The sequence below is a fragment of the Schistocerca americana genome, chromosome 6 (assembly GCF_021461395.2).
Source record: "Schistocerca americana isolate TAMUIC-IGC-003095 chromosome 6, iqSchAmer2.1, whole genome shotgun sequence".
NCBI classification, from domain to species: Eukaryota; Metazoa; Arthropoda; class Insecta; order Orthoptera; family Acrididae; genus Schistocerca; species Schistocerca americana.
Genome location: NC_060124.1, coordinates 104894296 through 105182653, shown reverse-complemented (window position 1 = coordinate 105182653; position 288358 = coordinate 104894296). Strand labels below are relative to the sequence as shown.

The 288358-nt window shown below is 40.9% G+C and overlaps 2 protein-coding genes across 5 annotated transcripts; one reads left to right on the top strand and one right to left on the bottom strand.

Annotated features, from left to right (window-relative positions):
- Window positions 1-97088: 97088 nt before the first annotated feature.
- Window positions 97089-233161, bottom strand: LOC124619793 (TATA-box-binding protein 2). Of its 3 annotated transcripts, XM_047146385.1 has the most exons (8): window positions 168924-168941; window positions 168614-168710; window positions 156400-156580; window positions 156198-156316; window positions 132019-132262; window positions 119093-119196; window positions 98909-99003; window positions 97089-98491 (listed from the first exon to the last, which is right to left on the bottom strand). In XM_047146385.1, exons 3-8 carry the CDS (start codon window positions 156511-156513, stop codon window positions 98415-98417), a joined length of 753 nt encoding a protein of 250 aa, XP_047002341.1. In that variant the 5' UTR covers window positions 156514-156580; window positions 168614-168710; window positions 168924-168941; the 3' UTR covers window positions 97089-98414. The 3 variants fall into 3 exon arrangements, with proteins under 3 accessions (XP_047002341.1, XP_047002342.1, XP_047002340.1); XM_047146386.1 differs by lacking the exons at window positions 168614-168710; window positions 168924-168941 and adding an exon at window positions 233141-233161; XM_047146384.1 differs by lacking the exon at window positions 168614-168710 and having other exon boundaries at window positions 168924-169310.
- LOC124619792 (coiled-coil domain-containing protein 97) lies at window positions 169610-176294 on the top strand. Of its 2 annotated transcripts, none has more exons than XM_047146383.1 (4): window positions 169610-170113; window positions 170556-170731; window positions 170853-171224; window positions 175019-176294. In XM_047146383.1, the coding sequence occupies exons 1-4, from the start codon at window positions 169754-169756 to the stop codon at window positions 175260-175262; spliced, it is 1152 nt and encodes a 383-aa protein (XP_047002339.1). In that variant the 5' UTR covers window positions 169610-169753; the 3' UTR covers window positions 175263-176294. The 2 variants fall into 2 exon arrangements, with proteins under 2 accessions (XP_047002339.1, XP_047002338.1); XM_047146382.1 differs by having other exon boundaries at window positions 175016-176294.
- Window positions 233162-288358: the final 55197 nt, after the last annotated feature.

Genomic DNA, 288358 nt, shown 5'->3' with positions numbered 1-288358 from the left:
GGAAAAAATTTAGCCAAAGACATCATGGTTAGTTTCATGCTGAAATCACTATTTGCAAACGTGCCAGTAGACAAAACTATTCGCATTTCGGCATAGGTGTGACACCTGGTTCATTTACGTGTGTTATCCACATACTTCAAACCGCAAGGAAATACTATGTGCATATGGACGACATAACAATGGGTCCCCCTCCCCCCTTACTGCTATTAGCAGCCGACAAATTCATGACGACCTTTGAAGCAACAGTGTTCATCTCTTTTATGCTGACAACACTGACACAGATATGTGGACGACATGTTCTCTAAAAATGGTCCCATGGTGAGAAAGAGCTACATATATTTCACAAATATTTGAACAAATTACACAAATTCAGTTCACGCTCCAAGCTGAGAAGAATACTGCAATGCAATATAGGTCAATAGGTAACACACTAAAGCATAGAATATATCAGAACGCAACACATATGGACAGGTGCCTACACATTCAATTCCGACAGCATCCAGTGTCCTCTGGCCACAGCCTGTAGCGCCGAAGTGATGTCTACAATTTAACATGTGAGTTTAAAAGGCTGCAAACAACGTTCTTAGTCAACGGTTACAACCCCAAATCGATCCGCACAGCCATAACAACCAACGTGATAGGTAGGACATCGACAGACTGCAGCCAACAACGCGCTTACCTTGGAAGAAGAATGTTACCGATCGGATTGGTAAACACCAGGTTGATGTCCAGCCCGTCTTCGACAGCACCCAAACTCTCCAGCATGTGTTAGGCTCCACCATGGAAAGCATAAATGTTCTGCACACTGCAGGTATGTACAGGGTGGGTTGTGAGTGAGGAGTAGTTTACATCGGAGCCACCTGCAGGTCTGTTGCAGCACACGTACTGTTGCACGAGTAGTACATTCGATTTAGGCTCCACAACAGATCTGCCGTTGTTGAACGCAAAGGAGACTGCACAATGAAATTAAAGTTCGACGAAACTTGAGTACTTGCTAAGCAGCAAGGGATGGTGAAACGCATGGTCAGAGAGCCCAATGAGCTATTAAAACACCCCAACAGCGTGAAAAGATAAGACGGACTCAGGTTTCTCAGGCTTGCACAATCCTAGCTGCCAGCCATCAGAGCCCAACAAGGCCGTACTAACAACACGAAAGGCGAACGTTACCAGCGAGTAACTCCCGCCGAGTGGCTTACGTCCAGTATGAGGTAAGCATGTCCTATTCGTCGACGACTAGCACAGCATCACAGATAAAGAAGCAGTAGGAAACAGCTGAGCTCAACTCCCTCCACCACAGGATACTTGTTGTAATAAAGTTTCCCATTTCTACATCCACATTTATACTCCGCAAGCCACCCACTGGTGTGTGGCGTAGGGCACTTTACGTTCCACTGTCATTACCTCTCTTTCCTGTTCCAGTCGCGTATGGTTAGCGGCAAGAACGACTGCCGGAAAGGCTCCGTGCGCGCTCGAATCTCTCTAGTTTTACATTCGTGATCTCCTCGGGAGGTATAAGTAGGGGGAAGCAATATATTCGATACCTCATCCAGAAACGCACCCTCTCGAAACCTGGACAGCAAGCTACACCGCGATGCAGAGCGCCTCTCTTGCAGAGTCTGCCACTTGAGTTTGTTAAACATCTCCGTAACGCTATCACGCTTACCAAATAACCCTGTGACGAAACGCGCTGCTCTTCTTTGGATCTTCTCTATCTCCTCCCTCTACCCGATCTGGTACGGATCCCACACTGATGAGCAATACTCAAGTATAGGTCGAACGAGTGTTTTGTAAGCCACTTCCTTTGCTGATGTACTACATTTTCTAAGGACTCTCCCAATGAATGTCAACCTGGCAACCGCCTTACCAGCAATTAATTTTATATGATCATTCCACTTCAAATCGTTCCGTACGCGTACTCCCAGATATTTTACAGAAGTAACTGCTACCAGTGTTTGTTCCGCTATCATATAATCATACAATTAAGGACCCTTCTTTCTATGTATTCGCAATACGATACATTTATCTATGTTAAGGGTCAGTTGCCACTCCCTGCACTAAGTGCCCATCCGCTGCAGATCTTCCTGCATCTCGCTGCAATTTTCTAATGCTGTCACTTCTCTGTGTATTACAGCATCATCCGCGAAAAGCCGCATGGAACTTCCGACACTATCTACTAGGTCATTTATATATATTGTGAAAAGCAATGGTCCCATAACACTCCCCTGTGGCACGCCAGAAGTTACTTTAACGTCTGTAGACGTCTCTCCATTGAGTACAACACGCTGTGTTCTGTTTCCTAAAAACTCTTCAATCCAGCCACACAGCTGGTCTGATATTCCGTAGGCTCTTACCTTGTTTATCAGGCGACAGTGCGGAACCGTATTGAACACCTTCCGGAAGTCAAGGAAAGTGGCATCTACCTGGGAGCCTGTATCTAATATTTTCTGGGTCTCATGAACAAATAAAGCGAGTTGGGTCTCACACGATCGCTGTTTCCGGAATCCATGTTCATTCCTACAGAGTAGATTCTGGGTTACCAGAAATGACATGATATGCGAGCAAAAGACATTTCCGCCTCTAGTGACCAATAACATCATTGTTTTTCAAAATTATGATGTGATGTCATACTCAACAGAACAGTTGTGACAAAATGTGAGTTACTATACAACAAGGAGTACGTCAGCAAACGCAGAAGAAGGCCACTGAAACCATGGCCGAAACGTCGGTGATAGTTATTTACCCTGAAGATTTTAACTGACTCTACCCGCATAAGCCTACGTAATTACATGGAATAGCGTTGTTGTCCGCGCATGTCCCGCACATGTTCTATCAGGTACAGACCTGTGGATCTTGTTGGTCTTTGAACGACCTAAACACCACGCACACAGTTCAATGACACACAAGCCAGGTGTGAGTGAGCATTGTCCTATTGGAAAATTGCATAAAAAAAAAAAACGTCGTGAGCCGCGGCGGGACTGGCGCCATTCGTATCTCTGACAAGAGTACGATTTATTCCCTGGTGCAGGGGTTTGTCTTTGGGCTTGGGCCTGCTCGAGATATGAGGGAGTGCCGACCGCGAGTAGAGAAGAGGGGACACAACGCTTTGAGAACGGAAAGCGGCGGTGCGCGAATCGGCGATTGGTTCGCGGACAGAAGCGGAGACGGCGTGCTTGAGGCCGGGCGGCGGTTGTCACGTGGTTGTACTGGAGTCGGCGGGAGTTGGCCGGCGCTGTGCATTCTCCGGCAACCTCGTGAGTTGTGGATGTGCTCGCTTCCTTGGAGGGACACACTGTTATGGTCTCGCGAAGTGATGGTCTGGCATCTTCGCAACATCGCCTAGGCATCAGGACACCCAGTTAAGTACGTTAATTACTAAGAGCGCTTAGTTAACTATGACTGTGATCGCTCTTGTTACAGTAAGACGTTGCAAGACGTGCGATGTTATGTTTGTTCGGTTTCATTTGAGGCCTCTAACTAAGTGTGTGCTCTGCTTACGCATAATATTGATGTACCGGGTGATCAAAAAGTCAGTATAAACTTGAAAACTGAATAAATCTCGGAATAATGTAGACAGAGGGGTAAAAATTGACACACATGCTTGGATTGACACGGGGTTTTATTAGAACCAAAAAAATACAAAAGTTCAAAAAATTCTCGACAGATAGCGCTTCATCTGATCAGAATAGCAATAATTAGCATAACAAAGTAAGACAAAGCAAAGATGATGTTCTTTACATGAAATGCCAAGATGTCCTCCATCGTTCCTCAACAAGAGCTGTAGTCGAGGAATAATGTTGGGAACAGCACTGTAAAGCATGTCCGGAGTTATGGTGAGGCATTGGCGTCGGATGTTGTCTTTCAGCATCCCTAGAGATGTCGGTCGATCACGATACACTTGCGACTTCAGGTAACCCCAAAGCCAATAATCGCACGAACTGAGGTCTGGGGACCTGGAAGGCCAACCATGACGATAGTGGCGGCTGAGCACACGATCATCACCAAACGACGCGCGCAAGAGAACTTTCACGCGTTCAGCAATATGGGGTGGAGCGCCATCCTGCATAAACATCGTACGTTCCAGCAGGTGTTTATCAGCCAGGCTGGGGATGATGCGATTCTGTAACATATCGGCGTACCTCTCACCCGTCACGGTAGTAGTTACAAAACCAGAATCACGCATTTACTCGAAGAAAAAAAGGCCCTATAATGGTAGATGTAGTAAATCCAACCCATACCGTGACTTTCTCGTCGTGCAATGGAGTTTCCACGACAGTTCTAGGATTTTCGGTAGTCCAAATTCTGCAGTTGTGGGCGTTGACAGACCCTCGGAGCGTGAAATGAGCTTCGTCGGTCCACAACACGTTACTCAACCTGTAAATAGGCTATGTAAGTAGGCTGTTTAGGTTTTTGTGTTGGTAACGCATGTAGCGCTCTATATGAAAATCACTGACTGTCCCACGTGCAGTCTGTGGCTGGTTTGCATTGTTGCAACTTGCTATTGTAGTATTGGGCAGTTGGCTGTTAACAGCGCGTAGCAATGTGCAGTTGGAGGTGAGCTGCCAGCAGTGGGGGATGTGGGGAGTGAGATGGCGAAGTTTTGAGAGCGGATGATCTTGACGTGTGTCCGTCAGAGAGAGAGTAAATTTGTAATACTGGATGTCAGCAGTGGTGGATGTGGAGAGTGAGATGGCGGAGTTTTGAGAGCGGATGATCTGGACGTGTGTCCATCAGAGAGAGAGTAAATTTGTAAGACTGGATGTCATGAACTGATATATATATTATGACTTTTGAACACAATTAAGGTAAATAAATTGTTTGTGCTTTATCAAAATCTTTGATTTGCTAACTATGCCTATCAGTAGTTAGTCCCTTCAGTAGTTAGAATCTTTTATTTAGCTGGCAGTAGTGGCGCTCGCTGCATTGCAGTAGTTCGAGTAACGAAGATTTTTGTGTATGGAATGCCGGTGCGATGTGCGACTGCACGAGCGCTGACTTCCCCGTGCATAGACGAACTCGCTACAGTCTCCATTGCTTACTGAACTGTCTCAGCAGCATTACGCATTGTGCTCGGTCGGCCACTACGGGCTTTATCGTCTAAACAACCTGTGGCTTCGAACTTCGAAATCATTTTCGCCACAGTTGCATTTGTCAACTGACCTTTACCCGTTCGAATCCCCTTCCAATGGCGATAGGATCGTAACGCTGAACTAGCACATTCCCAATTCTGATAATACAGCTTCACTAAAAGTGCCTTTTCAGGTAACGTCAACATGCTGCGACTGCTGGCGCATCTGATTCTCTCTTTCATTACAGCTCCTTTAATCACGATTGTCATGCGCAGTCACTGACGTTTTGCTGTCCAGCGCCATCTGTTTAAGTTTTCAAATTTATACTGACTTTTTGATCACCCGGTATTTGCAGATTTGTCTAGTGAGTTCTAGTGAGTGTCGGTTCTCGGAAGCCAGTTCATTTCCCACTCTTAGTGATGGTTCATCAAGTATAGTTTTACTTAGAAGAAGCACTTCCGAGTGAAATTAGACTGCTACGGTCGCAGGTTCGAATCCTGCCTTGGGCATGGATGTGTGTGATGTCCTTAGGTTAGTTAGGTTTAAGTAGGTCTACGTTCTAGGGGACTGATGACCTCAGATGTTAAGTCCCATAGTGCTCAGAACCATTTGAAGCATTTTTGAACAATGAAAACTTCGAAAATAGATATCTGGAAAACACCAGTAAACCAAACCGAGGTTTATTTTGACCTTACGAGAAGGCACTATTAGTCATATCAAGCTGGAGTATCCTGGAAGAGTAAATTTAACAGTTTCAACGTAAAATTTTGCGATTGTGGAAAAAAGTCTGTGACAAAAAAAAAAACTTATTAGTAGTAGACGTTTTGCCTTCATCACTGTTAAGTAAACAGCACATAACACTCTAGACTGAACTGTTCTTTAGAACTCTTCCATTAGAGTTGATATTAAATAAATCTGACATAAAGCGTCGTAGGAACCCACATGAACGCTGACGCAATCGTAAGAGGATAGCCTTTAAAAAAACATAATATAACTCTAAACGTTAGAAGAAAGAAGACTTTATTATGGCGAAACCCAATTGGGTAAATTTAGAGAACTGATGATAGCGTTCAGTCTTGCAAACAATGCCACTGCCTCCGTCACGCAGCTAGCGTAGAATGAGATAAGACAGAGATCATGACTGGAACGAAGTACGCAGACTCATTAGCCCCTTGTGGCACGCGCGAACGAAACAGGATAAGACGAGGCTAATATTTGTACAAAGCACCCACCGCCATTCACTGTTCAGATGTATATAGTAGGCAATTAAAACACGTTACGAGATCTTGACGCCACATGACAGAGTAAAAACGATAAGATTCTTTGTGATAAACCAGCAGAACAAGACGATCAACATCAACAGTGCTTTCTAGTTCATGATAAAAATAACGATCTGATCTGTATATGAAGTGTCACTCGTTTTATTAAGAGAGTTTCCCTTCTCACGGCATTTCGTTTAGGTTAAGAGGTCACGGAGCTAAATAACGAAATTCCGTGCAAGCAGTCGTGGCGCTGGCTTTTGCAGAGCACACACTTCGTTTCAGGTAGAAATTTAGCGTGAAAACAAAAGTAAACAGCACGGGAGTTGATCGTTAACATACACACAGGGTACGGCAGTTCTAAACCTGGAATGACGCAACCCACTTTCATGGCACACAGCGCTGTACTTTCAGAGTTTCGGTAAACGTTGGCTTTTGATCTCTTTCTGTCTCTGTCTCTGTCTCTATCTCTCTATCTCTCTCTCTCTCTCTCTCTTTGGAAAAAGATGTTATTTAATCGGAAAGGGAGGAACGACTTTCAAAGAGAACGAAACCGATACGGATAAATATTCATCAGAGTGTAGCAGTTCGTCAGATCGCCTGCAGCGGCTATCTACTACCCCGTTACGTTTCCGATAAGTCTGACGTTCTATTGTTCCCCCACAGCTACAGAATTTGCACTTATTCTGAAAACGTTCATTTCGTTTGGTAAAAACGCCCCTGCAATTTCCGATTCACAAACGCAAGCATCAATTGTTCCTGGTATATACGTTCTACTACAATCAAAATAACTCGTATTCCAAGCTAGCTTGTTATGCAATGTATCTAGCCACTGCATACATAGGGTTAAACATGAAGTGTCAAGCCACTATAATTCTATAGTTTGCTTAGCCTTCACCCCCTGCAAAAGTACAGCAAAAGGCATACTATAGTTTGGAATAAGTCTTATAAAGACAGAACCTTCATTTCAGCTCCCAGGGTTCGAGTGACATTGGCCACAGGTTTCCATGTGTGGCAACTGATAACGTAATTGGACAAATGCAGTTGTGTGAGTCTATAATAGTAGCAAGTGTACAGTAGACCTAATTGTCCTTTTATCACTCTGCTTGATTTCTTCCTGCAGTCGCGGAAAAAAAAATCTGTGGCAAATATTCTTTAGAGCCTTCTGTGGCTAAGCTACTTGGGTGAGAACGGGGAGCCGGCTGCTGTGGCCGAGCGGTTCTAGGCGCGTCAGTCCGGAACTGCGCTTCTACTACGGTTGCAGGTTCGAATCCTGCCTCGGGCAAGGATGTGTGTGGTGTCCTTAGGTTAGTTAGGTTTAAGTAGTTCTAATTCTAGGGGACCTCAGATGTTAAGTCCCATAGTGCTTATAGCCATTTGAAACTTTTTTTTTTTTTTTTTTTTTTTTTTTTTTTTTTTTTTTTTTTTTTTTTGAGAACGGGGGTGGGGAGTTGGGGAGTGAGTGCGGGAGAGTATTTCCGCATCACTATATTCCAATATCAACATCATGTATGTTTCGTTCACTTCTTTAGTAAACATTTGCCTAAACCAAGGTCTAGAGACATCGTATTTGACTAGCAATAAAAACATCAACGAACCCTATCACTACTTCAGTTCTGGATAAAAATCTTCTATTACCGCCAAGGGCCTTGTCAAGAAACGTGGGCAAACTGACAGAACTTGAAAGCAATCTCTTGCCCTTCGGGTGGACGGAAGTATTAGCATTGATCAAAGACATGATGATGCATTAAAGACACATAAATGTCTCTAAAGGATATATGGCCGTAATTTAGATAAGTGACATGATAATCTCTCCATTTGAAAAAGGTTTCAGATTTGTCCCCCATTTTGATCTCTAGGAGGGGACTGCTAAAGGAAGGTAACCACGACAAAAACATCGAATAAGAGGGGGTACATTCTGTGAGTTGAAGCGTAGAATGTGTGTCAGTGAAGTGAAATGGAAAGAAGATAAGGGTTTCTGGTTAGACAAATAATGGACAATATCTAGTTAGACGAATACTGGGTAATATCAGCAGCAGCAGAAAAGGTATGACGGGAGTAGGATTCGTTAGGAATAGGAAGGAAAGGCAGAGAGTGCGTTACCGTTAACGGTTCAGTCGTGCGGTTGTTCTAAACATATTCGACAGCAAACCAAAGCCGACAACAGTTCGGGAAGGCATGCCGACTTCGCAAGCAGAAGATGAAGAGAAGAAATATGAGGATACTGAATGGGTAATCCAGTATGTAAAGGGAGATAAAAAGATCTAATAACGAGGGACTGGATGCGGTTGTAGGGGAAGGAGCAAAAGAAAGAGTTATGGAAGAATATAGGCTTCTTGCCGGGACTGGGAAATGAGAAAGACTATTTGAGTTTCGCAACAAATTTCAGCTAGTAATAGAGTATACTTTGTTGAATGTGAGGCCCGCCAGTTATGCGAAGCACCATTTTTTTCTCAGTTCCCAATCACGTTTCGGCACCACTCTGCTATCATCAGTGAGTTTTCGTTTTTATTTATTCTGTAATGTGAACATTTTTGTTAAATGATTATAAAATTATGTGCATCTTTAGTTCAAACAACAGAGCGTATCTTTTTGTAAATACCTTTACATTTGGTGTGCATGAATTTTCTGGATCACTGGTGTGTCAGTTACTACAGGTAGCTTGTCATCTGCAACCAAACGATGTTGATGAGAAAGTTTTCTGCTGGGAGTTAAATTATCTTCTAGAATGTAATTTAGTTTGTAACACTACCGCCCTACTCGGACGTAGGTTAGCTATATAAAGCCTGTACTGTAATAAGTTCACGGGCTTCACCTTATGAACAAGGATTTTAGTACAAAAGTTGACCGCGTGTACCTAATAGAAGCAAGATCGGACTTATACTCAGTCAATAACTACAGTGATGCATCAAGCGAATGTACAGTATAATTATTCTTTCGCATGGACAAGAAGTACACACAGTAGATGCTACCTATAACTAACAATTCGGTCGCCAGCCTTCTTAGGCAATTAGTGAGTCTTTCCTTGTACAAGGGGGTGCATGTACAAGCATAGTAACACGTAGTAATGATGCGTTATATGGCAAAGTTTGGAACCCGAAAAATCCACTGAACTAAAGTTTTCTCTTTTTGTACTAATTTGGACGAGCTACATTTACACAACACCACACAGTAATGATTACTACGAACTGCATTTTGTATGTTGAGCAGACAGAAATCGGGCATAGATTGCCCTAGCGTCGACAATCTTAAAAGTACACACACAATATCACTATGAATGATGGAAAAACACTAATACATTTAGGATTAATATAGAATTTAGCTTTACTGGTCAAATCTGATGAACACATTTCAAGGTTTGAAAGAATGGACAAGACAAGGGGGGGGGGGGGCCTGAAACTGTTATAGTCGTTATACTGAAACTGTTAAGTACTGGAGGCAAATTAACACACAAAATTATCAATCTATGGATAACTACTCTTTTGACTTACTTCTGAATAATTTTACTGTCATTATTTCTGGCTCAAATTAATTAAATAACATCGCTAACTCAATTCAAAAAAAAAAAACTCTTTTGTTCTTTACCAACATTTGCAACAACACACAGAACTTTAGATCCCTTTATGGCATAGATTAATCTGCTGATAAGTCTCATTAACACAAACATTAAACTTTCTGTTTAGGATACTCGGATTGCACAATACGAGGTAAGGATCCTGTCTAGGTCAGTGATCAGGATAAGTCATGGCTAAAGCAATTCTGGTAAAAGTCACGTTATTATTGAACCATTAGAAACAGTTTCGACACTGGTCCACACAGATACACTTCTAAAGATGAAATAAATGTTTGACCTGTGCAAGTCGGTGCGGCGGATGGCGGGCAGCGAGATAGCGGGCAGCACGGCACACATGCAAGCACGGCTAAGGCTCACACAATATCGGCACTTTCCATCTTCTTAGCGTCGTAATTTTTCCAATTTTGTGCCTCAGAATATAGCCATGCCAAGTAGTCGTCGGAATCGATTCATCCGAGGCTCAATGGAATCCACTTTTCCTGGGTAGCCTCCTCGGTACAGTACGTGTACTTCCGACTGTTGCTCGCCTCCGACTGTGTTACTGTGCCCGTTGTGCCGAACCGCGCCCAGTGTGCGCTTTCCCGCCTCGCCTGCCTCCACCTTTTCCCGCTCCCCTACAGGTAGGGTATTCACCACAGGTTTTCTACTACACATATCCTAATGCATTACCTACGTATGGACCAAGTGTATAAATTACAATTTTCACATCTTACAATAATTTTAACATTAAATACACTTTCCTTTGATTACCACATTATTTGAAATCTAACATAAATAATATTCGTTTCAAAAGTTACTCACAGTTTCTTTAACATGACACGAAAATAATCGAAAAAGAAATTCATCACATTGCTTATATTAATTTATCTAAATTCGTAAAGAGAAAAAAATTATTATATGTATAGTTGTCGTTACACATGCCCCTGTTTCCAGAAAATTTTCTTAAGTCTAAATTTTATGGGAACACTAAATCTTACAATTATACAGTGGTTCCGAATCTTTACTTAATTATCCAAAAAAATTTACACTACATATTTCCTTTTACTCACTGTATATAGGTTTACACTTTTTTAACACATTAAGAATAATCACTTGTCATTTACTCAAGTGCCTTTTGCACAGTCCAACTTCCCATCCTAACATCACTAAAATAGCAACTTAATCTTTTTTTCTAAATTTCTCAAAGAAATAATTTAAAATTCAGGAATACAAACATTTAACTGCAAAAACAATTGCATATTTTGTATACACTATAAGATAATTCGTCGCTGCTTGCTTTGAATAGCAGTCCATTTTCTTACTTACTAAACAAAACACACACACATATATTCAGAAAATTAACTACACATATTTGCTGCCTATTATGCGGATTTGGACAGTCCTTTTCACTTCATATTGTCACATCTCCCGGACCACATTTACAATTTTCCATCGATTATTTATCTGCCCTCATTGGTATTTGGCAGTCCTTCATATTATGGTTCATACACTGCCCATTTTCATTTTTGACAGTCCCATCTTTTATCTGGCGGATAGCATTTATCCTTTCTTTCCAGTCCTTTTCTCCATACATTTTTACAGTTACAGTACAATTGGTAATCTGAAACTCATATAACTACATTAGCACACTTTCAATGGTATACAGACATTTACAAAGATTAGATACATTTAGAATAACTTGGGTTCAGCATAAGATACAGCACATTTATTCGTTCGTAGGAACATACAGTTTCAGATCCACAATATTTCTTACACCTAAAGGTCTTTTGGATTTTGGGTAGATCAGGTAGTAAGCATTGTCGTGTGGAATATTCTGTATTATATATGGTCCATTATAAATATATTTAAATTTTGAAATTTCATGGTTTAGTTCACTAGACTTTTCGTGGGTTTTTAAAAGAACATAATCTCCAATTTTAAATTTTGAAACTTTTAAATTTTTATTGTGTCTTTTAGATCTAGATTCAGCCTTTTGCTTTGCCCTTTTTATCACCAATTCTTTCTTTTGATCCAATCCCAAACTTGTACAAGGTGGAAACTCTAGTTTTTCTTCAATTAAACTTTTACTACTTCTGCCTAACAAAATTTCTTCCGGTGGAAATCCTGTAGTTTCATGATGCAGTGTGTTCATGACATTCTCAAAATCCGATATAAACCTGCCCCAGGCTCTATGATTGTGACTGCAGTATGTTCTACACAATCTCCCGATTTCTCGCATGTACCTTTCAACCGGGTTGCTAGCAGGATGATAAGCTGAGATATAGTTAACCTCCACACCATTTCTCTCCATTCCTTCTTTCCAAATTTTGGATATGAACTGGGGTCCATTGTCAGATAGTACTGCTTTGGGTTTCCCGATGGTCCTGAAGTATTCGACCATCCTATTAAATACAGCTTTTGCTGTTGCTTTTTTCAAGGGGTATAATTTCACAAATTTTGAAAATACTTCCAATATCACCAAAATATATGCACAATTTCCCGAAGTCTTTGGGAGGGGACCATATAAATCTACCGATAATAAGTCTAGGGTGTCTTCAGGCAACGTACTTTGCATTGGTCCCCTACTAGTTTTGTACGGCACTTTGGCCTTTTGACAGACATCACATTACTTAATCCGTTCCTTTACCTTCTTACTGACACTACCAACAATCACTACTACACTATTCAATTTATCCAAACATTTCTTTGGCCCACTATGCCCCAATGCTAAATGAAAATAATCTATGACATCAGTGTTGAACTGGTTTGGCCAACATACCCTCCATTCCTCAGTAACTAAATCTTTCTTCCTATATAAAATGCCCTTATAAACTCTGTAATATTTCTTAATTTGAGGATACAGTACACTGTCAAATTTTACCTTCACTGATTTCCAGGTTGAATCCTCATTCTGATGGTATCTCATATTTTTACATATCTGCTCCATTTTCCTCTTTCCTGAAACCTCTTTCATATACCTTATCTGAAAAGTACCATCTTCACCATTTTCATTTGGCACTTCACTCATGCCATTAGGCAATCGAGATAAAGCATCTGCCACATAATTCTCAGTACCTTTAACGTAACAAATATCGTAATCAAATTGTTGTAGGTACAAAGCCCAACGAGTTAGCCTACCGTTAAGTAAACGGCAATCTTTAAGAAATGTTAAAGCTTTGTGGTCAGTATGTATAATGAGCTTATGGCCCCACAGATAATTTTTAAATTTCTTTAGCCCTCATATAATGGCTAAAGCTTCCTTTTCCGAAATAGTGTAGTTTCTCTCGTATTTTGTTAGAGTTCTACTTGCAAATGCGATAGTCCTGTGTTCGATTTCTTTCCCTTCACAGATTTCTTGGAAAACTTCTATACCAATTCCATAAGCACTGCTGTCAGTACTCATATGGAAAGGTTCTGATAGTATGGGGTGATGCAAAATATTGTCATTCAAAAGTTCGTTTTTCAATTTTTCTAAATCTCTCATGCTCCCTTCTGTCCACACAAAAGCACTATTTTTCTTAAGTAAATTATTCAGATGAGGACTATTAAAAACTTGCCCCTTGACGAACTTTCTATAGAACCCACATAAACCTAAAAAGGCTTTCAACTGTTTTCTATTTCTAGGAGCCAGACATCCTGATATTGCACTTAACTTTTCCGGATCCTTGCCAATGCCGTTTGTAGTAATAATGTGCCCCAGAAACTTTATTTCCGATTTCACAAATTCACATTTCTTCCACTTAAGTGTCATGCCCCCTGCTTGTAGAGCAACAAAAATTTTCCGCAATAACTCGCAATGCTCTTGCCATGCTTCTGTAGCAATCAGTAAATCGTCTACATAAATGGTTAGCCGGGAACTCAGTTCTCTCCCTAACACAAAGTCCAATGCCCTAATAAATACTGCCACAGAAGTGCTAAGTCCAAACGGCACTACTTTATACTGATAGCATTTCCCGGCGAATAGAAAAGCGGTATATTTACGGGATTCTTTACTTAATGGGATTTGCCAGTATCCGGCTGTCATATCCAGAATGGTTAAATACTTCGCGTTATAAAATTTTTGGAGCATTTCGTCCAGATTTTCAGGTCTGTCTATTTCCTTTTTTACAATTTTGTTCAAAGTCCTGGCGTCGATAACTACTCTCACTCCCCCATCCCTTTTGTTCACTATGATAAGGGGACTATTATACTCGCTACTACTTCGTTCAATTACCCCCCACTCTATCATTTTATCTATTTCCACTTGAACAGCCTGCCTCTTTGATATGGGTATCGAAAACGGTCTTACGAAGAAAAGTTTATGCTCTATGGTCTCAATCTGGTATTCAAAATTCTTAACTAGGCCAGGTTTGTCCGAAAATACGGGGCGGTTACTATCTAAAATTTCAAGTAATTCTGTTTTCTGTACGGGAGATATTCCCTCTAAATTTTCCACCATTCCCTTAAATTCCTGCCCCTGCTCGTCACTCTCATTTAATATTCTCTGGACATGGTACACCTCGTACTTGTTTGTCAACCCATCATTCCCTTGGTCGATCTCCAACATCAAAGAATCGATTTCTGAATCAAACACTTTCCCACTTTCCTCAAAATTTAATTCCAAATTCCTAAATGTACTATTTATTTTGATCACTCCCTGGCTACAGTCAATAATAACCTTTTCTTTATCCAACCAATCTATCCCCAAAATCATTTCAGTACTCAAGTCTGGCACAACCAAGAAATCATGTTCAAAGTTTTGTCCTTTTATACTAAATTCAACCAAAATTTGGTTCTTTACCGGCTTGCTAGCCTTACCAGTTGCACCAACAATTTTTACACCTGTCACTGACATAATTACTAGCCCAGGCTTATCACAAATATGTTCGAAAAATGACTGAGAAATTGCACTTATCTGAGACCCAGTATCAAGAAGTACTTGCAATTCCACGTTATAAATTTCAATTGGTATTATAGTTTGTTTAACCGTCGAATGTTATCAATTACCTGAACTCTTCGCGAAATAAACCCTGAGTCGTCCGGTGGCTCTTTCTTTCTTTGTTCGGTCTCAACGTCTGGCTTTTGCTTTGAAGTTTCTTCATCCTTAGGTACAATGCCACAATTAACTGCATCCCTATTATTTTCACTGATCTTCTCATACCCTCTTTCAGTAAAAGTATATTCATTTTCCTTTACACCTGAAATTTCATCTTCACTAGAGTCATTACTACTCTCTTCCTCAGCATCAGATTCACTTAAGTACGCTACTTTTGCACAATAGGGAGCGTTAGTACATTCCTTTTCGTCTGTATTTGCGTATCTTTCATCATCTGAACTATCGTCGGAATCCGACCATTCCGGATCGCTTTCAGGTTCTAACATAAAAGCTTTTCTGAGACAGGCACTAAGTTCTTCCTCTGTATTGTCGTCAGGCTTAGATTTTAATTCAATCTCCTCTTTTGGCAAAACGGTCTCATCCTCAGCTTTATTCACATCCACTGTGACTTCATATTCAGTGTAATCCTCGTGGACTTTAATTACTTTCAGGTAATCATCTACCCCTTCTCCACGGTGCCTCTCGGTAGCAGCTTGTGCTATTGGCGGACTGTTAGCAGAAGTTATTTCTTCATCAATGCGGAGGATTTCATCCTCCAAATCCTTCCTATCATTAACCTTCCTCCTATCGGCAGCACGCGTACTTTGCGCGGCGCTATTTATTCTCCCCTCTTCAAATTTGGGCCACGTCACTTTATGGACGTCCCTACTATCTCTCTTTCCACCAACTAATTTCTTCGCCTCATACTCCTTCTTAAAATCCTCCCACTCACATTGCTTTAGGCCCTTGTACAGATCATCGATCTGCACACGCCAATCAGTTACTTCTGCTAATTCATTATCGCCTTTTACCTCATTGCAAACACTGCTAACCGCACCTCTCTGTGTACTCACAGTCTCATTTATTGTTTCCTTTGCCACGGAATTATTACTCGTAAAATTTTCATTAGCTCTGACTGCTACGTTCGTACCTACTGCTGCCGTATTGCTAGCGGCTTCTTTCCGAACAGATGTTCGGCTAGGCTGGGCCGTTGCCCTCTGATGCTCCACTCGCCTGTTAACATGTAGCGCTCTGTGCGGCAGCGATGATTCATTCTGGCTCGCACCTGACGCTTGTTTCGCCACAACACGTCGCGGCGTTCCATGCTCGTCCCTAGCCTGTCTCATTACATTACGGTCGGTCCGGTATCTTTTCTTGAATCGGGGCCGGTATGTGTTGTCCGCTTCCGTTTGGCCCGCAACGTTCGCGGAAATTAGTTTCCCGCGTCGTTATTGTTTTGCGCGGTATACCCTCTACCGCGACCTGGATTATTTCCTCTGCCTCTTCCTCTCTGTATTACATTGACGCGAAATCCATCGCCGTCATTTCGTTCGTCATTGTTTCGGTTATTACGGTTACCAAAATTTTGATAATTGGCACGACTTTCGCGCCAATGGTCTTCATCTTCGACCCTTTCTAGAAATGCTTGGAAGCTGCGATGATTGCTTCCTACATACCTCTTTGAATCTTCTGGAAGCTTTTTATATAACTCCCAGATAATTTCTGAATCTGATCTTCTACCTCTTAAGTGTGTCAATTTTCGGTACCAATACTCACAGAAATCTTTCAAAGAATTTCTGCCCCGGTTATCATGCTGTTTGGCCATGATAAACTCGCGCCATAAATGGTCCTGCTTTTGTTCAGACCAATATTCTTCCGTAAATCTCTGCCTAAATTCCTCGAACGTCATTCGTTCGGTATTTAAATTCATTCCCCAGCGCTTAGCATCACCCGCTAAGGCGCTAATTACAACGTTTATCTTTTCCTGATCAGATAAGTGCTCAGGAAATACTCTCTCGCAATTTTTGATAAAATCTAACGGATGCCACCCGTTATGTTTCTTGACTGGATCGAAGCGTTCCTCGCCTTCTAGCAGCTTCGTAATTGGTGTGCCATTACAGACAACACCAGACCTATCTTTAATTTTGCTTTCCAGATCGAAAATTTTGCCCTGAATTTTCGTAGTATTTCGTTCACAATTTTGAACACATTCGGATACTTTTTTACTTAAATTACTTTCAGTGTCCAAAACTACCTTTTTCAATTGCGATATCCCGTGTTGACATTTGTTTACGACCTCAGTTTTAAGACCGAAAACTTTTTCGTCTACCTTAGTTTCAACCAGAGGTTCTACTTTCTCTTGGATGTTGAGAATTTCAACATCAAATCTACTATTAATGTTTCCAATTTCCTCCTGCATAGTATCCATATTTTTGTTAATGGTATCAATTTCAAATTTCAGAGTATTTACCACAGAACTTAAATTACCCACTTTTCGTTCTACCTGTTCTATTTGTTTACTAATTTTAATTCCCTGTCCTTCGACCTGTGCTTTAATCTGATCACTCTGTGTTTTGAGCTGCTCTGCAACGTGTGTTTTGAGCTGCTCGTTCTGTGTTTTGAGTTGCTCGTCAACGTGTGTTTTGAGCTGATTAACCTGATTGCCGACTTGTTTTTGAAGTTGCTCATTTTGTGTTTTTAGCTGTTCGTCAACGTGTGTTTTGAGCTGTTCATTCTGTGTTTTGATCTGCTCACTCTGTCCTGAAATTTGTTTGGTTAATTGTTCAAATAAATCGTTCATGCTTAAAATTTTCACACAGTTTTGTTCTACGGAATCGGTGTGTTCCGATCCTACTTCAAAAGTTTCTTTCGGTTCTTTCTTTATTTGTTGAGAATCAAACATGTCAGTGGATTCATTCACATACCCACTATCATTTACAAAGTCATCCTCTGCTTCCTGTTTTGTCCCTTGCTGTGTTCCGAGGCGATCTCAACATTTCAATCTGTTCATTGACATGTTCGTGGTATTGTATGTACGCCAACTGTCTTTCGCTAACGCCATCTGTTATCTGGCCGCGTAAACTCCGGCTACTGCCAGCCGCATTCTCCATTTCGCTTGGCGCACCTACCCCGTCTACGTTTCTGTCCATACTAAATGCCAACTACACCACACTATTATACTTGGCTCACACTGCAGTTTCTTTTACTTAACTTTATTGTAATTCGTGCCACTGAACATCCACTGTTCGGTATTTACATTAATTTGTAACCGACAACAGATGGATGTCCTGTCACCGGGAAGCCACTTGTAACACTACCGCCCTACTCGGACGTAGGTTAGCTATATAAAGCCTGTACTGTAATAAGTTCACGGGCTTCACCTTATGAACAAGGATTTTAGTACAAAAGTTGACCGCGTGTACCTAATAGAAGCAAGATCGGACTTATACTCAGTCAATAACTACAGTGATGCATCAAGCGAATGTACAGTATAATTATTCTTTCGCATGGACAAGAAGTACACACAGTAGATGCTACCTATAACTAACAATTCGGTCGCCAGCCTTCTTAGGCAATTAGTGAGTCTTTCCTTGTACAAGGGGGTGCATGTACAAGCATAGTAACACGTAGTAATGATGCGTTATATGGCAAAGTTTGGAACCCGAAAAATCCACTGAACTAAAGTTTTCTCTTTTTGTACTAATTTGGACGAGCTACATTTACACAACACCACACAGTAATGATTACTACGAACTGCATTTTGTATGTTGAGCAGACAGAAATCGGGCATAGATTGCCCTAGCGTCGACAATCTTAAAAGTACACACACAATATCACTATGAATGATGGAAAAACACTAATACATTTAGGATTAATATAGAATTTAGCTTTACTGGTCAAATCTGATGAACACATTTCAAGGTTTGAAAGAATGGACAAGACAAGGGGGGGGGGGGGGCCTGAAACTGTTATAGTCGTTATACTGAAACTGTTAAGTACTGGAGGCAAATTAACACACAAAATTATCAATCTATGGATAACTACTCTTTTGACTTACTTCTGAATAATTTTACTGTCATTATTTCTGGCTCAAATTAATTAAATAACATCGCTAACTCAATTCAAAAAAAAAAACTCTTTTGTTCTTTACCAACATTTGCAACAACACACAGAACTTTAGATCCCTTTATGGCATAGATTAATCTGCTGATAAGTCTCATTAACACAAACATTAAACTTTCTGTTTAGGATACTCGGATTGCACAATACGAGGTAAGGATCCTGTCTAGGTCAGTGATCAGGATAAGTCATGGCTAAAGCAATTCTGGTAAAAGTCACGTTATTATTGAACCATTAGAAACAGTTTCGACACTGGTCCACACAGATACACTTCTAAAGATGAAATAAATGTTTGACCTGTGCAAGTCGGTGCGGCGGATGGCGGGCAGCGAGATAGCGGGCAGCACGGCACACATGCAAGCACGGCTAAGGCTCACACAATATCGGCACTTTCCATCTTCTTAGCGTCGTAATTTTTCCAATTTTGTGCCTCAGAATATAGCCATGCCAAGTAGTCGTCGGAATCGGTTCATCCGAGGCTCAATGGAATCCACTTTTCCTGGGTAGCCTCCTCGGTACAGTACGTGTACTTCCGACTGTTGCTCGCCTCCGACTGTGTTACTGTGCCCGTTGTGCCGAACCGCGCCCAGTGTGCGCTTTCCCGCCTCGCCTGCCTCCACCTTTTCCCGCTCCCCTACAGGTAGGGTATTCACCACAGGTTTTCTACTACACATATCCTAATGCATTACCTACGTATGGACCAAGTGTATAAATTACAATTTTCACATCTTACAATAATTTTAACATTAAATACACCTTCCTTTGATTACCACATTATTTGAAATCTAACATAAATAATATTCGTTTCAAAAGTTACTCACAGTTTCTTTAACATGACACGAAAAGAATCGAAAAAGAAATTCATCACATTGCTTATATTAATTTATCTAAATTCATAAAGAGAAAAAAATTATTATATGTATAGTTGTCGTTACACATGCCCCTGTTTCCAGAAAATTTTCTTAAGTCTAAATTTTATGGGAACACTAAATCTTACAATTATACAGTGGTTCCGAATCTTTACTTAATTATCCAAAAAAATTTACACTACATATTTCCATTTACTCACTGTATATAGGTTTACACTTTTTTAACACATTAAGAATAATCACTTGTCATTTACTCAAGTGCCTTTTGCACAGTCCAACTTCCCATCCTAACATCACTAAAATAGCAACTTAATCTTTTTTTCTAAATTTCTCAAAGAAATAATTTAAAATTCAGGAATACAAACATTTAACTGCAAAAACAATTGCATATTTTGTATACACTATAAGATAATTCGTCGCTGCTTGCTTTGAATAGCAGTCCATTTTCTTACTTACTAAACAAAACACACACACATATATTCAGAAAATTAACTACACATATTTGCTGCCTATTATGCGGATTTGGACAGTCCTTTTCACTTCATATTGTCACATCTCCCGGACCACATTTACAATTTTCCATCGATTATTTATCTGCCCTCATTGGTATTTGGCAGTCCTTCATATTATGGTTCATACACTGCCCATTTTCATTTTTGACAGTCCCATCTTTTATCTGGCGGATAGCATTTATCCTTTCTTTCCAGTCCTTTTCTCCATACATTTTTACAGTTACAGTACAATTGGTAATCTGAAACTCATATAACTACATTAGCACACTTTCAATGGTATACAGACATTTACAAAGATTAGATACATTTAGAATAACTTGGGTTCAGCATAAGATACAGCACATTTATTCGTTCCTAGGAACATACAGTTTCAGATCCACAATATTTCTTACACCTAAAGGTCTTTTGGATTTTGGGTAGATCAGGTAGTAAGCATTGTCGTGTGGAATATTCTGTATTATATATGGTCCATTATAAATATATTTAAATTTTGAAATTTCATGGTTTAGTTCACTAGACTTTTCGTGGGTTTTTAAAAGAACATAATCTCCAATTTTAAATTTTGAAACTTTTAAATTTTTATTGTGTCTTTTAGATCTAGATTCAGCCTTTTGCTTTGCCCTTTTTATCACCAATTCTTTCTTTTGATCCAATCCCAAACTTGTACAAGGTGGAAACTCTAGTTTTTCTTCAATTAAACTTTTACTACTTCTGCCTAACAAAATTTCTTCCGGTGGAAATCCTGTAGTTTCTTGATGCAGTGTGTTCATGACATTCTCAAAATCCGATATAAACCTGCCCCAGGCTCTATGATTGTGACTGCAGTATGTTCTACACAATCTCCCGATTTCTCGCATGTACCTTTCAACCGGGTTGCTAGCAGGATGATAAGCTGAGATATAGTTAACCTCCACACCATTTCTCTCCATTCCTTCTTTCCAAATTTTGGATATGAACTGGGGTCCATTGTCAGATAGTACTGCTTTGGGTTTCCCGATGGTCCTGAAGTATTCGACCATCCTATTAAATACAGCTTTTGCTGTTGCTTTTTTCAAGGGGTATAATTTCACAAATTTTGAAAATACTTCCAATATCACCAAAATATATGCACAATTTCCCGAAGTCTTTGGGAGGGGACCATATAAATCTACCGATAATAAGTCTAGGGTGTCTTCAGGCAACGTACTTTGCATTGGTCCCCTACTAGTTTTGTACGGCACTTTGGCCTTTTGACAGACATCACATTACTTAATCCGTTCCTTTACCTTCTTACTGACACTACCAACAATCACTACTACACTATTCAATTTATCCAAACATTTCTTTGGCCCACTATGCCCCAATGCTAAATGAAAATAATCTATGACATCAGTGTTGAACTGGTTTGGCCAACATACCCTCCATTCCTCAGTAACTAAATCTTTCTTCCTATATAAAATGCCCTTATAAACTCTGTAATATTTCTTAATTTGAGGATACAGTACACTGTCAAATTTTACCTTCACTGATTTCCAGGTTGAATCCTCATTCTGATGGTATCTCATATTTTTACATATCTGCTCCATTTTCCTCTTTCCTGAAACCTCTTTCATATACCTTATCTGAAAAGTACCATCTTCACCATTTTCATTTGGCACTTCACTCATGCCATTAGGCAATCGAGATAAAGCATCTGCCACATAATTCTCAGTACCTTTAACGTAACAAATATCGTAATCAAATTGTTGTAGGTACAAAGCCCAACGAGTTAGCCTACCGTTAAGTAAACGGCAATCTTTAAGAAATGTTAAAGCTTTGTGGTCAGTATGTATAATGAGCTTATGGCCCCACAGATAATTTTTAAATTTCTTTAGCCCTCATATAATGGCTAAAGCTTCCTTTTCCGAAATAGTGTAGTTTCTCTCGTATTTTGTTAGAGTTCTACTTGCAAATGCGATAGTCCTGTGTTCGATTTCTTTCCCTTCACAGATTTCTTGGAAAACTTCTATACCAATTCCATAAGCACTGCTGTCAGTACTCATATGGAAAGGTTCTGATAGTATGGGGTGATGCAAAATATTGTCATTCAAAAGTTCGTTTTTCAATTTTTCTAAATCTCTCATGCTCCCTTCTGTCCACACAAAAGCACTATTTTTCTTAAGTAAATTATTCAGATGAGGACTATTAAAAACTTGCCCCTTGACGAACTTTCTATAGAACCCACATAAACCTAAAAAGGCTTTCAACTGTTTTCTATTTCTAGGAGCCGGACATCCTGATATTGCACTTAACTTTTCCGGATCCTTGCCAATGCCGTTTGTAGTAATAATGTGCCCCAGAAACTTTATTTCCGATTTCACAAATTCACATTTCTTCCACTTAAGTGTCATGCCCCCTGCTTGTAGAGCAACAAAAATTTTCCACAATAACTCGCAATGCTCTTACCATGCTTCTGTAGCAATCAGTAAATCGTCTACATAAATGGTTAGCCGGGAACTCAGTTCTCTCCCTAACACAAAGTCCAATGCCCTAATAAATACTGCCACAGAAGTGCTAAGCCCAAACGGCACTACTTTATACTGATAGCATTTCCCGGCGAATAGAAAAGCGGTATATTTACGGGATTCTTTACTTAATGGGATTTGCCAGTATCCGGCTGTCATATCCAGAATGGTTAAATACTTCGCGTTATAAAATTTTTGGAGCATTTCGTCCAGATTTTCAGGTCTGTCTATTTCCTTTTTTACAATTTTGTTCAAAGTCCTGGCGTCGATAACTACTCTCACTCCCCCATCCCTTTTGTTCACTATGATAAGGGGACTATTATACTCGCTACTACTTCGTTCAATTACCCCCCACTCTATCATTTTATCTATTTCCACTTGAACAGCCTGCCTCTTTGATATGGGTATCGAAAACGGTCTTACGAAGAAAAGTTTATGCTCTATGGTCTCAATCTGGTATTCAAAATTCTTAACTAGGCCAGGTTTGTCCGAAAATACGGGGCGGTTACTATCTAAAATTTCAAGTAATTCTGTTTTCTGTACGGGAGATATTCCCTCTAAATTTTCCACCATTCCCTTAAATTCCTGCCCCTGCTCGTCACTCTCATTTAATATTCTCTGGACATGGTACACCTCGTACTTGTTTGTCAACCCATCATTCCCTTGGTCGATCTCCAACATCAAAGAATCGATTTCTGAATCAAACACTTTCCCACTTTCCTCAAAATTTAATTCCAAATTCCTAAATGTACTATTTATTTTGATCACTCCCTGGCTACAGTCAATAATAACCTTTTCTTTATCCAACCAATCTATCCCCAAAATCATTTCAGTACTCAAGTCTGGCACAACCAAGAAATCATGTTCAAAGTTTTGTCCTTTTATACTAAATTCAACCAAAATTTGGTTCTTTACCGGCTTGCTAGCCTTACCAGTTGCACCAACAATTTTTACACCTGTCACTGACATAATTACTAGCCCAGGCTTATCACAAATATGTTCGAAAAATGACTGAGAAATTGCACTTATCTGAGACCCAGTATCAAGAAGTACTTGCAATTCCACGTTATAAATTTCAATTGGTATTATAGTTTGTTTAACCGTCGAATGTTTTTCGTTACCGTGGTCTTCCTTGAGCAAATCCGGGTCGACAATAATATCGTCCCAAGATATGCTTTTAACATTCACTTCACATATATCTGGCGGTTTCTTGGGTTCCGGAAGTTCAAAGTTATCAATTACCTGAACTCTTCGCGAAATAAACCCTGAGTCGTCCGGTGGCTCTTTCTTTCTTTGTTCGGTCTCAACGTCTGGCTTTTGCTTTGAAGTTTCTTCATCCTTAGGTACAATGCCACAATTAACTGCATCCCTATTATTTTCACTGATCTTCTCATACCCTCTTTCAGTAAAAGTATATTCATTTTCCTTTACACCTGAAATTTCATCTTCACTAGAGTCATTACTACTCTCTTCCTCAACATCAGATTCACTTAAGTACGCTACTTTTGCACAATAGGGAGCGTTAGTACATTCCTTTTCGTCTGTATTTGCGTATCTTTCATCATCTGAACTATCGTCGGAATCCGACCATTCCGGATCGCTTTCAGGTTCTAACATAAAAGCTTTTCTGAGACAGGCACTAAGTTCTTCCTCTGTATTGTCGTCAGGCTTAGATTTTAATTCAATCTCCTCTTTTGGCAAAACGGTCTCATCCTCAGCTTTATTCACATCCACTGTGACTTCATATTCAGTGTAATCCTCGTGGACTTTAATTACTTTCAGGTAATCATCTACCCCTTCTCCACGGTGCCTCTCGGTAGCAGCTTGTGCTATTGGCGGACTGTTAGCAGAAGTTATTTCTTCATCAATGCGGAGGATTTCATCCTCCAAATCCTTCCTATCATTAACCTTCCTCCTATCGGCAGCACGCGTACTTTGCGCGGCGCTATTTATTCTCCCCTCTTCAAATTTGGGCCACGTCACTTTATGGACGTCCCTACTATCTCTCTTTCCACCAACTAATTTCTTCGCCTCATACTCCTTCTTAAAATCCTCCCACTCACATTGCTTTAGGCCCTTGTACAGATCATCGATCTGCACACGCCAATCAGTTACTTCTGCTAATTCATTATCGCCTTTTACCTCATTGCAAACACTGCTAACCGCACCTCTCTGTGTACTCACAGTCTCATTTATTGTTTCCTTTGCCACGGAATTATTACTCGTAAAATTTTCATTAGCTCTGACTGCTACGTTCGTACCTACTGCTGCCGTATTGCTAGCGGCTTCTTTCCGAACAGATGTTCGGCTAGGCTGGGCCGTTGCCCTCTGATGCTCCACTCGCCTGTTAACATGTAGCGCTCTGTGCGGCAGCGATGATTCATTCTGGCTCGCACCTGACGCTTGTTTCGCCACAACACGTCGCGGCGTTCCATGCTCGTCCCTAGCCTGTCTCATTACATTACGGTCGGTCCGGTATCTTTTCTTGAATCGGGGCCGGTATGTGTTGTCCGCTTCCGTTTGGCCCGCAACGTTCGCGGAAATTAGTTTCCCGCGTCGTTATTGTTTTGCGCGGTATACCCTCTACCGCGACCTGGATTATTTCCTCTGCCTCTTCCTCTCTGTATTACATTGACGCGAAATCCATCGCCGTCATTTCGTTCGTCATTGTTTCGGTTATTACGGTTACCAAAATTTTGATAATTGGCACGACTTTCGCGCCAATGGTCTTCATCTTCGACCCTTTCTAGAAATGCTTGGAAGCTGCGATGATTGCTTCCTACATACCTCTTTGAATCTTCTGGAAGCTTTTTATATAACTCCCAGATAATTTCTGAATCTGATCTTCTACCTCTTAAGTGTGTCAATTTTCGGTACCAATACTCACAGAAATCTTTCAAAGAATTTCTGCCCCGGTTATCATGCTGTTTGGCCATGATAAACTCGCGCCATAAATGGTCCTGCTTTTGTTCAGAACAATATTCTTCCGTAAATCTCTGCCTAAATTCCTCGAACGTCATTCGTTCGGTATTTAAATTTATTCCCCAGCGCTTAGCATCACCCGCTAAGGCGCTAATTACAACGTTTATCTTTTCCTGATCAGATAAGTGCTCAGGAAATACTCTCTCGCAATTTTTGATAAAATCTAACGGATGCCACCCGTTATGTTTCTTGGCTGGATCGAAGCGTTCCTCGCCTTCTAGCAGCTTCGTAATTGGTGTGCCATTACAGACAACACCAGACCTATCTTTAATTTTGCTTTCCAGATCGAAAATTTTGCCCTGAATTTTCGTAGTATTTCGTTCACAATTTTGAACACATTCGGATACTTTTTTACTTAAATTACTTTCAGTGTCCAAAACTACCTTTTTCAATTGCGATATCCCGTGTTGACATTTGTTTACGACCTCAGTTTTAAGACCGAAAACTTTTTCGTCTACCTTAGTTTCAACCAGAGGTTCTACTTTCTCTTGGATGTTGAGAATTTCAACATCAAATCTACTATTAATGTTTCCAATTTCCTCCTGCATAGTATCCATATTTTTGTTAATGGTATCAATTTCAAATTTCAGAGTATTTACCACACAACTTAAATTACCCACTTTTCATTCTACCTGTTCTATTTGTTTACTAATTTTAATTCCCTGTCCTTCGACCTGTGCTTTAATCTGATCACTCTGTGTTTTGAGCTGCTCTGCAACGTGTGTTTTGAGCTGCTCGTTCTGTGTTTTGAGTTGCTCGTCAACGTGTGTTTTGAGCTGATTAACCTGATTGCCGACTTGTTTTTGAAGTTGCTCATTTTGTGTTTTTAGCTGTTCGTCAACGTGTGTTTTGAGCTGTTCATTCTGTGTTTTGATCTGCTCACTCTGTCCTGAAATTTGTTTGGTTAATTGTTCAAATAAATCGTTCATGCTTAAAATTTTCACACAGTTTTGTTCTACGGAATCGGTGTGTTCCGATCCTACTTCAAAAGTTTCTTTCGGTTCTTTCTTTATTTGTTGAGAATCAAACATGTCAGTGGATTCATTCACATACCCACTATCATTTACAAAGTCATCCTCTGCTTCCTGTTTTGTCCCTTGCTGTGTTCCGAGGCGATCTCAACATTTCAATCTGTTCATTGACATGTTCGTGGTATTGTATGTACGCCAACTGTCTTTCGCTAACGCCATCTGTTATCTGGCCGCGTAAACTCCGGCTACTGCCAGCCGCATTCTCCATTTCGCTTGGCGCACCTACCCCGTCTACGTTTCTGTCCATACTAAATGCCAACTACACCACACTATTATACTTGGCTCACACTGCAGTTTCTTTTACTTAACTTTATTGTAATTCGTGCCACTGAACATCCACTGTTCGGTATTTACATTAATTTGTAACCGACAACAGATGGATGTCCTGTCACCGGGAAGCCACTTGTAACACTACCGCCCTACTCGGACGTAGGTTAGCTATATAAAGCCTGTACTGTAATAAGTTCACGGGCTTCACCTTATGAACAAGGATTTTAGTACAAAAGTTGACCGTGTGTACCTAATAGAAGCAAGATCGGACTTATACTCAGTCAATAACTACAGTGATGCATCAAGCGAATGTACAGTATAATTATTCTTTCGCATGGACAAGAAGTACACACAGTAGATGCTACCTATAACTAACAATTCGGTCGCCAGCCTTCTTAGGCAATTAGTGAGTCTTTCCTTGTACAAGGGGGTGCATGTACAAGCATAGTAGCACGTAGTAATGATGCGTTATATGGCAAAGTTTGGAACCCGAAAAATCCACTGAACTAAAGTTTTCTCTTTTTGTACTAATTTGGACGAGCTACATTTACACAACACCACACAGTAATGATTACTACGAACTGCATTTTGTATGTTGAGCAGACAGAAATCGGGCATAGATTGCCCTAGCGTCGACAATCTTAAAAGTACACACACAATATCACTATGAATGATGGAAAAACACTAATACATTTAGGATTAATATAGAATTTAGCTTTACTGGTCAAATCTGATGAACACATTTCAAGGTTTGAAAGAATGGACAAGACAAGGGGGGGGGGGGGGCTGAAACTGTTATAGTCGTTATACTGAAACTGTTAAGTACTGGAGGCAAATTAACACACAAAATTATCAATCTATGGATAACTACTCTTTTGACTTACTTCTGAATAATTTTGCTGTCATTATTTCTGGCTCAAATTAATTAAATAACATCGCTAACTCAATTCAAAAAAAAAAACTCTTTTGTTCTTTACCAACATTTGCAACAACACACAGAACTTTAGATCCCTTTATGGCATAGATTAATCTGCTGATAAGTCTCATTAACACAAACATTAAACTTTCTGTTTAGGATACTCGGATTGCACAATACGAGGTAAGGATCCTGTCTAGGTCAGTGATCAGGATAAGTCATGGCTAAAGCAATTCTGGTAAAAGTCACGTTATTATTGAACCATTAGAAACAGTTTCGACACTGGTCCACACAGATACACTTCTAAAGATGAAATAAATGTTTGACCTGTGCAAGTCGGTGCGGCGGATGGCGGGCAGCGAGATAGCGGGCAGCACGGCACACATGCAAGCACGGCTAAGGCTCACACAATATCGGCACTTTCCATCTTCTTAGCGTCGTAATTTTTCCAATTTTGTGCCTCAGAATATAGCCATGCCAAGTAGTCGTCGGAATCGGTTCATCCGAGGCTCAATGGAATCCACTTTTCCTGGGTAGCCTCCTCGGTACAGTACGTGTACTTCCGACTGTTGCTCGCCTCCGACTGTGTTACTGTGCCCGTTGTGCCGAACCGCGCCCAGTGTGCACTTTCCCGCCTCGCCTGCCTCCACCTTTTCCCGCTCCCCTACAGGTAGGGTATTCACCACAGGTTTTCTACTACACATATCCTAATGCATTACCTACGTATGGACCAAGTGTATAAATTACAATTTTCACATCTTACAATAATTTTAACATTAAATACACCTTCCTTTGATTACCACATTATTTGAAATCTAACATAAATAATATTCGTTTCAAAAGTTACTCACAGTTTCTTTAACATGACACGAAAAGAATCGAAAAAGAAATTCATCACATTGCTTATATTAATTTATCTAAATTCATAAAGAGAAAAAAATTATTATATGTATAGTTGTCATTACACATGCCCCTGTTTCCAGAAAATTTTCTTAAGTCTAAATTTTATGGGAACACTAAATCTTACAATTATACAGTGGTTCCGAATCTTTACTTAATTATCCAAAAAAATTTACACTACATATTTCCTTTTACTCACTGTATATAGGTTTACACTTTTTTAACACATTAAGAATAATCACTTGTCATTTACTCAAGTGCCTTTTGCACAGTCCAACTTCCCATCCTAACATCACTAAAATAGCAACTTAATCTTTTTTTCTAAATTTCTCAAAGAAATAATTTAAAATTCAGGAATACAAACATTTAACTGCAAAAACAATTGCATATTTTGTATACACTATAAGATAATTCGTCGCTGCTTGCTTTGAATAGCAGTCCATTTTCTTACTTACTAAACAAAACACACACACATATATTCAGAAAATTAACTACACATATTTGCTGCCTATAATGCGGATTTGGACAGTCCTTTTCACTTCATATTGTCACATCTCCCGGACCACATTTACAATTTTCCATCGATTATTTATCTGCCCTCATTGGTATTTGGCAGTCCTTCATATTATGGTTCATACACTGCCCATTTTCATTTTTGACAGTCCCATCTTTTATCTGGCGGATAGCATTTATCCTTTCTTTCCAGTCCTTTTCTCCATACATTTTTACAGTTACAGTACAATTGGTAATCTGAAACTCATATAACTACATTAGCACACTTTCAATGGTATACAGACATTTACAAAGATTAGATACATTTAGAATAACTTGGGTTCAGCATAAGATACAGCACATTTATTCGTTCCTAGGAACATACAGTTTCAGATCCACAATATTTCTTACACCTAAAGGTCTTTTGGATTTTGGGTAGATCAGGTAGTAAGCATTGTCGTGTGGAATATTCTGTATTATATATGGTCCATTATAAATATATTTAAATTTTGAAATTTCATGGTTTAGTTCACTAGACTTTTCGTGGGTTTTTAAAAGAACATAATCTCCAATTTTAAATTTTGAAACTTTTAAATTTTTATTGTGTCTTTTAGATCTAGATTCAGCCTTTTGCTTTGCCCTTTTTATCACCAATTCTTTCTTTTGATCCAATCCCAAACTTGTACAAGGTGGAAACTCTAGTTTTTCTTCAATTAAACTTTTACTACTTCTGCCTAACAAAATTTCTTCCGGTGGAAATCCTGTAGTTTCATGATGCAGTGTGTTCATGACATTCTCAAAATCCGATATAAACCTGCCCCAGGCTCTATGATTGTGACTGCAGTATGTTCTACACAATCTCCCGATTTCTCGCATGTACCTTTCAACCGGGTTGCTAGCAGGATGATAAGCTGAGATATAGTTAACCTCCACACCATTTCTCTCCATTCCTTCTTTCCAAATTTTGGATATGAACTGGGGTCCATTGTCAGATAGTACTGCTTTGGGTTTCCCGATGGTCCTGAAGTATTCGACCATCCTATTAAATACAGCTTTTGCTGTTGCTTTTTTCAAGGGGTATAATTTCACAAATTTTGAAAATACTTCCAATATCACCAAAATATATGCACAATTTCCCGAAGTCTTTGGGAGGGGACCATATAAATCTACCGATAATAAGTCTAGGGTGTCTTCAGGCAACGTACTTTGCATTGGTCCCCTACTAGTTTTGTTCGGCACTTTGGCCTTTTGACAGACATCACATTACTTAATCCGTTCCTTTACCTTCTTACTGACACTACCAACAATCACTACTACACTATTCAATTTATCCAAACATTTCTTTGGCCCACTATGCCCCAATGCTAAATGAAAATAATCTATGACATCAGTGTTGAACTGGTTTGGCCAACATACCCTCCATTCCTCAGTAACTAAATCTTTCTTCCTATATAAAATGCCCTTATAAACTCTGTAATATTTCTTAATTTGAGGATACAGTACACTGTCAAATTTTACCTTCACTGATTTCCAGGTTGAATCCTCATTCTGATGGTATCTCATATTTTTACATATCTGCTCCATTTTCCTCTTTCCTGAAACCTCTTTCATATACCTTATCTGAAAAGTACCATCTTCACCATTTTCATTTGGCACTTCACTCATGCCATTAGGCAATCGAGATAAAGCATCTGCCACATAATTCTCAGTACCTTTAACGTAACAAATATCGTAATCAAATTGTTGTAGGTACAAAGCCCAACGAGTTAGCCTACCGTTAAGTAAACGGCAATCTTTAAGAAATGTTAAAGCTTTGTGGTCAGTATGTATAATGAGCTTATGGCCCCACAGATAATTTTTAAATTTCTTTAGCCCTCATATAATGGCTAAAGCTTCCTTTTCCGAAATAGTGTAGTTTCTCTCGTATTTTGTTAGAGTTCTACTTGCAAATGCGATAGTCCTGTGTTCGATTTCTTTCCCTTCACAGATTTCTTGGAAAACTTCTATACCAATTCCATAAGCACTGCTGTCAGTACTCATATGGAAAGGTTCTGATAGTATGGGGTGATGCAAAATATTGTCATTCAAAAGTTCGTTTTTCAATTTTTCAAAATCTCTCATGCTCCCTTCTGTCCACACAAAAGCACTATTTTTCTTAAGTAAATTATTCAGATGAGGACTATTAAAAACTTGCCCCTTGACGAACTTTCTATAGAACCCACATAAACCTAAAAAGGCTTTCAACTGTTTTCTATTTCTAGGAGCCGGACATCCTGATATTGCACTTAACTTTTCCGGATCCTTGCCAATGCCGTTTGTAGTAATAATGTGCCCCAGAAACTTTATTTCCGATTTCACAAATTCACATTTCTTCCACTTAAGTGTCATGCCCCCTGCTTGTAGAGCAACAAAAATTTTCCACAATAACTCGCAATGCTCTTGCCATGCTTCTGTAGCAATCAGTAAATCGTCTACATAAATGGTTAGCCGGGAACTCAGTTCTCTCCCTAACACAAAGTCCAATGCCCTAATAAATACTGCCACAGAAGTGCTAAGCCCAAACGGCACTACTTTATACTGATAGCATTTCCCGGCGAATAGAAAAGCGGTATATTTACGGGATTCTTTACTTAATGGGATTTGCCAGTATCCGGCTGTCATATCCAGAATGGTTAAATACTTCGCGTTATAAAATTTTTGGAGCATTTCGTCCAGATTTTCAGGTCTGTCTATTTCCTTTTTTACAATTTTGTTCAAAGTCCTGGCGTCGATAACTACTCTCACTCCCCCATCCCTTTTGTTCACTATGATAAGGGGACTATTATACTCGCTACTACTTCGTTCAATTACCCCCCACTCTATCATTTTATCTATTTCCACTTGAACAGCCTGCCTCTTTGATATGGGTATCGAAAACGGTCTTACGAAGAAAAGTTTGTGCTCTATGGTCTCAATCTGGTATTCAAAATTCTTAACTAGGCCAGGTTTGTCCGAAAATACGGGGCGGTTACTATCTAAAATTTCAAGTAATTCTGTTTTCTGTACGGGAGATATTCCCTCTAAATTTTCCACCATTCCCTTAAATTCCTGCCCCTGCTCGTCACTCTCATTTAATATTCTCTGGACATGGTACACCTCGTACTTGTTTGTCAACCCATCATTCCCTTGGTCGATCTCCAACATCAAAGAATCGATTTCTGAATCAAACACTTTCCCACTTTCCTCAAAATTTAATTCCAAATTCCTAAATGTACTATTTATTTTGATCACTCCCTGGCTACAGTCAATAATAACCTTTTCTTTATCCAACCAATCTATCCCCAAAATCATTTCAGTACTCAAGTCTGGCACAACCAAGAAATCATGTTCAAAGTTTTGTCCTTTTATACTAAATTCAACCAAAATTTGGTTCTTTACCGGCTTGCTAGCCTTACCAGTTGCACCAACAATTTTTACACCTGTCACTGACATAATTACTAGCCCAGGCTTATCACAAATATGTTCGAAAAATGACTGAGAAATTGCACTTATCTGAGACCCAGTATCAAGAAGTACTTGCAATTCCACGTTATAAATTTCAATTGGTATTATAGTTTGTTTAACCGTCGAATGTTTTTCGTTACCGTGGTCTTCCTTGAGCAAATCCGGGTCGACAATAATATCGTCCCAAGATATGCTTTTAACATTCACTTCACATATATCTGGCGGTTTCTTGGGTTCCGGAAGTTCAAAGTTATCAATTACCTGAACTCTTCGCGAAATAAACCCTGAGTCGTCCGGTGGCTCTTTCTTTCTTTGTTCGGTCTCAACGTCTGGCTTTTGCTTTGAAGTTTCTTCATCCTTAGGTACAATGCCACAATTACCTGCATCCCTATTATTTTCACTGATCTTCTCATTCCCTCTTTCAGTAAAAGTATATTCATTTTCCTTTACACCTGAAATTTCATCTTCACTAGAGTCATTACTACTCTCTTCCTCAACATCAGATTCACTTAAGTACGCTACTTTTGCACAATAGGGAGCGTTAGTACATTCCTTTTCGTCTGTATTTGCGTATCTTTCATCATCTGAACTATCGTCGGAATCCGACCATTCCGGATCACTTTCAGGTTCTAACATAAAAGCTTTTCTGAGACAGGCACTAAGTTCTTCCTCTGTATTGTCGTCAGGCTTAGATTTTAATTCAATCTCCTCTTTTGGCAAAACGGTCTCATCCTCAGCTTTATTCACATCCACTGTGACTTCATATTCAGTGTAATCCTCGTGGACTTTAATTACTTTCAGGTAATCATCTACCCCTTCTCCACGGTGCCTCTCGGTAGCAGCTTGTGCTATTGGCGGACTGTTAGCAGAAGTTATTTCTTCATCAATGCGGAGGATTTCATCCTCCAAATCCTTCCTATCATTAACCTTCCTCCTATCGGCAGCACGCGTACTTTGCGCGGCGCTATTTATTCTCCCCTCTTCAAATTTGGGCCACGTCACTTTATGGACGTCCCTACTATCTCTCTTTCCACCAACTAATTTCTTCGCCTCATACTCCTTCTTAAAATCCTCCCACTCACATTGCTTTAGGCCCTTGTACAGATCATCGATCTGCACACGCCAATCAGTTACTTCTGCTAATTCATTATCGCCTTTTACCTCATTGCAAACACTGCTAACCGCACCTCTCTGTGTACTCACAGTCTCATTTATTGTTTCCTTTGCCACGGAATTATTACTCGTAAAATTTTCATTAGCTCTGACTGCTACGTTCGTACCTACTGCTGCCGTATTGCTAGCGGCTTCTTTCCGAACAGATGTTCGGCTAGGCTGGGCCGTTGCCCTCTGATGCTCCACTCGCCTGTTAACATGTAGCGCTCTGTGCGGCAGCGATGATTCATTCTGGCTCGCACCTGACGCTTGTTTCGCCACAACACGTCGCGGCGTTCCATGCTCGTCCCTAGCCTGTCTCATTACATTACGGTCGGTCCGGTATCTTTTCTTGAATCGGGGCCGGTATGTGTTGTCCGCTTCCGTTTGGCCCGCAACGTTCGCGGAAATTAGTTTCCCGCGTCGTTATTGTTTTGCGCGGTATACCCTCTACCGCGACCTGGATTATTTCCTCTGCCTCTTCCTCTCTGTATTACATTGACGCGAAATCCATCGCCGTCATTTCGTTCGTCATTGTTTCGGTTATTACGGTTACCAAAATTTTGATAATTGGCACGACTTTCGCGCCAATGGTCTTCATCTTCGACCCTTTCTAGAAATGCTTGGAAGCTGCGATGATTGCTTCCTACATACCTCTTTGAATCTTCTGGAAGCTTTTTATATAACTCCCAGATAATTTCTGAATCTGATCTTCTACCTCTTAAGTGTGTCAATTTTCGGTACCAATACTCACAGAAATCTTTCAAAGAATTTCTGCCCCGGTTATCATGCTGTTTGGCCATGATAAACTCGCGCCATAAATGGTCCTGCTTTTGTTCAGACCAATATTCTTCCGTAAATCTCTGCCTAAATTCCTCGAACGTCATTCGTTCGGTATTTAAATTCATTCCCCAGCGCTTAGCATCACCCGCTAAGGCGCTAATTACAACGTTTATCTTTTCCTGATCAGATAAGTGCTCAGGAAATACTCTCTCGCAATTTTTGATAAAATCTAACGGATGCCACCCGTTATGTTTCTTGGCTGGATCGAAGCGTTCCTCGCCTTCTAGCAGCTTCGTAATTGGTGTGCCATTACAGACAACACCAGACCTATCTTTAATTTTGCTTTCCAGATCGAAAATTTTGCCCTGAATTTTCGTAGTATTTCGTTCACAATTTTGAACACATTCGGATACTTTTTTACTTAAATTACTTTCAGTGTCCAAAACTACCTTTTTCAATTGCGATATCCCGTGTTGACATTTGTTTACGACCTCAGTTTTAAGACCGAAAACTTTTTCGTCTACCTTAGTTTCAACCAGAGGTTCTACTTTCTCTTGGATGTTGAGAATTTCAACATCAAATCTACTATTAATGTTTCCAATTTCCTCCTGCATAGTATCCATATTTTTGTTAATGGTATCAATTTCAAATTTCAGAGTATTTACCACAGAACTTAAATTACCCACTTTTCGTTCTACCTGTTCTATTTGTTTACTAATTTTAATTCCCTGTCCTTCGACCTGTGCTTTAATCTGATCACTCTGTGTTTTGAGCTGCTCTGCAACGTGTGTTTTGAGCTGCTCGTTCTGTGTTTTGAGTTGCTCGTCAACGTGTGTTTTGAGCTGATTAACCTGATTGCCGACTTGTTTTTGAAGTTGCTCATTTTGTGTTTTTAGCTGTTCGTCAACGTGTGTTTTGAGCTGTTCATTCTGTGTTTTGATCTGCTCACTCTGTCCTGAAATTTGTTTGGTTAATTGTTCAAATAAATCGTTCATGCTTAAAATTTTCACACAGTTTTGTTCTACGGAATCGGTGTGTTCCGATCCTACTTCAAAAGTTTCTTTCGGTTCTTTCTTTATTTGTTGAGAATCAAACATGTCAGTGGATTCATTCACATACCCACTATCATTTACAAAGTCATCCTCTGCTTCCTGTTTTGTCCCTTGCTGTGTTCCGAGGCGATCTCAACATTTCAATCTGTTCATTGACATGTTCGTGGTATTGTATGTACGCCAACTGTCTTTCGCTAACGCCATCTGTTATCTGGCCGCGTAAACTCCGGCTACTGCCAGCCGCATTCTCCATTTCGCTTGGCGCACCTACCCCGTCTACGTTTCTGTCCATACTAAATGCCAACTACACCACACTATTATACTTGGCTCACACTGCAGTTTCTTTTACTTAACTTTATTGTAATTCGTGCCACTGAACATCCACTGTTCGGTATTTACATTAATTTGTAACCGACAACAGATGGATGTCCTGTCACCGGGAAGCCACTTGTAACACTACCGCCCTACGCGGACGTAGGTTAGCTATATAAAGCCTGTACTGTAATAAGTTCACGGGCTTCACCTTATGAACAAGGATTTTAGTACAAAAGTTGACCGCGTGTACCTAATAGAAGCAAGATCGGACTTATACTCAGTCAATAACTACAGTGATGCATCAAGCGAATGTACAGTATAATTATTCTTTCGCATGGACAAGAAGTACACACAGTAGATGCTACCTATAACTAACAATTCGGTCGCCAGCCTTCTTAGGCAATTAGTGAGTCTTTCCTTGTACAAGGGGGTGCATGTACAAGCATAGTAACACGTAGTAATGATGCGTTATATGGCAAAGTTTGGAACCCGAAAAATCCACTGAACTAAAGTTTTCTCTTTTTGTACTAATTTGGACGAGCTACATTTACACAACACCACACAGTAATGATTACTACGAACTGCATTTTGTATGTTGAGCAGACAGAAATCGGGCATAGATTGCCCTAGCGTCGACAATCTTAAAAGTACACACACAATATCACTATGAATGATGGAAAAACACTAATACATTTAGGATTAATATAGAATTTAGCTTTACTGGTCAAATCTGATGAACACATTTCAAGGTTTGAAAGAATGGACAAGACAAGGGGGGGGGGGGGGGGCTGAAACTGTTATAGTCGTTATACTGAAACTGTTAAGTACTGGAGGCAAATTAACACACAAAATTATCAATCTATGGATAACTACTCTTTTGACTTACTTCTGAATAATTTTACTGTCATTATTTCTGGCTCAAATTAATTAAATAACATCGCTAACTCAATTCAAAAAAAAAGACTCTTTTGTTCTTTACCAACATTTGCAACAACACACAGAACTTTAGATCCCTTTATGGCATAGATTAATCTGCTGATAAGTCTCATTAACACAAACATTAAACTTTCTGTTTAGGATACTCGGATTGCACAATACGAGGTAAGGATCCTGTCTAGGTCAGTGATCAGGATAAGTCATGGCTAAAGCAATTCTGGTAAAAGTCACGTTATTATTGAACCATTAGAAACAGTTTCGACACTGGTCCACACAGATACACTTCTAAAGATGAAATAAATGTTTGACCTGTGCAAGTCGGTGCGGCGGATGGCGGGCAGCGAGATAGCGGGCAGCACGGCACACATGCAAGCACGGCTAAGGCTCACACAATATCGGCACTTTCCATCTTCTTAGCGTCGTAATTTTTCCAATTTTGTGCCTCAGAATATAGCCATGCCAAGTAGTCGTCGGAATCGGTTCATCCGAGGCTCAATGGAATCCACTTTTCCTGGGTAGCCTCCTCGGTACAGTACGTGTACTTCCGACTGTTGCTCGCCTCCGACTGTGTTACTGTGCCCGTTGTGCCGAACCGCGCCCAGTGTGCGCTTTCCCGCCTCGCCTGCCTCCACCTTTTCCCGCTCCCCTACAGGTAGGGTATTCACCACAGGTTTTCTACTACACATATCCTAATGCATTACCTACGTATGGACCAAGTGTATAAATTACAATTTTCACATCTTACAATAATTTTAACATTAAATACACCTTCCTTTGATTACCACATTATTTGAAATCTAACATAAATAATATTCGTTTCAAAAGTTACTCACAGTTTCTTTAACATGACACGAAAAGAATCGAAAAAGAAATTCATCACATTGCTTATATTAATTTATCTAAATTCATAAAGAGAAAAAAATTATTATATGTATAGTTGTCGTTACAAGTTTGTCGTGATGTTTTCGCGCCTATATTCGTTTTCACTGCCGGCCGGAGTGGCCGAGCGGTTCTAGGCGCTACAATCTGGAACCGCGCGACCGCTACGGTTGCAGGTTCGAATCCTGCCTTGGGCATGGATGTGTGTGGTGTCCTTAGGTTAGTTGGGTTTAAGTGGTTCTAAGTTCTAGGGGACTGATGACCTCAGAAGTTAAGTCCCATGGTGCTCAGAGCCATTTTCGTTTTTACTTACATTTTCGTGTGGCAAGCACTTCCATTCTCCGCATCATACTGAGGTGTTGTGATGCACACGTAACTATAACAAGTGTTTTCCACAAATAACGTAGGAAACCACTTTTCACTTCACCAAAACACAGTGTGATTGTGGTTTGTTGTGTGTCCCAGCCCAGTCAGTGGTCAGTTGTTCACCAGCGAGTTCGGCGGCAAATTTGAATTTTGTTTGCATTTTATCTTTGTGTGTGTGTGTGTGTGTGTGTGTGTGTGTGTGTGTGTTTTCTGCGCGCTTCTTAGCTGTGTGTGTTGTCTTTTATATGGTATTCCTTTTGTGTGTAAGTGGTGCGTCTTTGCAGATTTTAGTGTATCTATTTTTCGCGCGCGCGCGCGCGCGCGCGTGTGTGTGTGTGTGTGTGTGTGTGTGTGTGTGTGTGTGTGTGTGTGTGTGTGTGTGTGTGTGTGTAGACTTTTTCTGTTTGTACTATTTTTATTTATAAAATTCCGTTAAAGCAGTAAATAGCGTTCGTTTAAGAATACACTAAACTCTACAAGGGCACACTATTTAATACATTAAAGGAACTTTACAAATAAAAACAGCACAAACACACACACACACACACAAAGATAAAATGCAAACAAAATTCAAATTTGGCACCCAACTCTCTTGTGAACAAATGAACACTGACTGGGCTGGGACACACAACAAACCACAATCACACTGCGTTTTGGTGAAGTGAAAGGTGGTTTACTACGTTATTTGTGGAAAATACTTGTTATAGTTACGTGTGCATCATAGTTACGTGTGCATCACAACACCTCAGCATGATGCGGAGAATGGAAGTGCTTGCCACACGAAAATGTAAGTAAAAACGAAAATGGCTCTGAGCACTATGGGACTTAACTTCTGAGGTCATCAGTCCCCTAGAACTTAGAACCACTTAAACCTAACTAACCTAAGGACACCACACACATCCATGCCCAAGGCAGGATTCGAACCTGCGACCGTAGGGGTTGCGCGGTTCCAGATTGTAGCGCCTAGGACCGCTCGGCCACTCCGGCCGGCAGTGAAAACGAATATAGGCGCGAAAACATCACGACAAACTAAATTACATTCTAGACGATAGGTTAACTCCCAGCAGAAAACTTTCTCATCAACATCGTTTGGTTGCAGATGACAAGCTACCTGTAGTAACTGACACACAAGTGATCCAGAAAATTCACACACACCAAATGTAAAGGTATTTACAAAAAGAAACGATCTATTGTTTGAACTAAAGATGCACATAATTTTATAACCATTTAACAAAAATGTTCTCATTACGGAATAAATGAAAACTCACTGATGATGGCACAGTGGTCCCGAAACATGTTTGAGTACCGAGAAAAAACGGTATTTTGCTTAACTGGCGGACCTCACATCCAACAATTTTAACTGCAAACACGGCCAACACAGGGAGCTGCGAATCAAAATGGTGAGGAGAATACTTTGTTCAAGAATCACAAGTTGAGGAAGTATGCTTGGTCTAGAGACACGGGAAGATTCCAACTGGAGTACATCATAATCAGACTGATTCCGAAATCAAATATTGGTTTGTAAGGCGTGCCCAGGAGCAGATATAGATTCAGATAAAATTTGGTAGTGATAAGAATGGACTGAAATTTGAGAAAATCATCTGGAAGAATCATTGTGGAAGGAAGTGGGGTACAGAAGTACTGAGAAACGATAAGAGCCGTTTGAAGTTCGCTAAGGATGTGGATACTGCGATAACGAAGATCAGAAAAGGCAGTTCAGTTGAAGATAAGGGAACTTCTCTAAGAAGGGAAATCACAGATGCTGGACAGACAAACATAGGTACAAGGAAGGTAACCGCGAAAAAACCTTGGGCAACAGCTAAACTACTTCAACTGACTGACGAAAGAAACCAAACGAGGAGGCGCAGGGGTTAGCAGACTGAACTCGCATTCGGTAGGACGACGGTTCAAACACGCGGCCGGCCATCCTGACTTAGGTTTTCCGTGATTTCTCTAAAACGGTTCAGGCAAATGTCGAGATGGTTTTCCGAAAGGGCATGGCCGTTTCCTTCCCCAAATTTCCCTAATCCGAGGCCGTGCTCTGTCTCTAATGACCTCGTTGTAGACGGGACGTTAAGCACTAACCTCCTCCCCCTCCTCCTCTTTGACGAAAGAAAAAAGTACAAAAACCTTCAGTGAAAGACAGAAATTCAGCAACATAAATCAGCTAGGAATGAAATAAAGAGAATGTAGAGAATGTGCAGAACAGCCGAGGCGAAATGGCTGCAGGAAGAATATGACGAAATGACTTGCTCGCCATATAGAAAAGTTAAAACAATGTTCGGAGAAATTAAAACCAAGGGCTTTAACATTAAGAGAGCAATGGGAATTCCACTGTTAGAAATTGGAAATTTGTGGCAAGGTCTTATGGGACCCAACTGCTAAGGTCATCAGTCCCTAAGCTTACGCATTACTTAATCTAACTTAAACTAACTTACGCTAAGGGCAACACACACACACATGCCCGAGGGAGGACTCGAACCTCGGACAGGGGGAGCCACGCGGACTGTGACAATGCGCCCTAGACCACGCGGCTACCCCGCGCGCCCATCCACTGTTAGACGCAAAGAGTACATTGAAGACCTGTGAGGGGGGGGGGGGGGGGGGGGGGAGCCGTCTGATTGCGGGGTAGAAGAAGGAAGAGAGTCGATCTGGAAAGTAGGGGATCACCTATTTCAGTCAGAATTTAAAACAGCTTTGGAAGACTTGACAGAAGGGATAGATAACTTTCCATCAGAATTTCTAAAATCATCGGGAGAAGCGTCAGACCAAACGACTATACAAACTGATGTGTAGAATCTATGTGACTGGAGACCTATCATCAGATTTTCAGAAAAGCATCAGCCACACAATTCCGAAGATTGCAAGAACTGACAAGTGTGAGAGTTATCGCTCAATCAGTTTAATAGCTCATACATCCAAGTTGCTGACAAAAATAGTGCACAGAAGAATGAAAAAGAAATTTGAGGGTCTGTTAGATGATGATCAGATGGCTTTAAGGAAGGCAAAAGGACCATAGAGGCAGTCCTGACATTGCGCTTGATAACGGAAACAAGACTGAAGAAACATCAAGACACGTTCATAGGATTTGTCAACCTATAAAGAGCGTTCAACAATATAAAATACTACATGATGCTATAAATTCTAAGAAAAATATAAGAACCTATTGGAAAAGACGAGTAATACAAAATTTATACAGAAACCTAGAGGGAGCAATAAGCTTTTAAGGCCCAAAATCGAAGTCCTCGAATAAAAAAGGCTGTAAGACAGGAATGCAGTCTTTCACCCCTAAAGTGCAATCTAAACATCTAAAATGCTATGACGGAAATAAAAGAAGGGTTCAAGAGCGAGTTAAAAATATTGCTATTCTTAGTGAAGGTGGAGGATAATAACAGGATCCTTTGAACGGAATGGTATAATGACTAGAAAATATGGATTGAGAACAAATAAAGAAAGACAGAGTGATGTGAAGTCCCAGAAATGAAAATAGCAGAGAAATTTAACATGAAAATTGATGATCACGAATTGAACGAAGTTAAGGAATTCTGTTAGCTTGGAAGCAAAATAACACATGACGGGCGAAGGAAAGAGGACATAAAAAAGCAGACTAGCAATGACAAAAAGGTCATTCCTGACCCAGAGAAGTCTGCTAGTATCAAACAAAGGCCTTAATTTTAGGAAGAAATTTCTGAGAATATACGAGATTTAGAGGACAACATTTCATCGTAGTGAATCATGGACTGTGTGGAAACCGGAACACAACAGAGCTAGACATTTCACAAGTAATCCTGTTGAATGAACATCCGCAACTGAGCGTAGTAGTAAATGTGGAGATAAACCGATTCAGTCGTAAAAGCCTCTGTTTCTCCAATATCACTACTGCTTTTCGGCCAGCAGATGCCCATCATCAGGTGTAACGTTACTGAGAACAAGCAAGAGGGAACGTTACAGATTTTTTTCGTGCACTTGTAAGCGTAAGGAAATGGATACTAAGAAGAACTGTCTTAGCTAAAATTCTACTCGCGGTCGGGCTAGTTGCAGCGAAAATACAACGAACGTCGCAAAGCAGTGGCGATTGGTTATCCAAGAATCGAAACAAAGCCTACAGAGATGGGGAGGCATGCAGAATAACAGATCGAAACTTACGTGGCGTGTTGCGACGCTGAGCGCCCCCTGACTGGGTAGAGCAGAGACGACCACCACAAGCAAGAGCAGGGCACAGGGTGGTCCACGCGGAGACGGGGAGTAAACAGGTAAGCTACCAAGCCGGTGGGATTATGCTGTAGCCGTCTATTACAACGACGAATGGCTGCATGATGATGGCGTCCTCTTGGGTAAAATATTCTGGAGGTAAAATAGTCCCCCATTCGGATCTGTGGGCAGGGACTATTCAGGAGGATGACTACAACTGGAGAAACAAAACTGGCGTTCCACGAATCGGACCGCGGAATGTTAGATCGCTTAATTTAGCAGGTAGGTTACAAAATTTGAAATGGGAAATGTGTAGGTTGAAGTTACGTATAGTGGGAAATGGTGACGTACAGTGACAGGAGGAATAATATTTCTGGTCAGGTGAACACAGGGTTATAAATAAGAAATCAAATAGGGGTAGTGCAGGAGTGGATTTAATCATGAATAAGAAAATAGGAATAAGGGTAAGCTACTATGAACAGCACAGCGAACGCATTAAATGGTTCAAATGGCTATGAGCACTAAGGGACATCTGAGGTCATCAGTCCCCTAGAACTTAGGTCTACTTAAACCTAGCTAACCCAAGGACATCAAACACATCCATGCCCGAGGCAGGATTCGAACCTGCGACCGTAGCGGTCGCGCGGTTCCACACTGAAGCACCTAGAACCGCTCGGCCACACCGGCTGACTAAACGCATTAACGTAGCAAAGACAGACACGAAGCCCACACCTGTCACATCAGTACAAGTTTATATGAATACTAACTCGCAAATGATGAAGAAATTGAAGAAATGTATGATTAGATCAAATAAATCGTTCAGATTTTAAGGGAGACGAAAATTTGTCTAGTGAGGACTGGAAGTCGATAGTAGGAAAAGGAAGTGAAGGAAAAATAGTAGGTGAATATGGACTAGGGGAAATGGATGAAAGAGAAGCCGCCTAGTAGAATTTTGCACAGAGCATAATTTAATCATCGCTACCACTTGATTTAACAACCATGAAAGAAGGCTGTATACGTGGAAAAGACCTGGAGACACCGGAAGGTTTCAGATTGATTATATGATGGTAAGACGGAGATTTAGAAACCAAGTTTTAAATTGTAAGACATTTCCAGGGGCAGATGTGGACTCTGACCACAATCAGTTGGTTATGAACTGTATATTAAAACTGAAGAAACTGCAAAAAGGAGCGAACTTAAGGAGATGGGACCTGGAAAAACTGAAAGAACTGAAGGTTGTTGAGAGCTTCAGCGGAAGGATTAGGCAACGGTTGACAAGCTTAGGTTTAAGTAGTTCTAAGTCTAGGGGACCGATGACATTCGATGTTAAGTCCCATTGTGCCTAGAGCCATTTGATTTTTTTTACTTGATCGAATGGGTAGCTTTAAGAGGTGAAATAGCAAAGAAAGCAGAGCTTAGCACTGCATTTTCAGTTGTACCAAATAATGTTCCTTCGTAAATACACTCCTGGAAATGGAAAAAAGAACACATTGACACCGATCTGTCAGACCCACCATACTTGCTCCGGACACTGTGAGAGGGCTGTACAAGCAATGATCACACGCACGGCACAGCGGACACACCAGGAACCGCGGTGTTGGCCGTCGAATGGCGCTAGCTGCGCAGCATTTGTGCACCGCCGCCGTCAGTGTCAGCCAGCTTGCCGTGGCATACGGAGCTCCATCGCAGTCTTTAACACTGGTAGCATGCCGCGACAGCGTGGACGTGAACCGTATGTGCAGTTGACGGACTTTGAGCGAGGGCGTACAGTGGGCATGCGGGAGGCCGGGTGGACGTACCGCCGAATTGCTCAACACGTGGGGCGTGAGGTCTCCACAGTACATCGATGTTGTCGCCAGTGGTCGGCGGAAGGTGCACGTGCCCGTCGACCTGGGACCGGACCGCAGCGACGCACGGATGCACGCCAAGACCGTAGGATCCTACGCAGTGCCGTAGGGGACCGCACCGCCACTTCCCAGCAAATTAGGGACACTGTTGCTCCTGGGGTATCGGCGAGGACCATTCGCAACCGTCTCCATGAAGCTGGGCTACGGTCCCGCACACCGTTAGGCCGTCTTCCGCTCACGCCCCAACATCGTGCAGCCCGCCTCCAGTGGCGTCGCGACAGGCGTGAATGGAGGGACGAATGGAGACGTGTCGTCTTCAGCGATGAGAGTCGCTTCTGCCTTGGTGCCAATGATGGTCGTATGCGTGTTTGGCGCCGTGCAGGTGAGCGCCACAATCAGGACTCCATACGACCGAGGCACACAGGGCCAACACCCGGCATCATGGTGTGGGGAGAGATCTCCTACACTGGCCGTACACCACTGGTGATCGTCGAGGGGACACTGAATAGTGCACGGTACATCCAAACCGTCATCGAACCCATCGTTCTACCATTCCTAGACCGGCAAGGGAACTTGCTGTTCCAACAGGACAATGCACGTCCGCATGTATCCCGTGCCACCCAACGTGCTCTAGAAGGTGTAAGTCAACTACCCTGGCCAGCAAGATCTCCGGATCTGTCCCCCATTGAGCATGTTTGGGACTGGATGAAGCGTCGTCTCACGCGGTCTGCACGTCCAGCACGAACGCTGGTCCAACTGAGGCGCCAGGTGGAAATGGCATGGCAAGCCGTTCCACAGGACTACATCCAGCATCTCTACGATCGTCTCCATGGGAGAATAGCAGCCTGCATTGCTGCGAAAGGTGGATATACACTGTACTAGTGCCGACATTGTGCATGCTCTGTTGCCTGTGTCTATGTGCCTGTGGTTCTGTCAGTGTGATCATGTGATGTATCTGACCCCAGGAATGTGTCAATAAAGTTTCCCCTTCCTGGGACAATGAATTCACGGTGTTCTTATTTCAATTTCCAGGAGTGTACAATGCAACTAGAACTAATGGATTTGCAAAGCAGCACACTGCTCAAGGACGAATATACACATCAAAAAAGTTTTGCGTCACCTCGGTTCCGAGAGTTCCGGAATCTGTACAGAAAATTGCAATAGAGATCAACATAAACGTCATTTCTGCCCTTTTTATTGTTCATGAAAACCACACATTGCATGTTGTACCACTATACAGCGAGACCCTCAAAGGTGGTGATCCAGATTGCTGTACACACTGGTACCTCTAATACCCAGTAACACGTCCTCTTGCAGTGATGCATGCCTGTATTCGTTGTGGCGTACTATCCATAAGTTCATCAAGGCACTGTTGGTCCAGATTGTCCCTTCCTCAACGGCGATTCGGCATAGATCCCTCAGAGTGTTTGGTGGGTCACGTCGTCCATAAACAGCCCTTTTCAATCAATACCGAACATGTTCGATAGGGTTCATGTCTGGAGAACAAGCTGGCTACTGTAGTCGAGCGATGTCTTTATCCTGAAGGAAACCAATCACAAGATGTGCACGATGGCGTCGCGAATTGTTGTCCATAAAGACGAATGCCAAGCCAATATACTGCTGATATTGTTGCACTATCGGTCGGAGGATGGCATTCACGTATCGTAGTACCGTTACGGCGCCTTCCATGAGCACCAGCGGCGTACGTCGGCCCCACATAATCCACCCCAAAACAGTAGGGAACCTCCACCTTGCAGTGTGTCTAAGGCGTTCAGCCTGACCAGGTTGCTTCCAAACACGTCTCCGACGATTGTCTGGTTGAAGGCATATGCGACACGCATTGGTGAAGAGAACGTGAGGCCAGTCCTGAGCGGTCCATTCGGCATGTTGTTGGGCCCATCTGTACCGCGCTGCATGGTGTCGTGGTTGCAAAGATGGACCTCGCTATCGACGTCGGGAGTGAAGTTGGGCATCACTCAGCCTATTGCGCACAGTTTGAGTCTTAAAACGACGTCCTGTGGCTGCACGAAAAGGGATATTCAACATGGTGACGTTTCTGTCAGGGTTCCTCCGAGCCATAATCCGTAGGTAGCGGTCATCCACTGCAGTAGTAGTCCTTGGGCGGCCTGAGCGAGGCATACCATCGACAGTTCCTGTCTCTCTGTATCTCCCCCATGTCCGAACAACATCGCTTTGGGTCACTCCGAGACGCCTGGACACTCCACTTGTTGAGAGGCCTTCCTGGGACAAAGTAACAATGCTAACGTAATCGAGCCAGCCTAGGTGGCCGAGCGGTTCTAGGCGCTTCAGTTCGGAACCACGCGGATGCTACGATCGCACGTTCGAATCCTGTCTCGGGCATGGATGTGTGTGATGTCCTTAGGTTTAAGTAGTTCTAAGTCTAGGGGACTGATGACATTCGATGTTAAGTCCCATAGTGCCTAGAGCCATTTGATTTTTTTACTTGATCGAAGCGCGGTAGTGACCGTCTGGGCACGTTGAACTACAGACAACACGAGCCGTGTACCTCCTTCCTGTTGGAATGACGGCAACTGATCGGCTGTCGGACCCCCTCCGTCTAATAGGCGCTGCTCATGCATGGTTGTTGGGCGGGTTTAGTGACATCTCTGAACAGTCAAAGGGACTGTGTCTGTGGTACAGTATCCACACTCAAAGTTTATCGTTAGGAATTCTGGGAACCGGTGTGATGCAAAACTTTTCTGATGTGTGTACTGCGATACCACGAATTCGGTAAGATGGTATTACGATCTTCATGCAGAAGACTTTAAAAAATTACACAGGAATGCAGCTCACATCATATGTATGTTTGGCTTAACGTGTGGTTGGGAACAACAGTTTCCTATAATGAAGGTCCCAACGCTTAAGACTATACTGCGTCTCGTGCCAGCTCGACGACTGACACCCAATATTTCATTAATAGTATATAAACGAAAATGTATTTCTCAAACTAAATAAAACGTTCGTACGTTTCGCTTATATTAATGTTTTTTTTTTTTTTTTTTTTTTTTTTGGAGTGTAATCAGTCACCTCGTATTGCCTTGTACATGGTCTCCTAACTAGCCAGTGTTTTGTGCACAGCGCTGCATGAATGCCGGAAATTTGCCACGCCGGACATTTGCCACGCCGGACATTTGCCACACTTGCCCCTTCGGCAGGTAGCGATCCCTCGGGTAAGGGACGACCTTCCTCGTACTTCTTCTGTCCGCTTTCAAACTGCCGTCTCCACATCTTACTCGATACAACCAGTACGTAAGTGACCTTCTTCCTCGACATCTTGGCTAAACACAGAGCTTCTTTTCCGAAATCGAAATAGTTATAATTTATGGGAAACGAAAGCAATACCGACGATTATGTCAGTATGCAATTAGTTCTGCCAAGTATAAATATAGATCCCTCTGCCTGTACGGTAGCTTCCTTTCATGCTTACTGATTGCGATAGAAACAGACCATCGCCATGGGAGCAACAAAAAAGGAACGATATAAAGAAATGCGAATGTACGCTAATCATTTCTTTTTGATCACTGCATTTGTGCCTCCTTTAATTGCTACAACTGCATGCCCAAAAGACAATAAGGAAAGAAGAAATGGGTATGTGAATGTGTGAAAAGAAGAGCGATATACTCAATATTAATTTACTCTATAAAATGCGATATACCTTGCGGCGAAACATTAGTTAATAAAGTATAGCGGGACAATGTTCAAAACATGACTGAAAATACGTTCACTAAATAGAGATAAGAACATCTATGATTGACATGTCATCTAAAGTCGACGTACAATTTTAAAATATTAGAAATAAGGAAATGAAGTAATACAGAATGCTATGCTTGTACCGTACGTTATTGTTCTACATTGTTTAGCTCTGGTATTTACAGGGTCACAGAGAAAGCATCCTAGGTTTCGGAGGGAAAAGCCGTAATTGTAATGATCTGCACTACAACAGAAACAAGAAGCACAACTTAAAGAAAAATAATGTAATGCGTGTCCACCTCACAAGCGACATTGAAGCAAATAGTTCCTGTGACTTAGTATGGGCAGAGGTTATGTTCCACAACCGGAAATTAATAACTGGCTCCTTTTACCGACCGCCGGTCTCAGATGAAACAGTTGCTGAACAGTTCAAAGAGAACTTGAGTCTCATTACAAATAGGTACCCTACTCATACAATTATAATTGGCAGTGACTTCAATCTACCTTCCGTATGTTGCCAAAAATACATTTTCAAATCCCATTGTAGATATAAAACGACTTCCGTAATTGTTCTAAATGCTTTTTAAAAATTATTTTGAACAATTAATTCACGAGGCCATTCAAATTGTAAACGATTACGGAAATACACTTGACCTCTTAGCCACAAACAATCCTGAGCATCACAATGGATACAGGGGATAGTGAACGCACAGTCGTAGCGAGGCTCAATTCCGTAACAAAGAAATTCGCCAAAACTATAGCCGAAATATATCTATTTATAAAAGTAACTAAAAATTCGGTTGACGTCTTTCTAAGAGACAGTCTCCAATCCTTCCAAACTATGTAAGTGAAGACCAAATGTGGCTTAAGTTCAAAGAAATAGTATCAACAGCACTCGAGAGATTCATACCACATAAATTAATAAGAGACGGAACTGATCCCCCATGGTGCACAAAACACGACAGAAAGCTGCTGCACGAGCACCGAAAAAGGCAAGTATAATTTAGACGAACGCAAAATCTCCAAGATTGGCGAAGTTTTACTGAGGCTCGAAATTTGGTGCGTATTTCAATGAGAGATGCATTTAATAGTTTCAACAACGAAACTCTCTCTAGAAATGTGGCGGAAAATTCAGAAAAATTCTGGTTCCACGTTAAGTAAATTAGTGGAGGAGTAGGAGGCGAGGGCGACAAGGGACCCAACCCTTCGGAGCAGGTAACATCGTGGCAAATGTCCGCACACCGCGCTGCATGTAAGCTCGTATAGGAGATGTTTACAAATTCCTGACCGCCGGCGTCCGCCGGCGCCCGGCTGCTCGCCGCTGAGCTATCGAATTGTAACAACCTGCTAGTCTGTAATTTACGGGAATTACGGGGCCTGTGCATAGACAGCTGATGTCATAGACCTGCAGAAACGTACCAACGACTTGTCAAATCCACATCACGCAGGGTCGCTCCCATATTCCGTTCCACAGGTGGACCACCACGTTGTTAAGCAGGTGGTCCTAATGTTTTGGCTGGTCAGTGTAAAACGCATATTGAATAATAAAGAGCGTTCCCACATTCATTTGTATTAAAATCTCGAAACTATTTCGCGATTCATCCTGATACGAACGTGAATGACCTCTTCCCCTTCTCTTTCAACCCCCTGTACCACCCTCCCCCCCCCCCCCCTCGCTGCACTTCCCATGGTCTATGCTTTCAATGTGAAGAATATTCGTATTGTACAGAATGATACTGCTTTCGATTAAAATGTCTCTCCTGTACAGGAATATACATAACGAATGAACGAGTGCAGGATATAGACACATGGATGACGACGTACGGAAATATGAGTTTCACCATGAAGCGTGCTCAGATAGCCGAAGTTGCTAAGGCGACCGCTTGCGACGAGAAGGAAATGGCGATTTGAGTCCCGGTCCGGTCGATGTCGTCATTCCATTATACAGCTGAAGGTTGTCCATATTCCTTACTGCAAATACGTTTCACGTATTTCACTTCATCAGACTGCGGGAAGCTCATTGGTCGCCTGTGTAGCACAATACCGTCAGCATCGAAACTGCAGCATCAGCATTGACGGGACAGCACGTGGGCACTCACTTCCCCACCCTGGCCTGGAGGGAAGGTTCTGAAGGTATCGAGACATCTACAGTTTTGTTATTAATATTTATACATTGCACAGTGTGCTATGTTTCGTAGTATGTTATACAGGATGAGCCAGAACATGGCAGACAAAATTTCAGAGATTGTTCAGGAATATTTTCTGACTGTTTTGGTATCAGCGACTCGCGTTTACGATGGCTCGGTACAAAATACTAGCATTTCATTTGATTCCTTATCCCCATTTATCTTTGTAAATGTGTTCCCGAAAATACACAGACCAACCAGAACATTATGACCACCTGCCTAACAGCCGGTATGTCCACCTTTGACACGGATAACAGCGGCAATGTGTCGTGGCATGGACGCAATGAGGCCTTGGTAGGTCGCTGAGGGAACTGGCACATCTGCACACACACACACACACACACACACACACACACACACACACACACAAGTCGGCTAATTCTCGTAAATTCCGGGGAGTGCGGCGATGAGCTCTGACGCCACGTTCAGTCACGTCCAAGATGCGTTAGACCTGGTTCAGATCTGGCGAGTTTGGAGGCCAGTAAATCTCGCCACTGTGGTCCTCGGACCACTCCATCACAGTCCTGGCCTTGTGGCATAGAGCATTATCTTGTTGCTAAATTCCACTGTCGTCGGGAAACATGATCGTCATGTAGGTGTGTACGTGGTCTACAAGCAGTGTACGATACTCCTTGACCGTCGTTGTGCCTTGCAGGGGCTCCACTGGACTCGAGGACGCCCACGTGAATGTTCCCCGGAATATACTGGAGCAGCTGCCAGCTTGCCTCCATCCCACAATACAAGTGTCAAGGAGCTGTTACCCTGGAAGACGACGGATTCACGCCCTCGCAACGGCATCATGAAGAAAGTATCTGGATTCGTCAGACCACGCATCCCTCTACCACTGCGTCAACGTCCAATGCGATGGTCACATGTCCATTTCAGTCGTAACTGACGATGTCGTGGTCTTGGCATACGCATGGGTCGTCGGCTGCGAAGGCACATCGATAGGAGTGTTCGGTGCATTGTGAGATCAGAGACGCTTGTACTCTGCCCAGCGGTTCTAGGCGCTACAGTCTGGATCCGCGCGACCGCTACGGTCGCAAGTTCGAATCCTGCCTCGGGCATGGCTGTGTGTGATGTCCTTAAGTTAGTTAGGTTTAAGTAATTCTAAGTTCTAGGGGACTGATGACCTCAGAAGTTAAGTCCCATAGTGCTCAGAACCATTTGAACTCTGCCCAGCATTAAACTCTGATGTTAGTTCTGCCACATTTCGCCGCCTGTCCTGTTTTACCAGTCTGCCCAGCCTGTGACGTTCGACATCTGTATTGAGGGATTGTCGCCCAACCCCAAGATGTCTGGAAATAGTTTCATCTTCATCTCGGCACGTGTTGAAGACACTCACCACAGCACTCCTCGACCACCCGACAAATCGTGCAGTTTCCGAAATGCTCCTGTCGAGCCTCGGGGCCATCACAATCTTTCGTTTTATAAAGAAAAAGTTTGTTCGGAAAATGTAACAAAAGGGTAGTTACAAACCTAGGGCTCCGTTTCTCTCCATTTCTTACGTTACGTTACAAGAAAGAACGGACACAGTCAGCTTCAGACTGAGTGGAGACAAGGTGCGCAGGAGTCGAATTACCTCACATGACATTCGCCTGTTTTTTGTTTGTTTGTATGTAATGATGTGTAATGTTGTTGGTGTCGTTTACCACCGCCGTAATGGTACCACCTATACGAGATCAAAAATGTAAATAAAATTCCTTAGGAATACCGATGAGTCTCGGGGACTTTTGGAATGGTGAAGCAACAATAAGGCTATATATATACTCTCGAGTAAAGTTACGTAGAAATTCATCATTTAATGCAGGAGTAACCACGCAGCTCCCGAGAAGAGTAAATGCATCAGAGAAAACTGTATCAGTAATACGGACCTCATAAAGGTCGGTAAAGTAACTATAGATCGCTCTGGAAACGTATCGTTGGAAAGTCATTACGTGACCATCGGTGTGAGTGAGAGACGCGATACACGCTCTATTTCGACGCCGCAGCAACCGGATAAGATGATATAAGGAGGTCAGTTCATCCTGTAGGAAAGGCCAGGATTTTAATCGCATCCTGAGACCTTCCGTTCGTTGTCTCTTTAACTGAAGAAGCTTCACCTAAACATGGCGGACATCCATAATCCGTTAGGGAGCTAGTCTGGCACCTTCATAAAATTGGCGTAGGACGCAATAATAAAATTTCTGGGTCCGATGGCGATCTCTCGCCCTCTCAGCGACGTAACGTATTAACACTTTCCGGGACACCAGTTTTGCATGGCCTGACCACTATTCTCTAAGGACATGATAATGGTCTTGGGAACAAAAGCTTATGGTCCAAACCTCTCAAACGATAGTCTCAAGGGAAGGGTCCTTTAAAAGAGACGTATTCAACATCCAGAGGAGACAGTAAAGTTTTACTGGTTGCAGCACTACAACTACGGCACAGTTATCACTGAAACAAGTGGGTACCACATCTATCGCTAACAGTTGCCCAAGTAAGGAATCAGATAACAACGATCGAGTCTGCTGCTGGAAGTAGCCGTAAAATGTGTTTACCTGGCGAGACTGGGTCAATGACACATCCACCCATCGCGTATTTGCAAAGACCGCGCCAGATTGTCCAGTTCCTTACTCAAATTAAAATTGGGATCTGATCCACAGGCGCAAAACACAATTAAAATCTTCACCTAACAGAAGTTTCTGCTGAGTTTTACGAAATAAATAAATAAATCATCTTTGTAAAAACGCGCTCGATCTGTGGAATGGCCAGATCCTGAAGGGGCATAAAGAAGAATTAAAGTAAGGTCACACTAAGTGCAGCCTATCCCTCGGCCATTATCGAGTACTTCGAAATGAGTCAGTGATATTCCCTCTCTGTAAGATAACGCTGTGCCAGTAGATAGGTCAGGAGCCTTAGTAAAGGGAGTAGAAAAGCTGGGAATAGAAAAATGAGCAAATGACACACCTGCATTTGAACACTAAACAAATTATCGCATTGCCGCCAGTCTAAAATCAGAACTATTTCTCTTCACATTCGAGGTAATAAAGACATAGGCCTGCATCCACTTACTACCAAAACGATTCAGATGATTACTAGTGAGTGATCTTTAAGGTCGTATTTCACATTCCATGGCAGAATCAACGGATGAATCTGAATCTTAAGTGCTGGATTCCTCTCTTCCACCCTATTTATATCTTTGTTTTCCTTTTTTTACGACGCTGCACACTCAGGTTGAAAACAACTGTTTGTTGCGACTTTCAACTTGGCGGGGAGGGAGAGGAGGGGGGGCGTCCTGTGGAAATTCAGTATTAAGTGCAGAGGACATACGACACTCTTTCACAGATGCGTGGTGTAACTGCTGAGAATCAACAGGAACGAAAACTGACGGTAAGTCTTTTATCGTCACCACTATTACCGATCTGGGTCTTATAGCAGCGGTCTGTGTCATGCTTTTCCCATGTGGGGGCGCTGAAGAAGGGTGGGAATATGTAACAGACTCAGGGATGCCCGGCAAGACTGTCGATATAGTACGGAGCTCTGGAACAGGTCGCTCCTCATGCGATCCCGAAGAGGCGGTCTCGGTCTCTAGAGATACATTGGAGGGGGTGCTGAACGCTTTCGAATCTTGAACAGCAACAGACATGTTATCATCCTATATGAACTCGATGAGAGGAGAATACTCTTCCTACGGAATCTTTTCAGTACTGCGAAGGGGAGAGGAACTGTCTGACTCCACACAGCCTTGTGTCCGTATACGCTCGTTTTGAAGTGGAGGTTGGGGCGACGCGGAAACTACAGTGGCGAAGTCCCTACAAGAGATTAACTACGACCAGCAAGCAATGGTTCGCGATACCTCTCAGGAATGTCACTTGGGGAACGAGGTCCACTAAAGTCAGTCTTTTACGATGTTAATAAGCGCATTTTATGATCGTGACATGACGCAGGCTATTATGCAGAGGTTTCCACTCTCATTACATGTAAACACGTCCCTACTTTTCTTGTGTAAATTATGTGTATTCAATAGCCACACACCTGCAAATGAGAGGGGATATTGCGTTTTACAACCATGTCCACGGAGTGAACACCTCTATAGCAGATCAACATTCCTTCCATATATTCAGTATGTCCCCAAACGGTTGCAGGACGCTCTTGAGGAAACTGTCATCAACTTTGGATGGTGGGTTAAAAATTATGGCAATCGAATATTCCACTTCTGCATTCACTAGAATAACCACACTATTACAACCATCGCAATGAGTGAAAGGGACTTATTGTCCGTGCTGCAAAAGGAACCTGTCGACTGAAGCGGGTCTAGAAACTTCACATAAAACACATACGATTCAGAATCGAAATAAGCCATGTGAACCTTTCCTGATGTTTCTTTGATCGTGTCTACAAGCCAATCGTGAATTTCAAACGGACCTAGCTGCACATGTCACGTGGACTTCTCTGAACTAAAATTGACGGTACCTGTACGTGGAATATTCATGGGAGCCACGGAAGACAGAACGGCGCAAGACAACGTTGCGTCACCATTGAGTCACAAACACGAGACACACACGAGGACTCGCATGATGCTGAAGGGAAACAAGAAAGCTGTCGTGGCGCTGCAGCAGAGACGGAAACAGGCAGAACATAGACGTCCGACACGTGAATTGGGAGTAAACCGACTGGGCTGCCCAAGCACGACCCACAACCTGTCCTCACAGCTTTACTTCCGTAAGTGCCTCATCTTCTACCACCCAAACTTTTATCTCTGCCGTCTTCAGAATTTGAAAAAGTGTATTCCAGTCTGTAAATCTACAAATGCAATAAATGTAGGTTTGTCTTCCTTCAGTCTAACTTCTAAAGTCTCGTTCACACATCCAGCTACAGCCACTCGACTCGTGGCATACTGCAGTAACACGGTGAGATACAGTTTGTACAGGATGTCATTAATTTTAGGTGATGGCACACAGGTCTCAATACGACGCCAAATAAAATCACGTAGACGATTTTTAATGTATTAGGTCTACAACTTCGCTTCCGCCATTTTGCAACAGATGGCAGTAGCAGCAAGTGGTGGTGTGGGTAGTAGGTCGCGTCATAGAATAAGCTTAGGCATTTGTTAACATAACACCATCAATATAGATGACCCAATTTTCGTCATTTGTGGGAAGTTTTAATTTTGTGCTTTGACATGAAGAAATCAGGTGATGGGGCTCATAAAATGGTGGGTAAGACCTATGGTGAGGCTGCAATGAGATACGGAGCTGGTGTTGAGTGGACGGATACTGGGCCACAATAAAACAAACCAATTTATTAAAACACAGAAAATACCGGAAGACAATCTGAGCAACTACCCACAGAATTAATTCAATTAAATCAAACAACACAATTATTGGCAGATATTACGTAACTTTCAGAAATGACTGACTGAAATGAAAGAAAATAATTTTTGATAACAACATAACGTTAAAAAAATTGATAGATGCTTATCACATAGGCCTTATCAGATCACAATCCTGTAAACTTAATCTGGATATCCCAAATTATAAGTTTCAAAAACATACTGAAAATAGCTAACAGATCGTTAACATTAGCCATCCACTACCAGGTGACTGTTTTCAGATAATGAGAAGGAAGACCAATGGTCCCAAGCAATCAGAATAACCTGACAACATTAAACTTAAAGTATGAAACAATTGGGAGTTGCAGAGCCAAGCAATTTCTCTTCCTTCACTTAAGGGTGGATGGCGTTCGTCACTAGAGGGACAAACACAGGGCATTTATAGTATCCAGGCCCCTTTAGCTAGACCCACAATATAAACAACAGGCACATCAAGCTATCCTGTAACATATGAACCACTAATTAATATTTTGCATTTACGACACAAATAGACACTGTAAGCACACTTGGAAAAGGCGAACGCTGCGCATGAAGCACCTTATTCCAAAATAATCAACAAATTTTAATTATAGGCGCGGCCAAATTTAGTCAGACAGCTCGAGCACCACTAGTTTAGTCACACACTTTCGCAGAAACGTGACTTGAGTGAGATCTTTTAAAATATTCCTGAATGAAGATGTTTACACTTCATGGCGGATAACAAGGTGACGAGTTAGAATAGCCAGCGCCACAACATAATCATGCACACGGTAATCGGACGCTCACCGTAATTTCTTGCTGATCGAAGCATAAGTAGAGAACCTTTCGACCAAGGAATGCGGTCAAGTAGATCTTACCAAGATTTTGCTAAGAATCGGAAACCAACGGATGCCATTCGCCAGATGCCCCTGCACCGGTTCTTGAAACTGGGAGACAGGAACCCAACCCGGCACCATAGTGGACACAGGCTTCTTGCAAATTCAGATGCCGAGAACAAATCGGTTTCCGTGCATCGCGCAGAGGCTGCTTTTTCAGTAAGCAATCTTCACGGCACTAGCCGACACTCAATCGCACCGAACCCGCAGACACCAAAAACGCAACTTTTAGCAGTTGGGTCAAGGATACTGTCGGCCACAACGTCAAGGAGTTTTCTCCTTCCATTGTCAAACACACCGCTGAACCGCCCGTCACTTCGAGAGCGCCTCCTAGCCGCGACAGTCCTTAAATGCTGGCCCACAGTCCTGTCCTCTGCAGGCGACAAACCGCCCGAGAAGCTTTTGCGGCCAGGAAGACTAATGTCGAGCGGGAAGCATCAATATCAAAATGTGCCCGCACAGCTCAGTTCTCCCCCTTAAGCTTGAACAAGTAGGGTCCGTGTGAGTGAACGGCTTGACTCTGACCCAGCATCCTGGTTACCGCAGCCACTTTGTGTTTCCTTATATGAGCCTTAATGAGATTTTTGCGAAGATGGATCCTGAATCCGGAAAAAAACCGGGAGATATCTCTAACGACTTTATAAGGCTCCACGAACCTTGGAAGCATCTTAGCGGTGATCTTCCGAGTACCTTGGCTTCGTCTCCAGAAATTTTTCAAAAATAACGTTGTATCCATCAGTAACGAGACCTGACGCCTCCCTTGATTGTAGCGAGCGGCCTCCCTTCTAGCCGCCAGCTAAATATTCTTTTTGCGCCCTTCCGATTTTTCTTTGTGATCTCGGGATTACTGTCCTCCGAGAGCAAACCTTTGATCCCATACAAATTAGAGAGGGGAGAATTTATTGTGTAAGTAAACGTCAACCTGCCAGGAGTCAAAAAAATGTTCAAATGTGTGAGAAATCTTATGGGCCTTAACTGCTAAGGTCATCAGTCCCTAAGCTTACACACTGTTTAACCTAAATTATCATAAGGACAAACACACACACACCCATGCACGAGGGAGGAATCAAACCTCCGCCGGGACCAGCCGCACAGGCTAGGAGTCGTCTTGTGGCCTCGTACATAGCAGTAATCAATGAAAAATTTAACCAACTGATTGATTCCACTTGGTCTGTGACTGTGAGTGAAAGATGGTAAGAACCGATTACAAATTTCGGCTTCCCTGCGCAACAAAAGATGGCCGGGGGTAATAGGGGGGCGTGGTTACGTGAGATATTCCGCTACGTAAACAGAACCTCTTAAATTGTATAGACACACACGCCGGTGCATTATCGCTCGCTAATACTCCGGGAAGACCAACTACAGCAAATACCCGAGACATAACCTCAATCGTCATTCCCGAGGTCCCTGACTTGCTCGGCGTTAGCAACACAAACCTAAAAGAGGCATTAACTATCACGAAGAGGTACCTATTTTCATGCCTGGTGCTTGGGCAAAGGGCCAAGGTAACTGATAAAAGTTTCGTCCATTGGGCGTTCCTCCCCGGTTGAAGCTAGTTGTGCAGAGAATGGTTTCAGTGCTTCAAAAATGGTGATTTTGACGTCGAAGACGGGCATGGCGGTGGAAGAGAAAAGTGTTCGACACTACTGAACCCGACGAAAGAAATCACAGGAGATCGTTATCGAAAGCAATTCATGCATGTGAGCCGAGCACTGAAAGACAAACGGCCACAATATAGCGGTACACATGAAAAGGTTATTTTGCAGCATGACAATGCTCGACCTCATTTCGCAATAACTGTCGACATGGGAAGACCTATCCTAGCCACCATATTCTCTAGACATTGCTCCCCCTGCCTACCACCTTTTTCTATCAGTGTCATACGGCCTGCTGACCAGCACCTCTGGCCGTAATACGAACTAGAGCAAAACTGGATCGATTCATGGATCTCCTCAAAAGACGCCCTTTCGTCCGCCACGGGATTCGTATGCAAGCCAAAAGATGGGAGACAGTAGTGGCCAGCGATGGCCAATACTCTGAATCGTATTTTTTTTTATTTCCTCATAATAAGGCCTCGAATTTTGAGAAAAACGGAGGAAGCAAAGTTATAGACCTAACACATAGTCCGGTTTATTGCGTACGGTTGAAGCAAGAGTTAAACACAGCTAAAAGAAAATCCAAGTGATGGTATCGAAATATATTTGCTCGCAGGAATAAAATGGGGGCCGCGAGGCGCTTATAAAAAATTATTAGACTCGAAGACGAAAATGTGGTCTGCTGTGACAAAGCAACCGACAATTGTCCTGTAAACTTCATACGAAGACGTATTACTCTTCTAAGAGTTTAGAATTTTATTGTATTCGTTAATGTATACATTTCTAATAAATGGTTCAAATGGGTCTGAGCACTATGGGACTTAACATCTGTGGTCATCAGTCCCCTAGAACTTAGAACTACTTAAACATAACTAACCTAAGGACATCACACACATCCATGCCCGAGGCAGGATTCGAACCTGCGACCGTAGCAGTCGCGCGGTTCCGGACTGCGCGCCTAGAACCGCTAGACCACCGCGGCCAGCCATTTCTAATACCTCTAATTTTTTTCGCAATAGTCTGCAACAACTTCCCCCTACGATCCATAATTTCTGCAACGTTTGGTTTCTCAAACCACAATCTATGTATGATTTGCTTGTTCGGTTCCATACTTACATTATTTATTTACTCAACCAAAAATATTTTCCTGTTGTGAAATACATCATTCGTTTACAAATATTGTGCATGAATGAGCACACACACAATTCGTCTTAGAGAAAATTTAACAGCGCTATTTCGTGCACTTCCAGACACTAAGAAATTGCACCTGCCAACCGTCCCTCTTGGGCAAGCGTTGCCTGTCCGCTAGTGGCAGCCGCGGCGGTTATCGATATGTAGTAACTCTGGCCCTATCTTTCGGCCGACGTCGTGCTTCTTCCGGGTCGTGTCAGAGGCAGTTCGGTCAGCGATTCAGGAGGAGCCAGGTCCGCGCAGTGCGAGAACACGCCGGGACCCCTGGTGACACGCATGGACTGCCGGATCGAAAGCCTGTGGTCACGAGGGTGCACGACCTCGTCGTAAACCGGATTCTGCAAGCTTTAAGTTGAGTGCATTTTGATTCAAGTAGAGAAACCTCCATCATTGTGAGATCTTGCGATTTTCCAGTGACTTGGGTTCGTGCTGCTGCTCGTAGTGTTGCTGGGGTGAAGATCAGCGAGTGGAGTGCTTGGGAATGGCGGATCTGATTAGATTTCCTGGACTTTTAATTACTATTTATTGCGTTCAGTTTGTTACTATTTGTTAATTTCAATCAGGGGTATTTTCCTGCCTCGTGGCCACTAACGCCCCAGTTACCTTCCCTGGGGGTTAGTGTATGTAACAACAGTGTACGTTTCCTCACCTTGCCGCTGCTGTCCGGGGGGGGGGGGGGGGTGTAGTTCTGACAGCTTTCTTGATTGTAGGTTGGTTGGTGATTCTTCTACTCTGGTGTAGTGATTCCTTTCTCGTTTCGGGCGCTCTAAGCACAGTATTCTGCTGGCGGAGTCCAGACGGCCAGTTCCAGCTTTGGTGTATTTTTAGATCTTTGCATTTGGTTTGTTGGACGTCAGATAGCCTCAGCAAGATTATCATTAGTTATTCGTTAGACTGCCACTAGTCTGAGTTACCATCTTGTCAAGTGAACGCAGCTCTTGACTGCCTATCTCACTGCTCGCGAAAGTGTTTTTTTGCCGTACCTGCTCAGAGGTAGATTCCTGGTGCACAGTCTATGACTGGCCCTTGTGTTTTATAATGGTATTTGCTGTTTCACTGTATGTTTTTAAATTTTTTTATACAATTGCCATTCTTGGCGTTACAACAGGTTTAAATGGTTGTGCTAGCAAGTTTATCATCATTTTGTCTCACCCATTTGGTGATCAGTTGCCTGTCTTTTTAAATTAACCTTTGCTATTGCATTGCTGTTTTACAGTATGTTTATTAAATTTTTTTATAATTGCCGTTCTTGGCGTTCAAGGCCTTCAGCCGTGACTGGGGTTATTTGCCTTTAAATTCTAACTGGGATCACATTGGCTTGTTTTTAAACGTTATTTGCTGTATCTGTACTTTATTCTCATTTGGTAAATTGTAACGCACTGAAAGCACTATTAATTACACAGTTGTTTATTTCTTCATTAATAAAGTACGATATCTTTATTTATTGCTGAGTCTGGAATTACCGTTTTAAAATAAATGTGTGTAATTGCAAAAGGGACCCAATAGTAACTGATTACGGCCCCGTCCACAATCGTAACCGAATCCTGCCTTCCTTAGCTACCAGGTTTCAAATTGGCCCTTATGCAAGCAGTTATTCGGCTTGGCATTTATAGATGGAGTTGTTGGATGTCCTCCAGAGGGATATCGTGCCAAATTATGTCCAACTGGCTTGTCAGATCGCCAAAATCCTAACGTTCTCAATTAGGGAGAGGTCCGGTGATCTTGCTGGCCGAGGTAGGGTTTGGCAAGTACGAGGAAAAGCTGCAGAAACTCTCGTCGTGTGCGAGCGGACATTAACTTGGTGAAACGTAAGCCCAGGGTAGCTTGCCATGAAGAGCAATAGAACGGGGCATTCCTGGCTGTCGACAGGCGACGGGCAACAGCCAGGTTGGTCTCCCACTGCTGACCAGGAAGTCTCCAGACACGTCTCCGCTGGTCGTCAGGTCTCAATTCGAGGCGGGACTCATCACTGAAGAAGACAATTCTACTTCAGCCAATGATATTGCAGGCCGAATGTGCACATTACCACTGCAACGTGCTTTTTTAATTTACAGAGGTCAGTGGTAGTTCGCACAATGGGCTCCGTGAGGTCAGCCCCGTTTCTGTGAGCCTCCTTGCAGTCACTGAAGCACCAGTTGCACGTCGGATAGATGATAATGATGAATCTGGTATCCTGAGTGCGTCTCTGACGATTGCTCAGTCCTTACATTCTGTCGTCTTTCTAGGTCGAACGCTTCCTTCTTGAACCTGTGTTCGGGTATGGTTCACCAGTTCCAGCCAACATCGTCCAATAGCGGCATCGCTCCTGTCCAAATGTCGAGCAATTCGCCGATTACTCCAACTGGCATCTTTGAGCCCAACTACATGTCTGAAATCTGATTTCACAGGACAGAGCTGATCAGGTTGTGGAAAGGGGCCAAGGTCAATTACTGTTAGTTACACAAGAACACAAACAACTTAATTCCTCTAACCAATGCAAAGATTTCTCTTCAAAACAACAACGATCGGTTCATGACTGAGGGCCTAAGTAACTTCTGCAGAATAAGTTTAAATGATTCTTTTTAAAACAGCAGGATTTAGAGTAACAGCTGAAGGCCTTACGTTAGTAAAATTGCAATATCTTCTCGGCTAAAGGCCGGAATAATATTTCAGATCAGCTAAGGAAATTCTTTAAAAGCTAAGCATTTACAAATTAAGGAAAATTCAAATTAATTCTTCGGCTGAAAGCCCAATAAAATTTTTTTTGCCGAATAAAGGAGAGGCTTTAAATATAAGCTTTCACACAGTACAAAAGAAAAACATCTTAAGAAAACTTGAAGTGTCTCGTCGGCTGAACGCCCAAACAATTACTCACGAATAATTAAAGACCACCTTAAGATAAATATTCACAGAACACGGCAGAAGGCCGTTTCAAGAATTCAGGATAGCTAAAGAAAAAAATAAAAGAGAAGGATTTACATATTAAAGTCACAGAAACTTAAACAAACGCTGCTGAAGGCCTAAAAACAGAGCAACAAGAATTTTAAACAAAACACGGCTGAAGGCTTAATCTTAATATAGTTGTCATGAAGTTCGGCTGAAGGCCATATACTAAGCACAAAACAGACAATATTAATACGTGTCTGAAGGCCTGGCATAGTACCTGCGACCAAATAAAATAACAATCACAAACAACAAAGTGGTGCTCAGAAGTGTTCCAAGGGTGGGCCTGGGGAGGAAACTCTAACCTCAGTTTAGGTGAGACAGGCAGCCAAGTATAATACTAAACGATCGGGTTGCAACACGACCTAGGGACGGCTGAAGAACCAACCAACAACCTAAGCAATTCCCTCCGTCGCAACAGACAAACTGCCTAATCCAGTTCGCAGACAGCATTCATGTGCTCACACTTGCACGAGAACTCGAACAATCGTAAAAGCAGTACTGTGGAACAACAAGGGCGAATCAATCCAACACACAGGCAGTTTCCACAAGCGTTCGGCGACCAAACATACGGCGGAAGATGAGACGACCGACCGAACGACCAACCCAGGTCCTTCCCACTCAAGTTACGTGTCGGCGACGGTCGGGCGAGTCTTGGCTGTCCGAAACTCCAACCCGACTCAACTCGGAGACACGGCAACCCGGGCACCTTGGCTCGGACCCATCCATGCAGAGGTAACTCTTGCCCACTGGCCACGACATCTCTGCACAAGGAAGGAACCGACCCACGTCCGGCAAGACGACCAAGTGACGAGGCCCAGAAACGGCCAAAAGGCCAAATAGACGTCGCCCGATACGACGACCAACCGAACGACCGACCAACGGTCGTCCCGCTCCAATCTCCTTCCGTCGGACAGTTCACGTGTGTCGCCAGCGGCCAGCGAGCACTGGCTGTCCGCACCTCACTGGCTCTCCGTCGCCGACTTCACTACTGCTGCGTCCGGATTGAACTCTCGCAGACGACGACGCGGAAATACTAGCGGTCGCTCCAGAGATGGTACGACAGTGCACTTACCGATAAGCGCTGCTGCTGCCACTCACGGACAAGCAAACCAGCAACAAAGTGGCGCCAGTAAATCGAATTAAAAGAAAACACGAGGCGATAGAACCACAAAAACAAGATAACGATAAATAAACGGCATGACCGCGAGCCGCGCACGGCTCAATGTCCTCTCTCAAATGTTGACATCTTGCGTGTACTGTTCACGCGCCTGATTGCGAGGCATAGGTACTGTCCAGCTGAGTACAAGGAATAAACTTCGCATGGACTTTATATCCTGGTATCGACATGTCCCCTGTTTACCACCCTTGTCAGCAGTGCGGTGAAATTTCGCTGCAGCGTCACACTTTCATCCAAAGGCAGCCAACGTTTACAATTTTGTGTTTTCCGTCTACAACAGTACGAATATCAATTTTTGGCCAGTTTGCAAAACTCCTTCGTGATGCGTCTTTTTTCTCTTGAAATGGATGTCGTAGAGGCAATAAGCCTTGCGTATTCTTAGTTTTCTACAAAAACCAAACTCATCTTCTTCCCCAATGTATACTACTGGCCATTAAAATTGCTACACCAAGAAGAAATGCAGATGATAAACGGGTATTCATTGGACAAATATATTTTACTAGAACTGACATGTGATTACATTTTCACGCAATTTGGGTGCATAGATCCTGAGAAAACAGTACCCAGAACAACCATTTCTGGCCGTAATAATGGCCTTGATAGGCCTGGGCATTGAGTCAGACAGAGCTTGGGTCACGTGTACAGGTACAGCTGCCCATGCAGCTTCAACACGATACCACAGTTCATCAAGAGTAGTGACTGGCGTATTGTGACGAGCCAGTTGCTCGGCCACCATTGACCAGACGTTTTCAATTGGTGAGAGATCTTGAGAATGTGCTGGCCAGGGCAGCAGTCGAACATTTTCTGTATCCATAAAGGCCCTTACAGGACCTGCAACATGCAGTCGTGGATTATCCTGCTGAAATGTAGGATTTCGCAGGGATCGAATGAAGGGTAGATCCACGGGTCGTAACACATCTGAAATGTAACGTCCACGAATACACGCTTCCAATGTGCGTTCACCGCGATGTCGCCAAACACGGATGCGACCATCATCATGCTGTAAACAGAACCTGGATTCATCCGAAAAAATGACGTTTTGCCATTCGTGCACCCAGGTTCGTCGTTGAGTACACCATCGCAGGCGCTCCTGTCTGTGATGCAGCGTCAAGGATAACCGCAGCCATGGTCTCCGAGCTGATAGTCCATGCTGCTGCAAACGTCGTCGAACTGTTCGTGCAGATGGTTGTTGTCTTGTAAACGTCCCCATCTGTTGACTCAGGGATCGAGACGTGGCTGCACGATCCGTTACAGCCTTGCGGATAAGACGCCTGTCATCTCGACTGTTAGTGATACGAGGCCGTTGGGATCCAGCACGGCGTTCCGTATTACCCTCCTGAACCCACCGATTCCATATTCTGCTAACAGTCATTGGATCTCGGCCAACGGGAGCAGCAATGTCGCGATACGATAAACCGCAATCGCCATAGGCTAGAATCCGACCTTTATCAAAGTCGGAAACGTGACGGTACGCATTTCTCCTTACACGAGGCATCATAACAACGTTTCACCAGGAAACGCCGGTCAACTGCTGTTTGTGTAAGAGAAATCGGTTGGAAACTTTCCTAATGTCAGCACGCTGTAGGTGTCGCCACCGGCGCCAACCTTGTATATCACAGCATCTTCTTCCTGTCAGGAAAATTTCGCGTCTGTAGCACGTCATCTTCGTGGTGTAGCAGTTTTAATGGCCAGTAGTGTATTCAGAATGAAAACAAAGGGACAGTCGCACTGTTGTAGTCAAGCACATTCCACTAAGAACTACCACTAATGCATGCACAGAATGTGCAGACCGCCATTACTGGCACCGCAGCAAGCCACGTGACGTCGACTGGCCTTTTTATAACCCATTTCTCGATGCTCCTCGAGACACCTTTCTTACACGTAACAAGCGCTTCTTTCTTCGTCAGCCTTCCGTAAAGCAATCCCGCCATTCGCGCGCCACGGCTGCTTCTGATATACGAGCGTAAATGTCTGCATTTAATTGAATTTTCGCCGGTGGCAGATGGCGTCGTAAAAGCCAACGTCGCCCCCGTACTGCTGCCTCGGTAGCTCAGAAAGGAGGGCGGACGAGCACCGCTCTCCGATAATTTATGGCGTTGTTAGTAGGTAACGCCTGGCTTCGACACCTCTGACCCGGCCTGCCGTCACGTACCGCGGTGTCGCAAAATGCGGAGCGAGAAGCGTGCGAAGGTTCAACACTTGGACAATGCCAACTTGGCAACACTTGTCGGCGCGAACAGTCACGTTTCCACGGTCAGACTCAAGATTACCCTGTGTCAGTTTATTTATTTGTTTACTTGTGTATCAATTTCCGTGGGACTTTGCTTGAAATATCTATTTGGTAACGAAATGAGTTAGTACATAATTTACAGAATGTCGATTAGAAACTTTAAAAACAAAAGGATTAATAAAACAAGAAAAAAATACTGAGAGACTATACGAATAAATAAGACATTACAGAGATAAGATCTGGAGTACAGCGAGGAAATCATGTACAGAGTAGAGAGTGTGCGCCACAAGAACACCTTTCAGCTTATATTTGAGTACTTAGTGCTTATCACTCAAGTTTCTTTACGGTTCTATTGGGAGCCTATTGACAAAGAAACAAGCTGAATAGTGAACACCTATCTGTATGCTTGTTTTTCAGTCCTCAGTCTACTGACTGGTTTGATGCGGCCCGTCACGAATTTCTCTCCTGCACCAAACTTTTTAATGTCACAATAGTTACTTGTAACCTACGTCCTTACTTATTTGCTGAGTGTATTCCAATTTCTGTTTCCCTCTGCAGTTTTTACCATCTACAGCTCCCTCTAGTACCATGGAAGTTATTCCCTCTCCTTGTCAGTATTTTTCGTATATCCTTTCCCCGCCGATTCTGCGAAAAACCTTATGAGTCCACCTAATTTTCAACATTCTTCTGTAGCACCACATCTCAAATTCTTCCATTCTCTTCTGTTCCATTTTCCCGCAGTCCATATTCTACTATCATACAATGCTGTATTCAAAACGTAAGTGCTCAGAAATTTCTTTCTCATATTAAGGCAGACGTTTGATTGTAGCAGCCTTCTCTTGGCCAGGAATGCCCTTTTTGCCAGTGCTAGTTTGCTTGTTATGTCCTCCTTTCTTCGTCCATGATGAGTTATTTGGCTGCCTAAGTAGCAGAATTCCTTAACTTCAGCTACTTCGTGACCATCAAACCTGACGTTAAGTTTCTCGCTCTTCTCGTTTCTACTTTCCCTCGTTACTTGCGTCTTTCTCCTATTTACTGTTATTCCATATTCTGAACAGATTAGAATGTTCATTTCATCAGCAAATTCTGTAATTCTTCTTCACTTTCACTGAGGACGACAGAGTCATCATTGATATCCTTTCACATTGAATTTTAATTCGCTTCCGGAACCTTTCTTTTATTTCCATCATTGTTTCTTCGCTGTATACATCTACATCTGCATGGATATTCTGAAAATCACATGTAAGGGCCTGGCAGAGCGTTCATCGAACAACCTTCACAATTTTCTATTATTCCAATATCGCATAGCGCGGAAAGAACGAACACCTATATCTTTCCGTACGAGCTCTAACTTCCCTTATTTTATCGTGGTGATCGTTTCTCCCTATGTAGGTCGGTGTCAACAAAATATTTTCGCATTCGGAGGAGAAAGTTGGTGATTGGAATTTCGTGAGAAGATTCCGTCGCAACGAAAAATGCCTGTCTTTAAATGACGTCCAGCCAAATCCTGTATCATGTCTGTGACACTCACTCCCATATTTCGCGTAATACAAAACGTGCTGCCTTTCTTTGAACATTTTCGATGTACTCCATCAGTCCTATCTTTTAAGGATCCCACACCGCGCAGCAGTATTCTAAAAGAGGACAGACAAGCGTAGTGTAGGCAGTCTCCTTAGTTGATCTTTTACATTTTGTAAGTGTCCTGCCAATAAAACGCAGTCTTTGGTTAGCCTTCCCCAAAACATTTTCTGCATGTTCCTTCCAATTTAAGTTGTAATACCTAGGTATTTAGTTGAATTTACAGCTTTTAGATTAGACTGATTTATCGTGTAGCCGAAGTTTAACGAATTCCTTTTAGCACTCATGTGGATGACCTCACACTTTTCGTTATTTAGGGTCAGCTGTCACTTTTCGAAACATTTAGATATCTTTTCGAAATCGTTTTTCAATTTGTTTTCATCTTCTGACGACTTTATTAGTCAATAAACGACAGCGTCATCTGCAAACAACCTAAGACGGCTGCTCAGATTGTCTCCCAAATCGCCAAATCGTTTGTATAGATAAGGAACAGCAAAGGGCCTATAACACTACATTGGGGAACGCTAGAAATCGCTTCTGTTTTACTTGATGACTTTCCGTCAATTACCACGAACTGTGACCTCTCTGACAGGAAATCACAAATCCAGTCACGTAACTGAGACGATATTCCATAAGGAGGCAATTTCGCTACAAGCCGCTTGTTGGTACAGTGTCAATAGCCTTCCGGAAATCCATAAATACGGAATCGATCTGAAATCCCTTGTCAATGGCAGTCATCACTTTATGTGTTTCATAGGAACAATGTTTTCTAAACCTATGTTGACTGTGTATCAATAGACAGGTTCCTTCGAGGTAATTCATAATGTTTGAACACAATATATGTTCCAAAATCCTGCTGCATATTGACGTTAATGAGATGGGCCTGTAATTAATTGGCTTACTCCTACTACCTTTGTGGTACGGATCTTTCGTCGAGCGAACGGTTGTATATGATTGTCAAGTATGAAGCTAATGCATCAGCATACTCAGAAAGGAACCTAATTGGTATACAGTCTAGGCCAGAAGATTTGCTTTTATTAAGTGATTTAAGTTGCTTCACTACTCCGAGGATATTTATTCTACGTTACTCACGTTGGCAGCTGTCCTCGGTTCAAATTCTGGAATATTTACTTCGTCTTACTTTGTGAAGGCATTTCGGAAGGCTGTGTTTAGTAACTCTGCTTTGGCAGCACTGTCTTCGATAGTATCTCCATTGCTTTCGCGCAGAGAAGGCATTGATTGTTTCTTGCCGCTAACATACTTCACATACGACCAGAATCTCTTTGGACTTTCTGCCAAGTTTCGAGACAAAGTTTCGTTGTGGAAACTGTTATAAGAATCTCGCATTGAAGTCCGCGCTAAATTTCGAGCTTATGTAAAAGATCGCCAATTTTGGGGATTTTGCGTCTGTTTAAATTTGGCATGTTTGTTTCGTTGTTTCTGCAACAATGTTCTAACCCGTTTTGTGTACCAAAGAGGATCAGCTCCGTCGTTTGTTAATTTATTTGGTATAAATCTCTCAATTGCTGGCGATGCTATTTCTTTGAATTCAAGCCACATCTGGTCTACACCTATATTATTAATTTGGAATGAGTGGACATTGCCTCGCAGGAAGGTGTAAAATTAAGTTTCATCTGCTTTTTTGAATAGGTATATTTTCGCTTATTTTTGGAGGATTTGGGGATTACAGTATACAATCTCGCTACGACAACCCTGTGTTCACTAATCCTTGTATCGGTTTTAATGCTCGTTATTAACTCAGGATTATTTGTTACTAAGCGGTCAAGTGTATTTTCACAACCTTTTACTATTTGCGTGGCCTCACGAACTAACTGCTCGAAATAATTTTCAGAGAATGCTTCACCACCAACTATTGTCGTATGAGTCGAGTACGTGTTTGAAATCAAACTAACGTTTTCTTTGAACCTTTCAGCAACTTTATCATCGGAATTGGGAGATCGGTAAAAGTACCCAATTTTTATTTTATTCCGGTTGCCAACAATGACCTCTGCCCATACTAACTCACAGGAAGTATCTTCTTCAATTTCGGGACAAGTTAAACTACTTCTAACAGCAACAAACACGCCACCGCCAACCGTGTTTGGCCTATCCTTTCGGAACACCGTTAGGTTCTTCGCAAAAATTTCGGCTGAGCTTATAAACGGCTTTAGCCTGCTTTCAGTGCCTATAACCACTTGAGTATCAGTGCTTTCTATTAGCGCTTGGAGCTCTGGTACTTTCCCAACACAGCTACGACAATTTACAACTGTTATACCAACGGTTCCTGTATCTACGTTTTTCCCGTGTGCAGCCTACACTCTTTGTAACTGAAGTCCTTCTTGTGTTTTCCTGAGACCCTCTAACGTAAAAAACTGCCCAGTCCACGCCACACAGCCCCTGCTACCCGTGTAGCAGCCTCCTGCGTATAGTGGACACCTGACCTATTCAGCGGAACCCGAAAGCCAACCACCCTTTGGCGCAAGTCGAGGAATCTTCAGCCAACACGGTCGCAGAACCGTCTGACCCTCTGATTCAGACCCTCCACTCGGCTCTGTACCAGAGGTCCGCATTCGGTCCTGTCGACTATGCTGCAAATGGTCAGCTCTGCTTTCATCTTGCAAGCAAGACTGGCAGCCTTTACCATTTCTGTTAGCCTCTCGAAACCAGAGAGAAACTCTTCTGATACAAAGTGATACACATCATTGGTACCGACATGAGCAACCACCTGCAGTTGGCTGCACCCTGTGCTCTTCGTGGCATCCGGGAGGACCCGTTCCACATCTGGAATGATTCCACCCAGTATGCACACAGAGTGCACATTGGTTTTCTTTCCCTTCTTGTCAGCCAAGTCCCTAAGGGACCCATAAAGCACCTAACAATATACATAAATGACCTTGTGGATGACATCGGAAGTTCACTGAGGCTTTTTGCAGATGATGCTGTGGTGTATCGAGAGGTTGTAACAACGGAAAATTGTACTGAAATGCAGGAGGATCTGCAGCGAATTGACGCATGGTGCATGGAATGGCAATTGAATCTCAAAGTAGACAAGTGTAATGTGCTGCGAATACATAGAAAGATAGATCCCTTATCATTTAGCTACAAAATAGCAGGTCAGCAACTGGAAGCAGTTAATTCCATAAATTATCTGGAAGTATGCATTAGGAGTGATTTAAAATGGAATGATCATATAAAGTTGATCGTTTGTAAAGCAGATGCCAGACTGAGACTCATTGGAAGAATCCTAAGGAAATGCAATCCGAAAACAAGGGAATTTGTCACCGTATAGAGTAGGGTAAACATAGTCATGTGTAGGGACTGTGGTTGTTGTGAGCGGACGCAAGGAGAATTGGCCACTCTTCGGGGGCAGGTGGAGGCTTTGTCTGTTAGGTTCATCGAGCTCGAGGCGCAGGCGTCGGCTCGTAGTGGCGTTGGGGCAACTTTGGTGAGACCTATGCCTACTTCGGTGGCCTTGGAATCACATGGAACCCCTGATGTCGCTGCGTCTTCCGGCAGTGAGCATCTTACCGGTCAGCCATCACTCCAGGGTGAATGGCGGACAGTGGTGGGCTCGCACGTGCCTGGCCGAAAGGCGAAGGTGGGATCTGGCCGCGTGGCAGCTGCCTTACCCCTTTCCAACAGGTACGGGGTGCTTCCTAGTGGTGATGACATCGTTTCCGAGCCACCACAGGATGCCTCGCCTGTTGGGCCAGTGGCCGATTCTCCGGCAAGGTCCCGACAGTCACAGAGGGCGGGCCTATTAGTTATAGGGAGCTCCAACGTTAGGCGGGTTATGGAGCCCCTCAGGAAAATAGCGGGTAGGTCGGGGAAGAATGCCAGTGTGCACTCGGTGTGCTTGCCGGGGGGTCTCGTCCGTAATGTGGAGGAGGCCCTTCCGGCAGCTATTGAACGCACTGGGTGTGACCGGCTGCAGATAGTAGCACATGTCGGAACGAATGACGCCTGCCGCTTGGGTTCTGAGGCCATCCTTGGTTCCTTCCGGCGGCTGGCTGATTTGGTGAAGACAACCAGCATCGCACGCGGAGTGCAAGCTGAGCTTAATATCTGCAGCATAGTGCCCAGAGTCGATCGCGGTCCTCTGGTTTGGAGCCGTGTGGAGGGTCTAAACCAGAGGCTCAGACGACTCTGCGACTATAATGGTTGCAAATTCATCGACCTCCGTTATTGGGTGGAGAACTGTAGGGCCCCCCTAGACAGGTCAGGCGTGCACTACACACCGGAAGCAGCTACTAGGGTAGCAGAGTACGTGTGGCGTGCACACAGGGGTTTTTTTAGGTTAGAGGGACCCCCCCTTGGGCGAAACGATAAAATACCTGACGGCTTACCAGAGAGGACATTATCATCGTTGATAAGGAACGTCCGTCCTCAGAGACCAAAAACAGGAAAAGTTAACGTAATATTGGTAAACTGCAGGAGTGTCCAGGGCAAGGTTCCTGAATTAGTATCTCTTATTGAAGGAAATAGTGCGCATGTAGTATTAGGAACGGAAAGTTGGTTAAAACCGGAAGTGAACAGTAACGAAATCCTAGACACAGAATGGAATATATACCGCAAGGATAGGATAAACGCCAATGGTGGAGGAGTATTTATAGCAGTAAAGAATTCAATAATATCCAGTGAAGTTATTAGCGAATGCGAATGTGAAATAATCTGGGTTAAGTTAAGTATCAAAGGTGGGTCAGATATGATAGTCGGATGCTTCTATAGACCACCTGCATCAGCAACCGTAGTAGTTGAGCGCCTCAGAGAGAACCTGCAGAACGTCGTGAAGAAGTTTCGTGATCATACTATTGTAATAGGGGGAGACTTCAATCTACCAGGTATAGAATGGGATAGTCACACAATCAGAACTGGAGCCAGGGACAGAGACTCTTGTGACATTATCCTGACTGCCTTGTCCGAGAATTACTTCGAGCAGATAGTTAGAGAACCAACTCGTGAAGCTAACGTTTTAGACCTCATAGCAACAAATAGACCGGAACTTTTCGACTCCGTGAATGTAGAAGAGGGTATCAGTGATCATAAGTCAGTGGTTGCATCAATGACTACAAGTGTAATAAGAAATGCCAAGAAAGGAAGGAAAATGTATTTGCTTAACAAGAGTGATAGGGCACAAATCGCAGAATATCTGAGTGACCACCATCAAACGTTCATTTCTGGGGAAGAGGATGTGGAACAAAAATGGAAAAAATTCAGAAACATCGTCCAGTACGCCTTAGATAAGTTCGTACCGACTAAGGTCCAAAGCGAGGGGAAAGATCCACCGTGGTATAACAATCATGTACGAAAGGTACTACGGAAACAAAGAAAGCTTCATCATAGGTTTAAGAGTAGTCGAATCATAGCTGATAAGGAAAAGCTGAACGAAGCGAAAAAGAGCGTAAAGAGAGCAATGAGAGAAGCATTCAACGAATTCGAACATAAAACATTGGCAAACAATCTAAACAAGAACCCTAAAAAGTTTTGGTCATATGTAAAATCGGTAAGCGGATCTAAATCCCCTATTCAGTCACTCGTTGACCACGATGGCACCGAAACAGAGGACGACCGAAGAAAGGCAGAAATACTGAATTCAGTGTTCCGAAACTGTTTCACTGCGGAAAATCGTAACACGGTCCCTGACTTCAGCCGTCGCACGGACGCCAAAATGGAAAATATTGAAATAAACGATATCGGAATTGAAAAACAACTGCTATCACTTAGTAGCGGAAAAGCATCCGGACCAGACGAGATACCCTTAAGATTCTACAGTGATTATGCTAAAGAACTTGCCCCCTTTCTATCAGCAATTTATCGTAGATCGCTGGAAGAACGTAAAGTACCTAGCGACTGGAAGAAAGCGCAGGTCGTTCCCATTTTCAAGAAGGGTCATAAATCAGATGCGAACAATTATAGGCCTATTTCGCTTACGTCAATCTGTTGTAGAATAATGGAACATGTTTTGTGTTCTCGTATTATGACGTTCTTAGATAATACAAATCTCCTTCATCATAACCAACATGGATTCCGCAAACAGAGATCATGTGAAACTCAGCTCGCCCTATTTGCCCAAGAAATTCACAGTGCCGTAGACACTGGCGAGCAGATTGATGCCGTATTCCTGGACTTCAGGAAGGCATTTGATACGGTTCCGCACTTACGTTTAGTGAAAAAAATACGAGCTTACGGAATATCGGACCAGGTTTGTGATTGGATTCAGGATTTCCTAGAAGAAAGAACACAACATGTCATTCTTAACGGTTCAAAATCTGCAGATGTAGAGGTAATTTCGGGAGTACCGCAGGGAAGCGTGATAGGACCTTTATTGTTTACAATATACATAAATGACTTAGTTGACAACATCGGTAGCTCCGTGAGGCTATTTGCAGATGACACGGTTGTCTACAAGAAAGTAGCAACATCAGAAGACTCGTACGTACTCCAGGAGGACCTGCAGAGGATTAATGCATGGTGCGACAGCTGGCAGCTTTCCCTAAACGTAGATAAATGTAATATAATGCGCATACATAGGGGCAGAAATCCATTCCAGTACGATTATGCCATAGGTGGTAAATCATTGGAAGCGGTAACGACCGTAAAATACTTAGGAGTTACTATCCGGAGCGATCTGAAGTGGAATGATCACATAAAACAAATAGTGGGAAAAGCAGGTGCCAGGTTGAGATTCATAGGAAGAATTCTAAGAAAATGTGACTCATCGACGAAAGAAGTAGCTTACAAAACGCTTGTTCGTCCGATTCTTGAGTATTGCTCATCAGTATGGGACCCTTACCAGGTTGGATTAATAGAAGAGATAGACATGATCCAGCGAAAAGCAGCGCGATTCGTCATGGGGACATTTAGTCAGCGCGAGAGCGTTACGGAGATGCTGAACAAGCTCCAGTGGCGGACACTTCAAGAAAGGCGTTACGCAATACGGAGAGGTTTATTATCGAAATTACGAGAGAGCACATTCCGGGAAGAGATGGGCAACATATTACTACCGCCCACATATATCTCGCGTAATGATCACAACGAAAAGATCCGAGAAATTAGAGCAAATACGGAGACTTACAAGCAGTCGTTCTTCCCACGCACAATTCGTGAATGGAACAGGGAAGGGGGGATCAGATAGTGGTACAATAAGTACCCTCCGCCACACACCGTAAGGTGGCTCGCGGAGTATAGATGTAGATGTAGATGTAGATGTAGAAGTAGGTTACATTACGCTTGTTCGCCCACTGCTTGAATACTGCTCAGCAGTGTGGGATCCATACCAGATAGGGTTGATAGAAGAGATAGGGAAGATCCAATGGAGAGCAGCGCGCTTCGTTACAGGATCATTTAGTAATCGCGACAGCGTTACGGAGATGATAGATAAACTCCAGTGGAAGACTCTGCAGGAGAGACGCTCAGTAGCTCGGTACGGGCTTTTGTTAAAGTTTCCAGAACATACCTTCACCGAAGAGTCAAGCAGTATATTGCTCCCTCCTACGTATCTCTCGCGAAGAGACCATGAGGATAAAATCAGAGAGATTAGAGCCCACACAGAAGCATACCGACAATCCTTCTTTCCACGAACAATACGAGACTGGAATAGAAGGGAGAACCGATAGAGGTACTCAAGGTACCCTCCGCCACACACCGTCAGGTGGCCTGCGGAGTTTGGATGTAGATGTAGATGCAGAACGTTGGAGCTCCCAACTACCAATAATCCCACCCTCTGTGATTGCCCAGATCTTGCAGGCTGAGTTGTTTCCTCTGAAACAGGACTGGCGACAGCATCTGGCTCAGCGGCAGTGCAAGCCACAAACAGCACCTGGAACCTGTTTGTCAGACAAACCGGGGGGGGGGGGGGGGGCCTTACGTGCAGCCTCTTGGGAAATCTTTCGCCGCCTGCTTCGCCCCAGGGCGACCTCCCAGTCAACCACAGGTGAGGGTCAACCTCAGTGCGAGCAGTAACTGGGTTGTCCATCGGTGAGGACCGATCGGAGGACTCGGACATGCTCGACGTCCGTTGGATCACCACTGCCGGCCCACAACAGTGATGCCCATCCACTGCAGCCTCAAGCTGTGTAACCGAAGCCATCACAGCCTGAAGCTGAGAGCGAAGTGTCACCAACTCAGCTCGCATCCACACACAACAACCGCAGCCCCTGTCCATACTAAGGACCGTGGAAAACTAAACTATGCAGATAAACGGACTATCGGCACGTGCTGCGCAACTCTACTGTAGATCCTGACGAAAACGCAGGAACTGTGTCTAATAATACGCAGATATTCAAAAATCTAACTACCGAAGGACTCAGGTGAAACTAAATAATTCCCCCCTGATTAGGAACTTGTAATATGTCACAAAATCGGTTTACTTTCCGACGCAAACGAAAGCGCGAGAGCTGTGGCTGTTAGATATTAAATTTACACGAAGAAACTCAAGAAACTGAACTATCAAAGCACACAGCTGATATAATAAAATTCGCTCCTGGTTAGGAACTCGTAAATGTCACAAAAGCAGTTACTTCCTTGTTGATGCGTCTGTCTTGGTTGGCTACTACTGCCTGACTATAGACTGAACAGTAGGGGCGAAAGGCTACATCCTTGTATTACGCTCTTTTTAATTCGAGCACCTCGTTCCTGTCCTTAGCCTCTTATTTACCTCTCTTGGTTCTTGTACATATTTTACATTACCCCTCTTTCCCTATAGCTTTCGCTATTTTCCTTCCAATTTCGAGCATCTTTCACCATTTGACACTGTCGAATGCTTACCCAGGTCGACGAATCCCGTGAAAGTGTCTTGATTTTTCTGTAGTCTTGCTTCCATTATCAGTCGCAATATCGAAACTGGCTATCTGGTACCTCTGCCGCTCATAAAGCGAAACTGATAGTCATCTAACACATCTCAATTTTCTTTTCTACTGTGTATTATTATTACTGTCAGCAACTTGGATGCAAGAGCTGTTAAGCTGATTATGCGATAATTCTCGCACTTGTTGGCTCTTGCGATCTTGGTAATTGTGCGGATGATTTTAAGAAGTATTATCAAAATACATATCGTTTTTCTGTCTAGGGAGGAAATGCAGATGATAAACGGGTATTCACTGGACAAATACATTATACCAGAACTGACATGTGATTACATTTTCACGCAATTTGAATCCATAGATCCTGAGAAATCAGTACCCAGAACAACCACCTCTGGCCATAATAACGTCCTTGATACGCCTGGGCATTGAGTCAAACAGAGCTTGGGTGGCGTGTACAGGTACAGCTGCCAATGCAGCTTCCATACGATACCACAGTTCATCAAGAGTAGTGACTGGCGTATTGTGACGAGCCAGTTGCTCGGCCACCACTGACCAGACGTTTTCAAGTGGTGAGCCGGCCGCGGTGGTCGTGCGGTTCTAGGCGCTCCAGTTCGGAGCCGCGCTGCTGCTACGGTCGCAGGTTCGAATCCTGCCTCAGGCATGGATGTGTGTGATGTCCTTAGGTTAGTTAGGTTTAATTAGTTCTAAGTTCTAGGGGACTGATGACCACAGCAGTTGAGTCCCATAGTGCTCAGAGCCATTTTTTTTTCAATTGGTGAGAGATCTGGAGAATGTGCTGGCCAGGACAGCAGTCGAATATTTTCTGTATCCAGAAAGGCCCGTACAGGACCTGCAACATGCGGTCGTGCATTATCTTGCTGAAATGTAGGGTTTCGCAGGGATCGAATGAAGGGTAGAGCCACGGGTCGTAACACATCTGAAATGTAACGTCCAATGTTCAAAGTGCCGTCAATGCGTCAATGCGAACAAGAGGTGACCGAGACGCGTAACCAATGGCACCCCTACCATCACGCCGGGTGATACGCCAGTATGGCGATGACGAATACACGCTTCCACTGTGCGTTCACCGTGATGCGACCATCATGATGCTGTAAACAGAACCTGGATTCATCCGAAAAAATGACGTTTTGCCATTCGTGCACCCAGGTTCGTCGTCGAGTACACCATCGCAGGCACTTCTGTCTGTGTTGCAGCGTCAAGGGTAACCGCAGCCATGGTCTCCGAGCTGATAGTCCATGCTGCTGCAAACGTCGTCGAACTGTTCATGTAGATGGATCGTGTGATGGATCGAGACGTGGCTGCACGATCCGTTACAGCCATGAGGATAAGATGCCTGTCATCTCGATTGCTAGTGATACGAGGCCGTTGGGATCCAGCACGGCGTTCCGTATTTCTCTCCTCAACCCACCGATTCCATATTCTGCTATCAGTCATTGGATCTCGACCAACGCGAGCAGCAATGTCGCGATACGATAAACCGCAATCGCGAAAGGCTACAGTCCGACCTTTATCAAAGTCGGAAACGTGATGGTACGCATTTTTCCTCCTTATACGAGGCATCACAACAACGTTTCAGCAGGCAACGCCGGTCAACTGCTGTGTGTGTACGAGAAATCGGTTGGAAACTTTCCTCATGACAGCACGTTGTAGGTGTCGCCACCGGCGCCAACCTTGTGTGAATGCTCTGAAAAGCTAATCATTTGCATATCACAACATCTTCTTCCTGTCGGTTAAATTTCTCGTCTGTAGCACATCATCTTCGTGGCGTATCAATTTTAATGGCCAGTAGTGTATATATGGTGTGAACATCAATAAAACCTTCTAATTTCAGGGACGAGTTCCTGACTGCAAATGGAGAAAAAAAGGTCCTATGAACATGTGTCCAGAAATGTATGGTGTGCGTGCAACGATAACAAATCGTTGCGGACCACAGTGCAGAGCTACATCGCATTCACATCACAATAAATGTTCAGTTGCAGGTGACAGGGACAGTAGCGGTGATCATGCGAGAAACACATGATCGTACTTTGACTTACACCATGTTAGCAGGCCACTTGCCTGGAGCTTGTACTAGGGTTTGTCACAATATTCTGTAGAACCCAGTTCTCCAGATCAGGTGTACGCACAGCCCACCGCCTCCCTGCACACATACGCCCTAAAAGAGCTTAAAATGTTGTGTGATGTGGCTGGCTTCTGTGAGTACACTTGCTTTGGTAGAGCCGTGCTGCCTCTCGACCGTTTGCATCTGCTTGGCCATACACAGACACCATCTCAGCTTGTTCCCGACATGAATATCGGACCGGTCTGTTGCTTACAGTTCGATGCGTCAGTAACACAGCCTACAATACACAAGCAACACAGGTCACGGGGTCAGACGAATCCGGACACATGTTCACAGGACCTTTCTTCCTCCATTTCCAGTCAGGAATTCGTCCCTGCAGTTCGTCGTTTTTATTAATGTTCACCCTATGTATATAGCTCGCTGAGTTAGAATTAAGAGACACATGATTAATGGCCTGCACGAAGATCGCTAACTGATACCGCAGATGAGTCTGAGCTAAGAATATTGCTCCAAAATACGCCTACCTTACAAAAAAATGAAGCATCCAGAAGGGGAGGAAAAAACAAATGAAACTTCACGGGTTGAGAAGGTATGTGATATTACGAGCGCAGGCTGGGGCACCCAATTTTTCACTCCGTTCTCAATATCGGTTGAGGTAGTACATGGCACGCATATTGCTCTGTCGACTTTACCGCTTCGCTGATGCAAGTTGCAACCCTCTGCCCTAGAAGGCTCCGAACTGTGCCGTGTAACATGGCGGTGTGTAACGTAACTACGCTTGTCAAAATAAAAATTTTAAAAAAATTGTCACTTTTGTGGAACCCTATAATTGTCTTCCATTGTGAAGCGAAAGTTTGAAATTTTGCTCAAAGATGATTACAGCCTTCCTCTGTAAAACTGTGGTGCCCTGCGACCTAATCCTCCGGCTCGGTGACACTTCAGACAGTAAGGTGTACTCACACCCGAAAAAGAAGGCCATTGCTCATAAGTTTATGTGAGGTGTAAGGTAAGTTACTGACGTCACATTGGCCCCAAATTTCATCAAAATTCTGCCAACGCCATCGTGGACGTATCACGTGATAGGAAAGTTGTCACACCTCGTCTTACCTACATTTCACCCCTTTTCTTGGCACACCTGCAGTTGAGGTCAGAACTGCGACACCCCGCGTAGGAATCACGCGATTTTCTTGTGGGTAACCGAGGAAAACATTTTAGACAAATTTCCCCTCAGAATCGACACTAAATATATTCATGAGGTGGCGTGAAGTGTGTCAATAAAATAACTCCTTCCCTTGGGACGTTGATTCCCACACATTTTGCGGTAGGAAATGACAGTAAGCAGTGCAATAAGCAATAGTACGACGTCCTTAACGGTGTTCGACACTAATGACAACCACTAGATGATTCAGCCTTGCTCTAAGGACATCATGATGCTGCATTTCTATCAAACGTGATCTGATCCCTTTGAAGTCTAGTGCGATAGCAATTTTTTGCTCTGGTATACAGGGTGGAACCATTAGGGCCATTCAGAACCATTCGACGCAATTTGAATGTGATCCGAAGCAGAAAATGGTGTTTATGCTTTTTCAGCCCTCCTGTATCGCGCCCTCGTATGGCGTGATCACGGAAGGGTGCAACGTTGACACGTGTGCGCGTGAATCAAAAGGCGAAGGGTTCCTCTAAGACCCGCCAAGATCGGCAACATCCTCTGTGCTACCACACGCATCCAGAGCCCTATTCTCTGCCTCACACAGAATCACTCTATCGGACTCCACATTTTGCGCTAGTTCATACATTTACGAGTTCAGTTTCCTAATCCTGTCATACAAGGATTCCACTGATTCGTCGTGCTTTTTTACGATAGTCTATTGAGTTTTTCCTTAAAGTTTTCACGTCTCTCACTAACCTTAATTTACCCATATTCAAGTTTGTTTCCTCTAACCAGTTTTCCAATTTGGCGGCAGCCATTACATCACCAATAAAAATTGATACACCCTCTGTTGCGATCCCAGAAAATGGCACTATGAAGTTGGTTGCCACGCACGTCGATGGAATGTGTGGATACACTCAACACGGTTTTATTTTCTCCTGGCTCAAGGAGTCTTTAGCCTCCAACGGCTTCCCTTTGCTCTATTCTCCTATGCAATACATCTTTGTCTCGCCCCTGTTCCGTTGTAGTTTGTAACAATGTAGCTATCTGCCCTTTCAAAGCTTCCACCCTTTTATTCAGAGCAGCAGCTCTTGTTTCTGGCATTTGTATAAACTCCATCTGCCATTATACCACAACAAAAGGAAACTGCACATACAACAGACAAAAAAATTTCACTATACTCAATCTTTACGTTGTATCATAGCTCATCGAGGTTCCATGCACTGGTGTCCTCTTCGACCAACCCTTCTACAAGTACTACGAGTAGCTGACACAGCTTGAACACCTGATAAGTCATGCCCTGATAAATCACAGTACGTACATCTCACTGGCGCAAGTGAAGTTCTCTAGTTTTCCCATGGAACTGAGACAGGTCTTTGGGTTCCTGCAGTCTAACAAACGGCACTTTTAACGTACCCTTCGGCTCAACATGGCCATAACAAAAAATACAATAAGAAATCAAACGAATATCAGTCACTCAACAAACCGCATTGTTACGAACTTCAACTCGTAGCTGTTGACCTCAAGTCAGATTTGCGTAGACAGTCAGCTGTTGTTGCCCTAGATGTGTGGGTGTGGCGCCAGGCATAGACGTATCTGCCATAGGCAACTACTTGCTGACATCGGATACAGGAGTTCGGTCCCAGACTCCTACAGTCGTCAAGAGAGAGCCGGGTGGGATGCGTGGTGAGGTGCAAACTACTTTCAAGACCGACAAGAAAACATCATTGTCAATAAGACAAACCACTGTACCGCAACTGGGCCGACAAGCGGAGTAGCACTTCATCAGCGGTGGAAGGCCAACATGCGCTCGTGTTGCAGTATCGCTGACGCAGCAAAGCATCATGTGGCAGCTGCTACATGACGTGGCAGCCGTCTACCAACGGAATACCAGGCGACCATTGACCACGGAATCCGGCGGCCTCCAGCTCTATGTATCAATCTCCAAAGCGCTCTCGATGACGCCGAAGATTAACACTCAGGAGTCTCGTCCCAGGTCCACCTGAAGTACTGGCTGGGGTCGGCTCTCAGCCCCCGTTTCGGAAATAGAAGCAAGCATCATCACTGTCTGGCATAGGAGCTGGATTAGCAGCAGCAGTACCCACTCACTCAGAGGCAGATGACGGACAGCGTCTAGATCACACTGATGGGGCATGGAGGCCACCATCATCCTGCAGGTCTGCTGGAGGCTTGACCTATGCTGGCCTTCCACTGCTGATGAAGTGCTACTCCGTCAGCCCGGATGTGGCACAGTGCTTTGGAAGACAATCCTGTATTGCTGTCTAATAAGTGTGTTACTGACCATGTTTTCTTGGCGCTCTCTAACGTAATTAGGACCTCACCACCGCATTTTGCTTGGCTCTTTCCTGATGACTGTAGGATTGTGGGTCAGGCCTCCTACACCATCATTTTGAAGCTACAAATTTATATCAAATGTCAAACTTCTCAGTACAAGCTTCAGTGTTTAAATTTCTTAGCTAAACTTGAAATTTCAAGATAAAAACTTCAGCTTCTTCTTGCGCCTTTTCTGTAAATAATTCTTATTTTATTTTTCATCTCTTATTTCTTGAACTGTTCTTATTTTGAGAGTGACCACTTTATTTTCATTAGATTTTTTTAAGGCTTCTTCTCTTTTTGGTGAAGCATTCTTTGTAGCTGTTATCCTTGATTTTGTAATATCCAAATTCAGTTGTTTCACACTAGTGAGTAAACCATCTGACTGTATTGCATTGTGAACACTTATTTCTGCAACAATTATATCTTCTTCTAAATTTTCAACTAAAATTTCAGCTTCTGCATGAACTTCATGACATCACAGTTCACACTTTGCAGTAAATTCACCAGAAAGTGACGGAGTTTGTCCGTCTTAGTGTTGAACTGTTTCAGTTGTTTTTCATAATATTTACAAAATTTAAAGTATTCTCTCTTCAATACATCAGCTGTTGATGGGTCATGTTTTTTGACACAAATTAATCCACTGCAATTGTCACTCAAGAAATTCACAAAATTCATCTCAGCATAACTTTGAGTGGTAAACATAAGCCATCTTTGACATCTGTAATTTCAAAGAACTCTCTTCTCAGTAATTCTGAAATGCAGATTTTGCAAAATACCTGAGTACTCATTTTTGAAAATAACCACAAATAGCTAAACAAAGCCACATCTCCAAATTTTTCCATCCGCACCTGACTGATACACAAAACAAAATTCGTGACCACCCATTCAATTTCATTGCCTTTTCATTGCTTTCATGATCACCTCTATTTTCATTACTTTTCAATGGTTTTCATGACCTGTACACACAATGTAAGATAAGTGATTCAGATGATGTTCGTTTATTTATTATAACAAAAGAAATCACTGTTCCTATGACATGGCATCAATTATGAAGTCATTTCAAAATCACATATCGAATTCTACCCAGCAGATATTTAGTAGTGATGAAGAGAGCAGAAGTTTAAGAGAATCATCAGGAAGAATCAGTGTATAAAGACATGAGATACTGATTTGCTCAGGAATGATAATGTATGTTTCAAGTTCTCTGAAGTTGCGCATACTGTGGTAATGAATACATCTACATCTAAACTCTGCAATCCACCATGAGGTGGCTGACAGAGTTATTACGGTTTCTTCCTGTTCCATTCATGTATGGAGTGTGCGAAGAATGATTGTTTTAATGTCTCTGTGTGTGTGCTGTAATTATTCTAATTTTATCCTCACGATCCCTATGTTAGCAATATGTAGGAGATTGTAGTATGTTCCTAGAGTAATCATTTAAAGCTGGTTCTTGAAACTTCATATATAGACTTTCTCAGGATATTTTATTTCTATCTTCAAGAGTCTATAGTTCATCTCCTTCATTATCTATGTGACACACTCCCACAGGTTAAAACAACAAACCTGTGACCATTTGTGCTGGCCCCCTTTGTATACATTCAATAACCTGTTAGTCCTGTCTGGTATGGGTCCCACACTCTTGAGCAATATTCTAGAACTGGTCACATGAGCGATTTGTAAGCAATCTCCTTTGCAGACTGACTGCACTTCCTCAATATTCTACCAATAAACCAAAGTCTACCACCTGCTTCAACCATGACTGAACCTATGTGATAATTCCATTTCATATCCCTACAAAGTGTTACAACCAGGTATTTGTATGGAGTTGGCCAATTCCAACAGTGACTCATCAACATTATAGCCATAGGATACTACATTTTTGCATTTTGTGAAATGCACAATGTCTGAACATTTAGAGCAAGTTGCCAATCTCTGCACCACGTTGAAATCTTATCGAGATCTGACTGGATACTTATGCAGCTTGTTTCAGATAGTACTTCATTATAGATAACTGCATCTGCAGAAAGCCTGATTTTACTATTAATATTGTCTGCAAGGTCATTAATATACAACATGAACAGCAAGGGCCCCAACACACTTCCCTGGGGCACACCTGAAGTTACTTCTACATTTGATACTGACTCTCCATCCAAGATAATATGCTGTGTCCTCCCTACCAAAAAGTCCTCAATCCTGTTACGAACTTCACTTGATATGTCATACGATCATACTTTTGACAGTAAGCATAGGTGCAGTCAAGAAAAACTGCATCTACCTGGTTGCCTTGATCCGAAGCTCTCAGTATGTCATGTGAGAAAAGTGTGAGTTGGATTTCACATGATCGATGTTTTTGAAATCCATGCTGGTTGACATTGAGAAAGTCATTATGTTCCGGATAACTCGTTATGTTTCAGCTAAGTATATGTTCTAAGATTCTACTACAAATTGATGACAAGGATATTGGATGGCAGTTTTGTGTATCACTTCTACTACCCTTCCTGTAGACAAGTGTGACCTGTACCTTTTTCAAGAACAGGGTGTTTTTTTTTTTTTTTTTTTTTTTTTTTGTGTTCAAGGGATCTACGATAGATTATAGTGAGAAGAGAAGCTAACCCAGCCACAAATTCAGTATAGAATCTGACACTGATTCAATCAGGGCCTGGAGCTTTGTTCAGTTCTAATGATTTCATCTGTTTCTTAACACCACTGACACTAATATTTATTTTATTCATCTTTTCAGTGGTACGTGGATTAAGTTGGGGCAGCTCTTCTGGGTTTTCCTTTGTAAAGGAACATTTGAAGCAGAGTTAAGCATTTCAGATATTGTTTTGTTACCCTCAATTTCAGTTCATGTCTAAGAACTAGACACGAACTTTGGTGTCACTAATAGACTTTACATACACCCAGAATTTCTTTGGGCTCTGTGAAACATTATTTGGCAATATTCTGCTATGGTAATCAATGAACACATCACCCATTGATCTCTTGACAGCCAGACACATTTCACTTTGCATCTTTCTGTCTATAGCCTTATGCTTGGTTTTACACCTATTATGCAGTAATCGTTTATTTAGAAGTTTCTTTACAGTGGTTACATACCATGGAGATTCCCTTCCATTCTGAACTGTTCTACTGGGTACATAACTGTCCAATGCATGGTCAATTATTCCTTTAAACTTGTGCCAGAGCTCCTCTACGGGATCCTGTCCTGTGCTGAAAGTTTCAAGTTCCTCCTTGAAATATGGCACTGCTGATTCTTTATCTAGTTTACTGAACAGATATATCATACTGCTTATTTTAGTTGTCCGTTTAACCACTTTCGCTGTGGAAATCCCAAGGAGGTCAGGTCTGTCTGGTGCCATTAGATCCAAGGTATTTCCATCGTGAGAGGTGTTCCCAACTATCTGTTCTAGGTATTTTTCTGAGAAGGCATTTAGTAAAGTTTTGCAGGATGTCTTATCACGCCCACCATTAACAAAACTGTAATTTTCCCAATTGATTGCTGGATGATTAAAGTATGATTGGGGAGCTTACATACAAGTGAACTGAGGTTTTCTCTAAAGTTTTCCATTACATCAGGAGGGAGTCTTGTAGGTGATAGGAGCAGCCAATTATCATTTCATGTCCATCCCTGATACTGAGTGTTGGCCAGTCTCACATGCGGCTTCAATTTCTATCTCATTGGATTTGAGTCTCTTGTCTACTGTGACAAATACACCACCATTTCCCATTTGTCTATCCTTTCGATAGACACTTAAATTTTCCCCAAAAATCTCACTGCTATCAATTTCAGGTTTCAACCATCTTTCTGTGCCTAGTATTATGTGACCTTCACCGCTTTTGTGAGCGCATAAAACTCTGGTACTTTGTTGCGAATGCTTTGGGAGTTTACCCTTAGGATTTTAATGTTCTCACCCTTGGGAGGCATTTCTTTCAATCTTACACTTCTACTTCTGTGTTTCCTACAGCTGTCATAGGTTAAAGTGGAAGGACACCTCTAAGAAGGGCCATCACAAAAATTGGACAGACAAACATAGGTTAGGTAAGAGAAGGAACTGCAAAGAATCCTTGGGTAACTGAAGAAATACTCCAAATTAAGCAACAAAAGGAGGATGTACAAAGATGCTCAGGCAAATCCAGGAATACAGAAATATGGCACTTAAGAATGGTATAAATAGGAAGAGCAGGCAAACCAAGGAGAAACAGCTAAAGTAAGTATGTGAAGAAATCTAAAAATAAATGGTCATCAGAAGAATTGATTCAGTATATAGCAAGGTCGAAACAACCTTTGGTGGCATTAAAAACAAGAAGTACAACATTAAGAGTGCGCAGTGGTAATTTTACAGTTAAGCACAGAGAAGAGAGCAGATAGGCAGAACGTACATTAAAGGCCTCTACGAGGGGAAAGACATGTCTGATCATGTGATAGAAGAAGAAATGAGAGTTGATATTTAACACGTAGGGGATCCAGTATTAGAGTGAGAGTTTAAAAGAGGTTTGAAAGACCTGTTATCAAATAAGGCAGAGGGATATATAATATTCCTTCACAGTTTATAAAAACACTGCAGGAAGTGGTAAACAAACTACTATTCAAATTATTGGGTAGAATCTGTGAGACTGGAGATGTACAATCAGATTTTCAGAAGAATGTCATTTACAAAAACCTAAAGATATCAAGGGGATATAAATTTAAGAACTAGTGCAAAATCAGATTAACTGCTCATACATCCAAGTTTCTGGAAAGAGTAATATACATAAGAGTGGAAAAAACAACGGAGGTGCTCTTAGCTGACAGCAGATTAGTCTTTAGGAAAAGTAAAGGCAGCAGGGAGTCAGTTAAGACACTGCACCTGACAATAGATGCAAGACCTAAGGAAAATCAGGATACCTTCACAATGTCTCTTGACTTAGAAAAAGCATTTGATACTGTAAAACAGTGTATTATGATAGAAATTCTCATAATAATACAAAGGGAAATAAAGATAATACACAACATTCAGAATGGACCAATAACAAAGACCACGAGAGACAAGCTCAGAGTAAAAAGAGGTTTAAGGCAAGATTGAAGTCACAGCAGACAGCACAGTCAGAAGGTATTCCTTGCTAAGAGAAGTCAACTAGTATCAAATGTACACCGTATTTACTCGAATCTAAGCCGCACTTTTTTTCCGGTTTTTGTATTCCGAAAAACCGCCTGCGGCTTAAAATCGAGTGCAAAGTAAATGGAAGTTCTGAAATGTGTTGGTAGGTGCCGCCAGAACTAACTTCTGCCGTCGAATATATGTAGCGCTACACAGGCATGCTTTGCAGGCACAAAGATAAATCCTGGCGCCAAAACTTCTGTGTCAGTAAATAAATTTTTTTTAAAAAAAAAGGTGTAAGACGAGCTTTTTTCTCCGGCCCGAGTTTCGACCACTGCATTTTCATACATTATCCAACGAAGTAAATACAAATTCCGTGTTGTTCATCTTCGAATGTAGCAGCATTTCAATGTACTACGAAAATCCGACTGGCAAGACTATTTGGGATGTTTGTCAATATGGCCAACTCTACGTTCTGAATTTTCTCCTACCTGTGAGAAGAGATGGTTGCTAATAGGAACTTTTATGAATTGCAAATCACATGCAGTATTTTCTTCAACATAATAATAATACGGATATAAACATTTTGCCATGTATTCTTTCGTGTTTGGTGCTATCTCATTTAAATCCTGTCTACCTAATAACCTACGAAACTAGTGTGAGACAGCAGCAAGTGCGGAAGAATATACATACCATATCGTGTTTATATTCGTATTATTCTGATGCCTAATAGTGATACAATCAGAAATGAAGCACGGCAATTGACTAGATTTTTAAATCTAAGATGACTAATTTCTGTGCAGAATGTAATGTACAAAAGAGGCGTCTGCAAAGATTTTCAAACGGAGAAAAATTTTAGCTAAACTGTCGTTCAGAACATCTATCATACGCAGTCTATTATTTGGTTCTTGTTGATCATTATCAAAGAAAGCAGCAGTATAATTAACAACAAATAGCAGTCTCTTGCCATTGTTTCACTAATGAGAAAATTTCTTTCTTTTTTTTATTGTAAGCGGCGGTAGTACACACGTAAGCAAGCCATGCCGCGAGCGGCGACAGGTCGTAAACACTTACTATCAGAATGCGACAAGCAATGCATGACACAGTACAATAATGCATTTTCAGTCTAGAGCGACGTAAACACCTATAACAAAGAGAACAGCACTTATCAGATCAAAGAAAAATAAGCAACCCATTCAAACCAGACGAAGCACGCCTGACGCATAGCAAAGGCTACCTGGTAAAGCTTAACTGCTAAGCTTATGACTCGAACCAAACTACTGTAGCTGTATCGTCATTTATTCTACCTAAATTGTGTCTCATATTACAATAGACCAACTTTGTTTCGATTTGGAGGTGCGGCCTAAAACTTTTCTCTCCCCTTGAATTTCGAGTCTCAAATTTCAGGTGCGGCTTAGATTCGGGAAATTTTTTTTCCTTGATTTCGAGTCTCATTTTTCAGGTGCGGCTTAGACTCGAGTGCGGCTTAGATTCGAGTAAATACGGTATCTTAATTTCAGGAAGGCATTTCTGAGAATGTACATCTATAGCACAGCACTATATGGAAGTGGGTCATGGACCTTGAGAAGACCAGAAAAGAAGACAGAGCATTTGAGATGTGGTCTTACAGAAGGATGCTAAAATTTACTTAGACTGATGATGTAAGAAATGATGTTCTTCACAAAATCAGCATGGAAAAGAACATAAGGAAAACACTGCGTAAAAGAAAGGATGGGACTATACATTTATTAAGATATCAGGGAATAATTACCAGCACTAGAGGAAGCTGCAGGAAAACATAAATTGGAATATAAGCAAAAAATAATCAAGGATAATGGCTTTAACTACTACTCTGAGATGAAGTTGCATGCATTGGGAATCAAACCACTTAAGGATGTCGTGGGGAACACTGGCAAGTCAATTACAGTTTGTGAATTCCCTCCCTCCCCTCCCCCTCCCTCCACAATAAATGCAAAGAATTGTTTTACATTAATTTCTAAATTGCTTCCTTGTTGACCAGCTTCAGAAACTATGCAAATACATTATGTCAAATGTTTGTTACTTTCAATACTCTATGTTAAAAAATGATGAGGTAGCACACCAGTAAGATTTGAACAAAGCCGACTGACCATTACAAGCCCCCTTATCAACTATTTAAATTACTCAGATTTAAAAGGATAAACAAACAGCTCTTGAGGGAGGAAAAACTCTAACAGCCATTCTGTGTCATATTGGTGATAATTTGTGACACTGCACTCATCTCATACGAGATTAATTTCCCTACGAATTGGCAAACTCCATGGCTGCTCAAGCTATAACTTATCAATGGAGCCAATGCATTTGACACCCAATATTGTAATGGGTTAGTCCATACCAAATCAACCAATTTTTGTTAATTTTTGAACCTTGATGTCCCAAATATTTTGATATTTGCCAGCAGCAATGCATTTAACAAATGCTGCAACTCCTGTAGATTTTGATAATGTCAGTTTTTGTTTTTAGGTTTCAAAATATGAAAAAATTTCTGGTTTTCCAGACACTCTGAAGAACCAATTTGGTCTTAACTCTAAATTATTGAAACTATAGAGTTGACTCTGGAGTTATTTTAAATCCCAGTCAATTTAAAGCTCCTTAACTGTTCTTTAGTATGATATGCAACACAACACTATCGTAAATAATTTTAACTTGCAGAAAATCCAAAATGTGTTTTTAATTAATGTCACTCCTTTTATTTTTTTCTCTGAAAAATGTGTGAGCTGCTTACACATTTCTGTTTGAGGTGGAGAAAGACTGGGTTGAAAGAGAATTTAATGTTTAAATACAGTACTGTGTTGCACTAATTTTTCTTGGTAGTTGCAAGAAATAGTCAATGATTAACAAGAATGTAATTATTGTTCAGGGTGTATACGTGGACAAGGAAAAAAAATTCCCGGATTTCTCCCGGATTTCCCAGTTAAAAATACACTTTCTCCCGGGCGGAAACATAGTTTTTCCCTGTTAATTGACAGTATATTCTCTCTCGGAACTGTGTAACTTTTCAATCCTTTGAATGGTTATGGTTTTATACATGGGCATACAATTTCCCAGTGCTTTAGAAAACGAAACACCTTTTCGAAAGATGTTTGACGTGCAGTAACATGTACGCTTCATATTTTCATATTACGAAAGTACAAATTCGAATTCCACCAAACACCGCATGTTACTTTCCGAAGCATTGAAATTGAGATTGCGATGCATGTTTGTAAGCCAGTCATGGCTCATGTCACATGATCTCGCCAGCCGATGACAGCGGATATTCAGAGCTTCGGACACGTGGTGTAGTCAGCCAATAGCAACATCATTGTTAAGTAGCGCGAATACACGAACAGGAAAAGTTTATGGTTTAAATCAATATATATAATATTGCTACAAGAAAAACAAAGCTTTCACATATAATATTGGTATCTAAGGCCAATATACTGCAAGACAAGCTAAGGTTTCACATACAATGTTGGTCTTTTATGCACATATTACATTTTAAGATATATCATACAAATATGCGAGCAAATTTTTTAATAACGACATAAAAGTGTGATCTTCTGGGCTATAAATTCTTCTACATGGCTTGTCATCAAAGAGCTGATTTTTAAATGAGTCCCAGATTCCCAGTGAAGTAGGCATTGACCTGATGTTAAACTTTTCAATGTGGTTTCGGGAGGTAAATTTCCTTGGGTACCAGTACTTACGTTATCTCATGTCTGGTTCTTTGTTATGGCATAATGCCATACATGCTAGAAGATGAAAACGTACACTTGAAATGCAGTGAACAGTTGAAACTAGCCAATAGTTTGAAATTAAACCCTTTGTTTCAAATATATTGACTGCCTCAGCGGAAAAGATTAATAAAAGAAAATTTCTTCAGCAAACCGACAAAAATAACTTCATTGTTCTGCATGGCAATTAATGCTTGACTGTCAGAAAGGTGGAAATAAAATAAAATCTGAAATTAATAATGTATTTTAGCCTTCCGTAATTATGTGAATGTATTTTAATTCACATGATAGCTCCCGGCCAAAGAAATCAATTTTGTTCTCATTTGACGTGAGTGCATTAAACAAAGAGGGAACAGCAAAATCACTAAATGTAAACATGGGTCACATGGAGACTACCCGCTTCCCTATTATATCTCAGACTGCTCTGCCCATCAGACCCGTATCTACGATATTTCTGAACCGGGGCAATAGTAGATAGTGGCGTCCCTCGAGCGTTTGAGACAGGACGTCAAAAATTTTTTTAAAAAATCAAATTTTCAAAACTATGTTCATTTTGTAGCACACATCTTTCTGAAGACTCTGATACATAAAACAAGTGTGTCCGAGGAATTGTAAGACATGTTATTTGACCTTAAGTGTGCCAAGGTGCAGCGCCACACCTCTTCACACAGCATTCTTCTATCGCACATCACTGTATTTCGGTCTGTGGAATTTAAACGTGTATATTTTGTACTGGAAGCCATCAAACTATATTCAGGACAGTGGAAATTAAAATGTCCTATTGTGCCTCTCCTGCTTCCAGTCAGCCAGTTTGACATCCTGCTCCTCTTTTTCACCAGTTTAGTTATCCCGCGGTTACTCTCGGGTTAGGCATTATTACGTGTTCATACAACGCATTTTCCGTGCTACTTCCAGAATAGACCTTAAGCGGCTGCTAGCCGGAGACTGTAGAACTGGCCCTTGCTAGTATATCGATCTGGCCAAAAATTTTCTGTCAAAATTTCATTTTCTTGGACACGCCGAGAAGATAATACGTAATCTCTCTTACCTATTATTCCTGTTAGTCGTTTATTCGCACTCTGGTAGTCTGAATCAATAGGTTTCGCTGGTAGTCATAACAATGCTCATCATTCGCAAACCCAATCAAACACATAATCGGACAGTGGTTGGCTTTGTTTCATTCAGCTATACTCTGCTTGGCTCATATAGCCCCTTTTGTCTGCAGGAAAGTTTATTTCTAGATGTGACGAGGATTCCACTGACAGACATCACGTACTCTATGCACGCATTCACAAATCGACTTATGATTCATTCAGAAATCAACTTAGAATGTGTTCAACAATGTTCAAAAACCGACAGGGATACGTTTCAAAGTCATACGAATAATCGATAGACCAATGTGCGCTGGATGCTAGGCGCTTTGTGAAACAAGGTTTTTTGCTCAAGAATATGAAGTACGATTCTAAAGACGAATCAGTAAGTCTTAAAACTATGAAGCTCACCATGATCACAGATATGCATTATGCTGTTTACAAGTGGTTTACACAAAAAAAGATCACAAGAAAAACCTATCTCTCATTCCATTCATTGTGAAAAGGCAATTAAATTTAGTGATAATCTTGGAGAGCCACCTTAGTTAAAGCAAGTTTCGGTTGATTAAAACATTAACTCAATACACGACATTTGTGACCTTCAAATACAAGGAGAAAAACTGTCTGCTAATTGCTCAGCAGTGGACTCTCAAAATCAAACTAAGGAACATATTGAGGGAAGAAGCTTACACTCTCCAAAACGTTCACAGTGCCGAGGAAATTGGCCTCAATTGGAAAACTTTACCAAGAAAAAGTCTTGCTTCATGTCGTGAATCAGCAGCATCTGGTACTAAAACAACCAAGAATCATATTACTTCTTTAACTTGTGCTGGCGCTGCTGGTAGCTACCAATAGTCTATGACATCACTGGTAAAAGCAAGAAACCGTGTTGTTTAAAACACATTAATATGTCTACAATGCCTATTGTTTACACCTTGCAGAAAGAGCGCATAGAAAGATAGTATGATTTTCACAGAATGGTTTATGGAAGTTTCTGCAATGGCTCATCAGTTATAGCATCACATAGATCCCGCCACAATGGCTCACCAACTTCTTTATAGTCACATCTCTATCATTTGGAAGAACACTGTTTGTGTATATGGAAGCAATGTTCATCATTTAAAATCTCCCAGTTGATACAAGTGTTAAACAAAAGTGAATCACTGGAGATATAATAGTATTAAAATGTGCAGATTTCATTTCCATTTTCCTTGCTTCACCTTCATGATACCCGTACTGCTGTGAGCACTTATTTTTCAAAATATATATGTAAAAAAAAATTACTTGTGCCTTTTTCAAACGTAATTTTAGTGTACAGTGTTTTGGAGCTCCTGCAGTAATCCATTAACTCATTGATACAGTTGATAAAACATAACAAGAACTGAAGGTGAAAGCAGTGACATGCCACCAATGTCATTTCTTTCAAGACACTTCCATACAGTCCTTGCAAAAAGGGCACAAGTCAATCAGTCGTGATCTTTCTACATGGGGTGAAGATTTCAAACTGCCAACAATGATGCCATTTGATGGTTCACTATAGCCCTTCTTTTACATATTAATCTGGCTACCCTTCATCACGCAGTTCCAATATATAACCCATTCTTACAAAGAAGCTGATTCACGGCCTTTCTGCAATGACCGATTCAACTGTAAACCTAGTCACTGATGAAGCTGATGCCAACAGCATATCTCATCAACCAGAGATCTAGAACGGGAAGACGGAAATATACCAGTCATTTATGAAACATTTACATGTTTGGATACTGCCTTGTGATGGTCTGAAACTGAAGATGAAAGTAACCAGTATCAAATAACTGCCACATAGAAAGTATTTGACCTGGCTGATTGTAAGCAGGTTAGGTTGCTTAGATGGACTGAAATTAACAATTTTTTAAGCATTAATACTACACATATGAATGGTAAATGCAAAATGTGTATGTATTACTTATTTTTTGTTCACTAAGCTGTTCTACATACATTCCTACTCTACTTGCATTTGTAATAATAAAGGAGATTCGTGTTACAGTAAATGCATTTAGTTTTTATTGGTAAATAAAAGTACACAATCCAATTATCCAAATAAATCAGTTTTCCAAACACCAAAGTCCCCCAAATAGTTCAATAATTGATTATACTGCAGTTATTGTCTTGATTCAGTAATACAGAATCATCCAAGAGACTAATACTACACCCTCTCATTCCATTGTCTGAATTTCAGGAGCATATTAAACCATATTCCTTGTGTGGTAAGTCAAGTATACAAACCATTTATGAACAGCATACTTACTCAGATGATTTGAGTATCATTGAAGCTGGACTGATTACAACTCCTTTAATCAACAGTGTCAATCCTCAAAGTTGGTAGCAGATATTCACATTCTTAAAAGGACCACCAATCAAAGAAATTCAAAGTTCATATTAGGGACAAGCTGCATCTTTAGTCTTCTCTCTGCACCCAGTGTTGTTCTAAGTGGCTGATCCTCAAAAGTTAACTTCTGAATGAGAGTCGAATGCCCTGTGATTTAAGAAATTCATTGCACATGCTCACATGTAACACAATTCATCTTGCATAAAAGGAAATTTAGTTTGAAACTAACACTTCTCAAACCACAATTTGAGATATGTTCCCACAGCCTGTTAGAAACAGTTTCGTTTGGGTGGTTGTCAGAGAGTGCCAGAAGGCAGGCATTATTGCACATGTTAGATTAGAGCCCACACAGAGGCATACCAACAATCTTTCTTTCCAGGAACAGTGTAGTGGGGCATCATGTGACTACATGCAGCAGTGCAGCACATTCTTCGGAGGTGGCATACAGCATTATTGTACTTAGGGCAATTGTTTGATCATATACTATCCAGGTACATAAAATTAGAAATTAGTCTTTGGCACAATATTCGTTTCAAAACTAGACTCTACAATTCAAAGTACTCTAATATTACCACATCATGATTTTAACATAGACGTTTTTATTCATGCTCTGCAATACTGTTATGTTTACAATTTTTACTCCCCACACTTCCCTCCAATACCAAACTCACTATTTCTTGATGCCTCAAAATGTGTCTTGTTAACTGAACATTACTTTTAATAAAATTGCACCATAAATTTCATTTCTTCCCACTTTCATCCAGTAACTTATTAATCACATGATACACCCATCTAATCTTCAGCATTCTTATATAGTACCATATTTCAATGAACTGTTCACAAATCACATTTCACATCCTTAGGAACCTACACTCCAGACAAATACCTTGAAATATAACTTCCTAACATTTGAATTTATATTCAACATTAACAAATTCCTCTCTTTTGAAAACCTTTCCTTGCCAGAGCCAGTATACATTTTATATCCTCTCCACTTCAGCCTTATCAATTATTTTGCTGCTCAAATGACAAAACACATCAACTTTTAGTGTCATTTCCTGATCTCACTCCCTCAGCAGCGACCGATTTAATTTGACTACATTCCATTACCTTGCTTTACTTTTGCTGATGTTAATCCTATAATATTTTAAGACATGATCTATTCAGTTAAACTGCTCTCAAGTCCTTTGCTGTCTCCGACAGAATTACAATATTATCAGTGAGCTTCAAATTAATATTTTTTTCTCCCTGAATTGTAACCCCTTCCACTTTTTTTCCATGGTTTCCTCAAATTCTTGTTCGATGTACAGAGTCAGTAACTTTGGAGATAGGCTATAACTCCATCTTGCTCCCTTCTCAACAACTGCCTGCCTTTCATGTCCTTCAAGTCTTATAACTACTCTCTGCTTTCTATACAAACTGTATATACACTGTCACTCTCTGTATTTTATCGCTTCTGTCTTTACAGTTCCAAAGAGGCTTTTCCAGTCAACATTGTCTAAAGCTTTTGCTAAGTCAAATGCAGTAAACATATTTTTACCTTCCCTTAACCTATCTTCCAAGGTAAGTCGTACTGTAAGTATTGCAAACATGTTCCTGCATTTTCTCAGAACCCAACCTGGTCTTATCCACAGTCAGCTTCTACCAGTTTTTGCATTCTTCTGTACACAATGCAAGTCAGTATTTTGCAACCATGGCTTATGAAACTTTTAGTTGAGTAATATTCTCACCTGTCAACATCTATTGTTTTAATTGGAATTATTACATTTTGGTTGAAATCTAAGGGCAATTTACCCACGTCCTGAATCTTGCACACCAGATGGAATAGTTCCATCATGACTGCCTCTCTCAAGGATCTCAATAATTCTGAGGGCATGTCGTCTACTCCAGGGGCCTTGTTTCCAATTAGATATTTCACTGCTCTGTCAAATTCTTCTTGCAGTATCATATCCCCCCCTCTCATCTTCTACTTCCACTTTTTCTGCTCCTCTTTCTATGACACTGTCAAGTTCATTTCCCTTGTAAAGACCCCCTAAATATTTCTTTCACCTTTCCCTTGTTGATATTCACACAGTTGCTACTCTTTTCCTATGGGCAGTATCTATTTTCTATTGTCTCCAGATCTCTTTGATGTACACAGCATTCTTACATCATTCTTGAACCAAATGTTAATAATAATTAAATTATTCTCTGTGCAAAAATTCTACCAGGCAGGTTCCTCTTTCATTCCTTTCCCCACAGTCCAGTCTTCCGTTTTTCCACTAGGAGTTCCAGGCCCCATCACAATTATGTTTCAATTCCTGTCAACTATCTGAAAAATTCCATCTATCTCATCAAACATTCTTTCAAACTATTCATTATTTACAGAGCTTGTTGGCATATAATCTTATGATACTGTGGTGGGTGTTTGCTTCATGTCTATCTTTGATACAATAATGCATTCATTCCAATTTTCATTGTAGCTTACCTACATTCCTATTTTCTTATTCATTATTAAATCCACTCCTTCATTACCCCTATTTAATTGTATTTATAACACTATGTTATGTTCTTTCTGACATGGCATTTCATTAATTCCTTTTGTATCGAATTTCAACCTATCCATTTCCCTTTTTAAATTCTCCAACCCCTCTACCTGATAAATGGACCAAATATACCTCACACTGACCCACAGAACGCCAGCTTTGTTTCTCCTTTTGATATCCTCCTGACTAGTCCCCATACAGAGGTCAGAATGAGGGACTCTTACATCTGCCAAATATTTTACTGAAGAGGATGCCATCATCTTTTAACTGTGCAGAAGAGCTACATGCCTTCAGGAAAAATGAACAGCTGCAGTTTTCCTATGTTTTCAGCTGTTCTCAGGCCCAGCACAGTAGGGCCATCTTAACTAATGATACAAGCCTAGATTTGTTAATCAGCCAGATTGTTGCCCCAGCACCCCAGATCTTGGCAAGGTCCACGGCTCATGCAGGGTGTCTAATGCTTCAAGGTCCAAACCTCTGGACAATCTGATACGGACAGACCCTCAATTAAGTTTTATTAAAATTCACATTGAGTATCTGCTGTATGACAATTGATCGTAACCCAAGTTACCAATTTACAAAAAGAAATGTTTGTTGTGTTTAAGCAATACTTTAATCATCAATATGGAACCTAGACTTCCCATTGTTCAATACTTCAGTCATTAATGTGAAATTCTTAATGAAAACTTACATGCTTCTTGTACAATGTTTGTTAAACACGCTGCTCTAAAGAATCACACAAATTTAGACAACTGAGAAAAAAGGTAGATTTTTAAGCCTTTTATTCATACAGAAGGGCTGTCATTAATAAAAGTAATATTTACACAATCTACACAATAAGTAAGAAAATTTATTAACAAATGCGACAGAATGAAACCAATACACATCCTACAAGACAGACAGAAACTGACTAGAATTTGATTTTCATAGAATTATTAGAATGAGTAGTCATTTAATGTATCCTGTGCAAGGAATAAAAAGAAATGCTGAATCTAGTAGTATGAGGAACTACCTCTGGCAATATGAGCTGCTTGACAATTTGGAAAACAAGAAACTCCAAGTTCTAAACAATGAATGTTTACAACATACTTTAAGAGGCGTAGGGGAAGCAGTGATGAATAATTTGATGTAAGACATTATTGTGGTCTATTAAGCCATGAAACACCCTCAAATTAACCTACAAAAGCCACCAAAGCTACACCACATGCACACTGCATGAGATGTTGAATATCCTCTCGTCCTTTTATGCCACTGGCTTTCATTAACATCGGTGAGTTAATGGGTACTGAAATGATAAAGACTTAAACATGTGATGCAAAAATTAATTACATTTACAATTCAGTCTTATCTTAACATGCACTTTAGTCTTGTAGTAACAAAGACAGAGAAACAAATCAAACTGTTAATTTTACACTGTTAAAATTTGCAAAACTGAAGGAAAATTTACATAAACATCATTTTTACAATTTGTAAATGTGTGACTAGGCCAATGGCATAAGAGGGCGACAGGATATTCCGAAGTTTCGCATGGAGTGCAAACCCTATGGTTTTTGTAGACTAATTTGAGGTGATTTCCCACCTTGATAGACTAGTACTGTCCTGCATCAAATCATTTGTCTTTACTTCCACTTCAAAACTGTGGTACATTTTTAAGAGTTATTATCTACACCCTGTATATTACCGTAAGATCTAAAAATATAAGGTTAACAAAGTACTAATTGTTAACAGAAAAAACTATGAGGTAGTAAATATACATCATCGCAATGAAGCCATAGCATAAATAACCCATATAAAATACATATATTTTATCTTACAGGTAGCAATTTAAATTTCTTTTATGACCTCAACATGAGGTCATGTATAAATAAAGTCTTTTAAAGACATCAGCAGTAAAAATGCATTACACATGCATTCAAATCTTATCCTTTTCAATACTGAGCTATAATATTTTACAGTGAGTTTGTTCCTTGTGCCCATTTGGAACTGTCACATCATGACAGCAACAAAACTTGGCATTGAGCAACATCCTGGTCCAAAGTTGCATAGTGAGTTCAAACACCGTCGTTCACTCTGAAATATTATTACCCACAACTACTGTTTTCTAAAACTCCTGAGGATAGGATAAATGTTCTCCATAGCATCCTGAAGGTCTTGTCGACTTTTGGCACCTATTATAAAGAGAATAAACTCTTAGTTGGGCATTAAATTTAACACTAAAAAAATGAGATACACTTGCACATCAGAAATGCTTCCATGTGGCTACACCATAACTAAATCTGAAAACTGGAGATAATGTGTTTTGTTTAGTTTGCACAGGACTTTGTACTTATAATGTGGCTGTCAGTAATCATACAGAATGCAAAAAGCTAGCTCAGCTTTCTAGCAAATACACTTATGAGAGAGTTATTATGAAAGCAAGTGTACTTCCCCTCGTCATCCCAAAATAGTCCACAATAAAGGAAACAGGGGTGGGGTGAGACTGCAGAAGTGGAAGAATGAAAGCAGAGAGGAGACAGGAATGGAACAATAGAAAAGATTATTGTGAAACACAAGAGACAGAAAAAAAATACTTACAATTTACTTACCAGTCAACACAACTTTCCCATTCACAAATATGAGCAGTACAACACGTGGCCTCACCATTCGATACACAAGTCCAGGAAACAGCTCAGGTTCATAGCTAAATGAAGAAAAATATGTCAAATACCACTGTCATATATGGCAAACACTGTTATGATCAGAGAGAAAAAGGAGGAAGAGTAAGATGATAGAAGAAGAAGAAGAAGAAGAAGAAGAAGAAGAAGAAGATGAAGATGATGATGGTGAGATGATGGAGATGGTGATGATCAGTAATAGTTCTCCTAGATAAAGTAAAACCATTGAAAGCATCAATTAAAAACAACACCCCCTGGAGAATAAGGATACAGAAAAAAGAGCTATCAATTAACTTCTTTAAGGAAGATTAGAGATTAATGCCTTGACAACAAGATCAGTAGTGGTGATGCATATATTTGAACAGGGGAAGGAAAAGGAAGCAACTCAGCTACATCCTTTCCAAAGGAACCATCTCAGCACTTTCCTCAAGTGATTTAGGAAATCACAGAAAACTTACATCTAGATGGCAGAATACAGAATTGAATGCCAGTTCTCTGGAAATTGAGTCCAGTGTAATTAGCCAGTGCATGCGCGACCCCCCACCCAAATGGTGCGAGTACAGCTTCACGTCGCAATTGTAACATACAACCTTGCCCCCCTCCCCTCCCCAAAAGCCAGAGTAAAGGCACCAGTATCAGTGCAGTTGTCTTTATGACCCTTCTCCACATATCGAACAAAATTAATGCCATGTCGCTCCACATTAGCCCGTAGTTCCACAACAGTTTGCAAGATGAGATCCCAGGGAAAACCACTCCCTGGACCACATTCAGAGACAGGTGAGGGGTAACAGACACTGGAATGTCACCAGGGCAATCACAAGCGCTAAGGATTGCAGACTGGGTAGCAGAATCAACACGAAGCCCGACCACATCTTACAGATAGACTTCACTTTGCAAAATTTGTCCTCTATATTCTCTACAAAAAAAAAAAAGGCTTTGTTGCAGTGAATATCTCCCCATCTATCCTAGTACAGACCAGATAGTAGGGAAAGTGTTTCATTCCGATACAGCGAGCCTGGCTCTCCTCCCAAAGTGTAGCAAGAGATGGGAAGGCTGCAGGGTCATCTGCAAAATCATATTCTATTAAGGGATAAAGAAGCCATGGAGGCAATGAAGAAGTAAAGAAAGGATGATGACAATATTGTGCAAATAGTGATAGAAGAGGAAAGTTGCTTCCAATAATAATAATAAGAGGAAAATTTAAAATCACCAGATGCTTCAAAAACATAAAAATGCTACTTTGTACTTATGAATACAACATCAGTGCCTGGATGACATCAGAAACATTTATGAGGTTTTTCAGGTGTGGGTGCAGATGGGAGGAAATGCCCTGAACATCCAAAGGAAACATCAGTTCCGAGTAATGTAAATGCTGTATTCATTCCTCTGAACGGGACAAGTCATCTGCAGCCTTCTGGACCTGTGCATAGCACACCGTTAAAGCCAAATATGGAGCAGCACTTATGCAAAAGTCAGTCTCATTCCTTGAGAGGAAGGAAGTTATGAGACAGCATTCTACACGCTGTGCATGTGTTTGTAGCTGCCTGGAATTCTGTAACACTACAAATATTGTTAAATTGTTCCACAAAGGCTGTCTATCACACTTCAGTTGCTGGAAGAGAACAAAGTTCCAGAAAAAGCCTGGAGTAGGATCACTGTTATTTCTGAGAATTTGACATCCCAGGACTGAAGTTTCTGGTGATGACAATGTCTTAACTTGCATATCTTGATGGATGCAAGTGAAACGCTTGTAAAGGAATACTGAAATAGGAGCTTGTGGTGACGCAGTTGCTGCTGCTGAGCTCATTTAAACATGCTTGAATTATGATTCTGAGTCACTTCTTCCACGTACTCTGGCAAAACCCCCATTTAAGGTAAAAAAATTTCTGATTAAAAGGGGTTTTACTGTATGTGAAGCAGAAATGAAATAACTGTTTTTCATACAAAACAAGAGATACAACAGGGTACAGAGAAAAATTCTGGAAGGAAACACATACAGGGTGACCCTAATTAAAGCTCTAGTTTCAAAACACTGCAGAAAGAGAACCACTGCTCAGAATGATGTCAAATCATTTTATTGACACAGGGAAACACTGACGCTGTTTCCACTTGCTAAGAGGCAATAGTCATGACTCTGTAAAATAAAGGAGCTTGCATGACCAGGGTGTATACGTGGACAAGGAAAAACCATTCCTGGATTTTTCCCGGATCTCCTGGTTAAAAATACATTTTCTCCCAGGCGAAAATACCTTTTTTCTGTGTTAAGTGACAGTATACTTCCCGTTGGAAACTGTAAAACTTATCAATCCTTTGAATGGATATGGTTTTATACAGCAGCGTAGTATTTCTCGGCACTTTAGAAAATGAAACTCAGAGGGAAAAAAACACGTTTTGGAAAGTTTTTTGATGTGCAGCACCATGTACGCTGCATATATCAGTATTATGAAAGTACAAATTTGAATTCCACCAACAGGAAAAATTAATGATTTAAGTTAATATACATAGTGTTGCTACAAGAAAAGCAAAGCTTTCGCATATAATATTTGTCTCCAAGATTAATAAGCTACAAGAGAAGCTAAGCTTTCACATATAATGTTGATCTGTTTAGCGCCTGTTACACTGTAAGATACATCACACACATACGCCAGTAAAATTTTTAATACCGACATAAATCTCTGATCTTCTGGGCTCGAAATTCTTCTAAATGGCTCATCATCAAAGAGTTGATTTTTAAATGAAAGCAAACACTCTGTGATTTAAGAAATTCATCTCACATTCTTGCACATAGTTCATCTTGCGTAAATGGAAATTTTCTTTGAAAATAACATTTTCAAACCACAATATGCAATATTTTCCCATGACCTGTTAGAAATAGATTCATTCCAGCAGTTGCCAGAGAGCGCCAGATAAGAGGCATCACTACGCTTGCACAGCTACGGTGACGTAAGAAGCCTGTATGTTTATACGTGTAAAACATTAAATTAAAAGATCTTTCTTACATTATGTCATAAAAGAAACAAGACATCAGAGGATACTCCAAGTGCATCGGAATATCATGAACCATACTAAAACGCATAGTTCGCCTTAAAGTGCACATTCGTATGTCCAGATTCCCAATGAAGTAGGCCTTGATCTGACATTAAGCTTTTCTGTGTGGTTTTCGGGATGTAAATTTTCTTGGAGTACTAGTATAGTATTATCTCATCTTTGGTTCTTTATTATGGCATAATGAAATACATGCTAGAAGATGAAAACGTGCACTTGAAATGCAGCGAACAGTTGAAACTAGCCAATGGTGTGGAATTAAACACTTTGTTTCAAATAACTTTACTGCCTCAGCAGGAAAACTTAATAAAAGCAGAATTTCTTTAGCACACTGACAAAAATAACTTTATTGTTCCGCAAGGCGATTAATGCTTGACTGTCAGAAAGGTGGAAATAAAATAAAATCTTAAACTAGTAACATATTTTAACCTTCCATAATTATGTGAATGTATTTTAATTCACTTCATAGCTCCCAGCCACAGAAATCTGTCTATTTTTTTCATTTGACGTGAGAGCAGTAAATGAAGAGGAAACCAAAAAATCACTAAATTTAAACACAGGTCACGAGGAGACTACCCACTCCCCCACTATAACCCAAGACTGCTCTGCGCATCAGAACGTCAAAAAAATTTTTTTTAAACAGCGACTTTTCAAAAATAAGTTTATTTTGTACCGCACATCTTTCTGAAGTAGATTAAAACTGAAGAAACTGCAAAAAGGTGGGAATTTAAGGAGATGGGACCTGGATAAACTGAAAGAACCAGAGATTGTACAGAGTTTCAGGGAGAGCATAAGGGAACAATTGACAGGAATGGGGGAAAGAAATACAGTAGAAGAAGAATGGGTAGCTTTGAGGGATGAAGTAGTGAAGGCAGCAGAGGATCAAGTAGGTAAAAAGGCGAGGGCTAATAGAAATCCTTGGGTAACAGAAGAAATATTGAATTTAATTGATGAAAGGAGAAAATATAAAAATGCAGTAAATGAAGCAGGCAAAAAGGAATACAAACGTCTCAAAAGTGAGATCGACAGGAAGTGCAAAATGGCTAAGCAGGGATGGCTAGAGGACAAATGTAAGGATGTAGAGGCTTGTCTCACTAGGGGTAAGATAGATACTGCGTACAGAAAAATTAAAGACACCTTTGGAGAGAAGAGAACCACTTGTATGAATATCAAGAGCTCAGATGGAAACCCAGTTCTAAGCAAAGAAGGGAAGGCAGAAAGGTGGAAGGAGTATATAGAGGGTTTATACAAGGGCGATGTACTTGAGGACAATATTATGGAAATGGAAGAGGATGTAGATGAAGACGAAATGGGAGATAAGATACTGCGTGAAGAGTTTGACAGAGCACTGAAAGACCTGAGTCGAAACAAGGCCCCGGGTGTAGACAACATTCCATTAGAACTACTGACGGCCTTGGGAGAGCCAGTCATGACAAAACTCTACCATCTGGTGAGCAAGATGTATGAGACAGGTGAAATACCCTCAGACTTCAAGAAGAATATAATAATTCCAATCCCAAAGAAAGCAGGTGTTGACAGATGTGAAAATTACCGAACTATCAGTTTAATAAGTCACAGCTGCAAAATACTAACGCGAATTCTTTACAGACGAATGGAAAAACTGGTAGAAACGGACCTCGGGGAAGATCAGTTTGGATTCCGTAGAAATGTTGGAACACGTGAGGCAATACTAACCTTACGACTTATCTTAGAAGAAAGATTAAGAAAAGGCAAACCTACGTTTCTAGCATTTGTAGACTTAGAGAAAGCTTTTGACAATGTTAACTGGAATACTCTCTTTCAAATTCTGAAGGTGGCAGGTATAAAATACAGGGAGCGAAAGGCTATTTACAATTTGTACAGAAACCAGATGGCAGTTATAAGAGTCGAGGGGCATGAAAGGGAAGCAGTGGTTGGGAAAGGAGTGAGACAGGGTTGTAGCCTCTCCCCGATGTTATTCAATCTGTATATTGAGCAAGCAGTAAAGGAAACAAAAGAAAAATTTGGAGTAGGTATTAAAATCCATGGAGAAGAAATAAAAACTTTGAGGTTCGCCGATGACATTGTAATTCTGTCAGAGACAGCAAAGGACTTGGAAGAGCAGTTGAACGGAATGGACAGTGTCTTGAAAGGAGGATATAAGATGAACATCAACAAAAGCAAAACGAGGATAATGGAATGTAGTCAAATTAAATCGGGTGATGCTGAGGGAATTAGATTAGGAAATGAGACACTTAAAGTAGTAAAGGAGTTTTGCTATTTGGGGAGTAAAATAACTGATGATGGTCGAAGTAGAGAGGATATAAAATGTAGACTGGCAATGGCAAGGAAATCGTTTCTGAAGAAGAGAAATTTGTTAACATCGAATATAGATTTAAGTGTCAGGAAGTCGTTTCTGAAAGTATTTGTATGGAGTGTAGCCATGTATGGAAGTGAAACATGGACGATAACTAGTTTGGACAAGAAGAGAATAGAAGCTTTCGAAATGTGGTGCTACAGAAGAATGCTGAAGATAAGGTGGGTAGATCACGTAACTAATGAGGAGGTATTGAATAGGATTGGGGAGAAGAGAAGTTTGTGGCACAGTTTGACTAGAAGAAGGGATCGGTTGGTAGGACATGTTTTGAGGCATCAAGGTCTCACAAATTTAGCATTGGAGGGCAGCATGGAGGGTAAAAATCGTAGAGGGAGACCAAGAGATGAATACACTAAGCAGATTCAGAAGGATGTAGGTTGCAGTAGGTACTGGGAGATGAAGAAGCTTGCACAGGATAGAGTAGCATGGAGAGCTGCATCAAACCAGTCTCAGGACTGAAGACCACAACAACAACATCTTTCTGAAGAGTCTGATGCATAAAACATATACCTTCGAGGATATGTAAGACATGTTATTTGGTCTTAAGTGTGCCAAGTGCAATGCCACACCTCTTCAAACAACAGTCTTATATCGCTCGTCACTGTATTTCGCTCTGTGGAACTCAAACGTGTATGTTTTGTAATGGATACCATCTAACTATTTCAGGACAGTGGAAATTAAATGTCCCGTAGTGCCTTTCCTGCTCCCAATCGGTCGATTTGACATACTGCCCCTCTTTTTTAAAAAAAAACCGGCAATTAATACTTGATGGGATTATTTGTAACTGGGAGAACAAGAATTATTCTGAAAATCTGGACTCTTTATTGCCTATTAGCTAATAACTTGCTCTTCTGTGTGACATAAAATTAAATATAAGATACCTAAAACCAGTAAAGACAGGAGACAGACAAGACAGTACACATTTCTTCAATCCTTAGGTCCTAGCGATTTCTCTCTCTAATTTTGCTACAGTTTTAAATGGCGTGCTTTCCTTTCTGCGAAAGAACTATTACATCTAAGTTCGTCAAACGTTTTGCTACATGAAAAAGCAAAATGTCATCTAATACTGAAAAAGCTGTTAATACAAATAGTACCCCAGACTGGTGTGGTTTCTCGATCTGATTACATCTATTTTGTCCCTGTGTGCTGGATAAAACAAAATACACCTTTCTAATATTGCAGCAATTGGAACACACACCAAATAAATGAGACTGTTTTGGCAATAATGATCATTTTCATAGTACAACAATATTATTCACGAAGTAACAATATGAAATAGCTACATGGCCTATCACTAATTCTGTAACTATTACTACCACTATCAAAACTCATTCTCTGGTTAACTTTACTAATCCCGTCATGTTCACCGGTTTAGTTATCCAGCGATTATTCTCCGGTTAGGCATTCTTACTCATTCGTACAACACGTTTTCTGCTCTACTCCCAGACTGGAACTTAAGCGGCTGCTAGCCGGGGACTACAACTGACCCTGTTTAGTGTAGCGATATGGCCATAAATTTTCTGTCAGGATTTCACTTTCTTGGACACTGAGAAGATAATACATAATCTTTCTTATCAGTTATTCCTGTTAGTCATTTATTTCCACTCTGGTAGTCTAAATCTATGGGTTTCACTAGTAATTACAACAACACTGAACATTTGCAAACCAAATCAACCACATAAACAAGCAGCAGTTGGCATTCACCAGTTCGGCTTTATTCCACTCAGCTCATATAGCCCCGTCCCGTTTTGTCTGCAGGGAAGTTCACTTCTAAATGCGACGAGGTTTCGCCTGGCAGGGAACACTATGCACGCATTCAAAAATCATCTTATAATTCATTCAGAAATAAACTTAGAATGTGTTCAAAAACATCCAAACACCAGTAGGGGTGCATTTCAAAATCATACAAATAATCGATTGACTGACGTACGCGGGATGCTAGGTGCTATGTGAAACAAGGTTTTTTTCCCCCTCAAGAATATGAATTTGCCCCCACCCCCCATCCCCCCGAAATTTCCGCTCGGTTGAGATACCGCAATTTGCCTCCCCCTCGCCCCCCCAACTTGCACTAGTCTCACACAATTAGAAACCAATGTAATTTTATTTTTATGAGGTTTTGGCACCAGGGCCATTAAAGACCAATTTTTCCCATCTCTTGTGGTACAGCCTTGACATGGTGGATAGACCTACCTAACTAAAAGTGCCCTAATTGTTGACTGCCAAACTTCTGTAGTCACATATACTGAACAGCACGGATGGTGTAACGTTGAACTCTAACCATAGCTGGTGTATTGTGATTCATCTGTCATTTGTCACCATATCGCCAAACCCACTGGTAAACTTCTTTTTTTTTTTTTTTTTTTTTTTTTTTTTTTTTGTTCCATAAGGTTTCCCCTGCGTCAATAAAATGTTGTTCAAATCTGACAACATTCTAAGCAGTGGTTCCCTTTCTACAGCATTTTGAAACTGAAACTTAAATTATGGTTCTTTTGACTACCATCGTCTCTACACTCATAATCATTAAAACACAATAAACAGATAGGAAAACGAAATGAAAATTAGTGCTTTGAACCTTTCATGAAATGGAAGCATGACACATTATCACAAGAAACGAAGATAGACTGCTCTAAAAATTGAATTATGTTTTTAACATAGTTCTTCACATGCATAACAGATTAAGCACAGGCACAGGAAATTAAATAAGAAGAGTAAAATTAAGTTCATAAAATTCTCGGAGAAAAGCTCTTGTCCCAACTCACAATCCTCTACCTTTCACAGTCTCCGAGTCTACGAGCTCCCTCAGAATCTTTCTCCTTGGTGCCAGAGATAAATCTTACAAAAGACTTCACACCAGCTAAAGAAGCTATCAATTGTGTTGGTCAAAAATATCTTTAAAGTACTGTTCCTTTATGCCTTTCCCACAACTACCGCTCACAACACAATCGTCAACAAAACCACCTTCGTCTCCTTTAACTTCCCACTTTTGGCAAATCTCCCATCTACGTCCAGCCAGAGCCATAATCACACTCCAACACTTTATTTCATCACCCCTCTGCGGCCCAGAGAAACTATGTAATTAAACTTTCTCAGGATAATTGTCATCTATCTTTTACACATCAATAGTTCAGGTTTACACCATTTCTCTTCCGAATCAAACATACCAACATTCATTCATGCTGCCCTTCTATTGAAAGTCTTAATCTTTGATCTCACACACACTCTACATGCCCCTTTCCAATTCCGAGCAACACTTCTTTCCACTCTGGAGTGGGAACACACTGTTCCGAACACTTATTATTATTATTATTATTATTATCATCATCATCATCTTCTTCTTTCCTTTCTCAGACGATATGTCTGGTTAACAATGGAAAGTGACGCGGACCTTGATCAAGCGTGACTTCCTTTTAACTGTATGGTATATGTTACATTGCATTTAGGAACTTTCGGGTAATTGAACGTGTATCAATAATTACAGATTTCTGTAGTTGTGTATATACGTTTGGATGTAGCTATATTGCGTTGATGTACTGGTGGATACTGTGTGGTATGACTCCTGTAGTTGATAGTATAATTGGTACAATGTGAACTTTATCCTGATGCCACATGTCCTTGACTTCCTCAACCAGTTGGATGTATTTTTCAATTTTTTCTCCTGTTTTCTTCTGCATATATTTGTTGTATTGGGTATGGATATTTCAATTAGTTGTGTTAATTTGTATTCATCATTCTCCATTAAATTTTGTGCTGCATACTCGTATTTGGGAACGTGTTGTTTTATCAGTTCATGTTGTATGGCAAGTTGTTGATGTATTATTTTTGCTTCATTGTCATGTCTTCTGGTGTATTCTGTATTTGCTAGTATTGTACATCCGCTTGTGATGTGATCTACTGTTTCTATTTGTTGTTTGCAAAGTCTGCATTTTTGTGTTGTGGTCCTTTTCTTCACCATGTGTTGGATGCGTCTTGATCGATGTGTGGCTGTGTTAGATGATACGAGTGCTTGCCATGTAGTGCTCTCTTTTTCCAATTTACTTTCTTCGTATCTGTTGACGTTATGTGATCTAAAGGGTTGTAGGAGTGGTTATGAAATTGCAATGGTGTAGCCGATTTATTTATATGAGTGATTGCTTTGTGTATTTTGCTAGTTTCTGCTCGTTCTATAAAGAATTTTCTTAAATTGTCTACCTGTCCATAATGTAGGTTTTTTTATGTCGATAAATCCCCTTCCTCCTTCCTTTCTGCTTAATGTGACTTTCTGTTGCTGAATGTATGTGATGTATTCTATATTTGTGGCATTGTGATCGTGTAAGTGTATTGAGTGCTTCTAGGTCTGTGTTACTCCATTTCACTACTCCAAATGAGTAGGTCAATATTGGTATAGCATAAGTATTTATAGCTTTTGTCTTGTTTCTTGCTGCCAAATCTGTTTTCAGTATTTTTGTTAGTCTTCGTCTATATTTTTCTTTTAGTTCTTCTTTAATATTTGTATTATCTATTCCTATGTTTTGTCTGTATCCTAGATATTTATAAGCATCTGTTTTTTTTTCCATCGCTTCTATGCAGTCGCTGTGGTTATCCAATATGTAATCCTCTTGTTTAGTGTGTTTTCCCTTGACTATGCTATTTTTCTTACATTTGTCTGTTTCAAAAGCCATATTTATATCATTGCTGAATACTTCTGTTATCTTTAGTAATTGGTTGAGTTGTTGATTTGTTGCTGCCAGTAGTTTTAGATCATCCATGTATAGCAAATGTGTGATTTTGTGTTGGTATGTTCCAGTAATATTATATCCATAATTTGTATTATTTAGTACGTTGGATAGTGGGCTCAGAGCAAGGCAGAACCAGAAAGGACTTAATGAATTACCTTGGTATATTCCACGCTTAATCTGTATTGGCTGTGATGTGATATTATTTGAATTTCTTTGGATAATAAGTGTGGTTTTCCAATTTTTCATTACTATGTTTAGGAACTGTATAAATTTAGGATCTACTTTGTATATTTCCAATATCTGGCCGTATGTTGCTCCAAAAGTGTTCTATGTCTGTTATGTTTGGTGGATTGTCTATTTGAATGTGTGTGTTATCTATTGTCTGGTAAAATTTCTTTTGGTTTGTGTTGAATGTTTGGTTTTGTTTCCTTCTATTTTCACTTTTTTTGTATCTCCTAAGTCGTTTGGCCAATGCTTGTAATTTCTGCTTCTTTTTATCTAATTGCTCTATCGCTTCTTGTTGTGAGACTTTACCTAACCTTTTTCGTTTTTTGTCTGATATTTCGTTTCTTATAAATTGCGTTAGCTGTCCGATGTCTTTTCTCAGTTTTTCTATTCTGATCTGTAGCCTGTGTTGCCATGCTGGTTTTGTGGGTGTCTTATGTGTGTTGGTTGGTTCTGATCTCTGCCTAGTATGTATACTTAGTGTAGTGAGTGCTCCTATATAAACCAGTAGTTGTAACTATTCCATAGTTGTGTTTTCATTTCTTTTGCTGTGTATGATTGTGTTGATAGTTGTTGTTGTTGTTTCAACTTGTGGGTTATTTGGGGGTCTATGCAAGAATGGTCTAATGTCTGTATTTGTGTCTTTGTATTCTATATATGTCAGCTGAAATTTTTCTTCTATATCTAACATGTGTGTCATTTCGTGTTCTTTTTGTGCCTGTTCTGGTGGCTGTCTTAAGATTTCGTTTTCCTCTGATTGTTTAATTGTTGCGTGTTGTTCTTTGTTTGTTTGCTCTGGGATGTTTGAGTCCATTACTGTATTTTCTTCTTCTTCTGACTGCACATTATTTTGTTCCAGTATTTGTTGTACTTGTTGTTTGATGTTTTCTAATTCTGACTGGGGTATCCTGTTATTTTTGATTATCACACCGATCTGATCAGCTGGTCATTGTTCTGTTAAAAATTTTAATTCTGGGTATCTGGTAATAAATGTTGTGTATACTTGTGATCTGTATCCAGTTGTGTTGGTTCCTAAGTTTGTTGCTTGGTAATAACAAAACATGAGGTGCCGGTTAACTTTGTCTGACCATCTCATCCTCTGTCTTTATTTTCCTTCTAGAGTGGTTGCAGGAAGCATATCCTGCGAAACACCTCTATTTGGATTTAAATTGTTTTCCATGTGGCTAGCAGTGTCGTTACCATTGTGGACGGGCATAGAGTTCAAGTGTCGTCCCCGACCATGACAGCGCTTGTCCGAGGCTTCATTAGTTCTGTCCTGAATCAACAAATCACACTAAAAGGGGGGTTAGCCCTATTAGTGGTTTGTTTTTTTCGTCGCCTTTTATGACTGGCAGAACATACCGGAGGCCTATTCTTTTCCCGGGCCTCCACGGGGTTTATTATTATTATTATTATTTTTATTATTATTATTATTATTTTCTGTTGTGTTGTTATCAGGAGCGCAGTAAGTTGTGTCTCCTGAAGGTAAGCACTGTCTTCTTGTGATTTTAACAATTTTCAAGAATTTTCCACTATATACAGCCAAGTTTTTTAACACTAATGAAAACACGAAGGTTGTGGGCATTCTAAAGCACTACAATATCAAGTGATTATACTTTAGGACGATTTGTATTAAAAGTAGATAGAAAAATAGAATGAAACATATTAATCGGATAGGAAACCAGAATATGGAATATGAGAGTTTATTTATGAAAAGGGGGTATACCACATCAAATTAAACAATAAGTTCAGAAATTTAAAAAATTAATCCTGTCCAACATAGACAAATGGGCAGTTATTTAACAAAGTTATGATGAACAGCACAAGACATTGCAGGAATAAATATGAAGAACAAAAGAAAATATTAAATAGACTAAGACGACTGTTAAATAGAAACAGAGTTTCAACAAATAATTGCTGACATATGACAGGAAAAAACTGGACTAAAATTCAACTATTCAAAACTGTACAATGAAAATGTTATAAGACAAATGATTGGAAACAATGAACATAAAGAAAAAGAAACAAAAACTTACAATGTTTAGGTGCCACATGTTATCATTTAATATGGCACGTCAACTAAGAACATAGAAAAATTTCCTTTGAGCATTTGTATGCTACAAGAGATGGATCAGAGACAAGATAATCAGTAGTGAAAACACTGTTGAGGAAATAAATGCCTGATTGGGCACATAAAGCCATTTGAGATGTTAAGAAAGGAAAGGTGCCTGGAGATGACGGTATTTCTGTAGAACTGACTAAAGATGCAGGAAAAATAATACAAAAGGAACTTGCAAAATATCTGCAGGATGTCCACAGAGAAACGCTATTTCCCAAAAACAGGACAATTAGAACAGTGTTCTACAGGAATTAAACAGAGGGTTGTAGTGTATTCCAGGGTTATTCACTAAATAGTTACTTGAAACTACGTAATTAAACTTTTGCAGGATAATTGTCATTGTAGTTCAGGTTTTTCGCCATTTCTGTTATGCTCTCTCTTCTGGATCAAACATACCAGAGTTCATTCGTGCTGCCCTTCTTCGTATATGTCCAATACACCTTGTTAGTTCCATTTGGTACATGTCTCTAAGAATGAAGCAATATTTTAAGATGGGCCACACAGTGCTGTGTAAGCAATCTCATTTGTCAGCAGAGTTTATTTGCAAAGTCTTACCAATGAACCAAAGTGTGTTCCATACTTTCCCTACAATCGAACCTATGTGGACATTCCATTTCATAACCCTATAACTTGTTATACAGGATGTCTCAAAAGAAAGCTTATATCTGAAGAGCTCTCTGAGCACGCACAACAAATTATGAGGGAGTGGGAACGCATTCATCACTTGCTTGGCCTTTAAGAAATCAGTCAATATGGAATGCTTCTCGGGAATGGACCGCTTGTGTGTGTCAGAATTTTACAAAAAAATGATGAGTCAGCGAGAGTAGCATGGAGGAAATTTTACAGTGATTGTGGATTGCGTAATGTAATGATGCTCTTCCAAGTGTTCCCCTGATCTGGAAACAGATCAAAATGTTTGAGGAGACCGGATCAACACTGGTCAAACCGAAATTGGGGCAAACAAGGTCATCCAGAACAGGCGAATCAGTGAAGAGCATAGATCGGTCTGTTCGTGATGATCCAAACCTCTCCATTTAAACCTCTCCATTTAAACCTCTCCATTTATAAGTGTGCAATTTCTTCAAATGTGCACAGGTCATCACTGCACTGAAAAGAAGACATGAAACTGCACCCTTCCAAAATCCAACTGGTGCAAGAATAAAAGCCTCAAGATGCCAGTTCATTAATGATGTGAGTTAGCACCCTTCATTTAACAACATCTTGTTTTCTGATGAGACTCATTTTCACCTGAACAGTCACATCAGTGTGCAAAATTGCCACTACTGGAGTGCGACGAATCCTAAACAGAAGCATGAGAAATCCCTTCATTCACCAAAAGTTATTGTATACGCTGGTGTTGGATCGAGGAATAACTGGCCTGTACTTTTTCAAGGACGAAGAGCAGCTGTGCAGTTGAAGCGAATTCAGCATGTTATGTGATGATGATAAATGACTTTTTGGTGCTGAATTGCAAAACTTTCCTGGTTGTAAACAAAGAACATGGTTTCAGTAAGACAGAGCCACAGCACACACATCCAATGCATCTATACTGCGAGTTCACGAAATTTTCCCTGGCAAACTGATCTCCAGGAGGGGTGACAAAGTGGCCCCACACAGTCCAGATTCAAGCACCATGGATATTTTCTTATGGGGATATGTCAAATCTAAAGTGTATGTTAATAATCCAACTTCTGTAGAGCAACTGAAAGCAAATATCCATTGCGAAGTGGCAGCAATCCTAGTGTCTTGTTCACTGTTTAAAGGAGTGCAGTAAGTGTGCTGGATTGTACTTAAACGGCATTATTTTTAAGAAATATATTACTGAACTGTACCTTTCAATGATAAATAAAAATTTTATCACTAGAGTTCAACCTCTATTTTATTCGAACACATCAAATATAAACTTTATTTTGAGACACACTGTACCCAGGCTAACCCAGTCAACGAACCAAAAGGAATATCAACTGGGGGGGATGGGGAGACAAATTGTGTAGTTTCAAATTTCTGCATGGTACTAGGAGTGCATTTTCTGAAGAACAAACTAACAATCCCGACTGGAGGGGTGTGAGCACAATTTTTTGTATTTTTCTTTAATAACTCAAGCTTTAGTTTCTAGCAAAAGCGTTCCCCCATACAAAATTGAACTTCTCTAGTACTAATAGTTTCAGTGTTTCAAGGAAAAGAAAAAAATGCAGATTATTAAAAAAAATTTCTGTAATAGTATAAAATTAATTTTTATCTTTAAATGGAGTAGGTTAAAAACAATATTAAATGTGTGTACCATATCTAAGTGCAGTAGAGTTGTATTAAGGGTAAGATGCGTTCCGGAAGTGTAATAGGATGGTGGAGGCCAGTGTGTGGGGTTAAAGCATGAGGTAAGGTAAGAGAGCAGATTGTATACATGCACTTCTGCAAACTGAATGTCGAGCGAGTGATTCCCCACTCTATCTACCCCATTATGTCACAAGAAGCAACTACAGAGTTATAACCCTCCACAGCATGCCTTATGAATCACTGGTGACACAATGACCACCACACCCTAGGAGTGTTTATTTTGCACAAAATCCATTAACACTATGCAGAATACACTAATAATACTAGCACAAAAAATGCACATGAACAGAATCTACATAAATCTTTGCACACTGTTCTACAACACTGGAGTAAAAAGTGATTATTAGTCGCACTGTATGGGAGCTGCAGTTTTCTTCTGTAAAAGGTGACTTCCTCCATTATAAGTGCTGGTCAGTTTACAGACAGACTATGCCTCCCCAGCATTTTCTGTCGAGTTCTATTATGTGAATACACAAAGTAACTTCACTGCACACTCATTTACCCAGTGTGGTTATTTTCACTTTGTTGAACGACTAACAGTTGTTAAGTGAGCTTTGATGTAAAACATGTTCCTGTGTTCAATTTGTAAGTACAATGATGTATCTGACCTATGTAGTGTTAGTGTGAAAGGGAAAGGGACTGGACTGATCAATGTGGCACGCTGCTGCTGTCCATCACTGACGGCATATTGTACAGTTGTGTAATTTGGTGGTGAATTAATGAATGACCAAAAATATACTGCAGTGTGGTACTCCATGATACTTTTCTATGCAGCAATTTCTGCAACTTGTAGAATCAGCTGCACTGATTGAAGCCACTTATTACACAAGAGTGTGAGTATGTCTGATGTCCAAGTCCAAAAAAGTGATCTGTTGTGTTGTATAGCTTCACTATGTTAAAATATCTCAAATTCTGTATCACCTAGGTGTCTCACTTCTGTTACACAGTTTAACCCTCTGGGCCTCTTCAGATTTTTGGAGAGCTGGGGGCGATGCATTAGATATCCTCATGCTCTGAAAAATATTCCGGATAGTTATAGTAGACAATGAAATCATCAATGCCAAATTCATATTAAAAGCATGTTACACATGGAATGGGCTCTTCTTCGGTGTGGTAGACAGTTGACAGCTTTTTTACACAAAAGCTTACTTAACAACTACAAGTAAGTAGTCATTCAATAAACTGAAAATAACTCTACTATATAAACACATGCTCGGTAATGTTATTTTTTTCTATTCACATATTAAAACTGGACAGAAAATGCTGAGGAGGTACTACAGCATGTCTGCAAACTGATAACTGAGCAGCACTCATAGTGGGGAAGTCACTATGAGCAGAGAAAGTCACTTTTCCAGAGGAACACTTCAGCTGCCACACAGGACAACAAAGAATCAATTTCCCCTCTGACAAAGATTTATGTATATTCTACCCACATCCATTTCTTGTGTTAATATTATTAATAATTCACACCTGTATTCTGTGTAGGATTAATCCATTTTGTGCAAAATAAACACTCCTCGAGCATGTTTGTGCACTGCATCACCAGTAACTCGTAAGGCACATTGTGGAGGGTCCTATAACTTTGTAAAACATCCTGTAGCTGCTTCTTGTGACGTAATGGGGTAGACAGAGTCAGGAATCACCTGATCTACCTTCAGTCTGCAGACCTGTGAAGAAGGGAAGAAGACAATTTATCCCTTAATACAGCTCTACTGCACTTAGATGTGGTACACACATTTAATATTTTTTTAACCCACTTCATTTAAAGATAAATATTACTTTTACACCATTAGAACAATATTTTTTAATAAGCTGTGATTTTTTCATGCCCTGTAATGTGGAAACTGTTAGTCCTACAGAAAAAATGAATGGGATCTTTTCCGTAGGAAATTTAATGTAGTCAGGGTGTCTACATGTTTAAGGAAAATAATTCCCGGATTTCCCGGTTGAAAACACACTTTCTCCTGGGTGAAAATACACTTTTTCCGTGTTAAGTGACAGTATACTTTTTCTTGGCACTTATCAATCAATATAAAATGTAGACTGGCAATGGCAAGGAAAGCGTTTCTGAAGAAGAGAAATTTGTTAACATCGAGTGTAGATTTAAGTGTCAGGAAGTCATTTCTGAAAGTATTTGTATGGAGTGTAGCCATGTATGGAAGTGAAACATGGACGATAAATAATTGGACAAGAAGAGAATAGAAGCTTTCGAAATGTGGTGCTACAGAAGAATGCTGAAGATTAGATGGGTAGATCACATAACTAATGAGGAAGTATTGAATAGGATTGGGGAGAAGAGAAGTTTGTGGCGCAACATGACCAACAGAAGGGATCGGTTGGTAGGACATGTTCTGAGGCATCAAGGGATCACCAATTTAGTATTGGAGGGCAGCGTGGAGGGTAAAAATCGTAGAGGGAGACCAAGAGATGAATACACTAAGCAGATTCAGAAGGATGTAGGTTGCAGTAAGTACTGGGAGATGAAAAAGCTTGTACAGGATAGAGTAGCATGGAGAGCTGCATCAAACCAGTCTCACGACTGAAGACCACAACAACAACAACAACAACAACATCAATCCTTTTATGGTTCATGGTTTTATACACCAGCATAGAATTTTCCAGCACTTTACAAAATTAAACCCAGTGGAAAAAAACACGTTTTGGAACGATCTTTGTTGTGGAGCAACATATACACTGCATATTTCCGTGTTACAAAGGTATAAATTCGAATTCCACCAAACACTGCATGTTGCTTTCCGAAGCATTAAAATGGAGATTGTGATGCACTTTTGTAAGCCAGTCACAGCTCATGTCACCTGATCTCGCCAGCTGATGACAGCATTTGACACGTGATGTAGTCAGAGAATAGCAAGATCACTCTTAAGTAGCGCGAACACACAAATAAGAAAAATTAATGGCTTAAATTAATGTACAATTGTTGCTACAAGAAAAGCAAAGCTATCACATATAATATTGGTCTCTAAGATTAATAAGCTGCAAGAGAAGCTAAGCTTCCACATATATTGTTGATCTTTTTTGCGCGTCATACATCACATAAATATGCCAGTAAAACTTTTTAATAATGACGTAAATGTCTGATCTTCTGGGCTCGAAATTCTTCATATGGTCGTCCCCAACGAGTTGATTTTTAAATGAGAGTCTAACGCTCTGTGATTTAAGAAATTCGTTGTACACTCTCTCACATAGTTTATCTTACATAAAAGGAAATTTACTTTGAAAGTAACGCTTTTCAAAGCAATATTCGCAATATTTTTCTGTGACCTATTAGAAAGGTACGTTTCAGCAGTTGCCAGAGAGCGCCATATAACAGGCGCCACTGCACTTGCACAGCTACGATGGCGCAGGAAGCCCGCATGTTCATGCGTGTGAAACATTAAAAGATCTTGCATTAAAATGAATCTAATGTAAGAAACTGTCACGTCACACTCATTGGAGGCAATTTGTTGTTAAGAAGCACTGCACCATCTGCCTAAAGCCTTTGACACACTCAGCTGTTGGCAGACGCTTGTACGAGCACTGTGTTTTGTTGTTGTATATGGCGCATTTTCTTTGCGACTTAAGTTTTATTTTCATTTTTTTTCTCTCGTTCATGTTTTGTTGCTGCAGTATTATTCTGCAGAAGTGGGATACAGTAAATTTTTTTGTTAGAGTATTGGTTCTTACCAGTCAAAATCACAAAAATTCAACTGAATACTAAAACAATGAAAAATTCCCGGAACTCAAAAAGATTCCTGGGTTTTTCCTCGGTTTTCTCCCGGATGCAAAAATTCCCGGGTTTTTCCCGGATCTCCCGGTTGTCCCAGATCATAGACACCCTGGTAGTTTATTCTTGTACTAGGAAACATTTGCGCTAGAAGGTGCAGCTTTAGCATTATTAAAGAAAAACATAAAAAAGTGACCTGTAAATGACCCCACTCCAACCGTCACATGCATCAAGTAGGGATTCTGTATGCTGATCCCTGAAACTAAGCAGAAATTTGTGACTAAACAATTTTTTCCCCTAATTTCCCTTCACTGAAGGGACTATATATTTGAATAAGTTGCCAAAAACTTATTTAACTAACGAGTATTCTGATGATTATTAGTAGTGTAAATAAAGCACTCTGCTTTACATCTAATATATGAGGTCCAAAGCAAAAAGAAACAACAATAGGACATGTTTGAATCATGTTCCAAATATATGCATCAACTGTCACTCAGGTGCAAGAGTTTCAGTGTTGATTGATACATATTCATTCATTTATTCATTCACTCTTTAAGTTCCATGGATGCTACCAAGAAGGAAAATCTTCAGGGGTGTGAAATAAATCCATGCCTACATTAACGTAAGACAAGGTCATCACAGAAACTTTAACTGTACATTGCATTAACAACTGCTTAGTACTACTCACATTTATGCAATCTAAGTTTGATCCGATGAATTAGTGGCTTAATATTTACTTAATTACAATAGTATTTTTCAAAAAAAAATTTTTATGTATGGAAATATTGAGTTATATTTACAGCACCTTACTACTTGTCATTTAGCTTTATAAAAAAAAACACTGCTACTTGCCAAGTAGGTAACAGAACTTTTCAATTCCTGAACCTAGATATTAAGATAATTGGTACAATAAAATAACAAGGTGATAAATAAAGAACATTTTTTGATGTTCATCTGTTTGTTAGTACTACTTGAATACAGCTTAAACTCCAGCAGTGAGTGTGATGCAATAATTTGATTTTGACAAAGACTACAGCTCTGGTTAAACCATAGTTTCAACCTTCAATGAATCCTATTAACATCACAATTTTTCTTTCATTTTTTTTTTCCTTCTTCTTTTGGACTTAGTAGATGCATACTTAATCCAATCCCTGCATAAGACTCATATGCTTCCATGCATTTTCGTTTGTTTACAAGTAAAGAAACCCTGTTACATCATGTATTGTTAACTCTCCACAGAACACTTCATAAACTGATTTAACACTCAAATTTGACACATGGCTTTCCACTTCTTACATATTCTGCAGGCGGTCCCCTTGATAATGTATGAGCAGCACCTCAATGAAAATGGACATACAAAGTTTGGCTGTTGCAGGACCTTCACGTCAGTCTGGCCCACTGTTTTTTACTTTCACAAATAATCTGTACAATGTACATTCTAAAAATATTCCATCTCACTGTATTAATTACATTCTACCTCACTTATTACAAGAAATGTAAAATGTTATTACTCAATGCAAATAAGATTTTCTAAATTAATACTAAAAGCATGCGAGTTCGTCTCACAGTGATAATTCTACAATGCTGAACATATTACCTGCTAAACTGGCCGTGCATCTGATTCAAATTTTCAACCCGAATTGGGAACTTCAAGTCACATGTGGCCACAATATTCTGAACCTTGAAATCTTTGAAGGAAACCTGTAATAATAATAGCACAGAATGCTTGTAACCAAGACTCATTTTTGATAATGTTTGTTGTCACAAACAAAGCAGCATCTCTCGGAAATTTTTTGTAAATAATTATGACTGGGGTCTATGAAATGGTTATGAAAGTATTAAATTTCAGAGTGGATGTGGCTGTCAGGATGAACAATTCAGCACCTGTATGTTGCAACCATTGTTAAAATTTGAGTCACACTGACCTAAATTCACTGAACACTTGCCCTACAGCACACTGAACTTTTTTTTTTTTTTTGGTTATGTTTCCTTGTCTTCAAATACCATTACAACAGAATTAAGGTGACAAAATAAAGTCTAAAATAGTAGGTAAATAAAAAACTTTACTATCTGTCAACCAACGGAAGCCACTTACACTGCAAGGCATTTTTGTTGGTATACTAATCAAAAATTTCCTAGTGTTTACACTGTGTTCCCACAGATTCTCTAAAAAATACTGATGTATCATCCTCATCTGCAGACATCTTCAAAGGGGAGAGGGGGAGAACAGTTGCAGTGATTGATGTTTGGATGCTGCATGCTGGGGCTCACTGACAACATATGTCAATATTCACTGTAGCTTAAATCTGTGCAAATCTAACGTTTTTTTAAAAGGTGTTGGATCAACTGAATCAAATTCTTTACCTGCTGATATTACAGAAATGTATGAATACTATCAAACAATTGTGTGGTGTGCTTCATGAATGACACACACAGGACAGTGACTACTAGCTCCCCCACCCCTGTCGTGGTGGTGGAAAATGACTTAATGGAACCATTTTTACCTTCGAGAGGGTGCGCTGGGGTATTTAGTATCTACTGAGGAATTTTGTAGTGCTGCAGCACAGTGCAGAGCCCTGTGATGTGGTAGCTCTAAGTATCTTATTACCTGATTGTCTTTCCCCCGCCCTCCTTCCCTCTACCCTCCCTCCTTGACTCAGCATCTTCAGTATTGCATTGTTTCGTATTGGTGCACTCCACACCCTGCGTACCCGGTGATGTCATACTTGTTTCTTTCGGACAATTTTGAGCATCTGTGAAATTTTCAATTTATCCACGCAAAGGATTGAACTGTAAAAGTACCTTTTCATGACAGTATTCATTACAAGGATGTGAAAATGTGTAAATAATTTAATATTTTTTGCAATATAGGTGCCATTAGCCAACAATATGTGTTTTTTGTCTATTTGTTTATAGGTCCAAATATTTTAGAAAGGTTGCGGACATATTTGCATACCTTCAAGAACTCGACAAAGATGAGAGACTTGAAATAAATGTTGTTGAGTTAGCTGAAAAAAAGGTGATCTGAGTGACAAAGAAGTTCACTTTAGCAACCAAGGGCATGAAACTAATTCCTAACAGGAAGGCAAAAGGGGGAGTAAGGAAGAAAGAACTTCAGAAATTGGTTTTTTCTTAGGAAAAGACAATTAAATGGAGTAAAAAACCAGCCTACAAAACCCTAAGCAAATCAACATTATGAAAGTTTCACTTCTTCTCCCAAGCTATTCAAACTATACTTCTAATGAAATTATTGTGTTGTTCAAGCTTTTTGAAACTGGTATGATAGATATGAGAGTATCCTGTACCAACAAATATAGCGACAACCTTATAACAAACAAGTTGTACAAGGGATTGCAAATTTATGGATAAATGTGAAATTAAGGCATAAAGAAAGGTGAACATGTAAATGTACAAGAACTCTGGGATCAGATGGTACAGGCATGGGTATCCTGATGGCCACAATAAGCTACAAAGGATTTCTATTTGTAATGTGTTGTACGAGGTTTAATGACATTTCAACTTGAAATGAAAGGAAAAATCTTGACTAGTTAACAAATGTCAGAAAGCTTCTATATTCCTTTACAACAACCAAATGATCCTACAATCCCACTGAACAGGTAACAATTGACAAAACGTACATTGGATTTATGGGGACACTGCTTCTGGATCCAGTACATACCATCCAAGCCTGCCAAATGTGGGATAAAAATATTTGCCATGTGTACCACACACACACACACACACACACACACACACACACACACACACAGTTTTTACACCAGTAATACTGAAAAATATGTGGGAAAGCAGCCAGGAAAAAAAAAAAAAAAAAAGTAAGTTCATTGATACCCCTGCCTACACAGCATAATACAGATGACATCAACCCCAAAACAGGAAAGCCAACTATCATTGATTATAATTGGAGGAGTGGATACTGTGGACAAAATGGTAGTGTGATATTGTGTTTCCAGTATTACAAGGAGATGGCCTATCGTGTTATTTTATACAATGCTTTTTTTTTTTTTATCTGTCTTCTGACTGGTTTGATGTGGCACGCCACAAATTCCTCTCCTCTGCCAACCTCCTCATCTCAGAGGAGCGCTTGTAACCTACATCCTCAATTATCTGCTGGATGTGTTCCAATCTGTCTTCCCCTGTGGTTTTTACCCTCTACAGCTCCCTTTAGTACCGTGGAAGTCATTCCCTGACTTCTTAACATATGTCCTATCATTCTGCCCCTTACTCTTGTCAGTACCACCCATACATTCCTTTCTCCCCGATTCTCTGGAGAACCTCCTCATTCCGTACCTCATCAGTCCACCTAATTTTTGACATTATTCTGCAGCACTACATCTCAAATGCTTCGATTCTCTTCTTTTGCAGTTCTCCCACAGTCCAAATTTCACAACCACATAATGCTGTGCTCCAAACGTGCATTCTCAGAAATTTCTTCTTCAAATTAAGACCTATGTTTGACACTAGTAGCCTTCTCTTGAAAATGAATGCGCTTTTGGCCAGTGCTAGTCTGCTATTAATGTCATCCTTGATCTGTCCATCATAGGTTATTTTGTTGACTAGGTAGTAGAATTCTTTAACTTTGTATACTTCGTGATCTCTGATTCTGATAAGTTTCTCACTGTTCTCATTTCTGCTACTTCTCATTACATTCGTCTTTTTTCAATTTACTCTCAACCATATTCTGTACTCATTCGACTGTTCATTATAATACCATTTAACCTTGAATTTTAATCACACTCCTGGACGTTTCTTTTATTTGCATCACTGCTTCTTTGATGTATAGATTGAACAGTAGGTGCGTGAGACTCCATTCCTGTCTTACACTATGCTAAATATAGCTGGGATAAATTGCCAAATTTTACATTCACTTCCCAACCCAGATAGAACATCAAAATTCAATGTATTCTTTTGAAGAATTTAGCGTTTGCATTCATGAATGAACACTTGAATAATAGATAAAAAATCGTATCACCATTGACTGATGTTCCAGGATTTCTAAGGAAATTTCCCTCTGAAGACGTCAGTGAGACGGCAGGACTATCAGAGAAGATGAAAGAAGGGCATTGCCACATGTGTGGAAAAGAAAAAGACAACCCCATAATAAATGGTCGTCTGACGTACAATTAGTTTACTTGTGGCAATGCTGAAATGCAGACATGCACAGCAAAAAGACTGTCACAAATAAAGCCTTCGGCTAGTAAGACCTTTGTCAAAAATAGATCTCTCTCTCTCTCTCTCTCTCTCTCTCTCTCTCTCTCTCTCTCTCTCTCTCACACACACACAAAATGTCACTGAATGATTTTAAGTAACTCATTTGTTGGAATATATCTATTTTTTTTTTTTTTCAGTTGATTCTTTTGTTTTTAACATCCCTTCCACACTTCGTTAGTTTCCCTGATTATTGATGATTTTGCAAACATCCAAAACCATTTTACTCAGATTCACTGAGCCTAGCCTATTTAGATGTACGCCATCTACACCCAGACATTTGTTACTTATAAATTTGTTTGGGTTTGTAAATACCATGCCAAGTTTATTACACTGGTCCCTAATTCTGTTGTTTATTTTATCTGTCCAAGAGTCACTCACTGATGTCCTGTGCAAAATACCACATACTGCACTGGCTCTGTTTAATTTTTAAGTGAGTATCTTATCCAGGAAAAGTAATGTTTTGTCTACCTCCTCCACTGTGTTGAATTGAATCCAGTTGTTTTTCTGTCTCTGTAGTACAAAAATTTTGTCCACATAACACAAACACGTTTGGTATATCGAGCGATGGTTTCCAGGGCCTGTTCTTTAACCTTTGAGCGGACTTGCCAATTTATTTTATTTTATTTATTTATTTTTTGCATGATTATGTGCATGGGGTATTCAGTACCCCACCATCCATGACAAGTTGTAATTTCATTAGGAATCAGTTAAACATTTGTATTTTGGAGTAATATTATTATACATTTGTTTCAAAAGCTTTAATTAGCACATGAATAAGGAATTCATGATACAAATATGTAACAAAGTGAAGTAATACATACTTAATTTATATATGACAGACAGTTAACTTGTAAGAACTATAAAAATGACAACGCATTCTAATTTTAATCATTTTATGTTAACTCTCTTCAAATATATTGTACATAGAATAAATCAACTGCAAAAACATAATAAATGATGTATCGGTCAGTCTCCTCTTAATGACATGTAACACACAGAAGCTCTGTAATCAGATGTGATTCACAAGTAAGCTTATCAAACAATGGAAAATCCAGGATGGAATGTAGCAATATTATGAAAAGGAAGTTGCCACTCACCATATAGCAGAGGTGCTGAGTCGCAGACAGGCACGACAAAAAGACTGTCACAAATAAAGCTTTCGGCCAGTATAAGGCCTTCACCAAAGTACATGCACACGCGCGCACGCGCATGCACACAAAATGGGCGCGCGCAAATGCAACTGTCACGCACAACTGCAGTCTCAGGCAACTGTAGCCACACTGTGTGGCTACAGTTGTCTGAGACTGCACTCCTGTGACAAACATTTTCTAATGCACTGAAATATAAATGGTATAGCCTCAGATTTTTGTAACCCAAGTTATTCAAATATTTATGAACTTCAAGTTTTACTTTCAGAATGTTCAAATTTAAAAATTGTATGTTTAAATGAACATTGGGTGACAAAAGGCAGGACAGGAATTCTGAACAAAATTGAACATTCTAGTTGCCAGTAGTTTTTGTAGAGGTAACAGATCTCGTGGGGGCTGCTGCATCCTTCTAAATGACACTACGAATTTTATAGAGAGACTGAGTTCAGTTGTTTGAATGAGGAAGGTATTTTTTAAAGTTGTGCGGTGGATCTAATTGATTTAAATACTGTAATGTATGTCTGTACAGAATTCCTTGAAGTGCTGTAACAAAATTATTTTTATCCAAATTTAAATGTTTATTAGAAAGTCTGGAGAAAGACAGAAAGAAAAAATTGTAATTGCAGCAGACTAATATAAATGTATTAAATAATAATGATACTGTAAATTTTTGTGACTTAATTCAGAAATATGCTTTTAATTTAAATTTCACTGAATGCACTACAAGAAACAGCCACTCTGAAACATCTGTTGACAATATTCTGACAAATTATCAGTTTGAGAATGGAAGCAAATTCTGTTTAGATTTAGGCATATCACATCATTCAGCACTGCTCATAGAGCTTCCAAAAATATGCAAACCAGAATATGTGAAAACACGTTTTAAAAGGAACTTCAGCAAAGAGAATGTAAATATATTTTCTAACAAACTGAGAACTATGAAATGGCTCTAGATAATAGTGTGTCAAGTGAAAAAAATTTCAAAACATTCCTAAACTGCTTCCTAGATGTTTCCAATGAAACTTTTCCCCCCTCAAGCCAGGTGACAGGGTGTGGCCAATAAAATAAATTGGATTACACCAGGAACAGAAGTTTCTAGTGCCAGGAAAAGACAGCTTCAGAATGAGTTAAAACATAACAAAAATGCTGACTTTGTGGGGTATGTAAAGAGATATAAAAATACATTCAAAAAAATCTGTACAGGCAGTAAAAAAATTGGCTAACATGTATATTGGTAAGCATGAAAATAAATCAAATTTATTATTTATCGCAGTATAAAATTCGAAAATATCTAGCAATGTTATCACAGATTCTGAATGTGAATTAATGTCAGTGAAGTTTAGCACCAATAGTCAGTCAAAAATGGTAATCAGTTGCTTTTATACTCCACCTGGGTCAGGAGCTGTACTGGTAGAGTGCTTCAGATAGAACTTGCAGAATATTGCCAATAACTTTCTTGTTAATTCTGTTGGGTTAGGGGGTGACTTAAACTTACCAGGCATAGGTTGGGAGAGTGTACGATCAAAACTGGTGCCAGGAACAGGATTTATGTGACATTATTCTGAATGTTTGTCTGAAAATTACTTTTAGCAGGTAATTAGACAACCAACTACTAAAGGTTATGTCTTCACCTCCTAGCAACAGACCCGAAGTTATCAAATCAGTTAATGTAGAGGAAGGTATCCTTGATCAAAAGGCTGTGGTAGCCATTATGACCACAAGTTTTCCAAGGAATGTTTAGAAAGGTAAGAAAATATTTTTGCTTAGCAAGAGTGACATGATACAAATTGCAGAGTATGTGAGTAGTCAGAATCAAATATTCGGTGCTGAGGACCAAGATGTGACAGTGCAAATGAGAACAATTCGTAGCATCACTCAATATGCTTTAGACAATTGTGTTGTAAGTGAGCTCATAAGGCCCACTCAGGTTTAATACACATATTAGATAACTGCAAAGTAAACAAAGAGTGTTTCACCACAGATTCAAAAACATCAAAACGTAGATAAACAAAAGCTGAATGAAGCGGAAATGAGCATAAGGAGAGCAATGACAGAAACCTTCACTGACTCTGAAAGTAAAATTTTGTCAACCGATCTGAGTAAAACTCCGCGAGAGGTTTCGATCTTATGTAAAATCATTAAGTGGTTCAGAACCCTCTATTCATTCGCTCAATGACCATACTGGCACTGACATTGATGACAACAGAGAGTAGGCCAAAATATTGTGTTCAGTCTTTCAGAATTGTTCCACCGTGAATAATCATAATACAGTCCCTACCATCAATCATCACATGAACAAAGAAATAGCAGATATTGAGATAACCAGCTGCAGAGTGAATAAATTATTTCCTTGCAGACAGAACTCAACACTTTGCTCTTAACAGAATAAAATCAGCAGATGCAAAGGTAACTTCCACAGTAACCCAAGGAAATGTAATAGGACCATTATTGTTTATAAACTATATAAATGACCTAGCAGAAAGTGTCAGAAGCTCCTTAAGACTGTTTGCACATGGTACAGCTGTCTAAATAAGTAGCAACACCAGAAGGCAGTACTGATTAGCATTGATGAATGGTGCAAGCTCTGGCAGTTGATCCTGAACATAAATAAATGTAATATATTGTGCATACAAAGGAAAAGAAATCCAATACTGTACAACTACACTATTAATGGTAAACTGCTGGAAACAATGTCTACCATAAAATATCTAGGAATAACTATCCAGAGTGATCTTAAATTGAATGTAAAACAAATAGTAGGAAAAGCAGAAACCAGAGAGATTCATAGTATATTCAGGACAAGTAACTCATCCTCAAAGGAAGTGCCTTACGAGATGCTTGTTCCATCAATTCTTGAGTATTATTCATCAATCTGGAATTCTTACCAGGTAAGACTGATAGAAGACATAAAGAAGATCCAACGAAGAATGGTGTGTTTCATTGTGGGATTGCTTCATCAGTGCGAGAATGTTACAGCGATGCTCAACAAACTCCATTGGTAATTATTATAAGAGAGATGTTGTACGTCACCGAGAAGTTTACTATTGAGATTTTTACGCAGCACTTTCAGGGAAGAGTCTGGAAACATATTACTTCCTTCTGCATACATCTCTTGAAATGATAACGAGAAGAAAATCTGAGAAATTAGACCTAATTCAGACACACACCACCAAGGATTCTTCCCACAAGCCATACACGAGTGGAAAAGGGAGGAAGGGGTCATTTAGTGGTATCAGATGTACCCTTATGATACAGATGTAGATGAAGTATCTGAGATGGACCAAGGATGCTGGTCTACTAAGATCGAAACCAGGGCATATAGGAAACCACATAGTTGTGCATAGGTGTGTAAGTACTATGAAGAGGACAGTGTGGAAACAGAGGAACATAAGGAAATAAGCTGGTTAGTGAAGATGATTAAATCAGCCATGCCAGAACAAATTTTTCAGCCAGGTAACCAAAACATTGTGCAATACTTAGCACCTGGCACAAATCTGAATTTCACCAGTGACAGTATGTCAGTAAACAAACATCTCCCCCCTCCCCCCCCCCCCCCCCCCTCCTAAAATTTCACATGTGGCACAGATGTGATTTCCAGAACTTATGAAACTGCAGCAATCACATTTTAATAAGTTTAATCATTACTGCTACAAGTTTGTATCTTACAGTTTTTATGCGGGGCCACAGCTTGGGAACTCAGATGCCAGTAGAAGAATGAGTACGGAAAATATTGTTAATGTCAAGTTCTGCAGTTACAACATTTTGGGAAGATTAAAATATAAATTTTGATATGGGGACTCTCATAATTTATAGTTCTTGATTCTGTAATTGGTTTCAAACTTTTGTGCAATTTCAAATGGCATGCACAACACTAGGATAAATCATCCAGATTTAAGCATTAAATCAAACAATGGAAAATCCAGAATGCTACAACGACAATATTATGTAAGCCACTCAACCACATATGAGAAATGTTGAGTTGCAGACAGGTACAATGGAAAAAAAAATTTTAAAAAAATGCTAACTTCTTGTAAATGTGCTTTACTGACACTAATAATCGCACTCTCACATGTGAACATTAGTGTAGGTATCTATTTGTCTTGCAGATTTGTTCATAGTGAAATCACTCTTTCACTTCTAATGTTGCTACTTAGAGATAATAGTTGAATATGTGAGGCAGTAAATGACAATGTTACCTCACATCCTATAGACTTTGCTCTCTCAAATATCTACATTTTATCTTCACTCAATTTTCTGCACAAGTGCTAGTCCTCCCAGGTTCGCAGGAGAACTTTTGTGAACTTTGAAAAGTAGGAGATGAGGTACTAGTGGAAGTAGAGCAGTGATGGTGGGTCTCGAGTCATACTTGGGTAGCTTAGTTAGTAGTGTACTTGCCTGAAAAAGGCGCAGGTCCTGAGTTTGAGTATTGGTCTGGCACATCGATTTAATCTGCCAGGAAGCTTCATACCAGTCCACACTCCGCCCAGTGTGAAAATTTCAGTCTGAATACAATGTTAATTTTAACTTAATGGTGAATAATGAACCACATGCCACAAATAACTTTGCAGAATGAAGAAAATGTCACCGAAGCGAATGATCGAGCTGGTGTCAAAGAATAAATTAAAGAATGCCACTTCTACATGCCAAACTTTAAGGGAACCGAAGAAATGAAGATTTCACAAATTGGAGCAGCAGGATGTTCAGTACATTCAAGAGAAACAAAATGAAGACTTCCTCATCACTCTAGAAAATATCCAAATGCAGGCATTGGAGGTAAGGAGAAATTTTCTAGCTGCATGCATTGCAGAACACAAAGCAGATACTGTTTAATGTGTGACAGTAACGATGAAGACAGGGCTTACATTACAATACATGACAACACTTAGTCAGCGATTTCCCGCAGCATTTGATGAGATACTATGTGCATATCAGCATCATCATATAATCCAATCTATGGAAACGTTACAATTATTTACTAGGCCCTTGAGCAACCCCAATCAGATGCCTGTTTATTTTGATGTGTTGTCGAATGTTATTTGTCACTCGATGAGCTATAATAGTATTCCTATAAGAAGTTCTGGCAATGAAGAGACCAGAATAACAGTAAGGCTGTGTACACAGGCAATTGGTAGGAGTCTTCCTCATACGTGGGTCTTTATAGGAAAACAATACCAAAAGAAAAGCTATCTGCAAGACTTATCTTTAGAAGTCAAGAAATGGGATGAATGACAAATCAAGGATCTGATGCTAGACCGGTTGAAGACTGCGTGGACCAGAACACCAGGCCCGTTAGTATAATTCTGTGATAGCTGGTCAGTGAGGAAGCAAGTACTTGTTGCAAAGAAGTGTGTAATTATGTGTTGTCCACTGTAGAACCTCTTGTAGACAGCTCTTTAAACTGCTCGGCCTACTGACAACAGTCACATGGTACATTTGCTTATTTATGCAGTTTGCGTCAACAATCGATCCCAGTGAGGAGTGATATATTCATCTGAAAAAATCTTTGACTATTTATTCAGCTATAAAAGGAATTTTACTGATAATAAAATCGAATTCATATACAAACTGAAATAATATTTGTGTGTGTGTGTGTGTGTGTGTGTGTGTGGGGGGGGGGGGGGGGGGGGGGGGGGAGGGGGGGGGGGTTTGGACCATGGGCGCATGTGTAAAGACCGTAATATAAATGGGTTGCAGTTTGCTATATTTTTCACTCAGGAGTGTACAACTGTAAAACTGATATGTTTGTCACAGTCAGATATCATCATCATGGTAAGTGGAACATGGGTCATTCCATGTTAATGCTCCATCATTATGGATTTCAAAGAAATTTTACGTGAACATTCGCACATGTCCCCATTGAACATTGGTGATGTATAATATTCGTTGAAATAACACTGGCCAAGTTATAGTTACTTGTTTGACACCATGTGCGACTTTGGGCCGAAATGAAATTTTGGCCATCTTGTACAACTTTATGAGTTCTCTTAATAATAACAATGAAAAGAATTTTACAAATGGTATTCCACCAGTAACTTCCAGGCAAAATTGCTTGAAAAAAATCACCGCCTGCAAAAATTTCAAAGTTTGGCTTCTTATATCTTAGGGTATACAGGTATGGCAAACATAAAACTTGACATGCAATAACCAAAAAACACAAGGTTCTCAAATATGAAGTTTCATTGATGTATCACTTTCCAGTACTGAATAAATCAAGTGCAAAGTTGAAGATTTTGTATAAAACTGTCAAAACTGCGGTATTTGCAATCCGATTTTGCTAAGAATTATTTCCTTTACAACTCTCCATGCTGGGCTCATTAGAAAGACATTGGTTAGAACCACAAAACAAAGTGTATCTGATTACCCATCGTGGGCTAACAATGGTACATAACTTGAATCATATTTGGGAACGAAAATCACAGTGAGGTAAAACTGTAAACTTCGGATTCTTATACTTCCGAGTGAACGCGTGCTGAACATGAAACACAATGTGCAATAGCTCAGTAGCATAAGGATGCGGGATACAAAGAAAATGCATAAAATTTTACCAGATGAGCAAATTTAACTTCTTTGAAGAAAATATTGCGTGAAATATAATAGTTTAAAGTCACCAGAAATTCTCACTAGCTCTACACAAAGTTGCGAATGCAGGCAAACATACGACTACATCTTGGCCAGTATTGCTGCGAAGAATGTTAAACTTTACCAGTGCTCATTGGGGACATGTGCGAATGTTCACATAAAATTTCCACAAAATCTAAGATGGTTGAGCATGGAAGCCTAGGTACTTGACATGGAATAATCCACATGCAAATAACAGCTATCCTAACCCTACCCAATGCCACATCATTGTGATACTCACTGTACAACAACATTAGAATGTTTACACCTGTTTCGTTACTACTGAAGATGAGACAGTTCATTCCAATGCTGAAACATGTGCAGTATCTGCTGCAGTCTTTCTTTACAAGTTAGTGTATAAAATGATTGATAAACCTACTTTGCAACAAATACTCTTCTGCTTGTATTTATTTACTTTCATTCCTGTGTTACCTACTCTATTTCACCATGGAATTTTATCTATCTATCTATGTATGTACATTCCACTCAAAGCTGTATGTCCCTGCATTATTTTTATTCAAATGTGGGAGTGAATAAAACATTGTTATTAATAAAAAGACTATATTTTTTTCCTTTCCTAAACCGTTTGCATCTTCTCTGACACAAGGAAACAAAACTACCTCCCCTCTTTCTTCATATTAACGTGACACATATTCGCCTACTACTTCTTGGAGAAGTCCTGCAGCTGAGAGGTCAGCATGGCTGACTGCCAATCAGTGGACCCGGTTTTGACATCAAGAAACTGGACAGGGACCAGAACAGCAGTGTGCTTTCCACGTGCCCATCCATACCACACCTAATGATGCCACTGGCACAGCATGATGGGCTGGTAGCTCAGACCTGATTTGACCCATCTAGTGCTAGAATGAGGAACTTACTGTCAAAGAAGGAAAAAAAATGTTAGGTTCTTGTAGTCCTTCAATGATGTCAGCAGTGATGGAACCAAAGCCTGATTGAGTATACACCGGGGTGGAAATCAACAGTATCATATTCAAAGGAACTATTTTGGCAAATGTCTTGTGCAATCAGGGAAACCATGGATAACCTATGTCTGACAGGGGATTTGAATGCCATCCCTCTTGCATGATAGTTCTACTTCAACCACTGCACCACTTTCTGTTGTATTGCCTGTTAACCCTGCAGCATCATCAATACCCTGTGCCTAAATAGTATGTTCCTATTTTTTCTTGGAACAGGGGTCCCTGAGACAGTGATTGGTTCTCAGTCATTTAAAAATTTTGTTCTCATGTTAATTTCCAACATTGTTCTCAGAATAAGATTTTCAAGTTGCAGTGACAAATTTTGTCTCTACATCCACCATTTCATTTCAGTGCTACTGTCTTCTTCCTTGCTATCTGGTATAAGGTATACACAAAAACAGAAGAAGAAAACCTACCCTGAAAGCATTCTTGTCTTCTTTTGTTCATTTGTATGTCTGTTGACACACAATCAGCAGTTTTCTATCACTATTTTTATTTAAAAAAACCATAGCTAACATGATAAAAACATTGAGTAAACTACAACTTACTTTAAAGCCTAATTTTTCAATTATTCTTGCAAATTTACGTGCTGCAAGACGTGAATCAGCCTCATTTCTAGCACCGGTTACAACCATTTTTCCTGAGCGGAAAATTAGAGCTGTTGTATGAGGCTCACGAATCCGCATAACTATTCCTGTGAAGCGTTGCGGGTTATATTCAGAATTTCGAGTCCGAAAATTTATCTGCATGAGATCCAGCTCGCAACACAAATTCACTGTGGAAACAACATTCCTGCAAAAGAATAAGAAAAGGCCACAGCATAAATGTCAAATTCACACACTGTTAAGTCTACACGCATTTTGTGCGTCAAACATTACATAAATGACAACTGTAAGGTCAAACATGCAGTGGGGGAAAGAGGGGGGGAGGGGGGATGGTGGGGGAGGGGGAGGGAGGGGGGATGGTGGGGGAGGGGGAGGGAGGGGGGGGGGGAGAGAGAGAGAGAGAGAGAGAGAGAGATGAGTGTGTGTGTGCACTCCCCCCCGCCCCCCCCCCCCCCCCAAAAAAAAAAAAAAACACACACACACACACACACACACAGTAAAAACGTGTGGTAACTTGCTTTAACAAATTACATCAATGTGCTCTTTAAAGTGTCGCATGCTGCACATGAATTACCCATGAGTAATCTGATCGCCTTTCCTCATTTCTTTATCATTTCCTTCACCATATATCCGATACTGTGGCAAACAACTCATTAACTATAACTAAAAATATTCTCTTCACAATTAATTTTCTTTTTATATTTTACTTCCCATGGTGAATTCATCTTGATGACCATTTACTGCAGAAAATGGTTTCCATTGCACTACCTGATCAAAAGTACACTATGTGATCAAAAGTATCTCGACAACATGCTGAAAATGACTTAGTAGTTCGTGGCACCCTACATCGTTAATGCTGGAATTCAATATGGTAGTGGCCCATCCTTAGCCTTTATGACAGCTTCCACTCTCGCAGGAATAAATTCAGTCAGGTGCTAGACGGATTCTTGCAGAATGGCAGCCCATTCTTCGCTGAGTGCTGCACTGAGGACAGGTATCAATGTCGGTCGATGAGGCCTGGCATGAAGTCAGCATTCCAAAACACCCGAAAGATGTTCTACAGGATTCAAGTCAGGACTCTGTGCAAGCCAGTCCATTACAGGGATGTTATTGTGGTGTAACAACTACACCACAGGCCCTGCATTATGAACAAGTGCTTGATCGTGTTGAAAGATGCAATCGCCATCCCCGAATTGCTCTTCTATAGTGGGAAGCAAGAAAGTGCTTAAGACATCAATGTAGGTCTGCACTGTGATAGTGCCACCCAAAGCAACACAGGGTGCAAGCCCCCTCCATGAAAAACACTATCACACCATAAGACCGCTGCCTCCAAATTTTACTATTGGGACTACACACGCTAAAAGATAACGTTCACCGGGAATTTGCCATACCCACACCCTGCCATTGGACCATCACATTGTGTACCGTGATTAATCACTCCACACAATGCTTTTCCAAATGGTCCAATGTCTACACTCCTAACACGAAGTGTGGCGTCATTTGGCATTTACTTGCGTGATGTTTGGCTTATGAGCAGCCACTTGACCATTAAATCCAAGTTTGCTCACCTCCTGCCTAACTATCTTAGTACTTGCAGTGGATCCTGATGCAGTTTGTAATTCCTGAGTGATGGTCTGGATAGATGTCTGCCTATTACACATTATGACCCTCTTCAACTGCCGGCAGTCTCTGTCAGTCAACAGACGAGGTCGGTCTGCATGCTTTTGTGCTGTACGTGTCCCTTCACGTTTCTACTTCACTATCACATCAGAAACAGTGGACCTAGGAATGTTTAGGAGTGTGGAAATCTCGTGTACAGATGTATGACACAAGTGACACCCAATCACCTGAGCACATTCAAAGTCCACGATTTCCAGAGAGTGCCCCATTCTGCTCTCTCACGATATCTAATGACTACTGAGGTCGCTGATTCTTTTGACCACATAGTGTATCTGGACACCCCCATGTACTAAGATTGACCGCTAGATGTCACAACAGGTGAACCTGCCAGTATAAAAGGAGGTGGGGAGTATTGTGTTATCACTGGCCCCTCTGCCCAGAATGCAGTTTGAGGTCCCCAGAGCATGGTATGCAGTGGGAGATGCACCCTCTGCATCCCACCAGCACCATCTCACCACCTCACAAGCAACACAGACAAGATGATAAAAGTTTAGGGAACATAAAACATTAAAAATGGCAAACATGAAAGAACAAATAAAATAAAAAGGGCATGGGTCACACCAAACTGCTGAGCAAGGGCCACCCTGGGACCCTTGGGCCAACGCAGGCAGGGTCACCCCTCCAAACCTTCATGTGGTCAATGAGGTCAAAGTGCCCTATCTCTCATAAATGAGTAGAAACCAACTTCGCCGGTGAAATGTAAAACTAGGTCAGCTGCTTTGGCGCCATCCATTGGCAACAGAGGTAGTGTGTCAGGAAGTTGAAGATATCGCCGCAAAGCAGTCAAATTTGGGCAGCCTACTAGGATATGGGCCACCGTCAGGCAATTACTACATCGACAGTAAAATGGGTCCTCACTTCAGAGAATATAGCTGTGGGTCAGCCAAGTGTGGCCAATGCGTATCTGACAGAAGACAGTGGATTCCCTGAGACAAGCACAAAGGGAAGACTTGCACGTGGTCGTTTGTTTGGGGTGTCCAGGGCAAACCATTCCAACTTCCAGACATCCAACAACTAATGGCGTAGTGTCGACCGAAGGTCAAGTTCTGTCCCCCATTTCCAAATTCAGTACAATGTTAGCCAACTTTGCCAAATGGGCAGCATGTTTATTCCCTGATACCTCAACATGTCCAAGGGTCCAAACAAAGACGACTGGCCGCCCAGCTTGTTGGTGGTCAGAAAGATGCAGGACAGACGTGACTAATGGGTGAGGAGTGTAGCACTGATCTATAGCCTGAAGGCTGCTCAGGAAGCTGCTGCAGATCAGAATCATCTTGCTGGTACAAGAACAAACATGGCTAATGGCTCATTTGATGACCATCAATTCAGCAGTGTAGACACTGGATCCATCCAGCAAGGAGCATAGGTCACTGTACCTTGCATGTGTGTATGCAAAATTGGTTCATCCATCGACCTTTGAGCCATCAGTGTATGCCACTACCAAACCTGCAAATGCACTGAGGACAGCCAGGAACACATGGTGAAACATCAATGGGGTCAACTGAATCTTTCAGTACAAAGGATATATCAAGACAGTTCAGGACATACACCATGAGGGCGTACATGATTGCTCCCTGAAAGAGGTGGCATTGGAGGAAGTTAAGAGTTCAGGGCAGAGACACTGTAGTCAAACTGCAATTTTGAGTCCAGTTCTGGGTCTATTGTGGGAGGTCAACCTCTCTACTAGGAAAAAGGGCACGGTAGTTTGGATACTTAGGGAAGCTGCGAATATATGTAGTGTAACTGAGTAGCTGTTGTTGGCACCTGATCTGTACTGGAGGGACCCCAGCCTCCATGAGTAGGCTGTTCACAGGCTACTCTGAAAGGCTCCTGTTGCAAGTCTGACACCATAGTGGTGTATTGGGTCCAGTGACCACAACACCAATGGCAATGCAGAACCACATGCCAGACTCCCAAAATCAAAATGGGAAAGGATCAGTGTTCTGTAAAGGTGCAGAACAGTAGTGCGGTCTGCACCCCCAACCGAGGCAGCAAAGCATATTAAGGTTTAGCCAGCACCTTTGCTTAAGCTGGCGAAAATGGAGAAGCCACATCTACTGGGCATCTAAGACCAGTCCCAAAAAGTGGAAAGTGTCAACCACATTGAGTAATTGGTCGTCGAGGTAAAATTCTGGTTGTGGATGAACAGTACGACAGCAACAGAAGCGTATGTGGTGAGTCCTGACAGTGGGAAACTGGAAATCATGAGTGAGGGCTCACAACTATGCCTTTCAAATGGCACACTGCAGTTGGTGTTCAGCAACACCCAGATTAAAGCAGCAACAGTAAAAGCAAAAAATCATCAGCATACAACGAGGGTGACACTGAAGACCCCACAGCTACTGCTAGACCATTGATGGCCACTAAAAAGAGGGACACTTAATACAGAGCCCTGCAGGGCCCCATTCTCTTGGGTGTGGAGGGTACTGTGGGAAGCACCAACTCAAATGTGGAAAGTAAGATACAACAAGAAGTTCTGTACAAGAATCAGAAGTGGGCCCCAAAGACCCCACTCAAGTAAGATAGCAAGGATACAGTATTCTCATGTGATGTCATAAGCGTTTTGTAAGTAGAAGACAGCAATAAGGTGTTGACATCAGTCAAAAGCTGTCCAGACTGTAGACTTCAGGCAAGCCAAATTATCAGCAGTGGAAAGGCCTTCGCAAAAACTGCCCTGGGATGGAGTGAAAAGGCCCCAAGACTCTAGGAGCCAACACAGCCACTGGCTCAGCATGCGTTCAAGCAACTTAAAGAGAACGTTGGTGAGATTAACTGGGCAATAGCTGACCACCTCTAAGGCATGCTTACCCAGTTTCACTACTGTGCGATTCTCTCCCGCCATTGAGATAGGAATCCACACACACTCCACATACCGCCAAAGATGGTAAGGAGATGATGCTGACATTCCGCTGATAGGTGTTTGAGCATTTGGTTGTGCTTGTACTCCGGTCCTGGGGCTGGTGGTAGTTGGTTTGAGGGAGAGGACCAAACAGTGATGTCATCGATCACATTGGATTAGGGAAGGAAATCTGCCATCCCCTTTCAAAAGAACCATCCTGACATTTGCCTCAAGCGATTTAGAGAAATCATAGAAAACCTAAATCAGGATGGCCAGGCATGGGTTTCAATCCTGGGGCTATATCAGGGGCAAAGAGGCAGGGCACTAAAGAATTCCCACTCACTAAATGGAGCATTATATCGCTCCAGGTGGCATGAAGTGAAGCATAATTGCAATTGCTCAATCCACGGTTTAAGGACATGAAAAGGAGGTTGACAGTTTGCAAATGCAGAGGCTCGAGCACAATGCAGAGCAAAATTTTTGGCTACAGCATCTGGGTCAATGAAAACAGCACCTTTCAAGGATATATCAAGTACACTTACAGAGGACTGGTGTCCATAGAGGTGTCTGATTTTCACCCAGACCTACCAAGGAGGCATAATTGGTCCAACAGCCGAAATGTACCATTCGCAGCATTATTGCTTCCTAGTACAGAGGAGGTACTGTTATGGCATTGGGGAGTTTCTAGTAGTTATAGTATGATCCCCTTATTCAGAAATGCAAAAGGATATGAACACATTTTACTGCAGTTTGTACAGAGTACAGTAGAGTAACAGTTTGGAGATGACTGGTAGTATCGGCATGACAATGCACCCTGTCATACGGCAGCATATGTGGGACTATGGTTTGTGGACAGTAACATTCCTGAAATGGACTGACGTGACCGGAGTCCTGACCTGCACCCAATGGAACGTCTTTGGGATTAGTTAGAATGTCAACCTCACTTAAAATCCTTTGGCTGGGCTGCCTTTCATCCACAGACATTCAAACATCTCACTGAAAATGTCCCCTGCAGAATTCAAACTGCCACACAAGTGAAGGGTGGACACACACCATGGGTGATTCCATACAAAGTGGTCCAAAAAAAAAAAAAACTAGCTGGTTGCTTGAACATCTCAGAAAAATTTATACTTGTTGTGTGAGTTCCATAATGTGTAATGAACTCAATACTTTCTTTAAAAAAAGTTACTGTTTATCATTTTGAAACAGCAGTTATTTGTCTTTCACATGCATTTTTTCACATTTGCCAGCACCTGCATTTTTTTAAAAAAATATCCAGCAATGGGTTGCCTTCAGCATTTCAAATAAAAAGTGTTTAATTCAGCACACACTGGCCTAAAAATTAAAGCCATCACCACCTAGCTAAATGTGTTCCTTAATGTATTTTTAATAGCTCGAAGTTACTGGTCACAAATTAAAAACCTCAGTATTTGAACAGTTGTGTTCGTAAACAGGAGTAATTTCTCAGCCTTAATATTATCTGCGCTATTACACCATACAGTATAGTTAATTTTTATATAGTATCCATCATGAGAAGGCTGCACTCGAATAACACTGTTTTAAAGAACAGATGTTTATTTTTCACTTTCTGATCAGCAATGTCTTTGTTAAAGGACCAAATAAAAATCTAAAAATTACACACTTAGTAGACCTTTATAATATCAAACTTCATTATAAATTTTAGCTCTGAGATTCAATTGGAAGTTACTGAAAAAAATGCAAGTATGAGTCAAAAATACATTTCTAACATCGGCAATATCTCTGCTAATGGAATAAAGTATATCCATTATATAACTTCAAGACATCAATTTAAGGTAACTAATGATTATTTGTAGACACAATCTTCTGCTGAAAGTTTCAGCAGGCTAGCAGACAGCATCTGCAAGCCTGTAAAAGTCTGTGTGTTGTCTTGCCCCTTACACCTTACACCCATTGTCTGTACACTGGCACTCAGTTAACTATGAGGCCTTGAAATGTGCAGTTGAAAAATGGAGTCTCAGTGTTCTTATTAATGAAGTTTGTCATACCAGTAGGTACAGAGTGTTTCCTAAAGACCTTACTTTAAATGAAAATTAGATCGAAGAAAAAAAAACTTATTGTTTTACACGAGAGTTGACTTAGAGGTTAATCTGCAAATACCAAGTAATGAAATACTTTTAAAAAATCTCATCGCCATTTGGTCAGCCTTGCTTGGACCCTTTTAAGTAGTGTAAGATGCCTATAACTAAAGGTCTGGGAGAAATAACATATGATCATTATTCTAAAAATAAAAGCCTTTTATCAATATAATACCACAAAAATCATTGCGTCTAACAGGCTATTCTACGATATTTGTAATTAACAAAGAAATGGATAGTGATAATTCAGGCAAAGACTTATGACTTATCGAAAACAATAAAAAAGTAGACTCCAGTTTCCAAAATCTCAGTTGTATTGGATGCTAATAAAATTAGAAAACTAAGTGAAGAAAAAAGACCATTTTCTGTGCCTGGAAAAATTGAGCAACTGACAACTACACTCAAAAAGAGTTTGGAAGTTTCATTTCAAAAGCTAATTTGTACTGTACAAAATGGAAGTTCTAAAAATTCGTCAACCAAATACGAGGTTTTCAAATCTTGTCCAGTGCAGTCCCCAACAATCAGTCTTTCCTTCTCATCCCATCCGGTAAGTCTCCCCTGACCCACAATTCTGGGTGACCTAACTATACCCCTTTCCCTAAAATTCCAGTCCTTTTCTTTCACCCTTCTTCCTTCCCATCTTCTGCCAGAAGAAGGAGCCACTGGCTCTGAAAGCTTGCAAATGTCAAATCATTTTGTGTGTGTTCCCCTGCCACCGTTTGGTGAGTAGATTTTTTATCTATCCATTTACATTATATTATCAAAAACTCATTATTTTCATTGGAATATGATGATTTGATAGAAAAGCTACAAACTAAATGCTGTATTTCAAACAAATGAGATACAATTAAGATTATCAGTTTACTGTCAAATTCGAGGAGTCAAGCAAAAGTTCGTGATGAATTTGATGGGCCAGAACATTTGGTTAAATTAACAGGGCATTTAGTAAAATTTACAAAAGAAAAATGCATGTAATTTGATAGAAGAAAACGTGACTGAAAAGGTAATTTGGCTTTATGAAGATGAGAATAACAGTTTTTTGATGCCTGGCAAAAAGAGACTACTTTTCTGTGAAAGAAAATGGTACTAAGGTTCAAACACAAAAAAAAGGTTAATACTGTGCAACTTAAATGAACTACTCACTGAATTCAATAAAGGAAATCCTGACATTTAAATGGAAAGATCAAAATTTTGCGAATTGAGACCAAAATGGGGTATTGTCGCAGAGGCGTCTGGCATCCATAACATTGGTTTGTCACACAAGAATGTGAAATTGATGACAGGTGGGTCCAATCTTACAGTTGCCTATGAAGACCTTTTGGAAGTTTGAGTAAGCAACATTGAGTTACAATTGTATGATCATGGGAAAATGTCAAGATTGTCCAGGTATACAGGCTTTACTTGACATGTTTGAAGAATCTGAAGAAGACTACTTGATGAATGACAATACCAAACACAAACAATGGGTGACAAGTCAGAACGGAAATGGTGAAAATCACAAACTCACAAGAAAAGGTTTTTTGAAGTGTTGGTAACTAACCTTGAAACTCTGAAAATGCATCATTTTATTGCCAAGTGCAAGGTAAATTTATGGAAGACAAAAAGCAAACTTTATCAGTTGATGAACGCGTAATTAATGTTGACTTCGCTGGAAACTGTTCCTTAGTTGTTGAAGACTACTGTAAACTTCAAGATAAACTGAAGAGTAGTCACAGTTTTTGTGCCATAAGTGACCACTTTGAACACTACAGCAGTGCACACTTTTCAACTGCAGTTAATAAACTACATAAAACAACTACACCCCTCCATAAACAAACTTGATCTACTTCTCTTATGGTGCTGAAACCCAATATAAGAATTAATAAAAATACTTTTTACATCTCCTTTCACCAACAAGATTTTCAACTTGATATAGAACAGCCCTTATTTGCATTATGCCATGGGAAAAATGCATGTGATGGTGTCGGGGGTTGAACAAAGCGAACTGTCAGTGGTCCTATGGGAATCAGAAACGTTTCAATTCTGTAAAGAACATGTGAAAGGAATTACCTGTGGTTCTGTAAAATGTGAAGAAATACAAGAACTCCATACCAGTGTCTTGAAGGAAAGATTCAACACTTGTCAGAAGACTAAAAGCACTATCTTTTCATTGTGTTATATCTGTCAAATAGTGTGTTCAAGTGCAGTCCCCTGATAGTGAACTTCAACATGGGAAACTTGTGCTACTGACACTTCAAAATAAAGGTACTCTGGCTCCTGTTTACAATGAACAAGGATGGATTGCCAAAGCTGATAATATTGCTTGTTAAAAACAAGATGTGCATGTTACATTTTACCATCCACCAGGACCAAGGACCTCATTTAAGAAAGTTGAGAAGTATCAAGTTTGGATGCCAGTTAAAAATGTATTGAAGCTGTCTCCCCTGGAATTTACAAATGTGACTGGGCAAACTTTCAAACTAATGCCCAAACTGAGTGACGAAATTTCTCAGATGTTCAATGAACAATGTAGTAAAAAGAAATAAGATGAGAACAAGCTATCTCATTTTCTATAAAAAATAACAAGTAAACATGGATATGTTTAAATCATATAATTAACAGACTTTATTCCATCAGCTTACATACTGCAGATGTTAAAGATTTATTTTTGACTCATATTTGTATTTTTTCATAATTTCCGATCGAATCTTAAAGCTGAAATTTAGACTGAAGTTTGACATTATAGAAGTCTTTTAAGTAGGTAATTTTTAGATTTTTATCTGGTCCCCTAACAAAGATATTGCTTGCCAAAAAATGAAAAATTTTAAAATAGTCATTTTTTAAGTGTAAGCTTCTCACCATTGATACTCAAAGAAGGTAACTATACTACACATTGTAATTGCAAAATAATAATAATAATAATAATAAGGCTGAGAAAGTACTCCTCCTCTGGAAAACTGCTGTTGAAAACTCGAGGGGGCTTTTTTTTTTTTAAATTTGCAACCGACACCTTGAGCTACTAAGAATATATTAAGGAATACATTCGGCTAGATGATTATGGTTTTCATTTGTAGACCAATGGTGGTAAATTAAATGCTTTTTATTTGTAACACCTTGGGCAACCCAGTACAAAGTAATTAAAAAAACTGCTTGCAACCTGAAAGAAAAATGGCCACCATTTCTAAATGACAAATAATAGAAAGTAAAAAAAAAGTACTTTTGAGTCTACTAAACATTAGGGAATTCACCTAGTAAATATTTCTCCTCAGATGGTCAAGCAACCTGCAACTTGTTATTGACTGATGCCCATATTAATGCCCACTAAATGTCCTGGTACTTTTAATCAGATAGTGAATAAATGTATCTTGCCAAATTTAGGATCTGAGCCCTAATAACACAACAAGAGTAAGCATTAAGAAAAGTTCCCAAGTGAGGATATGTATCACAATATGCATTCACCACCACCATGACCATCCACTTAGGCCTACCACTTTATCTAGATTAACGTCTCTTCCAGTTCTCTCTATAAATTACAGGCTACAGCAATTCAAATTTGTTCTGCTTGCTTGTTTATGACATAAATCCATCTTTCATTAGTTCATCCTCTTTGTCTTTCCTCATAACAAGGACTTCAACACCGAATCTCCTTAGTCATCTCAATACACACTGTCATAACATTATAATGTCCCATTCCTGTCTTTTCTCTTATTAATATATTAATATGTTTATGTCATTGTTATGCACAAAATGCATCTTTTCACTGTGCAATCTTCAATTTGTGAACCGTTTGAATATTTAACACTCACGTTTCATTTCCACTAGTTAGTGCTGGCAGAGTACATTGGATTCTGTTTAAGGTTCATTGAGAATTTACTCCTGAATAAAGCACCTACTTTAGCAAATGGAATCCAAGTCCTCCTGTTTATTGGTCTCTACAAATTACATAATTTTTGTCCCAATTTTCACAGCCAAAAGGAGAGTGGGAAATGGACAAATTGGTATCAAATTGATCAAAGAGAGGATACTTTCGCAAAAATTATTTCATTACTTGAAAGTAATCTGCATAATTAAGAGAAGCTTAATTATTTGAGTGAAAACTACACAATGGACTTTCGTACAAGTTTTCAAAGACAGATGAAGAGTGGAAAATGGACAAACAGGTATCAAACTAAACAGTGTAAGGTATTTTTTTTATTTTATTAATGCTTTAAGGTAATTAAGAAAAATTTAGTGATAAGAGGGAAACTCGAAATATTTCACCAACAGCTGCCACTTGCTATGTAAATGAAATGATAAAACCATCAAAGCACAGCATAAATTAAGACTTCTCTGCTCTCTCAATCTACATTTTCTTAATTAACACCAGAATACTAACTGATATTTAAATAAATTAAACCTCATGCTTTTTGGAAAAAACTGAAATGTTTTATTAAATGATTAGTCTAAAAGTAAGAAATAAAATAGGTTAAAGAAACATTTGACATGCCTTTGAATGATGCTCTAAATCATATACAGCAAATGAGGTTCTGAGTGAAAATTTGAAGTTCAGTGTTTAACTTAGAATTTTAAAACAGTACCAGAGGAGATTTGTGTAGTGGGATTTCACTCTTATCTATTTTATTCCTTAAAAGAAAAATCATTTCACAAAACAGTTGACCACTTTTCTTTTTTCTTCCCCTCTCTCCTGTAAGTGACCATCCACTTCTTTTCATTTGCCATCAACTTTTTTAATTTTTACTGCTACTAGCACGCTGATCATACTTTTTTTTTTTACTGTGATTGTCTCGCCTACTGTCATACTTGCTCTGTTCAGTTCCTCCATCTGGTGTTTTAAGTTGCTTTGAATTCAGAGAAAAAAGAAAAGTAAGTCATCTGCAAATTGAAGATGGTACAATGAAGATTATTTTATGCATACTGGACAACTATCACAGCACCAGTAATCATCTAATGGGTAACAACATCAGCAACTGAGTACTGAGGTGCTGTTCTTGTTTAAATCACTACACAGACTGCTTTTTACAATGGTGGGAAGTGATAGCTCAAAGATTGTAACATATATTCATCATCTTTCTCTATCCAAGTTTAGCCTACTGACTTACTAATACTTTACCCCATAGTCGACCCATACTTACTAATTAAATCTACCACAATCAGCATATTTTGTTGTGCACACTTTTCTCAAAATCAAATTTTTTGTATAATTTTTTTAATAAATCTTTCCTTACTATTTACGGTAGTGCTGAGGGAAGGTACTACTGTTATAGAAGTTTTTTTTACTGCGGTACATCCTAAAAAATAAAGGCATGTACAATGCCACTAGACGTTTCAGACGCTCATAGTGTGTATCACTTTTCACCTTCCTTGCTTAGCACACTACACAATTTCTGGAGGGTGTTTTCTTGGTGGGATTGGGGCCAGAGGTGGGGGGATGTACCGAACAAAACCTATAAACGATTGCCACTCGAAAATATCTAAATAAATCAAGTGTGTTATATGTTACTCAATAGATCGATTGCTCAGCTTTCCAAAGATGTACACCTAACAGAGAAGAAGACACACAAAGAAGAAGCTATAGCTACTCAGCCCGTCTCACAGCTGGCAATGTAATGACAGACTTGAAACCTGCAGTTGACTGTGAGCCAGCTGTGTAAGTAAATGGGTTAATGATCTGGAGACTTCTTGCAAGGCTGCAGACTGTAGTTTTTGTGAAATGGACTCCCTTGCCTAAATTGTTTCTCAATCTCTGAACTTCTATATCTACTTCGATACTCCGCAAGCCACCATACAGGGCGTGGCAGAGGGTACCCTGTATCACTACTAGTCGTTTCTTTCCTGTTCCATTCACAAATAGAATGGGGCGGGGGGGAATGACTGTCTATACAACTCTGTGGGAGCCCTAATTTTTCATACCTTATCTTTGTGGTCCTTATGTCCAATGTATGTTGGCGGTGGTGGTGGTTAGTGTTTAACGTCCCGTCGACAACGAGGTCATTAGAGACGGAGCGCAAGCTCGGGTTAGAGAAGGATTGGGAAGGAAATCGGCCGTGACCTTTCAAAGGAACCATCCCGGCATTTGCCTGAAACGATTTAGGGAAATCACGGAAAACCTAAATCAGGATGGCCGGAGACGGGATTGAACCGTCGTCCTCCCGAATGCGAGTCCAGTGTTGTATGTTGGCAGCAGTGCAATTGTTTGGCAGCAGTACAATTGTTTGGCAGCCAGCTTCAAATGCTGGTTTTCTAAATTTTCTCAATAGTGTTTCTCGAAAAGAACATTGCCTTCCCTTCAGGGATTCCCATTTGAGTTCCTGAAGCATCTTCGTAACACATGTTGTTCAAACCTGTTGGTAACAAATCTAGCAGCCCGCCTCGGGGTGAATCGCTTCAATGTCTTCCTTCAATGCTACCAGGTACAAATACCAAACACACTAGCAGTACTAAAGAATAGGTTGCACTAGCATCCTACATGCAGTCTCCTTTACAGGTGGACCACTCTTTCCTAAAATTCTCCCAATAAATCGAAGAAGACCATTTGCCTTCCCTACCACAGTTTTCACATTCTCATGCCATTTCATACTGCTTTGCAATGTTATACCTAGATATTTAAATGACTTAACTGTGTCAAGGAGGACACTAGTAATATAGTATCCAAATGTTATGGGTTTGTTCTTCCTACTTTCCTACCCATCTGCATTAAGTTACATTTTTCCATATTTAGAGCTAGCTGCCATTCATCACACCAACTGGATATTTTGTCTAAGTCATCTTGTATCTTCCTACAGTCAACTTTGACACCTTATCGTACACCACAGCATCATCAGCAAACAAACACAGATGTAATCAAATACAAACTTTAGCCTCGTTGTACATATTCTTCTACAAACTGATGTAGGTACATTAAATGAATGGTTCTCAAGTGCAGCCAGCATGTATTTTATAGTAACAGGGTCAAATCTTATCAATCTGTAAAATATAAAATTGTAGCTTATATTTGTTGCTTCTTTCTGTAACTTCATTAACAACCTTTAGATGGTCCACTGTGCTGAACTCCACTTCTAAAGCCAGCTTGTTCTTCTCCACAGCTTGTTCTGTTCCATGGTTTTTCTTAGCAATTAGTGAGAATTTTCGTAAAAAAAAAAATACACCACTGACATAAGACTAATGAGTCTAGAGTTCTTCACATTTTTCCTGCTTGGTTTTTCCCTCTTCCCACACACTGAATTGGTTCCCCTAGTTCTGACACTACTTCTGAATGCAGTCATACACTACACGAGGGCTGTTTCCATACATGCAATATCAGCTTTGTCCCTACTTTTACATTAAGTAACCTATTACTATCATACAATCTGACAAACTTTTGTTTAACAGTTCTTGTAACAGCTCATAAAGATCTTCTAATGTGATGTTGTTGGGGCATAAACTTGGATGTACTATTTAGATTTTGTAGCTCTTATTTATACATAATACTATTCTCACTATTAGGCCTGAGATACTTTCAGTAACTATAACTTTAATTTAATTATCTTGTTGTGATAAGAACTACTTCTGGTTAGCTTATTGACTGCAACTCTATCTGATCCTCTTCCTTTGGTTTGTACCTCTGATACCGCAAAGACATCCAACTTGGTATTATTTAGTTCCAATTCTAGTTCCAGATGTCTACCTTTATCCCAAAGTGACCTGCAGTTCATGATCCCCGAAAGGAATGTGGTGAAAGCAGTCACAATTGTTATTTGATATTTTGTTTTAATCCGACTGTCTAGCAAGGTGCAGGTGCAGAAGTAGCTGGATGTGCAATCTGTTACAAATGCTCTGCCCAAGTTCCCTCAGTCTATTTCCAAACACTTTAATCCCAGGCCAGATACCAATGTCACAGGAATAAGCAGTATGGTCTCCAACAACCACACCTATGGGCACTAGCCTTCCAAAGAGTTTGGCAAGTCACACGTCTAGAGCTAGGCCTCAGTTGAGAAAGCCTCACAGGACAAATAACAATATGACCAGTTTCCATGCTGATCACATGCCATCAAAGGATCATCCAGTTATGTTTCATCAGCGTCACTAGTCATTGTAGACACTTTCTCTCTATGCTGACTGTGATGTGGGTTGGACAGCTGCCCTTCTGTCTTTTCACCTGACTGATACCCACTTAGGTTGTTATCACATAGCACTATGGTGTGCAAGGTTAACAGGAAAATGGTAGAATGTAAGAGTGGTGAGACACTGTGGCACACATTTTCTCCGATTTAGTTGCTAAAACTGACCAGCTTAAATGCTTGGACTGCATAGTTGTTAGGGCATTATCCACAAAAGGCAGGGATCCATCATACAATTTTCTGCATACTACCCAAGCAACACATACTCTGCATGAAGTAAAAGAATATATTCTGAAGCCAGAAGCTGCTTCTGTGGCTGTACAAGTCCATCCACAAACTGCTCCTATTACGTTGTAAGAACTGCGTATCAGCTAACTTCAAGACATTTTTACAGTCTAGAAAATAATTGTAGTAACCGATCATATAGAGGGCTAATAGTGGATGAATCATTCAAGACAATGTCTCCACTCAAAGAGTGTACAACAGTGCATTGTTAGTCGCAAAGGGCAGAAGACATGTTTTGCTGTTCTTCTTCGGCAAGTCAGTGTAGTAGTTGGCACAGAAACAGTTACGTGAAAAATATGTGCAACTCTCACGTTTATTTATACATAAAAGCCAACTTCAGAACTTCCACTTTGTGTACAAGATTCATGTGCTAATTTGAAATTCAAAATTCACATATTTTACTGTTCACATAGGTTCTGCAGAAGTTTTCACTGACTGTATCAATACCCATTTGTATAGTGATATATTGTGAAATTTCGAACAATTACAAATGCTGCGATAAACTTTTACTGTTGTTGTCAACTGTAGACAAACTTATTTGTGCTCTTTTAAAATATTTGAGGAAAGTAGGCCTATCCTCATTCAAAACAACTGTTCTCTAATTTCAATGTACAGTAGAGTCCCTCTATTCCAAAAATCTGCCTATTCTGAAACAGATTCCAGAAAAAATACCAATTTTTTAAACTTAGAAACGGGAAAAATTAAACAGATGTTTGTGAAAAAACATGCATTTATTATTATACAACGAATCTAAATAAAAGCTGGTTGACTCCATTTATAATATTCTGCACAATCATTTTTAATTATTGCTAAACATGAAAAATAACCAATTTAAACACACTTAAGAAGTAAAGTCAGTCATTTTCTTCTGAAGAAGAGCACTGAACCGACTCAAGGATGCAATGTTCCGTCACTGCCGCATGAACATAATATGATGAAGTGTGCTGTTCGACACAGCATTAGGCAAGGTCAAGAGCATTTGCCCCTTTTGCATGTGGTGTGAATTCAGTTTGGGCATTCACCACCTCCTCCTCCTCACTTTTCTCCAAGTCGATCTGAACTAATGAGCCCCGCACCATTGCTATGACGTCTTTGTCTCTGTACTCCTGGTGCTCATTGCTGTTAACAGCAGCCCACTCCTCAACACAGCTTTCTTCTGTGTCTTCACAGCCAGGGATTTTCTTAACTAGTGGGAAAAGGTCACAGTCTTCCACTGATGTAAAAGTTGTTTCAACAAATTCCTATGTACACCAGAGATTTTCCCATGATTTTTGTAATGCACCTTTAGTGATGTTATCCTGTGCTTCAGCCAAAAGGGAAATGACATCTTTTATTGTAACTGTATTGTAATTGTAATACAATAATATTTTATTGTAATTGTGATAAGTTTTTCAGGATTGTGTTTTCACTTTCATCCTCTTCAAGGAAGGTGCAAAGCACCATTTTTCTATATTTCTGTTTAATGGCCTGCAACACACCCTGGTCCATAGGCTGAATAATTGAGGTTACATTCGGTGGCAGAAAAACTGCTTTGATGTCTTGACAAACAAGTTTCGTTTCTTTTGGGTGGGACAGAGCACTATCTATAAACTGCAGAGCACAATTAGGCAATCCATTTTCTCTACTGAATGCAGTCCTTTAGCGACAAATTGGTGCTCAAACCATTCCTTGAACAAGTCTGGCTCCATCCAAGCATCTTTTCTCCTCACAATACATAGGAAGTGAGTTAATGTTAATATGTTTGAACGTGTGATTTCACTGATTTACCTCTTACCATCAGCCCAAGTTTGTTTGGTGCTGAAGCACTGCCGCAAGCCAAGTCAGATTTCTCTTCTGGCGAACCACGTCTTTTGGTAGGTACAGCCTCAAAATTCAGTCCGGTCTCATCCACATTGTAAACTTGCTGAAGTGTGCAGTTTTGAGAAGAAACAAGGTCTTCATTTTCTTTTAGGTAATTAGCAGCTGCTTCATTGTCAGCCGACAGCTTCTCTCCAGCAATTGTGAGCTGTCTAATTCTGTGTCTTTTCTTCAAATGATGCAAAAAACCACAGCTAGCTGAAAATGACCGGTCACCATCCACAAGCTTGTTCAGTTGATGTGCCTTTTCTTTTACCAAAGGAGCACAAATGTGGATTCCTTTCTGTCTTTCTTGAGTGACCCACAAGAACAAGGCCTCATCAAATTTTGCAACTAAAGACAAGTCATTTTTTGCTGCTTTTCAAGTTATTTTACTTGAAGCAGAACAAAACTGCTCAATTTTAAAGTGCCTTTTTTCTAGTCACTAATTGTTGCTTCTCTGACACCATATTCAAGTGATGGTTTAGCAGCACTTTCTCCCTTGTCCACTCTTTTAATACTTAAAGTTTCCGTTTTAAACTACGAAAGAACAACTGTTTACTTGCCATGTTTAATGTTTAACAGAAAGGCATAGTGACTTGGTAAAGTAACTCAGCCCTCACAGAACAAAGTTTAACGATAAATTTGCAATAATGTGCTTGGAACGTGGGGGGAAGAGAGGGATAGGTACGGTGTCTGGGCTACAGGTTGTCAAAGGTTACTTAATTTTAATAATTAAGTCAATATATTGATAATCTGCATGAAATCCACTTACTCCAAATTCCCACTATATTGAACAGTGTTTGGTCCCAATTAGTTTGGAAAGGTGGGGATCTACTGCATAATTACATGAGAAATAGCTAATTTTTGAGAACTTTCGGATGCTTACAAAACTATATTTTCATGTAGTTACTGGTACAAGTGTTTTGGATATGTAACTTATTTTGCAGCAAATCAGTGTTTGTGGTTCACAGTTACCACCAAAGAATAGATCATCCCCCCAATTGCACTGAATATCTATGAAATAAATGTGCATGTTTGAGAATGTTTGGAAGCTACCATTGTGTCATGCATAATCTGATTTGTAGTAAATCAGAGTTAATAATGTCTGGAACAATATTAACAGTAATCTCAGACTTCTTGCAGATGATATCATCTACAATGAAGCATTGTCTGAAAGAAGCTGCTCAAATATTCAGTCAGATCTTGATAAGATTTCAAAGTGGTGCAAATATCAGCAACTTATTTTAAATATTCAAAAATGTCAAATTGTGCACTTGGCAAAATCCAAAAACATAGTATCCTATAACTACAATATCAATGAATCATTGTTGGAATTGGGCAACTCATATAAATACCTTGTTGTAACATGTTATAGGGATGTGAAATGGAGTGATCACATAGGCTCAGTCGTGGGTGAAGTAGGTTGTAGACTTTGATTTATTGGTAGAATACTGGGGAAGTGCAAACAGTCTACAAAGGAGATTGTTTACAAATGACTTGTATGACTGGCTCTAGAATATTGCTCATGTGCATGGAACCCATACCAAGTAAGACTTGCAGGGGTACTGAACGTACACAGGGAAGTGCAGCACGAATTATCACAGGTTTGTTTGATCTATGGAAGTGTGTTACAGAAATACAGAAGAAACTGAATTGGCAGTCTCTTGAAGATACATAGAAACTATCCAAAACAAAGTCGACTAACAAATTTTCATGAACAGGCTTTAAATGATGACTCTAGGAGCATACTGCAACCACCCTAAGTGTTGCTTATGTACAGATTGTGAGAATAATATTAGAATAATTGCAGTACACACAGAGGCATTCAAACAATCCTTTCTCCCACACTCCATAGTGAATGGAATAGCAAGAAAACTGGGATAATGAAATGTACCCTCTGCCTTGACTTCATGGTGGTTTGCAGAGTATAGATGTAGACGTATATATTTACATGTTTCGAAGTTTTTGTCTCCATGACACCACTACCTCAAACCTATTTTCTTTGTAAGTCACTGATGAGAATGCTATAAACTAAAACTGTATCACCCCACCAGATAGAGGTTTCCTCATGCCCATTTGCATCTGCAACAGGCATCTTCAATGCTACAGTATATACTGATTCTTCATGCAAAGCTGTGTAAATAATTTGAAAATGGCACATCTCACTATGTAAATAGCATCAAGACTTACTTAACTGTTGGTAATTGTTGCTAAGAGGAATGATATGAAGTGAACACAACAAATTGTATCTCAGATGTGAGTAGCCACTAAAGTTGTTTGTACACGATTTCCTCTGCTTTGTAAATGAAGTTCATTGGTGTTTTGTTACTTCTCACCAATGTAAGCTGCACAGTTCAGTCGCACCTAACCACTACTCAGAAATTGCGATTAAAAAAAAAAACAGCCAAATATTTGCCATAACCCACATTATTAATGGTCTATTAGGTCAACACCTAACCTTTTTACTTTACTCCTCGGCTCTACAGCCCTTGGAGGGCCTTGGCCTGCATCACAATATCCTGCCATTCTATCCAATCCATGGCTTCCATCTCCATCCTCTGACAGCCAGATTTTTCATGTCTTCTTCAACTCCATCCCCCCCCCCCCCCCCATCTACTTCTGGGGTGTCCCCTCCACCATCTGCCTCCAGCCTTGCCATCAAATATCCTCTTACATGCTCTGTCTTCTTCCATTCTGACCACGTGCCCTGCCCACACAGTCTTCTTATTTTAATGGTAGTTACAATGTCAGGATTTTCAAAAAGGTGTTGTAGTTCTGCATTTGTACGAATGTGCCATCCTTCTTGATCATGTATTGGGCCATATATTTTACGTAGCACCTTTCTCTCCCAAATACTAAGGATTCTTTCCTCATTTACAGTCATGGTCCACGTTTCGGCACCATACATAACAACTGGTCTTATAATTGTTTTGTAAATGAAGATTTTGGATTTTCGTGATAGAAGCGAACTCCTAACCATGGATAATGCAGCAAAGTAGCATCTGTTACCTGCTGCTATTCTGGCTTTCACCTCACTGCCAATGTCATTTGTCTAAGTGATAGTTGACCAAAGATACTTGAAGTCTCTCACCCTTTGAAACTCCCTGTCGGCTATCCTGAGATTTGGTAGGTTTTGTTCATTGGTCATTGTCATACTTGGTCTTTTCGACATTGACTGTCAGGCCAAGTTCCCTTGCACCTTTCTCCAGTTGTTGATAGGCTTCGCCTAGCACAACAGTGTTTCGTGCGAGTAATGCCACATTATCAGTGTAGGCTAGGTGCTGCAGTGAATGATTAAAGAAGGTTCCTCCTTTATTTATCTATCTGACTTATGACTTTTTCTAGGCAAAGGTCGAATAGCAATAAGGAGATACTGTCACCCTGTCCAAGTCCCTTCTTCACTTCCACTTCTCTGGAGATTTCACCCTAAGTTTTTACTTTACCGCCTGTTTCGCTGAGGGTCATCATAGAAAGTTTACTGAGCTGCTTAGGTATTCCATCCTCTTCCATTACATTCCGCAATGCCTCTCTTGAGAGGCTATCATAGGCTTGTTTAAAGTCGATATAAAGCTGGTGCATGTTAATTTGATGTTCATAACATTTTTCAAGTATTATGCACAATGTGAAGATCTGGTCAGTTGTTGACCTATTTCTTCTTAAGCCACTCTGACAGTCTCCAACTTTCTCTTCCAAATATGGAGTAAACCTGCTGGTTAGAAACTTGGAGAAAACTTTATATGTAGTATTTAGCAGGGAGATCCCTCGATAGTTCAGACAGTTTCATTTATCTCATTTTTTATGTATGGAGCACATTATAGCTGTTTTCCACTCCATTGGCATGCTCTCCTCATGCCAGATATTCAGTATTATTTTACAAATTGTTTTCCAAAGCGTTTCCCCACCATATTTGAGAAGTTCGGCCTGGATCTGATCTTCTCCAGGCGTCTTATTGTTTTTTAAGGTCTTAATAGCTTGCGTCACTTCCCCCAGTGTAGGTTCTGGTGTTAAAATCTCTAGTCCATAGTAAATTAGTTCCACCAGTTCCTCTCATTATAACCCTTCTACTTCTGGGTTCAGAAACTCTTAGAAGTACTCTGCCCATCTGTCAAGTATTTTATTACTCTCCCCTGTCAACTCCTCTTCTTTGTTCCTACACATATTTGTTCTGACTTGGAACCCGGTCTTTCCTTCTTCAATCTTTTGGTACATTTCACAAATTTGCTTCTCTTCTCCTAGCAGTTTAGTTTCTTCCAGTTTTTTCTTTTCTTGAGCTCTTTTCTTCTGTCTGTGGACACTCTTTGCTACATGGTGCTTTTCATTATATTCATTCAGATTTGCTCGAATTGTTCTCTGCAATAATTTCATTCATGCTATATTACTTCCTCAGTTCTTCTTATAAATTCTTCGTCAAACCAAACTTACTTCCTTTGAGCCCGTTCATGCCCCTAAACCCCTCCAGCTGCCTCGAGGATTTCAGTCTTACATTGTTTCCACATTACTTCTGTATGTTCATTTGACGTGTGCCCTCATGTCAGACCTCTTTTGTTTGTGGCCTTTTTTTACTCAATAGGGCAGGGAGGGCTCTAGATGTGTGGTGAAGACAGTCTCCCTAAGGGAGTAAACCCGATACAAATCACCTGCTGCCTTGCAGTTAATAGAGCGATGGAAGGCCAAGGATGCTCCCCTGAACATGGAGCCAGCTACCTGCGAGCTGTAAGGGGCAACCCCCCAAATGGTTGGGCGGAAGATTAACAATATGCTCCAGTAAAAAAATCAATTCTTGTGAATGCTAGCAAAGGAATAATCCGGACAGATATTTTGATGGTGACCCCAGCAAACAAAAAACGGATAAGAGGTATGTACATAGGAACATGGAATGTGCGGAGCCTATATCAAGCTGGAGCCCTATGTCAGCTGCTAACGCAAGTAAACAACTACAATATAAAAATATTGGCTCTCCAGGAACTTAGGTGGAAGGGGAGTGACATAATGGACACAGAAAATTTCATTATCTTCTGTAGTGGCGGGACGGTGAATACCTTCGGAACAGGTTTTTTGGTCGCTAAAGAACTGAAACATGTGGTGATGTGCTTCCAACCAATCAATGGACAGATGTCCATATTAAGATTATGGGGAAAATTTTTCAACATTACAATGATAAATGTACATGAACGCACAGAGGAGGCAGATGAACAACAAAAGGACAAGTTTTATAGCAAGACAGAACAGCTGTATGATCAGGCTCCCAAACATGTCAAGATATTAATAGGAGACCTGAATGCAAAAATATGAAAAGAAGAGGCCTTTCAGCCAACTATAGCAAGACATATGAAATATCAAACAACAATGGAATTACGACTGTAGATTTTGCTACAAGTAAAAGCATGACTGTCAGCAGTACATGTTTCCCAAAGTACACAAAGAAACACGGATTTGACCTGATGGACAAACCAGAAATCAGATGGACCACATATTGATTGATCGGAGACACAGATCAGACATAATGGACGTTAGGAACCAACGTGGAGCTGACTGCAATTCAGACACCACCTAACCACAACCTTGAAAAATCTTGACATACACGAGGTAAAAATGTTTAGATTGAGCAATTCTCATAAGCTATCATGTACTATTACCCAACTGGCTCCAACAGGTGACAACAAATTACCAACAGCAACATGCAACTGACGAGTAATGGGTCATGCAAGTGCACTTAGCCATCAGAAAGTCTAGAAGTACAATCGTAGCTTGAAGTGTAGGTTAGGCTTAGAAGTGACAGTTTGGTTGTGGACTGGCGAAGTCAATGAATGAGAATACAAAATCTTTGGCTCATTGAAAGCATCTCATTCCCTCTGTCTACTTCGACCTGTGAGGTAATGGGTGTGTGACATCACTATGACGTGCTGTGTTGAGTTTGTTCGTGTTTACAGATGTCATGTTATGTTTGATGGTGCCCTCTCATGGTGGATGCTGATGTGTTTAATTTAATGTGTGTTATTGGGTTTATTTGATTCTTTATTATCACTGTGAACATGTGGGTTTACTTCAGCCTAGGTAGTAAGTGCTGTAAGATGGATTTGGAAGGGTTTGCTTTGTTTTCAGGGAGTTATGTTTTTTTTTTCTTTTGTTTTGTGTTTGGGTTTTTTGTTAGCTCTGATTTGTTTGGTGTTTGTTTCTCCCCCTCCCTTCAACCCCCCCCCCCCCCCCCCCTCTCTCTCTCTCTCTCTCTCTCTCTCTCTCTCTCTCTCTCTCTCTCTCCAGTAATTTTAGTTCTGGTTTTATTCTAGAGAATTTGTAAGGTATTATCAGTTTTATGTTTATGGCACTTCAGTTGTTTTTAACTGATCTAGTGGATATGGAATTTTTTAGGTTTCTGAGTTGTCCAGGTTTTGGTGGTGTTTTGTGAGTTATGTAGGTGTGTGAAGTTTGTGGTTGTGGTTTTTTTTTATTTGTGGTTTGCCAGTACATATTTAGAGTTGCGTCTGAGCTATATAGGACACGGGAAAAGTCCAATTCCACTTTTCAAAGTTGGTGGTGTTGGTTATTTTGTTGTTGTATCAACAGCTTCGTTTGAGCTATATAGGGTGAGTGAAGTGTACAGTTCTTGTTGGTTTTGTGGCTGTAGCGTTATGTTGTAAGTTGAGACATTTTCTATAATATTTGTTTTGGATGGTGTAGTCTTTTTCACTGAAATATATTTAGCTTGTCCCTGCCCTACACTCCCTATTTCCTATGGTTGTCTTGTCAGTTTCCATTTTATTGTTGGAGTGGGAAGTTCTTGTGCCATTTTTATTTTTGTTTACATCTGTTTTGTGTGTGTGTGTGTGTAGTGACCAGCCCAAGGACAAGGTTAGATTCAAAGCTAAAAGTTTGGTTGAGAGTTGGAAAAATGGCATCACTTTGTCCAATTTTTGTGGATACTGGTCCAACAACAGATACAGCATACCTTGAGTTGGAACCATGTTTCTTGGGGGTGAGATACACCTGTCAAACAAAACACTCAGTTCACAAACCAAACTGTAAACACTGTTCATCCATTTAGAGCAATACATTAACAAAAGACAAAATCCTTACAACAATGTGGTTAATACAGCACAGTATGAGCTCCTTGCAGACACATCTACGAGACTCTACTGTTTTTGGTTCTTATGATTCTGCCCAGCTTTTCGTCTGACAAATGTGGCAGTCTAAAAATATATACACAGTGATTATATAACTTTATATTTGCACTGTCTGGCAGAACATCTTGATATTTTTAGGCTATAACACAAATGAGAAAGAACTCACTGCAATGTAGGTGTGATTGTCTGTTCTAGTGTTGGAGTCGGTACAGCCACAGGACTCATCAATGAATGCGGTACTGGAAGTACGCTTGATGTTGATCCAGTTTTATTCTGTGATGTACCCTGTAATGACACCATAACTACTGCTGACAAAAGTCTTTAATGTGGATATCAACTGGAGTTTACCTTTAGTGAAGATATCTTACCGATGATGAAGCTTTCGAAGGGGTAACTGGCGGCGAATTCATGGCTGAAGTAGTCAAGTTTCTATTCTCTACGTTAACTCCACAGTTCTTGGTATCTTTCCCTGTGGCACTCATCACGATTATATGATTTTCTGCTACAGTCTAAATTATATATCCACTTGTGGTAACACATGGGCCAAACCTGGAAAATTTTACAAGAGTTAACAGCAAAACACAATTAATTACAGTAATGTAGTCAACATTTTGCATTGGCTTCATTAAGATTACTTCTGTATGTAAACATATGGTATGTCATTTTTAAGGAGCAGAACAAAAGTGTAGAAGAAGTGCTTTTAGACGACTCCCTTTCGTCACAGTACACTGTGATAAAATGAGCTCCATTTCCCCTGTGCCCTGTCTGGAGTCTAGTTAAAATTACCTCCTCTCGACAACGAGTTCGGGGGGAAGAGGTCCAAGCACAGGGAAGAGCTTTCACGTCCCGCAATTTATTATTGGGAGGTGTCGACCAATGTGCATGCCATAAAAGAGTAACACGACGACATAAAACACCCCACAGATCAGCGAAGGGAATCATACGAATGCTTGCTGAAGAAGAGAGATTGCAGCCTTTGCCACTGTATCTGCCGCCTCTTTTCCACAGATACCAACATGTCCTGGGATCCCGAGGAACACCACAGAGACGCCCCCCAAGTGGAGCAAGTGGAGGCAGTCCTGGACCAGAGGGTGGACAGGGTAGAGAGCTTGGATACTGAGGAGAGAGCTGAGCGAATCTGAGCAGATAACATACTGTATCTGCTGATGGTGACAGATGTATTGGACAGCCTGGAGAACAGCGTAAAGTTCCGCAGTAAAAACCGAACACTGGTCGGGAAGCCGAAATCGTCTGGGGGTGTCACCAACAATATAGGCACTCCCAACTCCAAACGATGTTTTTGAGCCATCAGTGTAAATAAATGTGGCATCCTTCATTTGTGCGCATAGAGCAGCAAATGCCTGATGATAAACAAGAGAAGGGGTACCATGTTGGGAAACTGACAAAGGTCACGGAGCAGGCAGGTCCGAGGCTGGAGCCAAGTTGTCAAGAAAGTTTTAGGAAAGTGGAAGGAAAGAGAATGCAGCAGTTGACGGAAGCGGACTCCCGGTGGTAGTAGGGAGGAAGGGCGGCCTGCATACCCTAAATCCAAGGAGGCGTCGAAAAAAATGTCATGGGCCGGATTTGCAGACGTGGAAGACAGATGGCTAGCATAATGACTCAGAAGGACAGCTCGCTGATTGGACAGCGGAGGTTCAGCAGCCTCAGCATAAAGGCTTTCCACAGGGCTGGTGTAAAAAGCTCCAGACACTAAACGTAACCCACGGTGGTGGACAGAGTCGAGACGCCGAAGAACAGACGGCCAAGCAGAGGAGTAAACTATGTTTCCATAGTCCAATTTCGATCGCACTAAGGTGCAATAGAGGCGAAGAAGGACCACTCGGCCCGCTCCCCAGGAGGTGCCATTCAGGCCATGGAGGGTGTTGAGGGATCGCAGACAGCGAGCCGAAAGATAGGAAACTTGGGAGGACCAGCACAGCTTTCTGTCAAACATAAGACCCAAGAATTTTGCGATGTCCGCGAACGGAAGGTTGACAGGGCCTAAATGTAAGGAAGGCGGAAGAAACTCCGTACGATGCCAAAAATTAACACAAACGGTCTTACTGGGAGAAAAGTGGCAGCCAGTTTCGATGCTCCAAGAGTGGAGACGATCGGGACAACCTTGAAGACGACGTTCAAGAAGGCTGATCCGTTGAGAGCTGTAATAGATCGCACAATCGTCCACAAAGAGGGAGCCCGAGACATCAGGAAGGAGACAATCCATAATTGGATTGATGACAATGGCAAACAGTACAACACTTAGCATGGAGCCCTGGGGTACCCCGTTTTCTTGGGAGAAAGTACGGGAGAGAGTAGTGTTCACACGCACTTTAAATGTGCGCTCTGCCATAAATTCAAGAAGAAAAAGGGGAAGCCGTCCTCGAAATCCCCAAGAGAACAGTGTGCGGAGGATGCCTGTCCTCCAACAGGTATCATATGCTCTCCCCAGATCGAAAAATATTGCTACTGTTTGGCGTTTCCAGAGAAAATTGTTCATGATACAAGTGGAGAGAGCAACAAGATGGTCAACTGCAGAACGATGCTTTCGGAAACCGCACTGGGTAGGTGTTAAAAGACTGCGGGACTCCAGCCTCCAGGTTAAAAGGCTGTTCACCATACGCTCCAAAACCTTACACCCACTACTTGTGAGAGAAATGGGGTGATAGCTAGAGGGGAGATGGTTGTCCTTTCCAGGTTTCGGAACAGGAACGATGATAGCTTCCCACCATCGTCTGGGAAAATTACTGTCGGTCCAAATACGATTATAAACACGAAGGAGGTAACGCAGACTATGGTATGATAAATGCAGCAACATTTGGATGTGGATACCATCCGGTCCTGGGGCGGAAGAGCGAGAAGAAGAGAGTGCGTGTTGGAGTTCCCGCATAGAGAAAACAGTATTATAGCTTTCGCGATTTTGAGAGGAGAAAGCTAGAGGTCACACTTACGCTGCATGTTTCTTTGGGAGAAAAGCTGGCGGGTAATTTGAAGAGCTCGAAATCTCAGCACAGTGTTGACCCAATGAGTTAGGAATTTTGACGGGGTCCACTAATTTATCATGCACGACAGTCAGCCCAGAGACCGGGGAGAAACTAGATGCGCCAGATAACCGTCGAATCTGACTCCAAACTTCCGAGGAGGGAGTGAAGGTGTTAAATGAGCTAGTAAAGAAGTTGCAGCTTGCCTTCTTGCTATCGCGGATGACGTGACGGTATCGCGCACGGAACTGCTTATAGCGGATACAGTTGGCCAAAGTAGGATGGTGCCGGAAAATGCGAAGAGCATGTCACCGCTCATGTACTGGGTCTCGCCATGCCTCGTTCCACCAAGGAACTGGGGGGCACCGGGGCAATTTGGAGGTGCGAGGTATTGAATGTTCCGCAGCTGTAAGAATAACTTCTGTAATATGAGTGACCTCATCATCGACGCTAGGAAAGTGACGGTCATCGAATGTCGCTAGAGACGAAAAGAGTGTCCAATCGGCTTGGGCAAACTCCCAGCGTCTCGGGCGCATATACGGCAGTTGTGGCTGCAATCTAAGGACACATGGGAAGTGGTCACTGGAGTGTGTATCAGCAAGAGCGAACCATTCAAAGCGCCGAGCTATTGGAACAGTACCGACCGAGAGGCCCAAATGAGAGAAATTTGTCGTGGAGGCAGACAAAAATGTAGGGTTCCCAGTGTTGAAGCAAACAAGATCCGCTTGATGGAAGACATCTATCAATAATGAGCGGTGCAGACAAAGACACGGAGATCCCCAAAGCGCGTGGTGGGCATTGAAGTCCCCAACCAGCAAATAGGGAAGCGGAAGCTGACCAAGAAGATGAAGGGGATCTTCTCTTGCCATTTGTGTGGACGATGGAATGTATACAGTACAAAGAGAGAAGCGAAAGACAGACAGCGACAGCTCGGAAGGAGCTGTTTAAGAGTATTGGGTGATAATGGAGAGTATCATGGAGAAGAATCATGAGGCCTCCATGTGCTGGAGTGCCTTCAACAGAGGGGAGATCAAATTGGACTGACTGAAAATGGGGGAAAACAAAGCAGTCGTGGGGATGCAGCTTTGTTTCCTGAAGACAGAAGATGACCGGTGAGTAAGGTCGTAAGAGGATCGACAATTCATCCCGACGGGCTCGAATGCCGCGGATATTCCAATGGATAATGGACATTGGGTGGACAGAAAAGGGAAGAATGTGACCAAGGTTGCTGTCAACTCAATGACTGCTCAGACCTTGCAGCGTGGAACAGCTATCAGCTGAACGCAGAAGATCCTCATTCATAGGTTGTCCAGGAGCAGCAGCTCCCGCCACCAGTAATCGGCCAGTTGATCGGCCGCCAGCAGTGCGCCTCGGCGACACAAAAGATGGCCGAGATCGGTTACCGCCAGGTGGTGCTGTAGATGAGACACGCCGTGGCGGGGAAGGAGAGGAACTTGGTTTCTTATTAGCCTTCTTGGAAACTGGACATTGATATGAAGGATGAACCGATGGTTGTGAAGGTGGGGTACGTACAAAATCTTCATGAGTAGGCTCTTTTTTGGAACTCCGGGTGTCTGATTTTGGGGCTCGAGATTTAGCAGAACCCGATGAAGGGTGAGCCATAGAGTGAGCAGGTGAGAGTGGGGACGTTGAACGGGCGATCTTTGCGCTGGCCAATCTGACAACTGTGGCACTAAAGGTGAGATCACAAGTCTGTGTGGTTGCCTCCTTCGTTGGCCAAGGAGAGGCAAGGACGGTGCTGTATTTACCTGTGTGAGGCACAGTGGGCTTTCGACTGGCGAATATCTTTCGAGCAGCAAAGGTCAACACCTTTTCCTTCACTCTGATTTCCTGAATGAGCCGTTCGTCTTTAAAAATGGGGCAATCTCGAGAGGAAGCAACGCGGTCACTAATGCAGTTGACGCAATGAGGGGATGGAGGTGGACAAGCACCCTCATGGGCATCCTTGCCACATGTAACGCATTTGGCCGGATTGAACCGCTGACACCGATAGCAACGTGTAGGGTTTGGGCTGTAAGGGTGAATGGAAATTATCTCATAGCCCGCTTTTATGTTCGAAGGAAGTTGAACTTTGTCAAACATCAAGAAGACAGTTCAGGTTGGAACGATGTTCTTGTCAACCCTTTTCATGACGCGATGAACAGCCGTCACGCCCTGGTCAGACAGGTAGTTTTGAATTTTCTCGTCAGACAATCCGTTGAGGGAGCGTGTATAAACGACCCCATGTGATGAATTTAGGGTGCGGTGTGCTTCACCCGGTCAGATAAGGTGTGTAGCAGTGAAGCACGCAGCAATTTTTGTGCCTGGAGGGCACTGGCTGTTTCTAACAACAAAGTGCCATTTCGTAATCGGGAGCAACACTTTACAGGACCTGCAGTTGCATTGACACCTTTCTGAATAATGAAAGGGTTGACCGTGGAGAAGTCTTGACCTTCATCAGACCGAGAAACAACAAGGAACTTTGGCAACGATGGAAGAACTGGCCGTGGCTGAGACTCATTCAACTTACGCTTGTGAGCAGACATAGTAGATGATGAGGAAACCATTGTGGAAATATCCCCCATGATTATCGGCGTCTCCGATGGCGCGCTCCTTCCTTGTGGGGGCCCTCTCTGAGGGCACTCCCGCCTTAGGTGATTGTTCACACCTCAGGTCACACCTCCCGACAAATGGGCGGAGGGACCAATCGGCACTTTCGGAAGGTATCAGCTCGGGTAATCACCCTCCCTGGGCCTGGCCGTTACCAGGGGGTACGTACGTGTCCTATCTATCTACCCGGGGCGGGGAATTACGCGTAACCCCGTCACCAGCTACGCATGGGAATGCATGGGTCGGCCTTCAGACACGCACAGGGAGGAAAAAAGAGAAAGTGAGGAACAAAGAAAAGGAAAGGAAATAAGAGAGGTCTCAAACGCCGCAGCGGAGAAAAGGGTAAAGAAGAGGTCAGGAAAAAGGAAGGACAAAGACTTGCCAGCAGAGAAAGCATAGAAGAGAGACCGATGTACAGTTTCGAGCATCCGTCTCCGTACGTAGGCACTAAACATACTCCCAGAGGGGGAGAAAGGGAAGGGAAAAGGCGGCGGTGAGCTGGGGGGGCATGCGAAAAGAGTTGTGGACCCCCAGGGGGGACATAGGCAATGATCCAGTTTGTGAGGCTCAGTGCAGTTGAATTTACAGCATGATTGTCACCAAACAACTTTATAGACTCCACCTCGTATCATTTCCATATTGCACTGTGGGAAGCTCCAGGAAATTAATCACATCATCTGTGGCTACCTTCAATACAGCTGGGAGTATGATCGGTTCACTACAGAGTTGATCCACATGTATCAACCACTTCCTTCTTATCTGTTAATCCTCTTGTCTACAAAGAATTTGGACATTTATAAATTACTAGAGATTCAGTTTTAAAGGTTGAAATCAAATTTCAACTGTCTGATTGAATAAAATTCTTCTGGGTATTGTACCGTGTCACCAGAGTAAAGATTTTAATTATAAAATGCAAGACCAACATTTTGAGCATATTACTAAGGCCTTCCTCAGGGCAATGTAGTTTAACTGTTAACTTCGAGTGTGTATGCGGTGTGGGGTGGCAGGAAGGGGGTAGGGGGGGTGGGGGGACTGTTTGAAATTGACTATTATTTTGTTTTAGCTATCCAAGATGGCTTTCTGTATTATTCACTGTGGCGTCTTCTGTCATCGTATAGCGCCATAACACGCGCGGGTGTTTGAAAGTACAGTACCGTAAAACTTTCCCTCTGGACACCAGAGACACTATACACAAGTGACATTTGTTCTGTGATTTACTCTTTGATTGTGGATTTCTGTTCCAAGTTCTACTCCTTGGCAAAAGTGTGAATCCAAGTGTGTTAGGTACGGAATAATTTATCGTACTGAACTTTTGTCACACCTTCGCACGACTTATTGGTTGCAGTGTGTTATTGTCTGTTCCGACCGCAGGGTGTCATTAATAAATTATTACATCAAGCTGAGACAAGCCTACTTCCCTTATTCAGCCTACAAGCACACGCAGATGTTAAACTGTCGATCGCGGTAATTCAAACCGGTAATGACAAGGTGGTGACCTCGACAGGATCTCTTGTGTGCACGCTAAATTTACGAGAAGGCCTTGCAGGAAACTGAGATGGCGAATCCACCAGAGCCGACAAATACTTCTGTGACATGTCTATCGGTGTGACTACCATCCTTCTGGCCGCACAATCCATCCCTGTGGTTTGCCCAAGTCAAAACAAATTTTTCCTACACGGGTATCACAGTTGTCACCACGAAATTCACACTGGTGGTCAGCTAACAAGATAACCAGTATGCCACTGAGGTTCAAGACATCATAATTAGCCCGCCGGGAACAAACAGCTACGACCAACTGAAAGCAGAACTAATTCGACGCGTGCCCGCTCCGCAAGAAGAACGAATCTGGCAGGTGCTCACCCATGAGGACATCGGTGATAAGAAACCTTCACAGTACCTACGACATCTGCAGAGTAAAGTAGACCCAGATACAGTCCCGGACAGCTTACTGTGCACAATCTGGAGCAGCCAGTTACCACCACCAGTGAAGGCAATCGTGGTGTCGCAGACTGACGTGTCTTTAGATGCAGTGGTCGAATTAGCCGATAAGATCCAAGGGGCAATGACGGCGTCAATAGTTAGCTCCGCCACCGCAGCGTGCACCTGCGTGGCGACAACTGTCTCACGCATGGATTATGATGTTCTCACCAACAAAGTGGACTTATTATCACACCATATCAGTGAGCTGTTGCAATGCTGTGACACAGACAACAGGAGCCGACAACGATTCTGTCGTCGCTGACGCAGCCGATCATCGGCAGCCTCGACTAAGACAGTGACAGAACAAACAGTCTGTTGGTACCATTGCAAGTTTGGCAAGCAAGCACTTAAGTGTATGACGCCCTGTGCCTACCCAAACGGCAAAGGCGATCACAAGTGAGTGCCTCCTCCGGTTGCTGTCCGACATCCAGGTGCCTGTTTGTGAGTGACCGACATTCCACCTGGAAGTACTTAGTACACACTTGTTCCAATTTGTCAATCTTTCCTCCAACCATGCTACATCAGGAGCGACCGTCCACACCCATTTGCCTCACAGCTGCTAATAACTTGCGGATTACAACATACGGCATGATGCGCTTGGAACTCTACCTCGGGTTGCGGTGCGCTTTCACGTGGGACTTTACCGTTGCAGCCGTTGCTGAACCAATCATCGGAGCCAAGTTCCTCGCCCACTACAACCTGGTGCCTGACATAAGGAACTCTCGCCTGGTCGACAACACCACCGTCCTAACAACTTCCGGATCCCATTGAAATGACGTTGTCCCTACTACCAAGGTAATTCAGGTAGTGGACGGCGAGTATGTGGAGCTGCTGCAAGAATTTCCAGCCCTGATGCGACCACCCGGAGCACCTAAGAAGGTAAGACATGATACTGTCCATTATATTGAGACTAGTGATGGATCCCCTAACTCTTGTAGGCCACAACGTTTAGCCCCAGATCGCCTCAAAATAGCATAAGCAGAATTTGACTATGTAGCATGAAGGTGTAATCCGGCCTTTGAACAGCCCTTGGTCCTCACCATTACATCTAATGCCAAAGAAGGAAGGCGCATGGAGGCTGCGCAGCGATTAAGAGCCCTGAACGCCACGACAATACCCGATCGATACCCTGTATGCTTGTTGCGCGATTACAATTACACATTGAGTAGTTCAGTAGTGTTCACTGTGTTAGACTGTGCAAAGAACTACACACAGATACCTGTAGCCGAACGTGACATTCCAAAGACAGCCATCATCACTCCTTTTGGTTTATTCGAGAGCATGTTCATGACTTTTGGACTGAGGCATGCCGCACAGACATGGCAGTGCTTCATAGATTCTGTGCTACAGGATTTACCTTTTGCGTTTGCATACCTGGACGACATTTTGTTTTTTTTGTTGTTGCCTGAGGAAAATCGCCACCATCTAATAAGTATTCAAGCGATTGGAACACTACAGAATCGTGCTCAATACCTCAAAATGTGTCTTTGTTCAACATGAAGTAGACTTTCTCAGATATAGAATTTTTGTGGCAGGATCGCTACCTCTACCTGAGAAGGTGGAATCCATTTCGCGCATTCCTAGGCCCGCTACAACCAAGGAACTAGGGCGCTTCCTCGGGATGTTAAATTTTTTCCGCCGCAATTTGCCACACTCTGCTAAGCTACAGGAACCTTTAGTCACAGTGTTAACTGGCCCAAAAGCCAAGGGTAACGCACCCATAACTTGGACTCACAAAATGACTGTCGCATTTCAAGCGGCCAAGAAAAACAACGCCAACACCGCCCTGCTGGCACATCCAGATCTTACCGCCACGTTAGCACTGGTTGTAGACACTAGCCAGACCGCAGTCGGCGCTGTGTTGCAACAACAATGTAGTGACACGTGGCTGCCACTCTTACTTTTTTCACGCAAGTTGACAACCCCACAAAGACTTTGGTGCGCACATGGCAGAGAACTTCTAGCTATTTACAAATCTGTTAAGTACTTCAGACCACAACTAGAAGCAAGTGACTTATCTTTACGGATCACAAGTCACTAACATATGCATTCCACCAGAACAACATGAACTGTTCCCCCAGACAATACAACCAGCTCATATTTATTTCTCAGTTTACAACTGATAAATGTCATGTGTCTGGGATCGACACTGTAGTGGCCAACTGTTTGTCCAGAGTCGACAGCATCGCCAATATGATCGATTACACCAAACTTGCTGCAGCACAGCAAGCTGATGCGGAATTACAAGCGATTCTGTCAAATGGTGAATCAGCGCTGGACCTGCAGCTGGTAGACATTCCTGGAAGCGATGTATAGCTATATTGTGACATGTCCACATCGAAGCCAAGACCTTCCTACCTCTGGAATTTTGGAAGGACACTTTCCATTCGCTGCACAACTTGTGTCACCCAGGCATACAAGCTACAACACGCTTAGTAACAACGCATTACGTGTGGCCTGGAATGCAAATGGATTGCTGCAAACGGGCAAGATGCTGCTTGAAATGCTAGTGTAGCAAGATAAATCGCTAAGTCCACTCACCGGTAGTTAGCTTTCCAACACCACAATTCACGCATGTCCATCTTGACATTTTTGGCCCACTGTCATCATCCGATGGTCACCATTACGTACTTAGGATGATTGATCGGTATACTCAATGGCCAGAAGCTGCACCAGTGGACAATGTTACAGCAGACACTATCGCTTTCACCTTCATCACACACTTGGTGTCACGTTTCAGTTGCCCGGTGCACATTATGACACACAGGGTACGTCAAGTCAAGTCCGATTTGTTTCGAGAGTTGACAAAATTTTGTGGTACACTTCACCACCGGACGATGAGCTATCACCCTGCCAGCAATGGTTTAATAGAGCGATGGCACCGTACCCTAAAAGCTGCCCTAATGTGTCATGACACCGGATGGGCCAAAGCACTTCCTGTGGCATTACTTGGACTCTGAAGCACATTCAAGCCAGACCTGGATGCTTCTTCAGTTGAATTGGTTTGCAGCGAAGCATTACACCTGCTGGGAGAATTCATGGCTACCGACACTCTGCCAAACCCTATTGGCGACCAGCCGGAATTGCTCCGCCAACATGTGGCTCGCCTCCGTCCGCAGCAACCTCACCGACACGGGACTCCTGCCATGTTTGTCCATCGCGACCTATCCTCGTTGAATTGGTTTACAGCAAGGCATTACACCCGCTGGGAGAATTCATGGCTACCGACACTCTGCCAAACCCTATTGGCGACCAGCCGGAATAGCTCCGCCAACATGTGGCTCGCCTCCGTCCGCAGCAATCTCACCGACACGGGACTCCTGCCATGTTTGTCCATCGTTACCTATCCTCCTGCACACATGTCATGTTACGAACGGAATGTACTAAACCCTTGCTCCAATCACCATATTCCGGCTCACACCATGTCGTAACCAGAGGAAACAAGACCGTGGAAATCTTGATCAATGGGAACCTAAGTAGTCCCCACTGGTCGCGTGAAACCAGCGTACATCTTTCTGGAAGTAACAACGGCTGACCTACCACAACTTGCGCCTCACTCAGCAACCACTCCATTAACATCGTCGCCGACACAGGCACAGCCGGGGGTCGCAGTTGACCCACCACCACGCACCTCAAGATATGGGCAAAAGGTCAATTTTCCAGCATGCTATTTGGAATTACGCTCCACTTCCACCATGGGGGCTGATGTGGCATCTTCTGTCTTTGCCCAGCGCCATGAGATGCACGGGTGTTTGAAAGTACAATGCCGCGAAACTTTCCTGCTGGACAACAGAGACGCTATACACAAGCGACATTTGTTCTGTGATTGTTGATTTCTGTTCCACGTTCTACTCCTTGGCAAAAGCATGAATCCAAGCGTGTTAGATACGGAATAATTTACCATACTGAACTTTTCTCACGCCTTCGCACGAGTTATCGGTTGCAGTGTATTGGACATATATAAATTACTAGAGATTCAGTTTTAAAGGTTGAAATCAAATTTTAACTGTCTGACTGAATAAAATTCTTCTGGGTGTTGCACTGTGTCACTGTAGAAAAGATTTTAATTATAAAATACAAAACCAACATTTTGAGCATATTGCTAAAGCTTTCCTCAGGGCAATTTAGTTTAACTGTTAACTGTGAGTGTGTCTGGGGTGGCGGGGGGGACTGTTTGAAATGGACTATTATTTTGTTTTAGCTATCCAAGATGGATTCCTGTATTATTCACCAAGGAATTCCATTCTTGTTCTAACTTTTTAAGACACTGTGTGTTTGGACTGGCTGTAGGCTACAGGTGCTACTAAAGGCAAGTAAATACAAAAACAAAAAATAAAGGTTCTATTTTAAGTCCAGTCTTCTGGCTATTGTTTATTAACAACTCAAAGAGTCAGCAGTCCCTTCCCAAACATGGAAAAAATCGCAAATGACAACGTTCTGATTGGAGGGAAGACTGTAGAAGAATTGAAGAACAAAATCAAACTGTCACACACATCACTGACTGTTCTGTAGAGCCAGTCATCAAATGCAAAAAAGACAATAACCATCCACTTACATATTGCACAAACGATATGTCCTTTACACCCTACTGTAATATCTAGTGAACATCAGAAACTGTAAACAACACTAAATTTCTTTGAACATGGGTCAAAGAACATGTAAAATGGGACAATCGTGTAAGCTTCACCAATAAAAAATAAGTACTAGGCCTATATGCTACTGTATGAAACTGATAATATATACTCTGTAGGGCCTACAGTTGGAATCACTGCTGAGGTGTGGTATCATTCCTTTGGATAACGCGCTTGCAAGCAGAAGTTGCTTTACTGTCCAAAAAAGAATTTTAAAGACCATAGAAAACATACGGTGCTTTCCAGAATTTCATGGAGGACACTAAGAACTCGCAAATTTTACCACTACCTTATTTATATCTTATGGAGGTTACATGTGCCACGAAAAATTTATCTTATAGGGTAAATAAACTATACTACACTGTTAATGAGGGTATACTAACCCAAACTTTATAAAAGGTAGTGAAGCTAACAGCTCCTGTGGTCAAGATGATTGTGTTTAACGTTCCATCGACATCGAGGTTATCAGAGGTAGTCAGCCTCCACACACACAAGAGAAAAACAGAGGAGAATATTACTACCGGTGCAAAAATATCATGTTACCATTTACTCACATAATTTATATGTAACAGATGGTCAACTTTAATTAGGAAATTTCAATTTAGTATAGTATAAATAACGAACTGCCCAATACTTTATGTGGTGAATTGTACTCTTAAAACTTACTAGGCCACATAAAATAAAATACAATACCTTTTATGATTGACAGGGTCTCTGATTCCTCCCAAAGGCAAGGCACAATTCTTCAGTTTGTTTCACCAGCAAAAAAAAAAAAAAAAAAAAAGAAAAAAAGGCTGTGATAAACGGTGACGATCACGTTCTCTACGACTGGACACATCAAATGATTTAAAGCTCGAGCGGAAGCTTTCACATAAGAAATTCGTGACTATGGTAGAGGGTATATTCAAATTTCAGAGAACTACATCTGAACTATTCCATTCCTGTTACAGATCGTGGTCTCTATGTTACTATAGAGCTCACATGGTACAAAGAGTTGACAAGCTTAGCAAGTGACAAGCAAACCCATCTGCCTTACAGTCAGCTACTCAGCTACATAATACACAATTACACATGGCTCACAACAACTACATCAAAGATGTGTACCGCCGGGCTGCAAAGTATGTCCACACTACCACCCACAGTTTTTTTTTTTTGTGTGTTAGACGGATGCTTCCGAAGGAGGTCAATCTACAATTGACGGAACTGAACAGAACTTCAAAACATTCCACAGTGCATTTCAGATGACAGCATTCACACAAACTTTCAAGAGGACGGGACATCAACGATTCCCGGGAAAAGTTTTGACGTCGATATTGTTGCCGTTGTGTTAAGATCGGAAATAACATCTTTGACTCAGTCTTGTCTTTGAAACGGTATAGTATAGTCCCATCTCTGCTTTCACAAAAACAAACAGGTGTACTGTTAGCAGTAAACACAACTTGTAAATGTTTTTTCTTGTTTAACTGTTTCACGAACATCAGAATGCTATCTATACATGTGTGTTTTGTTTAAATCATATTGAAATGGAAGTAGATGAAGTTTCAAAAGGACGAGAAATAAATGGCCAACCCAATGAAAAGACACGGTCATTCAACGATGAGAAGGAAAATATTCTCTGTGAGAATATGCTAAACCACGTAGCAGTTAACAAGCTTGCGCATTTCAAAAGTCAGCAGGTGGGAGAACCAGAACTCAGCACGCAACAGAAGAGGGATATAGCGAAAGAGCTTCTAATACGGAACCCAGAACAGTTTCTTGCGAGGTTTGGGAACCACCTTGAGGAAGAACATTTAGACTATTTTTCGGGTGTAAAATTTGATACGTACGAAATCCAATTTCATCTCAAACAGTTGCGAAGAGGACTCAGCAAGAAAAAGAAACAGGTGAGTCTTCTGCTTAGTGTATGTTTTGATTGCCGCAGAAGTGTCACTACTTTTAACGTGAACGTATGTACCGTTGCATAAGCAACTGCTTGAATTTTCGATCTGTTCGCGATAGTGGGTTAACATTCATGCCGTATGTTAGCAGCATATTATGTTTATTTGTGATATGTTCGTGCTTTTCAGATATACTGCTTTAAGTTTTCAGTTGCCGGTGTTTATAATGATATTTCTGTTGATGTTTTGTCCAATACTTGTTCGATACCATTCTTCTATTATTCGAGAAGTGGAGACACGGTCACTACAGTTAATCTCATGTAGTTACTAATATTGGTATTTAGTTCCATGGTATGTCTTTGTAAACATTTCCAAAATGCTTTCATCCTCCCCCCCCCCCCTCCCTGTCTCCCCCCATATATATATATATTTATAATTTTGTTCGTAGATCGACATACGAAATAGGAGATACCAAGCCTTAAAGAAATTATTGGATGAAGGGACATACTTCAGTGAGACAGAAATGATGAAACGAAATCCACTTTTATATGAACAGCTAATTGGGCAGTTCCTCACCAAGAAAGAAATAAGAAATAGAGATAAATGTGATGAAAATGCAAAAACGTAAGTTTATGCAATCCATATAGAGATGTATTTTTAATAATTTTACAATAATTGAATTAATTTCTAGTGATATCTTCTGTTATATGTGAATTCTTGTTGAACACCTTGTGTAATGTTGCAGATTTCTGTCAATACTGATGGATCAGCTGGACAGAGAAGAAATAGAGCGTCTGAAACAACAACAAAGAGACGATGAGGAGGCAGCAGTGGAGGAAGTTGATACCAGTGATGAAGAATCAGAAGAAAATAATGAAATAAATGAACAAGATCTAGTGAGGGAGGAAGAAGAAGAAGAGGATGATGAGAGTGATAATCAGATGAGTCCTTCACAGAGTGACAGAGAGAATGATGATAATGAGGCTGAGACTAGTCGAAATAGCTCTCAAAAGCCGAAGAAATTGTCTAGGAAAGAGAAGGAGCTTCTCCGAGAAGAATTTGTTACCAGCATGTATCAGAGTTTTCTTGATGGGAATGATAAGGATTTTGATTACAGGTACAGTGTGCTTCAGTTTTGGCTGTCATACTTTTAAGTTAATCAGTAGGAAGAAAAAAAAAATAGCAGTGCTTTGGTTTACTTCTAGACGCCAGGGCACTTCCCTTTTTGAGAGCCCTTCCTGGCACAAAGTAACAATGTAGGCGTGATTGAACCATGATATTGACCATCAAGGCATGGTCAGACAACACGAGCTGTGTACCTCCTTCCTGGTGGAATTACTGGAACTGATTGGCTGTCAGACCCCCTCCATCAAATAGGTGCTGCTCATGCATTGTTCTTTACATCTCTGGGCGTGTTTAGTGACATCTCGATTTCATAGGTTTATGTTCGTTAATGGGATCATTACATTTAGTATTAGTATTAAGAAAACAGTCTTAATCGTGTTTTTTATTTATTTCGTGCCAACCGGTTTCAGTCCAAATTAAAAAAAAAAACACAATTAAGACTGTTTTCTTAATACTAAGTTAATTTATACTAATCGCTGTTACTCCAAACCATGGGAACATTTCACCTGAGCACCCAATACACATGATCTTAATACTTTTGAAATGATCATAAAGGGAGAAAAAGAAGGAAATATGGAAAGATAGAAGCAGCTGTTGGAAGGATGGGAAAAGAAGCTAGCATAAATTTAGACTTCACAGCACATGTTGAAGGGCAAGTCAAAATGTTCAGAGAATACATTTGAAAACATGAAGAATAACCAGTATCCCAGCAGCGACAACTCTGTCCTGGCCCACACTGACTGCTACCACCATGCAGCAACACAGCTCTGTCAACAGCAAGAGTTCTAGGTTATTCTTTGTGGTTTAATATCCCTGGTAATACATGTCAATAAAACAAATGTCTCACTAGAGTAATATGGGACAGTTCTATTGAATGGATAAATAAAACTCCAATTTAAAAATGATTGTGTTCAGCAAACAAGGCAACCCTTTTCATCAAAATTGAGTGTCACATGAGAGAATTAATGAATAGTTTCGGCTGATTCCATATACATATTCCAAGAAGGAATTTTGAAATGCCTGCTGAAACATCAGAGAAAATGTGCCTCAGGACGCACAGGAGGGACACCCAAATGTATCATCTGTCACTCAAAATGCTGTTGTAGCTTCTCTTGTAGAGTAAAGAGGATTCTTCAGTAGTACCTAAGTATGTTAAGAAAGGAGCCACCATGTACCTGACTAACTTGAAAATACTGGTTAACTATTTTATATATGTATATTTCGCAGATTTCTTTGACTGCACAAAATCCAGGAAATTGAGGTAGTTTTGGTGTGGGGATAGGTACGGTTTAAATCATAATGAATTTCAAGTAGTAACCAAACATGTATTAAAACAGTTATCGCTATTGCAGCTGCATGTGCTATTACTGTTTACTTTGTTGCTGTGGTTACTACCCTTGCTAAGAAGCTTCAAAGACTTATAACCTTCCATGTATTGAGCTGTATACACATAGGGGATCTTCAAACTCATTGTCATCAGGTTACTGTGCCTCTCGCTCATATATCTAGTATCACATATTGAATTTGCTTCCCATGGAGGTGACTTGATGGGCAAAGGTTCTTTAGAGATGCTATTTCTACAAGGAGCAAATTGTGATATACAGCTCTTAGGTTTGTGTGCAGATGTGTAGTGTAGCATTTCAGTCTCAATGTGCTTTGACTAATGTGATATTCAAGAGGAGTAAACTACGCGCTGGTACTGGATTTCACCCTCTCCCTTCTCTCGTCATCATCATACAACCCAAATATAACACCATATTCTAGCCTCATCCATTAGACTCACCTACACTCCTCAAATACTCACAAGATACAACTCTCTCATATCTGAAGGAAAGGGGCCATTTTGTGTGGTGTAAGAAAACCCTTTCTGAAGAGGCCACTCAACTTACCCACTGAGGTCTCTCAGCCAACAATGCTGTGCGGCTTTACTTATTACATTTATGCTCATGAGAAAGTGAAGTACATGGCCTGGTTTATTGTCTGATATGTCGTCAGCATTAATGGAGATCATGGTATCCTGAGGTCCTGCAAAGGACCGTCTCCTTGCAACCAGTGTATATAATATGGTTCTAGGGAAAAAAAAAGAATATTTCATTATATGAGGAAGCGGTGACTGCAGTAGTGTCATAGAAGAAATTGTACAAATGAAAATAGTTGATAACATTCACAACCTGCAGCTGAGTAATTGTGAGAGCCAGCCATTGGGATGCTGAAGCGGGTGGAATGAGAGTGGTGTGAGTACAATTTGTGACAATGGACAAGGAACTTTTGATGACACTTACATCACAGCTATCTCAGGGTAATATTGTGATCTGCTACACAATCAGTAGTTACTGTTTGGCAGTATCTGGAGATACTTTGCCAAAACCTTATGTAGTGGAAACTGCTTAACTGGAAACCATTTAGCATAAAACTTGTTAGATAACTTGCTATTAATTGATAAAGTTCCTTGTTTAGAGGAATTATTGAATACTTCATCCATTAGCTGTAGCATTTCATTTTTTCTTTCAACATACTTGATTTTTCATTATTTTTCTGTTAGATTTAGAGCTTTCATACTGTTTTATATCATATGAACTAAAGAGGCAAAACATTATGACCACTACCCACTGCAGGATCAAATGCTGCCTGATGATGTTATGGCCCCATAATGCCACAAAGGAAGAATATAAGCAGGGCAGAGACAAATGGGGAATAATTCTAGTTCCCTGTGGGCCACAACTGGGGAAATCTGCTGACAAAAGGTAGATTGTTATAGCATGGCACCTGGGAGCAGGCACCTCGGAAGAGACAAAGTTGGTCGGCTGTGTGCATATGTGGAGAGTGATTGAAAGACAGTGAAACCACAGGTAGGAGACAAGGTGTTGGACACACATGCCTCATCACAGAATATGGAGGTCAGAGGCTTGTCTGTTGTATAGACAATGATCAGTAATAAAGCTGACAACATAGTACAATGTTAGTGTCGGCACATGTGTTACACAGCTTATCTTTCAACACATATTGTTGAGCATTGAACTTAGTATAAAACAATCCTGTGTGTTCCCACACAGTAGTTACAGTTGTAGTGGGCAAGGGATTATCAAGACTGGACCACGGGTCACTGGAATCGTGTCACCTGGTCAGATGACTCACATTTCTTGTTAAGCCAGGTCGATGGTCGTGTCCAGATATCCTGTCATCCAGTGAAACAGTTGCTCAAAACATGCTCTGTGCCACAGACACAGGGCACTTGGGCCAGTGTTATGCTATTCACCTCAGCTGCCATTAGACCTATGGTAGTAATCAGAGGTGCCATACAGCTGTGAATTACATGAAAATTATTGCAGATTACCTGCATCAATTCATACTTGATGTCTTCCTCATAGCAGTGGTTTTTCCAATAGGAAAACTGCCCATATTAAAAGGCCAGAATCATGCTTGATAGTGAGCTCACATTGGTGTCTTGGCCACGAATGCCTGATCTGAAACCAACAGAACACACCTGGGATGCTGTTGGGCACCAGCTCTGTGCTCACAAACCAACAGCTCTTAATTTACTGAGACCTATGCATAGACTTCTGGTGCCACATACCTCGAGAAACCTATCAAGGACTATTCAGATCCACGGCACGCTGAACCACTGCTGCACTTCATTCCAAGGGTGGACCGATATGCTGTTAAGTAGAGGTCATAATGTTTTGGCTCATCGTTTAGTGTGCGTGCATGGGGGTGGGGGGATGCATGAGAGAGAGAGAGAGACTGACTTTGTTTCTTTCGCTATACATATGTTTCCCCACACAGCAGCAAGGTGGATGGTAATCCAGACTATGAGTGCCTGGCAGTTCGCACACAAGATGAGGAAGAAAAGTATTTTGATGCCGAATCACCAGAGATTTTATCAGGAGATGAAGACAATACCTGTGCCATGCAGCAGGGTAATCGCTGTGACAATGATGATGATGAAGAAGATGAACTAGATTTATTCATGAAAAACTTGAAACCTGAAGCAACACCAAGTGACCTTGCTACTGAAATGGAGAAAATATAAATCAGAAGTTTTGTGATATATATGTAGACCATAGAATGATTCATTGTTTATATTGGAGGAGTATGGCAGCAAATTATGGAGACTGATACTCTGTAAAGATTGAGGCACTGTTATTAAGACAGGTTTAATGTTGTTGACAAGTTCTCCAAAGTTATTGTTTCCACATTTGGAAAAATCAATAAATGTTTCAACTGTAAGCATTCGCCTGATTTGATTTCATTCAATACATTTATTGCCCAGTAGCATGTCTTCAGTTTTTGTATTGACATTAGGCTTGCAATGACCATGCGAAATTGCGCACATTCCCTTGAATGATTTAAATCATACCTGCAGAAGTCCAATCGATTGATAGCATTTTCATTCTTTTTTCTCCCCATAAAATACAATTATTTATGTTTGTATGATTATAATTCTAATTTCGATATATTTGTTGGACTGTGGACATGTGTCCTCTTCCATATTTACCCTTTTTCTATAATTTAAAACCATAGTTTTTCAAAAGTCAAATGAAAGTACTGTGAGTACTTTTCTCACATCTCCACATCATGCGTTAATCTTTTTTATTTAGCAATTTTACCATATGTTAATTAAGGTGTATTATAAATAAGACATTCATGGCATGATTGTTCACACTTAGTGTTCCTTTAAATTGGTGTTACAGTTATTCATAAGTAATGTCTCTGTTGTAACTAGATACATGATAAATATCAAATAACTACAGAGAAGTAATTTGGTGCACAAAAATTCACAATCCAAATGAATTTTGTCCATAATATACTTCTATCTCTTGATTTTCTGAAATGGTATTTAACTGGATTGTTGGTAACTCAGAAACTTAATCTTGCAACTTCTTCTTAGAGAAAGATTAATGCAGTGAAATATAATGTTTATGTTCAGTTCAGTCTCACTAATTTTAGCCACACTTCAAAGGACTGTATTTATTTACTTTTTTATCTGTTATTCTATGTACAGTGTACATAATCTTTTTTATGTGAATATTGTAAATAAATTACGAATAAAACAATAATTTTACATACTTTTGTCTGATTATCAGTTGGTGATACAAAATAAGTATAAGAAGAAAATAAGAAAAGATTACATCAGTTGACTCCCATCTGTAAATATTCTTTATATCCCATATTGGAAGAAAAGACAGGCTGACACTCATAAAAGTTTAAAGAAAGATGAGTAGTGATGTTACTCTGTACCAAGAAAAACAGAAAAGTGTCAGTGGAGTGCAATAACTGAATAACTGACACTGAAATTTCAGCTCTGACAGTGACCTACAGGGATGTGAAAAGTCAGCAGTTGGCCCAGGCCGAAGATGGGGGGCGGGCTAGAAAAGGTGGGTAAAAGAGGAAGAGACCACAAAAGGAGAAAAAGAAATAAAAAGTGAGTATGTATGATACATGATTTCAGAGTTTTTAGTGATGTGGCTTATAAGTCCTTTATGTTTTTTCGTGGTGTCAGTTTGCCTGAACAACAAAATACACAATCATAATAATTATGAAATGATTGTAAAAGGGATAAAGAAGGAAATCTGGAAAGAAAGAAACAGGTGATGGAGGGATTGAAGGAGAGGTTAGTGTAAATTTAGACTACTAAGCATATGTTGTGGTTGGGGGGGGGGGGGGGAGGGGGAGGGCTGATCAGGCTGTTCAGAATGTCCAGAAATGAAAATCCTCAGTTTTGGGTTGGTATTGGAGGGGGGGAGGGCGCGGCTGGGAGAGAAACAAATATGACATTTGTGCTGTTATGTTGCAATGATCATACCGTTCATCCAGCTAACCATGCATACTTTCATGAATTATGTTCCATTCACTATGTTTGTCTTTGCATTGTGCTGGTAGTATGTTCTAGGTGTGGTAGTGCTCAAGTCGAATCATAGAAGCGGGTCACTGTGCCACTCACATGGTAAAGTCATTGAGGTGCAGTACCGAACTAATCTGACAAACTGAAGTTTTGCGGACAGTGGTGTCAGTGTTATTTTGCTACTGTATGTCATGACACTAACATATATTCACATTTTGTTCTGAGCTTGCTAATAATTAAGTAAATCAAATGCAACAAACTCCTGATTATCTGGGCACAGATTATTAATGCATAGATAGTGATATGTGAAAAAATAAAAAATGAAGCCTGAAATATTCTGTTATAATTTTTAAAAAATTGATTTACAATATAAATTTCTGGACGTGTAAATGTAGGTCACAAAAGCATCCACAACTAGTTAAAAAACAATGCCCATAAACCAGGTTTTGAGTAGCTGCTGTTCTCGTATAGTTCTTTATTATTTACCAGTAAAGAATGATATGTGTGTGTGTGTGTGTGTGTGAGAGAGAGAGAGAGAGAGAGAGAGAGAGAGAGAGAGATTTTTCCTCATCAACAGTTCAGTGGTCAGTCATGGTAAATTTGTGATTACTGGCAAATGACAACATAGTTTGCTGTACTCTTCCCACATATGTGCAAGTGTGCAGACGACAATGCTGTTTGGCACCCTAAAACAATAATTGCCACCAGATGTATGAGAATATGTGACACAAAGCCAACCACAAAAATTTTCATATTAAAGCCATAGCTAAGCAGGGATTGTCCACTCTTTGCACACTTAGTGCAACAAGATTGATGTCAGATTGTTGTGTCACTAAATCACCTTTTTTGAGCTTCTGATTGTATGTAAGCATTGCATTTATCATTGGTCAGTGAGGTGCTATGAAGGTTTTGCATGTGTGTAATTTGTTTCCTTATTCCATAAATCGAGTTTACTGCCTTTCTCAAATACTGCTCATTACTTGATGTGGGCTGCTTGTGGATCAGTCACACCTTTCATTAAATACTCTTAAATAAACACATATATTCTAAAAAATTTAAAACAATGAAATCACAGGATTTACCCAACATTATTTCAACAGAGTTTTTATGAATTATGTTGGACTGATCTAATGATGGCTTAGAGCCCCCAGCTGCTAACAACAATAAACTGTTACTGGATTTATGTGGCTTAAAATTTATTCAGTGTGCTCCTGAACACTTACATAATTGCCTGACTGTAGTATTGCCTCCAGCATAGAAAACAGAGGGCTAGACTGTTCGCCGGGGTCACACAGCATGAGTAAAACTTAACTCATAGTAGATGAAACATAAGCATGGCACCTCACAAGGTTTGGCACTTAGTTAGTCCCTGTTTGTGATCGATGCATAAGTCAAGGACTCAAAAAACAAACAGTGGAAAATCCAGGATGGAATGTAACAATATTATGAAAAGGAAAGATGCCACTCACCATACATCGTCGACTCAGCATCTCCACTATATGGTGAGTGGCCACTTTCCTTTTCATAATATTGTTTCAAAGACTCAAAAGTAATTTGAAGTTGTTGGTTTATTTATTTATCTGAAGAAAGAACTGTGGATTGACTGAACTAGTCACAAGCAAAATAATAACTGAACAAGTATGTAACAGTTTCACATCTTTTCAGCATTATAAAACCTATATTTACGGTTGCAAACTAATAAAAGTGAAGAGCTCTATTCTACCACAACAATTTTAATTCATGTGTTTATTGTTGGGCATATGTTAAGAGTCTTCAAATTGCAAGAATAATTATACAAAGGTTTCTAAATTACTGCACATCAACACAGTTCTCCAGCATAATTCAAGACAAATGACAGTAGTTATGGTGGAATATCAAGTTCTTTTATATAGTTTATTACACCGCCAGGAAATCTTCAGAAGGACTCTTGAATGCATGTGTGGGACATGTTCATACTACATGAGCAGTTGTCTGTTGTTCAGCACCAGAGTCATATGGCCGTGCTGAAAATTGGCCCCATTTCTGGAGTGTGTCTGCACATCTTCAGAAACTTGTTCGAACATGATTCAGAGTAGTCCAAATTGCCTGAGGCTGGTTAAATCTGGGAGGCTTCTCGTGGATGCAGGACTATTTCAGGCATTGTGCAGGACAGATATGTTGCCAGCAGCAATAATTCTGTCTCTGATAAGAGTGGGATGTCTTGGGAGGTCAGGGTTATCAACAAATTTTTGATATTCACATAGTAGCAAACTCCTCTGACTGCTAAGGTGGAATATGACTCAAGATAGATAACCAGTAAGTAGATTGAATTGACACACTAACAATGTGCATGGATTTTTAAGTAGTACACCTATCTTTTCCACAAATGGATTATTAAACCAGATAGACACACAGTACTTTGCCATTGAGTATATGAATCTGAGTGCCGATACTGAAAGAGTGTCTGCTGATGATCCCCAACTAATGCCACAGAGCTTATAAAAATTGTTATTTGTGCCTTTGAGCTTGATGCTTGCATTAAAAGGAAGTGTCCTGTCTTATTTTAACAATTTGTGTAAGGAGGCAAAGCTGTAAATCTCCGACATTTTAAATGTATCTTATAAACTCTTTCTGTAAGTTATTCAGACATTTGGATTCTGGGTTTATATATTTATTCAGACATTTGGATTCTGGGTTTATATATCTTCATTACCATTCTAGGATACAATGTTCACCATTATACAATACAGAGTTCACTAATAATAAGCCACATGCAAATAAACCATGTATTTGCCAGAAATCACCTATAAGATTACTCTTAAAACACAGTATTATGGAATCTACCCACATCCTGTACCTCGCAGAACATTGTAAACTTGATATTTGTGACGATAATAAAATTCAGTTGCAACTGAAATGTAATTTATGTTATACAAGGCACAAAAATAAGTTATTTGCATTTCACCTCCTAATCTAGAGTTCAGAATGTGATTCTAGTACAACTGAGGGAAGAAACTGTGAATCCCTTCAAATCATGAGACATTATTATCATTGATATTATTATTATTTTACCCTCTTCCATTACGGTATACCTAGGCTCATTCTGCATCTGTGAATGTTGTTCTCAATGATGATAATTAACTGTAATGATTTAAAAGTAGTCAGTATATTCATTTGAATGCTGAGTCTCTGGTAATGTGCAAACAGTGTATATTAAGTGAATAATGTAGCTAAAGGGAAAAAGGGACATTTTTGATAAAACAGCTCTTCTAATAACTGCCAATGTATAAATTTGCTGAATTTATGAGAAGACTATGATCATTGTTCTTGATAAAAAAAAAATTAACCACCTATTACAGTGCATCACGTCTACAAAAATTCTCTCTTTCTGCACTCCTTTTTGTAGGATGTCAACATGATGAGAATGAGGATGTGAAGAAAATATGTGTGTACCCTTTTGTTTTTTCACTTTCGAAACATCAAATTCAACTGTGGTGTCTCAATATTAATGACAGTAGCTATTCTGTGTTTAGCTTTTCCTTCTTTTACAAAACATCAAATTCAACAGTGGTGTCTCAATAACAAGGACAGTGGCTATTCTGAGTCTAGCTTTTCCTTCGTTAATAGACTTCATATAAATGTAACTTTACGTAGCACCATAGATACATCCTGATGTTTCATTCTTGATATCAGCAGAGGCAGAGAGATTGACTGTTTAAATAAGTGAAACTTTAAGCTTTGAGAACTGCGATCCCTTCAAAAATGTATCACTTGAAAAATTTGAGTCTCCCATTCACTTATACGAATGTTTCAATAACTGAGCATTGGGTTCTGTTCCGGCGTAACGTCAAGTGCAGGTACGTCGGCCAGGAACATTACAGCAGAGAGGGCTGTGAGACGATGACAGCCAATAGTACACTGACAGACCCCTCTCTAAGATGACACTGAGACAGGAGCGGCATCTAGGCCAAGAGAATATAAGCGCCACTCTATCTGGCCGAAGCCCGAGTTGAAGATGAGCTATCCTACGAACTTAAGAACTGTATTGTTTTGCTAGTATTGGAATTATATATACTGAAGCACATTGATTATTTGGTTGTCCCCATTTGCTTGCGACACGCCTTTGTGAGTACGCAAAGTTAAGTATTGCCATTTATCTTACTGTAATAAACTCTATTAATATGATTTGCTTGAATTGTTGTCTAGTGATCCGAGAAAGCAGGTTTCCTAGGCACCCTGTATTAGATGAGTGGGCAGAACATAACAGGTTCAGGGTCTACATAGGATATTATTGGTTTATGGGCAAAAATATGGAAAAACCAAAAACCACCCGGTACATGAAGAATTGGGTAAAAGAAATGGAAAAGAATCAGGGTGGGAAGGAGGCAGAGACCAGGACTCGAACCCAGCTGCTCCACTTTAGAATGGTTGCCTTATCCATCTGGACATGCTTTCTGTCAGACCCAAAATCCCCAGCTTTCTGCATGCTGAACTGCAATGATGTCCACACATTAACCCCTTACTTGCAGTTTTCTGATTCCTGTGGGTGTTGTGCATCCACAGTGTATCTTCTGAGAGATATGTCTGACAGAACAGACATCACTTATATCTATAATTCTATGGGCATGATGGCTGTTTGATGAGAAACCAATATCTGAACTCCTATGGGAGACAGAAATCTGTGAGTAGGGGGTTTAATGGGCAGGGTTCATTGTGGAGAGGTCAATGGAAAGTTGAGAATTTGGGTTTTGACAGAAAGCATATCTAGATGGCCAAGGCAGGTAAGGCAACCATTTTAGAGAAGTGGAGCATCTGGGTTCAACTCCCGGTCTGGCATAAATTTTCAATTCTCATTGTTGCATTGTCGCAATACCCTGAGCAGTTGGAAGTCATTATTTCCTTCCTATCTCTTTCTCATCCCATTCCCTTTCCTGTTCACCTAATTAGCCATTCTTTCAGCACATTATCTGGACATCCAGACTGAAGATTTCAGAAGTTCTGATAGTTAGCAGGCAATTAGTAGTGTTTTATAAAGCTGTATGACAAGCAATAATATACTGTAAATAAAACTGTGTATCTAATGGTGTAAAAGATATTCTTTGAAAAATACCACTGTAATCAAGTAATCAAGCATTGTACATTCCATCTTGGATTTTCCATTGTTTGATTCAAGTAAATTTTAAGTTCCGGATAGCAGTTAAACAGCAAATATACAATAAAACTGAGGAGATGGAAGATTTTTTTCAGAGCAACAGCTTTCCTACTAATTTACTCAGTTAAATTTGGATGGCACAACATGATCAGCATTAAGCAGTATAGTGATAGACTATTGTTAATTCAGTATATACATTATGTATCTATGATGTCTTTGTCTTGACTCATTCTGCATCTCTGAAGGTTCTTCTTATTGAAGGGACCTAAAAAAACACAATGAATGAATAAATGAACATAAATAAGTGCAATAAAAACAATGAAGTCCATTAGATGTCAACACACTGCCATGATTAGCTTCTGTCAAATCTTAACTGATGACTCTATATTGTTACCAGACAAAAAATGTGATTGGCATGCTTGTCAGAGACCCAGCTTCAATTTCCATCTGAGGAGAACATTTTTTTGGATTTTCCATGTACCATACGTATTAACGGAATAAGAAATGGATGATATTAGTCAATGTTTGAATGTATAGCACCAGCCTAATTAAAATCAGATTTCCTGGGCCATCTCTTCCAATACTGGTACTGATGATCGCTCCAAAACCAACTGAGGAATACACCTCTTGTCCTGCTGTTGAAGGTATTAATCAGCTACTTCGACAAGACTATTACATCCTAAAATCATGCACTGAAATGAATTCCATTCTGTCTAACATTTTACCCACCACAAATAGAATAGCTTTTTGTCACCCACTACCCCCAATATCCACGACATCATAATCAGACCCTAGCTCCTTCTGCATCTGTTTCCCTATCCTGTAGTTCCTTCCCCTATGACTATCCTCAGTTTAAAACTTGTCCAACGCACCCTCCTATAACCACTGAGACCAGCGCTGTCACTAGCAAACATATCCTATCCAAGGAAGAGCCACCTGTGAAACAACACTTGTTGTGTACCAGCTGTTATAGAAACACTGCTTGGTCTTCTCCACTGGTATGACTGCCACCGAGTTATCAGTTAAGGTGAATGGGAATAGACAGAGGGTAAATTTTGGTACTGTGCTGCAACATGACAGTCATGATTTCAGTGCCCGACACTAGTGTCTCAGAACTCGACAGGTGGGAATTGGCATTACAGCAAGTGCTTGGTCATGCCAACCACATGGCCTAAAATTGCGTTATTTCTATGGTGTCAGCATTTATTTTCAGTAACTATTCCTTTTCTTCACTCCCGTTTATTTTTCTACATCTTTCATTTTTTGATCTGTCCATTGCTCCCCACCTATCTACCACATGTCATGCACTTAGCTTCCCACTTATTACTGCCCTTTTGCACAATGATTTTTCTTAAATTTTTTTCCTCCCTGTAATCTCTGTCTTACTTTGCTTCCCTATCTTCCACATCTAATTTCTCAGGTTTCCAAATCTCATCTGGCACAGAAACCAACAATCAGTCTTTCCTTCTCACCCGGTGCAGTAAGTCTCCGCTGCCGCAGGGCTCTTGGGAACATTCCATAACACTCCCCATTTCTTAACCTCGCCAGTCCTTTTCCTTCATCCCTCTTCTTTTCCTTTCAACTGTTCTGCCAAAAGATGCACTCTGAATACAAGTAATTTAAATTCACTGGTCCTAGTGTTACCAACAGATCATATAAAGTAATAATAGAAGGTAAATACCAAATGTGCTTTTCTTTGTTTCTCATTCCTAGAAATTTACTTTCATTTATAACTCAAAATCTTCAGTTTTTACAATGAGTCGATAGTTCAGCAAGCTTTCTTTTATTAATCAAATGAATGATATATTGTGACTGTGTGACTAAGTGTGTAAGTACCAAATGTGGACCTGATCCTAGGGTATTTTCAGTCAATGTGTCTTTTAGCTTTGGCAATAATTTGTGAATGTGAAAAATGGCACATTGCACCATGGTTTGGAATATATATTACGTGTAGGTCTTCCTATATATAAATGGCTTGGTAAGTCAGTTCACTGGTCAGAGAAATGCAAGGATACCACTATCAATGTGATCATGATCACTGAAACACTACACTCTTCAAACTATCATCAGGTTGCAGAAAATTTAATTTTTTTAAAGAATAAATATTGTTGTTCCTTTATTAGCAGCAGTACCACATGCTATATTATCTAAGGATGGAAATATATTTATCTGTTTATAAGATATGGGTAAACTGCCTCCACCCCTGATTCTTTAAAGAAGTAACTTCTACAAATAAAATATCTTCACACATCTCATTATTTTACAAATGAGTAATATGCGATACTGGGTAAGTATAATCTGGCTAAATTGCACTCTGTTTTAAGAAAAGCTAGTTTTACATGCATCTTAATGTTTATGATGTCATATCACTTGAACTATATGTTTTACAATGATACAACCGTGCAGATACAGTCCACGGTATATGTAGATACTGTCTGCAAAATGTGTTTGAAATATAGTATGTGGTAAAGAAGTAATAAATTAAACAGCCATGTAGTAAGTGATAAACTTTTTTCTTGTATTATTTTGTAGGGGGTTTCAGCTAGAAAGGTTTCAAAGAGGTTTGCAAGGTTTGTTGTAAATTGGTCATGTTATCATTTACAAATACTGGTTGACTATAGTCTGGGTTATATGCACCCTCAAGACATACGCAGCTTCTAACTTAAATACTTGAGTTATTGTGTTGAACCTTTATTGTAAGGTTATGCCTTTCACTCATGAGAGTATGACAGATTTTTAAATTTGGTCAGTAATAGTATGAAATAACGAAAATCAAATTTTTATTACCCCTGAAAGACATTATATGGGCAACCTGCAAGTGGGCTCAGGTGACCCTCTTAGTCACTTACTCACGTACTTTTTATGTCTATGTCAAAAATAAGTTTATAGGCTGTAAAAATGTTATCAACTCACCAAAACAGACACAGAAAATGAATATAAAAAAGTAAATCAGTAAGGAAAACAAGGAAGATCAGGACTTAGTGCACCTTCACATCAATAAGAAATGCAAACAAAGAAAATGAGCAGAAGTATCTAAGTGTTGCACAATCTCAATAGTTGTGAGAGAGTACATCAAGTTTCTTTTATTAATGTGACCAGTATTAATAATTGCAGGTGGTCCAGTTACTAAGGTAAATACATAGGCCTGGTGATGCATTTGTTAACATTCCACAAATAGCAGAAAGCTATCACTTGGAAGGAATTATAATAAAAGTCCCTTGTCTAAATCTCAGCATCCATTTTGAGGGTGCATTTTATGGTATTTTTGGCTCAATGAATTTTCGATTCAAATACACTTAACACAAGAATGAACAATAGCGTGTTAACCAGCTCAATTACATGCTATTGGGGGGGGGGGAGACTTTCTTCTTATTGGGATGACTAATTTCTGATCAGTTCACTCTAAGGGACCATAATACAGATACTGTAGATAACACAAATGTTGGACAAAAATGTGGAAATACTATGAGAAATGCATGCTTGCAAAAACAAAGATGCTACTCAAGCCTGTAGGTTAGACTGCTGTGTTTGACCATGAACAGTGCCTGTGCAATGTTCTCAATATGTTGTAAGTAGACCCATGGTCCGAACAGTCTTCTCTCTAATTGTGAGTGCATTATATTGGAGCTAAGTGAATTCGAATGTTGGTGAATTGTTGCTGCTCATATGCATTTTCTGTGATTCAAGAGGCACCATATCAAAGATTTGTACTGCATACAGATAAAGCAGAACATCATCATCCTCTGAGTCACAATGCAGATGAATGTGTGTATTGTGTAAATGTGAGTGACAGTAATTGAACAGGATTGTGAAGAAAAACAACAACAGCTGCAAAAGTCACTCCAGAACCAAATGTTATGCTTGTGCACTCTGTTGTTGTTGTTGTTGTTGTGGTCTTCAGTCCTGAGACTGGTTTGATGCAGCTCTCCATGCTAATCTATCCTGTGCAAGCTCCTTCATCTCCCAGTACCTACTACAACCACCTACATCCTTCTGAATCTGCTTAGTGTATTCATCTCTTGGTCACCCTCTACGATTTTTACCCACCACGATGCCCTCCAATGCTAAATTTGTGATCCCTTGATGCCTCATGACATGTCCTACCAGCCGATCCCTTCTTCTAGTCAAGTTGTGCGACAAACTTCTCTTCTCCCCAATCCTATTCAGTACCCCCTCATTAGTTACGTGATCTACCCACCTAATCTTCAACATTCTTCTGTAGCACCATATTTCGAAAGCTTCTATTCTCTTCTTGTCCAAACTATTTATTGTCCATGTTTCACTTCCATACATGGCTACACTCCATACAAATACTTTCAGAAACAACTTCCTGACACTTAAATCTATACGCGATGTTAACAAATTTCTCTTCTTCAGAAACGCTTTCCTTGCCATTGCCAGTCTACATTTTATATCCTCTCTACTTCAACCATCATCAGTTATTTTGCTCCCCAAATAGCAAAACTCCTTTACTACTTTAAGTGTCTCATTTCCTAATCTAATTCCCTCAGCATCACCCGACTTAATTCGACTACATTCCATTATCCTTGCTTTGCTTTTGTTGATGTTCATCTTATATCCTCCTTTCAAGACACTGTCCATTCTATTCAACTGTTCTTCCAAGTCCTTTGCTGTCTCTGACGGAATTACAATGTCATCGGCGAACCTCAAAGTTTTTATTTCTTCTCCCTGGATTTTAATACCTACTCCAAATTTTTCTTTTGTTTCCTTTACTGCTTGCTCAATATACAGATTGAATAACATCGAGGAGAGGCTACAACCCTGTCTCGCTCCCTTCCCAACCACTGCTTCCCTTTCATGCCCCTCGACTCTTATAACTGCCATCTGCTTTCTGTACAAATTGTAAATAGCCTTTCGCTCCCTGTATTTTACCCCTGCCACCTTTAGAAATTGGAAGACAATATTCCAGTCAACATTGTCAAAATCTTTCTCTAAGTCTACAAATGCTAGAAACGTAGGTTTGCCTTTCCTTAATCTTTCTTCTAAGATAAGTCTTAAGGTCAGTATTGCCTCACATGTTCCAACATTTCTACGGAATCCAAACTGATCTTCCCCGAGGTCGGCTTCTATCAGTTTTTCCATTCGCCTGTAAATAATTCATGTTAGTATTTTGCAGCTGTGACTTATTAACTGATAGTTCGGTAATTTTCACGTCTGTCAACACCTGCTTTCTTTGGGATTGGAATTATTATATTCTTCTTGAAGTCTGAGGGTATTTCGCCTGTCTCATACATCTTGCTCACCAGATGGAAGAGTTTTGTCAGGACTGGCTCTCCCAAGGCCGTCAGTAGTTCTAATGGAATGTTGTCTACTCCTGGGGCCTTGTTTCAACTCAGGTCTTTCAGTGCTCTGTCAAACTCTTCACGCAGTATCGTATCTCCCATTTCATCTTCACCTACATCCTCTTCCATTTCCATAATATTGTCTGCAAGTACATCGCCCTTGTATAGACCCTCTATATACTCCTTCCACCTTTCAGCTTTCCCCTCTTTGCTTAGAACTGGGTTTCCATCCGAGCTCTTGATATTCATACAAGTGGCTCTCTTTTCTCCAAAGGTCTCTTTAATATTCCTTTAGGCTGTATCTATCTTATCCCTAGTGAGATAAGCCTCCACATCCTTACATTTGTCCTCTAGCCATGCCTGCTTAGCCATTTTGCACTTCCTGTCAATCTCATTTTTGAGATGTTTGTATTTCTTTTTGCCTGCTTCATTTACTGCATTTTTATATTGTCTCCTTTCATCAATTAAATTCAATATTTCTTCTGTTACCCAAGTATTTCTACTAGCCCTCATCTTTTTACCTACTTGATCCTCTGCTGCCTTCACTACTTCATCCCTCAGAGCTACCCATTCGTCTTCTACTGTATTTCTTTCCCCCATTCCTGTCAATTGTTCCTTTATGCTCTCCCTGAAACACTGTACAACCTCTGGTTTAGTCAGTTTATCCAGGTCCCATCTCCTTAAATTCCCACCTCTTTGCAATTTCTTCAGTTTTAACCTACAGTTCATAACCAATAGATTGTGGTCAGAGTCCACATCTGCCCCTGGAAATGTCCTACAATTTAAAACCTGGTTCCTAAATCTCTGTCTTACCATTATATAATCTATCTGATACCTTTTAGTATCTCCAGGATTCTTCCATGTATACAACCTTCTTTTATGATTCTTGAACCAAGTGTTAGCTATAATTAAGTTATGCTCTGTGCAAAATTCTAACAGACGGCTTTCTCTTTCAATTCTTAGCCCCAATCCATATTCACCTACTATGTTTCCTTCTCTCCCTTTTCCTACTGTCGAATTCCAGTCACCCATGACTATTAAATTTTCGTCTCCCTTCACTACCTGAATAATTTCTTTTATCTCATCATACATTTCTTCAATTTCTTCATCATCTGCAGAGCTAGTTGGCATATAAACTTGTACTACTGTAGTAGGCATGGGCTTCCTGTCTATCTTGGCCACTATAATATGTTCACTATGCTGTTTGTAGTAGCTTACCCGCACTCCTATTTTTTTTATTCATTATTAAACCTACTCCTGCATTACCCCTACTTGATTTTGTATTTACAACCCTGTATTCACCTGACCAGAAGTCTTGTTCCTCCTGCCACCGAACTTCACTAATTCCCACTATATCTAACTTTAACCTATCCATTTCCTTTTTTAAATTTTCTAACCTACCTGCCCGATTAAGGGATCTGACATTCCACGCTCCGATCCGTAGAATGCCAGTTTTCTTTCTCCTGATAACGATGTCCTCTTGAGTAGTCCCTGCCCAGAGATCCGAATGGGGGATATTTTACCTCCGGAATATTTTACCCAAGAGGACGCCATCATCATTTAACCATACAGTAAAGCTGCATGCCCTCGGGAAAAATTATGGCTGTAGTTTCCCCTTGCTTTCAGCCTTTCGCAGTACCACAACAGCAAGGCCGTTTTGGTTAATGTTACAAGGCCAGATCAGTCAATCATCCAGACTGTTGCCCCTGCAACTACTGAAAAGGCTGCTGCCCCTCTTCAGGAACCACACGTTTGTCTGGCCTCTCAACAGATACCCCTCCGTTGTGGTTGCACCTACGGTACGGCTATATGTATCGTTGAGGCACGCAAGCCTCCCCACCAATGGCAAGTTCCATGGTTCATGGACTCCATCAGCACCAAAACAACATCATTAAGGGTGCTCCATAAGCAGGGAATTGCAAGTTGCAGGTAGGGTGGCTATGCATTCCAAATTTCACTGAAAAGTTCCACATTTTGATACATTTTAAACTGTCCTGGGTGAGGCCAGGTTTGTCCCGTATAACGTGTTCTAGATTTTTTTTTTTTTTTTTTTTTTTCCCCCACATGTATTCAGATTTCAGGTAACCATTCATCTTATGTTACTCATCTCAGCTTTTTGATTGTTGGTTCAGGTGTTGTATTTGTAGGTTACGTTATACACATCAATTTACTCTAGTGTAGTCTGTGGTTGTAACTGAAAAATGATGTTTCAGAAAGTGAATATGACTCACAATAAGACAGTGGCAAAAAGAAGAGGACTAAATTGGGAAGTATCTCCAAAACTAAAAAGCGTTTATATGAATACAATTTGAAATCAAAAATGGAGGCACCATTCTTGGAATCATGTGCAAGTAACAGGTTGAAAGCCATGTTTTCAATGTGTAATAAGACTTTAATGCTGGTCATAGTGGTTTCAATAACATTACTAAACACGTGACTGGGCAAGAACACAAAAACAATGTGAGCCTCTCAGTGAAGAACAAGACAATACCTTCATTTTTTTGATCAAATTCTGATTTTTCAGTAATGGAATCCCCTAAAAAACAGTTATAACAACAAATATCATCTAGGTTTTTGGGTTCAAAGCTATGATCTGTCTTACTCTTCTACCAGCAGAAAATATGCAATTAATGGAGTTAGGGTTTATACACTGGTATGAAACTGTATTGGAGTAGTTGATATCTCGGTTTTATTTTTCAGTAAATAATGTATTCTGTAAAATGAGTATCATGTCTCTGGAGAAGAAGATTGATTTCATCTCTGTTCTGAAAATGCCTCAGGTATTAAATTTAGAAAATAGAATAGATGTTGATGAATTGTATAAATAACAAAAGTAAAAAATTGTGTAAGTAAATGGATGGCAATTCTAAAAGTCCTTCCAGTAGAAAAACGTTTATTCTCAGTTCCGCCAAGAAATTCATTTATTGAAAGAATAGTCAGCCAGGGACTAAGGTTGTGGACAGATAGTAGCAGAACTTCAAGTGAAAATAAATTATAATGTAGAGCGTAAAGACTTTCTCCATAATAAGAAAATTTTGGTATGCACAAGAAGCAACAAGAAACATTCTTTTACACAGAAGTAATGTGTGTTATGTGTATGAATGCAAGTTGCAAGAAATAATATCATATGTGTATTTCTAAAAATAAATCATGTCAAATATATTTATAATCATACAACAGTAATTTGAATACTGATTTTTTTATGTTAGGTAACCGTAAATTGTATTTTTAGAAACCATATTTCTATAAATAAGGGAAGGAAAAGAACGTAACTATTTATTTAATTACATGTTGTACTGTGTCCCTCAAAATCCTGAAATGTACCTCTTTTATGGCACTCTTATCCCTCATCCTACTCCTACAGAAGTGGTCACTCTATCACTCAGCTTGCATCATTCAAGACTGGTTTTGTGAGTATGATGGTGAATTACCACATCTTACATAGCCACCAGTCACCAGATCTTAATATTATTGAGTCTTTCTGATCTACTTTGCAAAGAAGGGTGCATGATTGCTATCCATTTCCATCATTGACACCTGGACTTGCCACTATTTTTCAGGAAGAATGTTATGAGATTCTCTTCATAGCCATACAGTACTTGTATTTATCCAGTCCAAGATCACTGGAAATTGTTTAGAATGCATACAATTTCCCTACACTGTGTTAGGTATGGTTATACTTAAACTTCCCCTCTTTAACATGTTATAACATGGAAACTAATTACCGTATAGTACCAAACTTTGTAGCATTAATGTCAAGGACATGGGGAAGAGCAATAATTAAACTTCCCTTATTTAACACATTATAACACGGAAACTAATTACTGTATTAGTACCAAACTTAATACCATTAATGTCAAGAACATGGGGAAGATAAATAATGCAGAATTCAATTCAATTGAAACACTTTTAATGTACTGCTGTGGTACCTCATACCAAAACATACTGGTACCATTACTACTAAAAAAGAAGCTTAATATTGCAACCATCAGTATCCAGATAAGTCTAGAAGCCCAGGAGTACATTCTGCACAGCAAAATGAAGCATGTCCGTAGGTACAATGTCCACTTCTCTTAATATGCTGTGCTTCAGATCAGCACTTGTGTGAATGTTCCCCTGGTAAACCCTGTCTTTCAGGTAGCTCCACAACCAGAAATCACAAGGAGTGAGATCAGATGACTGTACTGAGCCAGCATTTGGAAATGGTTGGCTGATAATTTGATCATTTCCAGATGTGTTTCAGAGAAGCAGGTGAACTTTATGAGCGTTGTGCGGTGGGTCCCCATGTTGCATTAAAACTACTGAGTTCAAAACATCTCTCTGCTGTAGGGCAGGTATGACATGCTGGTGAATCATATCACAGTAACACTGGCCAGTCACACTGCACATCTTTGGTCCTTGAGTGCCAAATTGTTCAAAAAAGAATGGGCCAATGATGAATGTACGAGGGTGGTTCAGAAAGTAGCCTCCGATTGGTCACAGTGCGGGTTGTGGGGGGAGTAGCGACACCATCTGTGCGTTCACGCACTCAACAGGTCAGTCGGCATCAAGCCGTGGTCGAGTGAACATTGTACCTGCGCTAGTTTAGTTTTTGTGGCAGTTTGAAATGTGTGCTGCAATAGAAAACCCCGCCAAATGTGAACTGCGTGCTGTCATAAGGTTTTTTACAGCCAAAGGATATTCTGCAGCAGCTATTCATCATGAGCTTTGTGCCGTGTACGGACCAAGAGTTATGAGTGAAGGAGTTGTCCGTGAATGGGTACGTTTATTTAAAAGTGGACGAGAAAACGTTCATGATGAAGAGAGGAGTGGTAGACCATCATTGGTGACTGACGAACTCTTTCAGACAGTTGATGCAAAAGTTCGTGAAAATCGACGTTTCTCAATGTCGGAGTTGTCTACTGGTTTTCCACAGATTTCTAAGACTCTCTTGTACGAGATAGTGACAGCAAGATTGGGTTACCGTAAGTTCTGTGCACGATGGGTGCCCAAAATTCTTACCGACCACCACAAAACTCAAAGAATGGCCTCTGCATTAGACTTTCTGTCACGTTATGAGGACGAAGGAGAACCATTGTTAAACAGAATCGTGACCGGTGACGAAACCTGGATTAAGTACGTGAACCCTGAGACAAAAGAACAATCAAAGATGTGGGCACATTCAAATTCGTCTACCAAACCAAGAAAAGCCTCGCAAGATTTTTCTGCCAGAAAACTGATGGCAACGGTGTTTTGGGATGCCAAAGGGGTGTTGTTGGTTGAATTCATGGAACGTGGTACGACCATTAATCAAGAAGTGTACTGTGAAACAATAAAAAAGTTACGATGGGCTATACAGAACAAACGCCGTGGTATGCTGACTTCCGGTATCGTTTTTTTGCACGATAATGCCCGTCCTCACTCTGCTCGCAGAACAACGGCCCTTCTTGAGTCCTTCAAGTGGGACATTATCAACCATCCACCTTACAGCCCAGACCTGGCGCCAAGTGATTATCACCATGCATTTGAAGAAATGGCTCGGGTCACAGCGGTTTGATGACGACGAAGAGCTCAAAGATGCGGTCACAGGCTGGCTCCAGGCACAAGCGGGTGATTTTTATGCAGAAGGAATTTCAAAGCTTGTGAAGAGATACGATAAGTGCCTCAATCGCTATGAAGACTATGTAGAAAAATAGTGCAAAGATGTGGTTGTAAGATGTATATATTAAAATATTTTTATTTAACTTGGTGTATTTTTTTAAATCAACCAGAGGTTACTTTCTGAACGGCCCTCATAGCTGTGAAGCCACACCATATTCTGACACATTTACCATACAGAGGAACTTCATGCACAGTGACTGGAGGTGAAGATCCCACAAATGGCAATTCTGTGTGTTCACCTCACCCGTCAGAGAAAAATGAGCTCCATCTGTCCATAGGATGGTCCAGCGCCAGCCCTCATCAACTTCAGTCCTTGTGAGAAAGTGGAGAGCAAAGTCAACACATCGTTTTGTGTCCTGTGGTACAAGCCGCTGTACGATATGCATTTAGTACAGATACCATTTGAGAATGGTTTGAAGCACCTTCCATACAGTGGACTACGGGATGTCAACTGTTGCGACACAGCACACACACTGCCTGACGATCGGGAATTGCATGCAGCGTTGTCTGCCATAGCAACAGCAATTTCATCAACCACCTGTGGTGCAACCACTCATCAGTCTCTTCCTGGAGCAACACTCAGTTCTCCAGCTGATTCGAACTTCTTCATCATGCTCCGCACAGCAGGTGGAGAAAGAGGACCCTTCTGTAACCCTTTCAGTCAGCAATATTCTCGAAGTACAGCTGCAGCATTACTGTTTTCTTGATAACAGAACTTTACCAATAATGCCCTGCTCCTTTTGTCCAAGCTCATGTTGATACATCAACAAGTGCACTGTGACTGGTCAGGTGTGTGAGATTATGAATCACAATGACTGATCATGGCACCTGGTGGCCATAGTTGGAACTGGATAGTGGTGCTGTGCTGCATGGAAATCATGCACTCCATGCTTTGGACATTAATGCTACCAAGTTTGGTACTTGTATGATAATTAGTTTCCATGTTATAACTTATTAAATAGGGGAAGTTTAAGTACAACCTCCCAGTATATGTCACAGCTGCTTCATCACGAGAGGTGCCTGGTCTGTTGGAGCCGTCTGATTGTCGGGATGCTGAATTTCTTTCTTTATGTCAGATGGGAACTCACTGAATGTCAAACCACCAGAGTACATAACTCTGTTCTATACCCTGGACAAGGAGGCAAATTCTGCACGAGAACTAATTTCGTGTCTTTTATCATGATTGTATATATCACAGTTCAGCTGAAACTGATTTTTATTGTCAGTAACAAGTACCATTAAGGAGTAAATATATTGAGAAATGAGTATAAAAATTCCCAAGATCCTTAAAAAGGATTCAGCAAGTGTATGGTATCTACTTTACACAATGTCTTTACTGTTCACTTCTGATGCCCAAGCACTTTATTTACTATAGGTGCATTACCTCAGTAGGTAAGTCCATAAGATAACAATAGCGAAGACGTGCAGAGTAAGCCAACATTCCTGTGTGTAGGTCAACATAGTGAATGATGCTTCTAAGAGCATAACGCATTGAACTGAGCTTCTTTATTAGTTTATCCTTGTGCTGACTCCATTTTAGTGTGTTATTCAGCAGGACAACAACGAATTTTGCACACTGCTGTACTTTCAAAATATGATAGTTAATGTTTGCTTCTGGTGCTAGAAGGTCATCATTGCTTTTGAAATTGCACAATATGAGTGTGAGACTAAGACAGAAACTGTTAGCTGTGAGTCACTTGTAGGCCTATCTAAATATCATTTGAGCTGTGTCTGCTAGGACTGACTGGGGTCCCTTAGTTAGTATGCTTGTGTCAGCAACAAACAATATAGTTTTTTAACTGCCCTTTGAAGTCACTGAAACATCATTTACAGAGGCCAAAAATAAGAGTTGCCCCTCTACAATTGCTGTGGCATCCCACATGCTGTGTTCTGATATTTTGATGTTATTTTCATGACTGAGATACACTCTATTAATGAGACCCTCTGCTTTCTATTGTGGAGGTAATCATCCATGCACAAAGGACACCATTAATCCCACAACACTTCAGTTTGTTAGGTAGGATTCTGTGATCCACACAATCGAAGGCTTGGCAAGGTACAGACTACATCAACGGGACAATTTTTCTTGTTTAGCTTTGCTAGCACTGCATTTTTGAGATTCCGTATTGCTTTCTGTGTGGATAACAACTTTGCAAATGCCAAACCAAGGGGTGTTAATAAGTATTACTCATTTAAATTTGCCTGTATTCTATCATAGGCTACTTTCTCACTTTTGAAAAGACTGGAAGAAGTGACATAGGTCTGAAATTAGAGGTGGTTTGCTCTTCTTGAGTTTTGTAGGTGGATGATACTACAACATATTTAAGACTGTCTTGACCTCAAAATTGAGGAGCATGAAGTAGACGAAGTTAAAAATTATGCTACCTTGATAGCTAAATTATGCATGACAGATGATGCAAGAAGGATATAAGAAGCAGACTATCACGAACAATGAGGGCTTTATTTACACAAAGAAATCTACTAATAACAAACATTGGCCATAATTTGAAGAAGAGATTTTTGAGAATGTACATTTGGAGCACCACATTGTATTGTAATGAATCATGGACTGTGGAAGAATGGAAAAGAAGACAATCAAAGCATTTGAGATGTAATACTGCGGAAGTAATTGGAAAATTACGTGGACTTATAAGAAATGAGGTGGTTCTCCACAGAATCAGCGAGGAGAGGAACATGAAAAAAACATTGATAAGAGGGGACAGGATGATGGGACATGTGTTAAGACATCAAGGAATAAGGGACTTGAGAGAACTGTGCTGTAGAGGGAAATGTAAAAGGGTTGGGATGGGGGGACAGAGATTGTAATATATACCACAAATAATTGAGGATTTTGGGTGCAAGGACTAATATGAGATGAGGAGGCTACCACAGGAGAAGTATTCATGGCACGCAACATCAGACGAATAAGAAGGCTGATTAAAAAAAAAAAAAAAAGAAAGAAAGAAAAAAAGCCTCTCGGAAATATGCCTTGAGTAACTGGCTGATTACATTGATAGTTTAAGGCTAATCATACCAAGTCAGCACAAGATTTAAATATTCTCCTGGAAAAGCTATCACAGGCAGCAGAATTGTTACTTTTTAATGAACTAATGAATTCTGTAGTTTCTTTAGAATTTTATTTTTGAAAGTAATCTCTGTTGGTTGTGTGTGCAATTTTCACACAAATAAGTATAACTGACTTGTATTTGGTTGTTTATTTCTGGGTGCAGTGTCCTTGCCAGTTACCAGTCAGCTGCAATCTAAATTAACAACTTCCCCCATTCTTTGTACACAAGAGAGGACCAGGCAGTTTCTCAATTTCTCTGGCATCTGTCACATACTATTTATAGCCTCTTATGTGCTGTACCTATGACCTTGCTGCATTCACTGTGATGCTAGAGAATTGGTACTAGTGTTTTTACTTATCAGTCTGTAGAGGAAGGCAACCTGGCAATTATCTGCCTGAGATTCCACAAATAAATTTGAAATGTATTGTTTGAAAACATCATTTTTATTTTTTCATTGGATTGAATCAGTAGTGTTCAAAAGGAGAATGTACAGCTTACAATATCTTCCCTGCATATATTTTCTCTGTAGTGTTAAAGGGCATCTGACAGACATAATACTGAAATCCCTGTGGAAACCACTTATCTACATTTGCACGTTCTGGAAGACAATTCTGTCATACCATTCTGAATCTAAAAAATGGGAAAAGTGGAAATTCTCACAGAAAATTGAACACTCTGATGAATATCAATAGCAAAGAAAGGACGCAGCAAGCATAATCAGAAGAAGAGATTCTGAAAAGAGGGAACTTGCATAAATTGAGAAATCTTAAAAAATATATATTACTCATGATTTTTTACAGACATTTAAGGGCAGACTGGAAGGATACCAAACCCCAAACGCCTTTTTCATAAATGAAATGGCAAGCAGAACTTTTGAAATGGTCTCTACCAAAAAATAAAACATGAGCTAAAATTAACTCTGAAGAAATTTTGAGAACAGAAGGAAAAAAATACCAGGAGAACTACCAGTTACATATAAAATATTTTCAAGATTCAACTAAATAGAATACATAAAATAATGAATGATCATTTAAACTGAATCTGAAAGACATTTTATGGATGGCAGATCACACTCTGAACAAATTTTTAAACTGTAGTAAACTGTTAACCACAGAATACTGAACTCAAAAGATATTTTAGTTATGGTTGTTGACAGAAACTACAGATAAAATAATCCGAAAATTTTGTGTAAAGTCTAAATTAGTAAATCTAATTTATGAAACACTACAGATGGTGTATCTAAAATGAAATTTATTGGAAAAATATCTCAGTCCTTCAAGAACAACACAGGTGTACAATGAGGTGATAGCCTGTCCCCAATTCTTTTTAATTGTGTTCTAGAAAAAATAGTTGGCATAAAAAACAGAATGAATACAAAATTTCACCAATAAGGTTGGAAAGAGGAAATTAAGATACTGGAATAAACTGGAGGAAACAAAACTATTGGAATAAACTGTCTTGCATTTGCAGGTGACTTCAGTAAGCTTTCTGAAAATGTGACATCTGCTGTAATACAAATTAATGTTTTAGAAGAAATAGCCAGCAGGACTAGCTTAATAATTTCTGCAGAAAAATTTTTTAGAACACATTAAAAATGCACCAAAATTTATGAAAAAAAGTACTGGCCAAATAGAGAAGGTTAAAAATTTAAATATCTAATAGAGATAACAAAAAAAAGGTCTTTTTTGTTTTAAAATGCTACTTTAGAAGAAAGGATACATAAAATGGGAAGAGCATGTGGTATAGCTAAACACCGTTATTGTATAAAATACATGTCTAAAAATCCAATGAAGTATCTTGAAAAGATGACCTGCTTCATCGCAACCACCACAGATTCCAAAAACACAGTTCAAGTGAACCTCAGTTTTGTCTTTTCTCACATAACATAAGGTACTGAAAGCCATGGATCACAGCAGTCAGGTGACACAGTATTCCTTGATTTCCAAAAAAACCTTTGACTCAATACCACATCCATACTTATTACCAAAAGTGCAACTGTGTGGGGTATCAAGCAAAATTTGTGATTGGACTGAAGATTTTTTGGTATGGAAGAGACATCAAATTATCTCTGATGGAGAGTCACTGGCAGATGTACAAGTAGGTGCACCCCAGGGAAGTGTGTTGGTACTCTTGCTGTCTATGTTGTGTACTAATGACCTTGCGGACAATATTAATGGTAACCTCAGAATTTTTGCAGATGATGCAGTTATCTGCAGTGAAGCACTGTCTGAAAGAAGAAGCACAAATATTCAATCAGATATTTATAATATTTCAAAGTGATGCAAAGATTGGTGACTTGATTTAAATGTCCAGAAATGTAAAATGTCACAAACTGAAAAAAAAAAGTAGTATTGTATGACTAACATGAAAGAGTCACAACCGGAATAATTCAGTTTATATAAATACCTGATTGTAATCATTTGTAGGGATATGAAATGGAAAAATCACACGGGCTCAGTTGTAGGCAAAACAGGTGGTAGACAGCTGTTCATTTGTGGAATCCTATAGGGAAATGCAATCTGTCAAGGAGACTGCATACAAAACATGCATGCAACCCATGCAAGAATACTGCTCAAATGTGTGGGGGCCATACCAAACAGGGTAGGATAATAAGAAGGGCAGTATGAATGATCACAGGTTTGCTTGACAGGTGGAAGGGTCTCATAAAGATGCTGGAAGAATGGACCTTCAAGTTTCAAATCTAGGAATATATTACAACCCCCTGTTACATATTGGTTGCTCAGGGATCATGATGACTGGATTGGACTAATTACAGCAGGCAATCATTCTTCCTTCACTCCATATGTGAATGGAATGGGAAAAAGTCCTAACTGGTACAGTGGGGTGTAACCTCTGCCATGGAGTTCACAGTGCTTTGTGGAAAAATGTACTAGCTTCTGACATAAGCTTACACAAGGGTAACAATAATGCTTCTCTGCAAGCAGAAAACTACTTGAGATAAACAAATGTCACCCAGAAACTAACGGTGCCTGTATTCTGAAAATGAACAAGACATTATAAAAATAATGGAGAAACTAAAAAATAAAGTTTTCACAGACATAAACAGCCTCTCAAATAAAATTCTGAAGCAAACCACTAAGGAAATTGCTGAACCTCTCTGTCACTATATCACTGTTTATCATCCATGTTTCTCTTCCATACATGGCTACACTCCACACAAAAACTTTCAGGAAAGACTTCCTGACACTTAAATCTGTACTCAATGTTAATATATTTCTCTTCTTCAGAAACACTTTTCTCACCACTGTCTGTCTACATTTTATATCCTCTCTGCTCCAATCAATATCAGTTAAAGGTGGCCAAAAATAGCAAAACTTATCTACTATTTTAAGTATCTCATTTCCTAATCTAGTTCCCTCTGAATCATCTGATTAATTTGACTACTTTCCATTATCCTTGTTTTGCTTTTGTTGATGTTTTTTTTTAATTAGGTGGAACCCCTCCACGCCCACACCGGCATGATGGCCAACTCAATAGGTCTACTGCCATCTCTGCATAAGGGTTAGTATTCACTAAAGTGAGGTGTCGCAGGATGTGGATACTTTTGTTTATGTTCATCTTATCGTCTTATATGCTCCTTTCAAGACTCTGTCCATCCCATTCAACTGCTCTTCCAAGTCTTTTGCTGTCTTTGACGAAATTCAAATGTCATCAGCAAATCCCGAAGTTTTTATTTCTCTCTTTGTGGACTTTAATTACTACTCCAAATTTTTCTTTTGTTTCCTTTACTGCTTGCTCAGTGTACAGATTGAATAACATAGGGGATAGGCTACAACCCTGTCTTTCTCACTTCTCAACTACTGCTTCCCTTTCATGCCCCTCAACTCTTATAACTGCCATCTGGTTTCTGTACAAATTGTAAATTGCATTTCACTCCCTGTATTTTACCCCTGCTACCTTCAGGTCTTCAAAGACAGCATTCCAGTCAAAATTTCAAAAGCTTTCTCCAAGACTACAAATGCTATAAGCATAGGTCTACCTTTCCTTAACCTAACTTGTATGAGAAGTCGCAGAGTCAGCATTGCCTTGTTGTGGCTCCATAAACTTTCCCAGCATAACTTTTCAGTTCCAGCAAGATAGTGTGATGGCCTACTCAGCTGAAGATGGTGGCCAGGTGGACCACCAAAATATTGGGTTCAGATGATAATGCGTTCTGGCTGGAGACCCAACAAGAATACAAGTATTGCCTTGCATGTTCCTACATTTCTATGGAATCCAAACTGATCATTCCCAAGGTCAGGAAGTCTACCAGTTTCTCCATCCTTCTGTAAAGAGTTTGTGTTAGTATTTTGAAATTGTGACTTATTAAACTGATGGTTCAGTAATTTTCACACCTCTCAGCATCTGCTTCCTTTGGAATTGGAATTATTATATTCTTCTTGAAGTCTGAGGGTATTTCACCTGTCTCATACATCTTGCTTACCAGATGGAAGAATTTTGTTATGGCTGGCTCTACCAAGGCTATCAGTAGTTCTAATGGAGTGCTATCTACACCTGGGACCTTGTTTTGACTTAGGTCTTTCAGTGCTCTGTCAAATTCTTCATGCAGTGTTGTGTCTCCCATCTCATTTTGAACTACGTCCTCTTCCATTTCCACAATACTGGCCTCAGGTACATCTCCATTGTATAGACCCTCTACACACTCTTTCCACCTTTCTGCTTTTCCTTCTTTGCTTAAGACTGGTTTTGCATCTGAGCTCTTGATATTCATGCAGGTGGGTCTCTTTTCTCCAAAGATCTCTTTAATTTTTCTGTAGGCAGCATCTATCTTTCCTCTAGTGATATATGCTTCTAAATCCTTACATTTGTCCTCTAGCCATTCCAGCTTAGCGATTCTGCACTTCCTGTAAGTCTCACTTTTCAGACGTTTTTATTCCCTTTCACCCACTTTATTTACTGCATTTTTATATTTTCTTCTTTCATCAGTCAAATTCAATTCAGATGTTTTTTATCCCCTTTTCCTTGCTTCATTTACTGCATTTTTATATTTTCATCTTTCATCAATGATTTCTACTAGCCCTCATCTTTTCAGCCATTGATCCTCAGCTGCCTTCACTACTTCATCTCCCAAGGCCACCCATTCTTCATCTACTGCATTCCTTTCCCCTCTTCTTGACAGTTGTTCCCTAACGCTCCCTCTCTACAACCTCTGGTCCTTTCTGTTTGTCCAGGTCCCATCTCCTTAAACTTCTACCTTTTTGTAGTTTCTTCAGTTTTAATCTGCAGTTCATTACCAATATATTGTGGTCAGAGTTCTCACCTGCTCCTAAAAATGTCTTACAATTTAAAATCTGGTTCTGAAATTTATTTCTTACCATTATATAATCAGCCTGAAATCTTCTAGTGTGCCCAGGTCTTTTTCATGTATACAACCTTCTTTCATGATTCTTAAACCAAGAGTTAGCTATGATTAAATTATGCTCTGTGCAAAATTCTACCAGGCGGTTTCCTCATTCATTCCTTTCCCCCAGTCCATATTCACCTAACATTTCTCTTTCTCTTCCTTTTCCTGCCATTGACTTCCAGTCCCCCATGGCTATTAAATTCTCATCTCCCTAAACTATCTGAATGATTTCTTTTATCTCATCATACATTTCTTCATCACCTGCAGATGATGATGATGATTATGATGAAGATGTTTGGTTTGTGGGGTGATCAATTGCGCAGTTATCAGTGCCCATACAAATGCTCAATCTCTACTCAGTCCAATCTCGCCACTTTCATGAATGATGATGATATGATGAGGACAACACAAACACCCAGTACCTGGGCAGAGAAAATCACCAACCTGGCCGGGAATCAAACGCGGGTCCCCGTGATCCAGAGGCAGCCATGCTAGCCACTAGACCATGAGCTGCCGACACCATCTGAAGAGCTAATTGGCATATAAACTTGTGTTACTGTGGTGAGTGTGGGCTTCATGTCTATCTTGGCCACAATAATGCGTTCACTATGCTGTTCATATTGGCTTATCCAGTTCTTTTTTTTTTTTTTTATATTCATTATTAAGCCCACTCTTGCATTACCCCTATTTTATTTTATATTTACAACCCTATGTTCATCTGACCAGAAGTCCTGTTCCTCCTGCCACCAAACTTCACTAACCCCCACAATATCTAACTTTAACCTATACATTTCTCTTTTTTATATTTCCTAACCCACCTGTCCAATTAAGGGATGTGACATTACTTTCTCTGATCTGTGGAATGCCAGTTTTGTTTCTCCTAATAACGACATCATCCTGAGTGGTCCCCGCCTGGAGATCCGAATGGGGCACTATTTTACCTCTGGAATATTTTACCCAAGAGGATGCCATCATCATTTAACCATACAGTACAGCTCCATGCCCTCGGGAAAAATTACGGCTGTAGTTTCCCCTTGCTTTCAGCCATTGGCAGTAACAGCACAACAAGGGTGTTTTGGTTAATGTTACAAGGCCAGATCAGTCAATAATCCAGACTGCTGCCCCTCATCAGGAACCACAAATTTGTCTAGCCTCTACCAATACACTCCCCCCCCCCCCCCCCCCCCCAATTGTGGTTGCACCTATGGTATGGCTACCTGTATCACTGAGACCACCTATGACAACATCCATGCTTACACTTAAGTTGTGCTGTAAAGGTCTTTTGTCCCCAATTCCACTGAGAACTCCTTCATTGCTTACTCACTCCATTACTCAGCATTCTTGTATAGCTTCATATTCCCAAAGATGTTATTTTATATTTGTCTACATTGCTGATTGTCCAGGATTCACTTCCAAATAAGGCAGCACTCCAGAAAAGACTTAAATTTATGTCTGATATTAACACATTTCTCATTTTTAGGAAAAGTTTTTCTTGCTATCAGTAGTCTACATTTTATGTCTACTTTACTGCTAATATCATCATTTACTTTGCTACCCAAATAGCAAAACTCATTTACTACTTTTAGTGCCTCATTTCCTAAATTAATTTCCTAACCAGTTCCTTATTTAATTTGGCTACATTCAATTGACCTTATTTTACCATTTTTGATGTTCACCTTATAACCTGTTTACAAGGCACTATATGATAATAATAATAATCTTAATAATAATAATAATAATAATAAAATGTACTGGAGAATGATGAATACAAATTATACTGGGACAGAACCATTGTAACAGATAAAACAACACCACATAACAAACCTGACATCATACTCACCAATAACAAGAAGAAATTAACACAACTAATTGAAATATCCATACCCAATACAACAAATATACAGAAGAAAACAGGAGAAAAAACTGAAAAATACATCCAACTGGTTGAGGAAGTCAAGGACATGTGGCATCAGGATAAATTTGACATTATACCAATTATACTATCAACTACAGGAGTCGCACCATACAATATCCACCAGTACATCAACGCAATACAGCTACATCCAAACTTATATATGCAACTACAGAAATCTGTAATTATTGATACATGTTCAATTACCCGAAAGTTCCTAAATGCAATGTAACATATACCGTACAGTTAAAAGGAAGTCACGCTTGATCAAAGTCTGTGTCACTTTTATTTTTGACCAGACATAACGTCTGAGAAAAGAAAGAAGAATAATAATAAGGGCCAGGAAAAGAATAGGCCTCCGGTATGTTCTGCCAGTCGTAAAAGGTGACGAAAAGAACAAACCACTAATAGGGCTAACCCCCCTTTTAGTGTGATTAGTTGGTTCAGGACAGAACTAATGAAGCCTTGGACAAGCGCTGTCATGGTTGGGGACGACACTTGAACCCTATGCCCGTCCACAATGGTAACGACACTGCTAGCCACACGGAAAATGATTTAAATCCAAATAGAGGTGTTTTGCAGGATATGCTTCCTGCAACCACCCTAGAAGGAAAATAAAGACAGAGGATGGGATGGTCAGATGAAGTTAACTGACACCTCATGTTCTGTTATTACCAAGCAACAAACTTAGGAACCAACACAACTGGATACAGATCACAAGTATACACAACATTTATTACCAGATACCCAGAATTAAATTTTTTAACAGAACAATGACTAGCTGATCAGATCCGTGTAATAATCAAAAATAACAGGATACCCCAGTCAGAATTAGAAAACATCAAACAACAAGTACAACAAATACTGGAACAAAATAATGTGCAGTCAGAAGAAGAAGAATATACAGTAATAGACTCAAACATCCCAGAGCAAACAAACAAAGAACAACACGCATCAATTAAACAATCAGAGGAAAACGAAATCTTAAAGACAGCCAACAGAACAAGCACAAATAGAACACAAAGTGACACACATGTTAGATATAGAAGAAAAATTTCAGCTGACATATATAGAATACAAAGACACAAATACAGACATTAGAACATTCTTGCATAGACCACCAAATAACCCACAAGTCGAAACAACAATAACAACTATCAACACAATCATACACAACAAAATAAATGAAAATACAACTATGGAAGAGTTACAACTACTGGTTTATATAGGAGCACTCACTACACTAAATATACATACTAGGCAGAGATCAGAACCAACCAACAAAACATAAGAAACCCACAAAACCAGCATGGCAACACAGGCTACAGATAAGAATAGAAAAACTGAGAAAAGACATCGGACAGCTAACACAATTTATAAGAAATGAAATATCAGACAAAAAACGAAAAAGGTTAGGTAAAATCTCACAAGAAGAAGCGATAGAGCAATTAGATGAAAAGAAGCAGAAATTACAAGCATTGGCCAAACGACTTAGAAGATACAAAAAAAGTGAAAATAGAAGGAAACAAAACCCAACATTCAACACAAACCAAAAGAGATTTTACCAGACAATAGATAACACACACATTAAAATAGACAATCCACCAAACATAACAGACATGGAACACTTTTGGAGCAACATATGGTCAAACCCGGTACAACATAACAGACATGCACGGTGGATACAAGCAGAAACAGACACATACAAGATGATACCACAAATGCCTGAAGTGATAATTTTGCATCATGAAGTCACCCGAGCAATTAATTCCATGCACAACTGGAAAGCCCCTGGAAAAGATAAAATAGCAAATTTCTGGCTAAAGAAGTTCACCTCAACACATTCACATCTAACTAAATTATTTAACAGGTACATTGCAGACCCATACACATTCCCTGATACACTTACACATGGAATAACTTATCTGAAGCCTAAAGATCAAGCAGACACAGCAAACCCAGCAAAATATCACCCCATAACATGCCTACCAACAATATACAAAATATTAACTTCAGTCATTACACAGAAATTAATGACACATACAACACAGAACAAAATTATACATGAAGAACGAAAAGGCTGTTGCAAAGGAGCACGAGGATGTAAAGAGCAACTGATAATAGATGCAGAGGTGACACATCAAGCTAAAACTAAACAAAGGTCACTACACTACGCATACATTGATTACCAAAAAGCTTTTGATAGTGTACCCTGCTCATGGTTACTACAAATATTGGAAACATACAAAGTAGATCCTAAATTGATACGGTTCCTAAACATAGTAATGAAAAATTGGAAAACCACACTTAATATCCAAACAAATTCAAATAATATCACATCACAGCCAATACAGATTAAGCATGGAATATACCAAGGAAACTCATTAAGTCCTTTCTGGTTCTGCCTTGCTCTGAACCCACTATCCAACATGCTAAACAATACAAATTATGGATACAATATTATTGGAACATACCAACACAAAATCACACATTTGCTATACATGGATGATCTAAAACTACTGGCAGCAACAAATCAACAACTCAACCAATTACTAAAGATAACAGAAGTAATCAGCAATTATATAAATATGGCTTTTGGAACAGACAATGTAAGAAAAATAGCATAGTCAAGGGAAAACACACTAAACAAGAAGATTGCATATTGGATAACCACAGCGACTGCATAGAAGCGATGAAAAAAACAGTTGCCTATAAATATCTAGGATACAGACAAAAAATAGGAGTAGATAATATAAATATTAAAGAAGAACTAAAAGAAAAATATAGACAAAGACTAAAAAAAAATACTGAAAACAGAATTGACAGCAAGAAACAAGACAAAAGCTATAAATACTTATGCTATACCAATATTGACCTACTCATTTGGAGTAGTGAAATGGAGTAACACAGACCTAGAAGCACTCAATACACTTACACCATCACAATGCCACAAATATGGAATACATCACATACATTCAGCAACAGAAAGTCACATTAAGCAGAAAGGAAGAAGGAAGGGGATTTATCGACATAAAAAACCTACATTATGGACAGGTAGACAATTTAAGAAAATTCTTTACGGAACGAGCAGAAACTAGCAAAATACACAAAGCAATCACTCACATAAATTCATCGGCTACACCATTGCAATTTCATAACCACTTCTACAACCCTTTAGATCACATAACATCAACAGATACGAAGAAAGTAAATTGGAAAAAGAAAACATTACATGGCAAGCACCCGTATCATCTAACACAGCCACACATCGATCAAGACGCATCCAACACATGGCTAAGAAAAGGCAATATATACAGTGAGATGGAAGGATTCATGATTGCAGTACAGGATCAAACAATAACACCAGATATTACAGCAAGCATATTATTAAAGATCCCAATACCACAACAGATAAATGCAGACTTTGCAAACAACAAATAGAAACAGTAGTCCACATCACAAGCGGATGTACAATACTAGCAAATACAGAATACCCCTGAAGACATGACAATGTAGCAATAATAATACATCAACAACTTGCCACACAACATAAACTAATAAAACAACATGTTCCCACAAACAAGTATGCACCACAAAATGTACTGGAGAATGATGAATACAAATTATACTGGAACAGAACCATTATAACAGATAAAACACCACCACATAACAAACCTGACATCATACTCACCAATAACAAGAAGAAATTAACACAACTAATTGAAATATCCATACCCAATACAACAAATATACAGAAGAAAACAGGAGAAAAAATTGAAAAATACATCCAACTGGCTGAGGAAGTCCAGGACATGTGGCATCAGGATAAAGTTGACATTATACCAATTATACTATCAACTACAGGAGTCATACCATACAATATCCACCAGTACATCAACGCAATACAGGTACATCCAAATGTATATATGCAACTACAGAAATCTATAATTATTGATACATGCTCAATTACCCGAAAGTTCCTAAATGCAATGTAACATATACCGTACAGTTAAAAGGAAGTCATGCTTGATCAAGGTCCGCGTCACTTTCCATTTTTAACCAGACACAACGTCTGAGAAAGTAAAGAATAATAATAATACTTTATTCAACATCACAACATCAAATGATTAATTGCATGTGGATAAACAGGTTACAATTATTTATTTATTTATAGCCCATAAATCCAATTCTGTGAAGCATTCGGATGGATGTAGGACGTGCCAGAATTATTACAAATAATACAAAATGAATACATAAAAGTACCTCTTGCAAAGTATAAGACAAAGTACACATTAATAGGTATAGAAAAAATTACATTAAAAAATGTGGTAGATCTTAATAGTTAAATGAAAGACACAGTAATGTTAACAGTGATTGCGAGTATCATAATGCACAATAGCACATCAAATTAGTATATGAAAAAATCAATTACAGTTAACTCTACTGAAACATTCTTCTACCAAATAAAAGGAATTATCTAATAAATACTTTTTGAGCTGTTGTTTAAATTAGGAAAGCTCGTGGATAAGTAATTTCAGTGATGGTGGGAGAGCATTGAACACCTTGCAGCTCATGTAATGGACTCGTTTTTGTACAATAGTAAGGTTTTTTTGATTCATAATGGAGCTCCATCTTCCTCCTGGTATTGTGGGTATGGTATGAATAATTGGTTTTGTATGATTGTCCATTTTTACTAATGAAACATAACAGGGAGTATCCCTAATTTTATGAAAAGATTCCTACAAGAATGTCTAGGCTGGACTCCGCTCATTATCCTAATAACTCTCTTTTGGGCAATGAATATTTTTTTGGATAGTGGCTGATTACCCCAGAAAACTATGCCATACAGCAATAATGCATGGAAATAACTAAAATAAGCAGTTTTTGTGGTGTCCAGGTCACATACAGTGGAAATAATATGAACAGCGAATGTTGCTGAGCTGAGTTTTTTGTTGAGGTGCAAAATATGTTCAGGCCATTTTAGACTGTTGTCAATGTGTACACCCATAAACTTGGTTGACTCAACTTGTAGTAACTCACTACCATCCAATGTAATACTTAATTGATCCTCAGCTTTTTTCCTTACTTGGAAGTGCACAAACTGAGTCTTATTAACATTTAGTGATAACCCATTACTTACAAACCAATTACATACCTCACTAAAGACAATATTGGCCGATTCCTCAAGATTGAGGTTGGGAGGTTTGTTAATGAAGATAGAGGTGTCATCAGCAAAAAGAGTAAAGTGAGTTTTAAAGCTAGTATGCAATGGAAGGTCATTGATAAAGATACATAGCACAATAATACATTCTTCTGAATACATCATTGATTAACAAAATGATTAAATTACAAATAAAATGGTTTACTTAACACTATTAACATATTTTTTTGAAGCACTTCTTATTCTGCATGTAAGTATGGTATTTTTCTAATGTGTAAAATGGATTTTTTAACAGGAATTTCCTTAGATGAAATTTAAGCTTCATTGTGGGTAGGGTCATAACTTTACTGGGCAGTCCATTGGCTGTCTTTAAACCTGCATATTGCAGACCCTTTTTATAGAGTGCTGTTCTGTGGCTGCTAATGTAAAATTTTTCTTTATTTTTGGTATTGCACTGAAACAAATTGGAACAAATGTTGGGTTGCAGTCTTTTAACAAGTAATACGGCTTTTAGAATGTACATGTTTACTAGGGTTAGTACACCAGTTTTTGGAAACAAGCCATGGCATGATTCCTTATATTTTGCTCCACAGATGATTCTTATAGTCCTTTTCTGAAGTAGCAATAGCTTATTTAGATTTGCTTTTGTTGTTGCTCCCAATATTTCTATTCCATAAGTCAGGTGAGAGGAAAAAAATAGTGCATGGTATGCAGTCTTTAGGACAACAGTGTCTTTGCATAACTTGCTAATCATCTTAATTGCAAATATATTCTTAAAAAACTTACATGCTAGAGTGTCAACATGTGTGTCCCACTTTAGATTGCTTTGTATTGTTAAACCAAGGAGTTTTACACTAAATTCTTTTTTTAGTAATTCATTGCCTATGTATAGTTTAATTTCAAGCTGATATTTTGTTATAACTATACATTCCATTCAACTGATCTTCCAAGTCTTTTGCTGTCTCTTTGAGAGTTAAAAAATCAAACCTTATAGTCCTTAGTACTTCTGTGTGAACACTAATTCTGTTTCCAAAATTATGTTATGATTTTAATATTGTTCCTTGCAGTAATTCCAGTAGAGTTAACATCTAAGTTGGATTTTGCAAAAATGGTGCTGCCATACTGACTATGAGGTTGTTCTGCGACAAGTGTCGTGCCAAGTACTTTGGGACACCTGTCTTGAATGCCCTGATGTGCCTCCTGGATGCAGAGTATGTCACAACTACTGCACTGGCACAGCTCCTTAAGGAGTTCCTCCTTCTGGTTGCTTAAGCCCTCCATATTGACGGAGACTACAGTCAAAGCTGGCCCTGATATAGGCAATTTTGAAACACAGGGGACATGGAAGGAGCCTCCCCGCGGGGTGTGAATATCTGATCTAGACCACATCTGGGCATTTCCTGGTAATGATGTAACACCTGGGTAATCATTCCACTCCAAAGGCATCAGCCATTGAAATGGCAACCCTGTGTGTTTCAAATTTCATAGGTTCTGTATTACTTTGTAAGTTCATACATTTCTCCAGAAATCAAACTGGCCTTCCCTACATCATACCATATTTCTATAAATAGTTTTTGTTAGTCTTTTGCAACCTTGACTCATTAAAATGATGGTTCAGTAACACACCTATCAGCATTTACCTTCTTTGGTACTGTGATAATTATATTCTTCTTGAAGACTCAGGGTTCTTCACCTGTCTTTATGTCCTGTATACCAAGTGGTTTTTGTCTTTATAGGTACTCCCAAGGATCTTGATAACTCTCGGGGATTGTCGTTTATCCCAAGTACCTTGTTAAAACTTAGTCTTTCAGTCCTTTGTTCTTGAAGAATCATGTTAAGCTCTCTTCTTTGTCCACTTGCTCTTCTCTTTCCACAATACTGTCTAAACGTTTCTTACCTTTATATAATCATTCTATATATTCCTTCCATCTTTCAGCCTTCCCTTCTTTGCTTACTACTCGCTTGACTTCAGAGATCTTGATACTCAAATACCAGCTTCTCTTTTCTGCAAAGGTTTATTTAATACTTCTGTAGGTGGCATGTATATTTTCCATAGTCATGCATGCTTCTACAGCTTTCTCCTCTGGTGATTCCTGTTTTGCATTCTGTATATTCTGTCAGTCTTATTTATCAGAAGCTTGTATTCCCTTTCATCTAATTCATTTTCTGCATTTTTATATTTTCTCCTTTCTTCAAGATTCATTTAATATCTCTTGTCATGCCTTGGTGCTTACTGTGCCTTGTCTTTTTGCCAAGATGTCCCTTCACTGCATTTACTATTTCATCTCTCAAGGCTACCCAGTCATCTTCAATTGTATTTCTTTTACTTACTTCAGTCAGTCATCCTCTAAAACTTTCTTTGAAACACATAACAAGCTGATTCTTTCAGCTTCTCCAGACACTATCTTCTTGATTTCTCACCTTCCTGCAGTTTCATCAGCTATCATTTGCACTGCATAAATAATAAATTATGGCCACCATCCATTCTTCTTTCAGAAATGTTTTGCAGTTTAAAAACCGGTTCCTTAATCTCTTATCTTACCATTATAGGGGAATGTCAGCAAGGGATGGGAAGGATCACCATATGCAGTCAGTGTGTGTAACTAGAGAAGATGATTTGGAAGCCCACTAATGATGGAAACATATTGGTTCTAATTGCAACAAATGGAAAGACCTTCTTGAAGTTGAGACTGATGTTAGTGACCATGAGGTGGTTGGTGTAGTAATGATTATGAAAGTACAAATGGCAACAACTAAAACAAGTAGAAAGGCATATATGTTCAGCAAACTAGATAAAGTGGCAGTGGTATCATATCTTTAATGAGGAATTTCAGACATTTAGCTCTGGATAGAAACAAAAAGGGGTGTAGCTGAAGTTTAAAAGCATTGTTGGCCATGCACTGGATAAATGTGTGTTTAATAGAACAGTAAATGATGGGAGTAAACCTCCATCATATTCAGTCACTGCAAAGAAACTTCAGCCACATGAACTACTGCATAATAGGCAAAAAAAGAAGTATACGACTATAGATAGAGAGATGCTGAATGAACCTTTTTGACAGTCAAGAGGGCAATATTTGAAGCCTTCAACGATAACTGCAGCAGAATATTACTGAAAAATATTGTACAAACTCATGGAAATGAAAGCCACAACCCAAAAAAATATTTAAAAGCTGTTGGTTGTACCGAAGTTAGTGGCTGCACATTTCTGGACAACACAGGAACTGAAACTGAGGATAATAAAGCAAAAGCAGAAATTCTGACCCCCATTTTGAATGTTATTTTACAAAGTAAAATTCAGGAGTATTGCCTCAATTTAATTCTCATGCCACTGCAAAGACGAGTGACACAGCTATTAGTGGCAGTGGCTTTGAGAAACAGCTGAAATCCCTAAAACTGAACGTAGCTCTGGGGCCCAATGGAATCCCTATCAATTCTATGCAGAGTTTGCAGCTAAGTTAGCACTTCTTATAACCAGAATATATCATATATGCCTTGGACAAAAGACCAAGCTCATTATTTGGAAGGAAGCACAGGTTACTCACGTCTACAAAAGGGTTAGCAGTGTGATCCACAAAACTACCATCTAATATCCTCGACATCCATTTGTTGCAGAATCTTATTTTACAATGTATTTCCATGATGAATCAGCATCTAGCTCTTAACATGGTCTGGCAATTTAGGTAACTGATTTTACTGATGTGACAAGCCCTCAATTTTAGGGGTTTTAACTTTTACAAAAGGATGCACAGACTGTTGCCGACACACTTCATGAGCTGTTAGATCATTTCACTAACTGATTGTCTGTTAATGTGAAGTTTGTTTCTTGTCCTTCTGAAGAAGATGGGTTTATAGCCATTGAAACCATGGTTAAGGTTAATTGAAAACCACTATTTATTGCAACTGGTCGGCTGTCTTTCTCACCTGCATTTCCATAAGTAGATAAGAGGGGAAGAAATTCAGGTCGAAATTTAAAATATTCATGCTTGAGAAACATCGGCTCAGATTAATACTATACCTTTGCCAAATGTATTTGCGTACACATAGTGAGTGAATAGTTTTAACTGTGTGTTTCTACACACCAATGTTCATACCTTCATTAGAGTTTGTTTATTTCAGATGTGTTTGTATGTAGCCCACAGCAATGTGCTGTTGGAAGTCCGGCAAAGAAAGAGTAGTGAAGTTTCCATTTCATTTTTGTTTGTCTCTTAGAGCACCTTCATACAAAGTTGGTTCATGTGACATTACTATAATTAAGCAACAGTGGGTAATTTATGAAATAATGTGTGAACACTGCTGTTATGACTGCTATGAAACACATTTGCCAGTATATAGAGAAAATTTGTGAACTACATTAATCTATGCTGAGACTGAATAGCTATAATTTGTCTTACCAGACTGTAAAAAGTTTTAGTTTAAGGTGGATTTAAAAAGTTCAGGGTGCAATTAATTCATTCAGATTAGAAATGTACTCATTTAAGTAAATCTCTTTATAACAAACTTTTATAGACTTGGGTTCCATGAATGTGCATTAAATGAAAGTGGATGTCATCCATCGACATATAGTCTTCTGTAGGTAATTGCTGAAAATGAATTAAAGTAGTGTTGTAATGTACTAGCTGTAAATGTAAATTTTAATGTTATTCATAATATATGATTACATGCAAATATTAACTGTAAAGTGCCTGAATCATCTAACACCACCGTGCAAATTTGTCAAAGGATAAAACAAGAAATAAAACTTAAACTGTTAGCCAAGAATCACTGAAACAAAATCTTACAATAGGGAAATAAGGACTACAATGAACATGTTTTCTGATAAAATGAGTACAGTGATGGATTTTATGTCGTTGCATTTTTATTTGCACGAGTTTTTATTGAATGACGGAATGATACACTCAACTAGGTGGCTGCCTCATACTGCAAATGATTCAAAGTTATAATGGAAAGGTCCATTAATATAGCTTTCCCTTAGAGAGCAGCACACACTATTAATTTCCTATAAAGAAGCATTGTTTCTGTGCATTATCAGACCACATAATGCTTCCGTATTTCGGAGTTCAGACTTCTCTTTTAGCAGGAAGTTGCATCATATACTGGCGGTTGTAGAACTCAATATTTTAACGTAACAAGTACTCGTGAAAAAAATAGCTTTATTATGTTTCTTGGGACCTTCGTGTGCAATACGAGACCGACGGTACTCTTCAGCCTGTCTTACGTGAGCAATAACTAAACTAACATATACAAAGCACGGTCTATATGTGTAATTTAAACGTCTGTTTCGTATTGTTGTTCAGACTGTGTTACATATTTTGTTTCATTTCCAACCACGCGCTGTTGAAGTAATAGCGGCATCAAACGCAGTGCGCCATCATGAAACATCGTTTCGTTGCGCAACGACTAAAGCTGATAGGGCTCCAAGTCCCAACGACCCACACTGGCACAGAGGTGACTCATTCATTCACGCAAGTAACGAACGACTCATGTGGGCTCATTTGCCTTTGCCTGCACATACGCTTCTTCACTTGTTCTACGGCGCGCGCGCTAGCCTGTGTAGTGTGTATATGTTGAGAGAGAGAGAGAGAGAGAGAGAGAGAGAGAGAGAGAGAGAGATATGGAGTGAGGGAGAGAGAGCGTGCAGCGCAGGCGCGAAGCAGATACAAAGGGGAAACGGAAAAGTCGCTGTGACGTCACGAACCTTGCACGAGCCCCAGGCGCAGGCGTATGGTTGTCGCAGTCGGATTCTTCACTTCTATGGCATGTCCTGTGCCAAGTATGCGAAAAGCTTGGAAATTCTACGCAACCAGCGCTGAGATGAGGCATGAACCAGGCTGTGCGTCAGTCTTCGTATCTGTTCCATACGCAGATTAGCCATCAGAAGAATTATTACTCGTAGTATAACATTACGAAATTAACCCCACTGCAATAATATTGATGTCAGCAAAGTTGAATTATAGCTGAAATCGTTAAAACTGAATGACGGTATCCCTGCCAGATTTTATGCAGACTTAGCAACTGGGGTAACTCCTCTCTTAATTATAACATACCGTACATTCCTAGAACAGAAAACTGCGTTCAGTGGTTGGGAGAAAGCACTTGTCACAACCATCTACAAGAAGCGTAGCAGAAATGATCCATAAAACTACCATCCAATGTCACTGACCCCATCTCTAGTAGAATCTTAGAACTTAGTCAATACAAAATCAATTTTAACCAAATTTGGTACACGTATTCCTTACTGTCAGGCAATAGTAGCTGTAGGGGTAAGAACCACATATCTATCATAGTTCAGGAGATTTGAAGTTATAAACAACGAGTTGCTCGAAGAACTGCCGCATCATGCATGACGTTTAACTGCATTACTTCCATCCTACTAACTACATTCGCAATAAGTTTCGCAGGCAGTATCCCCGTGTACTGTTAAATGCACATACAAACATATAGCTTGGGAGATATGACGCCATAAAACTGAGATGCATAAAAAACTACCACATCATGCATGATGTTTGAATTTATTACTTTTTTCTCCTAACTCTATTAGCAACTCAGACTGTATCCGCAAATGCCTCTGAATGCACTTATACAATTGTATCATTGTACGACACATTGTTCAAGAGATATGACGTCATAAACACTGAGATGCATCGCGCTTGAAGTTTTAATACAATTTTATTCTTTCGAACTGAGACAGTCCTGCAGTTGAGTCAACTTAAGGAAATCCCTGACACTTGGCAGCGCATCTGATAGCTTTCTACTGCCTGGTACAAATGGCTATAGACGAAAACGACTGCCTTCTATAGAGTTGCGAAGAGGTGTTATTAAAGGGACGTTTACGAAATCGCGCGGTGGGTTTGGATACACACGCGAAGCAACTGTGTCCAGCGTAGAGAAACTGTCCGGGATCATGTTGCTTCGTTTGTGTACTGTACTTGAACATTTGTACATTATGCATATTTCTTTGTACGACTGTTTCATTGATCGAAAGGTGTTCTCACGAATACATGGAAATGAAATTTTTTATCGATACTTCACTACAAACATAGTTTAGGTTTCGTTTCCATTTGTAATAGAAAACTGGCAAAATCAATACCAGGGTAATGCCTGGTTTGTCAGCTAATGGATTCATTAAACTTCAGGTGTGCAAAACCAGAATTACGCTTTTCGCACGTATATCCTTTGCCACGAGGTAAAGCAGTCAGGCTGTTTGTTGTTGTGGTCTTCAGTCCTGAGATTGGTTTGATGCAGCTCTCCATGCTAATCTATCCTGTGCAAGCTCCTTCATCTCCCAGTACCTACTACAACCTACATCCTTCTGAATCTGCTTAGTGTATTCATCTCTTGGTCTCCCTCTACGATTTTTACCCTCCACGCTGCCCTCCAATGCTAAATTTGTGATCCCTTGAAGCCTCAGGACATGTCCTACCAAGCGATCCCTTCTTCTAGTCAAGTTGTGCCACAAACTTCTCTTCTCTCCAATCCTATTCAATACCTCCTCATTAGTTACATGATCTACCCACCTAATCTTCAACATTCTTCTGTAGCACCACATTTCGAAAGCTTCTATTCTCTTCTTGTCCAAACTATTTATTGTCCATGTTTCACTTCCATACATGGCTACACTCCATACAAATACTTTCAGAAACGACTTCCTGACACTTAAATCTATACGCGATGTTAACAAATTTCTCTTCTTCAGAAACGCTATCCTTGCCATTGCCAGTCTACATTTTATATCCTCTCTACTTCGACCATCATCAGTTATTTTGCTCCCCAAATAGCAAAACTCCTTTACTACTTTAAGTGTCTCATTTCCTAATCTAATTCCTTCAGCATCACCTGACTTAATTCGACTACATTCCATTATCCTCGTTTTACTTTTGTTGATGTTCATCTTATACCCTCCTTTCAAGACACTGTCCATTCCGTTCAACTGCTCTTCCAAGTCCTTTGCTGTCTCTGGCAGAATTACAATGTCATCGGCGAACCTCAAAGTTTTTATTTCTTCTCCCTGGGTTTTAATACCTACTCCGAATTTTTCTTTTGTTTCCTTTACTGCTTGCTCAATATACAGATTGAATAACATGAACTTGCCACTAATTTGCAGGAGGAATGGTATAAGAAAATCCTGGAATCATACGGGACCCGTATTTATCCATTACAAGACCACTGGAAGCTGTTTTGAATGCCAAGGGGTTTCCTACACGCTATTAGGCATCGTAACATGTCGTGTTTTTGGTGTTTGCACATTTTTGTCCTTGTCCACTTTTTCCCGTTGTCATAACCATTGGTTCTGAAAGTGGGTCCGCCCTGATAGGTGAGTTGTCAGTGCGACGGACTGTCCCGCCAAAACACTTGCTAAAGGTGACTGCTCTACCCGACTGGGAGGCCCTAGCCACACGAAATTTCCATTTTTGAAAGTGTCTTGCACCACTACTTCTGTGTGCCTGCTTTGTTAACGTATGCAGGACGCTTTGGGTGGTGATGGGAGTTGGCTTCTAAGTATCTGTCAGAAAAAGGTAGATTTCCTATGCACTCTGTGGCCGAGTGAGCTATTGCACATCGGGAAACGGAAGCACGCCGGTCGAAAAATTTCCACTGTGACCTGAATATTGACATGCTGTGGACTAAGATGGCGGCGGAAGTTACGCAGTTATTTTACACCATCTGGCCAGATGACAAAGGTGTCATCTAGGTATCGTAGGCAGCAGTTGGGGCGCATCGATGTGATCTTTGAACATCTCCGTATGGATGTCTGCTGTAACTTCTGTGGTCGCGGGAACCCTTGGTAGCGCCACTTCTCTGACTACGTCTTGGTTTCGTGATCATTAATGTGGAGCTGGATTTTATTTATAGCTGGCAAGAGCTCGAATGTCCCTCGCGTAGCTCTAGTTGGTAGAGTCCACACCCGCGCAGGGCAAAGATCACGGGTTCGAGTCCTGTTTCGGCACAAACTTTTAATCTGCCATGTAATTCCATACCAGTGCATACTCCGCTGCAGAGTGAAAAAATCATCATGGAGATCTAGTTTATTGTTAATAATGAAACCAGAATAATCTCGGCAGTTATGCAGTATCTTATCTATCATTTTACCAGGTATCATTTTACTAGGTATCATTTTACTAGGTATATCAGTTTATGCATATAATTACTTGTTGCTGGATTCGTGGATGCTGTGGGGCGCCGACTGCAAGGTTCAATATCGACGGTGAAATTTACAATCTTTAAACGAAACACCCAGATTTTGACAACGGCGTGGGAAACATACTTATCCTTCAGTGTTTGTGACATCTCAGTGTAAATGTCTCTTGCACATTTTCCCTTGACAAACAAAAAGTTCAGGACGCCTCCTAACTTGCTTGTGCCTTTGCTATCTCACGTTCTTTGCTCCTCCCCTCATGACGTTATAGCTCTGCGTGGATCTTAGCCATTTCAACAAGTTTTCTCTATTCTGTCCTCTCCAGCGCAGTTCTCTGCCATCATCTAACTCTGACAGATCTTATATCTTCTTCAACATCGTCTATACACCGATTTCTTAGCTTTCCTCTCTATTTTCTCCCTTTTGACCTCCATTTAAAATCATTTTAGGTGTTCTTGCGATATCCATCTAAGGATACGTCCAAGCCTAACTATTCTCCTATTTTTTACTGTTCTTACAACGTCAGCTCGTTGTATAAGGCGATCCAACTCAGTTTTCGTCCCAGATCTCCAGAAACCATTGTTATGCTGAACTACTCCCTAGAACATGCGCAGAACCCTGCGGTCAAATATCCTGAGCTGCTACTCATCAGTACTCGTTAGCGTCCGTGTTTCACATCCATAGGCTACAAATGGCCTGTGACCTAATAAATTTAAAGTTTCAGTCTTCTATATAATAACTTAGACGCTAACAATTCCTCAAAAGTGTGGAAACATCTATTACCACTTAGGGTGTGCTGTTTTATTTCAGTTGACGTGGAATTTTGACATGGAGTATATCCTATTAATGTTACATCCCACATAGTCAAAGTTCTGCACATGTTCAAAATTAAAAGCAGCTGCTAGTAGTTTATCGAAGTTATTCTTTTCCTTCCTAGTGAAATACTTGTACATAGTCTTCAACTTCACGTTCTGCTTGGATTTAAAAATAGTCATAACAATAGGAAAGAGGATCAAAGACTTTAATACAGATCTGAGGGAAATGGAAATAACTAAGGAAGAAATAGGAGAAAGAGAAAAGTTCAGAATGAAAGTAGAAACTTTCAGGGCTTTCCATAAGACCACAAAGAAAGGGACAGATGCGTTGTAGACAGGAGAAAGAAGAATGAAAAACTGCTAGAAAGGAGTAGAGGAGAAAAGAAAGAAGACATAATTTATTTAATGTGGTCCTCGGTAGGATTGACCAATAAAAAATAGGAAATATGTGACAACTACAGAGTTACGAAAGACGTAATCGAGCTTTCATATTGTACCAAAATTATTTTTCAGTTCGAACGGAAAGGGGCCAAAGTTAGTTCCTACTCGACCACAAAATCGAAATTGTACTAGACAGCTTACACGTAAGGTTCATCTTCAGTATCGAACTCGAACACAAAGAAGACGAACGCTAGGACACAAGGTAATAAGGTATACAAATCCATCTGAAATAGATATTAAAGACCAGGGTGCAAACATCATCAAGCGTCGTAGTGCAAACAGGATAATGACGGGGGTGATAGGTGATATGGTGAGGAAAAAAAACTTTTTAATTACTGTTTAGGTAACAATGGTAATGATAATTACAAATCAAGTTCAAAGAAATAGAAAACAGAAAACCTGGACAAATAGATGAAATAGATGCAGCGTTAATTAAGTACGGAGACGCTTACTGCCATATATGATTTTAACATCTTGTTGAAACATTGTGGCAAAGATGTAAAATCCAAAACCAGTGGAAGGCGTCGGAAGTCATCTCTTTGTTAAAAACTAGCAGCTCGTTGAATTCCGCATACAGTGTCCATTAAAAACTGTTGAACAGTAACAGTTCTGCCTCAGGCATTTTTCCAAGATGATTGAAGGGAGTTTAGAAAATGATATACCTGTAGCACAAAATTTTTACAGTAGAACGACAAAAGAGCTTTGATAAATTTTTCAGAAATTTTTCAGTCGAATATATCAAATAAATTATGGTCAATGGTGAGTGCCAGTGGCTATCAACGCGCCTCATAAGCTCTTATGCTTGTATCATGAAATAAATACAGTACTAAATACATGGGAGAATAGGACAAATGAGATAACAATGAATTAAGGAAGAAGACAAGGGTGTTCTTTTTCATCCACTCGATGTCTGTGCATTGAGACACGACCATTGAACTGATGTAGTCATGAACGTGATTCATCCGATCGGGTGACACGTTTGCATTGATCCACAGTCAAATCTTGATGAGCCCCAGCCCATTGCAATTTGACGATGATACAGGGTCGACAAGGGAGCCCGCAGGGGTCGTCTGCTGCGGTATTTAACGGTGTGTGTTGGAACATGTGCTCCGAAACACTTGTGCCTGCACCAACATTGTTCTAAACTATGTGATCAAAAGTATCCGGACACCTGGCTCAAAATGACTTACAAGTTCCTGGTGCCCTCCATTGGTAACGCTGGGATTCAGTATAGTGTTGACCTGCCCTTAGCCTTGTTGACAGCTTCCACTCTCGCAGGCATACGTTCAGTCCGGTGCTGGTAGGTTTCTTTTGAGAATGGCAGCCCATTTTTCACGGAGTGCTGCACTGAGGAGAGGTATCGATGTCGGTCGGCGAGGTCTGGCACGAAGTCGTTGTTGCAAAACATCTCAAAGGTGTTCTACAGGATTCAGGTTATGACTCTGTGCAGGCCAGTCCATTACAGGGATGTTATTGTCGTATAACCACTCCGCCACAGGCCGTGCATTATTAACAGGGGCTCGATTCTGTTGAAAGACGCACTCGTCATCCCCGAATTGCTCTTCAAGAGTAAGAAGCAAGAAGGTTCTTAAAACATCAATGTAGGCCAGTGCTATGATAGAGTCACGCAAAACAACACGGGGTGCAAGCCCCCTCCATGAAAAACACGACCACACCGTAACACAATCGCCCCTAAATTTCACTGTTGGCACTGCACACGCTGGCAGATGACGTTCCTCGGGCATTCGCCATAACCACACCCTGACATCGGGTCGCCACATTGTGTAGCGTGATCCGTCACTCCAGACAACGTTTTTCCACTGTTCAATCGTCCAATGTTTACGCTTATTACACCAAGCGAGGCGTCGTTTGGCATTTACGGGCGTGATGTGTGGCTTATGAGCAGCCGCTCGACCACGATATCCAAGTTTTCCCACCTCCCGCCTAACTGTCATAGTACTTGCAGTGGATCCTGATGTAGTTTGGAATATCTGTGTGATGGTCTGGATAGATGTGGATAGATGTCTATCTATTACACATTACGACCCTCTTCAACTGTCGGCAGTCTCTGTTCGTCAACAGACGAGGTCGGCCTGTACGCTTTTGTGCTGTACGTGTCCCTTCACGTTTCCACTTCTCTATCATATCGGAAGCAGTGGACCTAGGGATGTTTAGGAGAGCGGAAATCTCGCGTACGGACGTGTGACACAAGTGAAACCCAATCACCTGACCACGTTCGGAGTCCGTTAGTTCCGCGGAGTGCCCCGTTCTGCTCTCTCACGATGTCTAATGACTACTGAGGTCGCTGATATGGAGTATCTGGCAGTAGGTGGCAGCACAATGCACATAATTTGAAAAACGTATGTTTTTGTGGGTGTCTGGATACTTTTGACCATATAGTGTATGTCCGCACATCTGCTACAGACGGCTGTCTATTCTGCCTCACAGACCAGGCAAGCATCTGACCTCTACGACATACGATGAGGCGTGGACGTCCAACACCTTGTCGCCTACTCGTGTTTCCACCATCCTCGAGTCAATTTCCGCAGATGTTCATGTCAGTAGTGTACGAACAACCGACCAGTCTCCCGGAGATGCTCATTCTTAGCCGCCAAACCATAACAATCACGCCTTTGGCAAAGGTAGTAGTATTAGCAGATTTCTCTATTTGCGGCCCGTATTGTCGCTAGATTCATTTCCTTTTCGTCTCTGCTCTGCCTATAAATGTCGTGTGACTAGGGCCTCCCGTCGGGAATACCGTTCTCCGGGTGCAAGTATTTCGATTTGACTTCATTTTGGCGACTTGCACGTCGATGGGGATGAAATGATGATGATTAGGGCAACACAACGCCCAGTCCCTGAGCGGAGAAAACCTCCGACCCAGCCGGGAATCGAACCCGGGTCCTTAGGATTGACATTCTGTCGCGCTGACCACTTTTTTTTGTTGATCTCATTTTTGTTCTATATTGGTCGTTGAATTTGTTCGTAACGGACGTCCGATGACACCTGTTCGGGTTTTTCGTTGATCCGTTCACTCAGTTTTTTCTTTTTCTTTTTTTCTTTTTTTTTTTTTTTTACAGAGGGTAGCTAAACCCTCTGACCGTACACGCTGAGCTACCATGCCGGGTCACTCAGCTACCGGGGGCAGACTTACTCTGCCTATGTACACTACTGGCCATTAAAATTGGTACAACACGAAGATGACGTGCTACAGACGCGAAATTTAACCGACAAGAAAAAGATGCTGTGATATGCAATTGATTGGCTTTTCAGATCATTCACACAAGGTTGGCGCCGGTGGCGACACCTACAACGTGCTGACATAAGGAAAGTTTCCAACCGATTTCTCATACAGAAATAGCAGTTGACTGGCGTTGCCTGGTGGAACGTTGTTGTGATGCCTCGTGTAAGGAGGAGAAATGCGTACCATCACGTTTCCGACTTTATTAAAGATCGGATTGTAGCCTGTCGCGATTGCGGTTAATCGTATCGCGACATTGCTGCTCGCGTTGGTCGAGATCCAGTGACTGTTAGCAGAATATGGAATCGGTGAGTTCAGGAGGGTAATACGGAACGCCGTGCTGGATCCCAACGGCCTCGTATCACTAGCAGTCGAGATGACAGGCATCTTATCCGCATGGCTGTAACGGATCGTGCAGCCACGTCTCGATCCCGGAGTCAACAGATGGGGACGTTTGCAAGACAACAACCATCTGCACGAACAGTTAGACGACGTTAGCAGCAGCATGGACTATCAGCTCAGAGACCATTGCTGTGGTTACCCTTGACGCTGCATCACAGACAGGAGCACCTGCGATGGTGTACCTGCCGGCCGTGGTGGCCGAGCGGTTCTAGGCGCTTCAGTCTCGAACCGCCGGCCGCTACGGTCGCAGGTTCGAATCCTGCCTCGGACATGGATGTGTGTGATGTCCTTAGGTTAGTTAGGTTTAACTAGTTCTAAGTTCTAGGGGACTGATGACCTCAGAAGTTAAGTCCCATAGGGCTCAGAGCTATTTGAAACATTTGAACTATTTGATGGTGTACTCAACGACGAACCTGGGTGCACGAATGGCAAAACGTCATTTTTTCGGATGAATCCAGCATCATAATGGTGGTATCCGTGTTTGGCGACATTGCGGTGAACGCACATTTGAAGCGTGTATTCGTCATCGCCATACTGGCGTTTCACCCGGCGTGATGGTATGGGGCGCCATTGGTTACGCGTCTCGCTCACCTCTTGTTCGCAATGACAGCGCTTTGAACAGTGGACGTTACATTTCAGATGTGTTACGACCCGTAGCTCTACCCTTCATTCGATCCCTGCGAAACCCTACATTTCAGCAGGATAATGCACGACCGCATGTTGCAGGTCCTGTACGGGCCTTTCTGGATACAGAAAATGTTCGACTGCTGCCCTGGCCAGCACGTTCTCCAGATCTCTCACCAATTGAAAACGTCTGGTCAATGGTGGCCGAGCAACTGGCTCGTCACAATACGCCAGTCACTACTCTTGATGAACTGTGGTATCGTGTTGAAGCTGCATGGGCAGCTGTACCTGTACACGCCATCCGAGCTCTGTTTGACTCAATGCCCAGGCGTATCAAGGCCATTATTACGGCCAGAGGTGGTTGTTCTGGGTACTGATTTCTCAGGATCTATGCATCCAAATTGGGTTGGGTTGGGGTTGGGTTGTTTGGGGAAGGAGACCAGACAGCGAGGTCATCGGATTAGGGAAGGATGGGGAAGGAAGTCGGCCGTGCCCTTTCAAAGGAACCATCCCGGCATTTGCCTGGAGCGATTTAGGGAAATCACGGAAAAATTAAATCAGGATGGTCGGACGCCCGATTGAACTGTCGTCCTCCCGAATGCATCCAAATTGCGTGAAAATGTAATCACATGTCAGTTATAGTGTAATATATTTGTCCAATGAATATCCGTTTATCATCTGCATTTCTTCTTGGTATAGCAATTCTAATGGCCAGTAGTGTACTTTCTCTAACACGTCGCGTGTCCGCAGTACCACCAGATGACCATCAATGTCGCGCTGGGCAGTGGCTTCAATGATTCAGTTCACCAGTGTGTTTACAATGAGGTGACAAAATTTCGTGGGATACCTCCTAATATCGCGTCGGATCTCCTTTTGCCTGACGAAGTGCACAAAACTCGACATGGCATCGACTTAACAAGTCGTTGGAAGCCTCTTGCAGAAATATCGAGTCATGTTGCCTCTACAGCCGTCCATAATTGCGGAAGTATTGCCTGTGCAGTATTTAGTCCACGAGCTGATCTGTCGATTATGTCCTATTAATATTCGATGAGATTCATGTCGGGCGATCTGTGTAGCCAACTTGTTCGCTCGAATTATCCAGAATGTTCGTCAAATCGAATCACGAACAATTGTGGCCCAGTGACGTGCACATCGTCATCCATAAAAATTCCGTAGTTGTTTCCACTGAAGTGGATCATTGTGGGTTCATGTGTTTAAACGATCTTCATCAAACCTGAATGTGGTGAGTCACTAATGTTAAAACGACTCTGTTTAAAAGGAGAAAACAATTTTCTTGCCGTGTTCTGTCCAATGGCATTATTCCCATACACGGCACAAATGTTTCTGGCTGTCTCTGTTCTGTCACTCCTCTCCTGATCTCAAACAGAAAAATGTGTTGGAAGCTTTCTGATTTCTCCACTTGGCACGCCATTTTCTAGCGTCCACAGATCCAGTCGGTATCTCCGAATGACAAAATGACAACATGTTAACTCAAATAGCGACAGTGAACTACAAATAAATGACTACAATCAATAGATAAGCTCAAAGCAACCGAAATACCATCGTGCAAAACAATAAAGTTGCGAATTTATGCACCAACCTAATAGATAGATATGTTTTTGGATAGCGTCTGCCTTTAGCAAAACACAATTTTGTTTTTTAACTCAAACATGTTTCACTGCACTTGCAGCATCTTCAGTGGGCTTTTATTTTATGGCTGTTAAAGATAAAGAATGTTCTTTAGTGTTTGTATACATATAACTATTAGTTTTTAAATCGTATTTACACATATTTGAAAAAACACATAAAATTATGAACTCATACCTTATTACCACATGGTGTGGTTTTTCTGATGTATTGTGTTTCTACAGTGACTGTTTTCTTTCACAGTTTGTCATCTGCAACGACTTACACCTCAAAGTAGATAAATTGTTTAAGCCAAAATTACAATTTGAAAATTGTTATTTTTATGCCTGAAATTAATTAATCCTGTGTGTGAGTGTGTGTGTGTGTGTGTGTGTGTGTGTGTGTGTTTGTGTGTGGTTGTGTGTGTGTGTGTGTGTGTGTGTGTGTGTGTGCCTGTCTAGCCTACTCATCAACTTACAAACACACAGAACACACATATGAACACACATGAACAACAAACACCCACAATGACAAACAAGTGGTTCACTCTCACCTACAACCACAAAACAATCCGGAGAATAAGCAACATACTCAAAAAACGAGGGGCAAAAATAGCACACAGGACAGACAACTCAGCACAGAGAAAACTAAGGACAACCAGCACAAGCAGAGACAAACACAACACATCTGGTATTTACCAACTAACATGTCAGGACTAGAAACCAGTTTATATAGGGCAGACCAGCGGAAGCTTTTAATACCAAATACACAGAACACATAAGAGCATTAAAAAGTAACAGCTGTCATTCCACACCTGCTGAACACCTTATGGACAAGAAACATAACCCAACAAGCATCAATACTGATTTGAAAATTCTCAAATGCAGCAACAGCCCCCCACAAAAACTAATAATTGAAGATAATTATCAGATACAAAAAGCTATAGTGAAGGGAAATAAGTGATAAATGAATACACAGCTCTCTGCAACGGAACTCTGTTCTCTACCCTCTCTCTCTCTCTCTCTCTCTCTCTCTCTTCACACACACACACACACACACAAAGTACTTTTAATAATAATAATACGAAAAATCTTCATACCTGCTCTCTCTCTCTCTCTCTCTCTCACACACACACACACACACCACACACAAAAAAATAAAATAAATGCACAGACACCTCTGAAAGATTTAGAACAACTGCCAGAAACACCTTCAACTGTTCCACTGTCAGCCATCTTGTTTTTACACCTTCAACTGTTCCACTGTCCGCCATTTTTGTTCTTACAGCTGGTAAACAGTGAAACAGTGACAGTGACAGTGACAGCTCAGTATATAGTGTTTGACAGTGATGAAGATGAGGAAAGATAAATTGTAAGTGAAACAATGTAAATACACACACACACACACACACACAAACACATAGAATTAATTAATTTCAGGCATAGAAATAACCATTTTCAAATCGTAATTTTGGCTTAAGCAATTTATTTACTTTAAGGGTTAAGTCGTTGCAGGTGACAAACTGTGAAACAAAACAGTCACTGTAGAAACACAATACATCAGAAAAACCACACCATATCGTAAAAACGCATGAATTCATAATTTTTATGTTATTTTTCAAATATCTGTAACTACGATTTAAAAACTAATAGTTACATGTATACAAACAGTAAAGGACATTCTTTATCTTTAACAGCCATAAAATACAAGCCCACTGAAGATGCTGCAACTGAAGCGAAACATGTTTGTGTTAGAAAACAAGACTGTGTTTTGCTAAAGGCGGACCATATCCAAAAACGTATGTATTGTTAAAGCAAAAACGGAAAAAAGAGCTTAATCCCCAAGAACTTTTATTTTGTCCAACATTTTTCTTTAGAGACAGAGCATCCGCAACTACCAGTATTTTTACTGAATGGCAGGACTCGCTACACCAAAATCTCCCTACGACCGATTTCGGTTCTTAGGCTGTTTTCAAGTATTCGAAACAGGACAACAGGCACCCCTCAGTTATTTGCAATGCACCACATGCACGAAGGGGATTGCTGGCGGCCGTTATTTGCTCGCGAGTCGTGGCGTCTGAGGCGCTGGGACGTGGGCGAGTCTTGGCAGAGGCTCCTCCCTAGCGACATTGCATCAGGCACTCGGCGAGTCACGGCCATTGCGCCGTGCATCCGGCACGCTGTGCATCTGCAGTGCGTATTCCTGTGGCGCGGCCAGCAGCAGGGATCTGCTGACGCTTCGCCGCTTGCCTGGCTCCAAAATACGCGGCCGAGCACGCTCTTCGTAGAACACTGGAGCCACATGTGTGTCCTACGCTATAAAGCGAGCCCCATTTCACAACTCGCCACCATCTCTCTGTTGTACCTCGTTATCTTGGAGCAACACAGTTGACGCTGATACAAAAGATGACGCGTGTCTAGACACTGAGAATACGAAAAACGTTGTTCGTCGTTGATATTCCACTGCTACAGGACGTGTTTCATGTCACTAGTACGTATATCGTAATGAAAAGAGAATCAAGTTATCGAATGAAATGGGTTCAGATGAGGTTCCGTAACAAACATTACATACGTATTCAGACAACAGAAAAGCTGATTTAACAACACAACGAAGAATATGATTCTCTTTCCATATATAGACTTCATATGCCCAAACAAATATTTTTTCAGTAGAATAGAAGGACTTTTGCAGAAGAAACTTTTGACTGTAATCTCAACTACAACTGTGTCGTCAGTCAAGCATCTTGTGTCATTAAGAAAACGATCAAAGATTTTTCATACAATCGTTATTTACCACTTCGTAAGTTACAGTCAATTTTACTGAATAGTAAATGAATGTCATTTTTCCTCTCATATTGTAGTTACGTACATTGTTATTTCTTTTGAACGGTATTAAGTTATTTATAAGACATTTCCTGAAAGGAATCAAACAATGGAAATTCTAGGATGGAATATAACAATATTATGAGAAAGATAGTTGCTACTCACCATATAACGGAGATGGTGGGTCGAAGATACCCACAACAAAAGGACTGTCAGAAAGCGAGCTTTCGGGCAACAAGGCCTTTGTCGAACAGACAACACATATTCATGTAAACGCAACTCACACACACATGACCACAGTCTCTGATAGCTGGAGCCAGACTGAAGAGTGTACTTTGCATTCCTGAAAGAATGTATTTAGAGTCTGATGCTGCAGATAAAATACTTAACTACTGCCGGCCGAAGTGGCCGTGCGGTTCTAGGCGCTGCAGTCTGGAACGCGAGACCGCTACGATCGCAGGTTCGAATCCTGCCTCGGGCATGGATGTGTGTGATGTCCTTAGGTTAGTTAGGTTTAACTAGTTCTAAGTTCTAGGGGACTAATGACCTCAGAAGTTGAGTCCCATAGTGCTCAGAGCCATTTGAACCATTTTTGAACTTAACTACTTAAACAGCTGTCTACAAGACCATCATGGGAAAGCATTGCATTATTTTCTTATCACACAATTTGCAATGTAGAAGAAAGTACTTAATGACGAAATCCACATAAGCAATAACTCTATGATCATGTTAGCCACTAAAGCAATGAAAAACAGAGATCTGAAACATAACCAGAATAAATCATCAATGAATCTTCCTCACTACCCTTCTCTCTCTCTCTCTCTCTCTCCCTCTCTCTCTCTCTCTCTCTCACACACACACACACACACACACACACACACACACACACACACACACACACAAAACAAATGAAAAGTGTCAAACGACATCCACACCAGAAACAAAAAAAGAAAGATAAACACACAGCGACAGATGCCAACAGTACACACCGTAAACACACACATGTTGATCACAAAATGTAAAATGCAAGTGATACAAGCGATGTGTTATAGCAAATGTGGCTGAATGAACTCCAGAACTCGGCCAGCTGGAGCACGGCGACTAGTGAAGGCATCTCCAGGACCACACACATAGGATAACAACGCCGGAAATCGTAACACAGAACGATAATTTCATCTCACGAAATTTGTGTTACAAAAGTTGATTCTAATCTGAAAAAAAGTGAAAAACATGGCAAAATGTAACATAGAAATATATTGTAACTACAACATAATACACTTATTGTACACTGCCGGCCATTAAAATTGCTACACCACGAAGATGACGTGTTACAGACGCGAAATTTAACCGACAGGAAGAAGATGATATGCAAATGATTAGCTTTTCAGAGCATTCACACAAGGTTGGCGCCTGTAGCGACACCTACAACGTGCTGACATGAGGAAAGTTTCCAACCGATTTCTCATACAGAAATAGCAGTTAACTGGCGTTGCCTGGTGGAACGTTGTTGTGATGCCGCGTGTAAGGAGGAGAAATGCGTACCATCACGTTTCCGGCTTTCATAAAGGTCGGACTGTAGTTTGTCGCGATTGCGGTTTATCGTATCGCGACATTGCTGCTCGGGTTGGTCGATATCCAATGACTGTTAGCAGAAATTGGAATCGGTGGGTTCAGGAGGGTAATACGGAACGCCGTGCTGGATCCCAACGGCCTCGTATCACTAGCAGTCGAGATGACAGGCATCTTATCCGCATGGCTGTAACGGATCGTGCAGCCACGTCTCGATCTCGGAGTCAACAGATGGGGACGTTTGCAGGACAACAACCATCTGCACGAACAGTTCGACGACGTTTGCAGCAGCATGGACTATCAGCTCGGAGACCATGGCTGCGGTTACCCTTGACGCTGCATCACAGACAGGAGCGCCTGTGATTAACGACGAAGCTGGGTGCACGAATGGCAAAACGTCATTTTTTTGGATGAATCCAGGTTCTGTTTACAGCATCATGATGGTCGCATCCGTGTTTCCGTGTTTGGCGACATCACGGTGAACACACATTGCAAGCGTGTATTCGTCATCGTCATACTGGCGTATCACCCGGCGTGATGGTATGTGGTGCCGTTAGTTACACGTCTAGGTCACCTTTTGTTCGCATTGACGGCACTTTGAACAGTGGACGTTACATTTCAGGTGTGTTACGACCCGTGGCTCTACCCTTCATTCGATCCCTGCGAAAACCCTACATTTCAGCAGGTTAATGCACGACCGCATGTCGCAGGTCCTGTACGGGCCCTTCGGGATACAGAAAATGTTCGACTGCTGCCCTGGCCAGCACATTCTCCAGATCTCTCACCAATTGAAAACATCTGGTCTATGATGGCCGAGCAATTGGCTCGTCACAATACGCCGGTCACTACTCTTGATGAACTGTGGTATCGTGTTGAAGCTACATGGGCATCTGTACCTGTACACGCCATCCAAGCTCTGTTTGACTCAATGCCCAGGCGTATCAAGGCCGTCATTACGGCCAGAGGTGGTTGTTATGGGTACTGATTTCTCAGGATCTATGCACCCAAATTGCGTGAAAATGTAATGACATGTCAGTTCTAGTATAATATATTTGTCCAATGAATACCGGTTTATCATCTGTATTTCTTCTTGGTGTAGCAATTTTAGTGGCCAGTAGTGTATCTCTTGATGATTCATGTTGTACCCTACCAATCTAACACTTCTTTTAGTCAAGCTGTGCCATACATTTTTTTCACCCCCTTTCGGTTCATTATATCCTTATTAGGGTTCCGGTCTACCCACCCAGTCTTCGGTATTCTTCTGTAACACTACGTTCCAAAAGCTTTTATTCTTTCTTTGTCTGATTTGTTTATCATCCACATTTTACTTCCATACATGGATACACTCTACACAAATACCTTCAGAGCAGGTTTCCTAACACTTCAGTTTATATTCGATGTTAAGAACTTTATCTCTTTCAGAAACTCTGTTTTTGCTAATATTTGTTTGCATTGTAATCTTCATTTCTTCTGCCCAAATAGAAAAACTCATCTACCTTTTCAGTTATTGTCTCTCTTTTACGCCCTTTGACTCCTTGTAACAGCAACTGGTTCCTTTCCTTTCTATATTTTACCTCAAGTGACTCAGGAATTCAAAGAGTGTATTCCAGTCGACATAGTCAAGAATTTTCTAAATGTACAAATACTGTAACTGTTTTTACCTTTCTTCGAACTATGTTCTAACTGCAGCGCCTTCTTGTCATCACCGATTTCGTCCAAGTCTATGGCACGCGCAAGTCTTGACCAGAAATGGAAGTGGCGGAGATGCGAGATGGCAAAGCGTTTGAAAAAAAAAAAAAAAAGAAAGAAAAGAAGTAAGTGGTGGTGGTCGGGGGAGGCATGAGCCATTTATATTAGCGACGAGAATAAATTGCCGGTGGCGCGGCGGGAACAGTACAGAGCAGTATTCCGCTGTCGTGGGATCGAATCCCTCTGTGGACACTTTTTTATACTTTTAATTTTTATGTTACTTGCACTGCAAATAAACCGAGATGATGTACATTGAACTGTGTTTGATAAAATCAAACCCTGCGTGTAGGAGAACAAATTCTTTCTGTTGACTCATATGGGGCACAAACTGGTCCACAATTACACAACGAGATTATTCAAGATGAAAAAGGGTTGCCATCCTGCAGTATTAAAGAGATTCCCCTAAAAATCACGCCACTAGTGTTTATTTTCATCGTCACGTACTTGTCTCGTCGAGACAGAAAAAAGAAATCACATCCGGAGGAGACTGGACCGAAATAGTTTCCGCTGTACGCCTTCAGACAGCCACCCCAATACTTGTGGAAACAATGCGTTAGGCAAGGATTGCTGCCAGAGTGTGCGATGAGAGAGCATCTCTTGTGAATTAAACCAAGCTTATTTATCTACAGAAACTTTAAAACAACCATGTAATTGTAAAAATTTGGCATTTAGATGACGAGGAAATTATTGCTTTCCCTGTTTACTCGATGAATATTACCTCAGGATGTGTAAATCATCAACCGTAAAGCAATAAAAAATGGGTCTGAGCACTATGCGACTTAACTTCTGAGGTCATTAGTCGCCTAGAACTTAGAACTAATTAAACCTAACTAACCTAAGGACATCACACGCGTCCATGCCCGAGGCAGGATTCGAACCTGCGACCGTAGCGGTCGCTCGGTTCCAGACTGTAGCGCCTAGAACCGTACGGCCACTCCGGCCGGCTTAAAGCAATAAAACCGTCTAATTTTATATAAGAAGCTGTCTTGTACATACTACAACCCTTCCTGGAAAATAATTGGTAACCCAAATTTCCATTTGCCATTCCTTTTCATGCCGTTTGAAACCTACCCTTAGAAAAATTTATGAATAACTGTGCTGATAAATCCCTTACGGTATTTGATTTTCAAACAGCTGAGCAAAACTGAACGTACTCAGACATTTCTCTCTTTACTTATTCTGATCATCACTAAACTGACACAATATTTTTAGCGCAACGCAATCTGACTTTCAATAATCCCTACAAAAGAATGGCTCTGACTAACAATAACCTATAACTTTCATGAATCACTTACCTCACAAAAATCTTTGTTACTCGAACTACTGCAATACAGCGAGCGCCAACACTGCCAGCTAAATAAAAGATTCTAACTATTGAAGGCACTAACCACTGATAGGCGTAGTTAGCAAATGAAAGATTTTGATAGAGAACAAACAATGTATTTACCTTAATAGCGTTCAAAAGTCATAATATATGAATATCATTTCATGACAACCAGTCTTACAAATTTACTGTCTCTGATGGACACACGTCCAGATCATCCGCTCTCAAAACTCCGCCATCTCTCTCCTCACATCCACCACAGCTGGCGGCTCACCTCCAACTGCGCAACGCTACGCGCTGTTCACATCCAACTGCCCAACACTACAATAGCGAATATTACAACAATGCCAACCAGCCACAGACTGCACACAGCACAGCCAGTGATTTTCATACAGAGCGCTACGTGGCGTTACCAATATAAAAACCTAAACAGCCTATTTAAAGTTTATGAAAATATTGATGAGTATATGTACTGAATATTATTCCGTTATATTTGCAGTGTGTGTGAAGTAAAATTTGTGATAAAAAAGTTTCCGAATAGGTAGATGAACTCACGACCTTCAATTTACTGTTCTACATTCCTTCCACTACGCTAGTCACTTTCTGGAAATTACGCTAAGATAAATGGCTAATGTCTCGCCAAATCCCCGCCAAAAAGTGTTTTTTTTTTCTAATGGGTTGGCCATCTGGAGCACCCACTTCTGTCAGTTTCATTTCTGGCCAAGACATGCACATACCTTAAGTTTGGATTACATCAGTGATAGCGAGTAAACGCGGTCCCTTTGTAACTCGTACGGTCAGTACTGCTTCACGTGTAAGGCACACAGCTTCATTGTTACGTACAAAAATCTTGATGCGCAAGTGGTACTTCACCTTTGGAAACAACTGACAGTGACTTGGTTGTGGTATGCGGGCTGTGCGCCAACATTTGCCGCGTCTAGGACTGCAGCAGCTGTCTGCCAAGAACAGTTTGTTGACTGTGTCTGCCGTCAGGCAAACAAACACCACGCTAGAACATTCCTCGCCGTTTATTCCCGATAATCGACATCGGTTTTAATATTCCATGTTAAACGTCTGAATTGACGCTGAGGAGTTGGTGCAGGGGTTCCTTGCCATGGTAAAACAAAACAAAAAAGAAGAGGTTCCTTACCATAGCAAAAAAAAGCATTATCACACTACTGGCCAAAACCAGGACAGTTAGCAAATAACAAAATTTTATTCATTGTGCGCAGGCGGTATGGTAGGAAGAACACGTGACTGAATTTTCATGTGAATTGGGCGTATACAATGTAATACACAGAGCTGACAGCTCTGGCCCCAACAACGGCTCTTACCTTGCTAGGCTTTCAGTCTAGCTGACTTTGGATGAGACATACAGCTACGTCAGTCCAAGCTGCTGGAACTCATCAATCGTAATGCCTGGTGAATGAGGGCAATTCATGGGCAGACGTTTTCAGTGGATGAGAGATCTGGAGAACATGCGGGCCAAGGACGCCCTCTTTACCGGGGTAGATCAGTAACGTGCAGTGGTGCATTATCTTGTAGACAGGTAACGAACGTCATGGAGATAGTGCGAGCCGCTGATCTTAACACGCCGGAAATGTAACGACTGCTGACCAAATTACCATGATGATGACGAATAATTCGATTCTCTTCGGAGTCAGCATCACGAAATCGTCCGTCGTGATGCTGTGCCCAGAACGATGACTCGTTTGGAAAGATGACGTGGTGCAAGTCCTGTGACGAGCGTTGTCATTGGACGCACTACTATTCGGCGCGTCTGTTTCTAGTCTATGTACCTTGGCGCGGAGGGAACCTGCATCAGTGGTCGCCGTCGTGACAATCCGCGGTGCTCCAAAGTCGTTGCATAGTTCACGTCGATACTTATTGCACAGCATACAAGCCCATTTCCTGGCTCAAGGTATGTAATATCCCTGTACGAGGCTGTATGGCTAAGCAAGTATAAGGGGAGCATTCAATAAGTGATGCAACACATTTTTCTCGTCCAATTTCGGTTTAAAAAATGCAGAATTTGTTGTGGGGTGACTTGGAATATTGCCGCTTCAGCTCCTATGGTTTCATGAAGTTCCGATACGTGACAGCGCAATATGTAGCCTTCAGAATGCCGTCTGTAAACGAAGGTGCGTTCCAAGCAGAGAGCTGCCATCGAATTTCTTTTGGCGAAAAACCAGAGCATCGCCGATATTCATAGACGCTTGCAGAATGTCCACGGAGGCCTGACAGTGAACAAAAAGAACGGTGAGTTGTTCAATGAGGCGTCTGTCGTCATGGGCAACGAGGTCGCTTGGATCGATACCGGCCTCAGTCACAATGTGCTCCAATTTCAATAGTGCCTCGTGATGACTGGGTGTTGTGTGATGTCCTTAGGTTAGTTAGGTTTAAGTAGTTCTAAGTTCTAGGAGACTGATGACCATAGCTGTTAAGTCCCATAGTGCTCAGAGCCATTTGAACAATTTTTTTTTCAATAGTGGGCATCCCTTTCAAGATGTCCTACGTCAGGGAATTTTATCTCTCACGCAGTTACGTCTTGGAGACGGCTGCAGATCGGAACACATCGGCTCGACGGACCTATGAAGCTCTCCTAGGCTGTCCACCAGCACACAAACTGGAAATACGAATGCCAACGGTCGTCTGGAGGCAGGTATGGGCTAATACTAACAACCCATTTTTGCCATCAGACATCAGTTCGCTGTGGTACAGAGTAGTCAATGACACCTTTCCGACTAAGCAGCGACTAGCAGACATGCACCTTAGTCAGACGAGCGAATGCAGCCAGTGTGGAGATGCCGACACCAGAGACCACCGTACAGAGTGCCGCTACGTGTGGAGGGTATGGGAGTTATGGTGATTGATGGTGGGGCTTATCAACCGAACTGCACCTTCCAGTGTGACACCAATGTGGATTCTCTTTCCTGACTTTAAACTGCACCCAAGAACGAAGTGCAACGCGGGGGCCCGGCTACTGGGACACACTGCCTACGCCATTTTTGAGTTACAACACAGTGACGCCGTGCAGTACATGGCCTACCTGTGGGAATGTCATCATGCAAGGTGCCGGGGCTAGGAGTGTATTTAACACTAAATTCTTTTCAAATCTTCATATGGAAATGATGCTCTAAGCCCCCCATTTTCTAACTCCTACTTTTGCTGTTGCACATGGATTAAGAAGAAACGCGAACTGACTGTAAACGACCCTGCAAGTGGAGCGGAAAAGAGTTTGGCACCTGCAATAATTTAATTGGATAGAAATTAAGGAAAGTTTCATTAACGTAGTGAGAAATGAAAGGGTTGCTCTACCGATTAACAGAATGAAAGTTCTGTCCAAAATAACAATTTGATTTATTATGACTAAACTCAAAATAATAAACAAAATACACGAAACATTCACAATACATCAAATTGGATACTCAAATAAAGGGTGTGAAGGTGAAGTTGTCTATAAACTAGATTGTGACATTTATGACCAAGTGGTATGTGGAGCCAATTCCTTGCAACTCAAATCTTAAGAGAAACACCCAGCCAACCCAACATTAATTGTTGCTACAGTAGTGATGACTCAGACAATGAACACCCAAGACAGAACAAAGTTAGAAAAAACGAACAGGCGCGCTCTGCTGAGCTCTGATTATCACCTAACAAATTTGCCTGCTTTGCCGGTGCGGCGGACGTACATTATCAAGCTGTCTTCTTAACTGCAAGGACACGATCTGGTATACCGGAGGCGGTGGCTGGTTGCTTCGACGTCCCGTCGTGGTGATGATAATGTCGCGAGTGTAGCCCGAAACAAATTCTCCTGGTCTGGTTGTTCCAGACTAAAGACTTCCTAGCAACACAAATACGCCTCTGAGGGAGACGAAGAAGGCCCGCCATACAATCACTGACGGTACAGGGTTGATTTTAACAAGCAAAGTCACACAGTAACTCCGATACAGTCAACTTTAGCCAAAACTGCTCTAGACGGACAACATAGGCCGCTTGTATGCAGAACACTCAATTGCCAACTGTACTGGGAAAATTACGTTGAAGTCGAAACTTCAGCAACTTCGTCAAACAGTTACAATTAAATAAAAGTATATTAGACAGCCAACGGAAGGCAGGCTGTCCAGAGCAGCGCGAGCTCAGTCTTGTAACCTACTCCGACCGAAAGGTGAGAGCCGACTCTCTCCAAGAGCACCCGTACGAGCCGAACACAGAACATTCCCGCCCCCACGACAGTGGTCGTGGTTAAACGTTCCAATCAGCAACTCGAAAACAGGCGAAAAATTCCCCTCTATTGCCGACGCAGTACTATTATTCCACCAATGGAGATACTTGGCGCTAATTTCAGCGCCGATTTTGCTACGTCACGGAGCTATTCCCTGAGCAAGCCAATCACAGTTATGATTTTACAGAAAACGCGGGAATTTGCCCGTCAAGACTGCCTGGGAACACAAGTCATTCCCACGCCTCGCTGGTAGCCCGCCAGAAACGGTTTTCACTAAGTTTCTGCGAAGTAACAAAATCTCTAGCCCAGCCGCCCCTTCTGGCCCCTCTGGACATGTCGCTCCCGCTCTTATGACTATATTGGCGTCTGGAAAGCATCCACTCGACTCCCTCACACCCGTCGGCTTAACCTTTTCAAGCTCAGCAGAACTCGCCTGTCACCAGACCACCCGGGTGTCGAGAGACGCTGTGTGGGAAGTCCACGTGTGAAGGAATAGCAACTTTTCACCGCATGCAATTAGAGAGGAAAATCGAATTACTCAGAGTAAGATAGAAATATGAGAGGGGGCTCATGCCACCTCTCAATCAACGATTGCACCGTTCACCAGCGAACATTTTGCCAACAATTACTGTGTGGATATCATAGGATGTTTCAGTTACAGTGAATACTTTCGCTAGACTCTCTTTATTTCTCTTTTCTCATTAGAGTTTTCCATTTTCTCTTACTTTCTTACATGATACACTTATTTCAATTTTTGTTTTAATTTCACAACTCATACTGATTTTATTAGAATTGTTACCGAAAGCTCTCTGTGAATAACTTGTCACACATTTCAATTGTATTTGATTTAGTTCTGTTTTCTTTAAAGGATTTCGATTATGTAAAATATTGACCTGTTATTCAAAACTACTTTTTCCTGTTCCTGTATTGTTGTAATGATGTTATGTTCATAAACCAGCTGGTCCCGGCGGAGGTTCGAGTCCTCCCTCGGGCATGGATGTGTGTGTTTGTCCTTAGGATAATTTAGGTTAAGTAGTGTGTCAGCTTAGAGACTGATGACCTTAGCAGTTAAGTCCCATAAGATTTCACACACATTTGAACATTTTTTTATGTTCATAAACAAATTAATGAATTAAAAAAAAACATCTCCCGCGTGTCTGCGGGCCGGACACATATGTGATTCTTGCAATGTTACAACATGCGGACACACTCATTTGAGGTGATCGACGGATCACAGTCAGACACCTAATAGGTGGCCCAATGAAGAATCCACTCAGTCGTAAGCGCTAGGTGAGTCAAGGGAAGGTTATTGACGCAGAAGACGATGGCTCCGCCGTGGTGCTATGTGGGCATAGGTCCTCGCAGGTAAGGTGGCATAAAACCGTCACATTGAACGGAGATTATGTTGAAAAATATGGCTTTGTAGCCAAAATAGTGGGGGATAATAAGGTGTATTGCAATCCTGAATAAAACCAACTTGTTTTCAGAAGAAAAATGTGTTGCACTGCTTACTGAATGCCCCTCGTATGTCTGCCATCTCGGCTACGAGTCGCCGGGGACCACTGAGATCCTGTGTGACGTTAACTATGACTCTGTTGAACCCATCGATTCCATATCCACACGGCAGTCGTGAGATTGAGATAGAGAGCTCAGAAGCAACGTTTAATATACTACTGACCATTAAAATTGCTACACCAAGAAGAAATCCAGATGATAAACGGGTATTCATTGGACAGATATATTATACTAGAACTGACATGTCATTACATTTTCACGCAATTTGGGTGCATAGATCCTGAGAAATCAGTACCCAGAACAACCACCTCTGGCCATAATAACGGCCTTGATTCGCCTGGGCATTGAGTTAAACAGAGCTTGGATGGCGTGTACAGGTACAGCTGCCCATGCAGCTTCAACACGATACCACAGTTTATCAACAGTAGTGACTGGCGTATTGTGATGAGCCAGTTGGTCGGCCACCATTGACCAGACGTTTTCAATTGGTGAGAGATCTGGAGAATGTGCTGGCCAGGGCAGCAGTCGAACATTTTCTGTATCCAGAAAGGCCCGTACAGGACCTGCAACATGCAGTCGTGCGTTATCCTGCTGAAATGTAGGGTTTCACAGGGACCGAATGAAGGGTAGAGCCACGGGTTGTAACACATATGAAATGTAACGTCCACTGTTCAAAGTGCCGTCAGTGCGAACAAGAGGTGACCGAGACGTGTAACCAATGGCACGCCATACCATCACGCCGGGTGATACGCCAGTATGACGATGACGAATACACGCTTCCAATGTGCGTTCACCGCGATGAGACCGTATGCGACCATCATGATGCTGTAAACAGAACCTGGATTCATCCGAAAAAATGACGTTTTGCCATTCGTGCACCCAGGTTCGTCGTTGAGTACACCATCGCAGGCACTCCAGTCTGTGATGAAGCGTCAAAGGTAACCACAGCCATGGTCTCCAAGCTGATAGTCCATGCTGCTGCTAACGTCGTCGAACTTTTCTTGCAGATGGTTGTTGTCTTGTAAACGTCCCCATCTGCTGACTCAGGGATCGAGACGTGGCTGCATGGTCCGTTACAAATGTGTGTGAAATCTTATGGGACGTAACTGCTAAGGTCATCAGCCCCTAAGCTTACACACTACTTAACCTAAATTATCCTAAGGACAAACACACACATCCATGCCCGAAGGAAGACTCGAACCTCCGCCGGTACCAGGCGCTTTAATGAAATTAAAAAAAAATAATTAATTAATTAATAGTTGCCTTTTTTTTAAAAAAAATAACATTTTTGATTTTATTTTTCTTTCCTTCTGTACGTACGAACTTTGTTGTAGGACCTCTTATTTACACGTGGTAATAAAAATTCATTTACACAGAATTAAGTACGTTTAAAATTATGTGAATTCATATTAACTGACTAAGAATATTTAGTTGAGAATTAAATCCTTTATATAACTCGGCCTCGGCACACATTTTCTAAATGCAGTGGGTTTTTTTTTTAATATTTACTGAATTCTTTCCCGGCGTTAGCTATGGAACACAAGACTGTCTCTATTAGCAGAAAATGGTTAAATATTGCCAAGCCGACGTTTACTTATCATCGATAAAACACACTTCACTATACATTTAAGTTATTTGAAAGAACCAAAATTGTGAAATTCCAACGTTAACTATCCGCCTATGAATGCACAAATGTGAAACTAGTAAATAACTCCGTCAGTCTCAGAATCGCTGTAAAAAAAAAAAAAAAAAAACATTTTCTTAATTCACTGCTAATTTTTATCTGCTCCCGATTTACGGGTTTGGTTAATTTTTCTTAGCGGAACAATTTTTTAAATGTGCCGCCGCTGCAAATCGTTCGGTCGCGGCACAGCCCAGCAACACCGCTAAAAATGCTGAAAATTCCTTAAAAAAATATTATAGATGACATGGGCAAGCTAATTTACATTAATAATACTCACTTTTGATAAAATTATAATATATTTATACCACAACAATAATTCAACTTACATTAGTTTGTAATTTCTCCTCTAATGGCGGCTAAATCTAGATACAGACAGAAGAAGTCTACCCGTTCATAAAATGCTACGTCACAGCTTGCTCTCACTTTCAGCTCAACAGGGAGACGACAAAGAATACACACTACGTGGTGGTTTTTATATTACTGCTGACCATTAACATCTCTTTGTAATCTTACAACATTATTTTCCTCTGTGGCTGAATTTTACATTTTTGTTATCGCAGATATTGACACATTTCGCAATTGCATTATTAGTATAGAAATATTACAATCATAAATACATCGAGAATATTACTACAGAAAATATTACAATAATAACGAATGTCTTTTACACAAAATTAAATAATATTTTTTGTTAAATAATTACAGTATATACAAATTGCTTCATAGCAGCGTATATGGTACAATTAAATTTTTGTTTATTAATAGTGTGAGTTTGCCAGGGAACGTTACAGCGCACAGTCTATGACTGCAGCGCCCTAGACCGCTCGGCTAAGATCCGTTACAGCCATGCGGATAAGATGCCTGTCATCTCGACTGCTAGTGATACGAGGCCGTTGGGATCCAGCACGGCGCTCCGTATTACTCTCCTCAACCCACCGATTCCATATTCTGCTATCAGTCATTGGATCTCGACCAACGCGAGCAGCAATGTCGCGATACGATAAACCGCAATCGCGAAAGGCTACAGTCTGACCTTTATCAAAGTCGGAAACGTCATGGTACACATTTCTCCTCCTTACACGAGGCATCACAACAACGTTTCACTGGCAACGCCGGTCAACTGCTGTTTGTGTATGAGAAATCGGTTGGAGACATTTCTCATGTCAGCACGTTGTAGGTGTCGCCACCGGCGACAGCCTTGTGTGAATGCTCTGAAAAGCTAATCATTTGCATATCACAGCATCTTCTTCCTGTCGGTTAAATTTCGTATCTGTAGCACGTCATCTTCGTGGTGTAGCAATTTTAATGGCCAGTAGTGTAGCTCACGATCTTGCTGCTGTCGAATTCTGACACTTGCTGGAAACGTTTTATATATATACGAGGCACAGCACGGACTTCTCACAAGTAACCTCCATCTAATGGAATTTCCGGATAAAAACCTTCTCTGTAATCTTTCCGAGTATACAGACCGCTGATGTAATTACTCCCAACAACTTTGTGCCGCCGTGCAGAAATGCTAATCATTTGATGCAAGCATGTATTATACTTCATGACGATTGATATTTCTTACATGCTGTCTTCCTGGTGTTGCAAATTTAATGACCCTCAATGTATCTAGAAGAATTTTTGAGTTTTTCTTTTGATGACATTTGTACGAAGACATGTGGGGCTCTTCGGCACCTAGTGCAACTCTTTTCATTTAACGTCACTTCGGCGACTGCCCGTCGACAATCATGAAGGTAATACAACATCCACTCTCCGAAAGGATAAAATCTATGCCCTGCTCGGAAATCGAACGCGGGACCCCATGATTTGGAGGTAGCAATTCTAACAACTGGACCACTAGCTACGAGATTGAGTTTTGTAGAGCAGGTCGGTCTGAACTACCCGAGTTTCTTCTGGTGCAGTGCAATCCTGAAATCATTTCTTTATTCTTTACAATTAATGAGAAAACCTTTGTCGTCTCCAGTGGATTTTGTCTGTGAACTTCAGTCATCTCTTTCGTAATAAAGTGGAGATGTAATTTCTGACACTCCAAAATGTATGTAACGTATATAAGCTAGAATGGTTGACGATGTTTACTAGTACTGTATAAGAAGTGTATTGGCCTGACAGCTTTGACATTTTTTCCCTATTTCATCATGCAAATTCCTTCTTCTCTCTTGGAGTTCATAACAGATTCTTCTGATATTATGCATCTTCATAAAATTTCAGTTTGGCGTTAGTTTTCAGCAGCTGTTTCTCTTTTCGTGTGCAGAAAACGAATCAAGAATTAACTTCATGTATGGGAATCGATGTCACTTTTTTCATTTAATTTTTGCAAAACCAATGATGCGGCAGCTGACATATTGTGAATTGTAGCTAATTATGCAGACAATGAAGTAAAGGGTAGTCTCTCCAATAGCGGAACAAAAATTCTTCTTTCGTTTCTGTTAGGCAACGGCCTTGCCGCAGTGGTTACACCGGTTCCCGTGAGATCATCGAAGTTAAGCGCTGGCGGCGTGGTCGGTTCATGGATGGGTGACCATCCTGGTCGCCATGAGCTGTTGCTATTTTTCGGAGTGCACTCAGCCTCGTGATGCCAACTGAGGAGCTACTCGACCGAATAGTAGCGGCTTCGGGCAAGTATACCATGATAACCACCGGGAGATTGGTGTGCTGACCTCATGCCCCTCCTATCCACATCCTCCTCGGAGGATGACACGGCGGTCGGATGGTCCCGATGGGCCACTTGTGGCCTGTAGACGGAGTGGTTCGTTTTTGTTAGCTTCGAGTCTCTACCTTGCGCCACCTCTGTACATCTCAAGCAAATGTTTTCATTCTGAAATAAGTCTTTATCTACTGACATTGCGACTTCATTTTACCTTAAACTGTGTACAACAGTTATACGAACACGGTGTGATGTGTATCGCTGCGAGCCTTATTTAGCGAGCAGATATGAGGCCTGATTTTATCATTAGATAATGCAATGCAATGAATGCATCGACAGCACATGGACGCTAAAGCGTCGCGGGATAGTCGCTGGTGGCAGGTGAGAGTTAGTTCGGAAGTGAATAAAATTACCACCAGCGACGAGGTCATTGGAGAAGGAGCACAAGTTGGAATTGGAAGGAAATCAGACTAGTCATATTCACAGGAAACATCCCAGCATTTGTATACAGGGTGAGTCACCTAACATTATTGCTGGATATATTTCGTAAACCACATCAAATACTGACAAATCGGTTCCACAGACCGAACGTGAGGAGAGGGGATAGTGTAATTGGTTAATACAAACCATAAAAAAATGCACGGAAGTATGTTTTTTAACACAAACGTCCGATACACACGATCGAACAGCGGAGGAGTGGTACTCAAGCGTCAACTTTAGGTTACAATATCTCCGGATATAATTAACATTTTACAATGCAACAAACGGCACTGATTGCGTATTTGTTTATATGTTCAGATGTGCTAACAAAACTAACGTAGTTCCATTTAAAAACGTAGGTTTGTGTTAAAAAACATACTTCCGTGCATTTTTGTATGGTTTGAAGTAAACAATTACACTAGCCCCTCTCCTCACGTTCGGTCTGTGGAATCGGTTCGTCAGTATTTGATGTGGTTTGCGAAATACATCCAGCGGTGGCTCACCCTGTATATGTTCTCGGTTTACTTACCGCGTCAAATCGGGGTAAAATCTCGATCTTTCGATGAAATCTTCCATAGTCTTCGTCAGGAACAACTGATTAGAGTAGTGTTCAAAAAAATGTTCAAGTGTGTGTGAATTTCTAAGGGACCATGCTGGGTCATCGGTCCCTAGACTTACACACTACTTGAACTAACTTAATCTAACTTATGCTAAGAACAACACACGCACACCCATGCCCGAGGGAGGACTCGAACCTCCGGCGGGAGGCGCCGCGCAATCAATAGAAAGGTGGTGATTGGTCGGCGTATTTTATCGTCAAGTCAGAGAGTCAGAGATTATGTTCACGTCAGCAGTGAAGGCGTCACCGCAGCAACTGTTAGAAGAAACACTTTGAAAATTTTAGCAGCTGTAGCACACCAATCATCTTCAGTGGATGGACGTTAACCGGGAGAAAGCTGAAAACCTGGCACTTCGCTTCGCTAGAGGAAACTTGTTGCCCGATATGTTACTTCCGAGGAGAACACGGCAAGTGGCATAACCCGACTTGTCAGAAACTTCGCTCAGTGCAAAGGGGGAACACGTACCTCAGCTTATCCGCAGATACTCGACCATTTCTGAAAAAACGACTGTCAAAGTTTTCAAGGTAATTTCGAGGTACTTCATGTGTCTTTTCCCACGTGATATTGTCGCAGGAGATGGTGTCACAGTGGTTAGCGTTACGGCCTGTTAATTGTGCTGCCCATGTTCGAAACCCGATTATTACTTTAATTTTTGTTTTTCATTTATGTACTCATATCTGTGGAAAATTACAACACGAATGTTTTCCAGTGTATGCTGATACAACGTTGTCTGTAGTCGTCTACTAATTGTATGTCATATGAATGAATTTAAAAAAATAAAGTGCAAATTATTTAAAATTGTGGTCGGTGAAATCCCTGCAGTGTATCTTGATTCATAACCAATCGCAAGCTTCAGTTTTCGGAAAAATGATCCGTTATGCATAGTTTACCGAGAAATTATCGCCAACAGGCGAGATCTTCAACAGTGTTAACGACGTTTCTTTCCCGGGTGATGTTCATACGAAGAAATGTCACTGTGCAAACATACCTTCTCGCGATGTTCATAGTGTTCGGAATATCTGTGTTTCGAAAGTTTCTACGATCAGGAAAGCAACCAATTTTTCTGAAGAAGAAACATATGAATAAAGTATAAGAACTGACATGAGAATGAAATATCAGAATATAGAACCCCTCAACATAGCATACACTTATATATCATATAATTAACGTACAACACTTATTGTGAAATCCAGTTGTAATTTTATAATTAATATAACAACAATGTATTCCCCTAATTCGATAAGAAACATTCGTGCAGTAACCTTCAACAGGCATTGGTAGATAAATGAAAACTATAAAAATAGAATAAAATGAACTAAATAAAAACAACAATCAGGTTTCGAACACGAGGCGCAAAATTAAGAAGCCTTAACACTAATCATGGAGATAACATTTCAACTATGGATATTGTACCGTGTCAAGCACATAAAGTACCTCGAAAACTTTGACCGTGGTTTTTCCAGGAGCAGTCGAGTATCTGTTGATAAGTCAAGACATATGTTTTGTTTTTTGACCCCTCCTTCACTGAGAAAAATTCCTGGGAAATCGGGTTATGACACTTACTGTGTTCTCCTCGTTAACACGGAGGTAGTAAGTTTAAGTAACACACACGATCCACAGGTCCAACAAGGCAGCTCCATTGTACTGGTGGAATCAGCTAGTCTTCCTCACACACACACACACACACACACACACACACACACACACACACACACACACACACTCACGTTTGTTCCGACTGACCGACTACTGCCTACAAGGCAGAACGACGGGCGACCTATGATCATAGGATATGTGATCAGGATGTCACCAATTCCTCCAGTAAATGAATCCGGATGATGCCGCTACGTGTTCAGTCAAACAGCTTCCCAGTTGGCCTCACGAGGTTGAGTGGACCACATTCCAGACCTCTCTACCTTAGAAAATTCGAGACACCGGTAATAAAACCTGCTCCTTCTGCACCAAAGGCAGCGACGCCGACTATTCGGCTGCGAAGGCCAGTGTTCTGTAAATATCAAATTCGAACGCATTTCATCCTTTTCACATTTCCCTCTGTTAATAGCTTCGTGGCAATAACATTCAAATTACATTTTTTCGAAGCGGAAAAGTGCGGGGTTTCTATGTAAGGTTTTCTTTTATGGATGAAGCTTCATTTACAAACAATAGGCAAATAATTATTTGCAATATGCACTCCTAGTAAGTAAAAATACTAGGCCCACTGAAAGCAGTGGATATAAATGACTTTAATCTGTCGATGTATGATGTGGGGATTTCAAGTATCGCATCACAAGTCTCCATTTTATTGATCGTACCCTAAATAGCGAGCTCCTAACGGACATATTGTCGCAGTTATTGGAAGACATTGCCCTAGATATTAGGTAATCCATGTAGTATCCAAACGGTACACATCGTCCATTCTGTACACATATTTGTAGACCGTCTCAACAAAACATTTGGAGGTCGTTCGACAGGTCGTCTGAGAAACACAGTATAGCCTACAGTTGGATTTTTACCTGAAGGGGAAGTTACAAGAGATCAGCAACAAAAACAAAAGACAAAAATGCCGTATAAGCTGCATTACGCGCAGGTGAAATGCAACGTGCAATATTGTCTGTCCGAAATAGCTTTATAACATATATTATTGCTCAAGATTAACGTTTGAGCTCTTGGTCTGACAGTCATAATACAGGGAATGGACAAAAATATGGAAACACCAAAATCACAACGCATTACAATGCCTCATACGGCGCAGAAAACCATCGGCATTCACTCATATTGGTGTGGATAAATAAAGATCAAGGAAATCTTATGCCATTCTTCCTGTAAAGTATTGAAAAGTTCAGGTAACACAGGTGGAGGTGGATAGCGATCACACACCGTTCTGTCCAAAGTACAACACAAAGGGTCAACCACATTGAGATCCTGCGAGTGAAGTGCCAAGAGGAGCTGTGACAATTCACCCTCGTGCTCACAAAATCAGTCGTGGTCGATGCAAGCTGTGTGAACAGGAGATCTGTCACCTTGGAACCCAGCGACACAATTGGGGAACAAACAGTAGCATAGGGCGTAGGATGGACGTGATCAGCCAAAATGGTCACACAATCCTTATCAGTATTGCGAACTTGCAGGGTAAACATGAGGTTGATGGAATACCGCGATGTGGCTGCCCAAATCATCACCGGACCCTCGTCATGTTTCACTCTTGCGGCATAGCTCGCCCAGAAGCTGAAAACAGTCCGAAACAAGACTCGTCCGACAAAATGATGGCCTCCCATTGCTTCATAGTCCCGTCTTTACTAACTCGGCACCACGTTTTTTTTATTAAAATCATTTGCATCACTGATGGGTGGTTTTGGAATTCTAGCTTACGCTTTAATTCCCAGCCTATGGAGCTCCCTTCGTTTTGGTTTGGTAATGACAAGTTCAACGAATACAACATTCAGTTCTGCAGTGACTTCTGCAGCTATTTTCATCATGTTTTTCGTCAGGGTTCTCTTGAAGCACCGCCTGCCACGATCACTCAACACACACTTTCGTCCGCGCTGTAAATTGGCGAATGATCATTTTTCGCTTTCCCGCATGTGTTATAATTCTTCGGTATGGCTCCTCTTGAAACACCAAACAGTTCAGCTATCTTGTTTACAGAAGCATCAATCATACGAGCACCAGCAGTTTGCCCGTGTTCGGCGTAATGCATCCACAATCACACAGAATGCTGTTCTGACGACGACGACACAACGTATTGAGGACATAGGTCACCAGCAGGTGTGCCGTTCGTGGTCAAACAACACCGCCAGCAGCAAGCTTGGCTAGCATGTCCATTTATGTTCAAGCATGCATTCCTCATGGTGTACCCATGTTTTTATTCAAACCCTATGATTAACACACGAGACGTAGGCGTTTCAGTTTTTTCCTACATTTGATGCAGTAGGGCAGACGTTTCTCTGATCACTTTTGCCTGACTGCGGGTCAGTGGTTTATAGCGCTGTTGTATTGTATCTGTTTCATCAAGTTGTACAGGTAATACGTTAATGAAAGCCTCTTCGGAGACTCTTTCTAATGACCAGAAAAATATATGTACACTACTGGCCATTAAAATTGCTACACCAAGAAGAAATGCAGATGATAAACGGGTATTCATTGGGCAGATATATTATACTAGAACTGACATGTCATTACATTTTCACGCTATTTGGGTGCATGGATCCAGAAAAATCAGTACCCACAACAACCACCTCTGGCCGTAATAAAGGTCTTGATACGCCTGGGCATTGAGTCAACACAGCTTGGATGGCGTGTACAGGTACAGCTGCCCATGCAGCTTCAACACGATACCACAGTTCATCAAGAGTAGTGACTGGCGTATTGTGACGAACCAGTTGCTCGGCCCCCATTCACCAGACGTTTTCAGTTGGTGAGAGATCTGGAGAATGTGCTGGCCAGGGCAGCAGTCGAACATTTTCTGTATCCAGAAAGGCCCGTACAGGACCTGCAACATGCGGTAGTGCATTATCCTGCTGAAATGTAGGATTTCGCAGTGTTCGAATGAAGGGTAGAGCCACGGGTCGTAACACATCTAAAATGTAACGTCCACTGTTCAAAGTCCCGTCAATGTGAACAAAAGGTGACCTAGACGTGTAACTAATGGCACCACATACCATCACGCCGGGTGATACGTCAGTATGGCGATGACGAATACACGCTTCCAATGTGATTTCACTGCGATGTCGCCAAACACGGATACGACCATCATGATGCTGTAAACAGAACCTGGATTCATCCGAGAAAATGACGTTTTGCCATTCGTGCACACAGGTTCGTCGTTGAGTATTCTATCGCAGGCGATCCTGTCTGTGATGCAGCGTCATGGGTAACCGCAGCCAAGGTCTCCGAGCTGATAGTTCACGCTGCAGCAAACGTCGTCGAAATGTTCGTGCAGATGGTTGTTGTCTTGTAAATGTCCCCATCTGTTGCCTCAGGGATCGAGACGTGGCTGCACTATCCGTTACAGCCATGCGGATAAGATGCCTGTCATCTCGACTGCTAGTGTTACGAGGCCGATGGGATCCAGCTCGGCGTTCCGTATTTCCCTCCTCAACCCACCGATTCTATATTCTGCTAACAGTCATTGTATCTGGACCAACGCGAGCAGCAATGTCGCGATACGATAAACCGCAATCGCGATGGGCTACAATCCGACCTTTATCAAAGTCGGAAACGTGATGGTACGCATTTTTCCTCCTTACACGAGGCATCACAGCAACGTTTCACCAGGCAACGCCAGTCAACTGCTGTTTGTGTATGATAAATCGGTTGGAAACTTTCCTCATGTCAGCACGTTGTAGGTGTCGCCACCGGCGCCAACCTTGTGTGAATGCTCTGAAAAGCTAATGATTTGCATATCACAGCATCTTCTTCCTGTCGGTTAAATTTGGCGTATGTTGCACGTCATCTTCGTGGTGTAGTAATTTTAATGGCCAGTAGTATAGTTCCAATTTTTTTAAAGAAGGTCGGTGACATAATTCAGCAACTTTAAACGTATTTTTTTTTTTGTCTGTGCTTCAGAACGGGCTACATTGTCTTCGATAACTTTGGTAAAACTGTACCTTGATGTAGTTGCTCGTTTTTGGGTATTTGTGTGGTCTTCCAGCTTAGTTGCTTCACCTTGTATTGGTTGTCACTCTCGGAAGTGTTGAGGAATATTGGCACCTCTCAGCAGTGCGTCTTAGTGGCTCGTCCCGACCTACACCAGCATCCACAGCCAGAACGAAGGCAACGGCCGAGCTCGCGCTGCCTGTGCGAGGAGACACAGCCCACGCGCCTCCGTCACTTCCACAAGGGTCAGTTTATGGGCCATTGTACTGTCGGCTACAAAATGTGTATAAAACTTGAGTTTCGTTGTGCGTCGACTTTTCAGACTACAGCCGCTTTTGTCTGATCGCCTGTCGAAAGTAGCAACGAAGAAACCGAAAGGAAGTTTCAAAATGCGAATAAAAGTGCAAGAGAAAACAGACACTAGCATTAAAACCTTCAACCGATAGAATCATTCTGGTTGAAAGAAATAAACGCTGTTAAATGGAAAGAACAGCCTAGTTATGAAACAAAATTTCAAATAACAGAAGACATTAACCATCTGAGTGGTTTCAAGCAGCCTGACACTACTTTCTGTCCCGCGTCAATCTGTTCATGACATACACACTCAACTTCCCAGTTTCGGTCGCCTCTTTATTTTTTGCCCTCTATGGATTCCTCTAGATCGATAAAAGTTAACACATGTCCTGTCATCCTGTCCCATTTTCTGATCTGTGTTTTCCGTGTATTTCTTTCTTTGTCCTTTCTGCGAAGGACCTCCTTATTTCTTATTTTGATAGCTTGCCGCTCGTCATTTGCCGTGTTGTGCGAAACCCGCCTCCAGCGGTTGAGCTTATTCATTGTCTATTTCTCATGAAGTTACCGTGTTTTTTGCTCCTACTAGAAATATGCTTTGATCAGATTTGTAAACATCAGGCCCAAAGCAGGTGTTTGGGCTACAAGTGTACTCAGTGAATACCACGGGGCACAAACATGAATGGGGGATGTGGCATTACTGAGACACGCAGGTGGCTCCATTTGTATTTTTCTTATTGATATGGAATGGTTATTATCAATATAGGGCATAAGCCCCCGAAGTAGGATACAATGTGGCATAATGTCGTAATTTGAAGGCTGATTAACAGTTTGAGGGGACTAAACATCTAACAAGGGAACCTCCCCATCACACCCCCCTCAGATTTAGTTATAAGTTGGCACAGTGGATAGGCCTTGATAAACTGAACACAGATCAATTGAGAAAACAGGAAGAAGTTGTGTGGAACTGGAAAAAATAAGCAAAATATACAAACTGAGTAGTCCATGGGCCGCATAGGCAACATCATGCAGAAGGTGTGCTCCGGAACGCCGTGGTCCCGTGGTAGCGTGAGCAGCTGCAGAACGGGAGGTCCTTGGTTCAAGTCTTCCCTGGAGTGAAAATTTTAGTTTATTTATTTTTGCATAGTTATTATCTGTCCGTTCGTTCATTGACGTCTCTGTTCACTGTAATAAGTTTAGTGTCTGTGTTTTGCGACCGCATCGCAAAACCGTGCGATTAGTAGACGAAAGGACGTGCCTCTCCAATGGGAATCGAAAACATTTGATCGCAAGGTCATAGGTCAACCGATTCCTCCACAGGAAAACACATCTGATATATTCTATACGACACTGATGACGGCATGTGCACCACATGACAGGAATATGTTGTCGACCCACCTAACTTGTACACTTGGCGATTCTTCTACCTTGCCCGATTTAGGTCTTCTTGTGGATGTGATAATCACTCCCAAAAAAGTGATGAAAACATAAGAGTTTGTCACATAAACTGAAAATAAAAATTTTCACTCAATGGAAGATTTGAACCAAGGACCTTTCGTTCCGCAGCTGCTCACGTTACCACGAGACCATGGCGCTCCTGCGATCCTATTGTCCTTGATGTTGCATATGTTCCCATGAACTACTCAGTTTGTATATTTTGCTAATTTCACAGTTCCACACAACTTCTTCCTGTTTTCTGAATTGATCTGTGTTCAGTTTTTCAAGGCCTATCCACTGTGCCAACTTATAACTAAATCTGAGGGGGGTGCGATGGGGAGGTTCCCTTGTAAGGTCATCAGTTTGTAATCACCATTCAGGACGGAATCTGTGTGCCTCATCCGAATATTTTTAGAATTCATCCTACAGAGAGCCGAACTGAAACACCTTTGTGTTAATTCAATATTTATTTTTGGGAACCTGTGAAGCGTCAACGACGCTAGTAAATCATTATCATAGTCCAGTTATTTATTCACGCTGTTTATCTGTCGTCGTTCTAAAGCATCAGCCTCGGCCGTTGCTCATTCAGTACGTGTTGCATTCTAGCTGACGTCCGTCGAGTCAGCTCAGCAGTTACGCACACAGATGAACATGTCACCGACCCTGCCGCGTCGGTGGATTGCCTGCGAGCAAGTGCGGCCCTTGCCCAGTACGAAGCGGTTCTCATATTCTCATGCTCACTGCTGGAGTATTCTCGGTCGCACTCAGAATATTACGATGACCCCTGATGATCCATCCGCGATGTACCTGGTCATGTGGTTGGCTGACCTCCTCCCTGTCCCTGGTAAGTTTTAACACCCAGAGGCGCCTGAGTGTTGAACAGGAACGTGGACCCAAAGAGGCCCCATTGCAGTTCTGTGCTGGTAGCACTATGCAAAGTTGTTTTGTCAGAAGACAGTCAGTTCCTTCATCAGCAGATGGTAGACAGTGAGCAGCATGAAGTTTCATCAGTTAAAGACCACCATCTTGATTACTTCTTCAGCTAGTTCATAGACTGTGATGGAGCCTCTAGGACACATCTCCACTACAGTAACCATGCAGTCCGCAGCTCGTGGTCTACCTCTGAATCACGGGATCCCGGGTTTGATTTCCGGCCGAGTTGGGGATTTTCTCTGCCCGGGGACTGGGTGTTGCCCTCATCATTTCATCATCATCCTCATCATTCGTGACAATAGCTAGACTGGACTGTGAAAAAAAAAATTGGACTGTGAAAAATCTGGACTTTGTATGAGCGCTGATGACCGTCCAGTTGAGCGCCCCACAAACAAAAATCATCATCATCAGTAATTATGCTATCGAGGGCTATTACTGTGAATGCCATCGAGCCCAATGATCAATTCAAGACAAGAACTGGAGAGCTGGGGGTGTTTATAGGGATCTGGCATGAGGCTATGACACAAGGCTTCGTTTGTAATGGCCACATTTGTTCTCCTTATTCTCCTTTATTCACTTAATGGGCTGTTAACGTCTGTGTCAGTTTCCCGCAACGTACTCTTGTGAAAGAGAGTTTCTTGTAGCATGTCTTAAGAGCTAAAGAATATGCTTGCCTCACTTCCTTTGCTTTCCTGTCAGAGTCTCCTTTCTGCTGAATGCATGTCCTCACTCAACAGATAGTGTCATAATATATCAATGACCTGGCCACCTGCTACATACTGGCTCATTTCCTACTTCTGTCTCTTTCTCTGGCATGACTTGAGTGTGCCTGTGGCAATGTGAATGAATTTTAATAAACAATTTTTTTATTTCTACCCTTAACTGTTCTGTGCTGTAACAATCTTTTGTGCAAGTGTGAGAACGTGTTCTAAATGTCTGCGTAATATTTATCTGAGGGGTATTCGGAAGGAAGGGGAGATTAGTGTCCAGGGTCCCGTGGAAAACGACATCATTAGAGACGGAGCTCAAGCTCGGATTAGGGAAGGATGAAGATGGAAATCGGCCGTGCCCTTTCGAAGGAACCATCCCACCATTTTCGTTAAGCGATTTAGAGGGGTGTTTGGGAAACCACCTAAAAACCGCATCCAAGCTGGCCAGGTCTCCAGACCAAGTTGATAATCTACGAGGCGACTTCGATCAGGGTCAGCACGTTAACACGCACTATTGTACGGGTGAGTGAAATGTAACGGATTTTCCTTAACTCTGAAGCTCAATTTTCGTATGTCGATAACGCGTAAGCTGAACAAAACGGACAATGGGTTAACAGTGATATGACGAACCAGGCGGCCTTTAGTCGTGACAGTGATTAATATGCGTGGATCATCGATACGAGAAAGAAGTAATACATTTATCTCTTTAAGCACGCATGACTTTGGGGCGTACCAAGCTGCCCAATAGAGGCGGGAGAATACGTAAGACCATGAGGGCATAAACAAGGAAAAAAATCATTCGCACATCAGTTCGTATGCACGATAAGAGTAAAACATGATTTCTCACCACGGCTAGTAAGCTCAAAAGGGAGAGTGTTCCCTCATTCCAAGGGCAGCCACGAATTTGCGAAAAGAAGTTAGATCGAATTTTGAGCAAAAAAGTATGAACAGGGTTTGGACAAAAATATGGAAACACCGCGAGAAATGTCCGCTTGAACCTAAATGAACATACTAGCCAAACCTGCAGGTGGCGCTGTAGCATTTGACCACGAACGACACCCGTGCTGTGCCCTCAATACATTGGAAGTGTTATTCGTTCAGAATGGTTCAAATGGCTCTGAGCACTCTGGGACTTAACATCTGAGGTCATCAGTTCCCTAGACTTAGAACTACTTAAACCTAACTAACCTAAGGACATCACTCACATCCATGCCCGAAGCAGGATTCGAACGTTCGACCGTAGCAGCAGAGCGATTCCGGACTGAACCCCTAGAACCGCTCGGCCACAGCGGCCGGCTGTTATTCGTAGTCACAACAGCGTCATGCGTAGTTGTGAGTACACTATGTCGAAGCTTAATAAATTCGAAAGTGGGCAGATTGTTGCTGCGTGCGTGATGGAGCTTCAGTAACCAAGTTAGTCGAGGTGTTTGGTGTTGTCGTAAGAAACGGTATAGAAGATTTATTACGCACACGGGGAAAGCAGAAAAACATCGGGCGCTAAGTGACAACGAGGACGAAAGTATGTGGCGTTTAATCGTATCAGACAGTAATTGCAGTGGAATGTGACGAAAAATGACAGGACAACAATTTAAATGTAGCTACAGAACTGAATGCCGCACTCCCAAATCCTTGAAACGTTACTTTCTCACCTTGATCTACTTTTTATATTGGCTTTATTTTGCAGTGAGACGTTCTGGTGTTCGTCAGCGGTCGTGCAATCTGCTTGCCACTCTCACGAAATCAGCAAAACAACGAAAACACCGCCAGCGATTTCATGCCTTCAAAAATATTAATGAGATCTCTGCTCACTGAATAATCATTCATACGGAACATAACAGTCAAATCTTTCCACTGAAAAGTTCTCAAATTGACGTCAGTGATGGTAAATGTATTGCAAGGGATTGCCAGCGCAATGAAAATGCAGATTAAAAGAAACAAACGTGACTGAACAAATTTATGAAATTTTCAGTAATGAAGGGTCGCCTGTCCAGAGTAATGAAGTTGAGCGAAATAAGTTAAATGGGTCACTTTTAATTAATCTAGTTTATTTCGTTGATATAGAATACAGAATATAATCTGATGTCAACGATACTCATAAAAAGTAGAATTCGTTGGAAGAATGGTACAACAAGAAAAAGTTAGCTTGACACTAAAAATCGTGGAAACTTAACTATCCACAAAATACTCAAAGGTTCGATATGAAACCAAACAACTGATTGTGATAATTTGAATAACACACAAACTACCGTGGATAATACCCAAATTATTTATGAGCAGTTGAAACTAATAGATCTGAACAGTTCATGAAACTGTTGAAAACTAAATTCATGTTTGAATTAATAGAAATGCAACACAGATTACGATTTAAAGTTATGAGTTGCTCGGAGGTAAAAAATGGTTCAAATGGCTCTGAGCACTATGGGACTTAACATCTGTGGTCATCAGTCCCCTAGAACTTAGAACTACTTAAACCTAACTAACCTAAGGACATCACACACATCCATGCCCGAGGCAGGATTCGAACCTGCTACCGTAGCAGTCGCACGGTTCCGGACTGAGCGCTTAGAACCGCTAGACCACCGCGACCGGGTGCTCGGAGGTAAAAACACTGCGCTGCTGCGAAATTGTGACTCTTACTCAGACAGTAAACCCTTCCAAGGCTGTAGGCCAGCATCTCGGCGTTCGAAAATTGGACCTCGTAGACCAATGGCGTTCTCCACCCTCTCTACCACCACACTGCTCCAGGACACCAGCTCCTCGATGGAAGAGTCTGTCACGATAACCATCCTGACACGCCAGGATTTCTGCTTCCTGCACGTATGATAGGGGAGAAAGCACTAAAATTCTTGAACAGCGCCCACTGTGTGTTCCTTTGTTGTCTGAAAGTTGACACCCCAACTGCTGTCTCGCCGCCCATTGGATAAACCAAAAATGGAGGTGGGTGTCTGTTGGAGCTCACAGAATACGATTAGTTCTCACGCGGTGGAAGCACATGATGTAGGAGACGCATACTTCAGCGCCCTGCAGTGAGAGCAGATACGTCACGCCTGCAAAAACTTCCAGGATACAACAGAACTTCCTGGCTTCAAATGGTGCGCTGTGTCTTGCCGTCAGACAAGAGTGGGTATAGGCGTCCTGAGGGCCCTTGGAATTTCGCGACCCTTGGGAAGCTTAGTTCGGGGTGCACTCAGCCTCGTGATGCCAATTGAGGAGCTACTTGACCGACTAGTAGCGGCTTCGGTCAAGAATACCATGATAACGACCGGGAGAGCGGTGTGCTGACCCCACGCCCCTCCTATCCGCATCCTCCACTGAGGATGACACGGCCGTCGGATGGTCCCGGTAGGCCACTCGTGGCCTGAAGACGGAGTGTGGGAAGCTTAGAGAAAGAGGCCTGCGTTGCGAAGCGACCAACTCTCCTAGGTACGATGTTGTATGTTGTAACTTGGCTCAAACAGTTACCATATGTGTCTATTCTCTCAACACAGTAAAGGAAGCACCGGTATTTTCATATAGATTAAAGGTCACTTAGCGACATTTAGCAGACCAGTTATGTTACACCCTGTCTGCACCAAAAACAACATGAATGGAGCTTCATAAGCTGGGAGTTGCAGGGCTAACTGAATTGCAAAACCACACACCAAAGACGCAGATGTCCGTAATACGAAAACGTGATGATGAAGCCATAAGACCCAGGATATGGAGCAACAGTTGGATGAATCATGGTTGGTTGGTTGGTTGTTTGGTTTGGAGGAGGAGACCTGACAGCGTGGTCATCGGTCCCATCGGATTAGGGAAGAATGGGGAAGGAAATCGGCCGCACTCTTTCAAAGGAACCATCCCGACATTTGTCTGAAGCGATTTAGTGAAATCACGGAAAACCTAAATCAGGATGGCCTAAATCGGGATGGCCGGACGCTGGTTTGAACCGCCGTCCTCCCGAATGTGAGTCTGGTGTGCTAACGACTTCGTCACATCGCTCGGTGATGAATCTTGTTTCACACTTCTGGCGGAATTTACGTTCCAAGACTGAAACGTAACGAGGTTTCAGTGATGATCTGGGCTGCCATATCGTGGTATTCCACGGGCCCCATGGTTGCACTGCAAGGCCACATTACAGCCGAGGATTATGAGAGTATTTTGGCTCTTTCGTTCCATCCCATGGTACAATATTTATTTCACAATGATGTTTCTAGTTCCAAAGCGATAGGGTCCCTGTTCACACAGCTCTCATCATCCAGGAATGGTTTCATGATCAAGAGGATGAATTTTCGCATCTCTCGTGGCCACCACAGTTACCAGATCTCAATATTATTGAGTCTTTGTGGCCTAGTTTGGAGAGAAGGCTGAGTGACCGCTTTCCACCTCCATCATCATTACCTTAACGTACAACTACTTTTACTTTGTGCGAAGACTTGAAAAACATACAGGACCTGTATTTACCCATTTCGAGGCGGCTGGAAGCTGCTTTGAACGCCAACGGCTTTCCTGCACTTTATTAAGCATGGCAATGTCTGTGCTGTTTCCATTTCTTTTTAATTTTTTCCCCACCACCTGTAAGTATTTGTTCCCCGTGGAAAATCACATGTTATTCGCCGAGTAAATAACTTAATGTGCTCATTGACGAAACAGAAGCATATGCACTTCCTCCTCGTAGATTTCTCACATGGTTATCATGGTACCAAAATTTGCAGCAGAGGTTCACTTATTTTGCTTTGATTAAGTGCAACGAAATGGAAACCTTTAGTAATTCAACTTTCGAGCAATAGTGATTCTGATGGACTCGTTATCACACGTGGTGCCCAAGAGGAAGAAAAATTTTGTATTTCACGAATACAAGATTGTTAAACCTTTCGTGGCCACTTGTTGACAAAGTGGCTATTGGCTTCTGTCTCGAGTTCTTCGACCGACGTTCATCTAATGATTTTACTGACGTTTCGCCAGCACGAGTGGCTGGCATAGTCAAAGCTTCACCCTCCATTTCCGGTGGTGAACTGGAACAGAGCTCGCGGCCGCAGACTATATGTACAGTCGTGCTCAAAAGTATCCGAACGACCTGAACTGCATTTCGCCTGATTCGCATACAACCCACATAACGCGGCTGTCTAGCAGATCCTTAATCGCTCCTTGGTACAGTCGTTTGACTATTGAAAATGGCTCCACCAAGTCACCACTAGAAAACTCGGCTCCGTATCAAATGGTTCAAATGGCTCTGAGCACTATGGGACTTAACATCTGTGGTCATCAGTCCCCTAGAACTTAGAACTACTTAAACCTAACTAACCTAAGGACATCACACACATCCACGCCCGAGTCAGGATTCGAACCTGCGACCGTAGCAGTCGCGCGGTTCCGGACTGAGCGCCCAGAACCGCTAGACCACCGCGGCCGGCGGCTCTGTATCGCAATAACTCAAAATTTAAAGTAATACCACGATACTACAAATATCAGGGAACACCTTATCACATGTAAGACTGTCCTTAAGGGTTGTAAGCTAACATTTATTGCAATAAATGACATACCTGAAATGTTACCACTCTCATTATTATGTCAGATAGGTAATGCACGTGGTAAGTTCGTCGTATTCATGATTTTCTCTTCAAAGTAACATACCGTACTTGTTATTTAACACAAAATGATATTAAAAATTTAGGTTATTCACGAGCAGCTAGTTGAGAATATGTATGAACTTCAAATGACACGACGAACCGTCTCGTTCTGCATTTGAATTCAAACCCAGGTCATGCAGACTAAGATTTCGTGACTGACGGAAACTAACAGTCATTCCTGACTAAGCATACAGAGAGTGATATACCTCGATTTTAGACAGTATCAGTTAGCAAATGTCAACTTTAAATTACATAGCGTAAACATTTTTAACGGACGCGGATTCCTACCCAGCGTCTATTGTCCCTGTTAACGAACTACGAGAGATGTTAAATACTGCTTCTTCACAAGTAACTTACTTGAAATGCCGTGATGTAAAGCTTTGTGTTGGACAGGGATTCGAACCCAGAACCTAATCGGATTGTTATGGAAGCACAATCATCTGTGACATATCGGATTTTCTCGGCAGTAGCTAGATGTTTTAACTGAAATGACGAGACGAAACATTAATTCTTTCCTTCCCAGGACTCCAACCCGGAACTTACCGCTGTTATTTACTACAGAAAACGAACGTTAAATATGGGTTTGTTAGATCAGCAACGACATGTGAGCATGTTTGAACTAGAAATAATAAGACGAAGAGTTCAATGCTGACGGGGAATCGAACCCCACACATACCGTTGTTGATTACACAGAAAGAGACGTCAGCTACAGAAGTTTTCTCCACCAGCAGCTCGGAATAAAGTCCTTGATTTTAGAGTGATCTCTCAAATAGTTCTGTGTCTCACTGGGAGTCAAAAACGTCAGATATCGTTAGTGTTGACAACGAATGAAAATGCATAAAAAATCAAAATTATTATCCATCAGCAGATAGGTGTTCTCATGCTAGAGCTTGATAATACATAATGAAAACTTTAGTGCCGTGCCAGCATTCGAACCCATTCATGCGCAATACGTGGAGATGTTGAGGAATCTGCAGTTTTGAACAAACCAATTGTAGTCGAGCTGTATTGTCACAAAGGGATCAAATTCCGCGTTAAGGGCGGTCTGAGTTGCATTCAAAGTTCAGAACCAATTTTATCGACATACAGAAGCTCAGATAAAAGAGGGAATAAGGTTCCTGTGACCCTACATAGCGTTTGTTTCGTCACTATAAATAAATAACTAGTATAAGAAAGGTTGTTGGTGACAGAGTTCCCACATTTCGCCACTCCTGACTTTATTGTGGTGCAACCTAACGACTTCTTGGTAGAGAAGGAATATCATGTTTAATGTGAATTTCAGACCACAATGCCATTATACCTTCTTCACTTGGCATAGGGAACCTATCATCAATCCAACAGCCCACCAAATCGTCTTATGTATTAGTCATTTTTCTTTCATAGCACCGTTGCGGCGCACTCGATGAGAATTCTGACACATGGGCTCCCTGTAGTGGTTTGCAGCATGTTCAGTAGATTCATTTACTTAGTTGACCGAATCGCCATGAAATAGCTGCCTCAGCTACCCAGTGCATACATTCGACTCTATTTTGTAATCACCGAAATAAAATCATGTAACTGCCACCTACACAGAACTGCCAACAGTGTAGGATGCAGAAATTTAAAGAGGAAGTGTTCCTATCCATTTGAGCTACTCTATTGCGCTATCTGTTTGTTGAAAACGTCGTGCAGTGCAAAAGAAAAGCTGTAACTGTCTGTCTCTCAGAAGTCTAGATCTGGCCATATGCATTATCTCACAGCACTGTGGAATGCGGAAGTTCTGGAGGAACGATTGTAGACTTCTGGAGGTGCTGTAGGTAGATGACAGCTAGTAGAGTCACGGAAAGTGTCTCGCACCTGTAGATAAGATGTCGCGAGTTTCATTTCATTTGGTGCTACATATTTTACAACGCAATTCTGCTGTCTGCTGAAGTTACCAATTTAATGGAACTTTGAACATGATTACCTTCACTTCAGAACACAAAATAGCCGCATGTAGTTAGAGGGCTAACTTCTGCAACATTTTGTTATTTTCTGGTTTAATAGACGGCCAGGCAGCAGATGCATCTAGAAGCTTTTGTATTATGTATTTTCTACATTAGCCGTCGTCTGGTAGCGGCATTTTATTCTTCTTCAAACCTTGTTTGACAGCTTTAACTCAGGACAAGTTTTCTACATGCATGTAATCAATAAACTGCATGTGCAATGTCAGACTGTTATAGATCACATCAGAGAATTCCCATATATCGTTGATGATTAATTTCTCTCTCATCTTTAGTATTGTTTTAACAACACTAAAAGAAACCTTACGAAAATTGTGCACTGTATTAAAAGAAATGAAATAAAACTACCCACGATTATCTTACGACGAAAGTCTGTTTTGATAAAACTGAGTATCTGTGCATAAGCGTGCCTCTATCGGCACGAATTAGTAAAATACTACTTACTTAGATTTCGATTGGGTCTGTGTTTAATTGGTATGCTGTGTCATACTCAACAGGTTTTCAAATGTGGCATTTCATAAATAAAGTTATGTATTCCTAGAGACCCAAAATTTGCTTGTCAGCAGCGGAACGAGGCGTTACCTGTTGTGCAGCATTGTAAGTTTTTCACCATTGCACTATGAGCTGAAAGTATTTTCTTGCGATTTCCTTATCGATGTTTGATCTGACTGCTTGTAGCTCTTTCACAGAAGGGACAAAAACGTTACATTCAGCGAGACTGGAACCGCGAGCCATAACAGACGCTTTTTCAGAGGTCAGCACGTCACCAAAGAGCTAGCCTAGAGGTATGTGTTGCCGATTTCTTTTACGAGGCCAATAGCGTTGTAACCTCCCCACAAAATTTATAATAAAGTAAATAATATGAATATGATGATTCTAATTTTAGTGTAACCTCAGAACAAAATTGGTTCCCATTTATAATCTCTGTACAGAAATGCATTCACATTTAATGTACCACAAAATTCTTTTCTCATTTAATGTAAGCTCGAAACAGAAAAATTCCTAAACCTCGTAATAAAAAATAAATTCAGTAACCTGGTAAATTTTGGACGACAGCAGTGCTGCGTCATGGCCCTGTAAGATCATTCTGAATAAAAAAGCAAAAATTCTTATCTCAATATAGTCGCCAACCATCTACTCTTACAATAACTTTTTCCAGCACAGCTCTGTGCAATGCTGGCCGATAGATTTGTCATTTATGAAAGGAAGCAACTGATTTTTCTTTTGCAACAATTGGAATGATCATGGATTGGAGAAATTAGTAAATTCTTTAAACTGAAATGAATGCTTGTTAGAAATTACTTTATATGCCAAAGATTATTATTAGGACATTTTTAAAAGATTTGCATGGGAGTTCAGATACTTTACTAGATATGCGCGAGGCTGCTTTTTACCTTATACAATAATACTCAGGCTCCGGTTTCACTGCACCGCGACCGGGCCAGCCAACACGATACACCAGACCAGACCAGATCAGACTCCAGACCAGACACAGACTAGCGCAGACTAGCAACAACTTACTACTACAGCTACACAGTTCCTACAGTCAACACTGCTCTCTGGTCAGCGATTCTCTTATACCTTGCATATCGTAGGCAGTGCATGAGCAATACATCGAAATTACATCTGCATTACATCTACTTGGGCCTCTTACATAAAATTACACCTGCTCGGACCTCTTACATAACCCTCCACTGGGGAGGGGGGGGGGGGGGGCAAAAATTTGGCAGCGATGGTGAGTCAATTGGACTTGCCATGAGCAACAAATTTTTCTTAATTAACTAAGTTCACAGTCACAGAGTATATACATATATAAGTGCAGAACATGAAATGAAATAGAGTGCACATGCACTGAGTACAGAACATATCAAGAAATCACAAAATGTATACGCAATGAGTACAAAACATATTAACAAATGACATAAAGTGCACATGCACTATATATATATATTTTTTACCATTTTACAAGAACTAGTATAAGAAAGGGAAGGATTGCATCATGGTTGTAGCACAGTAGGTTGCACGTAGCTGCACTGAAAGTCCATATCTTTCTACAGAAGCACAACACCAAGTGAGACAATCTGAAGTTCTCTTCCCTGAAGTATGAATCAGTGTAGCCAAGACACTGAAATGTCGTATTAATATTCAATGTTATCATTTTGGTAATACATTAGATACACCAAACAGTGGAATCATAATAATATCTCCATTGTTCAAGGTGGTGGACACCATGATGTGTCAACACCACACTCTTTCACCAACGTAGAATTAGTGCAAAAACCAAGTATAGTGCTCCATGATCATGAGGATGGACAGGACAAAACGGATATTGCCGTAAGTTCTGGTAATTAGGTCAGAAGGTGAAGGACATTAACTCTTATGCTAGTCATCATTGAGAATTACACTAATCTATCAACCGATTTGACTAATTGTTGGCACTCCAGTTACAAATCATCAGAAGTCATCATTCAAAACAGGAGCTAAGGAGTGTAGCATCAAGCTACTGGTATTCATATATAATAGCATGTAAGTGACATAAGACAAATTTAAAATATAAGAAACAGTGGCATTCATTGGCCAGTTACTATTACAAAACATTATTCATCACTCATCTGATTGCGGTAATTATTGGCACTCATTGGCCAGTTACAAAGTATTCATATATTTTTATAAAACATTATTCAGTATTATTCAGAAGTCATCATTCAAAATAAGAGTTAATTATTGGCATAGCATTTATAAAGTATAACAAAAATATTATTTACAGAAATTATTGGTATAGCATGTATGCATTATTACAAAATATCATTCATTACTCAGAACTCATCATTCAAGTGACATAGGATATATTTAAAATGTAACACACTGTAACTATTACTCAAGGTCTGTGATTAGAAAACATTACTCAGAACTCATCATTCAAGTGACATAAGACATATTGAAAATGTAACACACTGTAACTATTACTCAAGGTCTGTGATTAGAAAACATCATTCATTATTACTCAGAACTCTCTTAAACTGGTAGCATTATTTGGGACTGGTAATACATTTTTTTTTTGTGCTAGAAATGCATTGCGTTGGGATCGATAATTAATTGCTGGGGCATGAAAATATTTGCTTTTGACTTATTGCTGCAAATAAGGAATATTAACATCATTCGTCATGAGTCAGCTGTAGCAAGGTTATGAAACAAGTAGAGCATTTGTGATCACATTCATGAATGATACACACAAATGGGTAATAAAAATGCAAGTACTAGAACAGGTTCAATAATTAACTGCTTATAGCACATTAATTTCATGAATAACTTCTCCTAGAAAAAAATACAAAATGGATTATTAAGCTGAAAGAAAAAACGCATATTATGCTGAAAATTAGTGAACTTCGAATTAACAGGTAATGAAACGTGTACTAATTATGTATGTACTCTAGCTGTCCTTTCCAAAACATTCAGTCATTATACCATGCGACATAAGACATACTGTCAAAACGAACTGCAACAAATACTTAAATAACTACATAGCATTTCTTAACTAACAGTAAATATATAAACTTCATCATTATTCTCATCTGCAAAGAAAAAACTTAAAAGTGGTGCGTTAAGTGGCCATATAAAATTTATCACTATCATCACCTGCAAACAAAAACTTCATTATTCATATCACCATAACTTCATTACTATCATCACCTGCAAAGAAAAACTTCATTATTCATATTACCATATTCTTCATATAACTATTCATTGTCATTCATTATCATCTGCAAAAAGACACTTCATTATTCATTACTCATCTTACCATTTTCTTCACACAACTATTCATAGTATAGAGTTTCTTATTTCTAGCATACTTAAATAACTACATAGCATCTCTTAACTAATAGTAAATATATAAACTTCATCATTATCCTCATCTGCAAGGAAAAACGTCATTATTCATATTATCATAACTTCATTACTATCATCACCTGCAAAGAAAAACTTCATTATGCATATTAGCATATTCTTCATATAACTATTCATCACCATTCATTATCATCTGCAAAAAAGACACTTCATTATTCATATCACCATTTACTTCATACAACTATTCATAGTATAGAGTTTCTTATTTCTAGCATATTTCATCACTAAAACTAAGATGTGTAGTTCTGTCTGACAGCCTGCATCAATCGCCTCGTATTCTGAAAGAAAAATAATTAGTTAAGTCTGCTATCATACGATGTGTATAGTATATTCTTATTAGTGTTTGTTAATTCTGATCCATTTACTCTTCGTGACGAGGTATTGCATCTTCTTTCGTTCATTCCGAAGGTGAAATTCCCATTTCATAGTAATCCACTGTGGTTTGTTTAATTTATTTCTTTTACACGTTATTGCTTTCTGAAAATGATGAATAAGGATTAATATCTTGCATTTAAATCATATGCCCATTAAATAAAAACTGGTTTCTAGTGATATAATTAAGCATAGCATGACAGAAAACGTATTATGTCAAAAACATAGACAGTGTTCAGGTGCAAAAATGTACACAGAGTATCATAATGTAGTAGCAAAAAAAATGTAAAATAGTCACTATGTTGAGATATCATAAGGCAAAATGTCAAAGTCAACTGGTGTTTGTTATATCTTAAAGATTTCGTAGTGCATACAAACAAAACAGGAAAACAATCATACACACATGAAAAATGGAAAATGTGCACGGTCTGATGTATGACGACAAGAAAAGCGACCTGCTAATCTTACCTTGCCGGGCACTTGCCAAGAAAAAATATGATAATCATCAGTAAGTAGTCACATAAATGTAATTGCATCATTGGTCATATAAAAATCAGAAAATGGCATTACAGTGTGATAAATCATAAAGTATGTTCGTTCAATAAAGGGCTTAATATTGGAGACATGGTGATTGCCTTTACTTTTTCTGGTTCTCAGAGTTTCGACGTGTACTACATTGGGGTGAGGAATGCTGCGAATTCGATATGGACCTGCGTATAGAAGCTCAAATTTACTGCATCTCTTCTTTCCTCTGTTGGATAAATAGTGCATACGTACTAATATCTTCTGTCCAATGTGAAAGTCACGGCGTGTACAAACCTGTTTTTGCTGTCTTCTCCGGCGCTCTGAGGCACGTTTCATGTTGTTCAGCGCAATGTCAATTATTTCATGGTGTCGTAGTCGACGAGATGTAGGGAAGGATACTAATTCTTTAATTTTGTTAGGTGGTTCAACATTTTTCAGTATAACAGTCGGAGATAGAATAGTAGATTCATTTGGTATGGAATTAATTACATCCTGGAATGAGCGTATGTGTGTGTCCCAATCAATGTGTCTTTTATGGCAGTATATTCTACATAGTTCACCAATTTCTTTCATTAGTCGTTCACAAGGGTTCGGAGAAGCGTGGTACCTGGATATATAGATCGGAGAAATGTTTCTAGCTCGTAACATACGTGTCCATATATCTGATCGAAACTGTGATCCATTGTCGGAAATTACTTTCAATACATGCCCTACATGAAATAGAAAATGTTTTACAAATGCATTTGAAATCGATTTAGCAGTAGCTTTGCATAACGGAGTGAAGCTAACAAATTTCGAAGTGAGTTCAACTACGACAAAGATGTAGCAAAAACCTCTATTAGTTCTGGGAAAAATATCTACAGCGGCCATGTGTCTCAATTTAACAGGTACAATGGGATGTAATGGAGGAATATGCGAAGTCGTATCTGACTTAGCTTTCTGGCAGATTTTACATGACGCTAAAACTCGTCGAATACGTTTCTCCATGTTGGCAACATAACAGTTCTGTCTCAGTATAAGAAAACATTTTCTGGCTCCCTAATGTGCGTAACTTAAATGAGTATACCAAATTAATTTGTTAACCAGTTCGCCAGGAATACATAGTAACCAATTGTTGCTGTCAGGGTGAGAGCGGCGAAACAGAATATTATTGCGTACAGTGTAATGGTTTCTAATGGTAACATTATTCCTATCTTGCCAAAGGTGTTTAATTTCTTTCCATACGTTGTCTTTACTCTGCTCTTGTGCTATGTCTCGTAATGACGACGAAATGAAATTTTCAAATGCAACTTGTTGAATATACATGACGCTGAAATTTGCTTTGCACAAGTTGGTTGCGATGTCTTGCTGATTGTTGCTGAGAGAACGGGATAGTGCGTCTGCTACAATCTTTTGTGTACCGGGAATGTGAATAATTGTAAAATTAAATTCCTGTAAATAAAGTTTCCATCTGCTTAACCTGTCGTGTGTAAATTTTGCGGAAAGTAAAAACTGTATAGCTCTATGATCTGTGTAAACGGTAGTGCGTCTTCCATAAAGAAAATGCCTAAATCTCGTAAATGCCCATACAACACATAATGTTTCAAGTTTTGTAACAGAATAATTGCGTTCAGCAGGTGACAGAATGCGACTCGCAAAGGCGATGTTTTTAATTACTGTACAACCATCTTCTTCAATTTCCTGAAAAATGTGTACGCCTAAAGCGGTGTTAGAACTATCGGTGGCAATGGAAAAATTTCTAGTAAGATCTGGATGTGATAAAAGTGGTGCATTCAACAAAGCTTGTTTCAGATTGACAAATTCAGAATGTGCTTGGTTATCCCAGGACCAAATATTGTTTTTACCCGTCAATTGATATAATCTAGGGGTGTCTAAAGCAGAGTAATGAATAAATTTACGAAAAAACTTAATTAAACCCAAAAAGCTGCGTAGTTGTTTCTTCGTCGTAGGAACAGTAATGTCACGTAAAGCTTGAAGTTTTTCCGGGTCAGGCGCAATGCCTTCTACTGAAATTACATGTCCAAGAAATTTTATAGAAGTTTTGCCAAAGTGAGATTTGCTAAGATTCACTGTGAGTCCTTGTGCACGAAAAGTTTGCAACAGTTGTTCAAGAATCAGATTGTGTTCAGACCAGTTAGCTTCTGCAATAAGAATGTCGTCTACATACGTTGTGATTCTGTCTTTTAATTCTGTCGGAAGTATAGTATTCAATCCGCGAATAAATGCTGCTGAAGAAATAGTTAAACCGAACGGTAATTTACAAAATTGATAACAGTCACCAAAACAGAGAAAAGCTGTGTACCTTCTGCAGTTCGGATGGAGCTGAATTTGCCAAAATCCCGATTTCAAATCTAACGTGGAATAAATAGCAGTACCATGAAATTTCTGTAGAAGTTCTTCTAGTGTCTGTGGGCGATCTGTTTCATTAATAATGATGTCATTAATGTGACGCGAATCAAGTACGAGGCGAAGTGAACCATCCTTTTTCTTAACAATATGGAGCGGGTTTATGTACGGACTAACTGCCGGTTCAATAATTCCTTGGTCAAGCATAGCTTGCAATTCTTTCTTAACTTGTTCTCTCTGAATATACTGAATGGGATAATGTTTGGCTTCAAATGTGTCGTGATGTTTAACTTGAAATTCATACATAAAACCGGACATAGTACCAGGGACGTTGTCAAAAACTGGAGCTTGCTGTAAAAGAATTTTGTGTAGTTGAGTACGTTCGTCGTCTGTATTTGCATTGCTCTGTTTAACTTTATCAGAAATCATCTGTATAACGTCATAGTCGGCTTCGACTGGAGTATTATAGTTGTGTACGTACGTATCTGTGAACAATGTGAAATGACAGTCTATGTTACGTGATGCGGAAATGACCTCTGTACGATTAATTGTTTGTTCTTCTGCAGATAAGGAGTGCTGACATTTTAGTGCCAGTTGTACATTTTCATCCTTGGACATTAAATAGGAATTTTGAAAGCCAGTAATTGCGTCGTGTTGTACCAGAAAATTCGTACCTAAAATAACGTCTGTTGTCAATAAGGGAACAATCCAAAAATTTGAGTGAAACGTATGACCTGCAATACTAAATTATAAGTGTGTCTGTAATTTTACATCTACTCCTTTACCAGATACTGCTCGTTTTACTTTAGTTTTGCGTAATGGTAACGTAGGACAGGTATTCTCTTTGTTACATTCGTTGAAAGTTTCCTCATTTATAACTGACATAGGTGATCCAGAATCGATTACTGCTGAAAATTTTGAAGATCCAATTTTTACCTGAATTACAGGGTGGGAAATGGTTTTTTGAGTAACTGGTCTTTCCTGCAAAAGAGTGTCTCGGATGTCGTCAAAAGTAATAACATTTTCGTGATCAAAATTCTCTGTGTCAAAAGTATTGCTTGCGTTGCTGGAAGATGCAACCTGTACTGTATCTAGTCAAATTCTTTCTGACTTGGTGTTATCTGCGGGAGGATGCTGTGGCATTTCGACTATTTGTACTGTTCTGTTATTTCGTCCTGATGCATTAGGTTCTGGATGATACCGACTGTCTGGTTCATTCATGATAATCTGTTGTTGCGGATGATTTTGCTGCTGGTAAGGCCGACTGTTATTAAGCGTACGCTGAAAACTGTGCTCATTACTTTTACGTCTGTCATGATAGTCATTTCTATACGGTGCATTGCGATATGAGTTGAAATGGTGTGTTTTCTGTACGTAGTGATTTCCTTGTTGCTGTGCGTTACTACACTCCTGGAAATTGAAATAAGAACACCGTGAATTCATTCTCCCAGGAAGGGGAAACTTTATTGACACATTCCTGGGGTCAGATACATCACATGATCACACTGACAGAACCACAGGCACATAGACACAGGCAACAGAGCATGCACAATCTCGGCACTAGTACAGTGTATATCCACCTTTCGCAGCAATGCAGGCTGCTATTCTCCCATGGAGACGATCGTAGAGATGCTGGATGTAGTCCTGTGGAACGGCTTGCCATGCCATTTCCACCTGGCGCCTCAGTTGGACCAGCGTTCGTGCTGGACGTGCAGACCGCGTGAGACGACGCTTCATCCAGTCCCAAACATGCTCAATGGGGGACAGATCCGGAGATCTTGCTGGCCAGGGTAGTTGACTTACACCTTCTAGAGCACGTTGGGTGGCACGGGATACATGCGGACGTGCATTGTCCTGTTGGAACAGCAAGTTCCCTTGCCGGTCTAGGAATGGTAGAACGATGGGTTCGATGACGGTTTGGATGTACCGTGGACTATTCAGTGTCCCCTCGACGATCACCAGTGGTGTACGGCCAGTGTAGGAGATCGCTCCCCACACCATGATGCCGGGTGTTGGCCCTGTGTGCCTCAGTCGTATGCAGTCCTGATTGTGGCGCTCACCTGCACGGCGCCAAACACGCATACGACCATCATTGGCACCAAGGCAGAAGCGACTCTCATCGCTGAAGACGACACGACTCCATTCGTCCCTCCATTCACGCCTGTCGCGACACCACTGGAGGCGGGCTGCACGATTTTGGGGCGTGAGCGGAAGACGGCCTAACGGTGTGCGGGACCGTAGCCCAGCTTCATGGAGGCGGTTGCGAATGGTCCTCGCCGATACCCCAGGAGCAACAGTGTCCCTAATTTGCTGGGAAGTGGCGGTGCGGTCCCCTACGGCACTGCGTAGGATCCTACGGTCTTGGCGTGCATCCGTGCGTCACTGCGGTCCGGTCCCAGGTCGACGGGCACGTGCATCTTCCGCCGACCACTGGCGACAACATCGATGTACTGTGGAGACCTCACGCCCCACGTGTTGAGCAATTCGGCGGTACGTCCACCCGGCCTCCCGCATGCCCACTATACGCCCTCGCTCAAAGTCCGTCAACTGCACATACGGTTCACGTCCACGCTGTCGCGGCATGCTACCAGTGTTAAAGACTGCGATGGAGCTCCGTATGCCACGGCAAACTGGCTGACACTGACGGCGGCGGTGCACAAATGCTGCGCAGCTAGCGCCATTCGACGGCCAACACCGCGGTTCCTGGTGTGTCCGCTGTGCCGTGCGTGTGATCATTGCTTGTACAGCCCTCTCGCAGTGTCCGGAGCAAGTATGGTGGGTCTGACACACCGGTGTCAATGTGTTCTTTTTTCCATTTCCAGGAGTGTATTTGGTGTGGCCGACGCTATACGTGTAGGCGGCGAAACATTAAAGCTTGGTTGACTTTGCAGACTGCATTATTGGTTAGGTATGCTAACCTGTTGGTTTTGTTGCTGTTATTGGGAAAAACCTCTATTGTTACCAAAATGTGGTTCCTGTTGCTGATAATTTTCACGATACTGATAATTAATATTTTGGTTGTTATTAAAATTTCGCTTGTAGTTCTTGTCATTTCGTTAGTGTCTAATGAAAACTGTCACTTTCAGGTTTTCTTTACTCATTCATAACCCTAGATAGATCGATAGTTGAAGAGCTGTTTCGATAGATATAAAGGATAGTAAAAGAGAAGGCAGCAGTGCAGAAAACTAAAGATGAAATAGCACTGCTACGGCTCGGGGCCCTGTGCACGCTACGGCACATATTCATCGAAGTGTAATGAATCCCCTGAGGTCAATTACGCGCTGCAAATAAATTTCAGTTTTTGTGTTACAGGCAATGCCGGTGAAAATTCAAAAGCAAATTGTCGTATCCAGTCCAATTCTAGTTTCTGCATTACAGGCCAAGCTGGAGAAAATACAAAAGCAAATTGTCGTATCCAGTCCAAAGCGTGACTCTGTGTTCTGTCATTACTAATTACCTTAAATTTTTTTACGGATAGAAAGTGCTTGTAATCAAAATTATCGTCTCTGTATGTTTTAGCAGGTTCAGGATTGTATGATAATCTGTTTGTCTGTGACTATTCGGAATCTAACTCACGTACTCTCTGTAAATTACCTACATTACACTGGCTGAGTGAGTCTGACAAATGTTCGGAAAGTAGCGTATGCTGTGATGTGTTAAAGGCTGAAATATTTTTCATCTCCGTCACCTCTTGCTGTAAAGATGATAATTTTCTACGTAATGTATTATTGGACGAACCTATCTCACTGATCGTCTGCTGTAAATTTTGGAATTCGGGTGTTTGATTAAACGAAACAGGTGACGTATCGTCTGATTTGGTGTCATTATTACTTTCGATAACGTCAAAGCGACTGGCCAATTCATCATATTTTTCAGTCAGTGCTTTTACCTGATCATCGTTTTTAGTATCACAAGCATTAATTTGTTTTTGTAATTTACGTGTGTTTTTATTCAATTTTTTAACGTCTGCTTTGATGTCATCCGGATCCTGTATTAGTTCCAACTTTTCAAGTCTGTTGGTCATTGTCTGAAAGTCTAATGTGTGTGTGTCTGTTTTTGTTTTAAGATCGGGGATTTCATCATGCAATTCGGTATTCAACTGTTTGATTTCGTCTGATACTGTAGCAATATTGTTGTTTATGTATGTTTTTGCTTTCGTAAACAATTTACGCTTATCTTCCTGTCTTTGTGCAGAAATTATTTCCATGACATGTTGCTTTACTTTATTCTGTTCCTGTATAAACGCGTTTCACTGTTTTGTAGATGGTGATTAAAACGTTCGTCAATTTGGCTGTTCTGTTGGTCAAATTTCGCGTCTACTTTTGCATCCAGTGTGCGCGAAAGTTCTGTTGACATTAATTTAAACTCGTCGCGTAACTGTGTTGCGTTTTCAGAGCATTGTTTAGCGACTGCACTAATTCATCTCTAAGTAATTTAGTTGTGTAAGTATTACTTAATTCTTGTACAACAGATCTAATTTCTTCACTACTGTTCCTAGCACAAGCCTTAATTTCCTCATGTAATTGTTCTTTAGTATCATGACATTGCACGGCAACGGCTGTAATCTGTTCACTGAGCTGTTTAGAATTGTTGTCTAGTTTTTCATTAAGTTGTTTGTGATTTTTGTCTTGTTCTTTCTTCGACTGTTTAAAATTTTCATTAAGTTGTAGCAATAATGCCATAACTTGATCGAAGCCAAAATTAGCGACTCTATTTTCTATGCTGTGTAATGGTGTACGTGCATTTGTCGCGTTTTGTATAAACATTTGGTCATTCTCTGATTCGTGAACAGGTTCGCCAATTGAATGTGCATTGTTAGTCACTACCTCGGAATCAAATAAATCTGACGTATTTTGACTACATTGTTCATCTTCGTGAGAAAAATTTATCTGTTCACAATTCAAATTTTGCAAACCGGGTGCGTCAAACTGGGCAGCGTTCATTGCATCGGAACGTGCCGCGTCATCATTTGTCGCATTTACTGTGGACATAACTGAATGTGTTTGTTCACCATTAGGATCAAAATCATTACTAATGATCGGCACGCACTGATTATCTGTAATTAGGGGATTATCTGTCAAACTATGCGAGTCAGCTATTTCACTCATTGCACATCGCGATGTACTGTTAACAGTTTTTCGCGGCATTTTTCACAAATCAAAATTAAGCACAAAATGAAACAAAGTCAAAGCAAAAATGGAACAAACACAACGGGAAAGCGGTCTGCGTGGCGCCACCAGGGGAATGTGTGTTGCCTTCCGAAACTGGGTTAAAACCGCCAGGAGACCCTCTGATTCCCGGAAATCTTCAGAAAGTCTGAAGTACTCTGTGGCTCAGAGGAACGTGAGTGGGGCGGGGACCGTAATGTCCTATCCCGTGGCCTTGACGTGGCCCCGGCGCTCAGTAACCCCCGTAGATGGGGTGAAGCTAACACGGGAAGGGTCGTCTATGCATGACGTTAAAAGGCTAGCCCTTAACTGGGTGCAGTCCTCACTGAACCGCACTGGCCCACCGTGAATTATCAAAAGCGGTGGGTGAGACATGGTCGGCCATGATCCTCCAGTACGTGTGGAGGCCCTCCGGGGAACGTAACTCGGGTTTGAGTGCCGCACCATCTCGATGATGTCAAACTCCACAACATAAGACCCGGGCCATACCATCATTTACATCACATCATCACTCTCATAACATCTCCGGGCTGTGGAACGGTGAGGGTTGTCTTGTGTCAAGGCAGGACGTTAAACTCCCGTCAAGGTAGGACGTTAAACTCCCCCAACCCAAGGCGAAAGTGAAGGGTGCATGGCACAGGGGGAGCTGTGTCTGAGGGACAATCCATCTGTCCCTCCTTATTTTCCGCAGGGCACAACACCAGCTGGTGCTCTGCATGCCGGCGACCTCGTTTGTCGGCGTGGGACCTCGGCGCGAGTCGGCAAGTGTGCTTCGCCGCACCCGTGGGTAACCGGGGCGTGTTCTGCCAAACCCAGGGGGTGGTGACATCGCCTGGGCCAGGTTAGCTGGGTCCAGACCGTCGAACGACTGGGCGACCGGCCCGCCACCTGAGTAGGAGCGGGTCCCCTGGCCTGTAGGTGGGAGCTCGACTAGTAGACAGCGAAGGACGTGAAGTGCATCCGCTTCTCCGGAGTGCGGGGTGCACTTGCCGATGAACAATGGGAGAAATCGACGGTGACGAGGCCACTGAAGGAGACCAGGACACTGGCAACGGTGTACTGAACTCGGCGGCTTAGGGATGCCCTTGACCTAGGGACGAGGTTGGTGGGCGAGCTGCATTTTTGTCCCCCCCCCCCCCCCCCCCATGCCAGAGGAGCCGGTCCGGGGTAAGAGACGGGCTTCCAACCCCTTTTTTCGCTTGTCCAATAATGATGGTTACTGAAGAGACAAGCGATCTAAGTGCGCCCACAAGGGCTTCGATGCTATCTGACCCCTCCCCACAGGAAGGCCTGGGTGAGATGATGGACGAGAGTAACATAGAGAGACATATGAGGATTACTCAATTGCTAGATCAAAACGTTAAAAACGGGAAAATTAGTCAGCCCGCAGTGCAGGCAATAAAAAATGAATTAGCGGCATGGGCGATAGCAAAGCTTGAAGGGAGAATTGAGGAGCTCGAAAGGGAGAATGAAAGGCTTAGAAAACAACCAGGCAAGACATGGGCCTGCGTCGCGGCACAGGCTGCACCAAAGGCCCAAACGACCAAAGAGACTATTGCAAAGGTCTCTAAACGACCAGACACTGCAGTCTTTTTAAGACCATTACCCGGCCAGGACATAAAAAAGGTGCAGGAAGTTTTTGCCACCACCGTAAATCCCGTCAGGGAAAAGATTAGGATTAATAAGGTTAAAGTGACAAAAAATGTAGTTATCGTAGACGTAGCCTCAGAGGATGACAAGAACAAGCTGCTAGGGAACCAAAAGCTATGAAATCAGTTAAGTGTGAACCCCCCCCCCAAAAACGCAATCCACTTGTTATCTTATATGATGTCCCCAAATCAATGACAGATGAAGATTTATGTGAGACCCTATATCGGCAAAACCTTGAGGACTCTGGCTTAAGTATGGAAACATTTCTAAAAGACTTCAAACTCAGATTTAGGACCGGACCTAGGGACAGAGATGTTGTTCACCATGTTGCAGAAGTCACAGGGGGATTATGGAGAAAATTAACAGCTATGGGCAGGGTATACATAGGCTTTCACGCCATAAACGTGAAAGACTACTTAATCGTACCCCGATGCCACAATTGTGGGGACATTGATAATGTACATAAATATTGTAGTAGGAAGCCGGCATGCTCCAGGTGCGGAGAGGAAAACCACGTAAGAAAGGAATGCAGAAATTCAGCTGTATGCATACCATGCACACGAAGGGGCAAAAAGACCTGCGGTACAACTGGGAGGAACTGCCCCACATATAAGTTGCTTGAACAACGCCTAATATCCCAAACAGATTATGGCTAATGGCAACAACCAAACTAGATCAACCAAAAGAAAGTCTCTGAGTAAGAAGAAAAGGGATGCGGAAAGAGCAGAGAATTTCAAAAAATTTTTAAAGTCTATTCAGGAGACAGTGAAAAAGGAGAACATCATGATTGATTCAAGCACCCAAACAGATCCAGAAATAAAGACTGAAGAAGTAGTGGAAGTGACTGATTCAGAAAACTTGACAGAGCCTAAAACTCTGGTGCATCTGAGTGTCATATCAACACTCAACCCAGAAGCAGCAAGCTTCGTCACCAACCAAGAACTAATATGCCCACAACAAACAGTCATGGTTGATCTGTGCATACAGACGGAGCCAGAAGAAGAAACAGAAGACAGTCTGCAACCGGCAGAGAGCAATGGCATTGTTCCAGTTCAAAAAGGGACTCTCCAAAGTGTTCTTCAAGACAACACAATTACAAGTACGAAACAATTGGAAGTAGTTCCGAGAGCCCCAGATCCGGATCCTAGAAGGATCTACCCGAACTTGGAGCTTGCCATGCAGCTTTCACGCTTGGAGCAGCCGGCTGTCCTCACCACGGCGCTCAGGCACGTCGTACGTATAGGTCACAAATATGGCAGAAGGGTCACCTTCTCGACAATGGAGGCTGTGGACAGGATTCAGTTAAAGTCAATGAATCTTCCCACGGATTTCGGAGCTCTGCGTGACCTTCTCAGAAGGGTATTTGAGAGAAGAGGTGAAGAGTTTAATATGCAAGAGATCTACGTGCAATCTGTCCTTGCAAATGTCCGAATTGCTTCAGACTATAACAAACCATGGCCTGACTGCAATTTTCACACCTACTTTCCATGACATCCGAAATTGTTATAGGACAGATAAACACCCATAATAGTCGGCTGGTCATGCAGGAGCTTCGAAAGGTAGTGGAGGAGAGGAGACTGGATGTAGTCTGTCTGCAGGAACCATACTCCCGAGAGGGACAGATCTCCTTCATGTCTACCACCTGGCAGGTAATCTCCACCGGAGAAGAGCCAAAGGCAGTCACAATAGTTACAAATAAGGCCCTAAGAGCCCCAAAATTAACACAGTTGTCAAACAGCCACTGCAATGTGGTTGAACTACAAACCCTGGTTGGATTAATACACCTCGTTAACATGTATTTCCAATACAGAGGAAATTTCGAAGATTTCTCGGACCACCTCGCGAGAACCATCACGGCGCTGCGTGGGCGCAGGGTTATTGTCACAGCTGACATCAATGCCAAGTCCCCTATGTGGTACAGCGGCACTAGGGATACCAATGGTGAGAAGGCTGAGGAACTAATTATGGCTTCCCAACTTGTAGTGGCAAACAAACCTGGTAATCCCCCAACCTACAGAGGAGGCGGAGGGCAGGGGACAAATATTGATGTCACCCTGGCAACTGCCAATGCCATCAGTATCATTGAGGATTGGAAAGTTATTGAATATGCCACTACAAGCGATCACAACCTGATTACCTTCTGCCTCAGAGAAGAAGGGTGCCGCTGGGACCTCGGATGGGAAATCCAACTCAACTACAATAGAACCGATTGGGACTGCCTGGCTCGGGGGTGTGACATTCCGCCATTGCCGGAGGGTGACCTGGATGTAGATAGGTATGCCGAAGAGCTGGTAGGGTCTATAGTCAGCGCGGTCAACGCCGCTGTGCCAACCAGGAGGAGAGCCGTGGCGGCTTCCCCATCGCCATGGTCTGCTGATCTTGAGCGTATGCGTCAGTCTGTGAGACGGGCGAGAAGGTACTACCAGCGAAGTACCATCTGGCAGGAAAAACAATTCTGGGTGCAGCAGTACAGGGAGGAAAAGCAAAAATTTCAAAAAGAATTGAAGCAGGTAAGGATAAAAAGTTGGGAAAGGTATGTTCTGAGCCAGCTAGCCACTGACCCCTGGGGAATACCATACAAATTGGTTAGAGAAAAAATCAGGTCCCCTGCGGTCCTCTCGACGATTAGAGACGGAGGCAGAATGACAGAGTCGTGGCAGGAAACTGCTGAAGTTCTCCTGCACACTCTGCTGCCGGATGACGAAGAAAATGAGGAGGATGAACTCCAACAACAAATCCGTAGAGAGGATCTACATGAATACACAAATAACACCATGGTGTACCCCTTCTCAGAGGAAGAAGTGGCTGCACAAATTAAATCACTGAAAAAGGGCAAAGCACCAGGGCCAGACGGCATAGTCGCGGAGGTGGTGCAGTGTCTCGCCCCTCAGCTAGTAACACCCCTCACAGGACTGTACAATGAATGTCTGAGAACTGGGAGATTCCCTAAAATTTGGAAAAGGGCAAACATGATAATCATACAGAAAGGGAAGGATAAGGACCCCACAGAACCGAAATCCTATAGGCCAATCTGCCTCTTAGATAACCTAGGAAAACTATTAGAGAAGTTACTAGCTGACAGACTGACAGCGCACAGGATACTGTGCGGGATGAGCGACAGGCAGTTCGGATTCAGGACGGGGCGATCGGCGTCCGACGCAATTGCCCTGGCGGCTGAGGTCTGTGGCTCAACCCCGCACAAGTATGTGGTAGGCATCATGGTGGACATCAGTGGCGCCTTTGACAACCTGTGGCGGCCCTCGCTCTTCTCCCGCTTGCGTGAGAAGGAGTGCCCAGGGCCCCTCTATGGCTGTCTGAGGAGCTATTGCATGGACAGGGAGGTATGGCTATCATCGCCTAGCGGAAGAACGAGTAAAACCATTATGAAAGGGTGTCCCCAGGGATCAGTTCTGGGGCCACTGTTTTGGGATATTAACATAGAACCCCTCCTAGAGAAACTACAACAAAGTGAGGACGTGCTAGACGTGATAGCTTACGCTGACGACCTCCTCCTGCTGGTAGGCGGCCGTAGCCGAGAGGAACTTGAGCCTAAGGTAGAACAAACAATGATAGTACTTCAGAGATGGTGCCAAGAAACAAAAATGGAAGTCGCACCACATAAATCAACATATTTATTAATGAAAGGTAGTCTAGTCAGGAATCCAACTGTCAGAATTGAGGGAACACCTGTTCTTCGGCGTCGAGAGGCCAGATACCTAGGAGTTATAATAGATGAAAAATGGAGTTACAATACCCATATAGAAAACATAACACAACGTGCATTAGAAGTCCTAAATAATCTCATAAGTATAGGCCATAGAAGATTTCACCTACCTCCTAACTTAATAAAACTATATCATAACAGCATTTTAACGTCCCTAGTAGGATATGCGAGTGGGGTTTGGGCACACAGGCTCATGAGGGTGGTGCCTGCAGTGACCGTGAGAAGGGTGCAGCGAAACATGCTGTTGCGCTCTGTTGGGGCATATCGAACAACACCTGGGGGGGCCTTGCTAATAATAATAGGATTATGTCCTTTAGACATAAAAATAAGAGAGCAGGGAGCGTGGTACTGGGTCTCCAAAGGAAAAATAGATAAAACCAGGGAAATCATGGGGGTACAAGTGGGGGATAAGTACGCAATAAAGAGAAGGGCCGAAGAGCTATGGCAACAGCAATGGGAAACTGAGGAAACGGGAAGGAGGGTTTTCCAGCTACTACCAAATGTCAAAGAAAGGCTACAAATGAGCTACTTTGAGCCGAGTAGAGGTCTGCTGCACTTTCTAACGGGTCACGGGCCATATCCGACATATTTATGTCGATTTGGAAAGCAGGCAACACCAGCGTGCGACTGTGGTGCTCCGGATGGAACACCCGAACACGTCGTCTATGACTGTATGTTGTATGACGACGTGGTGCTCGAACTTAGAAATCAACTTCCAAATAGAGACACATACACATTACTGCGACGTCCTGAGACCTTCAATGTCCTCAACAATTTGGCAAATGAAATCTCTAAAAAGATTCTGAGGGACTTCATTAGAAATCAATACGACTAAAAAACAACCCGATAAAGACTTAGGTGCACCTGCAGATGCCGCCGAGCGCGGTACTGGCCGGTTGTCATACAACTGGAATCCGCCGCGTTATCGGATCAGGGAAGCAGGAGCACCATTCCCGGACTAGACTTACGCACTAGATTTTATAGGAAATAGATACACTAGAAAAATGTAGAATTAGAACACTAAAACAATTAACATAGGTAGGGACTGCAGCGAAATCAAAGTATTGGCCAGCCCAGTGCCAGGGGCACGCTCGCTGGGGTTAGCTCAGTGAGCAGGCCATACAGTAGGTTTATATATATCATCTGGCACACTTGTAACGCTGCAGAGTAGCTAATCGTAGAATAACCAAAGTAGACATGTAGTTTGATTAACCCTGTCCGTAGCTAGTGCCATCAATCAATAACAGTAATAAATAAGCTGCATGTTTTTCAAGATATATAATATTGGACCCACTAATTATGTAAGGTGGTGGGTTAGTATGTATCACACAATGTTTCGTTGTTTTATGAGTCATTTGTATCAAAACTTGTTCAATTGAGTTATAATGTTGTTGTTGTATCAATAAAGAGATTTTTTAAAAAAAAAAAAAACACAATTACAACAAAGAGCAATAAATTGCCGATGATCTGTGAAAGAAAGAGTGACAAATTAGTAAATGCATTGCGCCAGATGCAAACTACATTTAAGTAAATAAGAGCAGATATATGACTACTTCTCAGAGATTCACAAAGAAATGCGATCCTGGCCAGTTGTCGCCAAGTGTAACCTCCCCACAAAATTTATAATAAAATAAATAATATGAATACGATGATTCTAATTTTGGTGTAACCTCAGAGAAAAATTGGTTCCCATCATAATCTCCGTACAGAAATGCATTCACATTTAATGTACCACAAAATTCTTTTCTCATTTAATGTAAGCTCGAAACAGAAAAATTCCTAAACCTCATAATAAAAAATAAATTCAGTAACCTGGTAAATTTTGGACGACAGCAGTGCTGCGTCATGGCCCTGTAAGATCATTCTGAATAAAAAAGCAAAAATTCTTACCTCAATAAAGTCGCCAACTATCTGCTCTTACAATAGCTTTTTCCGGCACAGCTCTGTGCAATGCTGGACGATAGATTTGTCATTTATGAAAGGAAGCAACTGATTTTTCTTTTGCAACAATTGGAATGATCATGGATTGGAGAAATTAGTAAATTCTTTAAACTGAAATGAATGCTTGTTAGAAATTACTTTATATGACAAAAATTATTATTAGGACATTTTTAAAAGATTTACATGGGAGTTCAGATACATTACTAGATATGCGCGAGGCTGCTTTTTACCTTATACAATAATACTCAGGCTCCGGCATCGCTGCACCGCGACCGGCCCAGCCAACATGATACACTATACCAGACCAGAGCAGACTCCAGACTAGACACAGACTAGCCACAACTTACTGCTACAGCTACACAGTTCCCACTGAGTCAACACTGCTCTCTGGTCAGCGATTCTCTTATACCTTGCATATCGCAGTCAGTGCATGAGCAATACATCTGCTCGGACCTCTTGCATAAAATTACATCTGCATTGCATCTACTCGGGCCTCTTACATAAAATTACATCTGCTCGGACCTCTTACAGTGTCTAGAACTCGTAAACCGCTATTTAAAGGACGAGTTTAGTTGCGATTTACACATGCAATGACTTTCCTGGGCTGAAAACCGTAAATTTAGAATCTTTTGTTACACCTGAAGCGATAGTAACTCAGATTATTCAATGGAAATGACAGGAAAAATCAAGTGAACTTTGAGGCTTAATTCCGTGCACACCAGGAAGTAACTCGTCGATCACAGAGTTGCCAAATATACCTTGCCTTGTTGCCAAATCTCAGTTACAGTACTAGCAGGAAGAAGACAAACCGATGTGATCCTACAGCAGGCTGGGAAGTGACCACAGCTGGCCTTTCAAAGACGTGGCTGCGATGGCCTGGAATACGTAATATGTCTGATTCGCATTTCTGTAACCAGGTTTAGGGACTGGAGCGTAGTTACTAATTATACTCAGAACTGACTGCAAACTAAGCATCATAAATCAGTAACTCTCATAGTTGTTTTTATATTTCTTTCGTAACTGTACTCAAATGTAAGAAACTCATTCGCGGACGTTTTCGTGCCTAGCCGATAGTCGAGCACACCAAACAAATAAAAATAAAAAAAGAATGTGTGTGTGTGTGTGTGTGTGTGTGTGTGTGTGTGAGAGAGAGAGAGAGAGAGAGAGAGAGAGAAATAAAGATAAAGAAGAATGAGAGAGAGAGGGTAAAAAATTGTTGCTTATTATTCGCGTTTCTCGATGCTTTCCTCAAAAAATAAAAACAAAAATCAAAAAAAGAGAGACAGAGAGAGAAAACAGAAATGTATTTCAAATATCAGCTCGGTGACGCCATGTTCGTCTCGTGATGGAAAGCAAGGATAGTTGATAAGAAGTATCTCGTTGTACTATCTCGTTGTACTGGCTACAGGGTTCTTTCTCTTCTCTCTGCAAACAACCAGAACATAATTCAGTAACAAAGTGGTAATAACACCCATGCATTGGGCCAATTAAACACACAGGTTTTCTTGGTTATTTTGTTAATCGTCGGTTATGCAGTAACATCCTTGGTTACTGATTCGTTATTAGTACCATTTTTATTGTTATTCGTCACCTCACAACAGCTTCCCTAACACTCATTGGTGCCGATGCATGCAACGAATGTATCAGGATGAATGGAATATGGGATGTTTCGTCACGGAGAATATACACATTTATCTCGGCGTCTTGTGTTCAGGGTAATATGAAAATTGTTGTGGATTGGCGGAAGAGCCAACCCACGAAGTTTAGAGGAAGCCGAAAGGCACGTGTTTAAGCTCACGCAGGCTGGCGTGAGGTCTGGAACAGGACAAGGAAATTAGAACTTAGAAAAACGGACGCAGATGGTGGAATACTTAACTTTAATCCATTAATGTTGAACGTAGCTCTTGTCTGTACATTATTTACAATATCAATAGTAACTGAACATGGCGCCTTGCTAGGTCGTAGCAAATGACGTAGCTGAAGGCTATGCTAACTATCGTCTCGGCAAATGAGAGCGTATTTTGTCAGTGAACCATCGCTAGCAAAGTCGGTTGTACAACTGGGGCGAGTGCTAGGAAGTCTCTCTAGACCTGCCATGTGGCGGCGCTCGGTCTGCAATCACTGATAGTGGCGACACGCGGGTCCGACGTATACTAACGGACCGCGGCCGATTTAAAGGCTACCACCTAGCAAGTGTGGTGTCTGGCGGTGACACCACAAAAATCTCAATAAGAGAAGACGACAACGTGATACCGGTGATGCAGGCAATAACACCCAACTATTTCTGTCGACTTAATACCATGACGACAGACAAATTGGCGTCTCACTGTATTTTGATTATACACTCCTGGAAATTGAAATAAGAACACCGTGAATTCATTGTCCCAGGAAGGGGAAACTTTATTGACACATTCCTGGGGTCAGATACATCACATGATCACACTGACAGAACCACAGGCACATAGACACAGGCAATAGAGCATGCACAATGTCGGCACTAGTACAGTGTATATCCACCTTTCGCAGCAATGCAGGCTGCTATTCTCCCATGGAGACGATCGTAGAGATGCTGGATGTAGTCCTGTGGAACGGCTTGCCATGCCATTTCCACCTGGCGCCTCAGTTGGACCAGCGTTCGTGCTGGACGTGCAGACCGCGTGAGACGACGCTTCATCCAGTCCCAAACATGCTCAATGGGGGACAGATCCGGAGATCTTGCTGGCCAGGGTAGTTGACTTACACCTTCTAGAGCACGTTGGGTGGCACGGGATACATGCGGACGTGCATTGTCCTGTTGGAACAGCAAGTTCCCTTGCCGGTCTAGGAATGGTAGAACGATGGGTTCGATGACGGTTTGGATGTACCGTGGACTATTCAGTGTCCCCTCGACGATCACCAGTGGTGTACGGCCAGTGTAGGAGATCGCTCCCCACACCATGATGCCGGGTGTTGGCCCTGTGTGCCTCGGTCGTATGCAGTCCTGATTGTGGCGCTCACCTGCACGGCGCCAAACACGCATACGACCATCATTGGCACCAAGGCAGAAGCGACTCTCATCGCTGAAGACGACACGTCTCCATTCGTCCCTCCATTCACGCCTGTCGCGACACCACTGGAGGCGGGCTGCACGATGTTGGGGCGTGAGCGGAAGACGGCCTAACGGTGTGCGGGACCGTAGCCCAGCTTCATGGAGACGGTTGCGAATGGTCCTCGCCGATACCCCAGGAGCAACAGTGTCCCTAATTTGCTGGGAAGTGGCGGTGCGGTCCCCTACGGCACTGCGTAGGATCCTACGGTCTTGGCGTGCATCCGTGCGTCGCTGCGGTCCGGTCCCAGGTCGACGGGCACGTGCACCTTCCGCCGACCACTGGCGACAACATCGATGTACTGTGGAGACCTCACGCCCCACGTGTTGAGCAATTCGGCGGTACGTCCACCCGGCCTCCCGCATGCCCACTGTACGCCCTCGCTCAAAGTCCGTCAACTGCACATACGGTTCACGTCCACGCTGTCGCGGCATGCTACCAGTGTTAAAGACTGCGATGGAGCTCCGTATGCCAAGGCAAACTGGCTGACACTGACGGCGGCGGTGCACAAATGCTGCGCAGCTAGCGCCATTCGACGGCCAACACCGCGGTTCCTGGTGTGTCCGCTGTGCCGTGCGTGTGATCATTGCTTGTACAGCCCTCTCGCAGTGTCCGGAGCAAGTATGGTGGGTCTGACACACCGGTGTCAATGTGTTCTTTTTTCCATTTCCAGGAGTGTAGTTCGTTAGCCTTCTTGGGACCTCGTTTTAATACCTCGTGGAAGCAGGCACAATATTTTGCTTTTTGAACATCGAACAATAACACACAAAGATAGTAGATGGAAGGATAAAAAGAAAGAATCAGATTCATGGGTGTGGATCCAGTTCATCTCTAGAAGACTAAACAAGGGGGAAACATTACGAAAGCAATGAATACCCTTGTTAGTATACATTATTTGTATAGATCTGAAGACGAAAAAGTGCAGATCTGCACAGTGCCCGAATCTGCACTTTAGTTTCTGTCTTAATGGGAATAATTTTTAGTTTATTCTCTTCTGAATTTTCAAATGAATTGATTATTACGTGGTACAAAATAATTAGTTAACTGTGTTTCTTACAGCTTCCGTTTGCACCAACATTTTTCTACATTCTCGTGCAATGCATGAAATTCTACTTGTATGATCACAAGACTGCACATGGATGCAATGGATTTCGAGGTGGAAAGTGTTTGTTATCTTACTTTTCGTGAAAGGTGGGCAAAGTTGATTTCCAAAGACTTTTTATTGTACTGAAGTAATCTTTTGTCACAAAGTAACAAGGTATGTGTTTTATTCGTATATATTTTGTGGGAAACTGTAATCGTGATGGAAGATTGTACACCTGAATTTTTGACGCAACTGGTAAGAGAAAACGCTGCATATTAACCAAACCCCCCGCCTCCTCTCTGTATCTTCCTATATTATGAGCACGGGATTCTCCTCCCATAACGCTACAGAGCTGTTCCTAGCACAGCTGAGAATTGGCAACATCGTCGCAAACATTTGGCAACACTGTGACAGTGTAATCACTTCCGCGTATGGTACTGAATTGACCTACCTATCCATTTGAATGACTCGTGCTGTATAATCCTCATGTAATCTAAGACACTGAGTCAGAAATTCTGTTCTTCACATAAGTGACAACTTTTATTATCTTTCACGATGCATTATGAGGCTCAGCGACCAACACCATGATTAGAGTGGCGTGTTGTTAGCAGTGTGTCCGTAGCCATTTAGTACAAAAAAAAAAAAAAAAGTACCTCCCATGTCTCGTGTTGCAACGGCTCAATAAGTCGTTAGTTCTAACTACGGTAGGGGCCAGCGTGTGCAAGCTTTTTTTCTGATTTATTTTATGGGGCTCCGAATTTCCAGAAAAATTCTTTAACGAAATCAGGAGAAAACCTTTACACATCAAATTCTCTTGGTAGCTCGACGCGTAAGTTGTATTACGGTATATTGATAATTTTTAGTTATGGACCGTCTGACAGCAACTGAATAAAACACCATTTTAGTGTCATACGCATTTCGCCTTTATTTTCTGCAAGCCATCATCGTATTGTATACGTGTGTGTTAACGCCTTCCGATGCCCACTCAAGGAAGACATCGATACACAGTCTAGCTACAATATTGTAAATACGCCTCAGTTTGTGGATGAACTCAGACTTAGGTTGATAATTATTTTGAATATTTAGCAGTGCTTTACCCATTGGTGTTAAACTCGTTTTCAGCCAATGATTCCCACAGCTACAGGAACACTACTTGTGATACCTCTTAGACAAAATACTTACGCAGTGCTATCAGACGAAAAGATCAACCTGACACAAACTTTGGGAAGTTTGTTTTACGACCTTCGTACCTGGATAAAGAGCTTTTCCTATTTGAGATATCTGTGAACGTTGTTGCATGAGACGATTTAAGAGAAAACTAAATTCCTTCAGCTACGCCACTGTTTAAAGAAATCGTCTTAACGGCACTAGATCGTGGTTTGTGAATCGTTTACCGACCGTACTCTGCCGCATTTCGCTGGTTGGAAGGCAAAAAGCTTACTGACAAATTTCACACCAGGAAAAGGGGGACGCAATGTCTCCCACGGGAAGGTCATGTTGTTTTATTTAAATGAATACAAAATCAGGTAAAACGAACAGTGAGGTGGTCAGTATAAGCACATTACTGTTGTTAGTATGATGTTGCACCGCCCAGGGCTTGTAATGATGAAGGGCCCGTTTAGGTCAGTCATATTGTATACGGAAGTGGAAGAGAGAGCACCACTGAATTCTACAATCCGTATGCATTGCATACACACAGAAATTACTGTTACAGTGTACTAATGGAGACCAATGAGTGAATTGCATATTTTCCGATGAGAAAGAGCACTGGGAAACAGTCTTCGCTAGGTTACTTAAACTGGTGTCACTCTGAGCTAGAATTTATGGTCAGCGACTAAGTGTAAGGACAATGAGTCGGATGCGGGTTTTGCAACTGTGAAATACTTTCCTACATTATAGAAGCGAATATTAAATTTGAACTAATATTCCGAAAATTTTGAACTTGGATAGCTTAGAATGAAAATCTTTCTGTTTATTGCAAAGGAATACAATTTATTTCCTAAAACAGTCTCTGTCATACTCAACTTGAAACAGGTCACGTCGACCAAATCATATGGAAGAACTGACAGCTACGTATTTCGGAAGGCAGTAAGATCCCTTGGCTTTTGGTTTGGGAGTATTCGATAGCCATTTCTGGCCGCAAGTAAATGAAGAAAGGCAGCGCATTTTTGTTATCAAGTAACGCCTTCATCAATTACTTTAGTTTTAATGTAATCTACGAGTAATTATTGATGTTTGATATTAACTTGAAAAGAATTCCGTAGACAGGGAAAGAACCTGTTCTTGGGCAACTACTTCCATAATGACCAAAAGGCATTAAATGATCTTCAAGCACATGTGTTCCAGCAGCAGTATGAAGAAAATGATAGTAATAAGTGAGGTAATAATTGAATTATCCGGTAACTTCACACTTCACAGTGGATTTTCTTGAACTAAGATATTTCCTGACTTAGTGAAAATTTAAAAATGGCTTCACATCGAGGCTGTGATGCCTAGAAGAGTCTTTACATAGTGCTGACGTGGTAATAGCATATTATCCGCGTCAGAAGCTTCCGTCTACTTAACCATTTAATAGACTCGCCTTTTTGCCACCGTGACTAATTTTGTAAACTAAGCACATCATCCGTTACAGCACACTCCTGGAGCTGGGAAATGTGGTCTGGTGGAACGAACTATCACAGGTGCAATGCGTGGGTTCAGGCATTTACTTTTAAGCGGCACAAACAGATTTACTTTACAGATGGTAACCTCAAGAGAAAGACGTTATAATCCAGAATCCGCATTAAACGTCACGTTCCTTCATTCCCAACTGGACAGAGCAGGTTTGCTTTGGGAAATGACGTAGGCGGAGGTCACTGCAAACAGAAATACTGTCGCCAGTAAACTTACTTACGTTACAAAATTTTATTTTATTTGATGAACCGATAGCCATTTAAAGGAACAGGGCTCTTATTTTGCTTGTACTTGATTGAACTAGAGACGTTGAAAAATTTGTTGCTGGACTATGTTACGAATTCGTATCTCCTCTTTCGAGGATCTGAATCTCTCGGAACAAGATAGTTCAATCATCTCGTTCCTTTTTCCAAGACTGCAATCTTCTCTAGGTCACCTCCAAAGGTAAGTATGTGGGTCCGATTCCTGATCCAGCACAAAAATATTCATAATTTCACTTCAAGCCCGATGACGTGCACACCGACCTGCTAGTGAAAATTAACTTGTATTTTTAATGTCTGTACATGGCTTGCCAACAATTTCTGGTCAAACACGCACACATCTTACTGTTGGTGAGTAAGCAATTGATACTGAAGCTATATTCGTGGATGATAAAGAAGAACGATAGGAGTGCGGTTCGATTGTCGCCCAGGCACAAAAATTTGTATCCTTATTTTAGATTCAAACACCTAGCAGCTGGTAAGAAAAACTGATACGTAACATTTGATTTTACTTAGTTAACAATCCGATTACGTGTTGGGTTCGTACCTCCGTCACAGAACTTCACATCATGCACTTCATCTTTACATGCATACACACTTTGTTACTTCTGAATGGAGGTATATCAGACATCTTTCGTGGTTAGTTAACAGGGATGAAAGGGTCTTGATAGGAGTCGCGGTTTATTATAAAAACTGTCGTCTTTTATTTTCAAGTTTAGATTTGGTTACTGATATTGGCGAAAATTTCGGTAATTCATGACTCTTCACGGCTAGTCAGCAATATGATTGATTAGATTAGATTGGATTAATACTTGTTCCGTAGATCATGAATACGACACTTAGTAATGATGTGGAACGTGTTATTTTAATGAAAGATTTCTTTATACAACGGTATTCAATTTCTTTACAACAATTTTTTACCCTCTCTCTCATTCTTCTTTATCTTTATTACTCTCTCTCTCTTTCTCTCTTCCTCTCTCTCTCTCTCTCTCTCTCTCTCTCTCTCTCTCTCTCCCTCTCTCTCTCTCTCTCTCACACACACACACACACACATTCTTTTTTTATTTTTATTTGTTTGGTGTGCTCGACTATCGGCTAGGCACGAAAACGTCCGTGAATGAGTTTCTTACGAAAGAAATATAAAAACAACTATGAGAGTAACTGATTTATGATGCTTAGTTTGCAGTCAGTTCTGAGTATTATTAGTAACTACGCTCCAGTCCCTAAACCTGGTTACAGAAATGCGAATCAGACGCATTACGTATTCCAGGCCGTCGCAGCCACGTCTTTGAAAGGCCAGCTGTGGTCACTTCCCAGCCCGCTTTAGGATCACATCGGTTTGTCTTCTTCCTGCTAGTACTGTAACTGAGATTTGGCAACAAGGCAAGGTATATTTGGCAACTCTGTGATCGACGAGTTACTTCCTGGTGTGCACGGAATTAAACCTCAAAGTTCACTTGATTTTTCCTGTCATTTCCATTGAATAATG

What these genes read in the sequence shown, in the direction of transcription:
- LOC124619793 (XM_047146386.1), bottom strand. Translation starts at nt 156,513, where the DNA reads ATGAGTGCCACAGGGAAAGATACCAAGAACTGTGGAGTTAACGTAGAG. An exon ending in ACAATCACACCTACATTGCA is followed by an intron (nt 132,263 to 156,197) that starts GTGAGTTCTTTC and finishes ATTCTTTTGCAG; the next exon opens with GAATGTTGTTTCCACAGTGA. An exon ending in TGGGAAAGTTGTGTTGACTG is followed by an intron (nt 98,492 to 98,908) that starts GTAAGTAAATTG and finishes TCTTTATAATAG; the next exon opens with GTGCCAAAAGTCGACAAGAC.
- LOC124619792 (XM_047146382.1), top strand. Translation starts at nt 169,754, where the DNA reads ATGGAAGTAGATGAAGTTTCAAAAGGACGAGAAATAAATGGCCAACCC. An exon ending in TCAGCAAGAAAAAGAAACAG is followed by an intron (nt 170,114 to 170,555) that starts GTGAGTCTTCTG and finishes TTTTGTTCGTAG; the next exon opens with ATCGACATACGAAATAGGAG. An exon ending in TGTGATGAAAATGCAAAAAC is followed by an intron (nt 170,732 to 170,852) that starts GTAAGTTTATGC and finishes GTAATGTTGCAG; the next exon opens with ATTTCTGTCAATACTGATGG.